The sequence below is a fragment of the Pipra filicauda genome, unplaced genomic scaffold (assembly GCF_003945595.2).
Source record: "Pipra filicauda isolate LSUMZ 115617 unplaced genomic scaffold, ASM394559v2 scaffold53_size3534045_pilon, whole genome shotgun sequence".
NCBI lineage: Eukaryota > Metazoa > Chordata > Aves > Passeriformes > Pipridae > Pipra > Pipra filicauda.
This window is the reverse complement of record NW_024104687.1, coordinates 585423-873780: the sequence shown is the minus strand read 5'-3', so window position 1 is coordinate 873780 and position 288358 is coordinate 585423. Positions and strand designations below refer to the sequence as shown.

Sequence of the window (288358 nt, the reverse complement as noted above, 5' to 3'; positions counted from 1 at the left end):
GGTATGTGATGGTGAGGACGTAAACTAGATGCTGCCAAATGTTTGTCTAAAGGGGACTCTGCCATATATTTGCCTCTCTATTCCTCCTTATAGTGGTTTTCTCTGGAGTGGGTGTAAAATGCCACCAGATCAGAACAGCAATGATTTCCACCTGCTCTGTGATGCTATAAATGACTACCCAGGAAACTTGGACTGAAGAGCTGCCTGCTGCAGCAGAGGTGACAGACGTGGCTGTTATTTTTGCTTTGTTATTGTGCACTGGTGTTCTGCTGCAAAGGCTATGTTGAGTTATAGAGTAGTATTTAATACTCCCCATTCTCTAGTGGCACAAGGTACTGCAGTTATCCTGCTGCAAGGGAGTGAGCTGGAGCAGCCACAAGCTGCTCCAACCAGCACAGGGTGTGGAAGGCCCTGAATCAGGGAGTAGTGGCCGCCTCTTTACTGTTCAACCTTCACTTTTGGAACAGGGAATGGAGCAGAGCTTGGAGCAGGGAAGAAAGGTGCTTGTTTTGGTGGGTGACTTTGATAAAGTTAGCCTTCAGGGAGTACAACTGGGAAAGGAGCAGGCTGTTATTTCATGACATGAAGTGTGGTTTTCTAAATGGATCTTGTCTTTCTGGTTTTGTGTCTTCTCCTTTGCTTGGTCTGCTGCACCTGCACAAAGTTGGACCGGATGATCACCGTAGGTCCCTTTCAAGTGAAATATTCTGTTCTGTTCTAGATCAATAAGGATCCTGTTTTATCTTGAAGCAACAGCGTGCTGCAGTCTTCCCTGCCCGGTGACACCAGCAAGAGGAATGATGAATTGTGCATAATTCCTGTTTCATTTCCTTAATATACAGTGCATATATCACTGTGGTGGCAGGTGGGCCATTAAGGACTACCCGAGAGCTGCCTCCAATACATCACACACATGAAAGGATGGTATTATGAGGACTTTAATATCGTTTGATGAGCCCCTGGAATTGTTTGTCAGGCTCTTGTTTTGAATTGGTTTGATGTTCAAGCCTGCTGCTGATGGTTATATCTGCCACACCACTTAATTCACACTGTCCTTCTCCTCAGCGTTTCCCACCTGAAGTCATGCATTTAGGGAAAGTGAATGATGGTAAACTACAGCAATATATTTAACCTTAACTGTTATTAAATGATTGCTCTTCTCACTGTTTCAGCTGTCGGTGATCAAATAGATGCTTGCTAATGATATCTGCTTTTAAATTATGTGTTGAAACTCCTGAAATTCATCGGGGGCAGTCGTGCTAACATTTTTATAGCAGTAAAAAAGGACAGCTAGGTTGGAGGAGGGGAATAAGCACTTCCAAGTCATTTAGCAGAACAGCACCAACTCACTAAAAAGCCCACATTCCTGCCAGAGAACTGTGCTGTGGGCCATGAACCCCAGAGCTCAAACAGCAGTTTAGCCCTCCAGCTGGAGCAGGAAGGATTGTCCTGTTACAAGATCAGTGCCAGCCAACAAGTCCAACTGACTGAGATCAGCACAAACAGTTCCTCAGGTTTACAAGGGTTTCTTTTCCCTTCCTGTCCCTCTGAAGTCACTGAGCAGAGCACTCAGGGCACAGGGGTCAGCTCAGCAATGTCTCTTTGCTGCATCCACTTGGAACGTGCATTGCCTTGTCTGGGGCACAGGCAAGACCTGAGCTCTCAGCACCACTCTGCTTGGAGGTGTCAGGGTATTAGGGATGCTGCAGGGCAGGAGTTAAACTTTTCTTAGTATTTCTCAAATGTTTAACTTAGTTTTGGCGTTAAATAGACTGAGAACAGGTGGCACTGAGGGATCTCATACAATCCTATTTGTCTGCAAGCCCTTAAGAAAATGGTGCTTCCCTGGAGGAAGCAGGAGGTGGCACTTCTGCTGGTAGCTGATGATCCTGCACAGTTGAGACCCTGCCACGAGGTTTTGAGGGCTCACAGCCCTCAGACACGGCCTGGGCTTTGTGCCTCACTCTTATCCATTCACAAACCAGCAGCCAACAGACCAGATTTGCGTGTTTTTTCTGTGTTTTTTATGGTTAGGTGGCAAAAATATTCATCTGGTATAGGTTTTTATTAAAAAAATAGCATAGTATTGTTTTTTATTACAAACAATTTGAATTATGCAAACCTACAGCCTTGCATTGTCCTTTGCTAAAATTGACAGCAGCTGTTTTTGTGATGGGGCTGTCTATCAAACCCAGTAGAGAGATCCTTCATCTCATTATTCCAAAACTACAGAGGACTCATTTTCACTTTTGATTCAGGTTGGACTGGAATAGGTGACCTGTCTGAATGGGAAGGACTTCCAATTGCTTCAGTTGCTCACTTAATAGCAATTTTGATCTTGCTTCCTTTGATGTATTTCTACTGCTCACCTTTTGTTAATGACACTTAATTCGGTGTTTTTCTCAAAAGCCTTGCCTTTGCTGAGAAGCACCTTGATACAAATCAGCCATTGTTGTAACAGGGAGAGGTTGAAAGCGATGCTTGATACTGCAGGGCAAGCTAATGGCTCAAAACCAGAATCATTACAAAGTGTGGGTGTCTTTTTTTAAAGTCCTTTTCTTTTCCTCCCCGCTCAGAAAATCACACAAAGTGTATCCTCGGTAGTCGGGCGTGAGGGAGGGGGAGGAGGTTATTTATCCATTTATCACAGCAGCTCGAGGTGCTGGAAAGGGACCGTTTCAAAAGGACAGAGGATAAAAAGCCGTGAATCAATATTTCTATGCGCCTTCTGCTGCTGTTTATTTGAATCCATTTGTTTTGCTGCCACATTTCCCATGCGGCTGGAAGTGCTGTTTCCTCTGAAGCCATCGGCGCTGACGTGCTGCAGTCGCGGTACGGCGAGGGGCAGCGCAGGCACAGGGGGCACTGCTCTGGGGCTGCTTCCCTCTTATCTCCCAGCTCTGCACCCCTGCGTGATGGGCACGGGGCGATTCTGCCCTGACAGACAGCCAACAAACCGCTGTGGACAGAGGGCACACCGTTATTTTTGTGGCATGAGAGCTCTGGGATTCCATGTGACACAAGGTCCCTTGGCATGAGTGCCATCGAGGGCTGGCAGGGCTGCTGCTGGTGCTTTGTGCCAGGTAGTGGTGGGGAGATGACACGGTCACTAAAAGGAACTTCTACATGTTTTTGAAGCTAGAAAGGACCAGTGCATCATAAGCCAGAATGCATCACTGATTTACTGGGTGCTTGTGCTTGTAACAGGGTCCACTGCTTCCTTCACTGGCCACAGCTGCTGGTTACTTACCTTTACTGCTGAAAACATATTCCTTAAGCTTAATACAGCTCTCCTCTTGTTGGTTGCAGTGGTGTAACAAATGGTATATATTTATTCTAATATTATTTAATGATAATTATTTTATTTATTTATTTATTATATTTATATATTATATTTATATAAATACATAATATACAATATATCATTTATATATCATATTATATATTTATATATAATATATAATACATATAATATATACTTGTATATATTATATATATTATATATGTATTATGTATATAATATATAATATATAATATATATTATATTATATATTATATATTTGCATAATATATAATATATAATTTATATAATTATTTATATAATTATAATTCTTTAATATTATACACTTACAATGCAAAGAACTATAAAAGATTAAATGTTTCACCATGGACTGATTTGGTCACACTTGGAATACTGGAGGGTTAATTATTTTAGTATTATATGCACATGGATATATGTACATAGATATATGTACATTCCAGCTTTGGGCTGGTATTTTAACAAACCCACACCTCCCATGAGAACATGCAGACAGGTTTTGTTAAGCTGCAAACTAGAGTTTAATGTGTTATGTAAAACTTCTGTTTATCTGACTTCCTTTCAGTGCATGTTCTGAGAAGATGACACTTATGCTAGAAACTTCCCACTCAGCCAGTAGTAATTTAATGATGACATACCATTTTATGTCAAAAATGCATCTTGGTCTCTCTCATGATTATTGGTGTACGGAAAAAGCAATTATATTCTCTTTCAAGATTCAACAAGGAAAGAGCAGCTTTGCAATGAATCACAGAACTATTTATGTTTGTGGGGAGCACAGGAGAGAGTGGAGTGGCTATAGAAAACATTTTCTGTTTTGTCTGCTTTCAGTGACCTAGAAAACCATTTTTTTAGCCTCTCCATAGTTACCAGAATATCCATTTTTCTTTTTTTTCTTTTTTTTTTTTTTTTTTTTTTTGTTCTAAAAGCCTGGCACCTGCAGGAGGTGATTTCTGAGCTCTTTGAGCATGGGATCAGTAAATGGAGAAGAGCACATCCTCTCTTTGTAAAAATGTGCAGTTTCCTGCAGTTTTTCCTATTCAGGAGCTGCTCAAAGGAACATACCTTTCAAACATAATTCTTGCTATTCAGGAGGTGGTGCTGAACAAAGCTGAGGTTGGATGCTGACCTCTTAAAGGGAATTCTTCCCTTTTCAACACAAAGCTGTTGCATTGCAGTTCAGACCAGCTGCTGCTTCCACTTCTTAAAAGATGAAGGAGCAGATACCAACATAAAAGGATTCAAACTGCCACGTGCCATTTGCCATTTACTTGAGTCTTACTGTGCACGTTCATAAGGAATTGTGAATCTGGGCCTTCAGAGCTGCGAGGGTGTGGGAACAGATAAATCACCTGGTATGGTGAGGTTCAACTTCAGGAAGCTTCTCCCATTGTCTGGATTGTTCTTTTTGTCCTGTCCAACATCTGCTCAGTAAATTGTGCAGAGCAGAGATGTGCTGCTAAATTACTCTCTCCTCTTCTGCCTGGCACAGCAGAGCCCTGGGCTGGGCATGTCTTTCCAGGTAGACTCCTACAACAGACAATAAATGGCTGGAGTGTTGTGGTCCCTTCCACCAGCTTTGTTCCAGTTAGACCAGGCTAAATTTCACTGGGGCAGCGTGAAAAGTCAGAGAGACTTTCTGGCAAAGTTGCAGAGAAGGAAGAGCTTGTGCACAGCAGCCTGGGTGCCCTGGGCTCTTGTAATGAGCTTTTCTGAGGGGGACAGTGGTACATCTGTGCTGAATGGCAAACACAGGCTGTGGTACATCCTCCTGGCTGCCCAGAGCAGGCACCTCTCCAAAATGCCTTTGCTTTTGACCACACACCCAAGTTTTACTCCTGGTCAAAGCAGAGCATCAAGGGCAGGATGGAGAGGGACAGGGGCTCGTCGTGCCTGACACTCACCTTCACAGAGCCAGCACGTGGAGGGACTCCACACCCTGACCTGGGGGCTCAGGAAAGCTCTGGGAACTCCTTACTTATTTCAGGCAAGTGTCCCAGACTTGCTGCAATGCAGGAAAAGAATATGGAAGCTTTCAGCATTTATTTAGGTGGAAATTTTTAATGTTTGGGTCCGAGGCAACTTCCGATTTTCTAAATGTAAAAATTATCAGCCAGCTTTTCTCTGGCACCCAGCCCATAAATCAGCAGCATCAGTTCATTGCAATGAGTTGAAGTTCTGCAATCTTTTCAAGGCCCTTCACAAACACACTGAATTCTAAGCACAGGATGAGTCTCGTGTTTGTAGCATTTCTTAGCATTATCTGAAGTGTGTTCTCTTAAACCATTTTTGACAGGTGAATGCAATAGAGAAAATGTGGTTCCAGTGAGTATATTGAAAGCAGATGCAACAAACTGAGTTCAGTGGCTCAGAAGGGGGCAGCTGTTACAAAGCTTGGCACAGAAGATAAATTATGAGGTGCTATTTCTGGCCTCTGGCAAAAAGAAAGGTGGGTGATGGAAGATTGACTTGAAAACAAGCACTTTAAATGATTTTGGAATTGTATGAGCTGGAGATGTGCTGCATTTGCGCTGATGGATGAGTTCAGAAGCTGACCTAATTCCCCTTATTATTGTCATATGGGCTTTTCTTTACCGATTTCACTTACAGAAGAAACATTGAAAGAGAAATTGAAGCAATTCCTGTCTGTGAAAGTAACACATATAACAGGACATCTGCTACCTATTTTATTTAAGTAACTTAGTTGTCTAACATTACTAAGTGTTTCATTTGTTTTGTCTAATTCAACTAGTTCCTCCATAATGATTTATTTTTTATTAATTCTTTCACATAGAAGTTAACTTCTTTTATAAAGCAGCACATAAAAGTTCACTTACAATATGGTAATCCTCATTGCACTTCAGCAGAGAACGTTTGAAGAAAACCATATGATGGGTGGTTAGATTCAGCTGAGATATTTTGCTGTAACAGTAAGTAGTCCCTGTGCTTTTCTTAATTATGCATTGCAGCAGTGAGTTTTGTAGTAAAATTTCCACATGCCTTAAGCCACACTAATGACTACACATAAAGAGAAGGGATTTGTTTATTATTGTCCCCATGTCCTTTTATTTACTGTAAATAAAGCTGATTTTGTTGGTGTTTCCTCCTGCATTGTTTTCCAGTCACTGTGTTGTTTGGTAGCATCTCCGTGATGATTTTGATCCTGGGTGACATTTTCAGCTGATATATATCAAAGAAATTGTGGCAATGAATAAAGCTATTTAAAAGCTTAGTCCCTCTGTTCTAGACTTAGGCATATGTCAGACTGGTAGTGTTTGAAATTAAGAATGCTCTACTAGCTCTCCTGCCACTATAATTCTGCCAGCAAAATTTATCCTGGTAAAGATTTATGGCTTAGAAATTGTTGTCTAACAGGAAAACAGAATGGTTTTGACCATATGAATATAAAAGAGTGTTTTCCTTGAATTCTGCTATCACTTCAAGAGAAACATCTATGAAGCCAAGTGGATAAGTCTCTGATTTAGGAATAAAATCTGTCCTGGTGAATGTGCCTTGAAGCAGGGAAGGAGCAGCTTGCAAGATGGAGTGGTAAGAGCAGAGAAACCAATTGACCTGAAGCATAATCTGTTGATGTTACTTATTACCATGGAACTACCACAAAACCGGACGGGATTTGGTATTTTTTGTAATGTCAGAAGATGACATTTAAAAGGTGCTTGAGTTCTAGAATCCTTTAAAAGCCTCCCGCTTGTATTCTCATTTCCTGATAAGTTCTACCGGTGGTTAGGTACAGATGGTTGATAGAAGCACAGGTGTGAATTTAAAATATGCTACATACAAAAATCTCCTAGGAATGCTTTTGCCTGTTGTTATCACTTTTCTGTTGATATGCTGCCAGGAACTTCCATATTATTTTTTCTTTCATCCTAGTATGAAGTCAGAATTAGTCTTCAATAACGCTCATCAATGTTCTTGCTAGTTCATTGCTTCCTTTTGTTATGCAATGTGATATGTGCCATTTGCATCTATATTCCTGCAGTACGTGGTGAGCCTGGGATGAGTGTGCTATTAGGAGGAAAGTTTGAAGCATAATTTTGATGGGAAAAGGCTATGGATTGATTTACCCCCCCACTGTTGTAACCCAGCAGCTGTCACGGAGCAGGACCCCACTGTGGTGGGGGCTGTGAGGGAGAAAGGCAATGTCTGTCCTTCAGAGCCTGAGATCTCCCTGTCAGACAGAACTAATGAATGGGTACAGACAGGGAGGGAGGCAGAAGGACATATGAGCCACTCTGAGTCAGAGGGTTTCAGCAAACCCACAGCCTAACACTTAAAGGATTTTATTGACATAATGCCACAGGAGAATTATAAGGATAATGAGGATAGCTTCACAGATACTTACAGCTGCTTGGGAAAAAGCACAAAGGTGCATAAGTGAGTGTTTTAGCAAGTGGGAGATAAGGACTTTTATCCTGAATGGATTAGAGGGCAGAGTTGGTTTCCTGACACTTAATGAAAGACAAGAACTGGATCATAAAGAACCTTGAAAGTGAAGCTTCTGTTTGATGCCATGGAGAAGGGGGTCCAGAAACTCAAGAGGAGTCTGAGATGTTTCTGTAACACGTTCGATTTGGTGGATAAGGGAGGACATAACCATGTCTGTTAAGGGGCAGTGAAAAAAAGGTCACTGTAACTGAGGAAAGGGGAAAGAATCTGCTCAGGAAACTCACACCTTTGGATGTGTAAGAGAGGTGTTTGCCAAAATGTTACCTGAACCAGTTTGAAGAATGGCAGGATGTGGGACACAAAGGCCAAAGCCAGGGCAGCACCCGGGTGGGATGACAGGGCTGTGCCCAAGAGAAGAGGTGAGGGAAGGAGATAAGGCAGTGAGTCTGGAGGGAGAATAAAAGCTGTCTTTGAAGTTGAGCTTATAGTTTTTGCTATGTTGAGGTCGTATTACTGCCAGAAAGGAAGGGAGGAGAGAAGGTTAAGCCAGAGATGCAAACACAACATGGGTGGGGGAAGAAAGGCTGAAGGGGAGAAATAACTGAAGTAGGAAGAAAATAAGAGAGTACTGAGCAGAGAAGCCGAGCAAGACAAGATTGTGGGTGGTGAATGATGCCAAAAATCTGGGCAGACTGAAGAGGATGAGGCTGGAGCGCTGATTGTGAAGTTTGATTAAGATAAGGCCACTTGCTGTGCTGGGAAGAGCAGTAATCATGAGGGCTGGAGGCTGGTATCTCTGTGCCTTTGGCCCTCGAATAACAACACTTAAAAATCTCTTGCATTTGTTATTTCTGTGCTTAACCTTATCTCTAAAACCTCTTGCATTTGTGTAATTCTTTTCACCCTAAAATATTTTCCAGAGGGGACATTAGTTCGGCCAGCTGAGACTTTGGACTGAACCAAAGCAGGTGTCAACTTCTGGACACCTTGACAATGCAGAACAGAAAGTGGGAAGTGGCACCAAGTCCTGGAGAACACGTGGGTGGACCTTCCTTTGAGTATTGAATCAAAAGCAGACGAAGAAACCGTGTGATAGAATCTCATTAAAGCCTTCCCCACCGTGACAGCTTGTGGGGAGAAAGGAGTTTTAATGGACAGTATTTCCCCTCTTGTAGCCTTGGAAACACAATGATCCACTTTAAAACTCGAGGCATGATGAATTCATGCATTATCTTCCAGCGGGAGAAACTGTGGATGCTATCTTTCCATTTTTCTGAGGAAATACAAAGAATGAGGAAGTCGATATCCAGTATCCAACACAAAACAAAGACAAAACAGCCCACTCTGCTGTTGCTACATGCTGGCAGCTCACACCAGCCCAGGTAAGCGCTGTGCAAATTATTTTCCAGAATGTCTTAGATGTGAAAGCCAATGAAAGATGTGGTGGAGAAAGCTTTTCTACTATTTGATTAAATAGTGCTAGAAAGACCTATTTTTGAAACAGCAAGAGAGCTGCTGCTCAACACCTAAAAACATTGTGCAAGACAGTGATCAGGAGCAGGGCTCTGTATGGTAGGGCAGCAAAGAATTACTCTGTAAGAGAGGTGCTACTTATTCTCTTCCCCTTTATAGATGATTTTCTTTTGTGCAATGATTCTTCCTTCCCAGATTTTCCCCTGAAAAATTCTCTTGTGGCTATATCACAAATGTATTCTAAACCTTCCAGGAACCTGCTGCTCACTACTGGCGAGGATGTGTCAGACACACATGGCCATTATTAAAGCAAACACATGACTTACATCATTGCTGGTTTTCAGTTTTCCTGCACTATTGCTCAGAAAACGTTGTTCCTCTGTGTTCAGCCCTGCAGATGACTGGCTCCACCTCTAGGCCAGTTACAGTTGGCTCTGCAGGGTGATCTGCCCGTTGCTGCTTATGTTGAGGTTTTCCTTTTCGTTTTGGAAAAATAGAACCAGAATGTTTTGTTGCCTCGGTGGCTCTCGGTTACCTGCACAGTGCTGCTGTTAAACTTACTTGTGAAAAGTATAGGAGGAGTGAAAGCTTTCACTCTATTCATTCTGAAATTATTCTCTATTCATTCTATTCATTATGAAAAACTCCCAAGTATTTTCCAAATTTTATGCCTAAATATATTGGTAATGTCCCTTTAAAAAATGTTCCTCACTACTGAGAGAATCCTACTGGCATCAGTTAATATCAAAATACTTTTCATTTTGTTCTGTTTTTGTTTTTTCTTTTTAGTTACTAAAGTTCTCGTGCTTTTATACCCAACACACCTTTATATTTGCATTCTCAGCTAAACAAGTAGAAAGGGACACCTGAGTTTAAGATTAAAGCACAAAGGCTTTGGCAGATTCTCTGAAAATGTTACTTAATGCATGTAACCTTATTTTACTGGAACCAAGGTTTTCGTGGACTCTCACATACTCTCTGAGTACATTCTGAGAAAGAAAGTAAATACTTAATGATAAAAAACCCAAAATCTGCTCTGAGAAGTCTAGAGTTTCCTTCTTCCTTTTAGTCAAGGAGCACTTGTTTGATAAATGGGACACTTTTAGAGAGCTTTCAAGAGGCTGCACACCCCAGCGGAGGCGGAGGCTCAGCAGCAGATTACCAGGAGATAATGGGGCAAGCCAAATGAGAAAACATGATGAAGCAGCAGAAAATTTACATGCTGGTTTGCTTCTTCCTTCTGCACTAGTAAAACCAGGGCTTCTGTGTTTGTTTCCAAGTGCTGCCCTGTAAGCACGTGTGGCTGGATGTGCCCATGTGCCCACGACCTGCCCAGCCCTGTGCTCCCAGGGGAGTGGGCTGGCAGCTGATGATGGGCTGCAACAGCAGCACTGGGGAAACAGCCTCTGCAGCCCTTTACTGCATTAAATGGATCGGGCCCCTCTAAAACACCTTAAAGCCATTGGGGAGTCAGAATGGTGTACCCACTTTGGCCCCTACTGAGACCACGCCAGTGCCAGCTGAGCTGAGCTGTCACCTTCTGTGGTGTCACACAATAGCCAAAGACACATGACCTTCCAGCGTGGTATTAACCGCCATGGGGAGCTCAGATGGGGCCAAAACCTCCCTTGTATTGTGGCTGCACACAAGAGGAGGTGCTTCAGCAGAGCCCGTGGCTGGCTGGCTGTGTGCATCCTGGACTTTCGGATGCCTGAAGCTTTCCCTGGGGGTAGGGAATTGTCTTCAATTTTCTTCTGATTTTGTAGTGCAGAGGCACTGATAGGTCACACTCCAGATTCTTCACCTGTGCTGGAGGCAGGCTGGAGGTTTTGTAAAGTACTGAACACAGATTCAAAGACTCCTTTCTGTTGCTCTCGCTGACCCAGTGTTGTCCAGATACATGAGACTGGCCCAGAAAACAGCCCAAATGAGGTTGCCAATGAACACCAGGCAATATATTTTATTATTTAAAGTGAGCTCCTTTTGATATTGGCTTATGGGACAGAATGGTCTGGTCATGCCCATAGTTAGAAGGATTAACCCCTATCACATGCCACAAAAATGCTTGTAGTACAAATATGCTGAAAGAATTGTGCTTTGTGCTGGTAAACCAAACCCAAACCCACACGAGCAAAATGCATGTCCTGTGTTAGAGGATACACATCCCACCCACCCTGCTGCCCTTGGGGCCTGGTTGGGGCACTGCTTTGTGTGCCTAGCTGAGGAGACAGAGCACCCAGAGTACCTGGCCCAGGGAACGTGGCTCTGCAGGGCTGTCTCACCTCTCTGTTCCCATGGGCCAAATTCTGAGTTGTTCTCATATGCAGGAACTGAGTGACACAGACCTTGAGATAATCCTGTTTAATAATTTATGAGGGAGGAACGTGTCAGGACTTGGAAGAGAAAGGTGATGGGACATGCACAGCACAGGTATGGAGTGAACCTTAATCTCTGAGCTTAAAGAGAGCTTGTGGACAAAAGGCCACAAGTTTTATGGGCGCCTAGGTGAGGCTGGTCATGTTAATTATAGCAAATTACTGCACTCAGGGCCCTCACACCAGGCACAGATGATGGTGGGAATGTGACCACTAATGGGGAAGTTGGAAAAATTTCAGTGGATACACTGCTGTGGTCATTGTGCTCTTAATGTCTCACTGGTGATGGAGTTCAGGCGGAGAAAGGGGAGCTGGTTTGAAAATATATTTTCATTTTAAACAGCTTCACACAGTTCTGGGTTCTGTTCTGTTTATAAGGCTGGGGAGGAGGAACACAGCCTCACTGCAGGACAGAAGCAGGGATGCACTTGAACCTTTTGTAAAACTTTCCCATTTACCCTAAATGTAAATTGTTGAGCTACATATGCACCCAGGGGTAGCACAGAGCAGCCCGTGGTGTGACTCTTCTGTTCATTTCAGGAGAATATGATCTGATTTGACTATGCATTTTTGTATTTTTTGTGGGTTTGACTGTGTGTTTTGTTGTGCCCTGCAAAGCAGCTGTATGTCCAGCACAGGACAGACATCCCTGGAGTGCCTGTGCTTTGATCAGCAGCTTACCCTTACCCTGCTGTTCCCTGCCTGGGTGGCAGCTGTGTGCTTCTCTTCTGCACCAAAGGCACTGTGCTGGCACCCAGCAAAGCACACTCCTGCTGTCTTGGTGGGGGGTAGTTGGGATTTCCTTTGTTCCAAGTAGAGCTTCTCCCTGTGGAGGATGGCAGGGATTGTTCCTTTTCAGGCAGCTGGTTTCTGCCTGTGCTGTGAGTAACACCTTCTGAACTCTCAGAAATCAATACAGCTGGTAAAATGCATTAACAGAATTTTTTCCCAAGGAATTATCACATAAGCTGTGGTACTTTTTATTTGGGATTTTTTGTTTTCCTTTTTTTTTTTTTTTAATTTTTCCTAGGGAGAGACCAACCAAGACATCAGAATATAATGAGACACACTGTATATAGTCTATGTTTGCAGAGGGTATATAGCCAAGAAACACTAAGGGTGGTCTCTCCACACCACTGGCACATTTTCAAGAAAATTTTACACTAACCAGTTTGCCCTAAGTGGTAATTTCTGTTGGAAGGGATATGTCACAAATTGCCAGGCTGCAGAAGGACTATGGGTTCTCTGTGCTCGAGCAAGTCATCGATTGTCAAAATGTGTCTCAAAAATAACAAGCACCTAAGCCTCCTTTTTGGTTTATCTGCTCTCTGCCAGCACTCTGCAAGGGGCTGTCTTATTTGCCATTGAAAGAGCTGTGTTTCATGCTCCTCCTGACAGACTGCTATTTAAGGCTCTGCTTAGCATTCATCTTTCTTTCTTGTTGGAATTATTTTATTTGGTATTTAGAACCAGAGCTATAAATCTGAAAAGCGTTTTACATGCTGTGTTAGGGCTTGATTGAAATCCCATTGAAATCAATGAAAGCTTTCCTGCTGACTTCAATGGACTGGGCGCTTGGGAAATACGGAAAAATGGTCTGTTTTGAAATGAGAAGAATTGTATCCATGCCATAATGTTTATTACCAATAGCAGGAAGTAAACCCAAACATGTTATGTATGTCTTTTACCAACATGCCTGGTATATCATTTATCTGCTACTTACGTACACCCAGCTGGGACACAGAGTGCAGAAACAGCTGCACTAATAATACCCAATAACTCTACTTTATAAGCACAAATGTATGAGAAAAACAAAATCCCCTTGTCTGATAGATATAAATGTTCATGTGAAGTTGAAATGACATCCAGCAGAATCAAGTGTCACAACCTGCTTCTTGAGAACCTAGAAGGAAAAGCTTCCTTGTAGCCTCATTTCTGCAAATTTCTGTGTAGAAAATATGGCTCACACTTTCCATGGATGGGTACTATTAGGAAATCTTGATCTTCCCTTTCAATTTGTAGCAAAGCTTGTGGCTGTGACCTGGTTATCAAAAGTGCTGCGCCAAAGGAAAAAAATAAAAAACAAAAGATGAAGACATAACAAACGCTTCGAAGGCTTGTCAGGGTAATTACCTACAGATCCAGGAGACTGAAATGAAAGTGTGACATCTGCATGTTAGTTTGTTGCTGGAATTTCTCCAGTCTGCTGACGAGCTACTTACAGTAGTCTCAGATCTCTAGAGACGTTATGGAGACGTGAGGATCCTCAGGTCTTGTCAGAAGTGCATTTTTAAGTGGTATTCTCAGCTAATAGTGGAAATAATTATAGTTCTGCTATTGCAAAATGTAATTTTGCCAAGGCAGTATTTAAAGCCTGAGTCAAATTTTCACATGCTGACGAGGAAAAAAGGAAACAATGCTGAGAAGTCTCCACAGTGCCTGCAAAAACAAGTGCTGCTTCAATGATGAACCGTTTGATAGTGCCTTTATCAGCGTGCAGTCATATTTTAAATAGCATGAGCCAGAAATGACTGTCGCAGCTTGTCATTTGCCTTATGGGAGGCAAGAAAGAGCTGCTTGTTTGATTTGTAAGATGAGCTGGCTTGTTGCACAAGGCAACGGAGGAGACTCTGCAGAAATGGCTGGTGAAGTATTTCCTAAGCTTTTCTGGATTCCTGCCACAAGGAAGTGCAGTGAGTGCAGCCACAGTGCAAGGAATGTTGTGAAAAGGGATTAGAAAGGTAACGTACCTTTAAAGATCATGGGGAAAAAAAGAAAAATAAACAAACAAAACCCCAACCCAAACCAGAGACCTCAGCTGGTCAGCAAATTACAGAGATGGTAACAAAAATAGGTCTGTGCAACAGGAGAGCATGAAACAGAAAAGAAGAAATTCTAGAATTCTAGAACTGAAAAATGCTGGGTTTGTCTTACTTTTCCACTGGTTTTAGATGTTCATATAAGCACTTTTGAAATTAGTAAAACAAAGATAAATTTATGCTGATAAAGGTAAGTTTCTGATTCCTCCTCAGGTCACAGTGTTTTTAAATAGTGGCAAAGTCTGAGTGGGAGCAGATGAGCAGGAGGGTACAGTGGAGTTGCTCTGAGTGTTGACAACACAAACATTTCTTTCTTGAAGCAGTGAAGTTACACAAACTTCATTTCTTGGTGATTATCAGACAATCCCAACACTTACTTAAGCTAAAAATTGTTTTGCTGCTTTAGCTTTCCAAGTTTAATATCCATTATAGAAGATTCTACTGACACTTGCATTATATTGCACATCCCCCTCAGTAAATGCAAAGGTGCAGCAGAAGTGAACAAAAGTGTCCTGTCTGTTCTTTTTCTAGCTGTGGTTAAGGTGTAGATAGAAATAAATCAACAGCCAAAGCAGGTGTGTTGAATATGCTGAGCCCACAAACTGAGATCTATGAGTGATGTGCCAAATCAGCTCTTGGACTCTTGAGACAAAACTGTGACTCACTGGTGTTTACCCAGCTGGAAAATGGAGACAACTATTGGTTTGAACAGACCACTGATGTTCACAGCGTGATCTTCACATCTAAGAAAAACGCTGTTCGGTTAAAATCTGTATGAAAAAACCCCATGCAATAAGGACAAACTATTTCAATCGCTTGTCTTTATCAAAGCAACTCGAGACAGTTCCACAGTGCTAGGAAGTCAGCAGCATCTTCTGCTTGTATAAACCAGGACAATTTTGTTTCATGCTAAAGTACAAGTTGGTGTTTCAGCTTGGAAAACAAATGGCACACTTTTCACTTTTTATGAGACATTTTGGAAAGAAACCACCTCTGATTTTATCTACACTTTTCTTTTTTTTTTTTTTGTTTACTTGCCAATAAAGAGCAAAAAACCCCACAAAATCCAATTCCCTAGCTCCATTCCCCCTCCCACATCTCAACCGAATGTGAGATGGGTTTTTCCAGACAAAACACACCAGACTCAAAGTGGGGGAAAGGGAATATATTACAATGACTATACAAATAAATATAACATCACATTATACACACGATCACAAACTATCTCTACCATGACACAGTGGAAATTTATTTTCAGTAAAATCCCACTATTCATTTCCGTTCTTCTATCATAGCACCCAGATGCAAATGAAGATAACACCCAAAGTAAGTATAAATCGAAGACAACTGGACAATATTATCATGGAATCATAGAATGCTAAGGGGTTGGAAGGGACTTTAGAGATCATTTAGTCCCAACTCCTGCCATGGGCAGAGACACCTTCCACTAGACCGAGTTGCTCAGAGTCCCATCCAACCTTGAACACTTCCAGGGATGGGGCATCCACAGTCTGCTTGGACAACGTGTGCCAGTGTCTCACCACCCTCACAGTAAAGAATTTCTGCCCAATATCTAACCTAATATCTAACCTCCCTAACACCTAACCCGTTTCAGTTTGTACCCATCACTCCTTGTCCTATCAGCACAGTTCCTGACGAAGAGTATATTAAAAAACACTTTTTAAGGGTTCCGTTGTTTGTTGCAGGACGAGTGGGTTCGTACATTATCGGTGCAGGCTTTCCTCCTGTTTAACAAGGGAATGGAAACACCGTAAGGGAGCAGCTGCGTGTGCGGGCACTTCACAGAACGGCTTGGCTGCAAGGGACCTTAAAGACCGTTCGGTTCCAACATCCAGCCAAGGCAGGGACACCTCCCACTGTCCCGGGTTGCTCACGAAGAGGAGGAAGGGCGGTGTAAAATCCCAATTCACATTTAATCCCTTTTCCAGCGGTGCCTTTGGCCTCCGCCGGGCGCCGCCAGGGGGCGCTGTCGGCCCGGGGCCCAGCGCTGCCGTCGGGGCAGAGCGCGGAGCAGAGCGCGGGCCCTGCCGGAGCGGCCGCGCTCCAGGGAAAACCCCCCGGGGAAAACTCCCTGGCGTCGAGGAACCGGCAAACGCGAACCCCCGGCGGGGAGGAGGCAGGGACGGACCCCGCTCCGGCCGCGCCTCCTCCATCGCCCCGCCCCTCCATCGCCCCGCCCCGGCGGACTACATCCCCCAGCGTGCCCCGCGGCGGCGCCGCGCGGCGCTCCCGCCGTATTCTGCGCGTCGTGAAGTGTCGCGCGTCGCGGCCGGAGCTGGGCTGGGGCCCGGGCCGAGCCCGGCGGGGCTAAGGCGGCGGCCGTGGGGACGGGCATGGGCGGCGGGCGCTGACCCCGCCCCGCCATGGACGAGGACGGCATGAAGGAGGACGGCATGAAGGAGGAGGAGGAGGAGGACGGCGGCGAGGCCATGATGGACGACCAGAACCACAACAACTGGGGCGCGGGCGTCTACGGGCGGTACCTGCTGGAGGAGCGGCTGCTGCCGCCGGCGGCGGGGCCGCCGCGCCCCGCGGGGCCCGAGCACAACGGCGGGGGGCTGCGGGGCTGCGAGCCGGCGGGCACGGCCGGCAGGGCGGGCGCGGCCGGGGCCATCGCCGCCATCAACATCAGCGCCTCCACGTCCAAGTTCCGTGAGTGACCCGCGGCCGCTGCCCCTCTGCCCCGCTGTCCCTCTGCCCCGCTGCCCCTCTGCCCCGCTGTCCCTCTGCCCCGCTGTCCCTCTGCCCCGCTGCCCCTCTGCCCCGCTGTCCCTCTGCCCCGCTGTCCCTCTGCCCCGCTGTCCCTCTGCCCCGCTGTCCCTCTGCCCCGGCTCTGCCCTACCCCTGCGCGGGTCTCGCCCCGAGAGCCTTCTCGAAGCGAAATCAGATGGCTTAAGGCGCCTTGGAAGGAGAAAATAACGCTTCTTGCGCGCACCCGAACTTCTCCTGCCTTACTGTCACGGTAGAGCTGGGCAGGGTTTGGCACTGTTGCTTTTCCTGAAGCTTTTTGTCTTTGCTTTTCCTGAAGTTTTTTCTTTCTGTCTGAAAAACCCCGAGGTGAATTGGAGACCTGTTTGTGTGCAGAGCCCGTGGAAGGGCTGTTCTGCCCTGGTGAGCAAGGACTCCTGTCTTGCTTGCTTCATGATGCAGAGGCTGTCTCGGACAGGTTATCCTTCCTGTCTTTCAAAGGGACCAAATCCAGTTCACCTTCCTTGAGACTTTGTTGGGACTGAGAGCTAAAATGGGTCTGTACAGGCCTGGTGAAAACTACTGAGTGTTAATTTACACCCCCCAGAATAGAATCACAGACTGGTTTGGGTTGGAAGGGGACCTTGAAGTTCATGTGCCTCCAACCCCCTGCCATGGACAGGGACACCTTCCACTAGAGCAGGTTGCTTGGAGCTCCATCCAGCCTGGCCTTGAACACCTCCAGGGACAGGGTTCCTAAACATCCTTTGCATGTAGCTTTTAGTAGGAATGGCAAACTTTTCCATTGTTTTGCTGAGCTAAGGTTGAGGGGAAGGAAGATTTTTTTTGCTGTACATTTCAGTTCTGCTTTTCTTTCCATAAGTCACCTCTGTGGGCAAAATGGGCCCTGTTTTCTAATGGACTATTGGAAAACTTGGATTTGGATGGTTAGATGTATTCTTAACTGTGTAATTGCCATGATAAAACTTTGCTGGGAAGCACAATTCTCTTCCTTTGTCCTGCCTGCTTTCCCCAGTGCTCGCTCACCTGTCAGGCTGATCAGGAGCTTGAAGTTCAGGCTTCTGGATCCCTGCTCCTCTGGTAGCCTGGCTCTCGTGGCTCTAGGCACATGGCCAAGCCTGACTCCTTTGAAGCTGGGGCTCCCTGGCACTCTCTGTGCCTTGCTTGTCAGGCTCCAGGTACTTGGGTGGCTTCTGAACACCTGAGAGCGTTGCAGTGAGATGTCGTTCAGCCTCCCTGACCCAGGCTCTTGAATTCCCAATCCAGAAATTTAGAATCTTAGTTTTTCCTTCTGTTTCAGAATGAAAAGGGTTTTCAAGCTGGATCTCCACCCAGATGGGAAGGTGACTTTCCAGCTAATCCACAGTTTATGTCTGAGGGGGAGAAGCAGCTGCGGAGCATGATTTTGCTTAGGGTGTGGTTTTGGAGTTCTCCAGCATTGGTATCCCAACACAGTATCTTACTGATGTTAAGTATTGGATTAAAGAAAAATAATTCTCTTGCACAGTACAAAGTTGTCAAATTTATGTTGTTTGGAATTTTGTGTTTTGGATAGTTGTGATGAGGCGTGTAAGTGAACAGAACAAGTCTAGTGAAGTAGTATTGACTGAGGAAGTACAGGAATTGAGTTGGGATGCTTCCTGTTCTCATCCTGGCTCTGACAGAGGATCCCTTAATATCCTCTGTTTAATTTTCATGTGTAGAAAAAAAGGAGAAGGGTCACTTTGGATGTAAATGTACAATGCATGTGCTGGATCCTCTCCTGCTGCTCTGTCTCAGTTGTGGCAGAACGGGTAGAGAAGCTGATTGTCAGTCTTAGGCTTGATGAAAACCTTGTCTGTTCTCTGCTGCACAAGGAAGTTCTGCAGGTGAATGAGCAAGGACTTGTGCCTTGCTTGCTTCATGATGCAGAGACTGTCTTGGACAGGTCATCCTTCATGTCTTCCAAAGGGTCAAATCCAGTTCACCTTCCTTGAGATTGTGGTGAGACTGAGAGCTAAAATCAGATAGAATAGTGCACAGTTCGTGTAATAGCTTTCCTTCTAGTTAAAGCAACTTAAGAAAATCTTCAGTGTTGTGCTAAACTTATAACTAAATATTTACAGTTGATCAGCTTCAGTTGTATTTACAGATTTATAAAGCTGTAATGTTATGAAAAGTACTTTTCAAGGGCCACGAGGGAGAAAAGAAGAGTAAGAACTTGAAATACTTTAAAAAAAACTCTTCCATAGTAGTAATTGCAGCATAACTCATTGTTGTGAAAAGTGAAGAGTTTTCTTCTTGTTTCTTACATCCTTTTCAAGCAAGGATGGTTATAAATGTCATCAGTGCCTGTTTAGGACAGGCACATGTGGCTGTGTGCATTGGCACATCCCTGAAATCTCTTGCCTTCCCTGCACATAACATCGTGCAGTGAGTGTGTGTATTCCTGCCTATGCAAATGGGCTGATGAAGAGAAAGTTCCTTTTTCCAACCAGTCTTATTGCAGGCTGAGAAACACGTTATAAAAATAGAACAGAATTGAAAGCAACCACGGGGCAGACTCCTGAACTCGCTAATGTGTGCTGGGATGTGTCAGGCAGGGGGGAGAGCAAAATCTACTGTGTAAACGTGAGCATGAGGGCTGAGAAGAAGGAAGGCACTGAGCCACAGTCTGCAGATTAGCCTTAGACATCTGCCTGAAGAGTTTGCACACTTTGACAAAATATTTCAAGATTTTAGGGTGCAGAAAAAAAGCAGAAAAGTTTTATATGTGTCACTTTGTGAAATGCGGCTTCTGAAAGATGCTCAGCTGCTTATTTCCTTTTTATTGGCAGAATAAATGACAGGTAATTGTCAGACTGATGTCTGCACACTTGGCAGTAGGTCAGATTAGCCATCCTGCTCTGTCCCCTTGCTTTTTAACTATAGATAAGGTTGTTTTTTATATGTGACCGGAGTAAGTGTGTTGAGTAGTTTTTCGGCTTGTCTCACCTAAGTCAGTTATTTTTGTTCTAAAATTAATGTTCTGTTCTTCACATCCTGTGCCATTACTGTTTCAGCATCTCTTTTGAGCTGTGTGTAAAGTGTTATTATCAATTTCAAGGGGATATATACCTGCTCTTAGGGTCTGTTTGTTTGTTTGTTTGTTTGTTTTTTAATCTTAGTGGCTTTTGCCATTCTTTTCATTGAAGTTGATATCAAAGAATTTGGTAGCTTGGAGCAGGCTGTGTTTCACTTATGGCTATGATACTGATATATCTAGGTTATGATAGGAAGCTCATGCATATTCTTTTTTACTTAAATGGTTTCACTGCTGCATTTGACTTAAACACTTTTTCTTTTGAACTTTTTTTATATATGGAAAAGCAGCAGTTGCTGCTCAAGCTTTACTTGTGAAGTCTTTTATTCTCTGGAAAATACTGACTTCCTTTCTGTTTTATCAGGCTGATTTCTCTCCCACCCCCACCCCAAACTTGCTGCCGTTGGATAAAATAGTGCATTGTAGCATGTTTGGTTACAGAATATCAGTATCACTTCCCAGAAACCAACGAAATTTCAACAAAATGAAAGTAATCTTTCCTTGTGATTTGGGAACAGAAGCTGTTGGGCAACTCCTTTTACATCTCGAGTACCTCATGCAAGGATAAGCATTTAAGCATGGCATCCTAAAAAGATGGAAAAGTAAAAAAAGCAAAAAAGGCTGATGCAGCCTGTCTTTTCTTGCTGAGGATCTGTGTGATTCCTTCCTTCCTGGTCTTGAACTTGTTCTGGCAGAGTTTGTAGTCAGAGGGTCCTATTTTAAGCTATCCTTCACTTTTTTTGTGTGTAAGCACTGCCAGGAAAAGGGGACTTCACTGACTGGTGACAGTTATTAAAATTTTAAAATAATTTGTTTTCTGGATTGGAAGAATAAAAGTACTGATTGTTCGGTGTGTAGTCTTGGACTTTTAGCTATATAAATATTGTGGTTGGCTCAGTTTCAGAACTGAAGTGTGGAAATCGAATTACATAGTACTTGTAAGAGACTTTTGAATGAGTGGAGCTTTTCTAGGATTTATCTGAAATTCACTGTGAATTTATCAGTATTTTCTATGCAAGTCTCCCAGGGCTGTTCATAAAAGTGTTTTGTCCTTTACCTGTGCAGCGTGTCTAATGGGCAGGCCTTCCTGTCTCCAGCTTCTTTCTTTGTCCATACTGTAAAATAAAAAAATAAAAGTTAACATCTCAACAACCTTAAAAATGATTTTTCAGTGTTCTGAATTCTTACGTGACTGCTTTCTTTCAAATTAGTAGGGCTCATTTAATATGTTAAACCACATTAACATGGATGTGATTATACATGGAAATCCTAAATCAAGACTTGGTCTGTTAACTGGTTTGCCTGTATTTTCTTGGAATTGTTCTTCACAATGCTGCCAAAAGTGATTTACCCAGCTCCTTTCAACCTCCTGTGAAAATACAAATTCAGAAATCTTGCTCCTCAAAGCCAGCAGTGAATCTACATTTACACAGCCCTAGCAAAAACGTTTCTTTTCAGTGTGGTGTCTAAACTAGCTTGTGTGGGGTGAGAAGCATCTTTATTCTCTCTTCCATATAGCCCAGACTCACCTGTGGAGTTCAAATGAAGGCCTGATTTGAGGTTTCCTGGGCTGGGTAGTTTTGCTGTGCAGTAAGTGCTGTGCTCTGGGTTGCTGAGGGAGTTTGGAGTGAGTGCTGGGAAGCCGTGCTGGTGTGACAAGCCAGCAAGGCAGTCCTGGGAGATGGCCCTGAACACAAGGTGTTTAACCTGTTGGAACTGAGCCTTGTGGGGTTAGTTCAGAAATCCTCCCTGAAAAGACAGAGATTGAACCCCTTCTGTGGCTGTGAAGGCACACGGAGTCACTTGGGCAAGAAGGTGCAGTTGGGAAGCCAGGAGGAAGATCAGGGAATGATGGGGAATGCTAATTCAAACACCTCCTGGTTTTCCCTGTGTTGATTCTTATCTGCAAAAGGAGTATTGCCGTGCCTGCTAGAGGGGAACTGTAATAGGGATTCAAAAAAGTTGCCTGGAAGCCTAACTGCAGTTGAAGGGAGAGGGAATTGCATCAGCTTTTAGAGCAGGGAATCTGCTGGTCCCACCAGAGACTTGTGAAATGAATAAATCTGCTGGGAAGGAGGATTTAAAAAACTGCCAGTCTTGGCCAAAGCTTATTCTTCTGCGTGTGAGGACCCTGTGCTAATTTTTGATTGTGGACTGCTCAAAGTTGCATAATTTATTAATTCGAGCTATTCTTTTAACATAAATAAATAAATAAATATTACATTGTTGTTGTTGTTGTTGTTGTTGTTGTCATGGTAGAAATCCCAGAAATTTGTTTTTTCCTGCTACTTGAGCCCCAGAGAAATATCTAAGCACTGATTTGGCAAGTTTTCTGATTTTACTTTATTTTCTGTAAATAAAAAGGTACAAATTCAAGCCTGGGCTTGAGTTTTAGATGAGGTTCTCTTAGTGGAAGTGAGCTGTCCCCAGTTTTTTTGGCCAGCATATTGGTGTGATCCGAAATTGCAGAGCATTCACTTGCTTCTAATCTTTTAGATGAAGTTACTAAATACAGTTTTGTCTCTTTTCTTGCAGTGATGAATGTTATAACAATTGAAGACTATAAGAGCACATATTGGCCAAAGTTGGACAGTGCCATAGATCAGCTTTTAACTCAGAGTCCTGGTGACTACATCCCTATTTCCTATGAACAAATATACAGGTAAGGAGATATTTTAAGTGCTGTGTTACTTTTTTTTTCTTCTTTAAAGTGAAATGTTTGTTTTATCTTGCGACCGATGCATATGTCTTACTTTGTATCCTCAAGGAGGAAAGCAGGAAGGTTATGTGAAATAAAATATTGTTAAATGGTCAGAATGAATGACTAATAAATACATAACTTGTCATCCCATGTTAACAGGAATAAGTACTAAAGAATTAAAATGCATCAGTGCTTGGAGCACTAACATTACAATGAGCTCCACCACAGCTGCTTAGTGTAGTATAATAAGAAATGTATCAAAGACTCAACACCCCTTCCTTCCAAGGGGATTTGCTTCCAAATCACACCACTGCTCCAAACCAAAGTGCTAAATGTGTTAGAGACCTGGCAGTGTCTGCAGAGATTTACTGAAATGGAGATTTTTGTTCTGTAGGTATTGGTAAATAGGATGGAAAGGTATATTCAGGGTGTTGGTAAATGGAAAGGTATATTCAGGGTGTTGGTAAACAGGATGGAAACTCGGTGGCTGCTGCTGCATTTACTGGTCAAGGTGCTGTTGAAACCACTGGCCCTTGCCAGCAGCACAACTATAGTAGCACTGCTGTGCTGGTTTTCTTTAGCACAGTGTTGCACTCTATGAAATAATGCTGCCAGCTCAGTCACTGACTGCCCTTCTTAGAGCCTTTCACCTCTGTCTCGTGCCCACTTGCTCTCAGCCACTTTGCCTCTGTGGTTTGAAACTTTGGATTAGGGAACCAGATAAAAGAAAGGCAAGTGTTCAGTCTTTCCTCTTAGTTCCACTTGAAAACTTCAATAAACTTCCTCTTTCCTCTCCAGACTTTTGGAACTGCTATTATCAGGACTTGGATATCATCATGTGTATAAATAATTAGAGGGTCATTTGAATTGAGAGAGACAGCTTTGGTGCAAGTAATCAAAATCCTTTCCCAGCTTGAAATCCCCAGTGTGCAAACAGTCTTCATAGGAGTTAAGCCAACATGTCTTGAAAGTCATCTCTGACATACAGCAAATGTGCAAGATTAGTGGTTTAATACCTTGAGTAGATCTACACCTAGTTATGGTTTGCAGATAACTGCAGTCCATCCTTGTCACCTTTTTACTCCTGAGAAGTTTTATTTATTGAATAAATAATGGGTTTGGGGTTTCTTTTAGATAACCCTGACAAATCTGAGACACCTGGTGCAGGACTGTACTGTTGCACGGGGGTCTACTGAATGTATTTTACTATTACTAAGACAAAAGATTTTTTATAGTTTACTGTTACTGGGAAAACTTGCATGTCAGTTTTCTTTTAAAAATTATGTCTGGTTGTAATTATTCTGACACAGCCTCTTCCAATCATAAGATTGATTTATGTTTTTGGTTTTTATATTTTTAGGCTGTTCCTTTGACTGACAATCTGGATAAGATAGATTGAGAAGAGAAGGCAACTTGATTTTGTTTTTAATTGCATTTAATAAGGATGCTTGCTTGGAGTATTATTGAGAATCTGTAGCAGGCTGGGAGTTTAGATCCTCTCTACTTCTAGAGCTAGAAGAACAGTCTAAAGAACTAGGCCAGTTCTTAAGTCTGAAAAATAGGATGTTTCTTGAAGTAGTTCAAACAGCTACATATATATTTTTTATTTTTTTTTAAAGTAAAACCGAGGTGAAAATACAGTGGGTTTTTTGGTCATCTTCGTGCTGAGTAAAGGAATCAAGGTTTCCATAATGCAAACTCAAAATACATTATTAGATACCCAAACTCTTATATTTGCCATGGTCAGTGATAACTGTAGGTGTCTGCTCCCCAGCAGTGAAAGGTAGGAGGTAACTTCCAAGGTGTATTTCCTATGGATCAGTTTACCTGTAAGGTATCAAAGTGTCATTAATGACTGTTTTCAGCTTTGAGTCCAAAGCCTGCCTGTGCACAGTGACTTCCTGTTATAAAATGTTGGATATCTTGGCAGAGAGATGTGAAGGGAACTTTGAGATGAGGAGAAGGTGAACATTTAGGTTGTACTTCTGACAGGCTCCACTGGCTCCCAGGTGCAGGGCAGGAAGTTTTCTGTTCCTCAGGACAACTTAGAGATATCAGATATTCATCCTTCTTGTCTAGTGCTTACCTTCCAGTGTCCTGGGGTCTTCCTTTTCCTGAGGGGTTGGGTTATGCTGCAGAACTGACAGGCTGGTGACTTCTTTTGGGTAATAGCAGGGTGAGGATGATTCACAGGATCAACCCACAATCAGGAACTGAAAACAGGATCTTAAAATGGGGAAGGAGCCTCTAAATAGAAGTGAACACAAAAACCAAGATGTAAACACACCCTGCACGTACATACAGGGACTGGTGTTTGATTACAGAATGTGTTGCAGAAGTAGGTGCAGCAACAGTGTGTGTAACACTAAGCAGAAGTGTACTTTAAAATTCAGTTTGTTACATGCCAGTGAAGCAGTCAGCTTGTGGAAGTGGCTGTATTTGGTTAGTTATGGAGCAAACAAACATTTGACCATTTGCTGTGGTTACCCGGCTGGCTGATTTGTGAGAGATCACAACAGCCAGTCTACTTTTCTTATCAGTGTTTCTCTCTTTGATCCAAATTAAATTGATTCTTACCAAAAGCATCATACCAAAATGTCTTTTGCACTTGCTTGTCCCAAAATAGAATCTGTTATCGGTAGACTTTATGTGGAAGAAAAAGGACAACTTTGACTGGTATTATTTAAATAATATCAAATGGCAGATACTCAGTTATTTTTTAAATATAGTAATGGGAGAGGTGTGGGGTGTCTTTTGGTTTTTAAGAAATAGCATTGTTCACCAAATGAGCAGACTTTGCATAGGGATGAATGCTGTATTTTGGGGTCTTTGAAGTCAGAGGCAATAGATACAGACTTCTTAGAGTTACTGCTAATTCACTCGTAAAAGCCTCCTCCAGAAGACTTTGAGAGTTGCAATTGTTGAATGAGAGCATTGTCTTGGTCTCTGAAGGCTTGAAGTTGGTGCCTAACCTCTCACTTGCATTAGAAGATTTCAGTAGCCCACAGTTGCTTTGATGCCATCTTTGCCAGTTTGCCTGTCTTTGTCCCACCTTCTCAGTGGAGAACTGGAAAGTCTTAGTTCCCCTACAGAGACACAGTGTTGCTGTCTTGTAGCTTTAGGCTTTTGGGGCCATTAAAAGCCTGCACAATTCAAGTCGTGGACTTGCCCAAGACACCAGGTGAAGTCTTCCTGTGCCTCTTGATTTTTGACAGCTAGATTTCAAAATGCTGACTTCAAAGAATAAAAGCACTCAAGAAGAGTAAAAGCTGCTTGGTACAGATTAGTGTTTGTGTTAGTCCTGGTGATGATGACTACCTTAATAACCTCTGGCTGAAAGTAATACATGTGTTTGTTTTACAGTGGTTGTAAATATGTTTTCAATAAACAGCCTTATTTTGCAGATGTTATATTGCAGTCTGAGAGCAATAAAATGTTCTTAAAAAACAAAGGTAACACTGAACACCAGAGTTAACACAGCCAAGCCATGCAATGTAGAATTAAAATTTTATTGCTTTTTTTCTGCATCTTTCTTTGTTATGAAAGTGTAGGATTTTCTTAGAATTGAAGTAACAAAGTAACGTGCTTGGGTCTGTAATTTTAGAACTTTTACTATATCCTTTTAAAACTTACCAGGGTTTTGGTGCAACTTCTGTGACTGCTTGTCTAGAATATTCATACAATCATTAAACCTGCTTATTTTAATGGGCACTTAATTGACATAGGAGAGGCAAAAGCCAGAATTAGGAATGTGCTGTTGACAGAATTGTCCTGGCTGTTTTGAATGGCCCTGTGAGGAGAGCTCATTGTGAGTAAAAATGAGGTTGGGGAGGGGGAATGGGATGGATACTCTTGAGCTTCCAGAGACTTAAGAGTTTGCTGGAGCTAATTCCAAGCTTAGGACTGTATTTAAAAGTTCAGTAATCACTCAACTCTATTATCCTCTAAATTGCAACTTGTACAAATGATTTTGAAGTCTGTTACCCTCCTTTGCAAACTGCTGTGGGTTCACTGTTTGTTCCTGTGTTTGTTTCTGCAGTTGTGTGTATAAGTGTGTATGCCAGCAGCATTCGGAGCAGATGTATAGTGACCTAATAAAAAAGATAACTAACCACTTAGAGAGAGTCTCAAAGGAGCTGCAGGTAAGAAGCTGCACAATCTAATTCTGTCTTTCCTGGGATCTGGGATTGTATCAGAACAGCATGTAGGTGGCCTCTGGAGGAGATAGCCATTAAGAGTGATTTACAGTAGCTTACTAAACTGGGGACTACTTCATTCACTACTGGGCTGTCAGAATACCAACTGCTAGATCCAGTTGTGTGGCACTGCCTTAGCCTTGGTGACCTGAACCATGTGGAGAGCAGTGGCTATACTTGAATATATTATATGGAATCAAGGCCTAGAGGATGAGAAACTACAGCATAATCTGGGATGTAAATACTACAGCCAAACATGATTTGTGCACGTGGGATCAATGTCTGCCATTGCTGTGTAAGTCTGTGGAAACTATTCATGGTTCTTGTGCACCACAAAAGGAAAAAATAATATTAATTAATTATGGATTGTGAAATATAAATTAGGCATTATTGCATATGAAGTTTTGTGTTACAGTTTATTCTGCATTTTTCTTGCCTATCTCTAGATGTCAGTGGTTTACAGCAGTCCTAATGCTTGTATATCCCTATCCTTCTCTGCATCTTATTTGTGCACCCATGATTGTTTTCATGTGTATTCCTTATTGAACATTCCTTTTAGGCTGGAATCTCCAGGCACTTACCTGAAATTGTTATTGCTGTAGCAGCAACACTGTTTGATTTTTCCCTACAGCTTTTGTCACTTCCAGAACAGATGTTTGAGTTCTGTGCTGCCTTGCAGTGCATGAAGTAGAGATGCCAAATACAAAGGAACCCTAAACTGCAGCAGCTCCCTCAGTGGTTCTAACACATTGATAATTAATTTCTGTCAGTCAAAAGCAGTCTTACTGCTTCAGGTACTTCTGGCTAAACGTGCATTCCCATAGCACTGTGATCTCTCATGTCCTTTTGGTTTCACTCTTTTCCTCTTGTGGCTTTCCTTATAAAAAGAGAAATAACCATCCAGCATTTAATAGGCATGGTGTTGGACTGAAATATCTTGAGTTAGGTTCTTTCTTCTTTTCTCTTTTACATTCTCTTTGTTCCTTATGGAATGACAGCCTCAGTGTTCTGTAAAAATTGGTTAGAGTAGATGAACATGGTATTTAAAATAAAGCCTTTCCTTGGTTCTGCTGAGCTGGTGCAGCCTGTACGGTTTTCTTGTGAGAACTGTGATTCATTGCAGCTATACAGGTTTGGCCAGTTCTTCTCATACATCCCATGGTAATATACTGCATTACTTTGCTGTGAATTTGGGAATACCCCACATTCTTTACTCTGTGTTAGTCCTTCATTGTTTCCTCCAAAGTTCCGGAACTGAGGCAGCTCCTTTGAAAGTTTGCTTTGGCACATGGGAGCGTTAAATGCTTCTGCCTAAAAGCAAGGCTGCCTTCTGAACATCAGCCTGGTGAAAGAATAATTGAGACAACTGTTTAGTGCAATCTGTGCCTTGCAAAAGGCTCCCTATGTAGGTTAGACACACCTGTAGTATGACATGATACCATCTTTGAGTGTTATTAATGAGTTTTGTCTGACACGAACGTGACTCTGCTTTTGGAGGGTAAAGATCTTTTTTGAACCGCTTGAAGTAAAATTCGTGTGCCTCAGAAAATTATTCTCTAAAGAAACTTTTAGCTGTGGGTTGTGAAATTTGCTTTTAAGAAATTACTTTACTGCAGTGTATTTTATTATCCTGATACTTCTTTGATCTTAATACATTTTGGTGACATTCAGTCGCTCGGGATTTATGTTGAAAATGCAGTTCCAGATCTTTAGCAACAACAACAAATTACTTTGTAAATGTTGGTTGCTTGGAAGTTTCTGGTTCACGCTGGCAAACAATGAAAAACCCTATATATGTGAATTCTTTTAATGCACGATATGTGGTATTTTGCTTTCTCTGACATGAATTCATTCCACCTACCAGCAACATTTAAGTGAATTGCAGAGTTCTGTGTAGCTGGCAAGGTGTGTCTTGATGCAAGATAAGTATTTTTTTTTTTTACATGCAGAGATGCAAATGTAGCCCAGTATAAGCAGGAATGCTGGTTTCTGTGAGAAACATGATTATGAATTGAACTGGCAGGCAAATGCAATGTCTTTTTCTGGACAAGCCAAGCAGCTTCTTTGTGTAGAAGTGGAACAATTTAATGGCAAGTGGGTTGCAGAATATCTGCATGTAACCAGCATGCCAGAGCAAGCCATTTCCTACAGGAATTACATATCAACAGCAAAAGCAGTAAAACTCAGGTACCAAACAATAAAAGCAGGAGCATCTCAGGGGACTGGTCAGACTTACTCTTGTGTGGATCTTATTGGAGTTTGGCTTCTTTCTGTGGGGCATTCACTGCAGAAGCTCCCTGTATATGTATTTATTCACCCCACCCCCCCAAACTGTGTGTGTAGCTCTCAGCTGGCCCCAGCTGGAGTCAGCAGAGTGGTGGCACTCAGGTGTCCTGGGCTGGATGTCCCAGGAACTGAGCTTTGGCCCCGTGGTCACACCAGGACACTCAAACAGTCCCTGGTCATCCCGTGTGACTTCTGCCTTTCCAAACTGCAGGACACCCGTGTGGTGTTGCTGTGTCTTTGCCTCGTGCATTCCTGGTTTGCTCTGCAGGTTTGCACCTCAAAAAGGTCAGTTTGCAGTGGTGGCAGAGCTGATGTGAAAATGTGGATGGGCTGATGTGTTCCTGTGTGTCACACATTAGGTGAAAAGCAGTGAGTGGTGCTTGCTCAGTAATAGTATGTTGAGATGAATTGCTTGTCACCAGGCCATCAGCTTTTTGTATGTCCTATATCCCAAGACATTTCTAGCTCCCTCATTACTATGTCTGTAAGTAAATAATCCTCTCTTCAGACTGTTAAGGAGAGACTCAGAGCAAGGATTGCCTTCCTTCCCTGCAGTCAGTCTGACCAGCTTCTCTGCTGGTCAAACATTGACTGCATGAGTTTTGCCATGTGGAACTTTCAGTAATTGAGAATTAAATTTCCCTAATTCTTGAGTTGATTGGAATTTGGGATTTTGTCTGCTTAAAATAGAAATGTGTGGCTGCAGAAAACACAAATTAACTTGTTTCCTGTTGTCTTGGTCTGTGAAATATACAGGCAGTATACAGATGATTTTTCTAAGATGCTTTACTTGGAAACATTTTATTGATAATAGACATAGTTCATTATGTCGTGGTTCAAAATAACGTCAGCTGGCTTTGTGGGTAAGTGCTGAGTCATTCAGATGTATGAGGTAGGGTAGATACACAGGCATATGCTTTCAAATTCAATACACCTCCCTTTAAAATGAATAAAAATGTGTTTGCATTAGGCACTGGTGTTACTGGCTTAACTTATTCTTATGTACTCTGATAAAGTCATTCAAAATCAGGTACTCTACCCATTACATACCTCTTCAGCAAAAGACACTGGAAAGTACTCAAAGCATTGGCAATCAAAATGCACTGTAGCTTTGAGCTGACCCGTTACAAAAGTACCTTTTTTTTGTGCAAGTGCAGTGGAATATTCTCATTTTAGTTAAAATAATTTCAGAAGTTCCTTTACAAAATGACCGAGAACTGAAAACCAGTTATTTGTCATGTTGCACCTTTTTTTATTTAGATAAAAGAGAGAAAGGGATCTATTGTTTTCTGTTTGTGGTGGTGGGTTTTTTTCATTAAGAACTATATTTTTTTACATAGTTTTTTTACAATGAACATGACTGAACTGGTGTTGGTAGATACCAGCTGGTGTTGGTAGATAATTTGCATGTCTGCTGTTTGGCCCCAGGACCTGCAGATTTAGAGTCTTTGTTGTGCAACGCCAGCAAGTTTTCCTGCCTGATATTAATCCTTACAACTTCTCAGCCTTCTGTCTTGTCAGCTCTCAAACCAGTCGGTGCAGTGTATGAAAATATCATCTCTCCTGCTGTTTCCTTGGCGCAGTGTGCAGTGGAGTCAGGTGTTGGGAATGAGTGTTTTAGGATGCTCAAAGAATTATTGGAAAAAGCGGGTTTAATGTCAAAGTGTGACAAAGTTCATTGGCCATGTTCACTGCACCCACTGCTACAGGGGTAAAGCACACAGAAAAATCAATCAATCTAAAGCTAAAATCAACAAAAATGATCTGTGTGGAGGCTGGGGATAGGAAAAGGGTAAGGATAAAAAGGAATAAGGGAGACCCTCCCTTTGAGTCACAACATTCAGAGTGGACCTCCTTACCAAACGTAGCCTCGGACTGGACCAACACTTTAGGTCCAGGTATAGCACACGTGAGAGTTGGCTGGCTCTGAGAGGCCCCAGGCAGGAGGAGGTGCTGGTTGCAGCCCATGGTGGTCCTGGAAGCTCAAAGGGGGATTAACCACCACATCAGGTTACTGTCAAAGCCACTCCACTGCTTTGAGGACTGCCAGATCTCTGGGAACCGAGTTCCTTGGAGCATGTCACTGTCAGTTGTCATCTGTTTTCAGGTATGGGTTAGCAATATCTGTGTGGACAATCTGTCCCTTCCTTGCCTTTTCCTTTCTTATTTTCTGTCTCACATTTCCTTTCCTCTTGTACCCTGTGATTATATGGAATTTTCATCCAGTGGTGAGGAGCCTGTAATTTCCTGCCCCTGCTCTTTCTGAAGCACTGATCTGATTAATACAAATTCCTTATTCCAAACTTCAGATGAGGTTCTCAGCTTCCTTACAAACAGTTGTGTAATGAAGCTGAAGTGGCTTGTCACGTTTGTGAGCTTTGTATGTAGTCAGGGTGGTAGAAAAATGCATCCAGGTAGTGCTTTGAGGGACTGGTAAAACTGAACTTTTCACTGTGGACAGTTATGTACTAGGTAACATCTCATAGCAGTTCTTGATATTTACACTCTAATTTTACTCCAGATTATTTCATAGGTGTATTTTGCTTTCCTTCCAAGATACACCGATGGTTATATTACCTTTATGTAGTGCTATATTGTAATTAAACAGCCATGCCAGTGTGTAAAATACAGCTTTTGACAACATCATTTGTGGCTGCTTTTTGTGTAAACTTAGTAAATTGCTAATAAAGATATGATTAGACTTTAGTCGTGTACTTATGGGAAGCCAGGTTATTTGCTCCATCCTGGTGAAGAAACCCATTCTTATTACACTGTGTGGGCTCAGTCTGACCTGGTAGCTAAACAAGAAATATAGGGAGCCTACTTCACAAGTCATGCTCATCTCAAGGAGCATAGAAGTAACACTGAAATTAGCTCTTGTTAATTTGAAATCAGTTGATTCCCTGAAATAATTTTGAAAGTTGAAGTAGTTTCTCAAAGGCTTATGTAGAAAACAAATCTGCCTCCTCTATGTTCTGCCTTTAGAGAAGATCAGAAATAGAGGTGGGGAATGGAAATTGAGAACTCGCATTTCCTGGCTCTTCATACTAATTATGTAAATCATTGGTGTTTCTTAGAGTCCTTTTGGGTGATTTGTTAATATCAACAGGTCATTTTTCAAAGAGGGGGCTCAAACTGGGCATTTATCTGGTCCATAATATTTAAAAGGGAAAAAAAAACTCCAATGTTTGTAGCTGTAGGCATTTATCCATCAGTTTTGCTGGGAGAACATTGATTAATTGTGTGTGAAAAAAGTCTTCACTGCTGTGAACCACAGCGAACTGAATCACATCAAATTTGAACTCAGATGGCAGAAACCAGAAGCATTAGAAATTTTGTATCTTCCTGTGTGGCCATCAGAATGTTGGCTTCTGAATGAAGAAGATACAGGGGTCACCCTATTGCCAGAATTGCCATTAAAAATGACATTGCCATGGGCAAACTAACCTGAGAAAAGCATCCTTGCCTGCAGCTTTTTGAAAAGGTTTGTATTCCTGCAGCTCTAGATATGCTGGGACTGCAAGGCCTGATACAATTACAGAAAGCTATAAGTAAATACAGCACAAATTAATATGCATTTGCTAGGTGGAAAAGCTTCTGAAGATACCTTACTACTAAACAGGCTTTGGATGGTCCTTAGATACAATGTCTTTTTGCTTGACAAACATGTAGAATGGAAATGGAAACACGGCCTCCATCTGCTAACCTGCTCTAAGACAGTTAGGTGAGGTATGTCATGATCCTGCACAGCTTTGAACAGGTTTGAGTGCAGGCTGGACTAGGAAGACACAGCCAGCCTTTGCAGGAGTTGTGCTTTAGTGTGATGGCTGGTTTTTGTAAAGGTTTCAATAATCCCTGGGTCTGAGGAGGCAGACCAGGGCATCACCTATATTAAGGCAAGGTAAACAAATTTTCTCAAGGAAGAACAAAGACTAGTTTAGAAGATTCAAGCCACCCACATGAATAACAGGTTAATTTGTGTAGTCGTGGCCATGCCCCCTTCCCACTGGGCAGGTGTGGCAGAGCTGCTGCAGCACATGTGCTGGCATCGTGGCAGTGAGCGTGTTCCCGGGAAAATGGGGCTGCCCCTTCCACGGAGGAGTGTAAGCTTTGCTCAGTACTCTGCTGGTTGTGCCAGACGAATCATAAACAGAGTAACTTTGTGTTCCTCAAGCACTGTTGTCTCTGCTTCTTTCTTGTAAGCCGCTTCTGAGCTGTGTTGAGCCAGCAGCACATCTTCTGCTTTCATTTGCGTGTTCAGTTAAAGAACAATATTCAAACTGTTTTTCAAGCTGAAAAAAACCCCATCATTTTCATGTATACAGTTTCTTGACCACAAGTTCATTGAAATGCCTAGATATTAGATTTCAAATAAGGGAAGGGTAATGTAGTATACTGGATTTCCAATGGCTTGTTTTGTTTGACTATGTCTTATCTTGCATGTCATCCTTTCTCAAATGTGTTTTCTTGTTACTTCTCATTTCTCTTGGTGCTGAAATGTCCACTGTGATGTGTGAGGAGATTTATTATCAACTTTTAAACAGCACCATAGTTTTTTATGCTAAGAAGTAGTTGACTCACAGCCAAGCTGAAGATGATAAGCAAATGCAACTGTATCCCATTTTGAGGAACCCAACCCAATGTTCAGTGCTCCTGTGGGCAGACACACAGAGTTGTTACTGGAAAACTGTTCTTAACCCTATGAGTGGCAGGTGAGAGCAAATGTAGGGGAGGATTTAAGCTGTCTCCCTGTATGGAATGTCTTAAAAAACAAAGAAACTGAAACACACCAAAACCCAACAAACAGACAAAAAAAGCCCCCCGAAACCCTGAATTAACATTTTGATAGAATTGAGGAGGAAGAGTAAAGGAACGAGGGATCCTCTTCCTTCCTGGAAAACCTTAGGCTCTCAGTGTGTATTTTTTCTTTCCTTGAACAGCTTCTGTAATAGATCCCTCAGGTAAGATAGGAGTAGATTTAAAGACTTAATAGTGTCTGGGGAGTTGTAAGAAGTAAATGTCATGCTTAATTCTGACCCTCCCCCTGTAATTAAAACAGCTGAATGTATGCTTTCTCTTTTTCTGGACTAAGACTAGGAGTGAAAAGTGTCAGCTAAGCAGTTGGAGTTTTTTGGGGGTTTTTTTTCTAGTTTTGGTTTGGTTTTTTTTTTGTTGTAATAGCTATAGCTGAATAAGTAAAGATTTTAAGTGGAAACTGTATTCTAGTGATGGCCATTTAATAAATAAAATGCAGCAACTTTTGTTTACTCATGAATTTGATGCCATGCACTGCTTTTTAGTTTATAAAATTCAAGTAGTGTATATAAAGCTAATCCAGTTAGTGTATTATAAATGTTAATGTAGAGATATGGAGAAGGTTCCTGTGCTCAAACAAGTGATTGGTTTCAGTGTGGCAGTTTGGAGCAGCTGCACAGTAACACCAGGATGAACAGCAGCAGATGGTTCTGTTCCCCCCCCAGATCACGATAATTCAGAGATGAGCTGTGAAAATACTATTGATTTCTCTTTGGCTTGGCTATTTTGGTAGTTTACAAGTCAAGCAATAGTTGAGGCGAGTTTGATTGTCAAGCTTGCTTTTTTTTTTCCTTCCCTGTTAGTGGTTTGACTGTCAAGACTTGACATGAAGCACTATCAGGAGAATAAAACTGAAAGGTGCCATTTCACACTGATGAAAGTGAACACCATAATTTCTGTTTTGCAGAGGTTAAAACCAAAGCCTGATATTTGCCTGACACTAGTGAGTGCTTCCTCTAAAGCTGTCAGGACCTTTCTTAGGGGTTTTTTTTGTCTTTGTCTGTAGAGCAGTTGTTTCCACTTGGTTGCAAGGTGATGGTGGTGGTGGTGGTAACAGCTTCCCAGTATCCTTCCATTAAAGGACTCTGGCAGTTGTGCAGTTGTTGTCCCCTCATAAAATGTCTCTCTTACTGGGACATAGGCTTTGTGAGGTGAGCTGGCAGAGTTTTCATCTGCAGTGGAGGAAAAAGAGATGAGTCCTTAATGTCCCCTGTAAAAAAGAGTGGCAGACTGAGGGGATACATTGCCTGCAGTCTGTTCATGGGATTAAATCACACACTGGTCAGACAGCTTCTGTCTCTGTTTTTTCTCGTTGGGTTTTTTTTTTTTTTTGTTTTTTTTTTGTTTTTTTTCCTTTTAAATAAAAAGGGCAATCTACCAGTGAGAGAAGAGTGGTGCACTGTGTCAGGCTGTGGTCTCCTTTTGTCTGATGTGTTCTTTGAAGTAGAATTTTCCTTTTTCTTTAATCTTAGAAGCTGTATGCCGAGTCTTTACAAATCCGAGGGTATCACCATATTTAAAGTTGAGGTTGAAAAGGAGTGAAGCAGGAATACATACTGCTTAGAAATGCAGATTTCATTGCATGTTATTTACAACAAATTATATATGTAATTATATATGAAAGGGAGTCCTTGGAGCTCATAGCTGCTTTTGTACATTGTTGGCATTTTCAACTAAAATTTGTTTGGCCACCCCTGAGAACTACATCTGCAATAAGATTAAAACCTTATGATCAAAATGAGGAATAACCATATATAACCTTTGGCAACTGCATATGGAATAATGCTCTTTGTTCCTTTGCCAGTTTTCTTTCCTTTCTAAACTGTCTGCTCTGTATTGGTGTTTGCTGTGAAAATTACCCACGTGTTCATTAAGCATATTAAGAAGGTAGGCAAAAGAAGCTAATTTAAAGGCAAAAAAAACCTTTCATAAATTTAGAATAGAGCAAAATATCAACATAAATTTTAACTGTTCTCTTGGGGCCCCTGGTGAATGTCCATACAAAGGCTGAAAAATCTATGTGAAGATAGCTGTAAGTTCTGATAAGATGGTTGAGGTGCACCTAAGCCTTGAGTGTTTTTCATGCCACAGAGGCTTTGGATTTAGGAAAACCTTTGGGCTTGTTTTCTTGCAGGGTCCCAATTTCTGCTGTATTCTCTTTCTTCTTTAGGCTTTGTGAATGCCAGAGGGGAAAACAGTTTTGCTTCTCGCTAGGAAGCAGCACTTTGCCCCTGGGTGTGTTTAGGTGTGTGTGTGTCTGGGAGCAGTAGGACCTCAGGCAGCCAAAGACCAAAGCAGTGGGTGTCTGAGAGCACATCTGAATGCTGCAGTGCAGCTCCCCTGCCTGCCTCCAAATAAATATTGGAACACAAACAGTGCTTAATGCTTCCCATTTTTCTGCTTCCCTTCTCAATTTAATTCAGCTCGCTGCAGACCTTTTTAGCTTCCTTATCTCCTTCCTTGGGAAATAGGGTATTGTGCACAGAAAATAGCTCTCCAAAGCCCATCACGAGGCTGGCACATTCAGGTGTTGTGCAGCAAAGCTTTGCTGGGGCTCCAGGGTGATGCAGTGTGTTGGAGCACAGCAGGAGGCTTTCCTAGGCCTGAGCTGAGGAGGACTCTGCATGCACAGCTCTGTCTAAAGGTCTTGCTTCGTCATGGTCCCTCCAGCTCAGTACCCTGAACACTTGCCTTGCCTTAGGTGACCCAGCAAAAATGACAAAATGTTTTCTTTCAGATTTCCAAGTGTGGAGGGCAGTGCCCCCTTCAGCTGCAGGGTGTGCCACTTGCCAGCTCGGTGCAAAGCAGAGCTTAATGTCACCTTCTGTGGTGGAGGAGCAGCTCGGGGAGGTTGGGGCACACACTCCTTCAGATTTGGTGAGGGGTTCTAAGCATGACAGGGAGTGCTTTCTAAACGAAGGTCTGATCTTTGAGAAGTGTTTTTATTTGCATATGCTAAATGCTAGTTTGTTACAGGAATACCTATTTCCTACTGAATGGACCTTGTGCTGGGCACTGACACAGCCCCAGGCAAGAACTGCTCACTGAGGGAAGATTGGTTGTGCAGGAGGGAGTTAGAGCAGAAACTCTGGAATGATGTGTGGCTTGCTTTGTGTGGACCTAGTGTATCAAATACTTTGGAGTTGTTGGAGTTTGCTGTGAAAGCATAGCCCATGCTGTTCCAGATCTTTCTCTTGTTCAAATTACAACCTGACTTTTACGGTTTCTTTCAGGCCAGCCCTCCAGATCTCTATATTGAAAGATTTAACATAGCTCTTGGACAGTATATGGGAGCATTGCAGAGCATTGTGCCTCTTTTCATATATATGGTAAGTTTTAGAAAATTCTTTTCAAATAAATATGTCCATACATAAGATGCTGACTGAAAGTGAGAAGAATAAAATGGAACTATAATGATTTTTGACATGTAAAACTTATGATTCATACGTGCCTAAGAGTACTGATCAAGTTGTATGGGGAGAGGAAGGGGCAGCTGGGCTTTTTAAATGTAGAGTTTTGCAGTTCATTTCTGCCCTAACAATTCTTTCTTGGGAATGGGAAGAGTGGTTTTTATTGTGATCAGGAAAAAAAGCCATCCCAAACAATTCATTATTTATATCTTTTTGAACAGACATCATTTATTGGCTTGTTATATTTTGGCTTCTTAGTTTGGGCAGGTTATGGAGACGATTATTTCTTGCTTTTAAATAGCACAGATTCAGACAATACAGGAAGAAATGTATCTTGGAGATGTCTTTGCCATTTGATAAAGCAATTTAGGGTGTTGGATGGATGAAGACAAACTTATGTTCATAGCACTGTCAGGAATACTTGGAGAGGTTCAGAAACCATTGGTTAATGGTTAATGATTAATTGGTTAAGAGTTTTTCTGTTGATTTTATAGTTTATGAAATCTTTTATACCTCTGAAGACGTTTATAATTTGAGGTTTTTTTTGTCAAAGTGCCAAGACTTTTATTGGTCAAGGGTTTTTCTGTGGTAATGAATAACTTAAACTTGAAATTTGTCCTCCCAGAAACTGTCCTTGCATTAGCCTCACTTAGAAATAATTTTAAAAAGATATATTTGTTGGGAAAGAAACTTTTCAAAAAAAATTTTAACTGATCTCCTACATTTCAGTGAATTTAGGTAGCTTGCTACAGTCTTTCAGTGTAGTGTTGCCAAACAGATTTGTTGCATTAAAAGAGGAATTTGCCTCTCTTGAACTGGGTGACTCTGATCTGCTCTTTTATCTGGTTAATACAGAATGAAATCCAGTTGCTCCAGCATCAATTTTAAGCTAAGGGATGTGTTCCTCTGATGATTTTTTTAATTGTTCTCTTGCTTCCTGTTGTGAAATGCTGGGGAAAACTAGGAAGAGACTTTTTTCCCTATTGCATCCAGATATTTTTGGATGGTACCCACTTTGTGACCTGTGTGTGCATAACTTGTTTGTTGCAAGCTGGTGTTTTACAAGACCTCATAATTTAATATCCATTTTCAGAAGGAGATAAGCTGTTCAGGTGTGTACTGTATTGAGTGCCCATTTCTGTGATGTTCTTCCATCACACAAGTCAAAATTTATCCTTCACTATTAAGCCTGCAGTAGCTAATATTGAAAAAATGTTCATGACACACATAGAAACAGGTGGGTTTTATCATTACAAGGTTTTTCTATATGACCAGATGAAGTGTAATTGTCAAATAGATTTCCACATGTTTGTACAGGTGAGGAGTGGTCTGTATCCCATTGTTCATTTTAGAGTTTGAGTCTGATACCTGAACATAGTAGAAATGATTAATGGGTATTAAACAGACCTGTAAAATGAATAGTTAGATAATAGTTTTCTTTTTAATTTGACATCCAAGAAGAGTGAAAGTGCTCTATTGTTTGAAAGGAAAAAACTTCTTTGAAGCATGACTAGTGTTCTGTTCAGGCTGTAAAACTGTTCCTGCAAACACTTTATCTTTTAAGTGGCTTAATTCAAGTTAGACCTGAGAGTTATCATGGAATAATTTGGGTTGGAAGGGACTGTTAGAGGCCATCTAGTCCAACCTCCCTGCAGTGAGCAGGGACACTTTCCACTAGACCAGGTCACAAATGACCTTCAATGTTTCCAGGGATGGGGCATCCACCACCTCTCTGAGCAACCTGTGCCTGTGTTTAACTCTCATTTAAAAAAATTTCTTCCTTCTATGTGCTTTAAATTTACCCTCTTCTAGTTTAAAACCATTACCCCTTGTCCTGCTACTACATGCCCTGCTAAACAGCCTGTCCCCATCTTTCTTACAAGCCCCTTCAATCAGAGCTGTGACTTACTGTTAGTTCCTGTTGCTGCCAAACACAATGCTGGTTTATAAGGCTAATGTCAAATTAACTTTCACTGAAATAAATTAATAATCAGTGTTGTGCATGATGTGGACAATACCTCTGAAGAAGTCAGGATGAAAAATCTTTGTCTCTCTTAGGTTTTCCTGTGGGCATTCACAAGTACTTTTTATGTACAGATACTCTTGCAGTCTTACATTGCAGTGTCCAGTCAAGTTTTCTCTCATACAGCAGCAGCAGTTTCCTCTATTTGGACAAAAAAATACGATTAAAAAATAATTGCAAGAGGTGAAAGCCTAATTGCTCTACAGTATAAATTACAGTTCTGCAGTTACTGTAATAGATACTTTCAATGCATTTTTAAGTGAGGAGGACTAAGTTGTTGAACTCTGCCTTTATATCAGAGGTGGCAGAGCTTTCCTTTTCTGTGATTGCTTTAATCAGGAGTTTCCAAGGCTGTTGAATTGCACTTCAGAACTTTGTTCTGAAAGGATAATTACGTTGCTGCTTTGGAAAGCTTTTAATATGCATTTAAGTAATTTAAAATCTGTGAAGCTGAAGAAAAACTAAAGCTTCTCTGTAAAACTGGAACATGCCATAGCATTTTGTGTTAGGCTTTGTGTGTTGATAGGAGCAGCAGCACTTTTTCTTTCCTTTCCTGATATGGACCAAACCATATGTTGAATGGTGGGAGTACAGGAGAGGTGATTTCTTACTCTGGGTGTTTATGGTGACCAGGGTGTGTTCCAAAGCTTATGTTCCAGGGTGGTGGCTGAGAGGGCTGATCTTGCAGCTTAGGGAGTTTTCTTCTTCCTTCTTTTGCTGGGAACACTTTCTCCTTTCACATGGTAATAGATTTTTTTTTTTTCAGTCTTATGCTGCTACAGCAGACTTTTCAGAAAAGCGTGGAGACCCAAAGTACTTTGGTCCCTCCAAGATTCTGTGGGTTTAGGCTCCTTCAAAAGTTCTGGAATGTAACAGCAGATAAAGCAAATTAAGCTGGAAGTAAACTTAGTGCACAGTGCTTTATTCCTGGTGAATAACTGTTTGCTTTGTAAATGTAAATGAGGCTATTCTGGATGCTTAGAGATTGTACATATCACATTATGCTACACACATAAATGAATAAGAACCATATTTCCACTTCAATAAAAATTAAAATCAGCATTTAGATAATATATTTTTTTCTTATAGATTCTCAATCGCTCATTTTACTTAGAGCTGTAGAGGAAAATCTGTTATCTTGGTGCATTATATGAGCTTAACGTTTGTGAGCACTGTGGTTTTAGGATAGTTAAGAATTTTTTCATTGCCTCTAAACCATTATTATTCTTACTGGGTGGTATTGCACTTTGTTGCTTATCAGCTAGAGGGCATTTCGTGTGTGTCTGTGAACACAAATACGTGTGAGTGTGTATATGTGGATGAGATGATAAGCACTCTTATATACAGGTTTTTCTCCTTTCAAGTATTTATTGATCTCCTCTTAGTAATATTAACTCAATTATATCTTTTAAGATTTGCCAGATTACTTTGTGGTACAGTGTAGAATTATTTTGTAGAATAAGTGTTTGTGTCATACCTGGCTTTCTCAGTTGTTGGTATCTGCTTCCCTTTTGATTGTCAGTTAGACCTTTAGGTGACTTGAGACATTTTTCAAGAAATACTGGTACAGCCTAGGTAGTGGCATGTTATACAGAAAACCTTCCTGTTTTTCCACTAACAAGAATGGGGAAGGTGACAGCTCTCCTGCCATCTCCTTTCAGCAGCGTGGATTGGAAATGGAGTACTTATGTTAGATGATTTTTTCACTGTCTATTTAAACTCACACAAGTGTACCATCTTTTTGGAAAGGTGTTTCAAAGTGAGCAAATGTGAAGAGTATTTTACATTTCTTCTGTGTGTAAGTACTGTCTTGTAGCTGCTGGCTTGCCTTTTTTTTTTTAATTATTTTTATGTTGCTTTTCCAGTAGCGAAACTTAAAAGTATAGGCTTTCCAACTCATGAACCAAAGGAAGCATCAGAGTTTGCACCTCTTGTTGCCAGCTTCTTTTAATGTCCAGAGGTCTTGAGACTGGGAAGGGACTAGAGTAAGTTATATCCTTAGCTGGGTGCACCTCATCCGCCAGCTCATCAGAATGAGCAGTTTGACACCGTGTGTGACACTCCTGTGTGTTGCACCAGTGGCTTCATGGTGTTTTCTGGTCAGGAACCTCGAGGTCAAAATGGTTTAGGAAAATAGTCTGGTAAAAGACTGGAGTAGGGTGTGTATCTCAACACTTCCTGGGAGTCATGGATCTCTAGTTGCTGTGGATCACCACTGACCAAAACCACCATGAGTGAAGTCAGTCTGTTCCTTATGAGACAGGTTATTCTGTCTGCAGAGCCTTTCCCTCAACCTCTGTTCAAAGAACAGGCCCAGGTGAGGGGGAAACAACTGAGTAATAAAATAGCCCTTGATAAAACCTCTACAGGTGAGGACAGTGTCAAGGGGGAACCAACAGCAAGAAGTTTACTAAATTAAAAAAACTACCTTCCTAAGGTGATTGTCCATCACTGCAACAAACCTAAACTGCAGCAGGGACGTGGATTCAGCCCTCACATGGCCTTTGTTTCTGACAGGTTCAGTTTTTATTACACATGAGTAATTGCTGCTGAATGCTTGCCTTGAACATTTAAGTGGTTTCTGCATGGACAGTGTTATAGTGTGTTTATATTTTTGCTAATGGCCAAGAGAATGAGTTTTACAGGGAAATGTAAAGATTGCTCTAATAGTGTTCTGAGAGTTTGTTCCAATTTTGTTAAATGCATCAGGAGAACAGCTTGATTTAAAATCTGAGAAAACCTTTCTCCCTTAAGATAGCCCTTCCTCTAGTAAATCTGTCAGATAAGTGTTCCTGCAAGTTATTTTTGAGTTCATTTTCTATTAGGTAATCTGTTTAACTCTTACACAAGTTGTCCAGTTGAATTCAGCTGTTCTACTTCAAAGTTAGCATTTTAATAAGAGGAGACTTATCTTGGAGCAATTATTTTTTTTTCAGCATTTAAAACACACCTATCAATAAAATACAGCAAGAAATCTCACTATTAACTGCAGGCTGGGAACTGAGGAGTAATACTAAATAGTACATTAGGTATAGGGACTCTGAAGGAACTCATTAATAGAATTTTCTTTGATTTTTTTTTTTTTCTTCAAAGAGGTAAATGTATTATTAATGCTGAGTAGGTCAAGATAATGGAATCCTAAAAATTTTAATGTAGTTCAGTTTTGCATGGATTTGTATATGTCACTTATTTCCACAGTTGATTAGTTCTGAGTAGCTATCCTTTGAGATTGTTGATGAACCATTGAAGTGGATAGTTGTCCTGATGATTTATTATTGTAACCTACCTATTTGAATGGCTTAATCACTTTTAGACATTGGAAAAAATACCCAAGTCATCATTTTACAGGTGAATTATTCTACACCTTTAAAATTCCAAACCGTTTTTGTTCAGGGAAAAAAATAAGTTTGCTTTAATTGCTATTGTGAGAAAGAAAGTTGAAAACTTTTGTCTTATTTTCCAGAATAAATTTTACATAGAAACCAAGCTTAACAGAGACTTAAAAGATGACCTTATAAAGCTGTTTACGGAACACGTTGCAGAAAAGCACATTTACAACCTAATGCGTAAGTAAACCTGTTGATTTTCTTACAATGGGAGTGTGGAAAGCCACAGTGCTTTCAGATTTTGCAGAAATCCACAACAAACAGGGGAAAATTGCAAATGAATATGAATTCCTCTAAGGCGTGAGGAAATGTGGCACACTTCAACCTTTTTTTGTTTGTTTGTTTTTTCAAAAATGTGACTTTCTACAAAGTAATGGTTGTCCTGAGATGTGGGGGAACCAATATTTATTTTCCCATATGACTTGTGATTGTGACATAATGAAGGCTTTATTGTTCTGTTGCTTCTGCTGCTACTCTTTAATTTCATTATCAAAATCTTGACAGGTATCAGTAGGAACGTGGCATGGCCAAAGAACTGTGATCGTACTGTGGTTGTTGTCATGATGTACCCGAGTCCTCCCTGCCAGTTAGAATAGAATCATAGAATCACAGGATCAGCTGGGTTGGAAGGGACCTCCGAGATCATCCAGTCCAACCCTTGATCCAACCCCGCCGTGGTTCCCAGCCCATGGCACTGATGCCACATCCAGTCTGTCCTTAAACACCTCCAGGGATGGAGAATCCACCCCTTCCCTGGGCAGCCCATTCCAATGGCTGAGCACCCTCTCTGGAAAGAAATTCTTCCTAATCTCCAACCTAACCCTCCCCTGGCACAGCTGCAGACCCAGCCCTCTTGTCTTGCTGATGGTTGCCTGGGAAAAGAGACCAACCCCCCCCCGGCTCCCCCCTCCTGTCAGGGAGTTGCAGAGAGTGAGGAGGTCTCCCCTGAGCCTCCTCTTCTCCAGGCTGAGCCCCCCCAGCTCCCTCAGCCTCTCCTCACAGCACTTGTGCTCCAGTCCCTTCCCCAGCCTCGCTGCTCTTCTCTGAACTGCATCATGCTGACAGCAGTTCCGAAGTTAATGGGTTAATGCAAATTTAATGTGCTTCAAATGATACCCACGGGAGCACTTAACGGGCAGTGTGACTGCTGTGGGGAGCCAGAGTTTGCCTTCCCCCTGCCACTGCTGGGGGTGCTTGTGTGAGCACAGGGACCTGTGGATGGGCTGCTGTGCCCCTCCAGAGGGCAGGTGGCAAAGCAGCAGAGCCACTGGAGTGGAGGATATTTCCCCTTTTGTCTTTCCTTGGGTAGTAATGCCCTGCTCTCTCCAGCAAGAGCACACACTTTACTGTGTGTTTTAGGGTCACTGAGAGTTGACATCCTGGGAGAGGAATGGGTAAACAAAGTGACTACAAGGTCAGGGAGCCTGATACCCTAAAATGATGTGAGATCATGAGCTCTGATGCCACCTTGTTCTTGCCATGTGGAAAGGTGTTGCTAAGAAGAGTTTTTAGCTGGGTAGCAGATCAGATCTCCTTGGAAATAGCAGAACCATGAGGAATCCCCAGCCATGGGCCTCACATTTTATTTTGTGCCAAAGAGAGTTAATAGTGTCATGAAACCCAGTAAGATCATTGTTGCAACAGGATCATGGAAAATTCAGATGATATTGCCTTAAAATTAAATAACTTTCGAGTGTGCGTTTTTCAGACAAAGAATTCTTTTTTTTCCCCAATGCCAATGCAAAGGTAATGCTGGTCAAACCTCTGACATAAGTGATGTCAGATGTCTGTTGCTATGTAATTAACTTTCTGTGGTGATAATAGCATATTCCAATAGAAATTGCAGATGAACTGTTGAAAGGAAAAGACCTGTGGTGTTGTGTGTGTGTGTGAAATCAGAAATACTTCTTCCCAGCTCTGTTAATTGCAGAAGTAAAATGAAAAGAAAACACTGAAAAATAAAAGTAAGATGTCACTGACTGTTGCTGTATATGGAGTTTCTTGTTTAATGAATGACTTCCTTGGATTCATTTCAGTCTGACTGTCAATTTATTAAAACTAAGTTATTTAGGTTTTATCTTACTCTGAAGTAAGGCGATAAATACTGACAGGTATGAACTAACTGTGATCTGAATTGGTTAAATCTTGGATAACAGAATCTTTAAATTGAGTTAAAGAATGCCTAAGTAAAATTCTAAGCTTGCTAACAGATTCCTGGGAAATAGTTGAAGACACCTAGCACATGATATAGTACTGTAGAAGTGCTGAAAAAGTTCGTGTTGTATTATTTTCTGCCGTTCTCAGCTGTTCTTTGTGGCTTGCTGAAATTCAGACCATGATAGATCAGAATATTACCTTCATTTTCGGAAGTGTAAGGGCTCTATGAAAATAGGATGTAAGTCAGTGTTTGTTATTTACTTTACTTCCCAATGTCAGTCTGTGGTGCTGTTTCCTGATGTTTGATACAGATTTGGTTGAGCAAAAAAGAGTTTCTGTGTTATGAGGAGGAAAAAATACTGTTATGAATGGATCTGACTAGGAAATTAAAGTCAAGGAAATGATGATCTGTAGAGAGAAATGGAATCCTGGGGCTGTTTTTTAAAGAGGTGCTGCAACTGCCACTTCAGTGAGAGGAGAAGCATGCCTTCCCTCTGCTCGAAAAAACAAATTACAAAATTGGCTTAATCCGTTTGTGATCTAGACTGGAGGATAAGAGTAACATCTGCTCTCGCTCTTGAAATTAGTTGCTATGTTTTTCTGTGCAAAGTGGTTTTTGTTTACAGGAGCTTGTCATTCTGTCAGAGCCCAGAAGCTGGCATTTCTTTTTGAAGCTGTGGTCAGGAAGGACTGTAAGTACATTTCAGGTTCATCTGATTTTTGAAAAAGTTCCTGCTCCACTTCAAAAAGACAGAGAAAGAGAAGAAGTCAGAAGGGCAGTGCAACACAGATGTGTTCCTTAGTGTTGATCTTGCCCAAAGCCCCCCCGGCTGAGTGAGCCTGGTGCCTGTGCTGGGGGGCTGAAGGCAGGGAGGGGCAGGATGAGTGCCTGCTACCATGGTCTCTGCTGGGAGCACTTCTCTGAGCACTGAGATGCAAAAAATAGAGTGAAGTGTGAATTCATTACTTACAGGGGAAACACTGCCTGAGTGAACATTACTTGGGCAGGTTTTTCCTGCACAAATGCTGATTGGTTCCACTTTGGTTTTGATAGAGGAAATTTTTTTAAATCAGCCTTCCCCTATCTAGACTGCATCTCATCAGATAAAGTAAATATATAACAAAAATTATACCATGCACAGATTCATGAACATAGTTGTGTTTGTGAAACACTTTTGCCCTCACACATATTTATCAAGTCAACGCTCTTCAAGTTAAACAGGGTACATTTGAACTAAGTGAATATAACCTGATTATTTTCCTTACAAAGGCAAAGCTGGCTCTTGTAAATAAGACTGCTGTATTCAATGGCTTGGGAGAAGTTGCTGTTTGCAGAACTACATAACTGAATGTAACAAGCAAAGATACAGCATCTTGTTTATAAGGAGCTTCAGAAATGAGCACTGGCAGTAGGGGAGGATGCAGATAATATCCCCATGTCACTAGGGAAGGGGTGGTGGAGAGTGTTGTCTTTGTTCCTGCTACACCTAATTCCACCTACTGCATTAGGTGACTTATAACCAGAAAAACTCAGAAACAGGTGTGTTTTCTCCTTATGTAGCCACTGTCTCTTCTGGTAGTCCTGCCCTGTAATCTCCATGCCCTGGAAACATCCTGCCTGTTTAATCTTGTCTAGCAAAATGGTAACTACTACATGAAAGTGAATAACAGCTCCTGAAACTCTACTTCTGGTACTTGCAATAGGTAAAAATGCAATGGCAGAGAGTATTTACAAGTAGCTGCTATTCTTCTCTTTTTGGATATTGGCAGCTTAATGCCCAAAACAAGGTTGCTTTTGACTCTGGCAGAAGGCAAAGCTATTAACAGTGCACTGTTGTGTCTCCTGGGTGGATCACTTGGTTTCTAATTATGAGATTTTGCAATTATCCCTGTTCTCTTCCTGAAAATTGAAGAGTTCCAGGCTGGAGTCCTGCTCGGGCAGATTGATGAGGAGCTCAGCACCTCCATATTGAGAAAAAAGCAACAGCAGCTAAAACTGGTCATGTAGTTGAAAGCTGTTTTAGAGGGCAGCCTGAGTAGAGTGTTCTACTAATTCTTTGCTGACAGTGGTGTTTGTGGGGGAAGTAAGGATGTATCAGATGGATTATGGCACTTCCAGATAAGTAGTAGCCTTAGCACATCACTGTAGCACTTCAGCCATTCCTATGTCTGTGTAGGAGCTGTTTCTTTCCTTTTACAGTAGTATTTTGAGTGCAGGAAGTGGTTTTTACTCTTGTAAGAGCAATCTGCTGGTAAACACCATTCAGTACAAGATGGTTCTTCCCAAAGAAGCATCTGCCTGCACTTCTGTACAGTAGTTACTCAACTAGGAAGTCAGGTGAGCTTTATCAGAGGGAAAACTGCTTTCTTCAGCACTTCTGAGTTTGTTCCTGTTGACTGGGGTGATTACAGGATTAGCTACTGAAGCCTGAGCATACAGTGCTACCTTGGGTAGATCCTAACAGTACATAGGCAATTGCTGAATGTAGTTCTCCATGTCAGTGCTTGTGTGAGTTCAGAGCTAAAACACAGTGTAAAAATATATCACAGATATATTTTTCTCTTTTGCAGAAGTTTTTCTCATGGTTTTCCAAGAAAAAGTTCTTTGAAAAAAGTCTGAAGGAGGGAGACCACTCACAGCCTACTTCATTAAGTTAGCAGTTTCTGGTTACTTACACAGAGAGTTTTTGCTCTGAAGATTCTTGCATATGACAGCTTTGTTCCTTTCTAGTTAGGTCATTTGGATTCAGATGAGATGAAGAGATCCTGTTGTTCTGTTTTCTTAATTTTTATTTTTTTAGTTGGAGGGGTATTAAAGTTCAACAGAGGACTGTTTATGTTGGAAAAGCTTTTCCTTTATAAAGACATCAGGAAGGATATTTCTACTGCGTTGCTGCTTTCTAAAAAGCACCAGAAAATGTGAAAGTTGGAAAAGATTGCCAGCATCTCCTAACAATGAAGTTGCCCAACTGTCCTTTTCAGTTCAGAAGGTAGAAATCTAATGCAAAATCATAGAGGATGAATCTAGTTAGAGGTTGATAAATGTAGCAGGGAACATGTTTCTTGAGCAGAGATTTTCCTGTTGGTGCAGTGGGTAAGCAGGAGTGTGTTGCTCTGTGGACACCCAGCCCTACATATTTAGCAGATGTGTGTTTATTGTGTTGACCTCCAGAAGCCTGTTGATGTCAGTGAAGGAAGGGACCCTCATCTCTTTGGCTGTGCTACTATGACACAATGCCTTTTGTTAATAAATTCCATATCCAGCCTTTGTTTGTGAGTACAGAATTCTCTGTTTGAGAAGAGCAGTGTAAAAGGCTGAGAGAAGGACTGTGATTGATGCCAGGTTCATGGCCTGACTGTACAGCTACAAGAGACCACAGGGTTTATTTTGATGTGTGCTGGGTTTTTTTATTCACTCCCTATGCCTCACCCTTCAGCAGAGATAGACAAGAAAAAGATGGATTGGATTGACACTTACTCTGCTTGAGGTGGCATTTGTTTTCCCCCCTTCAATTTTGACATCTGTGTCGAACAATCTGGGTGTGAGAAGCAACCTGTCATTGTCTTGACATGCAAACTGCAGAGAAAATCCCCTGAAAAGGGGAGAAAACACTCCTCATTTTTCAGCTCCATGCAGAAAGCATTGCCCCCACCCTTCCTGTGTGCTGCTGCCCCTCAGATTGACATTCAGGGAGTCCTTCTTTGTGCTTCTCGTTTCCATGTCAGATCTAATGACTGTGTTTCATAAGAAAATAGCAGTTACTTTCTTAAGTGAACATGTTCTTGAATGCCTGTTCTGTGTTGGTTTTGACAAAAAGCATTGAGCATCATTATAGGTTTGGTGCCACAGAAGATTGATGACCACAGGCTCATATCTGGCAGGTGTGGGCCCTGTAGGAAGAGCTGAGGTTTCATTGCATCCTTTAGGCTACATCTACATTAGTAGGTGGTGTGCTGCAAAGGGAGCAGATCTACAGAGGGTGAAACACCTATGTGTTGGGACCCAGTATTGGCCTTTATGTGCTTTTGGAGAGTTTTATTTTGCACTTGCTACTGTCTGGTCCTTTGGAGAGAATTCCAGTTAGCAGCAGTTCAAGCACATCTGGTTCAATCTTGCCCAAAAGGAATTAAAGTAATATGCTCCAAGGCAGCTCTGTCATACCAACCAAGGAGCAGTAAGTGGGGATGATTGGTGAATTTGCTTCAAAATCACATTTCTAATCTGAACTAAAGCTTTAATATAGAAACTGCCCTTAAGCATTTGAAATCACTGTTCTTTTTTTCTTTGAGACACAGAGTGACTACTGTGATGACAGAAGCAATATGTTTAAAAATGTCCTGTTCGATTACTGAGGCTCTTCTGTAATATATTGGATGTTACTCAGCCCCTGGACACTGCTTTGCTTTTTCCTAAAAGTGTGTGAAATTAGTATGAGAAGAAAATCTGTACAACTTCACTCTGCCACCTTCACAAACTGTTTCTTGCTTTTTAAGCCTAAGAATGATACAGGGGAAAAAAAAGGTAGAAAAATAAACATTTAAAAAGACAGAATTACTGGCCTGTGGAGTGACTTGCTCTCTGTCTTTGCAATTAGCCTACATGTCAGGATAGGGAAAATGAAATGAGAACATTCCTTCCTGAGGGCCTTAAAACTGCAGCAAGGTAGCAGAGCACTAGTAGAAAATACTGCTTCATTCCAGTGTATTTGTGCCAGCCTAAAGCAGGGTGATTTCTGTTAGAATTCTTCTAAAACAAAAAACTGATGTACCCTTTTCCTCAACTACGAAGCTGTAGAAATACCAGCTTCTGACAGATTTGGGGGGCAAGAGGGTTCTGTAGCTTAAAGAGTCCTTTTGTGAGATGTAGAGAAGGGATCTATTTATTCTCAGGTTCTTCATTAAAAGTAATTTTTAAAGATTTTTGTGCATCTGTAGTATTGTGACTTTGTTCAGTGTTTAATCTCTAGCTTGTTTTGCACAGGCAAATAGTTCAATCTTATTACCATCCCTTCAAATTTCCAATTCTAACCTCAAAACCAGTGTTTTCCTTCCTGTCCTTCCTTCTTTCCTTGCAAATGTTGGTAGACATAGATAACTGATAGTAAAAATCAGCTGCACTGTTGTTCCACTTCTTTTCCAGCCCTTGGGGAGTGTGCTGGGATGATGTTGTAGGAACTTGTCACACTCAATGTCAACCCTTTTCTTAGACCTCAGCAGGTACCCTGGATGCTCACAAGGGCTAAATAAGACAGCTTTTGTAGCTGGTAATCTTTCTTATACCCTCTGTGCTCTGCAGATCTGCTGGAATAATCGAGAATAACACACTCACCAGTGTAAGGGTGGTCTCACTAATATTGAAGAAGCTGTAATTTGACAGCTAAAGACTAACTGTGTTGTAGCCAGTTGTCTCCACTGTTGGAGACAGTCTGTGTTGTTAGCAAGTATTGTAGAATACCCTCAAATTCTTTAAGTAACAATCTACAGGCAAATTTTGTCTCTGAACTAAACCTGTCATCAAAGAGCGAGGTCATTTTTAAAAAATTGCAGCTGTGTTTCTTATTTTCCTTGTTTCATGTTGATTAAGTTGGAAAATACAGTCTCAAGTAATGGCCATCGTGGTTAATCTGCCTCCTTGGCAAAGAAATAGGAATTATGTTCCCATTTCAATAAGCCTTCACAAAATTATAAACGTGAAAATACCACCTTATTTTCCAATTATAGAAGTCCAAAAGCATATATTTCTACATTTATAGCTTTGTTTCTCATATTTATTCTTTTTACAGCACTGAGTATTTTCCATGTGATTAAGACTCAGAATTTTTGTTTTGTAGCATTTTCATGAGATACTTAATAAAGCTTTTGGTTTAGGTAATGAATATTTTAAAAGTAATCTGTGGCTTTATTAAATGCCCAGTGGCAAATGCTAGTAATAAATAATAAAGACAACTTTTTTATATCTTTTTTTTTCTGATCTCCATTTTAATTCATTACAAACTTATAAAGAATTTAAGTTAGTAAAAATTTATTTTTACTTCTGTTTAAAGGAAAATGAAAATGCAGGATCATAAGGAGGTGGATGAAACTGCAAATGTGAGGATTAAGCCAAAGGGAAAGTCAGTTTTCCTGCAAAAGGCTTTTGAAGTTCTAGATCAATAATTAACACGTAGGAGTTGTACCTAGGTTAAAGTAATGAAAAGGTAATATATGATCAAGCTTCAGCAGTAAATTTAAGAATAAAATAGGCAGCAGGTGAAAGAAAAACAACAAAAAACCCTCAAGAAACCCCAAATGCCAAACAACAACAGTAAAAAACAATCACAAAAAAGTGATCAACCTCACAAAAAACCTCAGCCCAAAACAGCACCAACAAAGACCTGCAGCCACACCTTGGGTGCCAGGAGTAGCAGTTCCCTCCCTGTTTAATTGCTCTTGCCACGTGGGTTCCAAGCCAGTGCTTTGCACGGGCTGGATTGGAGAGGAAAGGTTGGGATAAAGGAATCATCCTCAAGGTGAGTGTGATTTTATCCCAGCCAAGTGGAAGTGTTTGTGTGTAATTCAGCTGAGAGAAAGGTGATTTATTAGAGGGCAGATCTGACTGCCTGTGACCTGCTGACCCTCCCCAAGGGCAGCAGGGCCAGTGGGGCTGTGCTGCCCAGGTTTGCTGGGGCTGTGCCCTGCTGACAGCTCTGGTGCTGCTGCTGGGCATCCCTGAGCACCTCCCGGGCACTTGTGGGAGGGCTCAGTGCCCTGGCAGCATAAAACTTGTTCTATTGCACAATAATTGAAAGAATGAAGGCCCAAAGAGCACAGCTTGGACAGTGGGACACAGAGCTCCAGCACATGCTTGTTTTCGTTAAGCAATGGGTTCTGCCTCTCTTGGAGACTGAAGAGCCAACAGCTGACTAAGGCCTGAGTTGTGGAAGCTCCTGGAGTTACTTTTAATGGGAATATGGTTTATATTTTTTTAAAGTGCATTGTTGAATAATTACAGCTTTGAACACATCTGCTTAGGTCATACTTATGGTTGATTTGTTAAAATAGCTTACTTTGAAGCTACTGTAAAGGGAGGGGAAAAAACCATTGTTTAATTAACATGAGAAAGTTTCACTGTCCTGCCAGAAAAGTTACATCTTTGCTAAGCAAAATAAGTCTGTTTTCAAAGGAATGCTGAGGGATAGAAAAAGATTTTTAGAACAGCTAACCCGTTAGTTTTTGCAAGTCAATCTTGAGTAATGACCAAGTGAATTTGAACTTTGCTGCTCCTGGAACTGTTGGGGTCCTGGATCTTGCCCCAAGTGCCCCACTGTAATTAGGAAGGAGCTTGAACATTCATTGAAGGATGAGGTTCTGCAGTGTTCCTGTGTGATAACGGGGTAACTCCATTACTGCAGAGTACCTGAAGTGTTGCAGGTTCATTCCTCACTTACTCCAATATAGTTCATCCACTGTTCCTCAGAAATCCTTGAGGCTATTTTGGGTATCGTGTCTTACCTCAGCTCAGGAACATTTCAGAGCTTCTTGTATCTTTCTGCAATTAAAGCATTTCATCGTGGGAATCCACACTTCTCTTCTTTGATTCTGCCAGGAGTTATTTTCAAGACTATTTGTAGGTTAATTAACTTCTTTGCATATTAGTTACTTGCTCTGTAGAATGTGATGTTAGTTCATAAACACTGTGGAGGTGTTCAGGTATTATCATAGTGTCATTACCACTGTCATTCAGCTGAGGTTTAGGTTTATTCTGCCTCACCCCCCTCTATCCATGTAAATGCTGCAGGTGGGAGCAGGTAAGAGTCTGTGCAACTTCTGTCTTTTAGGGTCTCGTTAGTTATGCTAACAAAGCAAGAGGCAAAACCTTAGAATTTGTTAGTCTTTTGTGAGATTGTAAAATAACAACAGAGGTGACTTCAGCATGTGTGGCACAGCTCTTTCTGTTCCTTGAGTCTGAGTGACCCTCTCTCAAGAAGTAACACAGGACAGAATGTCTGGGTTGGTGAACATGAATTTGTGTGCAGAGCACTTTTACAGCTTTTATCTATTGACATCTTTGTGTCTAAACCTGGCATTGGGGTCATTCGGATCTGTCCAAAGAGAGGAGTCTTGTTTGTTATTGTGGGAATTGTTCTGAAAACACAAATCCTACAGCAGTGCTATTCTTTCTGCAGAGATTGATGTCCAGCTTTTGGGAAAGGTGTAGACTGGGCTAGTTTACACTGTATGCTTCTTTAATTTTCTTCATTGAGAAATGGGAAATATGTACCATTACCTTGTTATATTGTTGTTGAATATACTATCATGCTTGTGTTTACTGACTGTAAATCAGGAGCAGGTGATTTACATTTGCACTGTAGCAGGATACGTATGCACTTGCAAAAACCAAGATAAGAAATGTTAATGTCTGAAGCTGCACTAAAGTGATGAAGAAGTTGGTTTTGTTTTAAAGAATTTGTTTTACATATGTTAGGAATCTAACTTAATGTCTGTATGTAAAGAGCAAATTCACAGTTCTCTGGCCACTTTGCAACTCTCTTGGTGAAGCCTAGCCTGAAGTAGCCACAGTCTAACTAAAGACACACATATTTTATATGCACACACATTGTTTGGATTGTGCATTACTGTCACATTATAAAGCATTATGCCCATTTTAATTCTGTGATTTGTAGCTTAGTTGGCTGCCAAGAGGCTGTGTGAAAAATCTTTAGGAAAGAACCTGTTTGAAACATCTTTAGGGAAGGGGCTGTAGATATGTCATTACAAAACAAATCACAGGCTCTCACGCCCTCAAGGCTTCAGCTGAAATGAGCAAGCACTTTTAAGATGGCTCTTCATAAAATAAATTCATCTCTAACAGTTAAATATAACAACTTTGATTACTTGAAGGTTAGAAAAAATACTTTGTTTTGATTTCCCTGTGACATGAGCCACTTAAACACCTTCAGAAAAGAAGAACATGCTACTGAAGGTTTTTCTTTTTATGGTAAGTGCCATAGTGGCAGATGCTGAAGCTGGAACTGGAGATGCTCTGAAGCTTAAAAAGCAGAATTTCCACAATGTGAGCCCAAGAGATGTGCCCTTTAGGTAGAATTATAAGGCATTTCTCCTCTGTAGTGGGTGTACAGAAAGGTGTCTGTATTGCTCAGCTCCTTTGTAGACAAATGAAAACTGAGAGGCAGCAGTTGGTTCACATCTTTCTTCTTTCACTTCTGTGTGTGTGTGTTTCTGTAATTCAGAAAGCTCATATAAGTCATCATCAGGATAAAGGCCAGCTTATAGCATAGTACAAGTTGTAAATGTGCTATTGCCAGGTTTTTCCACAAGAAGACACAATTATTGCAATATTTACTGCAGAAGATACCAAGAATGAGATTAAATTGTCAATTTGTGTTTAAAAGAACAGCTTTTCTTATTTGATGTTTACAGTTTTTACACTACATGTGCACAGACTTTCAATCCACCCTTGGTTTTATGTACAAGATTCTAAATGCTGTAGAGCTGGGATTTGTGGATTTTCGGGTGTTTAACACCCTCAGTTTGAGAGTGCATCTAAAAATAAATTGTTTACTTCAGTTCTGTGTCTGAATACTTAAAGCCATTGCTTGCTGAATTTTGCCTAACAGCTCCTACTGCTTCCAGTGGATGAAAAATAGGTTATTGCACATTTTTGTCATACATAATTTGAACAGGATAGTTCTATTTAGAGGTGATCTTTTATTACTCTATAGAATTGAGTTGTCAGGTTCAGATGGTTTTCTTTGTGAGGACATCAGATACCAAAAAAAGCACAGCTACTGTGTTTTTGATGGGAAAATATATGCGTAAGAGCCTGTATTTCTTGGTTAGAAAAATTGCTGATTCTCCTAATTTTGTTTCAGCTTTACTTCTGGAAGCTCAGTCAACACCGTTTCAAATAACTCCTTCAACCATGGCAAATATTGTGAAAGGCCTGTATACACTACGACCAGGTAAAAAGGAACAATGCTTGTGCTAGTCTCATACTGTGATGTGTTTCCCTAAATATGTATTTTCCTACATGTGTATAGTCTCTGTTTAATGCACAGTTAACAAAAGAATGTGTGTTGTGTTCTGTCCATCATAATGCTCAGTTCTGCCCTGGTTCTTGTTGCCCATCTGACCTGCACAAGGTACCATGAGAATACCAAATACACTTAAAAATACCAACCCAACCCTCTGCTCTGGAGACAAAGGGCAGATCTGTATAAAGGACTATGGAAGTGGTGGAAGTTACATTGCAAGTGGCACTTCAAACAGTCAGGTCTTTGACATGAGGTGAATGACTTTTTCTTCTGTGAAGCCATTGTTTGGTTGGTATTATTTCATGGAAGAAATAATTTAACTTGTGAACACATCATGACACCTTATGCAACAACAATGACGTTGAAGGGAAAATGGTGTTGCAGATTTTGATCAATTCTGTACCAAAATCTTTGGTTCTGTAAGTTTTGGAGAACTGAGCAGAGCTTTGCTGTGTGCTTGAGGAGTTTTTAGAAACAGGAAGTGTTCAAAATATCCATAAATAAATGGTACCTGCTTCCCTTTCTTTTACAGTACTGAGAGTTTCTTCTTACCTTGGTGTGACTGAGAGGAGGGTTGTGTCTGAGCTTCAGTCTATTTTTGCTTTGCAATCCCCATTTATGGGATAGAAACGAGGATGGGAATCCTTTACAAAAGTCCTTAGTGCAATCTTTAGCATGTAAGCCAGGAATGTGGTGGACCCTCCATTTACAAAATGCATGGATAAAGCACTTCCAGGAAGACCCAGATGATTGACTTTGGGTTGTCACTTGAACAGATACACATTTGCTCTAATTGCCTGCTTCTCAAACTTGTCAGCCTTTGAAAAACCGAGGAGCTTTAATGCCATTCCAGCCAGCAGAGCCCAGGAGAGACTTCTGGGTGTAAAAGTTCTTGGGTGCTGCAAGTTCTGGAGGGTGAATTCTGGAACCATCCGGGCGAGTGCTCCTCTTAGGTGGTGCTGCTCCCTTCCCCTGTGGGATGTGCTCCGTGGGATGTGTCAGGGCTCTGGGAGCACATGGCTGGGAAGGAAAGCAGCAGCTGTGCCCAGAGGCAGGTGCTGGGGATCCCAGCAGGGCTCTGAGCTGGCTGTGCAGGCAGTGACAGGAGGAGGATGCTCCGCTGGCCGTGGGCTTGCCCTTCACTTGCTCTTCTCTTATTTGCTCTTCAAGTTGAAAGTACCTAAAAGCTGTCAGGCTTCAAATGTTGCCAGAAAAGACTCTCTTCTAATTCCAGCTCAGCACTGGGACCAGTCCTTTTTAATAGCTCCATCAGTGATCTGGACAAAGGGGTCGAGTGCTCCCTCAGTTGGTTTACAGACAACACCAGTTTGGGCAGGAATGTGGGAATTGGGATGTACCTTAATGAATAAATTTTAAAGCATCCCTTTTTTCTAAGTAAAGATTAGATTTAAGATAACTGCTACAACCTGTGGAAAGTCTGGCTGCAGTAATACCTAAGGGCTATTTATTTTTCTCAGACCTTGTTATACAGTTGCTACAAAACCAGCTTTGCTCATCTCTTCTGTGTTTCTTATTATCAGCTGTGAAGCAGTTTTAAGGTAAACTGTCTTGCTCCTGTGAGGCAATGTTCAGTGTAGTGAAATTAAATCACATTTCTGTCCTGAAGCTGAACTAGTACAGGTTAGAATTGCATTTGTTCATCTAAGCTTTGGAAGAGCAGGGAGAGAAATGCATTATTTCATTTAAAATGGAGAGTGGAGAAGCAGGGTTGTGTGATGATACTGCTGTGCTTTTTAGAAGTAAGGCTCAGGTACATTTTGTGAATGAGTTTCCTGGAGTAAAGGGTCTACAATTATCTGATTAGCAAGGTGAATTTGCTGATCCTCAGTTGCCTGTCCTTGAGAGTGTCCAGAGACTCAGAAGGTCTTGTGAGATGCAGCAGGAACTGAATTTCAATTTGAAATGGATTCCTTTATCTATATGTAAACATCTGATTTTAAGTCTGATTATTTGTTTTACTTTAAGACATGATTTCTGTGGTTTTTAGGGATGATTTTGGGTTTTTTCTTTCTTTTAATTCAAGATACTGATATGTATTTAAAATAAAGTTACATTTGTCAAAGAGTAAAATTTTTACAAAGTATCTCTTCCACATGTTTTGTTGTTGCTTTCTGTCTTTGTACAGAATGGGTACAGATGGCACCAGCTTTATTTTCTAAATTCATCCCAAATGTTCTCCCCCCTGCTGTGGAATCTGAGCTTCAGGAATATGCTGCTCAAGACCAGAAACTTCAAAGAGAGCTTATTCAGAATGGATTTACAAGGTAATAGTTATTAGTCTTCAGTAGTGATTGTTCTGGACACTGCTGCAATGGTAAAAATGGATACACCTAAAAATATTGAAGAAATAATTTAAGAGTTCATAAAAAACTTCCACAACTCAGTATCCATATGAAATATTGGCCTTATTTTCCATGTGTTGGAACACTAACAACCATGCAGATGGTACCAGAAAGTAGATGATTGGAAGGCTTGAAATATTTTGATGAAACAGATTGCTTTCAGTTCATGCATCCCTGTATTTTGGTTGTGCTTCTACTGCCTGGTCATGCTCTTGTTCAACTTCAGCATTTACTTTGGCTGTTTGTTTTTTATAAGCTCTCCTTTTTGGGTTTTTTTGATGCTTCTGAAAATGTCAGTTGATGATTTCTCTTTATTCCACTTTCAGAGTTGTTCCTACAGACAAGGTGTCTATTTTAAATAGGCATTTCTCTTCTGAGTGTTGAACTGGGAGGGGCAAAAGGAGGCAGAACAAACAGTAAAAGTCCCAGCAGAAAATGTTCATACTGTTCATTGTTCACTCTGGGCAGTGCCTGTTGCTCTTCATCTTTCCTGTTACCTGTGCAATGCTCCAAATCTGGTGCTGTAGTTTGAACACCCACTAGGTGTGGGCGTGTTTAGTGTCAGATGTATTTCTGGATTTCATCCCACGTAGTTTTCCTCAAAGGTAATCTCTGTCTTCAAAGCTTGGTAAATTATTGAGCTTCAAAGCTCTACTGTTGACCCAAATGCAAATGGTTTGGTGTAGACTCTCCTTGTAAGGCTTTCTGTTGACTAAAGGAATTTTTTAGAGAGATATGCATAAAAATAAAGCCGTAAGAGCTTGAGCTGAGAAAACTAGTGCATATGGCCCAAGAAATAGGAGTTTGACACTTTGAAACTGAGTAGGAATATAATGCTGACAAAAGGATACAATGCACAGAACAAAACAAAAAAAGGAACAATTTAGTTGTGTCTAACTTTCAATCTTGCTAATTCTGTGGGTGGCTAATGATAGTTCTGCTTACAAGTGCATTTCACCAGTTTCACGGTTCTTAGGGAATTAAAAATGAGGTTTCAAGTTGTAACAGTCTACATCCACAAAAGCAATCGTTTTCAAAAATGTTTTTCTTCAGTTACCTGAAAATGAGAGGCTTTGTTAGCTTGGCTGTGCAGTTCTTTGGCTGGTTCTGTAAGGAGGAGACTATAAAAAGCTGGGAGAGGTAGTAAGGGACACTGACCATTGCAAAGACTAAATGCCTACGTGGTGCTGTCTTGTTACAGACTTTGTGGGATCCTTAGAATGTATTTTAGCAACTGCTGTTTTTATGCAGAAAATTCTCTGACTGTGGGACTGATGCAAATTTGTAGGAAACAGTTCCTGTCCTGTGTGACAGATGTGGGCAAAGAAAAGAGTGGGGCTTGAGGACAGTCATGCAAGCAAGAGCTGAGTAAACATATTGTTTGCAGAGTCTGACTCTTCTTTTTGGCTTTCTGGAGGATGGGACCTGCTGGGTGTTGGACATGTGGAGAGTTTTTGTATTGCTTGTAGGTTTACAAAATTGCCCCCCTCCCAGCTCATGCTTTTGTGTAACTGCAGTTTCTGTGTAGCTTGCTTTGACTTTAGGAAATACAAATGCAAACTAAAACTTTGCAGAGGAATAACTGATGGATGGCACTTAGTCTCTGATGACTGTGTTTTGCACAGTTTTATAGGGTTGTGCTGTGGGTGAGTCAGTGCAGTCTGGTAAACATGGGGGTTATAGAAAGTGTTAGATTTGAGTGTCATCACTGAAGGGACACAGGCAAAAGATATTATCTCTACTTCAGCTTTATTTGCTACATGGCATTTTCCAGTGGTATTTGAAATGCATTTTGCCTTGAAAGGTATTTCAAGATGTAATATGCTTCTTCCTGTTACGAACATAGGTTATGCTTGTTTATGACTTGTCAGAATTTTTCTGAGGTTATATTCCTACACATACGGATGTATAAAAAGGCTTTCTCTTTTATCAAGAAGCATGCCAAGTCTCTTCTGGGTTAGTATTAAATGTCATCTGTTCTCCTTTAATTGTGCCAGAAAATGGTGATGTTTTTGCTGCTGTATTTCCTGCTACAATAACCACAAGGAACACAGCACAGTGAGGTGTCTTCAGCAGCATTAATTGCATGTCAGGCTCTAGTTGAAGAAGGAAGTTTATCACCACTATTAAGTACTAAAATCTGCTTAAAGAGCAAGTATGGTCAGCTCAGACTTTAGGCCTAGAGTCTGATTGTTGGGCTTTGCCAGGAGCATCTTACCTTTTCAGACTGATAGATACAGAGTTTTTCACGTAGTTTATAAAGTTTGGTTGAGGAGTTTGAATTGAGGAATACAATTTTATGTATGACTTCAGACCATGCTGAATATGAGCAGTTTTTCTCATCTTCATTTTCTAAAAAGTTATCTTATGATATCAAACATGTTATCCTATGAAATCTGTAACAAAAAGGTGAGCTAATTTAATCTACAAAATATAGCTTATCCTTTTGTTTTAGTAAATTGACAATCCTGCAGTAGTGTTATTGTTACTATGTTCATATTTTGTTTCTAAATCTCTACAAGTTGATGGTTGTGCTGAGGTATTTTGCTGTTGTTTTGAAAATCATCCAATGGTTTGGGTTGGTGGGGACATTTAAAGGTCCAACCTCCCTGCAGTGAGCAGGGACATCTTTAATTGAGGTTATCATGAGAATACCTTTCTCTCCCTTCTTTCCCAGAGGTGACCAGTCACGCAAGAGACCTGGAGAAGAGCTTTACAGTAAGTGTGCCCCTGACCCTGCCCTCCAGGTGGGGACTCAGGTAGTGGTGGACTTGTGGGTGTTCAGGGTGGTGATGTGTCAGAGGCTGCACCTCCATGTGTATCAAGCTGCCTGCAATGTAACCTTGACCACGCCAAGGAAAAATACAAATTTCTTGGATCTAGAGTCTGGCTAGCTCTGCCAGAGTCCCACAGCCACTATCCTGGATACTGAGGCCAAGATACTTCCACTTGATTTAAGTGGAAGCTGAGGTCTTGAGGAAAAAGAACGTAGTTCTCCCAAGTCTCTGCCTGCTCAGGATACACGTAACAGGCAATGCTGTGAGCCAGTCCACCTCTGTAAATCACCCACTGGTGATGTGTGTTTCTGACTCTTGACAGAATGGAGAGTTTGGAGGGTTGTGCTTTTCAGCTTGGAACCCTCAGAGATGTGTCTGATCCAGCACAGGATCCCCTGCCCTGGGTTACTAAAGGCAGTGTACAAGTGTTGGAGTCATGCAGCAGGGAAGTTCTCTTCTGTTTGTAGCTGAAGCCTCTTGCTGCATGATTGACTGTGAGGTTCTTCACTTTGTTCCCTTAATTTCCTCCAGTGTAGGAGAAGAGACACAGAGAGGAATTGGTTGCTCTACTCCAGGCAGCCCTAATTTGGGTGCAGTCAGTCAGAGGTCTCATCTCATCGGTCTTCTGCTCATCTTCTGTGCTGACTAAGCATTTGGCCAGGAAAGACTAGTCCTGTACAGTCTAGGTTAGGATTGAAGTACAAGGCCCTGATTGTCATTAAACAGCCTTGGGGATTGGGGAATAGTATCTCTTGTGGGACTGTTGTTAACTTTTGTTCATTTTATGGCATTCTTTCCACCAAGTTCCCTCTGGTGCTTTCAGCTCAGTATGTTGGCTTTGTTTATTACCATAAAATGCCAGACAGTTTTGTGATGAACTCTTATTGTAAGCTGAAATGAATGAATGGACATTTATATGGTAAATCAGCTTCTCTTTATACTGTTAATGTTTTACAGGCAGTGCTGTATTTTTGGGGAATGGGGGCAAGGGACATAATGTGGAAGTTTAATATGAGAGAATTTCTCAAACTTTTTTCTATAATTTCAGGTGGCTCATCAGCTTGTGCAAGCTCCAGGGGATACAGATAGTGAATATACTGGATCAGCTTCTATTCCCAGCCAGAACAGACACTGGAGGAGCACAGATGGTATCTGGAGCCTCCTTTGGCAACTGCTGATACTCAAGCTCTGACACGAACTTTGCCTCAGAGAAGAGTTTTGGACTTTCTTCTTTGTACAACGTCAGTTGCTGCTACAGTTGGGGTGACTTTGAAAGACATGATTCCTTGGTCTGGCCTATCAACAAGTTCATGTTCTGTGACTTCTGTGAGGAATGCACCTTGAAAAACAATCCTTTCAAAGTGGAAGTGGGCAGCCGAAATCAGCAGCTTCCAAAAGCATTAGAATGGAAGAATCCTTTTTGCACTCTTTTCTTAATATTAAGGACATTCTTAAAACTAGTTAACACGTCAGTGTATTAGTTTTTGAACTTCCAAGTTATTTTCTGGAGCTTCTACTTAATAATAAGAATAAAGTTACATTATTTTGCAGTATTTGTTTGTTAGTTTAAAAATTGTCACCTTTTAAGAGTTGGCCCCTTTGTCACAGAAAATTGGGAAATAAACTCTCCAACCAATTTGGTAGGTTAGAAAGCCAACATCACTGTATTACCAGTGCTGGGTGCATGGGGATTGCTCCACAAAGCATGCATACCAGCAACCTAACAGACCAGCTTATGTTCATGGAACTAATGCATATTCATCACATTTCTATTACATATTCATTACATTTCCTGAATACATCCATATATGCTAATTATTTCCGTGGTCTTATTTGGATGTGGTTCCAGATCTTCTAATGAATCTTTTCTCCTTGAGAATATCTCAAATATGTGGTCAGGTTATAATATGCTTCTCTTATCATTTTTTGCTCTGACACACAATCCTTGTTCTCAAAAGTTAAGACATCTGCTAGTTCATATTGATCACTGATACAGGTAAATAAGGAAGCAATAGCTGGCACAAGACTATTAATCATAGATGTAGGGATCAAACACTGTTTTACTGAGGTTAAAAGAATTTTCCAACATCTTTCCCCACTGCTGCATAGACTTCTTTTGTAAAAAAAATATAACTTGTTCGGTAACACCATGTAAATGTATCTTCTGTCAGGGAGTTTTCAATTCCAGATTTTTGGTTTATCTCTTGTTTTGTTACTTGGTATTTTGAAGTCTGTTTTCCTATGTGTTTGTACTCTGTGCCTTCAGCTTGAGCACTTTGCGACTTTATAGACCATATTTTGTTACTGCAAAATGTGTTCTTGAGGAAAAACTTGATGTGAACAAACATGCTGCAAAGTTGCACTTTTCTCTTGCATTAAATAGGAAGTGAATTTGAGGAGGAAGGAAGAAAAGTTGAACCTATCACCATCACTGATAGTGACTTGGAAGTTTGTCCCCTTTTATGTTTCATCTGTATTAGTGTTTAATGCAGGGACCAACTCTTGTAGAACCCCCTTCACTGACTTTTCATTGGCTTCAAGAGTTGGACTTGTGGGTCCCTTCCAGCTCAGAATATTCTGTGATTCCACAATTGCAATAGGTGGAGATGGGAATTCCAGAGTGAATGAAACACTAAGATATGGTTTATGCTGTGCTTTGTAGAAACACTGTGGGCAAAATTCTCCAGTCTGGGAGGTCTGCAAAGGGCATCTCCCTGAGCACAAGATTTGCACTGGGTTGATCAGCAAACTACGGTACCTGTCCAAGATCACTGTGTGGCTCCTGTGCCACCTCCCCTGTGTGGGGAGGAGCTGTGCTGGGGCTGGGGCAGTGCATGCAGCCAGAGTCAGGGATTTGAGGAGTGCTGTAACGTGTGCATGTGTACCCACCGGCCTCCTGCCTCCAGGCTTGTGTGAACTCGGCTGGAGATCCAGCTGGACACAATTCCAGGAGATCAGGCCTATGGTCTGTGTCCTAATCATTGTGATGTAGGTTTTAATCAGTAGTGTGGCTAATGCAGCTCTCTCATTAGGGGATCAACATACTTGAAAAGCAGCTTGATTACAGGGTTTGGGTTTTTTTCATTACTATGGATTTATTTTTTTATCACATTTAGTTACGAAGAGAAACGAGTTGGTAATACAAGATCTTTCTGAAGCGAAATAAAAGTTTGTTCTGTTTTGTCTGGCACAACTCTTATGCCTGTTTAAAGAAAAACAAAATACCAACACAGCTCCTTTTATGCTTGCATGGGTTCATTACAAAATGCAGGAAAAAAAATAGGTGTGGCAGGGACAAAGTTTCATTTTCTTTTTTTTTTTTTTTTTGTTTCCAGGCTTCCTGTAAGTGAATTTAATTCCATCAGTGTCACATCATCCACTTTGGCAATGCTGTTAATTTTGAGGGTGGGGGGGAAAGAGGAATGAAGATGACACTGCTGGGATTGACAGACTCAAATCTGGTTTACATATATATTTCTTGGCGTATTTGCAAAGCCTGTTTGATTTTGAGGAAGTTTTTGTTTCAAAATTAAAAGCGAATGCTTTTAGTGTTTTTATTTCTGTGTAGCAGAATGCCAGCAGTCTGATCTCATCCCCAGTAGTGGAAAACCAAACCACTCTGGGTAGGGATTTTCAGGTGTTGATAGTGTTTGCTTCCACTTTGCTACCAGCTACTAAAGTTGGAGAAGAGTTAGATAAAATCAGGGGGGTTGAAAATTTTGCTGAATTATGCTGTGGTGAAGTTAATGAAGGCTAATGGGGAACAAAAATGATTTGCCAGCTTCCAGGTCTTTTTAAGTTTTGGCTTTAAACAAAAATGAAACCTCTGATAGTGTCCTTAGCTTTAAAAATCACTGTCTGCTGAAATGGCAATATTCTTGAGGTAAGAATAGATGCATTAACCTAATTTGGTTAAAGTTTGTTTACAACTTGGTTACCATCCTAGCTCACATAATACAGTGACCAAGCTCTGTCATCTTTGTCAGGTGATCACACTTTTTCTCTGTTCCTAAAGTGGTTTTGCTGCTTCAGGTTTGTAAATAACATGTAGTGCTTTTGCTTCGTGTTTGAAGCAAGGGCTTAACAATCATTTTACAGCACGTTATTTCTGGGAAACAAATCATTCCATCCGAAGGTAAAGCATTCCTGTCAGCACTTTGTGTGCACTGAGTAGTGCTTGGATGCTCCTCAGTCCTGTAGCATTCTCACCACTGGCCACCTACCTGAGAAATCTGTTTGTTAAGCTCTGTGTTATGTTGTAAATTTGGCATTACAATTCCTGTATGGTTTGGCATTATCAACATAATGCTGAAATATTGTTTATCTGTTGAAGACATGATCGTTGTGACTGAGCATGGAACAGAATACAGCATACTATACTAAATTATTTCGGTTCTCTGTAAACTTGCATTTTACTTACAGGTAAATTAACTCGGCCAACTTGAGCATTGGTACTGTAAAGCCACAATTACCAACAGCATGATCCTAACTGCGGTATTTAATTTAACCAAATAACTTGTGGTGAATCCATTGCATCTGTAGCTTACTCTGTTAAGATTAAGCAGTAAAGTTGGTTATACAATGGGTGTTCTCTCTATGTTGCACTGGTTCTACAGCCAAACTTGCTGCATTAAAATATTTTCAGATTAATTGCATTTCTTGATTTGAGAAGTTGAAATATTTAAGTTCATCCCTCTGACTTCTGGGATGGTTGGCAATTGCCAAAAAATGGCCAAGATGGTCTTTGATACAAATGATAGGGTGGGGGAGCTCACTGGAAAAGTACTCAACTCTTCTTCAGCTGGATCTCCTTTCTGCAATTGTTGGGGAAGTGTTTACAGATGAATAGATTGAAGAAAAAGTTTTTGACTCCTGTCATTTGATAGAAATTTGATCAGCCAGATTCACCCCTTTTAATTCTTCCCCACAGATGTGATTGTTTACTTTCTGCAGGATAAAAAACCAAACGAAACCCCCAAGAGCTACAAAGGCTGTGTTTTGAGTGACTGAAAAATGTTTTTTGTGTACACTATGACAACCCTAGTGAAAGGACTATTTTGTAGAACTATGGAATAAAAACCAACTGCTTCAGTTTGACTCCTGTCATCAAGCCAACTCCAGTAGAGAGAAAACAGAGTTTGGGTTTTTTTGTGGGGTTTTTTTGTTTGTTTGTTTTTGTTTTGTTTTGTTTTGTTTTTTGTTTTGTTTTTTTGTTTGTTTGGTTTTTTGTTTGTTTGTTTTGTTTGGTTGTTTTGTTTGGTTGTTTGGTTGGGTTTTTTTTTTGTGGTACCTTGAGGTGCATGAGGTATCCAGAGGTGGTTCAGTTCACACTGTGAACCTTTAGGATCAGTTGACTGCAAAACAAAGGTATTACTAGGGAGGAATGGCCACTGCTTGGTTTAGGGTCCTTCCCTTTCTGCTCTGCTGGGACTGTGGTAACAGGGGCATCGTCACTGTGCTGATGCCACTTGAGTTAAGAAATCCTCTTTTGGGGGATGTCTTGTGTTCACAACTCATTTAAACTTAAATTCACAGCTGGATGCTGTAAGTAGGCTTGTTACTGACAGCATTTGTTTGCCCCAGTGGGGTTTGCTTTGCTGCCCAGAAGAGTTCCCTCACTGCCCTTTGAGCACCTCCACTGGAAGCCTTTAAATGCACCCCAAAGATCGCTGCATCTTTGTGGAGGTGTTTGCATGAGGTCATTCTGAGCTGGGAAATACTCCCTGGCTGGTAGAGGAGAGGGATCTTTCCTCCAGGGAAAAGGCTGTGGGTCATGTCAGTGGGTTTTGTCTGCTGTTCTCCAAGCAGTGTGGTGCAAGGCAGTCAGTCCCATTGAGTGCACTCTGCCTGTGGCACTGGGAGCCTTTCATTCTGCTTTTCAGCTGGGATAAACAATGATCTTACAAACTTCAGGTACTGGTAATTGTGGCAGGCATGAACCAGGGGTGGACTTACTCTGGCAGGTGTCATTCCAGTAATTACAGGTCAGGGGAAGTTACTTTGTCCCAGAGGACAGTCCTTATTTTAACACAAATTGGTGTGATACTGGCCCAGCAAGATGTTTTTATACCTGTAGTGCCTGTTGACAGGAAAAGGTCAGAAAATCTGGATTTTGTCCTTATCGGCACCTAAATAGGTTGGTTTTGGATGGGGACCAACCAGTCACCTGTGAGGGGGAATCTTCCCTTCTGTCAGGAGGGGCAGAAGATGAGCATTACTGCATTGGCAAAGCAAGACAAACTTGCTGATTTGGCCACAGTTGAAAGCTCCCTGATAAAGTGCTTTCTACTTTGCTAGAGAGAGTGAAAGTATTAAACCAATGTATCTTGGTCTAACTGGAATGACTGGTTTAAGGGGATTCCAAAATTTCGTAGGCAATGAGTACTCAGAATCCCTTCTGGCTGTCTCCATCTGTCTCTGGAATGCTCCAGATACACTTGGTTAATGTTCTTTCTGTTTCTGAGCTTCTGCTAGCTGACCTAATTAGCACAGAACAGGAATGTTGACTCCCCTAATGATGGCAGCAGAATGAATTTAGCAATAGCACTTATTGCCTCATTAGTATTGTTTTTCAACTGATTGTTCCTTAAGAAAAACTGTTACAGTTTCTACAATGACCTGGGTCATCATCGGTTTCAATTAGAGAGCAGCAGGTGATTTATTTGTTGTTACCCATGGTTTGCACCATTTGCCATCTATCAGCAAATTGGATGATTTTGTACAGAGAGCAGTTTATAAATTAATATCTTAGGATGGTCGGTAGATGCTGCCCTGTGGAAGAGGTGCATTTCCAGGATAAGAGTACAGTTCTTAAGTTTAAAGAAATATATTCCAAGAGTTCTGGTTTTGGGTCTTTCTTACTAGCCATGGCCTGCTGGTACTTAAACCCACCTCATGGAAGCAGAATTTGGCACACAGGACTAGTTCTACCTGTGCAGGAGCAGAAGGAAAACAGGCCTGTTTTGTTCTTTTTCTTAATGACCTTTATATTTAAAGTCTTTACTGAATAGGCACCTGCTGTTCCCAGTTGCTTAGATAGCCTGAGTTGTTCAAGGCATGCAGTTTGGATATTTTAGTCTGTTGGAATGAATCTGAAGCAGAATTTCATCCAAGCTATAGAATCATTTCCCTTAAAATACAGAGACGTGTCAGACCTGGTGGTTATCTACTTGTTTTCTAAATAATCTCATTATCCTGTTTGTTCCCTCGGTTACAACTGCTGAATGTATATTCAAGTGATAATGTGCTTTCCATTATGGCTCCAATCTTCTCCCTCAGAGATGCTGTACTTACAGAGTACAGATATGCAGGGGACAGATGCCTATAGAGTAGAGTGAAATTCTACTTCCAGACTTCTCTTTCATATTTCCCTGCAGGAAAGTGTCATGAAATAAAAAACTGCACATGCAGTCACTCACCTCATTCGTGTTCTACCATAAAAATGTTATATTCTTTCTTTTTAATAATTCCCAGCTTTGAATTTGCCTTAATAACTGCTGTATATTAAGCTGACACTTCTTGGAGCTATCTGTTACAGTGCCAAGATGTCATTTGTGGGTAGTAGCACAGAAATTAGAATTAGGGTCACGTTTTCCTAATGCATCATTTTGTAGGTCCATGTCATCATATGTAGTCTGGACCTCTCACCCCATTGCTTGATGAAATCAAGTCCTGTAGCTCTTTGTACTTCTGCAGTGTTCTTCTTTACCTTCCTGCATGAAGGTAAACCTGAACTTCATGTTCCACCTCCTTTTCAGATGTCTGTGAGCACAGCAACCAGCAGGACCCCGGTGCTGTGGGATTCTCATGGTGACCCCTCTCTGTTGTGAGCACTGCCAGTTCCTGCTCTGTAGCTTTCCAGGGGCAATTTCTTTGTGTGGAAAAGCTTCTCCATTGTCTCATGGTAGCTTTGTAAAGAGCTTTAGATGAGAGAGTTCTCCAAACACCCCGTGGAAATCTGTACCAAAGGATGTCGCTTGGCACATGTGTGTTGACTGATCTGCTGTACTGTAACTCAGCCACATTTGCTGTCCTGTGAAGCCCTGTGTCCATGCTATAAACCACTGAAACAAGCCTTCCTCACTCATGTTTTGTTGCTCAGCATTTCAGCACACAGGAATTGCTGGGTAGACTCAGGTGTCTGAACTCTCACGTCGCAGGGGACAAGAGTTCAAATGGAAATTTGTGGTGTCACGCTCTGATCCTGCTGAAGAACTGGGGATTGTCAAGATGATTCCCTTAGGTAGAAGGAAAGAAGGAAAACTTTGAGCATATTTAATTGATTTAGCAAAGAGTTTCTGCAAATCTGCTGCAAAATCTCTGAACTTGGACTAACTGGTCGTCAGCCACTTCAGGATTTGCTGATGAGAGGACAAGAGCAAGTTTATAATTTGCCAGGTCCTCCTGTTTTTTGCCAGCACAGCTACTTGTCTGAGAATCTGTTTGCATCTGAAGATCCCAACTGAGTGGAGACTGAGCAGAGCAGTCCAGCAGCCTCAGCTGTTGTGGCTGAGGTTTAACATCCACAGAGCAGAGGCAGAGCAGTCTGTTCCATCTCCAGGACCCTTGGCTGCCTTGTCATCACACTCACTTCTTTGACTGCTACTTTAAAATAAGCCACAGCCAGTGATCTGCAAATGTCAGGAATGGCCTCTGAGGCACGTTGCCCAAAGCCACCCTGTCCCTCCTGAACCGTGTCAGCTCTGGGCTCTTCTGCCAGAAATCCAGGCTGTGGCTGTTCCCGAATCCCGGGTGGGATTGGCGGGGCTGCCCCGAGGGTCTGTGCTCAGCTGGGCACGGGCTGGGGGTGCAGAGCTCCCCAGCACCCTCAGGACTGGGCTGCCTGTGTTGCAGGAAATGGCTTTAAGCTGTAAGAGAGCAGGTGTAGATTAGATATAGGAAGAAAGTCTTTACTCTGAGGGTAGGGAGGCCCTGGCACAGGTTGCCCAGAGAAGCTGTGGCTGCCCCATCCCTGGAAGTGTCCAAGGCCAGGTTGGATGGGGCTTGGAGCAACCTGAGCTAGTGGAAGGTGTCCCTGCCCATGGCAGGGGGTGGGACTGGATGATCTTTAAGGTCCTTTCCAACCAAACCATTCTGGGATTCTGTGAAAAGGCCACTCTCCCTTGGACTTTGGGGAAGAACGGAGTAGGAAGCTGAATCATGCTGGGCAAACTACAAAACCAGCCTCCTACCAGAGCAGCAGTGACTCTGCTCTTGGAAGAAGGCACTTTTCCACATGCTCTGAAGTTCAGAGCTATGTGCTGGAACAGGGGTGCTGAGGAGAGCAGGATTCCACAGCCTGGGCTGGGAAGGATGTAATTATTTGTACCACCAAATGGTGCTTGTGTTTCTGTTTGGCTATTCCCAGGGCAGGACAAACCTCCACTCTTAAGCTGATTTAGCTGCTTTGCAGCCAGTCATTCACTGTATATAAAGAATTTCAGGAGCACTATTGATTTTTAAAAGCATCATGAAAAAATAATGCATGTGAAGTTTGTTCCTAGCAGAGCTAATTTAACTTTCTATTAGTCTGCATCCTCAGAGTGACTTAGTTCAAGATTACTTTAGTCTGATGAATTCATCTTGTGTTGAATACAAACAAATGTTTCGGCCATTATTATATTATTCTCTTTGTTTATGGGCTACATATGCACAGGAAAAAACCAGCATATCTGGTTGCTTTTAACTGAGCCATGTAACTTATTTGATTTTTATATCAGCCAAATTAAGGCTAATGAACTGAATTTAAAGCAAAAGAGAGATATTCATACAGAAGAAATAATTCTTCTCTTGGCTAGATCAATTTCTGAAAACAACTGACTTGGCCCTCAACACTAATCTCTGAGAATATTTGGAGTCATGAAGAGCTAATAATAAAACTCCTGGGTCATATTGGACATGACAACTCATGAACAGAACAGAGGGAGCACTTCAACACTTAGAATTGTTTATCTCTGACCTCATACTAAGACTGTGCAAAACTTGTGTGTGCCCCTGTAGGCACAATTTCAGCATTTTTTAGCCTGTGCACTGTGTCACCCGAATTGTGTCTGACATTTGTAATTTTTCATGTGGTTGTCAAATATTGTCTCTGTTTTGGCCATCCAGTGTCTTCTGGCTTGGTGATGCTGAACAGCTGCCCATCCCCATCTTCTCTCCCAGCCCTAGAGCACAACCTTTGGGCTACTCTATTCATGTGTGAGGAGAAAGGCTGGGTCAGGATGGGACTGCTTTGTTAAGGAGGAACAACAGCCCAGGGAGATGATCCCTTTGCCTCCGAGGGGAAACAGCAGGACCTCAATGAGGGTTTAGCAATCCTGCCTGTTTTAACCACTGCAGTCTGTGCTTCTGGCTGTCCAGGTGTGCTCTGAAGAGCCTTTACACACGTTAAAGCTGTCTGCACCAGTTCCTTCTGAGCTCCTGTCCCTGGGCTGCTCCGGAGCAGATTCCCTTTGTCTCCTGCAGCTGGGCGAGGCTACAGCCCTCCAGGCAGCTTTAATCTCTCTGCTGGGTGGGTGATGTACTGGCAATCCTTGAGCAATGTTGCATTTTAATTCCCCTTAATGGTTATTTGCAAAAAAAGACGAAAATATTGGCAGCTTGATGTTTCAAAACAGATCGAAATCTCAGGTACTTCTAGTGTCAACATAATGGCTTTCTCGGGAATGGGGGAATTAATTTAAATACATTTAAATTTTCTACCAGCAGTTCTAGTCTGTTATTCTCTAGGTGTTGCTGTGCTGTCAATCAGGTTCTCTTGATTTGTAGGTTCATACAATGCGTGATTTTCTTCTGCTGTCACTTTTTTTGTAGCCTACTTCAATATGTATGAAGTTGTAGATGTGTTCTCTCTGGTTTTATTTTCAAGCCATCCAAACCTGTCACTTTTTCTGACTTTCACTCTGAGTCAGAGCTGTCAGAAAGGCTTATTCCCACTTGGGGGAAAAACTCCTGGAAGTTGAGGAGATAAAAACACCCAACTTTCAGCAATCTGCCTGATTACTGAAAGATACTAAGAGAGATTCCTTGGGGACATCTGTGTGCTGAAGACGGAGGTGTCTGACCATCACCTCAGTATGTCAGAGGTTTGTTTCACCACAGAGTAACTTCTTGTCTGTATTTTAATAAGAAAATATATTTTAAGTTCCTTTAAGTTGTAGAGCTGCAAGCAAAACTCTCACCACAAAACGAAGCAGCAGCTGTAAGGAAAACAGTGAAACAAGGTGACACACAGACTGCTGGTCTGAGAGACCCTTGCACAACAGTTCCACAGGTCCTTCTGGAGTAAGTCAAGTAGGAAGGTCCTGGTCTTGCCAGGATAACTTCTGGGGAGAAACAGGCATTCTTTAGTTTGGGGGTTCTTAAAAGACTTCTGCTGTGGAGTGGGGTTCTGAGAGTCTAAAGGATGTGCTTTGGGGTACCTTTTTTCTCTGTAGCCTTCCCCCTCCTGCCTGCTCTGAAGCCCTCCCTTCCACTGCTCCAGTGCTGTGGCTGCTGTTCCAAGATCATGTTCTTGAACAGGTCTGTCACTGGTCCCTTCCCTGTCCCCAGCTCTTCCAGCACAGTGACAGACACCTACAATAATTGAAGTTATAATTAGATTATAATTATAATTAGTTATAATTAGTCCTGTGAAGGACTCTGCAGTCCCTCTGCTTTGGCTCTGCAGGAAGGGATGCTCTGCCCCTGCCCTCATCCCTGGGCTGGGCTCCAGCTGGAGGGGCTGGCTGTGCTCGGGGGGGTTCAGGGGCAGTTACCCAACACAAGTTACTTGTAGTCCCAGGGATTGCATCAAGATCAAAAGCTGTTTGTTACCTTCTGTCTTAGAAAACATGTACCTTTGTGGGAAAACCCCCAATGACTTTGGATAAATAATGTTGTGGCTTTAGCACAAGGAGACTTTTTGTCCCAGTCTCAAGATCTCCTTTCCTTTGCTCAAAATGAGATTTTGCTTGGTGTAACTCAGTGACCTCCACAAAGTACAGTTATTCGTGAACATCAAAATTAATGTGCATGTTGGACTAATGCAATTTGTGAACAATTTACAAAAGCATTCAGCTCTTACAATTAGGACAGAATTGTAAGTTTGAAAAGAACCCAAATAACCATATCTGCTTTTCCTCACACAGGCTGCTGGTCTGACAGACCTTTGCACAACAGTTCCACAGATCCTTCTGGAGTAAGTCAAGTAGGAAAGCCCTGGTCTTGCCATGGTAGTTTTCCTGCTGTGGTGGAGTCCCCATCCCTGGAGGGATTTCAAAGCTATGTGGATGTGGCACTTGGGGACATGGGTTAGTGATGGGTTTGGCAGTGCTGGGGGAACAGTTGGACTTGATGATCTGAAAGGTCTTTTCCCACCTCAGTGGCTCTGTGATTTATGCTTTGCAACCTCTCAACTTGTGCTTTTTCTGCTGCCCCTTCTCCATCTTTTGGAGATGTCCCAAACTGTTGAATCTGTTGAATCTGCACAGATTATGGAGAATGGATTATAATTTTTGGAGAGAAATTGAAGTCCAGTAAGGGGGGGAGGGGGAAAAGAGGGGGAAGAGGAGGGTAGGCTGTGGGTGGGAGGATGCCAGTAATTTTGAAAACTTGTATTTCACTTCTTACAGTGCCTCAGCCATACCCAGTCAGTTTGGTATCCACTTCAACTGGTAAAAAAAACCCATTTGAGTGTGAAAATGCTGCTGAAATTAATGGAGCTCAGTGTCAGACACTTTTTAGCCCACTTGTGTCGCATGTTCTAGATGCTTTTGCACTTATTGAGGTACTTAACTTATTAAATTGGGCTTTCAGTCGTACTAGGCCTCCGTTCCTCTCCCATAAAGAGGACATAAGTGCTTTTCCTCACCTCAGGATGCCTCTGTTGTCTTGCCAGCCCTATGGGATGTTTCCCCCTAGATGACCCTGCACAGAGTGCACATGGAGGCTCTTGTTTCATTAAATAATTTACAAGCTTGAGCTAGTCTTTGTTGGATTTTTATGTCCTCTGCCTTGCCATCTCTCATGTTCTCTGGTTTAGGCAGTGTGTTCTCCAAAGCACAGCAGGGTTCTGATTGCACCCCCTAAATTTGGCAGCAGATCCAGCTGTGGCTGGTGCTGCTCAGTCTCCAGAAATGGTGCTTTTGGCAATGAGGTGTCCCTTTCCTTCAGAGGAGCAGTTGTACAGCACAGCTGGCTGGTTCATACAGTGTCTTCATTTGCTGGAATTGCCTTTCTTGGGTCATGTTTTCTTTCCACCTCAGGGGCAGATGTGGAGGTGGTGACTGCAGCCACATGGACAGATCCTGTCCTGGCCCTGCTGTTCCTCCTGCTGCCCACTTGATTTGGCTGCTGCCCAGAGGTTTCAGACCAATGCAGGGAAAAAGTCACCTGACAGCAGGAGCCACACAAGCTGTTCCTTCCTTGCTCTGTGCAATGTGGGTGGTTAAGAGGACTTGGTGTAATTTCTGCCAGTAGAACTTCCCAGAAGTGTGTGCCAGGTGAGGACAGGGGGCCCAGAGAGGCTGGTGGGCACATTGCCCAGCCCTGGGCAGCTCAAGGGCCACCCCAGTGCAGCCTCCTGCTCTGTAGCTGGAGGAAGGCACTGTGTACTGAGCTGCCCCTTCCCCACCTGCATGAGGGACGTGGCAGGTCCTTGCAGTGCCCTCCAACACCCAGGGAGAGGGTTTTTGTCAGGGCTGTCACATCACTGATGTTCAGCCCTGGTTGGCTTGGTGCCTTCCCTGTCCATGTGCCCTGTGTGAACACCTGTGGGGTGGCAGTGGGGCTCTGAGGAGGTGTCTGTCTCTGTAGCTCTGCTTTGGGTGTAGCTGAAGGAGACAAAACTACAGGGTTTGTGGCACCAAAACAAACAGAAAGGTGGGGTAACCTTTGCATTTCTCTGCCCTGAGGAGCTGGGTGGGCAGTCTCTGCTGTCAGAGGTGCCCTGGGTGTGCAGTGCTGCAGAAGCAGCACCACTGGTGCAGCCCTGCCTGCCCCCATGGGTGTCTCTGATGAAGCTGCCTGGAGAAGGGTATTCATCTCCTGTGATGTGGTCACCAACAGAAGTTGGTCACCAAAATCAGCACAGTAAAGATTTTCTTCCTGATATCTGATCTAAACCTACCCTCCTTCATCCCAAAGCCATTACCCCTTGTCCTATCACTACATGCCCCTGTAAATCCCACACACTGAGTGTTTTCCTGTGGTTATCCCATGCAAGGACTCATTGAATCCTCTCCTTGCTGGGTTCCTTGCTGCCTGCAGTGTGAAAGCAATAGCAGGCAGTGAGGCTTCCTCATGGAACAGGTCTCTGCTCCTCTTTTGTCCTAACTCCATGTGTGAAATTCCTGTTTATGCTCTTGTACAGATCTTCTTTACAGGGCCATCGTTAAGGGTCTCTCTGTGGGCATCAGCATCTCTAAGTGGTGCTTTGTATTCACTGTTACTGCACAACTGGTGTTCAAAGTGATGGTGTTGGTGCCTCTTGTATTTTTTCTTTTTTTTTTAGTCCCAGGTGAGCTTCTTCAGGGAACTAAACAAACAAAGAAACAAAACTAGGCAGGTGAGTGGTTTTGTGCTGCATGCCCTCCCTGGAGCAGCTGCCTGTGGAACTGTGCAGAAGAGTGGCTCTGGGAAACACCAGTGCTGAAGTCAGCTTAGTAAATAAGACCCTTTTAACTGCTAAAAAAAATCTCATTTTCAGGCTCCTGAGGGACTTCTCCATTTTTCATGGCCATGAACATTGCTACTTTTCTAAACAGTCAGGTAAGAGCTGCCCAGTGACACTGGTGATGGTCCATGGGGTGTGGAATTGGTGATGCTGCTCCAAGGCCTCTGTGCAGGTACATCCTGTGCCATCCTGAAGTGATTCAGCAGGTTAAGAGCACGATTTTCTCTCAGTGGGAGGTCATGGTGGTTTTTGACTGAAGGGCAGTTCTACATAAAGATTTGTTCTGCAGACAACTTTTCATCAAAAAAAAAAAAGTAAATCCATTATAACACTGTCAACTTAAAGAGTTTCAATTCCCTCCTAAACAAGATTTTTTTATATGTGTCTGTGCCTTGGTAACAACTCACAGAAATTTTAAAACTGTCTAGTTGGATACCTAGAAATCAAGCTCAGAATTGTTCCTTTTTTTATTAGGGGTTTGGTTTTGCAGAAGCCATTTATTTTTAATGAGTTGATTATTTTGAATTTATTTTACCAACTCTCTGCTCACGTTGCTTCCTTGAGATGAAAGATGATGTAAAATGACTTGCTGCAAAATCCCAGCCTCAATAAACTTAATGTTTTGATGGAAAGAAGGTGAGCAAAAGAGCCCAGAGGCCTCGCCTTTTTGATCTGCATTCAGACATTCTTGATTGATTGGCACCTAGGGGATTGCCCAGCATGAGATGGCACCTATACTCCAATTCTGTGCATGAAATCGTCTGGCTTTTTATCTAAATTCCCGAAATCAAAAGAAAAAGTATTTGTAAAACACATTGCATTTCTGTTGCTAATAAATGCAAACCTCTACCTTAGACCTGTAGCTGTGACCTTGTGCAAACAGAGGCAGATGAGAGTCAGCAGACAGACATCTGTTTGATCAAAGACAAGTGGAACATTGCAGTGAAAATCCAGCGTGATTTCACCTGCTATTGAGCAGTGCCCAAGTGTGTACCTGAAGTGACAGCTTAAATAAATGTATCGGGTAACCAAGGGCCGTGGAACTCTTTGTGATTCAGAAACATGTTGGTCTCCTTTGGAGGTTTTACACTGAGCAGTCATCAGTGATTTCCATGAGCTGTCTTTGGGGCAACCATTGCTCCAGTTCAGCGTTCCTCATTTTGTAGCGCTGACTACAAATTCTTCCTTTTTTATTTTGGGCACTTATTTAAGTATTAACAAACTTCCTGGTCCCATGCCTCTCACTAAAGATGTTCTTAAAGAGAGTGACACAAATTACTGCTGGTTTCCCGTTGGCCACGAATTCACTTTTCATTAGGAACTGCCACAAAAGCAGCGCTTGCTTTAATCAGCCCTTGTCTGGGTGTTTGGGAAGGCTTGCGAGGCTGACTGGCTTCCTCGACTTGATCTGTGCTCACAGTAATGAGGCGTCAGGCTAATGAGCCCACTGCCATCACAATTACCAGCTTATTAAATCCTAATTAGGGCTCCAATTCTGCTCGGTGCTGAGCGCCTGTTGTAAGTAGCTGGATATTTTCACGTGCCCGTTTTGGATGTCCAGTTGAAAGCAGCGCTTGAGGAGCATTGAAGCTCCCTGTTCACGTCTGAGCTCTGTGTCAGTGCTAATGGGGTAATTGTCTCTAATGATGCTGGCTGCGTGTGATGGTCAGAGCTGCCTTTCCTTCCCCTGGGAAGCCCAGCGTCAATGTCCTTGTTAAATGGGCTGTGATTCACACGGCAGAAGGCTGCGTGGTGCTGAAGGACAGTATTTCCTATATAATGTTCTGTGGCAGATTGTTTTCTGCACATTCATGCACTAGTGAAAGGAGTTTGCAACTTTATTGTTCATCAGTGCCAATTAAATGCAAACTCAATGTTAGCCAGACATGCTTCCTCCTGAATAAACAACTCAATTCTGTCCTCCCGAGGCTGGAGGATTGTAAATGTGCAGTGTCTCTTTTAGAATCTAATTTCCAAGTGACCTTCCCACTGCCTGTTTTCTGCTCTGTACGAGTTACTGAGCTGAGCAGGCAGTGCCAGCACAAGAGCAGGGCACTCTGCAGAAGTGCATTGCAGAGCACTACAGAGCATCTCTCTTCCTGTCACAGGCTGCTTGTTTTGCTGTTGTTTCTATCAGAGGAAGGTTGTATGAGCTCTTCTAGATTTCCATCTTGTGCAGATGAAGTTTCAGGCTCACCTTGGCTAGCCTGTGGAGCTCTGCTGCTCGTGGCAGGCGTGTCCTTGCAGGATGTGAAGCCTTCCAGCTCAGTCTGAGGCAGGGGCTGCTCCCAGGTCTGGAGAGGCCGGGACTGTGCTCCCTTCTCACCCATCAACCCCAAAAGCTGAGCTTAGGGAGAGCCCTCTGGGGTAGGTCCCTTGCTGGAAAGGGTCTGGGTTTTGTGCATCAGTGCCTGTGTAACTGTGGGCACACACACACTGCTGAAGGAGATCCTTTCCACCCTGGAGCCTCTCCCCATCCACCGGCCAGCCAGGACTCCTTGTGCTGCTGTGCAGATGTGACACTCTCCATAGATCCAAGGTAAAATCAGCATTGCAACAGCTTTGTCATGCCCCAGTCTTTCTCATATCTTTTTTTTTTTGATACCATGCCATTCCTATTTACCCAGCAGTGCCTGCTCCAGCAGCTTTGCTCTGTGTGTGCTGCAGAGGTGATGCTGTTCCTGGTGCTGCTGCACGAGTGGACGGTGCCAGATGTACTGCAAACAGCCACATGAAACCAGTCCTGTCCCACCTGAAATTAGGCTGGGTTTTATCATAGGTGTCTTTTAAGATACATATTCTTAGCTTTTAGTGCTGTGTATTCTCACAGTGGGGTCACCTGCACCTCTAAAATTGAGCTCAAATGGAGCTCCCACAAACCCATTGCTCCAAAATGCTTCCCTAATCTTTCTCAGAAGCTAGTAAAATGGAATGGGGCTTATTTTTCAGAATTAGTTGAAGTTGTAATTTTTTTTATGCTCCTCTTGAGTTAGAGATGAAAGTTAATTTCCTGAGTTTGATCTTGATATCTCTCACAGCTCTCCCCATGGCTCTAATGAAGTGGTCTTGAGTGCCCAAGGTGCCTGGAATGAATTCTCCATTTTAGAGAGTTGTTAACCTCATGTAACAGAACATTCAAACACTTAGTATTAATAACTGGTTCTTTGCTTCCATGTTAATTGGAGGAATGGTGTCTTGTCTTTGTTTTTTGAGTGGTGAATTGAATGCTGAATGTGGCAGCCAAATTGCATTTCTCCTTCTTTCTCTCTCTGACTCCTCCCAGATTTAAAGTTTCATCACAACTTTCAGCAGTCCATGTCATTATTGGGATTTCATTAGCAAGGTTGCTAATGAGAAATTAAATTGAGACCTAAATGAGCATTTTTTCTCAGAGGGACAACAAATTGACCCACACTCACTTGTAAGAAGCAGTAAAAAGCAGGACTTGGGTTCTGTGCCACCCTGGACAGTTTCCTCACAGAATGTGTTTGGAGTCTTACCAGACCTGGGGGAACCTGCCTGGCTTTTAGTAAGAGAATGTGTTACAAGATGCATTTGTACCTTCATGTTGCAGTTTTAAGCTACTCCCTGAACTCGGCAGTAAGGCAAAAGTGTGTAAAGCAGGTAAACCCCCCCCATGTTAAAGTGCAATTCCAAGAGTTCATTTCCCATCTGTTCAGTAATGGAAAAGGTCTTGCCTATTTAGTTTCTTCTCCCACAATATGAAAATGGAACACAGCATTTAGATGTTACTATAATAATTGGGCTTTAAAGCATTTTGAAATACATGGAGTCCTAAACCACTCTGGATGTCAAAGGAGAGATTTTGAGCCATGACTATCCCTGAGAAAATCCAACTTATTTTCTGACTTGCTTTGAAAATAGAGATGCTGCTGGCCTGACACTAACCCTGCTTTCTGTTTTCATTTTAGAGCAAAGATCTATTTCCACCCAAGTGAAATGTCATTGGCTCAACTGTCAAGCTCTTTGGAGGACAGCAATGATTCTTTCCTTCCCCTTCCCTTGCATTCCTGCTATCCTGCTGTTTTGAATTAACAAAGCTCTGTTCTTACATTTGAAACCCTAGAACAGTTTGGCTTGGAAGGGACCTTTAAAGGCCCTCTAGTCCAGCCCCTGTGCAATGAGCAGGGACATCTTCAACTAGACCGGGTTGCCCAGAGCCCCTTCCAACCTGGCCTTCGATGTTTCAGGGCTGGGGCAGCCCCCACCTCTCTGGTCCCTTGCTGGGCAGTGGTGGGAAAACTGGGCTTTATGTACTCAGGCTCAGTCCAAGTGACCCTGTCTGCTTGGCTCAGGGCTTTTCTAGTCTCTCTTTTGGGGCATCTCTTTTACCTCTCAAAATGGACTTGGGCTTTTGAAGGAGATTGGCCCAACAGAGAATAAGTGCTGAGCCTGTGGTGCTGACCCCACACACCAGCCTGTCCTTGGCCTGTTCAGTGAGCAAAAACACTACCCAAAGTAGGAGCCTTCGAGCTGTGAGACAGCAGTTGGCCAAGAGAGTACTTTCTAATTTCTCGAGCAGGCAGATGATCCGGGGTTTGCCTGCTTTGCTCCCAAACTCTCTTTTCAGAGCAGCCCTGCACCAAGTGGGCAGAACACTGAAGGAATGAGTTGGTTCTGGCAGGACTAGGACATGGAATGGTTATACAGCTCAGCTTGAGGATGGCAGAGCTGTCAGGTTTGCAGCTGATATTGCAGGTGTGATCACCTGGGCAGTGCTGGCTGTGCAAGGCTCTGCTCCCCACCAGGTGCTCAGCACTCCAATAACGTGAAATTTGGCCATTTCTCTCATAACTCCCCTGCCACCTCCTGTCAATAAAGACATTCCTTACAGTGCTGTCTGTAACACTTGACAGATCCTTACACTCTTATCTATCACATCCAGCAATTTCTGGTGTCACATCCAGGGGCTTTTTTACATCTTCCTCACCTTCCTTACTCTCAGGCAAGGGCCTCTTCAGCAGCTGACCCAAGAGACACAAAGATACAGGTATGATGGAGCCTGTTGCTGCCACAAGTGAACAAACCACGTTCATGTCATAGGTGGAGAGAAGTGACTCCCCTTATCTAGGATTTTTCACAGCATACCCCTTTGTGGGTCACTCTGGGACTGTGGTAGTCTGCAGGAGAAACAAAAGCAGAGCTCTTAACAAAAAAGCCACAGGAAAGAATATTCAAATATTTGTATCTGGAGTGCTGTTCTTTATCCCAGAGTTTTAAAGAAATGGCTGGAGTCTTCCAAATATAGCCCTGGGTTTAATAATTAGGCTCAAAGGAAGTGGTCTGCTGGATTTTGAAGACTTCAGCCTCACAGAAACACGTATCTATTTGCGTTGCTTTGAATCCCAGAGAAGAGCTGAGGAGTGAGTGTTAAGCACTGCACAAAGCTCCGGAAGATGTGAATCTGTGAGATCAATCTCTTAATTACAGCGGCTGAATTTCCTGAAACCTTTATTCTCCAGCATAACTTTATTGAAAGATCTTGGCTGCAATTAACCTTTAAATGCTGAGGCAGTTGCAAGGACTGCTGAATCCCTTGGTGCATTAGGAGATTAGGGATGCCTTTCCGTGGTAGGAATTCGGTTTCTGAGCTGTCTGGGAACGGGTCATTTCCATTGTCTCTCCCCTATTTAGATTTTGTGCTGCGTGCAGCTCCTTTGTACTTATCCATTTCCCCCAGGTCTGCACTGTCACACCTTCCTCCATGCCCTTGGGCTTGTTGTTGCAGCCAAGGAAAAACATTTAAAGTTATGCACGAGTGGCTGCTGTTCAGGACAGGCTTCAGGAAAGTCTGTGGGCTTTGTTTTTTTGTTAGCAAAGACAGACTCATGGAATCCCAAAGAAGATGCTGAACCACAGACTCCTGAGCACATTGCATCCTTTTCTGTTTGCCCTGTGAACAGCAAACGCTGCAAATCACCCTTTTACCGTGGCCATAAGTTCTTAAAAGACTCCACTTATTGCCTGAAGGAAGGCCATTTACAGGTTGGCATGTTACATTAGCCTGTTCAGGGTTACAATTCACCAAAATAAATATTCCTAAACTTCTCCAGTTTTCCAGCAATTTGACTGGAGCTGTTATTCATGTACCTCACTTCTTTCTATTCAGGAGCTGCTGTTCAAGCTGTTAAGTGAAGGCAGGAGTCCTTAGAGATACCTGTTGCTATGTGAATGGCGTGTTCTGGCTTTCACACCTCTTTGTGCATCGATTAAAGTGGAAAACAGTCGTTTTCACTATCTTGCACATAAACTGTGAAGTTTAATTTAGGGCTGGAAGTGCCCAGAGGTGATTGATTCTGAGACCAGAAAAATGTATGGTTTTGCTGCCCATTTGGTAAATTGGTAGCTCTGATTTCCAGGTCCTGAACAGGCTCTCTGAATAGATGAAAATTTTTCATGTTGTTGCTGGAGATGCCTGTGGCATAGCAGAGGAGAGAGAGAAAAGGGTAATGAGAATTTGTAACGACTGATAGCTGCAGGAATTTTGATCAGATTAAGGCAATTACTGATGGGATAATAATCATTAGTACTCTGTTATTAATACAGAGATGAATTGCTAGAAAGCAGTGTGCTGGGGTGAACAAGAATCTTTGATACACTGCTTTTTTTTTTTTTTCTGCTGGTGCCTTTTTTTTTTCCCTTGCTAATCATGATGCAAACTAGATGGCAAAACAGTCTGGCAAACGTGGGTGACTGAGCAGGGGAGCAATGTGTGGGAGCAGGAAGGGGTGCGGTGCCTGTGCAGGCGGGTGGTGGGAGCACTGCTGGGCAGTGTCACCAGCCCTGTGCCTAAAATGAAGCAGAAAAAGTAGAGAGTGGGCAGAAAAGGACCAGAAACAAGAGAACAGCCTGGCAGCAAGAGAGGGAAGCAGACATGCCTGTTTAGCTGATGGAAATACTAACTTGATCAGAGCAGGCTAATGCCTTCATGGAGGTGATTCGTGGTGTTAAAAGGGCTCTTACATGTAGCAACAGAAATAAGAGTGAGAGGGACTGATTAGGAGCAATTTCTTTTTATGATATCACCTGCAGGAAGAAGCTGCTTGGAGGGTGGTAGGTTCTCCATACCCAGGTGTCTCCATGTCTAGACTGCCTCATTGTTAAGAATTTCACCTTTTGCCCAATGCATTCTGTGCTTCAGTCAGCTGCAGGTTTTCCTGTTTCCAGCACGAGCAGGCTGGAGCTCCATGACAAGGGTGTTTCAGCAGTGACTGTGTGCTCATCACTCCTGCCTGGCCACGGGTTCTGCATGGGGCAAATCCAGTCCTTGGGCTTTAAAACATCTGCTTAGAAAAGCATCCCCTCCATCCCAATGGGCCAGAGCCAGCAGGAATCACCTGCAGCTGAGCTTTGTCCTGCGCTCCAATCCTACTGAAGATAAACATTTCCAAAAGGAGCTGTAGATCCTTTAGTTAAAAGTTCCTGTTATAGCCCTTTAGGGAGCTTTGGAGTATAAGGCAAGTTACAGGTTTCTGCACAGACACACGTGTATAGTGAAGGCCCTGCAGTAATCATGGGAACTGTAATTAATGAACTGTGTCACAGGGGTGAGGCATCGAGGGCTGCTGCTGAATCAGATGTTGATCCTTTAAGGAGAATTTCCTGTTGCTGATGTTGAGGCTGATAATTGTGTTCCTAAGGTAGAGGAGATGAGTGAGAGATCAGCCTGTTGCAGCTGGCTGGCTCTGCTGGGAATGCAGATGTGTGCTGAGGGGGAGGATGAGTGGCACTGATATTTATGTTGGCAGTGCCCAGTTTGGATGTGTGCAAACCCAGGATGTGTACAAACCCAGGATGAAGTCCAGCTCTGGTACAACAGACTTCAAAATAAACAGCCTGAGGAATGAAGTCGGTCATGGTACGTGCCCTGTGGTGAGGTGTGAGAGCCAGTGCAGAAGTCCCTGTGCTGGGAATGGGGTAGATGTGGAGCCCTGTGTCCTGGACAAGGGTCTGTCTCCTGCCCTGAGGAGTTTCTCCAGGCTGGGACTTGGAGACAAGTTTTAACATCACTCTCTTCTTTAAGCAAGAAACCCTCTGCACCCTGTAAAGCCTGCACAGCTGTCCTGAGATGAAGGAGCTCTGGGGCTGCTGCCTGCTCCCTGACTGCAGCAGTGATGGGGTGATGGTGGCAGCCAGGCTGGGTGCACGTGCAGGTTCAGGGCGTTCAACACAGGAAGCAAATGTCAGCAGTGAGTCTGTAACCAGAGCCTTGGCTCTGCCTGCAGGAGGGGCTTTATTCACCTTCCTTGGAGAGGGGATTCTTCAAGGGAGGGGATGACTCTCGAGGTGGCCAGAGAGCAAAGAGTGGACTATGGGTGTGGAGAAGGAAAGACATCAGGTTTGATAAGTGTTTGCCTTGTGGTTTTCTTCCAGGCCTCTAGGGTAAACTACAACGGGAAAACAGATGGGCAATGACTCTGCATCTGCCTGTTCCTCTCCCTCCCATTCCCCAGGTCTGGCAGAGCGCCTGGACTGTTCCAGTGAGCTCTTGAGCAACTTCAGAAAGTGCACCCAAGATGTGCTGTTTCCCAAGCTTGGGAGTGCAACCAAGCTCAAAGCAGTTACCCCCAGGTTTCATGAGCTCATGCTTTGTATTTGAGAAGATCATCTGCTCACCCTTGGCATGAAAACATCAGCTTGAGCCAAATAGATGTAATGCCTCAAAAATCAAAGAGCAGCCTGATAATGATACTGTGTTCTTCTCCCTGGCAAGCCAAGAAAAACTGGAGGACCCTTTCAGTGTCAAATCCAAGTAGTGGATTTGGCTGCTGCCTTCATGTGTGAGATGCATTTTCAAGTGGGAGGACATGAGATACTGAGCTGCTGCCTGACCCTGAGGGGATGGCCCAAGTTTACAAAACCTGGGGAAATATCTCACACTAAAATGCATGCCCGGATATGTAGGCATTGAAAAAAACCCTAGCCTTATTTAAAAACAAATAGGAAAAAGCCACAGCCTTTGGCAGTAAGGAATATCTCAGAGTTTGAAAGCAAGGCAAATCTTTTATTTTTGTAAATCCCACAAAGAGAAGTCGTGCAAGTTCATTCTTTCGCTTTGAATCTCATTTTATCCCCTCATTCCTTCTGCATTTTTTGTGGAGTTTCCAGTTGCCTGGCTGTCCTGGGTGCTCTCTTCTCTTGTTTTTACACATCACCTGGGGAATCTTGCATGCAAAGAACCTTTTTCCCTAATTTGATCCCAGAGCCATGATAAGTCTATGGAAACGAGGTGGTGCAACAGTGCATGGAAAACCACCAAGCTTTTCCCTGGGACGTGCAGGTGGATGATCTGACACTGCCCCAGCACACAGTGCTCCTTTGTTTTCTCCATGTTCCTTCTGGGAGCATCTGATGGTGGCACCAAACTGTGGAAAGCTCAGGGAGGAAGAGTTCCTCCCTGGGGCTGGGGGTGGGGTGGGAGATGGGCTGGGGGTTAGTGGGTCTTTCACCCCTGCAGGGGCTCTGGCACAATCCCTCCCTGTTGCACTGCTCCAAGGAACTCTGCCTGCACCTGAGCATCCATCCTCTCCTCCTGGGGAGGAATAACTCAGCGGCTTGGATGCAGGATCTGAGGAACAGTGTTTTGCTGCCTCTTCCTCTTGCCTCTTTTTATCTGTTCAAAAGTGACACCTTCTCCTCCTCCTCTCTGGAACTGCCAGGCTTGGCAGCTCAGCCTTGTGGTGACAGCAGCTCCTCCTGCACAGGGTGGGTCTCGTGCACAGCCCTTGCTCAAGCCTTAGGCAGCTTCCAGGCTCCTCCATCCAGGGGAGAAGCCAGATGAGTAAGTGCAGGGTGATAAATGGCCTGTGCGTGCTGGCTGGGACTGGGGAGGGAGATAAGGCTTGTGATGTGGAAATCACCAGCCACGGGAGCCTTAGCAGGGGATGCTGATGCACAACGGCGCTTTCCAGAGATTGTTTTGCTTCTAATCCTGCACGGCTTGTGGATGGCACTGATGAGGAGGAGTCTGGTCTGAACTGGAATTTACATGGAATCTTGATTCTTGGAACGGGCTGAGAATCCCCAAGCCCCAAATTACGCAAATCCAGTGCAAGGTTTGCTTTCATTTTTACATTAAATCATTACTATTTGTAGTTGACCTTCTCTGACTTTGGGTTGTCACAGGGACAGAACACATTTTCACCAGGCCACTGGATATGGAGTCAATTTTCACAGCAGCAGGAAATTAGCCAGGGCTTGTCTAGCTGCTGGAAACCTGCTTCATCAGGAAACAGGAGAGGGAGTGTTTCTGATCTCAGGCTTGAAGTCAGGCACAAACCAGTTCTTAGGATGCTGTTCAGCTGCATTTGGTTTGAGATCTGCACTCCATCTTATTTTTGGCTGATGAGATGATTGGGGATGACGAATTTTCCCAAGGGGCTGCAGCTCTGGTTCTGTCCAGTCTAGAGTAAGAAGGTAATAAATTTAGACACTAATCCATTTAGACTGAAACTGTGATTCCAGAACAGGTTTGCTCAGTGCAGTCCCATTCCATGAGAGCAGGTGCAGTGGATATTTCCCATATGTATTTGTAAAATCATTTAAAATATATTCATTTATTTTTATGCGTGCTTGTCATTACATACTGTCAGCCAGGAGTGCACCCCTGCTAGATTATCTCTGTAGCAACCCTACTGAGCAACAAGCAGCTGAACACTTTTATAATCTGTTCAGTGGCTGCAGGAGACTCCACTGGCTTCTTTTGGGCTGCAAAACAGAGAGAAAAGCTTCTGGCTGAGGGCTGGGGGCAGGGCAGAGCCCTGGGGCTTTCAGCTCTTCTGCCCTCAGTTCCCTCACCTCTGCTGCAGGCAATGTCCCAGGAGATGTCCCACCAAACCTGGGGGACTGTTATTAAATGACAAACAGGTTGCATTTTGGTTGAGGTCAATGGCCACACTTGTGATCCCTTCAATTCTGGTGATATTCAACCAGTGCTTTTATACAACTAGTGAGAAAACTCTCTGAAAGTATTTTTTAACTTGATCTAGTGAAGGGTTAAATAGAGGGAACTCACCCCAAAAAATAGATGTGTGCTGTGAGTTTGGAGAAAGGTTAGTGAATTGTTTCAGTCAAGGGCAAAAAAATAACTACTTCCTTGTTTGGAAGAACTGACTTTATTTTAACTTGAAATGCTAACTTTTTATTGAACAGTTTCCCTTATTTAAACTTTGATCCAACAGCAAACGTTAGTAAATGGGTTTTAATGACCTTTCAAGTCAAACAATTTTGTAGGCTGACTCCAAGCACAATGTTATTGTTTGCTTGTCTCAGTCATGAGAATAAAAATTTCTAGTCTGATTTGTTTGGAGGTGAATTGTTTTCCAAAGTTCCTCCCAAAACCTTGAAAAATTGATTATTTATGAAGTTTTAGTCACTAATGGGAAAACAACATTGTTTTACTTTGGCTGAAGCAAATTTATTGGAAGTGTAATTTAAAAATAGAAGTATTTATTTTACAATTAGCTCGAGGTAATTTTTGCATTTCAAACTAATATATAGGGATACCTTGGTCATGGCAAGAAGTTTCCTTTAGTTACATTAATGTATTGAAACTGGACCTATGTGATTTTTTTTTTAAACTTTGATGTTAGTTGATGAATCTGCCAACATCTTTCAGTGACCTTTATGACTTGGAGCTGTCCAGGACTGACTTAATTAAAGATGACACGGAATCAAAGTGAATTTTTTAAAAGTCTGTTTTATTATTCCGTATTAAAATTCTCCTGAATTACCCAGCTGTCAGATATGGAATGGAATTTATCATTAAACTATTCACTTAGATAATTAAATGTACCTGCAGCTTTATATGAAATGAAAGTGGGAAAAGGCAGCAGGGTGCTGCACGTGACAAGTCTGCTTCCTGGCAGACTTCTTGGGGTTATTTAAGTGTCCACCCATAGCCTGAGAAGGGTCTGTGGAGTTTCTACTTTTGATTTTTGACTCTATAATAGAGTCTGCAAATACAAGAACTCCCAGCAGTGCTCAGCTCAGCTCTTCTCCTCTGTGTGTTGAGCCCAAAGGGTATCACCAACAGGGGTTTTAATGGCCCCCCGTGCTTCAGATATTCCAGATGCACCCTCAAACACTGTGTCCTGCCCTCACCAACACACTGAAAATCAACTGTGGGGAAATTATGGAACATCTGGGAAGAGCAATGCTGTGTGATACAGTCATGTATGTGGGCGCCTGCCTTGCTGGGCACCAAGGGCATTTTTGACAAGAATACTTAGTTTCTGGCTCCCAATAACTGTGCTGGAAGAAGGTTTTCTGTAGAGTGGGTTCAGTCAACTTCTGGCCATTACAGAGCCAAATTGGTGGAATGAAGCCACGTGCTATTCATAATTATTTTCACACCACCTGCTGGATTCATTTAAAAAGAAATATCCTGAAATGTGAGGTAAGCCTCACTGTAAAAAATCCCGGCTGCTGGGAGAAGTAGAAGATGCAGTGCTAAACCTGGACTTAGAGATGGTTTTTGTCCATCAGTGATTTAGCAAATTGTGTAAGAAAGACGGTGTAGACAGTGAAAAAGTGGGTGTTGGTGGGACAGTGATGGTGAAAGCATTTGTTAAAACCCCAAACTACAGCCCTCTGTGCTTCCCAGTCCTGTGAGTCTGCTCGACTTGGACTGCATGGAGGCCAGGGGTGACCACCATCCACGAGGGAACAAAGAGGGCAGGGAGGCTGAAGCAGACCAAAGAGGACAGAGATGACAAGCCCTGTGCAAGGTTGGTCTGTGTGTTACGAAATGTCATTTTTCAGAGGAGGCATAAAGCCATGCTCAGCCCACACAGCGAGGTTTGAACCTGCAGGTGAGTCTCAGCTTGCTCCCTGTTTCCCCCCTTCTCCACAGGAAGGAAGTTGCCTCGTGCTGGGCTGTTCTGGGGTTTGGCTGCTGCCCTGAATGCAGGGGCTCAGCTCTGCTGGCTGATGTTTGCTGGTAGAGGGCAGGGCTGTCCACCCTAACCCACTGGTCCCAGAGATGCAGCCCTTGCAGGGGTTGCTGTTCCCCCTGAACTGGGACGGGCTGTGATGCTTTTCTTCCCCAAATCAGAAAACATGCAGTGTTCCAAAGCTGTTTTCACAGTGGCAGCTGCCTGGGGCTGGGCACCCATTCCTACTCCTGTGAAGTTGGCCAGTTTTCTGACACAGTTTTGTGCAATCTGCACTCTGCAGCCTCTAAAAGCAGCCTGGTCAGGGTGCATGTGATGCTGCTGTGCAGTGACACGGGGAAACTTGTTGAATGAGGTAAGACAGGTCAAATTCTCAGTGCAGACACAACTGAAAACACCTACTCTTTCAAGGGTTAAAATGACCTGACAGGTGAGGGTGCTGGAGGTACAGGAGAGGAGGGTCTGGGGATCCAGTATGCTCTGCCATGCAGGACGTGACTACAAAGAGATCACACCCCCTTTGGTCACTCAATCCTCACATATTCTGCCATTCATAGGTGGCTGCAAATTAGATACCATGTAATAAATCATCTACTTATCATTGCGCTATTTCCAACTATGTAATCTTCATTTTAATTAACAGGTCTCTTGAAAACAGAAACTTATAAATTCAGTGCTGTCTTGGGGCTCAAGTGATTGAATGCAGAACTAATTTCAAACTCCAGTAGCTTTTCTATTGTACCTGCAACTCTCAGATATTGCTTTTCCTGGCTGACTGTTATTATTCTGCCACTGAGCACTGGCTGTACCAACAGTGCATAAAAAGGATATATAATGCAAAAAAAGTGCTATGTCACTGGCTGTCACAACTACCTGAAAGGGTTGGTCTCTTCTCCCAAGTTACAGGTCACAGGACAAGAGGAAATGGCCTCAAGTTGTGCCAAGAGAGGTTTAGATTGGATAGTAGGAAAAATTTCTTCACCAAATGAGTTGTCAAGCGCTGGGACAGGCTGCCCAGGGCATTAGTGGAGTCACATTCCTGGTGGTATTTAAAAAATGTCTAAATTTGGCTGGGACCACTCTGAAAGGTTCAATAGTGTTGCTGAAATATTTCCTAGCTACTTCTCCAAGTCTGTTTTTTCCAAACCCAAAAACTAGTCTCTGGATTTCCCCAAGGATTTCTATTGTCTCATCCCACAAAAACGTCTTAGTTTTTAATGGTATCAAGGTAAAAATAGATATTCTCCAGAATGGTGTTTGCAGTCACAGACCTCATTTCTAGGAGTCTTTATAACTGCTAGATCAAGCAAGATTGATGCAATATCAGAAAGCAAGGTATACTCTTACCTCCTGTGGTCTCTTTGAAGAGAGAAAACAGTGCAGGATTTCTTGCAGTTACGTGTCAGATTTTGTTAATATTCTTTTTATAAAGAGTGGACAACCCCTGCAGGACAGCAGTGCATTCCTAAACAAGAGGCAACATAGCTTTATGGGACTTGTCTTGTTCTTCCTTGAAGATGTGAGCAGAAGGAAAATGCAAAGATTGCAACACCTCATTCTGGGGGTGACTTCCACACTTCTGCTCCTTGGCTGTGAGCAAGCCTGGGAATTGCTTCCTTGGCCCTTGGACACCAGGAGTGCTGCCTGCTCATAAATGCATCACACCCCCTCACGAGTGTGTCATGCAGCCCCCTGGCAGTCACCCCTCAGGGTGTGCTCAGTGAGCCAAGGCAGTTTTGCATTTCTGAGAGCGATGGACTGGTGGATACGGTTGAAAGAGAAAAATAGGTCTTTAATCTCATAAGCATAAACTGGTTTGCATTTCCTTCAGGCTTAAGTTTTATTATAAGAAACTGAGTGTTTACTGAAAAAACATTTGGTGGATAAACTGATTTATCCACTTGAAACCCCTCAGGGAAGGTTGATCGAAGCAGGCAGGAGAGCTGCATCCCAGTGGAATCCCAGCCTGTATGCTGAACTCATTTAATAACTACACATAACAGATTATGATTATTTATGATATCTTAATTAATTTCCCATTATTATTATTGTTATTTTTTTTCCCCTTAAATATTTTATTCAGGAGTTTTACTGTGGACCAAGGAAAGGAACAATTTGTGGGCAGAGGTTTGCTATGGTGTAACGTCTGAAATGGGCATAGAATAAAAAGGTTTTAATTAATAACAACAAAGGAAATTAATTAATAAGGAGCATGATTGTTAGTGGAGAGCTAACAGAAAACAACTCAAGGGACAGGGGAAAGATGCTGACGGATCTTTTCTTATACCTTGCACCAGGGGAGACAGACGTGCATCATATCCGGACAGGGACATCCCAGGCTGCGGTGGGCAAAGGGGGATGTTTGTGTGGTTACTGCACTTGTGTTCTAACTCTTCCTCTTGGAAAAGGTGGTTCAAATCAGGACTTAAACCTGCTGTGTCTGTTCCTGTCTCCCAGCTCCTCCCTGGCTCTCCCTTGGATGGAGAAGGGGCAGCAGTTGCCCAGGAGCTGGAGATGTCCAGCCAGGGAGACAGGTCCTGTCCCTCCGAGGGCTCTGCCCTCCTCCCTTTGTGTGCATAACACCAGTTTTCTGGTGATGTTGGGTCCACATCCAGGCTGACAGAGAGCCTGAAGTCTTCCTGACATGACTATCACCTTGGCTTCTGGAAACACTCCCTGCTGTTCAGTGACAGGTATCTGCATTGGCATAGCATCCCTTGGCTTTGGCAGGGTTGTCATTTTGCACAAGCTGTCTGGGGACTCTGAGGATTTAAAAAAAACCCACCAAAACTGTGATTTGTTTGTTTTTCTTTCCTACTGCTAAATTTGAGTCGTTATTGAAGTGATTTTTAAAAACAAGTAGTTCTAAGTGACAACAAAACACTCATTTGAATTAATTTCAGACTCTCTTAGTGTGTTTGCAGACCTTAGGGACTTTTAAACAAACTTAACAAACTGGGTTAAACAAATTAAACCCCTGTATGTGTTTTGTGTCATGCACATCTCTAAGTGTTCCTGAAAAATTGCTCCTTCCCCCTTGGCAGTGAAGACTTTATTTTTAAACAGTGATGCAGACTTTTAATACTTTCTATATTTTTAATGTTTTAAATAATATTTTTGATGTTTTTAATCTTTTAAACCAGCTTTGCTGCAGAGGTGAGGACTGCCTTTCCTCTTCCCTTCTCCTCTGCAAGGTTTTGGGAAGGAACTGATCTCTTGAGGTTGGACTTGGTGATCTCAGAGGTCTTTTCCAAGCTAATTGATTCTGTGATTCTTCACCACAGCATCAACAGCGTGTGCATGTCCTTATTTTCAAAGCAGCAAAAATATTATAGGGTGTTAGTTGTCCTTTGTCCTCTGCAGATAGAGAAGTTTATTGCACAACTATTATGATTATCACCTCTCTTAGCAGGGGTTGCTGTTGATCTCTGCTGTTGCCATCCGGGAAGCTCTCTGAGCATTGATTGCTTCCCTGGAGAGCGTTCTCGACCCATTGATGCTGACAATGAGAGTGTGTTACACCCACGACCTGCCAGGTGCACGTGAGCACCCAGGAGACAATTGAACTGCTCGGTTTGATAAAAAGAAGGCACCTGAAAAGACTCCAGTCCTCTCTGCATGCACCAAAAAAGACAAATATTGCTACTTATCATACAGCACGGGATGAGTGCACAGAGCTGGCTCTGCAGGAGTTATTCAGATAAATATCTCTGCCCTTCAGAGGCAGAAAGGGCAGCATTAGCATCTAGAAATCACTTAGGAAGATGATGTATTTAACAACTGATAAGGTTTATCCTCCCCTTGCACGTGTGCCAGAGTGGCTTTTAATTTTTTAAATAGGTACAAACTGGATTTTGTGACTATTAAGGGGGTTCTGCAGGTCTGGCAAGGAGTGCAGTGTGTTGTAGGAGGCTGTGATCCAGCTGGTGGGGATGAGTGTGATCACAGATCTGCTGTGTCTGCTGATCTGCAGGTTTGGACCTGCTTAAAATACGTAGGAAAATGGACTCAAACTGCTATACCCTGCACAATCATGCAGCTTAATGGGACAGGGTGGATGGAAACTGGGTTTTCTCTTTAATGGGAAACTCACACTTTTGACATTTTATGACAGTTTCTAGCAGGATGAAATTCTGAAAACGATTTTCAAACTAACAGAAACAGTTTTGTAAGTTTGGCAGGTACAGTTGATTTGGAAACCTTGGAAATTTATGGATGAAAAATCTTTTAGGGGGAAAAATAAGAGCTCTCTGAGGGGTGGCAGAGGATTCACGGTTGTTTTTTTCATGTTAACAAAGTGAATCGGCCACTAAATTCCATTTTTGGGGATGAACTGTGGATGTTCACATGTGGGACATTGGCCAGACCAATCCCTAAGCTGTGCCACCAATTTGCCATTTTATAGAGGAAAGCATTCATATTTTTTCATGAGGTTGTAGTGGGATCCCCACTGCATTTTCTTTGACTTGCTCCTGTCAGGAGGAATAGAGCTTTTAATTAAAATGACAATGTTAGACTAGTCAGACTTCTATTATCATATGTAAGGAGGGCTTTGGGGAGCTATAAACATGACAGGGTTGGTATTACTGGTGCTGCAGCACTGAAGGATGTGTTTTGTTCTGATATTTGTATCCTTAGTTTTTAAAAATCAATTCTGAAATAAATAATTGTTCATTATCTTCCTTTAAATCAGTCACCAGCACTTCCCCAGCACTGCTGCCTTGCTGAGTTTTTTCATCCCTTTGTTTAGGTGTCTTCAGATAAACACAAAAAAAAGTACACTGAAATGGGACTGATTTCTTGCTTTTGTGTGTGTAAATCTCTTAATTAATCTGCTTAAAAGTAAAAAATAAGTGTTTTAGTTCATAGTAGAACTGAGAGCAGAATATCTGCACATTTATTACAGGTGATGTGCAATTACCCCAAAAAGCTGGCAGAACAGCTAAAATACTTTCCCAATGCACTGTCAGAGTCCTGGTAATTTTTTTTTATTATTAACACCGTCTTTCAGATGAACTTGCTAATATGAGTCCAGTGTGCTTATGTAATTATCACCATGGCTTAGAACTGGTCCAATATATTCTAAATAAATAGACACTGATATCTATTTAGAGAGACCTATTTTAATTCTCCTTTGGTGACCTTACATGGGCACTCAAGGAGGATGCAATGAAGTCTCTAATGTATTTTTTTTATCTCCAAGTGGATTAAAGTTTTGGGATAAGTTTAATTTTAGTGGTTTAATTCTACTAGTGTTGATGGATACTGAAAGCTAAAGGGTTTTTAGGAAGAAAGAGCAGCTAGACAAGTGTTTCAGAGTCCTGCAGTGAGGATTATGGTTGTTGTGGTTACCAGGTCAGCTGTACTGCTGCCACATCTGACTTCATCCAAAGCCTCATTCCCATTGGAGGATGTGGAGCTCCATCTTACAAGATGCACCTTGGCAAACCATTTGTCATCCTTCAAAACCAGAAAGGGCCCACAATGATCCCTCTTGTTGCAGTTGCTTCAGTCCCCCTGGCTGCATCCATGGGCTCCAGGGGTGTTACGGCTGGGACAGCTGATTGCAAAGACTCAGAAATGACACTTCTCAGAACAGAGCACTGCTTCCTAACACATCCAAGAGCAGGATATAAGGGGTATAAACTACGAATTCCACATAAGTATTCCCTCAGGAAAATATTTCCTCATTATCTTATGAAGAAGTTTAATGCATTTCTGACCTGCACTCTTATTATCACAGTTAAGTGGGAGGTTTAGAGACAAACATATTGGAGCAAGAAAGATCCCCAGAGAAATGTGCTTTTGGCAAAAGGACCCTTATAAGTTTCAGCTTCAAAAGCTGGGACTAAAAGGACTTGGCTGTACAGGAACAGTCTGTGGAAAAGCTACATGGAGGAGACCTTGAACTTCTGTCTCAAAATGCTTGAAAATGGTGAGGAATTTAGACAGAGAAGTGCAAGCAGGACTTCTATTGCTATCTCTATTCTCTTGCTTACCTGATTTATGAAAATCACTCTCCTTCTCTCTGTAGGGACTCATCTGTCAGAATGATCAATGTGCTTTGATCTCTTGAAAGCAAACCTTGTTAATACAGCCCTGATGTGCAAGGCTGGATTGGATTTCTCTACCTACATTTATGTTTTCTTCTTATCTGGGGTATTTTATCTTCAGAATATTGTTCTCCTTTCCAGTGATTGCTTTGCCTGTGGTGATTTAACTCTGCCTCCTGACATGCAGCATTTCAGTGGTTTCACTGCTGCACAAGTATTGAACTCTCTAGATGTGATTCCACCACCTTGAATCCCTAAAACTTGTCCTTGCTGGTCCTGTGAGACTCTCTAGTACCTACCTGTGGGTGTTAAATGAAGTCTTTGCTGACTCAGTATAAGCACTGTGATATCTGAGTTGTGATTTGGTTTTGCCTCAGCTTCCCATTTGCATTGCAGGGTGTACCCACACCCCTGTGTTAAGAGTTGTTGGTAGGAATCACAGGCTTGTGGCAATAGCTGAGGGACAACTGGGGCTACAGCATTTGAAGAGGTGTAACAAGTGGCCTGAGGGATTAACTGCTTGTGTCAAAATAATCTGTTGCAAATCAGGTAGCAATCAAACCTCGTAATTTGGTCATCCGCCTTGGCTTTCAGAGGATTGTTATTCTCTTCCAAACTGACAAGGAAGTTTATTATACAGCTGATTGCTGAACCAGTGTTGTGAGAGGCCCAGTCCAAAGGCTGTCTCTTCATCTGCATGTTGAAGTATTCACCTTAAAAGAGAAAACTGGGATGTTACTTTGCAGGCTGGGAAGATCCCCAGTGGGAGGGAGTTAAGAAACAGCAGTGTTCAGCTACACCAACCATAATTTCTGTGCTTTCTCCTCAGCTGCCAGGAATCCTTTCTGCTATTGGCTTCTTCATTTCTCTGCTGTTGATAGAGCAAAAAGAGCTTCTTCCTTATAAAATTCCGTTTTTCTCTGGAATCCCTCCCCAGTGCCAATGCTTCTGCACGTTTTAACAGCTATTTCCACTCTGTCTAGGAGGGGAGGGTTTACTCCCATAGAAGAGAAGACAGAGAAAACCAAATTTTACTCGAGCTGCCCGCAGCTGTTCTCCCAGGCAGGATTCAGTGAGCTGCTGCATTCCTTCATGCTCAGCTAGGCACAGGTACCCAGATCCAAGAGATGTGTGTAGGCTCCTGAGTCCCACAGCAGCACACTCTGATTGCAATACAGAGATCCTGCAGCTTGGACCAGTTTGCTCAGATCTCTGGGTATCTGTTCGTGTATATATCCAAGTTCCATATTCAAAGTCAACACTTCAATTAAAAGTGAATTAGCATGTCTTTTATACGAGGTTGCTCATTTGATTAAGGGTGTGGTCTCTCTTTAAAGTGTATTCCCAGAGCAGGTATCTCACAGTATATCTGAGGTGAGACAGGAGAGAGAGCCCCAAGGTTCTTGCCTCACTTGTGTGATGAAAAACTGGTGGAAGGGGCAACAGAGCAAAGAGGCAGGTCCTGCTGGAGCTCTCAGCAGTCCAGTCTCCAGAGGCACAAGTCTCCTGCAACTACAAGGGCCGTTGGGTTTTGTTGCTTCAGCTCAAAAGTAACTCCTTTGATGCTGTTTAATTTCAATTTTTTGAATGATTAGTGATAATACAGATGAGATTATGGATTATAGAATTTTTCTGGGATTCTTTTACTCTTACAGATTTTCCTGGTTCTCCAGGTGTGGTTATAGCACCAGGATCACATTTTTTTGACTGTGGATTATTCCATGTCTTGCTGCTGCTTTTTCTGATAGGAGACTGGAAGCATAAAGAAGCCAATGTTCCATTCCCATAAAGCACCATATCTCATATAGTTTTTTTTAATTAAACTATATCAGTTCTCTCCTGAAATCATTGTTCAAAAGAAGTCTACCATCTGCAGAACATTTTTATGAGTTATTATTTTACTTTGGATTTCAGGGAAAAGAGAAGACATTTCCAGTTCTACAGTTCCAGTGGGCTTTGGACAGCAAAGCTAACAGAAAATCCTCAAACTGTTCTGAGGTCCAGAGATGATTTTTGCCTGTATCTTCTCTTTTTGCAGTAGTAACTTAATTTATTCTTAATTGGATCCTGATATTCTAATGAATGATGTACTCCAAAGATCTCATTCCTCTGTGATTAAGACTTTGTCCCTTTTGTTTTTCTTTTTGCCAGCAATCCCCTGACATTGAGGATCTGATTTAAGACCACTTGAAGTCAATAGAGAGATATTGATCAATTTTAATGGGCTTTGAGACAGAACCAAAAAAACTGGCTGAAAAAACTGCTAGCATTTCAGGAAAGCCACAAGTTATGCAGCTGAATTTGGCAGCATGTAATTAATTACTGAAATTTAATATTGTGTTGCACAATACTTTGCTCTTCACAGAAGCAAGCAGGCATTTTTTTAATATTTCTATGCTCCAGTGCAAGACATATTTTATAAATCATTGCCATGAACCAGAAGAATGTCTTTCATTATGTTCAGAATTGACTGCCTTTGGTTTCTATCCCCATCAGAGGATAATGAAAACAGCTGGAGTTAAATTATTATAATTCAGAAATATCCCCTGGCATATTCCTCTCTCAGTGTGCTCTGTCCTGTGGAAATGAGTTGCATGGTGCTGAGAAGATCAGGGGCAGTTGTGTAGCAGTCTCTGACTTTCGAGGCAGAAAATCCCCAACCTGCTCTGGTCACACAGCTCACCTCCAAACCAGAGGCTGGTCCCTTATTTGATGCAGCATTTAGACTCCCCAAGCCACAGATATTTCCATAACGAGTTGCCCATTTGCTGTTGGAGCCAAACTCTGAGCAGTGGGGGACTGACAGGGTGTGCATTTGATAATCGCTCTAACGAGCAGGAGCAGCAATGACTTCACGTCCCTGACAAATTGTTATCCAGGGGATTTAGCAACAGGCTTGGCTGAAGGACAGCACATGAGGAAAACAGCAAAGCTGGCTTATGGTTTGCAAAATTCAAAGCCATAAAATACTTTGGAGATGGGCCTTTTGATCTGCTAAATCTCATTTTAGTGACTCGGGCAGCGATGTTTTGAGGGTTCAGTAGGATACAACAATCTTCTCACAAAAGTTTTCTTTGTTTCCCTTTTGTATTCTTACACTTGTCTGAATTTCATTAAAAATATGGCTTTACTATTCACTGTCATGGTACTTGTCTGATGAACACAGGATAATAAAACCATTTGTAATTTCTGTAATGAGGCAGAAAAGGACAAAAGGGAGGAAAACTGTTGTGATTTTATACCTTCCTAGACATCTACTTTTTATCTTTTAATTTTGTCCTTTAGGGCAGACTGAGAATGATGCTTTTTGTCTAATCTGTCGTCAATTATTGAATGAATCATAGTTGTCCCTTGTTGATCTGTTGTTTAATCGTATAAAATGAATAGCACCCATTCCTCCTCAGACTGAAATATTATTTAGTGTGAGAGAAGAAGGCAGGATTTAGCCAGAAATCTTATTGCTAGAGCAGTATTCTGCCAGTCCTGTGGCCTTGCATGTCTCAGTCCTGTCTCTCGAGATCCAGCTCTAACACCTATATTTTCCTTTGGGCTTGTCTACTCTGTGGCAAACCTCATAGAGTTTGAAAGGTGTGCTTTGGCACGATCCCAAGCAAATTAAAAAGCATGTTTTCTCCAAATAATAGATGACCTCTGCCTGGGATCGGAGTCTGGCTGTGCCCAGTACGGGGAAAGGCAATGACAGTATCCTGAGCTCCTCTGAGCCAAGTTATATATTTATATTTCTGTGTCAGGTTCTCTCTGCACCAGGCCAACTTCTAACATGCTAGAGGAACTGAAGTGCCACATGGAGCATGGCTGCAGATGAGAAAAGTTTCTTCTTAGCCTGTGTCTGACAGATCACAGTAAGCAAGGCATCTAATTAAAATCCTGTTTGAACTTTGATCTCCTGTTCTTGCTCCCTTACCAGCAATGAATGTTTGAAAGGATGCTTTTACCAGTACTTTGCAATATAATTAATGTTTTCCTGACCTGTTTTTCATGTGTAGCAGTATCACCTCTCACCTTCAGTCCAGCAGAGAATTACTGTCTGTCCTGAGAATGCAGAAATCTGGATTGGTTCATTGTTTTACTGAATAAATCACACAGGATGCCTTTACATTCGTTCTTAATGCAGTGCAATGTTTATTTGGTCAGACCTTTTCCTTGTTATCTTGTACCTTCCTCAACCTGTTTACCAGCTTTGCAGCCTCCTCATTAAATGTGAAGAATTATGCAACTCCTGAGAAAAGGCCATGCATGTTGACAAACGCTGGAAACAACAGATGTGTTTCAAAGAGGAACTGGAACTGGTTTTCAGGTTCTGAGAATAGTGTGGGCTGGAGGATACAGCCTATTCTCACTTTAGGCTATCCTGTCAAACTCCCAGCTAGTGCAATCTCATCACGAGGTGGTGGCTTGGGAAGCATCCTGCCAGTTTTTCTCTCATCCAAGAGCAGCTGTTTTGTTTGCTTTATGTTCTTTCCCCTGGCAGCTGTAAACGAATATACTGTGAGACAACACGTGAAATGTACATCTGGGAGCCAGCTTGAAAGGAACCACGGAAGAAAACAGAAAACATAAGGGCTCAGAAAAGGACAGGGGAAATCAGAGGGAAGCAAATGAAACAAACCCAGGATGTAAGTGCAAGAATCTTCCTTTCTGCTCACATTCCTGGTTATGAACTTACTGGGCAGAGACCAGGAATGGGGTAAAACAACCCAGGAGAAACACCACACACAAAAATAGACAGATGCTGGGATGTTGGGGCATCAGAGTTATTGCAGGTACAGCTCCTGCAATAAGAAGGTGCAATAACACCACTATATGTGTGCCTGTGTGCTGATGAACAGCCAAAATTCGCAAAGAACACGGGGGTTAATACAAGAGGGAGAAATATAAATAGGAAAGCAGCATGGAAGAGAGAATAAAAGTCTTGGTTCTATGCTGGCTGAGTAAGCCCTGAGGTGCCCTAGACATGCTGAACTGGAAGCTGAGGAATCTGAACAGGACACACAAAGATTTAGAGCTATTTAAAAATTAAATCAAGCACGAGGACTGTGAGCTGGATACATTCTGTGGTGCTGTTTCAGGTCACTTTAGATTTCAAGGAAAAACTATCCCAACGTGCATTAATGCACCAGAAAAAAAAAGGACAGAGAGCTCAGGAAAAGCACCACTTGACAGCAGTGACATGGTGAACTGTTTAAAAGCCTCCGAATGGTTCTTTGAACCAGGAGACCTGAGCAACAAAGACACAGAAATTCCGTAAATAATTTATTCCAGGACATAATGTTCTCCTACTGACAGTAATAAATATATGGAAAATACACTTATTAAAGGTTAGGTGGAAAACTATTCTGAGAAGACGTTCTTTGCAAATGTCATCCAGCCTCATTGCATTTCCAATTTAGGTATAAGGTTTTTATGTCATTTTGGCAACAGTGTGAAAATACAGATGATTCATGTGTAAAGGAAGAGAATTTAAGAGAAATGCAGATGGCATTTTCGACAGAGAAAATTATTTTGTTTATTTGCAAATCTGGGACGAATGGAGTTAAAATGGGCCCAATCTGAAATCAGCATACAAACAAAAGGATTGGAGCCTAGATTTAAGTTTTGTGGCTCCACTTGGAAAGAATATCTCATCTGATGGAAGTGTGAAAAGCTCACAGTCCTTGACAAAGTTAAACTATGAAACAGAGAATTCATGGCAGTTAATGAGTTCCATCACAGTTTATTGCTTGACTTTTCTCTCCCTCTTTTTGTCTCTTGAATCATTTAAGGAAAACTTATTTGAGACCGGCACATTGAAATCAATTGATTAAATCTGATTGTCCTTTTTTTCCCATTGGTTGCCACTGGAAACGAGCACATTTAAGAAGAGCCTCCACTCCCTCTTTGCAGTTATCTGACAAAGGCCAGTGGGGCTGGCATTCTGCTGAGGAACAGTTTCTCTATTACACTTCTTTCTGTCATAATCTTGGAAAACATCAGGTTCTTCTAGCCAGCTTTTACATTGCCCAGGGGATTTATTTTGTAACTGAAACACAGATTAGAAACCCAGGTGATGGGGTGGACCCAGGTGCCTCTTTGCAAATGATTTATGGAACTGAGTTGCAATTGAAACAACGAAGGATTTTCACAACTTTTCCTTTAAAAAGTTCCAACTCTGCTCTGGGATGGCATTCGATAAATAAATCTAAGGGGCAGGAAAAATCATGCTTTTTTACTGACTGGTGCCAAAACAAAACAAAAAAAAACCCCAAACTTTAAACCCAACCAACAGACTTTTCACAGCTTTTTCAGGTATGCTGCATTGTTAAGCAAAAAAAAAAAAGTACAGAAATACAGGCCAGAAACACAGTCTGCTGTCACCAGTAAGAACATTTCCATGATTATCCATGAGAACAGGTCCTTTGCTTAGCTCATTAGGAGCTAGAATTCGTGCCTTCCCTCACCTTGAAATAAAAACTGCATAATCTCTCTGCTGTGTGGTGATGTCTCTCTGTGCTGAGCAGAGTTATAGGGGGAGCAGAAGCAGAGGCACGCAGAGGAGAGACAGTTGATTGAGAGAAGTGTCTTAATTCTCTGCAGTGCTGCCTGATTAAAATAGCACGAGGAGCGAGGCATGCTTTTATCAAGCACAATGAACACACACAGTGTTCCTGAATTGTTTCTCTCTAGCTTTTAAATGTGTCAATATTCGTTCCAGTACCATTCTTTTGTTTAAGAAATACTCACCTGCTGTCCCTGTGGTTTAAGTCAATTTTACTCCTGAGCCTTTGTCATCACAGATCCATTTATTCCAGGCTCAATCTGAAATTTATGTGCTTGTAACCCAGGGATGTAGCACGTGGGTCAGGAATATCTTTACCCATGGCTTTAAATAGAAGTAAAAATTCTGAGTGAGATGCACAATCAAATCCCAGGCAAGGAAGAAGAACATGCACATCAGAGAGTGTTGAAGGGTTTAACTCTTAATGCATGCCCTCCACTCACTTTCTGAGGAGTATATTGTCCTCAGGAAAAGGGAAAAAGGAAAAGGAAAGGGAAAAGTGAACTTTCTCTGGCTAATTGGGTGCTGTGTACGGTGGAAGCAACCTCAATCATCACTTGAAACTTGTAAATCCTGTGTGAGCAGTAGAATACCTTCTAGAAAGACAATCAGCTCTTAGATCTTGAAATGTTTAGAAGGATTTTAAGCAACAGGAAATCCATATTCTCAGAAAAGAGCTCTAATGTCCAATTAACTTCATAGCGGATGTTCTGTGCCTTATTGATAGCAATAATTTATCCAGCTCCAGCTTTGGCCTCCAGCTCTCATTATGCCTTTTGTAGATTAATAGTCCCTCAATTATCAGATGTTCTCATCATGTCTGTATGAATTGGAACATCTTCACCTTTTAACCTCCTCTTGGATGAACTCATATTGAGGTCCTTTGAGTCTTTCCTGATCACAGTGAATTCTAGGAAAGGCAGCCCCTGAGCATTTGTTTTTCTGGCACTTTCAGGAGGGTGTTGAGAAACTGAGACAGACCAAATAGCAAGGCACACACCCAGCCCCCAGCCAAGGTGTAAGAGCTGTCACTAAACTGGGCTTTGGCTCTGCTGTTCATGAGGCTGGCTCATTTGCCACTAAACATTCCTCTCCTTTGGGATGCTATTCCTGTGTTTTGGTGCCCGAGGCTCATGCCCAGCCTCTATCAGCCAGAAGCCACCAGAGCCTTCTTTAGGACACAGCCTGAGTTAGTGGTGGCAGTGAGACAACTCTCTCTTCCTCAGCTTCCTCCAAGCACTACTTATTTATATCACGGGGTTAAAGCTGGTCCACAAGACAGTTTTGCATTTGACAAGTGGTAGTTTGGGACCTGTGGCCATTTGTGCCCCTACACTCAGCCAAGGCTGTCGGAAGGTTGGCTGGCTGTGTGCAGGGATATCTGCTTTTCTTTCCTCTGCAATACAGGTCATCATTTCATTCTCTGGTTGCACCTCTGCTGCTGCTCTCTGGGTGCTAACCTAGCCCTTGTGACATCTGCAAATTTTATAAAACAACCCAATAATCCTTTCCCCTGAGATGGTGTGACAACCTTTCGTTCTCTCAGGTATGTGTCATCCACATTTGAGCTTGCTTTCTACAATATATTGCTTTTGTGTATACTGGGGTTTTTTTAAACCAAATGCCACATGGCAGTGCAATAAATGGTTTACAAAAACTTGTATATATGTTAGTGCAAGTTTCTTCATCAGCAACATTTGTAATTCATGAAAAATAGATGTGTTTGTGTATGAATGTTCAAAACTGTAAATGTTTCTGTTCAAGACAAAGTACCTGGGGCTGATTAGAAAAGCCTGACTGGATAACTGTTGGAAGAGTGCAGATATAATGTGCTGGAAAGAGTGAACATGCTTTCTTAGAAAACACTCCCAGGCCTTGTGGTTGCATTGGATTTATCTTTGTAAAATAATCACCTTGTCTAACTACTTTCCAATAATTTATGTAGATGAAAAGGTAATTTTCATTTCAGTGTCCTCCATTGGACTTAATTTCTATGGAAGTCAACAGGATTATATTTTTTAACTGCAAATGATTTTCAGAGTAATTCACTCCCTCTTTTGATTTATTTCTGTATTAGTTTATATTAATTTTACTCAAGGACACTTTAAATACTTAGTCATCTTTTTGCAAAAATGAACATCCCTTTTATACCTGATTACACCCATTAAACCTAATTGTTACACAGGACAGCCAGGGCTTAAAAGAAAAAATGATGAGAGGCTGATGTGATTAGTATAAAAAAAATCATCCACTGTGATCATGATAATCAGATCAAACCCTTCAAAGGATTCCTATTGATTGTCCAGGGCAGTATATTGGTAAATCCGATTCCCACCTTACAGGACAGGGCTTTTTCAATGGGGCACTGCTATGTGGCCTCTGATATCTGCTCTGCACCGAGTCCCTGCAAGCTGTGGATCTGCCCCATCAACCTTTGTGAAAGCACCTTTGCATGAATAAAGGTGGGTGCAGAGTTTAGCTGGTGTTGGGCACAGCATGGTACCAGTGGGAGGACAGTAATTCCACATGGCTGGTTATTCACACTGCAGTTATAACCAGTACTTGCTGTCCTGAACAGCCTTGGTCTAGCTAATCCCTTGGAGAAACAAGAAATATTTGTTACCTGACAAAAAGGTCTGAAAAACCTTTCTCGAGGTTCCACTTATTTCTGGATGCAGTTGAGCTGGAAGAGAGGGGGAGAAAGAAGAACTAGAGACTATTGTGCATCACACACACACACACACACAAACACATACAAAGGCATTTTCTATTCCTTAGTTGTCTCATATACAGGCAGAACTTCACTCCCTGTAGATGTAGCAGTTCTGTATTGCCTGTTTTATGCTGACTGCTTTCTTTGGGAAGCTTATAAGGTCACATTTGTTTACCTATAGTGTGATTTAGTCACATGAAAACAGATTTCAAGGTAGGGAATATTGCCATGGCCTCACTGAATCTCTGCTGAAACGCAGAGGTTGCCTTGAGCCTGTGCTGGATTTTTAACTCAGGCCTCATCTCCTTCTCCATTCCCATGTGTGGAGTGGTAAACAAGCAGTGTGTCAATAAGCTCAGCCAAGAGCCAGAATCACTGTGCTCACAGCTGGGAATTGGGCATAAAATGCTCTTTCTCCATCATTACTGAAGCCACCAGTGTGACTGAAGCCACCAGCAGTGCCACTTCCCAGGGGACTCAACAACGGAGCTGCTTGTCTGGAGATGGCTGGAATTCTGTGCCCGTTGGAGCTTTGTAGAAAAAGATAATTTCTGAGGGTGAGTCATGTGGATCTGGCTGCCACTTACTGAGAAATATGTGTGCATGTGGGATGTAGCAAAAATTAGCTGGGTCTACTGAGCAGCAATAGAATATGTACAGGGAAAAGATTTAAAATATGTGAATGTCTCTCTCTAGTGACACTGAAATGAGGGCAATAGGGGCAAACAATCTGGTTAAATTAAGCTTTTCCTGGCAATCAGTGAGCTGTTAATAGAATCTTCTGGATTTCAGTTCTGTAGATCTTTACCAGGCTATAGGCATCCTTTTTTTTTTTTTCCTGTTTTTCCAGCTTTTTAACCTGTTTTCTGCCATTATCAGAAAGGCACAAGGGACTGTGTCAGAGTCACTCTCTCCACCTCCAGCCCCTGGGACTCTGTGGTGAGTCAGAGATACAGTGGTTTGGGAACAGCCTGTGAACCAGCCCTGCTTATTAATAATTTTGTTTTTCACAGTGTTATTTTTAAACGAGGTCAGTTCCCTGACCAAGGTCACTGTGCAGCTGCCCAGGCACTTCCAGGGCAGAGCTGAAGGGCAGGAGCAAAGTGGCAGCAGGAGGCAGGGAGAGAACTGGCAGCAGCATCAGCTGGCTCTGCTGTTTCCAGGAGTTCTGCATTTTGAAGGAAACCAACCTCTGAACTCCAAGGGCAGCTTTGACACTGCAACTGGTTGGTTGGTTAGCTCAGCACAGGCTTTTGGAAATTTGGACCTGGGCATGGTCATGACACCAAAAGAAGAAAAGTCTTGAGCTTCCACAGAGCTGAGCACAGGAGCAGAGCTGGCAGGCTCTGCAGGGTGGAGGTGTTTGATGCCAAGCTGGATGGGCCCTGAGCAACCTGACCTGGTGGGTGCCATCCCATGGCAGGGGGCTGGAACTGGGTGATCTTCAAGGTCCCTTCCAACCCAAACAGTTCCATGATTCTGTGAAGCTGTAGCCTTGTCATGCAGTGACCAGCACTCCTGGGCTGTCCTGGCAAAGGGGATTGGAACTGGAAAGTGATTTTTAAAAGATCCAGAACTCAAGTGCTGAATCACTGGAATTCCTCTCTGCTGGCAGGTCTGGGAGGATCAGGGTGTATAACCTTTAGCAAAGCACACATTTCTTATAGGTCATCTGCTGTTTTGGTAGGTTTATCAGAGGATCTGAAGTGCAGCTTCACAAAGTTCTCACTCCTCTACATCCTCAGAATAAAGTACTAATAAATCCTTGTTCTTGTACTACTTCAGCACAGAATATTCTGTGACTAGTAGTTGCCTGAAGCACTCTGTATGTTTAAAATATCTCTTATTCCTTTGAGGTTCAAGCAAAGGTAGAATAAGGACAATTTAGGAATTTCTGACTCCTAATGCTGCTCTCCTCAATTGGCCTCAATCTGATGCTTAAATAGGCTAATATCACAAATTCTCCCTAACAGGGATGTTGGACAATATACTTCAGTCTTGGGTTGTGAATTCCACTGGCACGTATTTTAAGGCAGTTGTATTCAGGCTTTTGCAGAGTGATTTTTATTCTGGAAACAGTTTAAGTTGAGAAATCAATCCATTGTTGCAATATTAACTTTCCAGTCATCCAGTAAATAAAATAATCCTAATGCTGTTAGGAATAGTTTTAAATTACAAATTAGCTTCAATTTCAATAAATTGCCTGATTTGAAATCAGTGGCTCTGCTGGGAAATGTGTGAATCTCATGTAGATAGCACTTGAACAAAAAGGTTAATGATGCAGTTTATTACTTGGAAAAGGAAGAAATTTTTTTAAAACTTGCTTTGTATTTCCCTCTAGGAATTTTTACAGCTATTATCACTAATCATGCAAACTAAATCAATACTGTTTCCAGTTCATCTGCATGGAGTTTTCAAAAATATTGAGCTTCTTTTCATCTGAGATTTAGCTGCTGATCTTATTAAGATGAATAATAGATGCAAGATATTCTTAATTATTAAATGATGACTTAATGAAGTTACTGGAGGACAAATGAGAAGTGATCACTGTCTGAAGAAGAAAACACTGTAATTGATTTTGGCTGAGGTTGGTGGTAACTCACTACAGTGCTAACATTGGTGAATAACTGTCCAGATCAACATCATTTTTTTGGATTTTGTTGAGAGAGTGAAATTACAAGTCAAAAATGCTGAATTTACTCACATCTTTGGTATCTGGTTAGAGATGTTTAATCATTTGTAGAAGCTCTGACTAGCTGATTAATGTGTTTATTCCATGGCATTCAACTCCTTTGGAGAACTCTCTACAGCAATATGAGGCTGAAGGTGCTTACAAGAAGTTCACTTGAAAGGACCCCAGCAACAGTGTTTGACTCTCCTATGGGAATTTAGAGCAGGAATTTTCCAAGGGAAAAAAAAAGAAAGGTTTGTAGGTTAAAATGAGAGAACAAATGATCAAAGCTTCTGAGGGTCTCTCAAGTTGCTGATTTTCTCTTTTTTTCTTAAGCATCACAAGCTTAGTGCTCCAGGCAGAACTAATTAACTAATGAAGATGAGGGAAAATTGCCGAGGAAGGAATGGAGAACAAAAACTTGTTAAAATATAACAATTAGATATCTCTGTTTCATGTAATATCTACTGTGTTGATCACTTTTTGTGCCAACATCCCAACAGCAGTTTTTTCTAATCATGCAGAAGTGCCAGGTACTGTAGGCTCTACACTCTCCTGCTTTGAAGTTTTGTGTCTTTAACACTACTCAGGAATAGTAATTTTTTTGGCTGGTTCTGTAGGTTAAAGAAATCAGAAATTTAGACAGGATGCTTGCTAAAAAAAGTGCCATAATTGTGTGGCTTTGGGTTTTAGTTCTATTGCCTGATTGATGACTTTATGGGTTGAGTGTAGCAAGCAAACTGTGTGGTAGAATCTGAGGAAGCAGAAACTGGGAAGCAACCAATAAAGTTATCAAAGAGGCAGTAGGCTCAGAACCCAAAGCTGCAGAGTTCAAATGCAGCACATTTCTGGTGGTTTATTTTGGATATGGATGAATGGAAATCAGAAAACAGATGAATCTATGGAAGAAAAGCCATGGAAAAAGTCTCTCTGGACTAAAGCATTGGCTTAAAGGAACCTAAAATATTTATTGCTGGAAGGCCATCCCAGGAAGGCATCAGTACATACTGTTTCTCTTTCCCTTCTCCTTCTCCCAGGAGGCACTACCAGAGACAGGCTGCTGTAATTCTTCTGTTACACAATTTAATTTAATCACAAACTTAGCTTATGACTCAAAAAGTCACAGCTACTGTTCAAAGGGAAACAGCAGGAAGATTTGGTCAGTGTTGGCTTGTCATTGCTGCACCTCATATGATAATTACAATTTGCCCTTTCAAACTCCTGTTACAGGACTATTTCTGTCCTTCCATATTAAAATCTTTCAAATCTCATATACCTGAATCATACTCCTAGTGAGACTTGAGCTCAAATTGTGAAAGTATTGAAAACATGTATGATTCATGCTTTATATATAGCACGTAAATAATAGTTTATATATTCCACTAACATGATTCTTCATGTTCCCTCTTATCCACCCTTTTTCACTCATCACTGTGCCTCATGGCTGCCCAAAATTTTCCATGTAACTTATTTTTTCAGTTACTCGTATTTTTTCCCCTTTTCAAAATATGTGGGTATTTTGTAGATAACTGGGCACACGTATAAAACATCTGTATAAAATAATTAGCCATCATAATTTTAGGCAGGAAGACCAAGCTTTCAACACCAAACTTTTACTGACTTGTAAAATTTAAGAGCTGTGGTAGCACAGTCCATGTGTGGGAGTGGGAGAAGGTTCCTGTGACACATTATGGTATTTTGGGATTAGAAAACCCGGGAAACATCTGGTTAACAAATGAGTTGCACAACAGAGTTGGTTCTTCGTCTTCTTTTTGAGCTCTATCCCCAATGTCAGCTTTCCTAGGAGATATTCCCAGAGCCAGCAAATCCTCTCCAGTTGGTGCTTTAGCGGGGAACCAGGAGTGATGAGAAGGTCCCAAGGGACATGGGGGTGAGACAGCTCCTGTGGGATGGGAAATATAAGTTATCTATCTACGCAACCAGGACTTGTTTTTTATGGAAAAGCTTATGGGATATCTGGGAAAATAAAGACCCTAAGCTGTTCAGGTGGCAGTCAGGGGCAGGAAGTCAGGAAGCTGCTGAGAAGGAAGACTCCAAACACCTCATCCTGTGTGAGGACAATGCAGAGTGCATTGTCCCTGCCTGGTGTCAGTAATGCCAGCACACGAGTTTTACAGCAGGAGAACTCCTCTTTTGGCTGGAGTTAATGTCTTGTGCCTCCAGTGGAGTAATTTTAGCCTCCCCAGCTGGATAATTCACACCCACTGGGGCTCTGGGAGCACCGAGCTGCAGCCACTCGTGGCAGCTGACTTGTGCCATCTCCAGCTGTGCTGGCAAGGGGGGTGGTGGCTGGAGAGCAGCAAGGCCATGGCCCTGTGGCATGGCTTGGAACACTCTGTCAGATTGGTGTAGTGGCTTTTTCTGCCCACCCCTTTGCCCCAGACACCCTGCCCCGCTGAGCCTCCGAGACCTCTGCCTCCAATTTATGGACAGGGTGTTTGACACCTGATAGCCTGATGCACACAAGCTGCTCCAACAGCTTCGATGTGTCTTTTCCCAGGACAAGGATGTGCAGATATCCCACTCTGCATTTCAGGCTCTCAGAGCTTTGTTTCTGTTTCACCTTTAACAAAGGAGCAAACGCTTGTGAATGTCCCCTCCAGGCCCCATGACAGGAATTATGTTTTCCAGCTGGTCACAGCTCCTGTGATCTCTTTGCTGTCCTGCTTCTTCCTCACTGCCTTTGCAGCATTTTGGTACCTTCAAGCAGTGTGTAATTTCAGTGAGATGGAATAGGTTTGTACAGCAACTAAGCTGCTGGACTGGATAGAGGCAACTCCTGCTGCACATGGCAGCGGAAAAAAAAGAGTAGCTCCAAGTGCAAAAAGCATTTCAAGTGGCTGAAAAATTGCTTTGTTATGAATTATAGACTATTTTTGCTGTTCTGATAATGGGACACTGTCTGCTGTGATTCACTGTAGTCAAGCAGCATTAACTTCAGAGAGAAATGGGATAGAAGGGAAACTGCTCCCTTGGCAATGGGGTATTTTGTGTGGGCAAGCACTGTGGCTACACTGAATTATTTCACTCTGCTCGTTCAGATCTGACCTTCTAGGCCCTTTTGATGTTGAAGTTATATGCTGTGCAATAAAAAGTGAGTTAAAGAGTGTCTGAGTAATCTAATCAAGGGTGTTAATCAGAGAATATAATCCCGAGACATATTAACATTCTTAAACCAATTAGGTTTAACAGAATAGCAAAAAATGAGCAGTGACAAAAACCTCTCAGCTTCTCACAAATGGGCATGCAGGCTTTTAAAGTGTGAAACCAAGGACAGACTACCTGGTGCCATTTGATAAGGGACTGATAAATTTAGGTTCCAAACCACTCAACAGATGAGTTTAGCTTACCTTCAATCAGTCTCATGTTCCACAGACCCCAGGGAGATACATCTCACTAGACTAAATTCAGTCCCTGTGAACACCTACCTCTGCCACAGAATATATTTATTATATATATATATATATATAAATATTATATATATAATATTATATATTATATACATATATTATATATGTATATACACGTTATAAATGTATTAATTGAGATCTATTTTAGCAGGAAACTCTCTCATTATAAATCATGAATGCTGAGAGGCATTACAGACCATCATTTCTTTTTGGATACGTGTGTGTGTGTTCAAATTCAATCAGGTTGATATGCCACAGCATGCCATTTAATTTAAATTGAATTAATCAAAAGAGTACATTAGCCACATCATTTTAATATTGTCTTGGAAAAATCCTTGGTCTGTAGAGCTCAAGAACAAGTCTCCTGGACATGGTGGTGAGATGACACTATGATGCTTGCTCTTCTGCAAAATTAATTCAGAAAAATAAATAACTTCTTTCCTCCCTCATCATTCCTCTTTTTTTTAAACTGCTGCCATTTGGACAAACACCCTCTTTGTTCTGTTTTCATTTATGAAAAAAGTTACTGCAGAGGTTAGTAATGGGAGTTTAAGACTTCTCTCTCTATTATTATTTCTTTCTCCTGTTGAGAAAGTTCTTAGATACTTCATGTTTTAGTTCCTCCTTTGCAGATTGAGTGGCAATTTTCCTCCTTCGAGTGTGTTTTGAAGACTAAAATTGAGAACTGGAGGAACTCAGGTTCTCTACAAAGCATGTCCAAGGGGGGGTGAAATGGGACCAATTCATAAATCAGATTAAAATTTTTTTTGGCCTCTACTTGTGTACCTTCTCTCTTTGTGTATTTTGTTTTGCTTTCCCAATTCCATGAGCAACAAAATGTCATTAAAGTGTCCTGGAAATTGGACACATTCCAGATTCCAGAGGTTCTGGCTTCACTGAACAGAGGGGTCAGTAAGAAGTGATGAGAGCTGTCAGTTTTTGTCAGTTTTGCCATGCCCAGCTCTAGTGTATTGTGCTTTTCCTTGGAAATTTCATGTTGTTTCAAGGGAAAAGATACTAATTCCATCATGTGGCTGGGAAATCTGAAGCTGTGGCCATTTCTCAAGGCTCTTTTTCCAGAAATATGGATTTTTATTTCGAGTTATAATTGATGAATTATAATGGTGGGTGATGAGGACAGCCTTGGGCTCACAGAGGGCAATTCCAGCCTTGCTGGAGCTGGAGTTCACCATTTATTGCTAAATAAATGCACAGAACTTTGTGTAATGACCTGAACAAGCATATTCAGAGAATTGGATGGTCACAAAGGATCTTGGGAAATTGAATTCAGCTTCACTTATCCATAGGAGTTGGTTTCAGTCATGGAGAGGTCTGTATTGAACCATCTAGGCAACCCACAGTCTTTTATCTATGAGGTCTGCAGGGTCTATTATATTATCTTATAATTTCCATTCTGCCTCAGGTCAAATGCAAATTTCTATAGTACCCAGAGAACTAACACTGGGAAAAATTTGTTTCCAGATTAACCAGAGGTGGTCCTACACTGGAGATTGTTGTTTAATAAATGTGAAACTGAGGCTGCAGAACTTTTTTATTTTCACTTTTCAGTGTGCTTTAGTTATTTATGACTCCGTGCCTGAAATTTTGTTACACCCTTGTAAATCACCAGAGAAATATTTGAGAGGTTGTTTTTCCCACAGAGGAAAAGCAGTCATAACTAAAAGGCTTATTTAGCTTATTTATATCTGTATACTTTATCAGCCTCTTGTACAATTTTGATTTCATTGTGGCAGTGTGTGCTGCACAGTCCAGCAGTACAGATCCACAGGGTTATAGCTGGGCACTATGTAAACACCCTATTTATTTTAATGGGAACATATTATTTTATAAATATTCTTTCGGAGATAAAAGGAAAATTCTCCGAATGTAAATTTGGCTCTGCTGAATAGTCATTCAAAAAGAGGGACTGGAAGGTGACATGTGTACCCCTTTTTAACTTGTATAACATTGAAAGCCTTAGAAATTTTAGTATCATTCACGTTAACACATCAAAGTACTGGTGGGTGAACTCAAATCTCTCTGAAATGCTAATCCACACCCTTAACTGTAGTGAAATGAACATACAGATGGTTCTTCTAATTACTTGGAGAAAGAAAAGGGGATGATTTCCTTTAATGATTTCCCCTTATTTCCTGACTGAAAGCGGTTCCAGCTCTTCCCTCCAGCTAATTTGACGATTAAAAGGTGCCTTTGTCTTGCTTTCAGCTATTGAGGCTTCATCACAGTCTGTTAAAACTCTCCCTCCTGAAGCGAGGTGTGAACCCAGGGCTCTGTAGGTTTGGTTCAGAGGTCATGTGAAGGGGAATTATAGCCCTGAGCATTTAAAATCAGAATGCAGGGGGGATTTTCATCATCCCATGTCATTGCACTGACGGCAGAGGTGGAGTTTTGGGATGAAAATGGGAGCTTGACTCTTAGATGCAGTGGGTCCCTGATGAAGAAATAGAGCCCAGGTATTCAGAGTCCAGACTCGTGGTAGCCCCATTTTCCCAAGGATACAAATGAAGAGAAGCTGTTCACTTCACCACTGCTTCGTGGGGTCCCGTGTGCTTCAGAGGAACTGCAATAAAAATGATCTGTGAATCATTTCAGAGCTTTTACTTTTCATTGTAGACTAGAACAAAGGTTGGGACTTTATAAATTCTGCCCTGAAAGATGAGATCTGCACACTAAAACCAGCTGGCACGATTGTCCCACTGCCTCTGTGCACCTCTGGATCAGGGTGGTGCAGTCCTGTGTGTCAATGACAGTCATCCCACAACCCATAGAAGCATTTCACTTCATGGCACAAGCTGCTACTGTCACTTCAGGATTCAATAGAATTAAAAAAAATACCATCTGATGGCGTATTTTTCTGAACATTCTAGAAACTCCCATGTATTTTTCAATTAAATACTCAGTGGGAACAACAACAAAAAAGAAAAGCTTAAATAAATACAGCTGCTCCAGTCCTTCTGAACTTCTAAATATACATCTCATATAGTTACCCCCAACCAACAACACTTTCTGTTCTGTTTTTGAGGTACACCACTTCTCTCCAAGCTGTTCAAAAGACTGGGATTTGGTTCATGGCTGTAAATATACTATTTCAGTGCTCAGAGAGAGTAATTGAGAGGTAAGAATTCAGTGGGGGCTTTTTCTACTTCATTTTTTACTAGAAAGAATGTTGTATAATGTTTTTGCTAAGTAAAACTCTAACCAGGCTTAAAAGCTCTTATTCCTACTAGAACAAAAATAGGAACCATTACTGACATAGAATAGATTTGTGGCCTTTTTGAAAGTACGATATTGTGGGTATCTTCAGAAAAGGCTTTGGAGGACTTTGTTGCCTGGGCTGTGTATTTTGACTTTTTCTGCTTAAATCCAGGCTTTGAAATGTCAAAAAAGAAATAAGGGATGGGGAGAATGGTTAATTAGAAATTACTGTTCTTCTGGAGTGATGACACCTCATACAGTAGTAGGGAAAGGTGGTTTGCCTATACAGGATATCAGGAGATCTAGAGCAAATTCTACCAGTAATATCTGTCCTGCTTCAGGGTAAAAATTATCCAGCCTCAGTTTTGTCCTGCCTAGAGTGGAGATGACACTGATTTTTACTTGGTATCAGAAAGAGTTGCTCATTATTGTGCATAAAATGCTGTGAGCTTCTGGGCTTGTTGCATTTGCAGTGATTAAGCTCTGTTTGGGCAGGTCTTGCCTTGCTCCACTGCAAGTCTGTCTGAACACCTGGAGAGCTGCTACAGCAACAGGGTCAAGATAATAAATGAGCCCTATGTGGCAAATATCAGCTCACTTCTATGGAGCTTTTGTATTTTGCCCTAATTAGAATATGGTTCTCATGATTCACTACTGCTAGGAATGAACCATTTGAAACACCACTTCTGTTTCTTGACAGGAAAGACTTGTTTTGTTGCAGTGATGGAAAAAACATGTGTAAAGTGATGTAAGAATCACTTCACTTGTAAACATCTGGGGCGTGCTGGACCCCAGATTCCACACAGATTCCAGCCAGTTCTCTATTATACAGAATCAGAAAGTCCTGCACTGGGGCCGTGAGTTATTTTGACATTGCAATGCTTAACTGCAAGCTTTTAGCAAAAAAAAAAAACCCTTCCAGGTTAAGGCTCCCACATGCTTTAATTGATGAGCATGAGATCAACACTCACAAAATGCTGGAGGTCACTTGTTTAATGCAGCAGTAGGCACTGTGTTGGTGGTGGAGCTGGCATCAGTCACCTAGAAAGGAGGAAAAAATCTGCTGTTTCAACAAAAAAAAAAACGGGTGTCGTGTCTCAGAGAAGAGCAACCAACACAGAGGAGCAGCAGAAACGGGACCACCTTTTGCTCTGATTCACCATCCAGCCCTGAGGTGAGTGACCATGGAAAACAGACATTCAGCAGTGATGCAAAGTAAAACAGACTTGTTCCATAGAATAAAAATGTCTGTGGAAAAACAAGTAAATGATGGGTCAGATATCTGCTGTAGAAATTGCATGTTGAAGTCTTCTAATTGATGGGAGTTCAACAGGTGCTTTCAGATGTAAACAAGGCTGTTCATAAAATTAGAGCTGTGGCTCTTACTGTGCTCAGGTACTTGACAGAGCCCGGGCCTGAGGACAGTTCTCCCATCACTAATGCAGCCACAAAATGAACAAAACACTTCTTGGAAAGGAATGTTAGGGGAAAGCTACCAGGAGACTAAACTCTTAATCTAAAAGCAATCAGGTAACGGGATAGCATCCATGGGGAATAATAGGACTTAATAACATGAGCCCAGGAGCTCTGCAGATGGGGCTGGGCTCCTCCTTGGTAAGAAAGGTTAAACAAAGGCAGAGTATCCACAGGAAGGGCTGAAAGAGGTGACCCAGAAGGGATCACAGTAGGGGAAATCTGATGGTCTTTGTGATTTCAAGCTTCTTGTATCAGATAAAAAGATGGGGGAAAGCCAACAGAGCTGGAGACAAGCATTCTAAAGGAAATATATTAAAGAAAAGGGCAGGGGAGAAACTGGGCAATGTTGAAATCTGTAGCAAAATTCACATTGATTTTCATAGTAACAGAATGTAAAGTCAGGAGTACTGACATTTATAACCAGTGCTGCAAGGTACCAAAATAACATGAGAGGACAAACAGCTGAAATGGTGTGTGTGGGTAAGCCATGGCAGTAGGAGTCATCATGAAACGTTCATTCACCTTCTGTGTTCCTCTAATTTCTTCCACCTTTAGCATTTTTGGCTCCATGTTTTGCTCATCCAACAGCAGGTGACTTTAATGGCTATTTTGAGTGATACTGTGAAGCAGAAAAAAGTAAGCAGCCAAATTCTGCTGTGGAAGAGGAATTGAGAGAGTGAAAGAGAATAAACCCAGATGTTGAAGCATAGTTATAAGGGCTGGATGCACATACACACAGACAGAGTGAGACAATAGTCCTGAGAGCAAATATAGATCTGTACAGTTGGAAGGAGAGGAGATCATAAGTAAGCCTGGCTGTAAATATGCTATAAAATATTCTTCTTTAAAATGTCACTTCCTTATTCTTAGTACAAATGTTCTAAAAACATGCAGAAGGCTTCATTAGAAGTTCTGTTAAGTTAGGTTCTATTGAGATGATGTAGGTTATTAAAGTACAATATCTCTTATTCCCTTTTTTTCCAAACATGAATTTGCATGAGAGAGCAGAACAACTCAATTCCAAATAGTGTTCTTATCTCTACATAATGTTATTATGCAAACTATAATCAAACTAGATGACAGTCCTCCAGAAAAACCTTTAGTATTAAGAGCTTTCGAAGCTCCAGGGCAGATTGTTGTTAGTGGGATAGTTAATTAAATGGAAGTTGGATTTTATTACTCTGTATAAACAACTAAGAGCAGCTGGGATGATATTGGTCCTCTGGTCTTTTTTTCCTTTTTGTTTGACAGGTATTAATTGAACTCATTGTTCCATGAAAGCAGCAAGTTTTCTCATGTCAGTGTGGTCCCTACAGAACATCAGAGCTGTTGCTCTCTTCTGCCCTTCACCCATCCCCAGGGTGGGTGGGCACCTTGGGATAATGCAAAGTGCTGGATTTGGTTGGGATAGAGTTAATTTTCTTCAAAGGAGCTGGTATGGGGCTGTGCTTTGGATCTGAGCTGAAAACATGTCGATAACAGGGATGTTTCAGTTCCTGCTGAGCAGGGCTCACACAGAGCCAAGGCCTTTTCTGCTCCTCACCCCACCAGTCAGGAGGCTGGGGGTGCACAGGGAGTTTTGGGGGACACAGCTGGGACAGCTGAACCCGAGTGACCACAAGGGTATTCTCTATTATGTGGTGTCGTGCTCAGCATATAAATCTGGGGGAAGAATTAAGGGGGGATGTTGGAGGTGATGGTATTTGCCTTCCCAGGTGGTGCTGCACGTGATGGAGCCCTGTTTCCTTGGACGTGGCTGAACACCCACCTCCCACGGGAAGGGGTGAGTGAATTCCTTGTTCTGCCTTGCTTGTGTGTGCAGTGTTCACTTTAGTTATTAAACTGTATCTCAACCCACGAGTTTTCTCACTTTCACTCCTCTGGTTGTCTCCCCTATCCCACCACAGGGCAGTGAGCCAGTGGCTGTCGGGGCTCAGCTGCCCACTGTGGTTAACCCACGATGTGCAGGAAGCAGGAAATGCCTTTTCCTTCTTCAATTCTTGGGGAGAGATCCCCTCCGGGTGCGGGGTTCGGTGCAACTGCTGCTCTGATGGTTTTTCAGGGGTTGCACACAGAAGATTTCTGCGGGCAAAGAACATTTAGCAGGTGGTGGGGGAACCCCCAGGGACAGGGGGGTTCTGAGAGCCCTGCCCTTGCCTTTGGGGTGGCGGTGGCTGTCCTGCCCTGTCCCACCGAGGGGCACAGCAGCTCATCCCGGGATGGGCGCTGTCCTTGGTGCTGCAGGAGCCGCTCCCGCTCCGCTCCGGGTGCGGGGAAACCTCTCGGGCAGTGCCCAAACCCTGCCAGAGCCCCTCCTGGCACGGCGGGGCAGGGGGCACTGCTTCTCCGGGGTACCCTAGAGCAGTGCCATGGGGCAGGCAGCATTTTGCCCCGCTGCTGCTCAGATTTAACCCTCAGCAGCGCGGTTTTGCCGCCAGCCCTCCCCTGCGCCGGGGCTGACCTGCCCGCGGGACCCGCGGGGTTCGCGGGGACCCCAAATCCCGCTGCCCGCTCTGCAGGGAACGCTCCGAACGCTGAGTTCCTCAGAGTTCCTCTGAGTTCCTCCAGGGCTCAGCATTCCACCTGCAGATGTTCCTGGCAGCCAGTTCCCACAGTCTGTCCTGGCTTGGGGCACGTACTGGTATTGATTCTGCATCCCTTCAGGGCTCGGGAGCAGAGGAGAAATGCCAGTTTTTCTGGAGCAGCAGATGTTGGATCTGTTGGATATGGAAATGTGCCTTCATACTTTTCCATTTTCATCCTCCCTTGTAACAGCCTTTAAATCAGAGACATTCAGATAGCTTTTCCCAGGCTAGTCCTGACTGAGCTATTAAAATAAAAAGTAAGCACACTTTACCAGGATGTGTCAGCACTGTTGCCTAAAATCATAGTTGCAAACAAAGAGGAAAACCTCTAGCTTAGATATTCCTAAAGATTTTGCCCCGTGGCTTTGTTTGTTTGTTCAATTGGTTGTTTTCCTTGTGTTATACATCCTGTCTATGGGAACTCTAAAGACAGCAACTTTCTCTTACTGTAACATGACAAGGATCCATTTCAGAGGTGTGTTTACAAAAGGATTTGTAACAAAAATCTGAAATTCCATTGATGTCTGTCCAGACAACTCAGAGATTATCAGACTTGTTAGCCAGACTCTGTTCTTCAGCACAATACTCCTTTAGCATTCTCAAGCAACATAATCAACACAAATACCTCTTGAGTAATCATAGCATTTAACCTATTTCTCCTGTGCCTAGAGATTAAAAACAAAACAAAACAAAACAAAACCAAAAAACCAACAACAAAACTCCTCAAACAACAGCACATACAGATACACACAAAAAGCAAAAAATCCCTCAAAATTGCACACCAAAACCTAACATAAAAAAATCAGGTCATCTTCTTTCTTGGTCATTAATTCCTGCGTGGATTTACCTGGCAAAGAAAATCATAAGGTGTGGTGACATGGGGGAACCAAGCCTGGCTGTACCAAGTCTCCAGGCAGTGTTTTTTTAGGAAGGCAGGTCAGAGAAAAAAGAATCAGTGATGGTACTGACTGAAGTGCCTTGTGATCAAACTGTTTTTCCAGAGTGACTGTGCCAGCCCTGCCTTTCTCCCTGCTTTGTAAATCAGCTGCTCTCAGCAGGTGCCAAGATCAGCAACAGGCAAACTTCATCAAGCAAATATTCAAGTGCTGTTCTAGTTGATCTTCACAGGCACTAGTGCAAAAATCTTCCTGTCAAAGAAGAGCAAAGAACACTAAAAATGTCTTAGGATGTAGTCTGAGCTGTACCCATGTGTGTGGGTCTGCATGTATACACATCTGAATTCTATCTTTTGAACATTATCAATGGGAATACTGTCGAAAAATGTGATAGTGGAGTTATTTTCAGGTAGGAGTGAGTGCAGTCCAAAGTCTGTGTTGATGAAGGATAGAAAGGAGCCTCCTGAAGCTCAAGCCCCAAGCAAGAAATCAGGCCACACACACGTGATAAATGGATCAAGATTTCTGTTAAAAAGCAGGTGTTTTATCCCCCCTAATACAGTGATTGTTCCAAAAGCAAGCACTTCCAAGGGGCAATTTGTTGCCCTCCCACTTAGAAGTGTTCTACTTTCTGTGCTAAATTTGCCCATGGTGAATTTGGTCTTTCATTAATGTTGTTCCTTTGCTTAAATACATCTTTGCCTGCCCTGGAGTTTACCGTCCTCCCTAGTGTTTTTAAAGAATATAGTGCAATTCTGCTCTGGTGAATAGACACTTAGAGCAAGAAAATTGTCCAGAGGCTGTAACAAAGTGGAGGCAAATTCACCCTGGAATCTCTCACAAAGTGGTAGATTTTCTTTTCTTCCACTCTCAAATGCACTGCCTGCTTCATTGTATAGACCTGCAACAAAATTTAAGCCACAGTAAAAATTCTTATTATTAGGTGACCTTGATCCTGTCTTTTATGACAGGTTTTTCCTCCCCTTCTCCCTCAGGTTTCCAAAGTTTCACTGTTTAACTGTGACCTGGCACCTTCATTCCCAGGGAATCACTTGTATTTTCCCCCAGTTTTTATGCTTTTATCTTTATTTCAGCACATGGTCTTTGTCATCTGAGGAACCAACTCACTTTTCTCGTGTCACTTTCCCCAGAAGGCAAAGAATTCTGTGCATATGTAGAGTAGAGCCCCTGTTCTATATTTAGTGTGCAACCTTAAGCAAGTTTTGACTGAAATTCAAACATCCCCTTCCTTCAAGTTGTTAAGCTCCTCTTCAGTTAAAGTGAATTATTTGAAACTGAATCCTGTGTTTATGAAAGTTTGGTACCTTGAATTTGAGAAAAGCAGCAACAACAACCAAAAAACTCCTAGCCAACCAAAAAAAACCCAAACCCTTGTTTGTAAACATGGTTCTTAGAGTTTAGAAACTGTGGTGTTCCAGTCCACAACAGGGGCAAGCAGGATGCATTTATATGATTGAGAGGGGGACAGGCTGACCTGACATGAAATTATTGTGGGAAATAAAATCCTGTCCCCTGGCTGGTCAAAAGAATAATTTGCTAAAGGAACCCTCATATCTGCATCATTCAAAATAGGCAAAGTATCTATTTTTATTGTAGGCTCTACAAGAACTACCTGATCTTTTCTGCACAGAAAATTTGTGGAATGATGTGAAAGAATTTTTAAAGGAGGTCTGTGATGCAAAAGAAGTCCTCTTTATGCAAAAAAAAAAAAGGCAAATAAATAGGAACATAGAAAACTGACACCTGAAACTGTGAGACTAATGAGACAAGAAAATGTTCTGGTCTGTAAAGCCTAAAAGCATCTTACAATGCTTGTGCTGTGCAGAGTTGGACAGAAGCACAAGAGATTATAAAAGCTCAGCTGTGAAACATTTCTGTGGGGTGTTGGTCTGGCTCTGGGTACAACATTCTCCATTGACTGAGGGAAGACCAGGGTTTCACTGAACACTGATCATCATTCCTACATGTGGCACCCTTAAACACTTGGAATGTCAAACAGTTCTAACGTGACAGTAACACAGTTCCTGTGACCTTTTCTCTTTTACTGAGAAATTCTCTGTGTGAAATGGACTTACAGGCAGTTCAAGAGGGACTCTGTCACACAGCCCAGGAAATTCTAAACAAGATTCGTATTTGGAGGAAAGAGGATTTCTTTGGGCTAAATTGCTGGGCTGTTTTTTTATTCAAGCCTCTATTAAATATTATCTTTCCAGATCTTGGCTGTAGAAGACAGCTGAACTGAAGAAATCTTCTGCCTGAAGCCAAAACAAGCAGAAAATCACTGACAGAAATAGGTGGGAGCCTTGAAACAGAAGGTGTGCTCGTTACTCATTTCAGAGGTGAAAAAAGGGCATTTAAAGGTAAGAGAAAATGTAGGAAGATTTACCAATACAGCTTGAAATAAAAGGACCTCTAAGGTTAGTTACAGGGTTTTTTGTGACCTGAGCATTAAGGTGACCTTGAAGGTTTCTTTAGATGATTCTGTGTTTCATTTTTATTCTCACATGTCAAAGCATAAACCTTTATTTTCATTGGAATACAATGAGGATATTTATTGGGTCTACTCTGCAGCTCTTGGGAATGATGCAGAAAAATCACTTAGTTAAAAATGAAATTTTTAATTACTACATATGCAAGGATATCATCGTGAGGATTCTTTCCTGGCACGAGCCTTGCAATTCCAGCAGGATGTGGCAGCACGAGGACCATTTGCATATGCCCTCCTTTCATTTTTCTATGTCTTTTGGCTTGTACTAGAGACCATGTCCAAAGCCTGCTGCAATCCTACTTTAAATCAGGCCATACTTTTCTCTCACATTAAGCGAAGCAATTGCATTTATGGGTTTGGGAAATTACTTTTGCATCATGGTACTTATCACCAAGTGCCGTGGCTGCATTGGGTGGTGACAGCAGCAGGAATCCCCTTTTTCCTTGCCTCTTTGGAGCCTCACCCCTCAGCTCTCTCTCCTGTTCTGGATTTGGGTATGTAGAGATAAATAGGTACCATATTCCCTTGGGTCCCATCCAGCTCAGGTAGGAGAGATTGGACTCTGAAGTGGGCTCTAACATCCCATTTTTAGTCTGGGTCATGGGTAGGTTACTACAGGCGTGAAATGAAGGATAACACTCCTGAGTAATGTGGCTACATGCCTGTTCTCCCCTCAGGCTGGAATTACAGCAATATTCCAGTCCAGAGCATAAACCAACCCTGGATGGAGCAGCACAGAGTCAGTACTTACCAAGTTCAAAATGCCCATCCATCACAGGCAGAATGGCTCCAGTCTGAACAAGGGCTGCACAAGATTGCTTCTGTTTTAGGATTAGGGAAAGGAATATGACAGAAATTAAATCTATGTTAAAGTCTGATTTATGTCAGATTACATCAAATCAAAAGAAGGATACGGTTCTGCCCATAGTCTCATAGAAAATAATGGCTCAATATTTCCTTAGTCTAACAGATTAGGACATAAACTGTCATTTACAATTGTGTCTTGCAAAACCTAGCAATGTTATCTGCTCTGAAGTATTCTGAAGTTAGGCTGCTCCGTTTATTTTTTAGTTTCCCTAGCTGGTACAGATGGATGTAGTGGATTTTCATTGTTTTTATGAGCAGCTGAGGTATTGGTGCCAGATTGAGGTGGAGAGGAGTTAAGGGAGAATTAGAGCAATAGGCAAGAGCTGGATGGGGTGATTTTTTGCTTTCTAGTGTCTGAACCAAGCAAAACAAATACAGATGGATTTACAGACCAGTTAGTACTTGTGGTCTGGTACAGAAAAGGTTAACAGATCTACTGCAGGAATAAAGAAACACCCCAAATACTTTTGGGTAGCTGGAATATTAGAAACAGTATGCTTTAGTTCAGGGCAGGTAAACCTTTACAGCTAATCTTTTTGGATACCAGTATTTCCTTTCAGATGCTCACATGTGTTTAAAGATGTGCAAATCCTACAGAAAATAGTCACAGTGGGTGAGCAAACATTGCACCATGACTGGAAAACAAATGCAAATAAAATAAGTTCCTCTGAGTTACATGCTAAATGCACATTTCTAAGCCTAACTTCATTCACCAGGTACATAGCTGAGACCCTCTAGTGGCATAAACATTTATTTGCCTTCAGCATATTATTAAAATTCTCTTTCACAGTCACATTATAGCAGCAAATTCACAGGTAGCTTTTTTGGACACTCTGGGGGCTGTGGCAAAGTGAATCTGGGATTAGATACTGTGCAGGCTCATGTTAATGAATGTAAATTGATTTTTAGCTGTGAGGGGCAATTATAGATGCACTGGAAGGAGAAGGGAGTTTTTGAAAGGATATTCTAGAACTAATTACTATCAGCAAGAAGCACGCAAAGAGCAACGCAATACCCAGGACAGCCAATAGGGAGAAAAGCTGGTACACAAATCTGTCCTGACCTGGGAGTAAGACTGTTTAAAAACACTGATCTGCACTTAGCTTGTAAATGCGCATCACCCTCTTTCTCCCTCATATATTCTCTCTCTCTCTCTCTCTGACACACACACACATCCACGCTCCTGGATTTGCAGAAGACAGACATCTAGGGCACTTCTTGGCATCCCCAGGAAAATCGTATGGGATTAAAAACCCACAGCAGTAAGTACTCGTGCATTAAATGTTTATTAAGTGGCATGCTGTCAAAACCTGGATTTAATAGTAAATACAGGAGGAATTTAATGGAAATTGGTTGTATTTGATTTTTCCTAGGAATTGCTGGAAGCTGCTTCTCGAGGATTACAACTTCACCTTTTGCTTTTAGGGATGCTTGTTTACTATCCATGTGGTAACCTCTGGACAGCCGGTAATCCATTCATTATCCCCACTGATTGAGTGAGGGAGTAGTGCAGCGGTAACTACTTCACTCGGCTGAAGGCAGACAACAAAAGGAGGAAAATGATGAATTCGGACAATTTAACCTCCCAAAGCTTCCTCTCTGCAATTCACAGCAACGCCAGCAATTTATTCTCAGGTCTCCAGTTTGTTCAGTCCTTCAAGCCACTAATCATCCCCTGCTACTCCCTGGTGGTTTTCATCGGTGTCATTGGGAATTACCTGCTCATTTATGTTATCTGCAAGACAAAAAAAATGCACAATGTCACCAACTTTCTCGTGGGCAATCTGGCTTTCTCAGACATGCTCATGTGTGCAACCTGTGTGCCCCTGACACTCGCCTACGCCTTCGAGCCCCGGGGGTGGGTGTACGGGCGCTTCATGTGCTACTTTGTTTTCCTGATGCAGCCCGTCACGGTGTTCGTGTCTGTGTTCACCCTGACTGTCATAGCTGTGGACAGGTACTGTGCCATGGTGTACCCCTTCCGCAGGAGGCTCACCATCCCTGTCTGTGCTTACATCCTGGCTGCTATTTGGCTGCTGAGCTGCACCCTGGCTGCCCCAGCCTTAGTCCACACTTACCACGCGGAGTTCCCGGAGCTGGACTTCTCCATCTGCGAGGAGTTTTGGTTCCACATGAAAAGGGATCGCTTGGCTTACGCCTACAGCACCCTCATCATCACCTATGTGTTGCCTTTGGCTGTCATCTCCCTGTCCTACCTGAGGATCTCAGTCAAGCTGAAGAACCGTGTGGTGCCGGGCAATGTCACCCAGGGCCAGGCCGAGTGGGACCGTGCACGGAGGAGGAAGACTTTTCGCCTGCTGGTCTTAGTGGTGGCAGCCTTTGGAGTCTGTTGGCTGCCTCTGCACATCTTCAACGTGATAAAGGACATAGACATCAGCCTGATTGACAAGCAGTATTTCAACTTTATCCAGCTGCTGTGCCACTGGTTTGCAATGATGTCTGCTTGCACCAACGCCTTCCTCTATGCTTGGCTCCACGACAGCTTCAGGGGAGAACTGAAGAAAATGTTTGCCTGGAGAAAGAAGAAAATTGGACCCGCTACAAACTGCATTATGGCCAGTGTGGTGCTGTAAACGAGGTCTGGTGGGAGTGCATTTCCTTTGTACAGTAACATTGTAAGTCTTTTCCACTTCTAATTAGTCCTCATTCCTGGAATTTGTCTTCAGGGCTCAATTATAACAACACAATTCCCATGCTTATCTTCCTCAGCACCTCCACTTCTAATGGAGAATGACAGGCAGATGTCATGTTTAAAAAATGTCTTTTCTTCTTTGACTGGAGTTAGAGGCAAGGAGATATTACCACAATAAGATACAGGGATCCTTCCTATCTGTTTTGGATATTACTCAGTACAGACATGGGTTTTGGGGACAGGGAGAAGCAAGGATGAGTATGAAACCTAAATACCTCAATGGGGGAGTGTTTTGGATTGGGTAGAAATTAAATTTGCTATCTACCCAGAGTCCATTCCTTAGCCCAGGATCTAAGGCAGAGGACTAACAATATTCCTGTAGTCCTCTTGGGTTAGGGCCAAGTTGCAAATAGCATAAAGATCTCTGAAATGCTGTCCCTCGGCAGCTACCCCAGCTGTGGGCAGGAAACCAGGTTGGCAGGAGCTGCTCCAAGCCTCCCTGTGCCAGCTGAGCTGTGCTGGCAGCAGGGGGATGCAGTGGTGTCCCCTCTCCCAGGGGTGTGGGTGACATGCAGGGTGATGGCAGCAGCTCACTTGCAACCCCTCCAGGTGCCTCTGTTCAAGATGACTGGGTCACCTGTGTGCCTGTGGCCCTTGGTGGGGTGTGCTGTGTCTGCCCTGCAGGGTTTCTCCCCTCACTCCCATCTGCTCCCTGCCCCAGGCCCAGGGGGTGGAGTCACAGCCTCTGGGACTGCACAGGAATTTGGGGTTTCTGGGTTTGGAACCCAGCACCTTCCTGCAATCCCAAACCCCCTGTGTCTTGTGAGCCTGCAGCAGAGCATGTAGCAAGGTGAGATGTAGTATTGCAAGAGGGTAAATCAAAGCAGAGTGATGTTATTTCTGTGATGTGAAATGTGATGCAGAGTGGGTAACAGCCTGTTTGGCAGATTTGCAAGTGTTGCCATCAAGGATGGACTGACTAGAAACACAACCTGTAGTGGAAAATCATTCAAATAGGGGACATTAAGACACACCACCACTTTACTGCCATTGAATTGTGTTCCTGCCATTGTCTCATGCAACCCTACTGCAAGTCAGCTGCCTTTGTCATCACAGCATTGTTAGTGCTGAGATGAATTCCACTCATTCCTCCAGGAGCTGATTTTGACAGGTGGCAATGGTGCCATCAGCTTTGATCTCCAGAGAGAGCCAGAGGCTTTGATACTGCCTTGAGGAGCCCTTCTGGAGGTGTCTGTTAAGAGACAGTGGGCTGAAGGGGCCATGGACACTGAGTCACACACGAGCACTGCGTGAGCAGTCAAAGCCAGAGCTGCCAAAGGGAGTGGACTGGCAGGAGCTCCCCTTTGAAGGAGTCTTTTGGGAAGAAACAATTTCCTTTGACATTCACATTTCGATAAGATGAGGGAGTTAGAAGCTATAATCAAACTAATGGTAGCCATAATCAACCTAATGGTTCCTAGTTCCTTCCTTCCTGAGCTGAAAGTATCTGAGATCACAGGGAAGTGTACGGGACAAAGTTCTGGAAGCAGACACTGATCCTGAAGAGGTTTCTTCCAGGCTGCTCAGCTGAAAGCTGTGATGGCACGAGGAGCTGCCTGATGCTGAGGGGAGATCAGCCAGAGAAGCAGAGCAACCCAGGGGCAGTTTTGGCCATCTGGCTGACCACAACTGCACGTGGCCAGGTACATACTCGCTGTGAGGCAATGCCAGTGGACATGAGGGGAGAGGGAAGACAGAGAAGAGGTTTCTTTGGTTTGCACATGTACTCCTGCTGTGAAACTGTGAATATAATTCTGCTCATCACCTTTCAATAGGCTTAATCTGGTTAAAAAGCTCCCACAGATCCATATGCACACACTGAGAAAAGTGTTGGAAAAACATTCGAAATCCCATTTCACAAATTCCCTAAAATTTCAAGTTGTTTTGCTGCTAGTAAGGAGGATATTAGAATCTGTAGTGAAAGGACAATAAATTAGAATCTGTAGTGATAGGACAACGAGTAATGGGTACAAATTGAAAGGGGGGAAATTTAGGTTAGACATTAGGAAGAAATTCTTTACTGTGAGGGTGGTGAAACACTAGAACAGGTTGCCCAAGGAGACTGTGGATGCCTCAGCCTGGCAGAGTTCAAAGCCAGTTGGATAAGGCCTTGAGCAACCTGCTCTAGTGGGAGGCAGGAGGGTTGGGAATAGATGATCTTTAAGGTCCATTCCAACCCTTTAACATTCTATGATTTTGTGACTCTGTGATTACAGAAACACTGAATGAAGGAGGTCCTTTTAAGCTGGGCATTACTTGCATTCACTCTGAGATTAAGTGTATCTGCTTTGCTTACCTTGATTTAAAGATTTGAATGACCGGTTAAAGAATGTTTTGTTTTGCTGAATTTCAGGAAATTGTTTTTCCTTCAAGCTCAATATAGCAAGCTACTGGGATAATTGGTGATTTTGAAAAGACAAAAAAACCCCCACTTCCAAACAAACCAACCAAATTTTACAAGCTTTTCAGGTTTTTTTCAGGACTCTTTTGAAGACCACAGAGAATAGGACACCAAGAGAGCACTGAAACAACACTGCAAAAAGCAGCTTCAAATAACAAAAAAATCCTGACTTTCAGAGGTTTTTCTTTTACTGAATTATGTTAATCTGTTGGTTTATAAAGGTTAATTAATACTGAGGTGGCCCATAATGTGCTCAACCTCCTGCACTAAACACAGACAGTGCTGTAATCCAGAGTGATCCAAAGCTCAGTGCAGTAACTGGGATAACTTTCTCAACCACAGCAGGCCAGGGATCATTTCCTTCTTACACATCATATTTTTACCCTCATTTGCCAGCACTGCAGTTTGAGTTATTAATGTTCCTTTGAATGTTAATGGCTGAAGATGGTGGCTGCAGAGAGCTGCCTGAAGCAAACAAGGGATTTGTCTCTCTATTTTGTTTCCTTGAGACAGAAATGAAGGGCTGTTCAGTGCACACATTGTTCCCACAGTGACAGATGCTTTGGGAACATCTCTTTTCCAGCAGCCTCTGGAGCTGCTGTTAGAGCAGTGCCAAGGTCTGTCATCTCACAGAGGTCCTCAGGAGTGCCCAGCACAGTAGGCACCCTCATCTAAGTGCTGGTTTAACCTGGACATGCCCTGAACCTGTCAGGATGTGCTTTGGCAGCAGAAAGCTCAGAGCCTGCCCCTCGCTTCAGGCGCTGCTCACCATAGATTTTGCAGGTGCCCCCTGGAATGATCTGCATTCTCCAGCACAGACTCCTGAAGCTCCTTCTCTCTTCTCTGCAGCCCCCTCGATCCCCCTCACTGGTCCTGCATTGCCATTTTTCCAGGCTTTCCCTGCGTGGTGCACAGAGGAATTCCAGCCGTGGGCTGGAGGACTGGGGGCTCTGCAGCCTGGCAGGGACCGAGGCACAGCCACGTTGGCTCAGTCCTGCCTCTGAATAGAGCCCCAAGAATCTCTGCTCAATTTAATTACTGTTTTCTCTGATATACAGAGTAATAAACAATAATAAGATTTAGAGGCACATTGATGCACTACTTTAATCCAGTTATGCAAATAATTCTATTAAAAGCTGTCATGAGAAACTTGTTTGCCAATCTCCACCCCTCTCCAGGGAGCTGCTGTGGTTCTCTGAGGGGCCAGGGCTCATCACTAAGGTATTTTTGGTGGTATACTTTTTAATTACAATTTAAGAAATCATTGCATGCTTTGATTTTATAAGGTAGCCTGGTTCAGAACTTGATGAATCTATTAACTTTCCCTGGAAGGGTTTTTGTTGTTCCTTGCTTACATTGCAGCCCGGGACTCGCACAGAGCAGGGCAGTGCTCTGCAGGGATGAGCAGGGTTTGCATCTGAGCTGAGGTCTGGCAGAATGGAATATCCTCCTCCTCTGCTGGGATTTCTTTCCAGTTATTTCCATGTACAGAGAGACTGTCAGCAGGTACAGACCCAGGTGTTCTGTGTCTTACAGCAGTAAATAAGTGTTATTTATGAGGGTTCCTTGGACTGTTCCTAAAGGACAGTCTCCAGTAAACACTCCTAGGTGCATTATGGAGTTAGCACACATGCTTGGGGGTGGTGATTTTGGGTAGGTATCAAAGGCATGAGCCAGCAAGTGGGTTATCAGAGCATGGACAGTCTTGGGCTTTGGAAAAGGAGGGGTCACTGAGGATCACACCTCCTCATTGCAAAAATCCTCTGGAAGATTCCACTGGGCCAAACCTCTACAGCTCTGAGCATCTCTGAAATGTGGGCAGTGCTATGGATATGGAAGGAAAAGCAGGGGAGAGTGAGGTGTCTTCACTTACAGTGAAGAGCACAGATTTAGACAGCAGGGTCACAGCTTCACAATTTGAAGCTATTCTGCATAGCTGTTGGAAAGACTCACAGAGCATCATTCCAGCAAATATACTGTATTTCCAGTGTTCATAGATGCACTAATGCTTTGTCAAACACAGGCTATGCCCTGTGGTAAAACATGGGGCTCGTATCAAAAGGCAGTGTACTTAAGAAACACATATATAAGTCAGTCAGTATTGGATCAGGAACTAAAAACCAGATTAGATAGTGACCAAAGGTCACTAAAGCTGAAATCAGGTAGACAAAGAAAAACACTTAATTAAACCTAAATAAGGGTCAGGTAGAGTTGTCTCTCCCCCACTTTGAGAATATCTGCTCAGAGCAGTCACAAAAGACTAAATTGCTTGTGCAATGCATTACTTCAAATAAATTTTCCTCATACTTGGATGAAGGAAATTCAAGGCTGTATTTGTATCATGTTTGGGGAATGGCAATTTATCTGGGGTGGGCAAAAGCAGGTCCTGCCATAAGGCCACTGCTCAGATGAGCATGGTGAGTGTTTCCCAGCTGATGGATGGACTGGGAAAAGCTGGTACTTCTCATACCAGCTGAACAACAGATGCTCTGCACAGTTCTAATGGAACAAATCTTGCTGGCTGAGCTGTCAATGGTGAGTTATAATTAGATGTCTGAGATGATGCAGGGTACAGATAAAAGCTGAAAATGGTACACCTGCAGCTGGGGAAAAAAATGCAAAATTGGACAGAATTGGACAATACATCAATCAATCTGCCCACCAGATGAGAAGAGGGTAGGGAGAAAAACAATGTGCTGGTGGTAAAGCCACAGCTGCCTTTGCCATTTCTGCACGAAGAAATGTAATACAAACTTTTACCTTCAGCCCCCCACTCTCACTGCCCACTATCTTTTTCTTTTCTCAGAAAAAATAGTGACATTTCTCCTCCTTACCCTGAAGAAAAGGTTGCCCAAGGGTCAAAGCAAACATTTCTGACTCATGGAAAGCACACTGAAAGCAGAGCTTTCTGAAAGGAATTCTTCTCTCTTCTTTCTGCAAGCAGAAAGACACAGCAGCTCTGCACTGAAACATTTGCTGTGTGGACCTGCAGCTGGCCTGGCCTGCCCCTTGGAGCTCTGGCTTTTGTGTGTACAGCAAGTAAATACTTCTCCCCATGCTCAGGGACCTCACTGTGGGTCACAGCCATCACTGACTCTGTTCCTTTGTACCTGATTTCCCTCCAGATCAAGATGCTTTACTGGAAGTCCCAGAGAGGAGCTGCAGGTGCATCAGAGGTATGCAGCCAACATTAATAGGACCTTTCCTTCAGAGATCACTGTCATAATCCCTGTCTCAGCAGGTTTGAAGTACATTCTTGCTGTGTACTGACGTAACAGGCTGATTTCAATCAAACTTTGCCTGGTGTTTCTCTGCTCCCTGCCCTCCCAGCCCTCCCCCAGACTTTTGAAATTATTGATCAACTACTCAGGAGAACAAGGAGCCTTGAGGATGTTGCCATCTGAAATTGGGAATACTACCATTTTCCTGGTGCTGCCCAGGGAAGAAAAAGACACCACAGTGCTCTCTCTCTTAAGGACTCACACAGGATTACATGGGACTGGATATTAGGAAAAATATATTCTCCAAAAGGGTGGTCAGGAATTGGAACAGGCTGCACGGGGAAGTGGTGGAGTCATCATCCCTGGAGGATTTAAAAGATGTGTGGATGTGGCACTTGGGGACATGGTTCAGTGACGTGCTTGGTTGGCAGTGCTGGGGGAAAGGCTGGGCTCTATGATCTTGGAGGTCTTTTCCAACTTAATGACTCAGAACTAGTCAGAAGGTGGCCAGGCTGCATCCCTGCAGGGCAAGGAGTGAGAGGTTAAGGGCGTGGAGCTCAAATATATCTCACTGGGAGTTACGTCCCTTTGGGATCTATAAGTTTACTCTCCTGGACAAGAAGCAGATAAGATTGACTCTCTTGTCTGTTGTTGCTTGCTTTCCCTTTCTACAGCCTGCTTTGTCAAACTAAGTTAATGAAGCTAGTAATTTATATAAACGAGAAAACACACACTCAAGAGCTCCCTGCTTTATGTCTCTGACCCATTGGAAATCAATTTGGGATCACTGCTATCTATTTGCAGCTGACTGGGCTCTCCATCCCTAAATTATCACTTTGTAATTTCCCTGTGCTTTTTTTTTTTTTTTTTTTTTTTTAATCTCTGCAGGGAACGTCTAAAAGGGGATTTTTAATCCCCACATCTACATTTCCTGCAATTCCTATGTTTCCATGAGGCACTGGAGACCTTTCAGCAGCGAGCAGGACTGCAGAGAGAAGCTGGTGGTGATGAGATCTGCCTCTCCTGCTGAGCACAGTCCTTGGCTTCCAGACAACCTGCTGGAAAGGTGTTTGTGACTCACAGCAGCAGGAGGGGTTTGTGAGAGCCTGGGGACGTTTGTGGTGCTGAGGGTCACACTTGCCCAGCTGAGGTTCTCCCCAGCAGCATCCCCAGGAAGGTGCTGTGCTCAGCTGGAGCAGCTGGGGCTCTGGTGAGGCCGGGCAGCATGAGGGGTTGGCTCTCTTCCTGCAGCTTCTCAGCCACAGGGAGCTGTGTTTATTTACCCAGCACAGCCACAAGGCAGGGCAATGCTCTGCTGAGAACTCGACAGCAGAAGGCCCCCGGAGCCGTGATGGAATGTGGCAGGAATGTGGCAGGAATGTGGCAGGATGCTGTCAGCCACAGCTCCAGTTGGTGTGACCAGCTGCCCTTGGGAGTGGGAAGGTGAAGCTACAGCCTGTGTTGTAAACCAAGTCCATCCTGGGCTCGTGGAGGCAGGGCAAGAAGGAAAGAAGAAATCATTACTTTTTGGACTTGAAGCAAACGATGCCCACCCCAAGGCTAAGTCTGTGATCCCCCAGAGGTGGTCCTGTGAGAATGCAGGAGTCACTCAAGCCCTCCTGCGCTCCCTCACTTGCGGTGTGCCACTTCAGTGGATTTTTGATTGTGGTTTTCCTCCCTCCCCTCAGCCCTACAGTGCAACAGGGGCAGGCCAAGCACGTGCATGAACCACTGGTGTGAGGTCCACATGAGCAGAGCTGTCAGTGCACAGTCTAGAGGCAGGTGAGTCTGAGGGTACATGCACCTGTGAAAGGGTTTTTTTATAAAAATAATCGAAAGATTGAGGATGGAATTCCGGGGCAAGTGTTCAACCAACCCACTCCTCAGCAACTGGAGGCAGCTCTGCAGGAAGTAAGATGAAAATAGTTCAAATATTATGTGCAAGAGTTAGCTATGAGCTGTATCACCAATATATATTATATACAAGGTATTTAAAATCATTAACAAGACAAAATCTTCAATGCTAAGCTTTGGAATTATTTTCCCTCAATTACTGGATCATTTTAAATTCAACATCTGTCGTTAATATGCATAAATTAAAAAATAAAAATAGATTTGAAACCATCTAAAGCACTAGGCAGCATATGGCAGACCTGTTTAATCTTAACAAGTCAATAATATTATCATTATGAATCGCTTCTCCGTTAAAATGTGTATTTATATCTGTTGTATAAATGATGTTTATTTGTAAAAGCCTTTTGTGCCACCCATGCAATTGTCACTTGTCACAGCTAATTCTAGATTGTTTCGAAAAAACAATTTTCCTCTTGGAAAATTGCCACAGACTGAGGACAGACAGAAATGCAAATCATCACCAGTCAAAGTTCTGACAACATCACACACAAAGTGCAGGAAGATGTGGAAGACCTGTGTTTTGCTGTAGTTAAAAATGATGGGTTTCTTTATTTTTAAGGCATTGTGGAAAGCACTGTTCCAAACACTTTTCACCCCCCAAGATCTACATTCTTTCCTGGTTTCTAACATTCTTCCTTCATTGCTAAATGAAGAAACAGGTTTTCCCATGGAAGAGTTTACAGTGGCACTGCTCACCTGGAAATGCTGCTGCCCAGGGACAGGGTGAGGACACAGGAGAAGTGGGCATTAAAAGCCAGACTTCTCAGACCCTGAAATCATTAAATTATTGGTTAAGGGCAACAGAACTTTGAAAAGTTGTCTTTCAGTCCTTGACTGAGAAGGTTTATCTCCTTCCCCCATGCATGTTAAGGAAAGGCTCTTGAATTTCAAGTCACTATTTTTCATGCAGACATCTCCCTTCAGCTCGGTGTGAGGCAGTCACATCTCAGAGATGCAGCAGGAGAAGTCACACCTTCACTTTGCCCCCTCAGGAGGGGCTGTCAGCAGGGTCAGCCCAGACAGCAGCTCATTCTGCACATCAGCATTCAACATTTTGGGTCAAACCCTCTCCAAGGGCATTGTACAATCAGCTTGGGATGCTGTCTGTGCTCCTGTGTGTTCACTCAGTCTTACAAACTTTAGATCTGATTTGTGGGTTTAGCTCAGATCTGCTTCCCAAGGATTCAGTGGCACAGTAACAGCAGCCTCAGGTTAAATGTCTTCTGTGAACGTGTGAACTCCATTGGCAAGCAAAGAACAACCAACAAATCCCAAACCCCCAACAGGTCAAAGGAATGAATTCACATAACAATTCAACAATTCTTAAAATGCCTTGGTTCCTGGGGATTAGGTCACTTCTAAGAGGGGTAGAAGATGTTTTAATGTTTGCCCACCACTGAAGGAGGTATGTCCAAGTGGAATATTTGGTGGCTTTCTAAACCATTATGGGTTTGCTGAGTGATCAGAAAAGGACAAAAAAATTGGGGGCAAGAAGAAAATGCACAGGATTTTTAGTGTTAAAATGAATTACCTGGACAAGCTGAATCTGCAATGTGATGTTCAACAAACATCCTAATTTGCAGTGCTGAAAATAGAGATAATTAGGCAAGCACTTTCACTTCCAGATCCAACATGAGGTATTTGAAAACAGAGGCGGAAGGTGGGTTGGGAGAAGGCCAGACTGGCACAAGAATAGTGTTAGACTTTCTGTCAGCAGTGAGTAAAACCAAATGAAGTGTCAGCACAGCTTTCTGCATCTGAAACTATTTACATTCAAATATTGAGACTCAAGGAGATGGATAAAGATAATGTAGAGCTACAGTGAGTTTCACAATTCATCTATTTAAAAATAGCTGCAAAAATAGCAAGCTCTAGAGATTATCCTAAATTGCAGATATCTGAAACATGGATCTGCAGTTTGATTTCACCTTTTATTGCAGAAAGTCCAAGCTCTTTGAAACAGAGTTTAGAGCAGAGACAAGTGTGTCCCTATTGTGTCTTCTTAAAAGGAGACCAGTGATTTAACCAAGCCACTGTGATATTCTGCTGTAGATAATAGGTCCAAAATGAGCTTTGAGGTTTCTCTCTCCACAAGATTTGAATTTGACATTCACAGCATAACCAGAGGGTAGAAAACAGCGAATCATGTAGGTAGAAACTCTTGCTAATGTCCCATTTACAGTAACTAAACAAGTTTAATCCCAAAAGAAATGAAAGAGAGCTTTGAAGTGCTCTGTTTAACCTCTGTTAGCTAGAGGTGTTTTCTATGAAATTCAAAATATGTTGTCAGGGAGAGCAACATCCTTTTAGGAAATATTCTAGCCTTGTGAGCTGGATATTGCCACTTTTAACCACCAGGACACGTTTTAGTAACTGCAGAAACACAGCAAGGAAGATCTTACAACAAGATATGGCAGAGTTTAGCTGTTCAGAAGCGTGCTGATTTCTCTTATTAATGGCTGGGAATCCAGCAGGCACCTCTTACCCACTGAATCTCAACCCTGCACAGGTACTTCCCAACAGGCACTGACGAGACATTTGAGAATCCACTTTGGAATAAGCAGCAGTGTGGGTAAGCTGTCACTGCATCTGGAAAAGAGAGAGAAGCCTGAGAGGAACCTGTGAGGTCTCTGACTCAGAGCATTTAAGAACTGTGTTAGGCCTGGTTCCAAATAGCTCCTTCTTCTTCTGCAGTGTATTTGGACACACTGTCTGAGCAGGCAAGGAGCAAACACAGGTTACTCCTCAAAGCTTGCATGGGGCACCTCCAGCTACAGTCACACTTTGGGCTGAGAACCTTCATCCCACCTCCATCCACATCAGCAATAGTCTTGATTTCAAATCAGGATAACAGGAAGTTTACAAGGGGTCCCTTCTTTTCCTTTCTCCTCCTCAACACCAGTAGAAGAAAAACAGAATAAGGTGAACTGCCAGCCTGTTTGTTTTGTGTTATACAATAATCCCAAGAACAGTTTCTAACAAGTGGAAGAACCCAAGATCTGAGAGATCTCCTCCTAAAGCTCTGTCAGACTGAAGTCCATGAAGCAAAACCCACAAATATATATAATTATCAACCTAATAAAAAGCTAAAACAAAACTCTGAATCAGAGCTAGTAGGTATATCAAGTACCATCTCTTCTCAAGAAATAATTATCAGTTTCTCTTCAACATTCAGCATGAATGCATTTGATAAAATTAAACGAGCCTCCCGAGGTTGTGTTATTAGGAGATACTATTGCATGAAGTCAGCTAGAGCCCACATAGGCAAGACAGTGATTAGAATAACTATCTGATACTAATAAAGCAGCTTAATAAAACAGAATTAAAAGGCCTTTCCTAATCTGTTAGGAAAATAAATACTGAAAAGAATTAATGAAAATGAATTAAAACTATTCGGGGGGAGGCATAAAGGATTGATATTCCACCTAATCTTAGACATCCCTGTTCTCCCAGAGTACTAAAAAGCTGTCCCCAGGCCATTATATTCTTTCTAAGAAACTTTCAGATTTCATCCTCATGGATTTATTAACTCCTTTTTGTTCCAAATGGGTCTCTTGCTCCTACTGATATTACCTCTTCTGTTTCCTCTTGCACTCACCTCTCAAAAGAGGCACTGTGAGCCCCACCTCTGCTTCAGACTGTGTCATCTGTCTTCTGTTTGGAGACCTCCTCCACTCGTGTAAAATGCTGCAGGATAACAGGCTCCTGATGCTGCCCCAGCTGGCACAGCCTCCCATCCCTGTGCCTGGAATCTGTCTGAGCAAGAAGACAAATCAATACTAATTAAAGGTCCCCTGGAAAGTAAATTATTGCTTGCAGTGTGGCAAGGAGCCCTGTTGCCTGTTTGTGCCTCTGGTTTATCACCCCACATGAACAAGGGTTTGTACCTGGAACCAGGAATCTATAGCTGATAAAGGTCACAGCTCCTGTTGGGATAAAAGGAGCCTACAGACCTCAGAGAAAAGTGGGTTTTTCATTTCCACACATGCAGCAGGTAAGAGTGACCATTTCAGCTGTCTGGCTGCTGATTTCCAGCAGCTCCCAAGGATTGGAGCATACACAGAAATATTCAAGAGCATTTTGTGGGGTACCTGGAGTGACCTCCCATTTCCTGCAGGAAGGATGCTTTCTGGTATCTGGCCTTCCTCTCTAGCAGACAAGAGCTAGAACAAGATAAATAGAATCAGAGAAAATTATGTTAAAAATCAGAAATGTTGCTTAGTGCAGGTTGCCTCTCACAAGCTAGGGCAGAAAATTCTGTTTCCTCGTACCTCTGCTAAAAGGTTTGTGAAAGTGCTCTATCAGTATTGCACTGGCTTCATGTGCAGCTCAGAGGGAAGGTTCAATAGTGACCAGCTGCAGAAAGAGGATGTTTAAAATGTGTCAGACCTCTTAATTACAGATGATCATTTAATGATTTCAGCTTTTGCTTTGAAATGAGTCAGTGCCATTAGTGGAGGCAGATCCTTCCTTTATCACAGTCCCTTCCAGCAAGGTTTGCTCTCACAGAACATGAACCATTTTGTTTAATTGCTCTGTGAGAGTCCAGGACATCAGGAAATGGAACATCCCACACTGGCTCAAACATCTGTCTGAGTGTTGTGCTGCAGGAATGTCACTCCATCACAAGCACACAAAAGCAGTTTGGGTCAGAAAACAGCCCCCTGGCTTGTAGGATGATTGCTACATGTCCATGAGTCCAGCAGGTTCACTCAGCCTGTTTGGCCTGGGGCACTGGCAGAGCTGGATGCAGAGCTGACTTTTCCCCCTTTCCAATGAGAAGGTCCTTTGAGAAGGTCTCCAAGCTGTGATTTTAGGTGGTGTTTATAGTTTTCTCTCTATCCAGAGCCCATTCATAAAAAGAGACAAGTTTCTCCAGAGAGGATTTGCAGTTGACAAATCCCTTTGGACTCTTAATCATTCTCTTGTTTTCTTTCATTGCTCACCAAGATTTTGTGTTTTCCAAGATTTTTCTGGCATTTTGAAGGTAAGCTGACTGATAGACGAAAACCTCCATTAGTCTTTTCCTCCCTTTCTTAGAAAATGAATAGATTTGCTCTTTTCCAGTCTTCTGAAAGAACTTGGGGCTTCTCAGCTTTTTGTGCTGAAGATTCCCCTGTTAATGGTAATGAGTCAGTAACTTCTTGGTCTCCTTACCTTTGTTTCTCAATGCTTATTTAGAACTTTCTTGCTACTCCTGATATCACTTGTACAATTCTGTTCTGTACCTTCCCTTTTTACAATTTTGTCTCCTCATTCTCATGCTGTTCCTTGATACTTGTCTCAGGAGCCTCCTTTAGTTGTTACTTTCTGTAGGCATCTTCTCTGTCCTTAAGGTGATTGAAGAACTCATGACTTTTCCCCATTTTTTTTTATTCCTTTCAGAGGGAATTTTTAGAAAGAAACTCCCATTTGAGCAATACTGTCAAGAAAAGTAAAGAAAGATACCCTCCAAAAATACAAACTGGGAGGATTTTTAGTGTTGCTTTTGTGTGTGACCTGATCCTGGCAGTAAATGCTTCCTAGACTGATAATTTACTCTTTCAAGCAAGATCTTTTAAAACTTTCTTCTGAAGAAAGAAGAACCAAAACACAAAAAAACCCCAACCCAAAATAAAAGCAAGAGGCCAGTTTAATTTTAAGGGATTGTAAACAAGCTCTAGCAAGTCCATCTGCATGCAGCAACTTTCAAGACCATAATATTAATCATGACAATATACTTAAAATTCAAATTAAAATAACATTGACCAATAACTCTACCTGCATTTCCTATGGAGGGGTTTTCTGGGTTATCCCAACACTGAGGGCAGTTAAAAAGGGGGCCACACAATCATTAACAAATATGGACTTAAAATGTGATGCTGGGACAATTTTGTTTATTTTGCTTAACTGTGAGAATCCTTTATGTTTTTCAGGCAGTTGCAGTGGACTTGATATGCAGATGTTTTACTCATTTGAGGAATTAAAGTGATTAAAACTGTTTTGAAGTCCAGTGTTTTGCAATTACACTCTCAGAAGAGCTTTTCTCCTCCTGGTTTCCAGTGAACAATGGATTTCCTTACACGTGTCTAGGGTCATTAAGTATGAGGGCACAGATTTTGGCACTTCGGGTATCACAGGTATGGGATCTCTCTTAAAATACAGCAAAGTGCAGCTGTTTGCTGTGATGTACAACAGTCCCGGATTGTGCCCTGGCTGCGAACTGCGGGCTCTCGGAGCAGCCCCGTGTTTGCAGAGCGCTGGATGCTCTTCCACTGCCACCTTCTGGCCACGGCCAGGGGCATCTGAGAGAGAAGGTAACGAAAGCATTAGACGAACTTGAGACAACAAAAGTCTGACTTCTGAGCCCGACCTTTGACATTTTAAGTCTGTCCCTTGACCCTTTGAGTCCGGCCTCCAAACAAGGTAGGGCTGCTGCAGATGGAGAGAGACCCTCAGCACCCTGAGATGACTGATCTGCTCTTCTGAAGCTCTGCCCATGAATTACAGATTTTAAACAGTGTTTAAAATATTCAGCTTTACACACTTACAAAAGAGTGCTCATAACACACCAGGAATAGGGGGAAGGTTAGGGAGTGGGGGCTGCATAAATATAAACCACTCCATTCACCACAGGCAGAGCCCAGTTAGGTCTCTGAAGACACCCCTGTCTGACTTGGCCATCCTGGCTCTAGTGATGACTAACTGCAATTCAATTAAAACTTCTTTCTAAGGAAGATGGCTGATTAATGGCCTGGGAGACCTTGGAAGTAGTTATTCCTGCAAGAGGGAGGTTATTAACTTCTTCAGCCAGTGGGTGCTGACCTCAAGGTCTAGTGAACAGAGTAAGCAGCAAACTCACCCCCACAGATACACAGCAAAGCCATTCTGCAGCACTGGAGAGCCCAGGGAAAGTGCTGGGAACTGGACTTGGTTCACACCAACCTGCAGAGCTGCTTCATCTCCTCCTCCTGGCAGGCTGGGAGCAGTCTGGGCCCTTCCCTGGGGCACAGACACCCTGTGCTTTTCCTCCCTCGCCTCTGACGCCAGCAAAGCTTTTGCTCTTCTCCTCTCACCCTGTCTCAATATGGAATAAACACCACACTCTCAGCCAGAGACAGCATCAGGCCCTGGGGATAATTCCCCCACTATCTTACAGGGAAGACCCCAGCAATGGGATAAACAAGCTCAAACACCAGGGCCAAAGACCCTCCCTTGGCTGATCCAAATGAAGTATGAACCTCACCTTCTGCTTTCTTGTATGAACCTCACCTTCTGCTTCCTTGTATGAACCTCACCTTCTGCTTCCTTGTTCCTCCCCTGGCTGGGCTGGGGAAGCCTGGTAGGCAGAGCTAATCAGGCCTCGTTTGTGATGACAACAAACTCTTGCCTTTCATGGCCTGCATCCTAAACCTGCTGTCTAATTCCCTAAGGGAGGGGGATTTACACCTTCTGTTTTATCTCCAGCTAGTTAATGGTCCATTACTGTCAGAGGGATCAGTAGCTAGATCTTAAAGGATTTATGACAGCAAAAAAACCAAAGCCTGCAGAAGAAAATGTACCAGACAGAGGGCACAGGGTACATGGAGAGGAGTTTTCAGGTCCTCAGTGCTGTGACACTGGTGGCTGCACAGTGACTTGGTGACAGCTCTAGAGCAAGGTAGCTTACATTGCAGTCAGGCAGGGAGCCCAGCACAGCTCAGGTCTGCAGCCAGGACAGGTTCAGAGTCCTCCCTCAGCCTGGTCCACACCTGCAGAAGGAGGACACATCAGGCCTGGAAAGACAGTGCAGGAAAGCTCCCAGTTCTGAGCCCCTCACTCGCTCACCACCAAACACAGGATGCCAGTGGTGTTGCTGGCCCTGGAAAGCCTGGTGGACTTTAGTGCTCTTGAGGGACTCTGCCACCCTGGAGTTCCAGTGGTGCTGCAATTCCCTCCCTGCCAGCACTCCCCACTGCCCTCTGCCTTGCCCTTTTGATGCAATCACACAGCTCTGAGGAGCCCATTGCACGCACACCATACAAGCCCCTGCCAGCATTCAAAATTTCACTGCTGTTGCTTTTAACCATTTCATCCACTGACCTTCTAGGAGATCATAATATTTTAACTTCCACCCCCCCCACTCCCTCTTCCTGTACAGCTGGGAGCACTCCTCCCCACTGAATTCTGTGCTTCTGCACTGCAGCCCTGCTTCACACATACACACAAAATAGAGCAGTGCAAATCAGGACAGGAGGAGCCATCCATAAAGCTCCTTTTCAACCCTCCCATCTACCAGGCAAGACAATGTGAAATCCTGAAAATCCAAGGATCATTAAAAAAAATACCAAACAAACAAACAAACAAAAGAACTCCCCATCAAACCCCACCCTACCTGTGGGCTGCACCCACAAACAAGACAGAGGACTTTTGGATTCTACAACTCATTTCATTCCACACGTAAGAACAGCCCACTGCAGGACCTCAGGATCCAGCCTGCTCCACCCCAAAAAGCCTCACCACAGGATAAACAGGAGCACTACAGTGATTCCCACCGTCCCCTCCTCCTGACTCTTTTCAGCTGCTCTCAGTGTAAACCCCCCTGTGTATCTCCAAGCAAAGCCAATCAATGCAGCATTAAGAGGAATGGAGGAAGAAGATCCATCAAGTCATTGCTTTGCATGAGGAGGACACACGAGACTTCAGGGTGGTCCTTCACACTGGGTTGCTTCATATTTACAACACTTTGCTTCCTTTGAAGGGAGCTTTTTGGGATTTATTTCTAATATATTTTCAGAAATGCAGCCCTGGCCTGCCAGCACAGACAGGAATTGCAACAAAATAGGCTATGGTTTGGTTCCTAGAGTTTATTTACTATTATTGTTGTAAATAACAGGTTACAATGTTTGTGATGTTTAATAAATCTCCTTTTTGTTAAGCCTGTGTTCATATGTAGGTGGAGCCTTCCCCCCTGCCTGTGTGTGTGCAAGGTTATAAAGCAATGTTTTTCTCTGGTAGTATGAGCTTTTCATTTAATTCTTACCTTTCTCATTTTGACCATCTTTCTATTCCTGTCTCTGGTTTTCACCAACAGAATTTTCCATTTTTTCCTTTGGCTGCAAATAACTTGGTCTTTGAAGGGGAGTTGAGATTCCTAATGTGTGGCCTCAGAAATACCTGTAAGTGCTTCCTTCAAGTTGAGAAATAGCAAGAAGGAAAAGGAGTCTTACTGAAAAAGATGCAGGGAAACATTTCCCTTGGGTAACAGCTTCACAAATTCCAATATATTTTGAGGAATATGTTTTCTCTGTTTCCTATCCTTAGCTGAGACTGTGGTCATGATCCTAAACATTGCTTTTTTATCTTGTCCAAGACACCTTTTAACTGAAATCTAGGTCTCTTCAAAACTGAGATTCACAACATGGAAAAAGAGAAATCATGACATTAAAAAAAAAATCTATTCCAAGGAAAGAGTAAATTGCCATGTCATGTTATGATTGAGTCATCACAAACACCCTCCACTGCTCACAAAGAACTACATCAATAAACATAGTGTATGTGTAAGGAAACATAGTAAATAAAGTATATAAATAAACATAGTAAATTAGGTCAATCCTTGCAATAAATAACCTGAGAAACATACTTGTTCCAAATGTTTCTAAGTCAACATATTAGCTTAAAGAGGAAATATTTTTTTAAACAATCTCATGTTTATAAGCCTGTTTTATAAGCTTGTTTCAGGACTTTGAATCTCGGAGGACTCAGTTTTAGCAATCTAGGAGGATATAGTGACATTCAAACTGGCCAGTGCTTTGTATCCAGGAATTTTAAGGCAATGAAAAATAGAAATACAGCTGCAGGGAGAGGAAAAAGGCAGGCTTCAGAAGCTGAGATTAAAAGAGCTTTCCTTCCACATTTTTTCCCCACCATTTCACAGGAAGGATAGAGAAGGGAGACTTTTTGATAAGTTGCTTTTTAAGAAACACCAAGGAGGCCACTGAAAAACAGCAGTAATTTCCTGGTCCCACACTACACAGTGACAGTAATTTTGCAAGTAAAGGGGCTAAATTATTTGTGTTTAGAGTTCAGCTCCAGCATGATATAAATGCAAGAGTTAAATGGGTTTGCTCAAGAACTCAGGCTGGGCTGCACCTGCTCCTGCTCCTCAGGTGCTGCCCATGAGGCCCCAGTACTCCAGGAATAACTCTGGGATCCCTGTGAGGAGCTCCTGTGCTCTGTGAGAGTCCAGGGCATCAGGAAATGGAACATCCCACACTGGCTCAAACTGAGTGTTGTGCTGCAGGAATGTCACTCCATCACAAGCACACATCAGCAGTTTGGGTCAGAAAACAGCCCCCTGGCTTGTAGGATGATTGCTACATGTCCATGAGTCCAGCAGGTTCACTCAGCCTGTTTGGCCTGGGGCACTGGCAGAGCTGGATGCAGAGCTGACTTTTCCCCCTTTCCAATGAGAAGGTCCTTTGAGAAGGTCTCCAAGCTGTGATTTTAGGTGGTGTTTATAGTTTTCTCTCTATCCAGAGCCCATTCATAAAAAGAGACAAGTTTCTCCGGAGAGGATTTGCAGTTGACAAATCCCTTTGGACTCTTAATCATTCCCTTGTTTTCTTTCATTGCTCACCAAGATTTTGTGCTTTCCAAGATTTTTCTGGCATTTTGAAGGTAAGCTGACTGATAGACAAATCCCCCATTAGTCTTTTCCTTCCTTTCTTAGAAAATGAATAGATTTGCTCCTTTCCATTTCCAGATGCTTATTTACACCCCCCGACTTCCCTGAGATAACCCCGAGGGGCTCTGACGTTAATTCTGCCCTGTTCCTCTGCCCCTCCTGGGCTAACATCCCCAGGCTCAGGTGTGTGCAGCTTCCCAGTTCTCTGAGTGAGCTGATGCCTCCTCCTGCACTGCCATGGAGAGACCCTCCTGCTCTTCTCCCTCCAAGTCTTTGCACTTGGTCTTTCCTCTCAGAAATGCAAAACAAGACCCAGAGAACTTGAGACTTCTTGGCTTTTTGTGCTGACCATTCCCCCTTTTCATTTGCTAATGAGTCAATAACTTCTTGGTTCCTTTGCCTTTATTTCTCAGTGCATATTGAGAATTGTTTCTTGCTACTCCTAATATCACTTGTACAATCCTGTTCTGTACCTTCCCTTTTTACAGTTTTGCCTCCTCATGCTGTTCTTTGATACTTGGCTCAAGAGCCTCACTTAATTGTCATTTTCTGTAGGCATCTTCTCTGTGGTTACACTGAAGAACTCATGATTTCCCCCCATATTTCCAAATCTTCTCCAGCACCTCTGTTTGTCCCCCAATTGTCCTTTTCATTGTGATGTGCTGAGAAGAGAAGGAATCAGTGTCACCATACTGTTCAATAAAATGAGCTTATACCTGATTCAGAGTTCTGCTCTGCTTCACACTACTCTCCTGCACATTAAAATCTTTCCTTTTTTTTCTACATCCTGAATAAAAATTTTAGAAAGGTAACTTTGATCCAAGGAGTTTGTAAGACTTTCACAGTAATTATTTCCTGGGCTTTTTTTTTTGTTTTGAAGGGAATTTTTAGAAAGAAACTTCCATTAGAGGATGAAAGCAACCCCAAATATCCCACAAAAATATGAGGTAGGAGGGATTTTTAACATTTCTTTTGTGTGTGACCTGATCCTGCTGCTAGTGGAAAACAAGACACACTCAGAAGGGGACACATCAGAACAACTCTGTTGCATTTCTCTCTCTGGTCCAGCCTTTTCCCCTGAGCCGGGCTGTGGGGAGAATTCGGGCGGGGTTTGATCCATCTCGTCATGATGTGGCAAATACGTGCAAAAAAAGCTGTCGCCAGCGGTGCTGCCCTAATGCTGACTCCCTCCCGAGAGCGAACCCTGAGCCCGGAGGAGCCCCGTGTTTGCGGAGCGATGGATGCTCTTCCACTGCCACCTTCTGGCCACGGCCGGGGGACTTGAGCGAGAAGGTGATGAAAGCATTAAATGAACTTTAAAAGATAACGAACCAAAGATTGAACTGCCCTGTCATTTCTACCAGCAAACCCCACCTCACCTGGGATGTGCCCTCTTGGCCACAACTCAAAATGGAATAATTTTTGCATAGAGCTATAATTTTTTTAGTGGTCTGGCACTTTAGTTAAAATCTAACGCTGTGAGCTGGATACTGTGAGCAAACTCTGGAAAAGGCTTTTCCAGGTTCACAAAGCTCAACTCTGTCTGCGTGTTTGCAACAGCACAGACTGGGATGTTAGTCTGGAAATGAAGGAAAGGCTCAGGCCCATCAGACTGGCTCTCTTCCCTGGCTAAGCAGAGCAGGAACACTTCACACCAATATAAAAGACCTATTTTAAAATTGTGATAAATTTCCTAGTTTTCAAAATTCTAGGACTGTGCCTATATTTTTAGGGTGGTTTTTTTTTTTTTTTTTTTTTTTTTTTTTGTGTGTGTGTTTTTTTTCTTCTTTGTTTGTTTCTTTTTTGTTTTGGTTGGTTGGTTTGTTTGGTTGGATTTTTGTTTGTGGTTTTGTTGTTGTTGTTGTTTTGTTTGTTTGTTTGTTTTTATTCCTGTAATTCCCTATATTCAGATGCTCATCAGGTACTGCTGAAAGTTCTAACATGAAAAGGGTTGGGAGGGATCTTAAAGATCATCGAGTTCCACCCCTGTGCCATGGGCAGGGACACCTTCCACTATCCCCGGTTCCTCCAAGCCCCATCCAGCTTGCCCCTGGACTTCCAGGGATCCAGGGGCAGCCACAGCTTCTCTGGGCAACCTGTGCCAGGGCCTCTCACCCTCATAGGAGAGAATTTCTTTGTAATCTCTAATCTAAACCCACTCTCTGTCAGTTTAACACCATTCTCTCCTTGTCCTGTCCCTCCAGGCCTTGTCCCAAGTCCCTCTCCAGCTCTCCTGGAGCCCCTTTAGACGCTGGAAGGGGCTCTAAGGACTCCTTGGAGCCTTCTCCAGGCTGAATAACCCCAGCTCTCCCAGCCTGTCTCCAGAGCAGAGGTGTTCCAGCCCTCTGAGCATCTCTGTGACCTCCTCTGGACTCTCTCCAGCACCTCCAGGTCCTGCTCAGGTCTGTGGCCCCAGACTGGACTCGGCAGTGCCCGGCCCCCTCGCGGTTTGGGTACGGAATTTAAAATGCCCTAGGAAGGAACGCCTGTGTCCAGCAGGTGTCAGTGGAAGCTACAGAATGGAGAAACTCCATCAAAGCAGGGCTTTATTCACCTTTTACTCCTCCAAGGTGCTCCCTGGCCAGGGGAGAGAGTGCATGCTCCATTCCATGGAGAAATGGCATTGTAAGCCAGGTTACTCAACTATTTTTTTCCTTTGAAGTACAGGTCAAAAATTTGCAAAGTGGGATGCTGTGACTTCAGAGGGGGACTGGTGAAGTAGTGTTAAATCATTTATTGAAAGGGATACATTTGAAACATCTGAATTAGTGACTCAATTCACTCATATTGCTACAGGGAGTTAAGGATCTCTGACTTTACTCACTGGAGTAGTGCTTTACCCTGTGGAGCACAAACCCACTAAAGGGCAGAGATAAGGTTCTCTCAGCAGCTTAAATCCTGACATTTCCTAGCATTTGAGTGCTTTAGATGTGACTGATGGAAACTCTGGAGACATGCCATATGACATCTACCTGCCTGGTGTCGTGCATCTCAAAGGCAGGGGGTTATCTCTTCCCCCAGACTCCACCTGTGTTCCCACAAATTGCCAGTGCTCTTCCCACAGCCCCCCTGACCCACAAGCACCAGTGCTATTGCTGCTCATGTCACACCTTTCTCTTCCTTCATTCCTGCTGGCTGCCTGCAGCCTTGGGTGGTCCCAGAGACACCTTCCTTGAGCCAGAAAGGAGCTGCCACTAAAGTACTTCCAGTGGTGGCTGTGCAAGATGCTGGTACTGCCTGGCTGGTGCCAAAAACCAGCTTGGACCCAGGGCTCCATGTCCCAGTGCTCCCTGTCAAGCTGCTATGGATACAACTGCACAAATACACATTTCAGAACAGGACTAGACTGAGGCTGAATGAAGATGGGTGAAGGTCAGAGTGATTTTCCCTGCTTTAGCACTCACTAGAGCACTAATGAGGACCTGATAAAACCAGAACCACCAAGATGTGCTGCTATACCCAGAGAGCCTGTGGGGGGACTGGGAAAAAGGAGGTGTCTGTATATTTGATCACAACTGCACAGAGATGATGTGTTTTATATTTTTTTAATGTCTCTCCAAGCAAGCAATAATAGGTTTTCAGTAAGGCTGTTAGCAATTCCCCTGGTGCCCCCCTCAATCACCCCTCAGAACAGTGGTCACTGACTTCCAGAGGCTTTAATCACCCCACACAATTTCAGGCAGAGTGATGCCAAAAGCAGGACCAGTTTTAACCTTGCAAATGGCCTGGCCCATTCTTTTCCAAGCATTTTGAACTGCTCTGAAGCCTTTCTTTGCTATTCTGTTTTACTGGTGACATTGACTGTCAACATAACAGAGGTTTAAGAAAATGCTATTGTACAGTATAACTTCTCCATTATCATGACAGTGTTCACAAGACAAGAACACATACTTGTCATAGAGGTGAAAACAGGAAAAAATTTACCTCTACCTAAAAAGGGACCTTGTGACTGATCTGGCATTCTTGTGTTTGGCCTGAGCTGCCATGTGTGGACCCACACCTTGCAAAAGCCCTGCTGAGAGCTGCTGCACAGGGACATGCATGTGTAAAAACTCTAAGGGTTTTCATTTTTAGTAAAAAATAATATACAAGACAACGCATTACTATTTGCAAACAAGTGTCCTTAGATATTTATTTCCACTAAAAAGCACGTGGTGTGACTCTGGGGGATGGTCCTGTGCAGGGGTAAGGGTTGGACTCGATGATCCTCGTGGGTCCCTTCCAGCTCAGCGTATCCTGTGATTCTGTGAAATACATTCCAGAGTTCTCAGGTCCTCGTGGCCCTGCAGAGTATCTTCCAGCAGGGACTTTGCTGGCAGTCTCACAGATCTTGGAGACAGGCATGTGACAACTTGGGTGGACTATGAAGAAGGGCATGTAGGAGAAATTTTACAAGATTCTTTGCAAGGTAATGGCAACTTTTTCTGTTTTCCAGTGTATAACAATATTCTCATTTTAGTATTATCTTGTTAATGAGTAACATACTCTGTCCTTGTGCTCTGTGATATTCTCTGAACCCTCAGTTGCCTGTGTGCATGCAAACACAACCACACACCTAACATGAAGTTTTCAACTGAGATCCCAAGAAGGATGAGAGCCTCCCGTGCCAGAAAGCAATGGTGGTGAATAATGGCTGGACAGATCTGGAGTGAGCAGCTGCAGAACAGTGCAGAGCTGGGTTCATGAGCTTTGGTATAGCTGGAGGCAGCATTTCCAAAAAAATCTATGGTTCAGCCACTTGGCTTTACTGAAATATCCATCTCCCAGGCACCAGGTTAATTTGCACTGGATTCCAGCAGAGGCTGAGCTGCTGAATATTTTTTTTTTGAAGCTTAGTGCCTGAATTCCATAATGCTGCAGGATGTATTTATTGCCACACAGCTCTGACACTCTCTCTGCTCACCGGATCCAACAAGTGTGAGCTGCCAGAAGACACTGGCCAACTGATGTAGAGTTGCAGGTTAATCACCCTGGTGAAAAAAAGAGGATCACTGAATGTTTATTAAAGGAAGTAAGATGAAGAAAAATCAGTCATCTTGCAAGGGACAAATAGAGTTGCATACTGAGAACCTTCCACTGTGTTTTTAAAGCATTTATTAAGAGATAACTCACTTGTGAAGAGCTGCTCTCACTTGGGGAGGAACTTCTCAAAGAGCAGCAGCAGCATTCCAACGAGACAATTCAAATAACATGCAGCACACAACACAAACACGTGGCAATTTTAAACCACTGAGGGGGTGTGTTTCCCCAGAAGATTTTATTAAAAGAAGCTCCTACCCCATATCACTTGAAGATCATGATGCCTCAGTGCCACTTCACAGGAATATTTTAACTTTGTTGAATATTAACAAGGGGTGAACTTACCTATCTTGTGTGAATAAAACGTTTCGTGTGATGTTTTATTAACAAGTTCATCAACACACATTTGCAAAGCTTTTCATGATCCTCTCTCAATTAATCCATTTACCTATTCAGAAATGCAAATTTTTTAAAACATGCATCCATCATTGAATAATGACTCTAAAAGTCTTTAAAGACACTTGGACTAATACACAGCATAAGTTTCTATTAACATCAAGTATTGCAAAATAAATTTAAAAAAAGATTTCATCTCAATATCCATTAACTTCATTTACAATTCTCTAGCAAGAGAATCTCATGCTTATTTACTCCTAGATCTGTAATTAAAAATTCTGTCATAAATTCCCAGCATCTTCATTTCTATTGTATCTTATTCAATATGTTGCATCAGAATTCAGAGCAAGAAGTTATACAGGATTCTTGATATATTATGTACACTTTTTTTTTGAAGTACATTTCATGAGGGTTACAAAATCTATCTTTAAGAAAGATTCAGTGAAGTATATGAGGGAATAATTTGGAGTTGACTGTAAACAAGAACCATTCTTACTCTCGTGAAGAAAATTGCTGTCACTAGTTTCCATAAAACTGAGGAGCTGGTCTGTCGGTGTTTTGCATCTAACATTATCTCTGGACATCCAGTGCCAGCCCTTGCCTTCAAAACGGAAGTTCTGTTTGTTAAAAAGAGCCATGTGCCACTTCCAAGGTACTAGAGATTCCTTCCAGGTTCGTTTCCAGGGATAAGAGGGATGGGGTTTTGGGTGGCCAATGCAGGGAGAGCAGCTGAGGTTTTCGTGGTGAAGTGTCAGTCAACAAAGGGCTGGAGGCTCTTACACAAGAGGTCCTACCCCTGCAAACACTGGATGGTGTTGCCAGGGCTTCTGGGCCCAAACTAAGGTGTTTGGACACCTCCATGGTGCCAACATTTTATGAAATGTTAGAAAATGAAAGCTTGACATTTTATATATCAGTGTTGCAGACACCCCCAAACAGGGGAGCAATTCTTTAACAGTGGTCATGTGAGTCACTTACTAAAGAGAATATAATGAATTTGAGAAAAGAGTTTCCCAACACCGTAATCACAAACCTCCCTTAGCCTCAGTGGGATGGGGAAGAGTGTGTCTCACCCAGGGAGGATTTTCAGGGGTGTTGTGCATGCAGCTGAGAAGGATACCATAGCAGCCAACAAGATACCAGAGATAACCATCCCTGTGGAGCTGTTTCCCAAAAATTTCTGTGTCCAGTGGCCACAAAGCATGTGCTGCAGGGGCAGAAGGCAACAGGAAACTCTGTAGGACACTGTGCAGGTGGGAGGGAGAGGCACATCCCTGAGCTGCCCAGGCTGGGGTGTGGGTTGGGTGAGGGGGTAGCTGGGTCTGAGGTGTGTGATGGGGTTTGCTCCAGCAGTTCCCACTCTGTGAGCCCAGACTGGCATTTGGGTTAATGGCAACCACAGTGTTGGCCACCTGACACAGCCCTGACCTGGGGAGCAGCATCAGAACTGCTCCCACCCAAAAGCTGCCAGCTGGCATCCCAGCAGCAGAGAGGGAAATTAGGCTCAGGAAAAGCCCCAGCTACTGAAAACAGCTTATTATGAGGTTGTAGCACTTGGGTTATGAATGTCACGTCACAAAGTGATCTGCTGCTCTCATTTTCTAGCGTTCAGTTGTGCTTTCATCTACCTTGGTGAGGTAATCAAAGCACTCTGTGAGAATGAAATCTAGCAAGGAACTGTGTGTGTGTATCCACATGTTTAGGGAAAACTATTTTTTTAAAAAAAAAACATGTGACACTGATTATCTGCAGATACTTGATGTGCTTATGATTTCAATCAGCATTTTGTTCATTCACTGCCTCTCGGTTTATTGATTTATAAGCCCTTTAGAATGATATGATTAGTGCTAGCATTTTATTCTCAGTGGGGGTAAAATGGTATTTCATTATTAACGTGTTAGAAGCTATTTCAAACTGACAGTTTGTTTTGAATCTGGGCAAGAGAAGTGACATTTATATTTGGAAGCAGAAGATTGACATAGAAATTATTCCGAAACATAATTACAGTAAAGTCAAATGCAGAAGGAGATAGAAATTCCAGCTAGAGTTTCTGGGGGCTCCTCTGCCATCAGTAACTAACTCCTGCTCTTTTCTCAGCTCAGTGTAATGAGGCACAGCGGTGGTCCCTGTAGGCACTTAGAGGAGATGCAGCATCAAGATTTTTACGCATTTAGGAAGCTCAGCACAGGGCTGTGAGCGAGGATATGAGGCAAATGCTTGTTCTACAGCCTGTTCTGGCTGTCCCAGAAAGCTGCAGTGCTGTGACAACGCCCTGGGCTGGAAAAAACCAGGAGAGGGTTAATGCCAGTAGGCAGACAAGGAACTTCTGGAGAGGATCCAGTGGAGGGCTTCGAGGATGATGAGGGGCCTGGAGCATCTCTCTTACCAGGAAAGGGTGAGAGAGCTGGGGCTGCTTAGCCTGGAGAAGAGACAACTGTGTGGGCACAAACTGAAGCACAGGAAGTTCCATCCGAGTATGAGGAAAAGCTTCTTTACTGTGAGGGTGACTGAGCCCTGGAACAGGCTGCCCAGGGAGGCTGTGGGGTCTCCTTCTCTGGAGGTATTCACAACCCACCTGGATGCCATCCTGTGCAACATCTGCTGTAGGTGACCCTGCTTGAGCAGAGGGGTTGGACCAGATGATCTCCAGAGGTCCCTTCCACCCCCAACCATTCTGTCATTCTGTGATCTTTGCTCCTTTGCAGTCAGGCTGATTTAGTCCAATGTTTGCCGGGTACCTGGTGCCTGTCAGCTCCAGTGGTGTGAGGGATTCGTGCCAGTGTCCATTCTCACATACCCAGGAGGACTCAAGAAAATTTTGGACTTTAAAGACAGATTATAGTAGGGGTTTTCTCCAAAGGATTTTGATTTTAGTGACTGACCCTCCATTACTGAGGTCTAAAGGAACTTCTCCATCGATGCGAGCAGGAGCAGAGGCCAGGGCTGTGTTGAAGTGCTGGGAGTTTCCATCTTGGCACTAGAGCTCATGAAATGGGGACACTGCAAGTTTCATACAGAAGTTATGCACAACCTATTAGTCATGGAATAAGGAATACATAGATCCAGAGAACAGCAATGAGTCAACATATTACATGAAACCAGTTGCCAAACATGACCTGATTTGTTGCTCTCTTCTCTGGAGCAGAATGAGTAAGAATACAAATTGGCCACTATTGCATTTTTTGTGCGTTGGGCGATTTTTACGGTTATTTCTCAGAGGAACATAGAATCTATTACAATGTAGTTTTTAATATTTAATATGTTGTAAGCAGATTAAATAAATAAAACCGAGGGACTCAAAATTCTTTTACTTAAATGCATGGGCTTTTGTTTGTGTAGGACTGAGAGCCTTACACTACACCAGTGAGCACTCGTTTCTGCTTGTGCTTACTTGGACCTGCAGTGTTATTAAATTCTTAGGATGGAATCCGAGAATCCTCACTGAAGTCAACCAGAGCACAGCCTCTCACTCCAGCAGGACTGAGACTTCAGATTTCTGCCTGGTGCACTCTAACTTCACTCCTCCTGAGCTGTGTTCTGGTGGCTGATCTCATTACACTGCACTGTTTCATATTCCTTTCTAATGAAAGAAGTCAAGTGTATATCCATTATCCAGACATACTCCCTTCACAATAGAAGAAGGCAACAAAAAATAATCATTACAAATAAATGTCCAGTTTTATCTGGATAACACAGAGAAGGTGGCTTAATGACTACACATACAAAAAAATATGGATATACCTGGGACTAGAATTATTCAACTCCAGAAGAGAGTTGAAGGAAGCAGTATCCAATTAGATACAACTATGAAACATATATAGGAAATTAGAGCTGATTACAGTTTTTCCAGCTAACATTTGCCTTTCACTGGAGGAAACCCTTTAACTGAAAATAACGACCAGAATTATACCAGGTCAAGAAAAATGCCGATTTTTTCTTTATTGGAGAGGAAACAGCAAAAAACCTCCAAAAATGAAACAATCCCCCCTAAAGTGTTTTGAGGGGCAAAAAGACTGAAAGACTGAAAACTGTTTCGTATTTCAATGAAAAAAATCAGAATTTCCATGAATAAGTTCCTGGATGAAATAGCAGAACTTGTCTTTATGCTAACGATGACATCTGTTTGCAATAACACTCCATGCCAGTAAACGATGTTATTTTAACTAAACTATTGGCGTGGCGATGAAAGTGACAGTAAAATGTTGATATGGAAGCTAATTTCTGTGTTTGGCCTTGAGATCCATCTTCACAGACACAGAGTGAGTGCAGAAACTATTTTTGGCAACATCACCGCAATCCAGATTTAATTCTGACATTTCTCTGCCTTCCTGAAACCCAAGGAAGACATCTGGCTGCGTTCTCCGCTTGTGTTTGTGAAGGGCCATTGAAATCCTTTGCATCAGCAGCGAATTTGGAGATAGAATGTGATGAGGAGGTGCATGTGAGCAGGAGGGGACTGAAATCTTGGGTTGTAAAGAAAAAAAAGAATGGCAACTCTTCAATGTATAACGTGCTTACTGAAAGCTGGGAATAAGATGTCATTCTGAACGTGTTCCCGTGAACTTTTAACTTGGTTGGTGCTTCTACACTGCTTAGGCCCATGATTTACATGCAGTTATGTATGTGCATGGCATGTGAGGAACTGGAGGATGGCCCTACCTGATTCCCAGGGGAGCTCCTGCTCAGGACATCTGCAGTCCCTGCTACGGGTGTGCTTTCAGCAGCCCTTTAGAAGAATAACTGACTTAAATGTTTGTGAGTTATCAGTTAATTTAATACTATTTAGGGTGGATGCAGACTCCTCATCATACTTTTTGAAGGTAGAAACCTTTGTTTAAGCACAGAACAGCTCTGCAGCCTTTGTTTGCTGTCAGCAGAGCACAGCACCATCCCGCTGCCTTCTGCCAGAAGCCAATCTTTTTAGTTACTGGCAGTGTGCTCAACTTGCAGACTTCCTAAAAACAGAATTAAAAGAAAGTGACAGTGCTGCTCATGTGCTGGGTACCGAGTGGCCGTGCCCACGGCCGTGGTGGGGCGGGTGGCTCCGGCGAGGCCAGTGTCCGTGGCACCCGTGGGAGTGCCAGGGCACGGACAGCCCTGCGTGCTCAGGCACAGCTGGCGTGGGATTCTCCTGCCAGGAGCACTGGCCGGGCCCTGGGCAGCCTCCCCACGTGGCAGCCATGTGGGCGGAAGGCGGGTGAGCGGCGCGGAGAACCGGCTCATGGCTGCTTCGCTCCGGAGGCCGCTTTTTCCGAGCGTCCTAAACACGGGCCTTAATCATCAGCACTTCTGAAGCACTCATCGTTCTTGTATCCAGGCAAGGAGCCTTGTTATTACCCTTTGAGAGATACCACATTCTTTCATTTCCTAGGGAAGGGGGCCTGCCAGCAGTATCAGTACCAGCACTGCTCGGTTTGTTTCAGATTAAAAATGTCCCCAGGGATCTGAGTTCATCTTCAGCGGGGTCTCAAGCAGGTCACAGGAATAAACCCACTGGCCCACTGATGGTTACCTCCAGGGAATAGTCACTTCACTGAATACACTTCTCTCCCTTCACCAAGAGGAGGAAGTTCTCTGGGCCTGAATGGGGAAACCCTCCACCTCCAGCTCCGTGTTGATGAAAGGATGACAGAGGATGTCACTGACTGTCCTTCCAGTGAAGGAAGGAACTGACTGTTCCAAACCTTCCTCTGTGTGGGGGTGGGTTGTGGTGACTCCAGTCCATGGGGTGGTGGCTGCCCCTGGCTTGGACAAGCCTGTCAGGCTGGGCTCCAGCCTAATGCTGGAAGAAATACTTGGAAAAAAGGGAACTGCAAAATACTGTCTGCAAGGCCTTCAGTGCACAACTGCCCACAGCCCAACCTGCTCTGAGCTACAGCTCCCAGCCACGGAGACAGCAGGAGGAGCTGGAAGGAAAAGCTGCATTTGCAGCAAGAGTTAAATTTGCCTCCTGTATTCCAACTCCGAGATGCGCACACTGTAACCACGCACACTCAGAGGGATCCATGAACCCACACGCCATGGCTGTCTGCACGGGGAAACCACGAGATGCCGCAGTCCAGCTCGTGTTTGGAAAGGCCAGTCACTGAGGGTGAAGAAAATACTGTATAGATGTGATATCACAAGTTATATAATATCACGGCCAAATCTCAGCAGCTGGATATCATCAAATCAAAATTAGAAACTCATTGGAAGCAAAGGACAGTCTTTGCACAGATTGCCTATAAATCTGCAATAACTAGTTCTCCCTGGGCGTAACATCAAAAACATTTTTTAGTGTCTCATTAGTAAGAAAATTTATTGCTCAACTATTGAACTATGTCGATTTTTGAAAACATTGTGTGAATAATTCCAGAAAGCATGTGTTTGATTTGTATTCGTTTTGTGCCGCTGGATAGAAAAAGTGGCTTTTCCCCTATGGTGAAATGACACTAATCATGAAATTAAAAGGTGAAGCATGTCTACAGTTTCAGAACAAGGTGAATTTTTATAAATATACTAATGCTCTCTCTTTTCCATAAGTCAAACTAAGACTAAGGGGTTCATACCCCAGCTGAACTTAAAAAATAAAATAAAAAGAGAAGACCCAATTACAGTTCTGTAGAGGGGAAAAGAACTCCTCCCAGCCCTTACTATTTTTTCTTTGTACCGCGGTGTGTTTCCCAGCTGTGTCTGTTGGCCAGTCTTGTGGCTCAAATAGTCTGAAAAAAAAAAAGAAGTTTGAGAAACAGGGGAGAAGTTTAAAGCAAAGAGTGCTGTCCATGTAGGATGGATGGAAGGAGTTTACAAGTACCTGTGAGGCACTGTGGATGTCCTGGTGGTGGTGGCTGGGTGAGCACCACGGTGTGCAGGCAGGGTGCTGTCTTTCCTCACATTTTAGCAATAGGGAGGGCAGAACAATTGGCTCCAGGGAGATTCACTTGCACAGGTCCATGTGTGCAGAGTTCCTTGAAACACTTGGGCACTGAGGCAGGTGGTTCTGCACCCAGGCAACTCCCTCAGCTTCAGCAGGACTGCCCAGGTGAGTGTGGGTGAGCAGACAGCACAGACACCTTTACCCTTCACCAGCATTCCCTGCTGGATTTCCCTTGCCAGCAGGCCTGTAAATGAAGGAAAACCTCTGAGCATGAGGGTTGTGATGCTGTGCTGGCCCTGCAGGTCCCCAGGGTCAGGGTGCAGGGACAGCAGGGGCATGCCAGGGCTGCCAAGAGGTCTGGAGCAGCTTTTGGGGCAAGATCTGGACTATCCAGTGGCTCGGCTGGCATTCAGGCTTGGGTTTAGCTGGTGAGCAAGGAGGACAGACAAGCTGTGCGATTAAACCCCCTCAGCCTTGGAAACGTGACCAATTGTTTTCCTCACACTGTTGGCAGGGTTTCTGCAGTGCCTTTCCTTCAGCCCTGCACTCCCCCTCCTTGCACGACACACTCCCCAAATGCAAACTAACAACAGCTTTTATATCAAGGAATTTATACTGCGGGAAAATGAAAGCGGAAAGAAGAAACCGAGTCAGAGGGGCCGAGTGGTCTGGTCAGGGTTACTCACACCTCAGTGGCAGAGCCAGAAATAAACTCAGGCTGAGGAATCACAACCCGATGCCCCCCAGACCATGGAAAATACAGCTAAATTCCCAGCCGTCCGTGCAAAGTGACTTTTTCTTTTTTCTTTCAGAATTGAAAAATAAAGGAAAAGAAATAACTGAGTCTGTGTAGCGATTGTAGTATTTCATTCCTTCTCATGAAATAGTTTCAGCGTTGTCCAGTCAGGGAACTATGGAAAGCACAAAAAATAGGCATTGCTATGACAGAGCCTTATTCAAATCTGTGAGCAGCTATATCCTAGCCCTGCCCTGGAAAAGCCTGTACCAGCATCATGGGTGCAGGTGAAGCAGATGACAAGGAAGGACTGAGGGGGCGAGCTGAGACCTTCCCAAAAAGGTGTTGGAGACTGGGGCTGCACCTGCCCTGGTTCTGCTGCCAGCACTTGGCATCCTGGCTGGCACAGGCTCTGGGATGCAGCTGCTGGGCTCCCTCCCACCTTCAGGCACCCTAAGCACAAGCAATCCCTGTGTTACAACCATTTCTCAGCCAGGACTCCCCACTCTGTGCTGGGCTATGAATGAGGGGTGCCCTCCACAGCACTGGGGGGTGCAGGGGAGGGGTCCCTCCTGCAGGAGAGGAGCCTCTGGCCCCAGCAAACCTCCCCAGAGCACCTCTCTGGCCGATCCTACAAAGGCGTCTCAGCTGTGCTCCAGCAAACACCAGCAGTGCTCTCCTCCTTTCTTCCAGCTGTGCTTGGAAATCTCTTTCCTGAACACTCATGGGAAATGAGAAAATACAGGCACAGCCCTGGCCTTCACTGGAGCGACACTGAGCCCCTCTGTGACCCCGCTCCCCACGCCAGGCCCCGCCAGCCCCGTTTTATGGGTGAGAAGGATCAAAGGGCTCCAGCTGCTCCCATATGGTAAATGGCCCTATATGTTGTGTATAATTACACACAAGCATCCCCACGTCCCCGTTTGGTCTCCATTATGAAGATCCCTGGGTGACAGCCAGCGGCTCCTTCCCAAGGCCAGAACGTCTCCTGGTGGTGCCGTCACACCCTCGCACCCATGTGGGGGCAGGACACCCCCTGCCCCCGGCACAGGATCCCCTCTGCCCCCCTCATCCTGCCCTGCACAGCTGGGCTGTGGCAGTGCCAGGGCAGTGCACACCTTCCTTGGGACGTCAAGTGGGAAAGGTGTTTTCCAGCCACAGGGTGGCATCTGGTGGAAGCGTTTGTGGGAAGTTAATGCTGCCCGGGTGAATTCAAAGCTGGCCTTTCTTTAAAATGTAATTTGCTTCGTGAATATAGCTTCCCAAAGGGGATGTTTGCTTTTTATTAAGACTGGGCAGAAACAGGAAGAAAATCAGACCTTCAGTCACTTATTTTAGGCTGTTATGATCCTTTTCTGAAGCAGGTGCCTGTGTGGTGATGGACTGGAGAACTGGCAGCCCCCAGGGCAGGGCTCTCATCCCTCTCAGGTACTGGAACAGCACTGGTTGCAACAAAAACATCATCTGCAGCTGGAGACCCTGAGAACAGGAGTGCCAGGCCATAAGAAACAGAAGATTTGTTCTGCTTTTAAAGACTGAACTCTCTGGAATGCCATCCAGCCTTGCCATCCAGGTAGAAGGAAGTAGCTTTCTTCTGGCACCAACATGGAGAGAAAGTGAGGGAGAAAGTGAGAGGTATGAATGAGGTCTGAGGTACATTGGATTTCTTTTCCTTTGTGTTCAGTCAGCTTAAACAATTTGGGAGATCCACAGGGAAGCACCTCTTGGTGCCATAAATTATGCTGGACTAAGCTGAGAGGGGAATGAAACCCCAGTTTCCATTTTCAGCTTCCTCGTGAAGCTTTGTGATGACCCCCAGAGGTGTTTGATAGCACAGGGTCTGCATTCAGCCTTGCTACCCACACCTCCAGGTTGCTCCTCACCCCTTCCCAGACCAACACACGACAGACATGAGAAGAAAGCTTATTTTAGCAGAACCATCTTACCTGGGTAGGTCTGTCCTGAGGCAGAAGGACACTGGATGCTGTCATTGTAAACTGTAAGTGCCAGGCTGCCATCCTTGGTCATCTTTCTGGGCTGGAAACAGAGAAGTTACACCCCCGGTGTGAGCGCTCAGCTCAGCCTGACTTCACTTCAGGCAGGGGTCTGTGGCATGTGTCCCTGGGGGAGGTGTTTCTGGGCAGCATGAACCATTGCAAATGTGGCACTGGAGAGTACTGGGGTAAACCAGTTTCTGAGATGAAGCTCAGAGGTTGACACAAAGATCCAGATGAACACCCTGACAGGACAGCCTCCTTTTCATAAACACAACCACTATGAGACTCGGGTGCTGTTTGACTTCTTCAGTTTTTAACAGAAGAAATTCCTCCCTCCTACCCCTTCCAGCTACTGTCACCTCAGGTCACCTTCTGCAGGAGCTGGTAGCAGACCTTGTCAGGGATTTTTCTTCAGTGAAAATGTTTTCAGACAGAAAATGCACTGCCAGAGCAAAGCCTGTGTTTTGCAGCAGTCTGCCAAGCTGAGAAGAAAAAGCAACCAGGCTTTTCATCAGGAAGATTCCCCTGGTTCTCAAAGGGGGACCCTGGGCCAGGAGTTCCTGAAGGACTGGGTTGCTTCCCTATTTCTGTGAAGGCTTGCTGAGGGTCTCCTTGATTCTCTACGGGGCTGGCAGTAATGAACACTTCCCTTCTTTCTCCCTACTTTCCCCTATTGTCTGTTTGAGGGTCGCAGGGGTTGGAGGGACAATGCTGAGTGCAATGTTGATACCTGGTTTACGTCCAAGCAGTGTTTTATTCAAGTAATTAGTTTGGGAAGTAAAAAGCCTGTGTTGCTGTGCTTTTGCAGGGACTGATGGGTTAAGTTACCTGCTGAGTTAGAAAAGTTACCTGTTTTGGAGGTTTTTTTTGCCCTAATCCAGACTTGTGATAGTCTGAGAAAAAAACCCCTGCTTTTGTAGAGGAACCCTTTAAAAACAGCCCCGGGCACTCCCACCTTTCTCTGCTCAGTAGCCCAAGGGAAGATTTAATTAAAAGTTACTTCAAAATACACTCCCAACCACTCGGAGCTACTGTGTTTCAAAGGCTCTGGTGCTGTGCCAAAGTGGGAGCAGGCATACATTAAAGTGACAGGTACAAAAGAGGTTGTTATATTCCTTCTGCTCCCTTCTTCTCTGATCCCTCTGTGCTGAAGTCCCACAACCTAAACGTTACTGAAAATAAAGAATAGTAGTCTCTCTTCTCCCCTGCCCATCTAACACACAGATTATGGCTTAGTGCCTTTTGCATACAGCCTCCCTCAGGCACAGGTTCCCACTCCCTGTGGAGATTCAGCCCTGAAGGCCTGGGAATGTTTTCCTGGAAATAACAGCTTGGTCACACCATGTCTGTGCTGGCAGCATGTCCCATGGAAGGCTGGCACCAAGACAATCAGGGTAGAACACCCTAATATCTACCAGCTTCCTGTTAGCAGCTGAGATAATCAAAGCCACTTTGTTACTGGGATACTTTGAATTTTCCAAGAGCATCCATGCACATCATCCTTACTCCTAACAGCACATCCCAGGTGCTGGGAAACAAAGGTGGGATCTTCACTTCTCCAGCCTATGATGGAGAGGTAATGACAGCCATCACTAGGCAGTAGGAAGACATAAATATCCATCCATGAAGACTGAAGGCAGAAGGAGCATAAATTGGAGCACATTAAGTTACTCTAACAGCTTGGCCTGGACTAGCTCCCCATTTTCCCAGTAAGTGGGAGACTTATTCTGTCAATGTGCTGAGGATTTTATTTCTAGAGATTTATAGTCACAGGTTCTGGAGTGCTCTGTAATTACATGAGTTTACACTTGCAGGGACAAAGGCTGAGTAAATATTTTATTAGGCAATTTTTTATCTTATTGAAACTAAATACACATGTGATAATTTGCCTGGCGAATGGGGGAAGGGTAGTGAAATAACTAAGATAGTTTACACAGAGCCTTGTTTGTGGGCTGCATGCAGAATCATCACCCACACTGCATTATCCCAGCACAGGTCCAGTGGGTGACACCCACAGCCAGCACGAGAGCCTGGCAGTTGTGTGTGAAACTCATATTTGAAACTGAGATCTTGGGAAAGAAGCATCAGTATAACATTTTTTAGCAGCAAGACATTTAATAAACATCTTTGCAGGCAAACTTAGAACTGATAAAAAGCAAAGATTCCTGTAGAATTTTTGAGTTTCATATTATTATTCTATTCACAAACAACTGCAGCCTGTTATAAGTCTCACGGCACAAAATTTTGTAAGAATATTCAAGGAACCTTAGAATTAATTTATAAAATTTGGTAATCATTTGCAACTTCAATTAATACTCGGATGCCTAATAATACATTATTCTTATCTTGATTTTAAATTTTAATTGCATGAAGTTTGGTCCCTCAATAATTAACACATTGTATATCCCACCTAATTCACGAACTAATTGTAATTTCCTAGTTCTTAATGTTACTCACTAATTCTGCCGATGATAAAGAATTTTGTGTCAAAACTCCAGCGTAAGTGACATTCTACATGCACAATAATGACAAAACAAGTTAATTTACTGCAAAGTTGCTGAAAGACAGAGCTTTTTTAATTGCATATTTGTTACCTTCATTAAAAGGTAAGTGGCTCTTCAGTTATGTATTTGCCCATTTCTTACACATTAAAAAAGTGCTAATGAACCTGATTAAAATTAATTGAAAAGGTCCAAGATCTGCAAAGAGATCCTAACATCAACAGACTTCTAATTACTGCTGAAAGATGGACTTAAATGGGGTTTAGTGGTAGATAGAAAATAATTTTCCAGCTCTGTTGTGAGGAACGATACGGGGACTGCAAAAGCCACGCAGAACCAAAACAACTGGTTATGGACACGGAAAATGCAGAGGGTCTGGACACTATTTCCTCTGCCTCCTGTGTGCTGAGAGCTGCTCTTCCTGCCCTCGGTCCTCTGTGCTGCAGCTGCAGGAACAGGGCAGGAACAGGCGCTCGCACGGAACGGGAGCGGCGGAACCGCAGCTCCCCAGCCCCGGCCTGTGCTCGGCACACAAGGCTGGGAGGTGGCAGAGAAGGGCTGAATTTTGGGCAGGGTAAGGCCCAAAATAAATGCCCACAGAAGTGGGGTTGCAGCAGAGGGAAGGCGAACCCGAGACTGAAATGCTGCGGAGAGAAGAGGGGAGGGCTGCAGGGCTGGGCTGGCTGCTCAGCTCGGGGCAGGATGGGGAGCAGTGTTCATGGGGAGTCCTGAACCCTGCAGAAAAGGCACTGTGGGGGAAATCCTGTTTTATCCCACCCTGAGCTTTCCTGGAAGCTGTTGCACTGCTTACAGTCACCCAGGATGCTGGCAGAGAACCCTCCCTGCCACACAGTCCTTGTTCACGTTGCCAGGGTGAAAGCTGTGGTTGACTCTCAGTCGAGGCCCTGCTCAGACACCTTTCTGACTGTTGGGCACATTCCATCCTGCATTTGTGTGTTTGCAGCAGTCACAAACCCCACAGAGCCAGCAAACGGAGCTCCTTCCTCGTTGTGCTCACCAGCAGTAATGTATCTGTCTGAGGTGTGGAGAGGGTATGTTTGTGTATTTACAGCAAGAACAACGGTCAGTCTCAAACCTAACAGATCATTTTATTACTTTAACTGCACCCTTTATAGCTGTCCCTTTTCTTCTGTGCTCCCCACTATCCATTGCCTTTATTCCAGGATATTCTAATCTTATAAGAACTATTTTCTTCCTCTCTGTTAATAGCATACTCCACTTATCTTGCTACCACTACATAAATGTAAAAGAAGAGAGAAACATATAAGCTATTTTAATTTTTTTGTTGTTTCGATTGAATTTAAATTGCTGAATGAAAAAATAGCTTCTTCTAGTAATTCTGCTGTAACTAACTCAGTTTGATATTGGTTCTATTAGCCTTCTAATAGCATGAAAGCTAAAAAATTAAATCGTTCCACTTGCACATTCATAATTATGTGCAATTAAAATCTTTACATACCCAAAAGTCTTATATGAAGCCCTGAACCCTTCAACTGTCACTCTTCATTATCTCCAAGCCTAACAATTTTACAGTGACACATTGTACACAATGAGATGTGCTAAAGAGGAAATATTATATTTTACTGATGTATGTGTTCTTTTAATTTCTCTGAATTAGCTTTTTGATATGGATGCTAATTGTTTTCTTTGAAAGGAGTCGCCACAGATATGTGATTTCTCTATGCCTGTTGCGCTTCAAAAAAAATACAGTTAATTGCAGGAAACAGGAATTTCTCTCTTTTTTAATATATAAAAAAATAATCAGCTGCATATCAAAGGAGTGAATCTTAATCCAACTTTCTGATTGTACATTACAAAGAAACCTTTAGTGTTTGTGACCAGCACAGAGTATTTGGCGACTTTTGATGTTTCCCCTTTTCATTTATTCATGAGGAGAGATGAATAATTAAAACAGGACGTTTGGCAAAACCGGCGTGCACACAAAAAAATATTTCCATATGAACTCACAGCTCCAGCCCACGATAGTCTACAAGACACGTTCCTGCAGGATTGTCCATCTGGCAAGTGAGCATGGAACTCTGACACCATGGACCTGCTGGGACGTGGGCTCTGGCCATCGGTGGCTGACAGCTGGCACTGCTGCACAAAGGCGAATGCTCGGGGGGTGAGACAAGGGTGGCAGCCACCAAAGGGTGAATTTAGGCCCATTGCTGCAGCCACCAAAGGGTGAATTTAGGCCCATTGCTGGGTGTGATGGAGCCACTGATAACATGTGCTCACAGGGAGAGCAACAGATCTGCTCTGGACTTCCACAGTTGTGCAGGAGGAACCTGAGCTACAGCACAGAAACATCCCTGATGGAAAAGCAGGTTGCTCCACGGGCACTGCAAAGAAGGTCCTTTTGATGGAGAGGGAGGGTTTGGTCAGTGGTTTCCCAAAGGCAGAAATGACAATATACCATGCATATCAGAAGGTCTCAGTCAGTCTGAGCTGGTCTCCTCTGTCTCACAGATCTTCAGAGGAACCTGTGTGCTCTAATCCTCACATCCTGCCCCATTTCACAGCTCAGAGGGCCCTGCTGCTGAAAGGCATCTCTCTGTATCTGGCTCAGAAACTGCCCACTGCTTCTAATGAAGGTCTACATTCCTGTTTGCAACATCACTAAATTTATTCTTCAAAACCTTTCACACAACTCCTGGCCTCCTGTGAACTTGTGCACTGCTGTTGGAATGACAAGTAGAAAGGGCTCCGTTCATGCTCAGTGGAATATTCCACCACTATATGTAGCTGTCTGTTTAACATTTCCTACTAATTCTTCTCAACAGTGCAAATTACACATATTTTATTTAATTTTTTGATATCTGCAGTCATGATTTAGCTTCTTACACAGACAAAAAAGACAAAGATTCCAGAGTGTGGCTGTTTTGTGCTTGCCTGTGCACACCTTCAGGATGCCTCTGGAAAGCAAACTCTAGTTTTGCTCTGTTTTCTCTTGGAGCTTCACCTTTGCCTCTGCATTTCCTGAGGTGGAGTCTGTGGTTTGTGAATTGTTTTACTATGACTTTGCCTTGTTTTCCCTCCAGAGCTGTGGTCTTTGCTTACATTCTCTGAATGGCAAAGCCCATTTGTTTCTTTTTATACTTCTGTCAGCTTAAACTTCCATCAGCCCTCTTCTCTGCTTGGGGTCTCTGATCCCCACTCAGACCTTATCTCAAATTAGGGATTCCACAAGCTTCTGTAAAATGAGGATCAACTTAAATTCTCAGATTAAGTAAGATGAATAATTAAAATAAAAATTCTGTCTCTATTTTGCAATTCCTCACCCGATGTGAGGATAATCTCCTATTTCTGATATGAAAATATAATTTTAAAAGCTAGCTTTTGTTCACTGACATTTTTGGTAGCTCCACCTGCACAGATTTCTCTCTTGAATGTTCTCCTGGGGCCTGTGGGCACTTTGGATGGGGGAAGCTGTGTGACAGAGATTGGTTCCATATTCTCCATATGGTCTCAGGACATATTTAACAGTGTGGTAGAAGGACAGGGGACACACAGCATTTCCCAGAGGCAATCTTCTCAGAAATTAATAAAATGTTAATAACATTTATAAAATCAATAGAAGTTGTTTTCTTTTTCCCAGACTTCCCTTCCTCATCCTCCCAGAAAATTACAACCAATATCTACGAACAGATGAACCTTCTCAAACTGGTAGGACAAATTCAGCAGGGCCCAACCAAGTCTCAGCATGAGGTGAGGGCTGGGGGGTGCCAGAGCTCATGGACCAGGGATGTCACACCTTTAAAAGGAGCTGCTGGCATCTACAAGGGTCAAGGGACCAAACTGGGCCACCGAGGGTGGCTGCAAAAAGAGTGATCTTGTGGTGTTTTCTTTTCCGCAGAGGTTTCCTGAGGGCTTCTGTGTGGAAGACTCACTCACTCTGCTTATATTGTTATCTAATATAAATAAGTTGATTAAGTGGCTTGTTTAAATTGCATTTATCACATTCCATCCTTGTTGAAAAACCCTCTTCAAAAATCTAAGTGGCTGGAGCATTTGCAGAGAAGTGTTATACTCACAAGAGTGATAATGAGTTAGGTGCAGCTGGGAATCAGGTATATGAGAATCACTGAGCACTTGGCAAAGACTGTTATTCCCTTTCTCCCCCTCTTTTCCTTCTAATGATTAAAAATAAATCAGGACAGATATTTGTACAACAATAACAGAAGCTTGTTTGTTTTGCTTTACAGAGTTCTTTCAGGTTGTAGGTTCTTATTCATTTATTTTTCTGCTTCTTTAGATCACTGAGGAGTATCTGCTAATAATTCTGCATGCCATTCCTTTTTGGGGAAGTTGATTGTGCCTTTGTCCCCGTGTTTCCACACAGAAACCTCAGGCTTTCTTCAGGTGTCAGCTACATATTTTCTATATTTTGGTCGACATATATATATGTTTTCCACTTTCTGACTAGGACAGTGGCCTTAAGCAAGTGTAAAACAGCTCAGCCTCCTTGCAGGAAAGTCCCAGAAGGAGCTGGTTTCCCAGGGGGGTGTAGCTTCACTGTTGTTCTCCAGCTCTCCTCCCTCCCAGCCCCAGATGGGTGGAGGCAGAAGGCGCCAAGAGCATTGAACACTCAGACTCCTCGGGGCTGAAGGGACATCTCTGCGTGGTTCTCCCACTTGGAAGATAAACGAGAGCAGATTCTGGTAGTCTTCTGAAATACTTTTGCCCAAAGAGGGGATGAATTTGTTTTCAGCGGCGCCAGAATCCGTGGAATAACACAAACAAGAGTCACGATTCCTCTTGCAGCTCCATTGATCCACTTGTGTGGTGAGAAAGATTAAGGAGGAGTTTCTTGTAGGCCCATCACTGATGAGTTTTAACCACCTGGTGCAGGAATAGCTGTTCCATGAGTCATGTCCAACATGCACAAACCCTCACGAATCCTCAGAGCAACTGCAGTCAGGGGATTGCACAAGCACCCTTCAGCACCACCCCTTTCATATGGGCTCTGTCCTTCTTTTTGGCATACTGGCTTTGAAAAGATTAATATAACCAGGAAAATGCAAGGAAGAAAAACAGCAGCATAAAAATCTGCTTTATGCTTCCTATTTCTTGTTCCTGCTGGTCAATCTGTCACTACATCATCAGCTAAGTGAAGCCTAACTGAGCAGCAGATCAGCTTGGATGGCAGCTCAGCTGCTGTACTACCTACCCAACAAACAGCTTTTTCCCTTCTAGCAAGGCGCTGTATCAGAAGGGCAACAAGATGTCATACAGACATCAAAAGATTACCTATTAGTAAAAAATATCCCAGACAAAGAAAGCAATATTTTGAGACAGCATTACTGCTTGAGTAATAAAGAAATGCTTTTGCAGGCGTAAGAAATCATCTCAAGAGTTCCTAGGAATGTGCTGGGGTTCTTTTTTCCCCAGCCTAAAATCTGTCGAGCACATTTGCTCGCAGAGCTGCATCACTGCCATGCCACTGTGGAAGCACGGGAGGGTTGGTGGCACAGTCAGCCAGGACCCACCACAATGAACAACTGAACCTTTGGAGACACCTGGTCAGATCACCCAGGTACTGACAGCTGTCAGCAGAAACAAAAGTCCTGTGCAGAGCTCTAGTTCTGAGCCCTCAACTGAGCAAACAGAGGCGAGACCATCCCTCGGTTTGCAGGGTACCTTCCAGAAGCTTCCAATCCGTCCATCTCAAAATGCATTCCCCAGTGTTATACCCTGGTCACCCCTCTAATGTGGGATATGGGCTTGGAGCAAGCAGCTGAATGGCCCCAAGACACAGCAAGATGTTGAGTATGTCAGAAGTAGCTGATGGTGGGGTCACAGGGAGGGGACAGCTGTGGTCAGCTCTGCAGCAGGGAGGAAACCTCAAACTTGTCTCACCAGCTCTGCTTGCAAAAGTAGGGCTCTCAAAGATAAACCCTAACCTAGTGCTGCTGTGGGTGGGCAGGATATTCCCTCAACCAAGAAGAAAAATAAAACTCTGCATTTAGTGGATGAGCTGTGACATTCCCATTAGACCCAAAAGAAAATATTGATTTCAATCTTTGGCTTTGAAGCAATGAGATATAATTTTCTATGCAGATTTTCATTTTGAAACAGTGAGCTTTTTAAAACAAATATAAAATAAATTTTTAACAATTTAACAAAAAAAGATTCTTTTTTTTTTCCTGAAATGTCCCTTACTCTAACGCAAAATCACCACTTTTTTGTGTTTTCTCTGGACTTCCAGTTTATTCTCCATTAAAAAATCCTGAAGGTCCCTGTTAGAATTTGCAATGGACGGTTTCTGTTGTTTCCATGTACGAAAAGAGTGAGTAAATCAGGTGGAAACCCCTGGCAGGAGGGAGAGATGGTTCCTGCCCTGGGAAGATATTGAGCCTGTTCAAAGAATTTTCCAAAACAGAGGTGAAGCAGGCAAGGGAATGAATGGAGAGTCTGCAAACAGGAGATGCCATGTAGGAGACAGTGTGAGTCAGCAGACAGGTGAGGCAGGACCTCAGACACATTTCAAGACTGAAAATATGAAAATTTATTCTTCCCCTAATATTAAAAGTCAGAGGAGAGCTCCGGGTAGCTGCAGGAAGGCTCCAGACCTTTAGATTTTGAAATGAAGTGTTTGTAGATCGCTGAAGATCCAAATTATGCCAAAATCATGTTATTAAAGTGTAATCATCTTGTTAGCTGCTTAGAACATTTTCTTCATTATCATTTCATTCATACTTATGATGATGAACAGATGGTACCAGTGTCACAGCACAGCATAAATCACTCCCAAATGTTGTTTGAAAACACAGTCAGAAGGTGGTAGGGACATCCTCCTGCTGATGAGCCTGGCTCACTCTGCTTGCTGTAAGAGGAATTACAGAAACCTGCTTTGCCCCTTAACCTGTGTGCTGGCTGCTGGCACCAAAACACTGCCAGTCCTCTGCCAACACAGGTTATATTTACACTAAGAACAAAGTATACTTTTTTTTTTTTCCAGCAAAGATTGGCAAACTTTACTCTTGAATAGCCAAGGACATGGTGCAATTGGAAGTTGGCTGTTGCAGTTTTAGCTGGCACCAGCACTGGAGCTGGACCTGAGCGTGGGGCACTGGGAGTATGTCCCAGATGCTCCCTGTACCTACACCCAGCTCACGGTTCATAGGGCAAGTTCAAAGTTCAGGTTTAACCCAGAGATCAGTGCCCTTTCAAAAAACATCACTGATTCCTGAATTACCCCACAGACCCCCCACAGCTGCACAGCAGCCCTCTCTCCAGCAAGTAGCCATGGAGCTCAGTTGGTTTGTGGCTCCTCTCCCTGCTTTGGGCAGGGGCACCAGCACAGTCAGCAGGTGGAGTGGAACTGCTCAAAGCCAACACTTGTAATTTTACTCAGAATCAGAAAACACAGACACTCCAGACCCCAGCCCCCAAATCCAGGAGGCACAGATGGAATTGAAGCCCAGAGCACCTAAGCAAGCAAGGATGCACACAAACAAAACCCCCATGAAAGCCAAACAACAGCTACCATAAGGCTACTCATCCCTGTTTGTTTTTTTTTTTTTTTAAAAAGGGGAAAAAAAGCAGAACAAGTAAGAATGAAAAAGAATTAACATTTTTCAAATTTATACAAAGCAGACTCTTCATGACTTCTTCTCAGCCCTAACTCTGTCCCCCACCCACAAGCTGCACCGGACACGGAGCAGAGCCTTTGATTTCTAGGTGTGATCAGCATTACTCAGGCCAAAAGAGCAATTTGATCTCTACCTGCAGCACAACAGGAGTGAGTTTTGTCACTGCACGAGGCAAGAACCCCCTGTTCAGGTTGTTAAAAATATTTACGTCTCTAATTTCCCTCGATTCCCCTTTGTGAATTTGGTTCTAGCTCTTGAAAGACTTTCCTCCCATAAATCTTTTATTAGCCACTAGAGGGGAATGTATAACACGGTGAGAAGGGAGACAGTGACACTGCATTAAAGTTGCAGCCAGTTTGCTCACTCAGATGAAGCATTTAGTGTCATGTTGGGTCTTTACAGTTTTTAGGAGCTAATTTCACCTTTATCTGGTGCCTGGTTATTTTCCTCTTTTCTGTCATATTGATTTCTCTCACCTTCTGCCAGTTTAGGCTAGTTTGTGATAAAGTCATGGACTCTTCAGGTGAAAAAAATTATCCTTACAGACACTGAATTTGATGGTTAATACCCTCATAAATCCATAAATCATGCATTTGAGAATGTGACCTCCACAAAAACAGTGTCCTATTCAAAATTGTTTACAGAGTGTAGCAAGTACATCATTTCTATCCCAGGAAAAATGCTGACATTTCAGCCTTTTTCTCCATTTAAAACAGGATTAAAAAGTAAGATTCAGATTTTTGGTGTGCGGGGGATGGAAATTCCACATTAATTCCAGTTAGGAAATGACAAACAGATTCATTTGGGTGTTCCTCCAACAGAATGAAACTTTCAGCACTTTTGAAACTGATGTTTTTTTTACTTCAGTCCCTGATGTAACAACCCTAAACGTCCTGCATCAAGAGTGGGTTCCTCTGAAGCATGTGGGAAGCAGGCACTGCTGTGCTGGAACCAGGATCTGCTCCTCCCTGCAGCCCAGACTTCCCAGCCAGGACACAGCTCGTGCCATCCCCCAAGGTCCCCTGATCACTCGGGGTTACACACAGCCAGGGCAGGAGAAAATCAGCTTTGTGTTTGCTCACAGTCCCCTGGGACTCAGGCCAGTGGGGAGCTGTGTGGGTTTGTGCAGTGCAGGATGATGATCTGCCACCCTCCTTCCCTCTCTAAGCGCTGCCTGGGAGACCTGTGGCCTGGCTCAGGTGGGGGGTGAGCAGCTGTGAGCACCAGGGCTGGGCAGGGAATTGTCTGGGATGCTGGGATGCTGGGAGCTGAGCTCCTGCTGCCAGCTGGCAAAGGATCACAGGGACACGCGCTCCAGGAAGACAAAAGTAAAAATAATTAAGTTTAAGAAAGACAAGGAACTACTGGAGAGGATCCAGTGGAGGGCTTAAAAAATGATGAGGGCACTGGAGCATCTCTCTTCCAAGGAGTGGCTGAGGGAGCTGGGACTGCTGAGCCTGGACGAGAGAAAACTGAGAGGGGATCCCATCAATATGTACAAATGCCCTAAGGGTGGGTGTCAAGAGGATGAGGCCACACTCTCTTCAGTGGTGCCCAGAGACAGGAAAAGGGGCTACAGCACAAACTGGGACACAGGATGTTCCATCTGAACGTGAACAAAAACTACTTTACTGTGAGGGTGACTTGACACTGGAACTGGCTGCCCAGAGAGGTGGTGGAGCCTCATTCTCCAGAGATATCCACAGCCCACCTGGACATGCAACCTGCTGTAGGTGACCCTGCTGTAGCAGGGTGTTGGACCAGGTGACCTCCAGAGGGTCCCTTTAAATTCTGTCATTCTGTGAATCTGTGAAGTGATTTAGAATGTGTTTCAAGTCAGATGAAACAGTTAATTCCATTTTCTGTGGAAATTGCAAATATTCAGGGAAACAAAAGCTTTCCAAGAGAAAATTTGGATCTGGCAGTAACTGCATTTTTATTGGGAAAAAATAGTCTTTTTTTAAAATTTTATTTATCGTCCTGATAAAAGATTCCCAATCATCTCTGGTTATTTGCATCAGAGATTTACATTTCAAATATGTCTTGTTCATGAGCCAAATTTTTGACAGATAGGAATTAGCAGATTCAAGTCAATAGAGCCAGAGAGACTGACCAAAAAAAAAAAGGAAAATGCATCTCTACATTTTCAAATGCTCTCTCCTGACAGCATATGGATGGATGTTATTAAACTATCTGTTCTACAAAGAGGCTTTCATCAGAACACTAGAAGGTCATACTACCCCTTCAGTCTTCTCTCTCAAATCCCTGAAAATCCTCCTGCACGTTCTCCAGAAGATGTGGAGCTCCCCCGCATTGCTGAAGTTGACCTCTGCCTGCAGCCCTCTGAGCCACAATGCCCAGGTTTACCTGTGATTTCAGCCCAGTCACTGGGGGGGATGTTGAGAAGAACTGGTTTATTTTCACCAGTGGGACTTACGGCCCAACAGAAACTTCGCTGTGCAGAAAAGGGCAGATGTTTGACTTTGGACCCTCAGCTTTTCTATTCAGAGCATGGTTTGGGAGGAGATTAAGGCAGAAGTTTCAGATGTTTCCCTCAATAAGGGCAAGTAAAAACTATACCTTGCAATTTGCCATATTTTTGTTGTATCTTCTGCTGAGGGCCTGGTGAGACTGTTCCTATGTGTGCTGAGTAGCCTCAAAGTTAGACCAGTGCTGTTCATTCATATTCTGCTGCTGCCAAGGAAGCACAATTAGAAGTTGATGCAACAGCAAACACACACTTGGCTGAAATTATCACATTTAGTGTGATCCCCATAATAAAAGCATGAACCAGCATGGGGAGGCTCTTTCAGTTTACACAGAGAGACTTGGGGTCTCCAGACAGTCTGAACAGAGCCAATGCTTCTGAGTAAACTTTGTTAGGAAAACAGATTAAAAACTCCAGAGGTTTAGTTAAATCTTATACAGGAAAACACCTTGTTACCCTCCTGAATTAGAATAATAACTCAGTGCCAGTGAATAATACATATTAAGTGGTGGTAAATATGTCTTTGTAACAAAGTTTATGAGATGAATTTTTTTCTTTTATCTGAAACATGCAAAAGTAGCTATTGTCTCCTGATTATTATTATTTTATTGTGAATAGTTGTGCAATAGTTGCTACAATCGAGTCTTGATGGCTCCTTAATGAGTCATTTACTGAAAACAGTCAAGTCTCCACATGGAAATTCTTCTGGCTGGACACATTAGACTTGTCATACTGATGTGCCTCTGACTGGAATACTGTCACATCTAGAATTATGATTTTAAAATAGTAGAAATAAGCCCTCCTGTGTTCAATTGCTTTCTAAGAAAGCAGAAAGATACTTCCCTAAAATCGACTCTTCCTTTAAAATCTGCTCTAAAACTTAATCATTCTGTTGGTGATTATTTATACAGGATGAATATAAAAGGAGAAAAAAACCCCTCCTGTCAGAGATGGATTTGCAACCTCACACTCCCGTTCTTTTCTAGCATTGCCCAAGTGTTTAATCCACTTTTCTTTGTGAGTAGCAGTGCTAAGTGTTGCACTGAGTCCCCTGCTGTTGATATTATGGAGCAGATGGACACACAGACAGACTGATGCTTCAAAGACTGTCCTGAGAGATGGTCACCCCTTGAGTTCAGGCTCAGGGCTGCTCTCCCTTCATGGTTTCCTTGCCCATGACCAGGATCAGCTGGAGCAGGGAAGGACAGTGCTGGGTTACAAGCCCAGGAGTTCAGGTTGTGTAATCCCCTGGAAATGGGAGTGCTGTGGGCAGATGTGATGTGTGGCTGTTATGATGGACATCAACTACCCCACTGTCCACTTTCTGTAGCCAGAAGAGAAAGACAATTTCCTGGTACGTTATCACCCCCATCTTTATTCCAGTGAAGATGGGATTGGGATGCTCATGGCAACTCCATCCAGTGGGTGATATCCCTGCCCATGGCAGGTGCTTGGAACCAAATGTTCCTTAGGATCCCTTCCAACACAAAGCATTCTGTGAGTCTGTACTTGCTGCTGAGTTCTCTGCCTTGTTGTACCCTCCCCCAAGCCCTGTGGTCCCCTCCGTGCCAGCACTGCTGTCCCAAGGAAGGGTTACCCTCCTGACCACGTGTGTTCATCCAGACAGCCTGTGCTGTGTCTCACCTGACCTGAATTACTGTGTGTGAATTCTGTGTGGGCCGAGGGTGAAAATCTAACCCACATTCCCTTTCTGCTCGCTCTAGGAAAAAAACCAACAAGCCAACAAAAAACAAACCACCCAGATTCTTACAAATTGCTCTGCAGGGATTATTTTACCTTTTTATAACTTAATTTGATTTTACCCCTGACACAATGTTACTGTTTTTGACAGTTAAACTTTCCAGTCTGCTTGTTCCATATATTTTAATATCCTGTTACCTCTGGCAGGGAAGAGCTAAAACTTTGTGCCAGATACTGAAGGTGATGGGGGAAGAGATTTTTTTTTAAATTTTCATAAAAATTAGAACTACTAACCTCTATCTGAGGCAACACGACTTCCTAAGCAACTACTGGCAATAGTTAGCTGAGCAAAAAATTGGAAAATCAAAGTGAACAGCTCACTTCCACACACTCCCTGCCCCTTTCCTACACAGAAAAATGCAGATTACTTAAGAGGAGCTCTGTTGTCCTTCCATTCCAAGGCAATGTGTCAGCAATGGGTGACAGAACCTGATTACTGGGAAGCACTTGTCCCCCCCACTTGTCCCACACAGTATTCCACGTTGTTAAGCTGTGAGTTGCCTCCAAGATTCTCACCCTCCAAAAGACAGGGCTAAATACATGTTTTGGGGCAGTCACATCAAGAGGGGTGGGGAGGGAATAGATCTTAATGTCCAGATTATGACAATCATGGTTCATTCTTTGGAAGAAATGCAGTCTGGGCAGGCTGAGGTCATGGTTGTACAGGCAGGTAGTGAGCAATTTGCCACACTCTTTTTTTTTAAAGTCAAATACATAATGCTCAATATTTCATATGCAGCAACAGAAAAAAATATCCATGTGATTTCCTGAATAAGTTGTTTGGATGTTTCACAGATGGTGTTAGAAAGGAGACATTGGAACCATTTCCCTAATGCAATTTCATTACTAGAAATTTTAAGAACATCCCATCTCAATTTACTGCTGCCTCTCAGATACAACTCTTCATTTAGTTACTTGAAACTAGTTTATTCAAGTATGCAGAGACTCTGGGACATTGGCACAGCAATGTCAGATGCTATCTGGGAAATAAGTAGTACATTTGCAGGCTCTGAAAGTAATTTTTGATGACACCCTTAAATCAACTTCATGGTCAGTTTTCTCATTTTGAGCAAGAACTGGGATTCCATTGTGATAACTGAAAGCTGCATGTTACTTGATCTACAGTAATGTAGAATAATTACTAGTCCATTGCACTTCATTACACTACTGTAATAGGCAGCAGGTCAGTGTTTGAGCTACAGCTGCTCTGAAAATTGAGCTGACACTGATACTATGGTAGAAGTGATAGCAAAAGGCTCTCATGCAAATTGCTGAAATTAGCTCCCACTCAATGGGTTTTGAAATGCAATACATGGCTCTGATCCGGACACCTGCCTTTGACTAACATTTTTTTTCTTTTTGGATACAATGGAATGGTCATGAAATAAATTAATTGTTATAAGGCAGTCTGCCTTCTAAAAGGTCACTGAAATGCCAGAGGATTCTAAATACCACGTAACTGGTGAACTCTGACTAATAACATTCCCTAACACATCACTGGAGACTATCTGTTGATGGTTTTACTTTATTGGAATGATTCTCACGATCATTTGCAAGCGTTCTGCTCCTGATATTCACAGGACCTTTCATGGCATAAGACACTGCTCCTTTTGATCCATGCACTTTATCCATCAAGCCTTCAGGAGAGGGCAGTAGGCAGAGGCTGAATAACGAGGTGCTTTCCTGTAACAGCTGGAATCTGGGAATTCATCTGGCTGCTGCACTGCAGGATCCCCCATGCAGCCAGTCCTTTAGCCAGGCATGGGATGATTCTTGCTTCAAGTCAAACCTTTCTACGAGGTCCCCCAAGAGCACTCAGGCTAACACACCACTGAAACACCTCTTACTGCTATTCAAAAATAGATGTGGGTGTTTCTAAGGAAAATGAAATATTTCTCCTCTGAAACATTCATTTAATCAAACCATCCATTTCAATAAGTCGAGCTCTGCTGGAAAACAACTGTCCACACAGACACCCCACATCTCCACTCTAGGGAAAGCCTACCAATGCTCACAAAGAAAGACAAACTTGACACATGTGGAGAAAGAAATGTTGTCATACCTCTGGAGAAAAGTGAAGTGTTTCATAGAAAGACCATAAACATTGCCCTTGCTATTCCTCTGTGATGTTTTCCTCCCTGCAGCCTGCCCAGCCACACACTGTGTGTCTCCCACAGAAACTTCAGAGTTCCCCCTCTCTGTGACAGTGACCTGGGGAGTCCCCCTCTGGCCCTGAAGAGCCTTCAATCAAGTTGGGGGATCCCCAGCAGGCACCTTCCTTTTTTTCTGAGCTAAGACACTACAGTAACTGTTCTCTTTCTGCCTCTGGCCTTTGTTGTTCAGTGTGCTTTAGACAGGTCTCTTTTTTTCTCAAAAGATGCCTCAGATCGAAAAGAAATCCCTTGACACCTGCCAACACATCTTTGATGAATAACCATCCTGCTTTTTGTATGAGGTGGAATAATTTAAAATGGTGCATTTGCTGAAAATATTCTCTTGACATTTGTATTTACCAGCTCCAGTACTTACTCAAAGAGATATTGTGAACGTAGACCCAGACATTTGCAATCTTACCTCATTAATGCACTGTGAACTGCCTATAGATTGAGCAGTTGTCTGTATCTTTCCTAACCTCTTGGGGGATTATTGCTAGAATTGACTACCACTGTTTGTTTGAACTCTTTATAAATTAATAAAAAAATCAATACCTGGTTGTAAATGCCAGCTAATCACAAATAGCTTTGTACAAATTAGAACGGGGATATAAGAAGAAAGTAAATGGACAATGCCTGTGAGGGTGAAAAAGTCAACACTCAAAGTTCATCTGCTACCTGAGTGATTCCAGATACATTCAGCCTGTTCCTGTGGTTTTGTTATTCATGAGAGATGGAAGTGGAGGAGCAGAGCTAAGCAAACACAGCCCACGCTCTATGGGCAATGAATACAAAGAGCCACTGAGCCATGAGAGTAGGAACTCTATCAGACAGAACTGGGATGCTGGAAAATTCATCAGCTGGATTTTAAAATGGAAAAAAAGAGTCCTTTTTAAAAACTGATTTCTGGATAAATATCTGGGAAGGAATTATCTGTCAGATCCAGGCTCATTGTTTTTCTACCTCAGCAAACACTGCTCTGGTTTACCTGTGCTCACTTGATACAGCTGTGCCAGCCACAGCATCCATGGGGTGGGACTCACACTTACTAGAGTTAATAGAAGATTGATGTATTGCCCCCAAAAGTTACAGAGGTATCTGTGACACAGGAAAACCTTTCTTTTCCTGTGTATAAAGCAATTCTGTGTAAAGGGGTATTCCCTACTTTTATAATGATCAAAAGAATGGCAACCAGAGAGAAAAGGGAAATGTATCCCATCATCAGCTTTGCTCCATCTGATTCAAAGAGATCCCATGGATCTGTCAGGACATTTGCTGCAGTTTTGTAAGAAAGGTTAAGTGTGTGCAGCCAAATCCACAGAGCTCTGGGTGAGAGAGCAGCCCAGGACTTCTGCATCACACACACTGACCTTCCTGCAGGTGGGACCCTCCTGGAATAGCAGATCAGCTGTCATTTCCCAGACAAGACTTGCACTGTTTTATTAATTCTTCTGATTGATGCAGATTTATACTCTAAAAATCCTTCAAAGAGGGTTTTGTTTGTTTGTTTGGGTTTTGTTTTGTTTGCTTGGGGGTTTTGTTTGGTTGTCTTTTGTGTGTGTGATTTGTTTTCCGGTGTTTCCACGGTGGTAAAATACTGTCTGAACAGCTCTGGGAGCTCTTGTGCAAGACTTGCATGAAACTTCAGTTCACCTGCTTTAAGCTGTGAAAAGCAGCTGCGAATTTTCTGTACTCTTTTTTTCTCTGAGTTCTAGAAGTTCTTAAATAAGCTCAGAATGACATGATGTAGAGTTTTTCTTGTTCCACAATCAGCTTTGTTTTTGCTTAATGCAAGCCTAAAACACACAGAAAAATCATATGAATTAGCTGTCATGAAATTCAGCTAAACAAAACCAATATGGAGTTTGACCAAGGTGAGTTGAAAATAAAAATGTAACGGAAGCGTAGGTACAAAGAGCAGATACACTTGAAAATAAACATTTCATACCAGGTTGTATTTTTATGACATCCTGAAGTCAAATAATGCACTTTGTATGGAATTCTGTAACAATCAGTATTTATTTTCTTGAATTTTAAATGGTACATAGAAGACCCTGCAAGCACATCCAGAAAACTCCTCTTTTGGATAAATTGTTGTTTTCATGTACTCCTTTTTCTCACAGTAGCCATCCTTTCGGTGTGTTTGTTCTCATTTCAAATTACCAGTTGAGCCTTTCATCTACAATACGAGGGACATTACCAAGGCATTAGTAGTTAAGCTGCTCTGTTAATTACAGCCAGGCTCCTCTTTTTCCTGCCTCCCAGTTCAGCAGCACCAACGGTGCCAAGTGGCTCTGCACCTGCTCTGCCTCAGCAGCTCCTGTTCACACACAAATCTCTGCTCTCTGAGATCTCCAGGAGCTCTTCTAACTGCTGGACAGGTGGAGGACCTGCCAAGGTCCCCAGCATTTGGCCACAGGGGCTGAACTCAGCATCCATTCAAATGGAGATCCCTGAAAAGCCGTGCCCGTCTGTGCCACCTCCTCACGCCTTCTCCAGGTACATCCCAAATCCCCAAAGGGGCATGATTGTATTTCCTGAGCTGTTCTCTCTTTCTTTCCTTAGAATATCCAGCTTTTGTTTAGACCATGGTCTGGCATTTCTGCAAAACTGATATTTCTGCAAAATATATAACCCTAACACTGTTCCTCATGCTTGCAGGCAACCAGCACTTCATTCAAGTATATGCAAAATTAAGTAGTTTTCCATTTACATCACAATGCATTTACCTACATCAAATTTCAACATAATTTTTTTTACCCTATCACTCTACTGCTGCTAAGGCCCCTTGTCAGTTTGTCACAATTAACCTGCATGTTTACTGCCCTGGATAATCTCAGTATCCTCAGAAGGTTTCACTAGGACAGAATTGCTTATTGGTGACTGCAGGGTCACCCCCAGACACTCTGGGAACCAGGGAGGCCCCTGAGCTGGGATCCAGCAGCCCTGAAGGCAGGCACTTGTTGCTGCTCCACCCACCCTGAAGTTTGTTCAGGTGAGAAATCTGCCAAAGCTCAGGATATCACATTCACTAGAGTATCCATAGTTAAGAGATTGGGAATTTTGTACAGTACTGCCACCTCCAGTATTTGGAAGACTTGGATAAGCCAAGATAAAGCCTTCACCTGTGTAATGAGTATTTGGGGTTATTGCTTTTGTAAACTCCAAATATTTCTTATGCAAGCAACAATGCAATTGTCTGCAAATCACATCTGGACTTTCCAGATTCCCTCAGTGATATCAGTATCATTACATACAACTGTGTTTCCTTAGTTTTGTTTATACTTTTAAAGAAAGCTCTCACAAAGTGAAAAAAAAAATATGAACAAACACTAATCTTTCAGGGCCAAACGATAGCTAAGGAAAAAAAACAAAGCCAATTTATTTTTCCCTTCTGTAATTCTGTTTGTGAATAGAATGTAAATCAAGTTAGCTGGATAATTTGCTAAAACCCATGGATGCAATAATTCTTATGTTGTTCTAACAGAGAAAGAAAGTAGAAAATGTTACAGGGAGAGACAATATGCAATTATGTATGAATACTAACACCCTAAGGGACAAATTACCAACAATGACAGTAAAATACTGCAGATTTCTTTTTGTGCTACAGTATAATTGACTTATACTCTGACAAGAAGAAACAGCTTAGCTTTGGAGAAAAATTTGAAAATACAAATTATGTATTTGCTGGAAAGTATATAGACTCTTTGTTTTTCCACTTTGCTTTACCTAGGATATTGACTGCATTATTTTATTTTTAACTTACACATGTGACTTTATTTCAGAAGACCTCATTTTTTTTAATCTGCTCAAGAAATCATTAATCTTTCTTAATGGTATTAATTATGCGACTTCAATTACTTAATCAAACTTAGTCAATACATTCAATGCAAACACTTTTAAAATCACATGTGGGAAACCTCTTTGTTGTTTAAGTGAAGGAGAAATAAATCTTTCTGTAATGACTCACATGAGCTGAGCCTCGAGGGGCTGTTCCCATCCATCAACACCACACCTTGTAGAATCTGCTGCCTGGTGTGGGACAGCAGCAGTTGATGTGACCTGATAAGCAGCAATCTGCAAACACCAATGTTGGGGCAGAATAAGGGCCTTAATTTGAATTTTATTGTTCACCTCAAGGAGGATTAAAGAAACATAGTCAAGCTTGGTTGCTCAGCATCCAGGGTACTTTTTTGAGTCATATTTGCAAGGTCCATATGACTAGTTTTCAGGTTTCCCCACCACCACCTCCTGCATAAATACTCTGATTTTATGTTTCTGTAGGGTGGTTAAGGATTTGAGACAGATGTTCCCAAACAACTTTATATTTTACATTTAGAGATGTGATGCTTTCACAGATGCTGAGTACCTGGATGTGACCACAAGTAAGGTCTCCAAACTACTCAATAAAATGGGCAACACTGGCAAAGACACAGCAGTTTTGCTTGCAAATCAATGACACAGTATCTTGGAATACCTTGAGTTGGTAAAGGACCCATAAGGACCATCAAGTCCAGTGCCCTGCTCCACACAGGACCAGCTACAACTAAATCATGTGACTCAGAGCATTGTGCAGACACTGCAGGAGCTCTGACAGGCTTTGTGACAACACCATTTCCCTGAGGGGCCTGTTCCAGTGACTGATCAACCTCTAAGAAAGGAACCTTTTCCTGATGTCCAATCTGAACTTCCCCTGACGCAGCCCCGTTCCATCTGCTCGTGTCCTGTTGTTGGTCAGCACAGACAGGACATCAGCACCTCCCTCTCCACTGCCTGCCTGGACAAAGGGGCACCAAAGATGGGTCAACCCTCAGCCTTCCCTCCTCCAGGCTGCACAGGCTGAGGGACCTCAGCTGCCCCTCACGAGTCGTGCCCTCCAGACCCTTCCCCAGCTTGGCTGCTCTCTCTGGACACACTCTGACAGTCTGCTGTCCTCACATTGGGGTGCCCAGAACCGCACACAGGACTCGAGGGGAGGCTGCAGCAGCACAGAGGTGAGCAGGACAATCCCCCCCTGGACAATGCTGTGCTTGATGCCCCCCAGCACAGGCTTGGCCCTTTTGGCTGCCAGGGCACACTCTTGGCTCATATTCAACTTGCCATCGACCAGGACCCCCTCATCTGCAGGGCTGCTCTCCAGCTTCTCATTCCTAGTTGAGATGTGTTCCCTGGATTACTCCATCCCAGGTGGAGAATAAGGCACTTGATCTTATTAAATTTCCCATGGCTGGTGATTGCCCAGCTCTCTGGTCCATCCAGATCTCTCTGTAAGACCCTCAAGGGAGTCCACAGCTCCTCTTACTTTAGCATCATTAGCAAACTTATTTAATGTACATTTGACTCCTGTATCCAGACCATTTAAAAGAACATTTAAGAACCCAGCCACAAAATTGAGCCCCTGGGAGACCCCACTATTTCATGGCCCCCAGCCTGACATAACTCCATTTACTATAAACCTTTGAGCCCAATCCAACAGCCAATAGTTCACTCATCATACGATGGGCTTCTCTAGCTGTGAGCAGCAGATTCATACCAGGACAGAGCCAGGTTTGCCTTTTCTGTCTCCTTGGTATTTCCAAGGACAGTATCTTTCTAAAGGGTGGAAGAAGAAAGGTAAACATATTTTACACTGTTAAAGACAATTAAGCTCAAATTAACTAGAAAGGTTTTGAACTGCAAAATGAGGAACTACATTATGTAATATCCAAAGGAAAATGGAAATTAGGAGGGCTTAGTCTAACCTAGGGAGGCACAAACCATTGAATGTAGCACTGTGCTGTACAAGGAGGAACCCTGCCTCAGAGGAGTCCTTATATGAATTAATGCTGCCTCCTGATTAATCATCCTGACCACTCCTGATCATCACTGTGGTGGAGAAAAATGAGAGTTTGCACAAAATATCCCTTTGAATCATTCTGTCAGCAAAATTTGCAGCAGAGTTATTGATGATATCTTATTCACCATCTGAAGCTCTTGTAAAACTATTCAAGTCAGAACTGAAAAACATACAAACATCTGAGAGAAAATGAATGGATAAGCAAAGAGTTCTCTTAATACTCCCCACTAGTGAGTATGATATATAACTATGATTGAATAGTCTCACTGCCTTTTTTAGATGATCTGACAGCCTTACTACTTTTTAAAAGTACTAATGAACTAGTGCAGATATTACATCTTCTCAAGCCTGCTACCACAAACACCAGTGGGTAAACTAGAGGGAGTGCATGGATTGATCTACCTGCAGAAAAGGGACCAAAATGGGACTTTGGGTTAGTGGAAAATGTGAGGCAGCAATGTTTCAGGTTCCTCTTTGAGGACGGGAAGGGGAAGGTTGTCACTGAATAAATATAATATCTGATCACACGGCAAAGATATATTTTGCTCTAAAAAGACAGAGATGCTGCAGACACAGTCCTATGCATATTCCCCTTCTTCTGCACAGTCACAGTGGGTGGGTGGTACTTTCCAATCTGTTTCAGATGAACAATATTTGTAGACACTGTGGTTTCAGATGGAATTAAAAATAAAGTGCATGAAGGCACTGACCAAACGTATCTGAGACCTGAATTGATGTGGACTCTGTTCTACTTGACCTAAACCATCAATCACACCTGGTCCTGGACCTCACAGTGCTCTCCTTCATATATCCTTAGGGATTGCTCCACTGAATTCCACAGTCAGAGCAACTGAAAAAATATTTCAGATCTGAAGATGTCTGTCAGCTGCAGAGCATCCCATGCTCAAAAGATTTCTGTGAGCACCCAAATACTTCTGTGAGCACCTTGCACAAACAGCAGGTACTTTGTCCTGCTCCCAGTCAGACCATTACTCTACTGTGTAATGTACCTCCAAGTGTGGCTGGGAAGTAACAAAGCTTTGAAATTATATCAGCAATTTGGTTGCACATCTATATCTATGAGTGGTCTGAACACTGGAACAGCTTCCCTGCTCTCTGAAGAACACGAGAGCTTGGTCAGTCAAATTCATCTCATTTCTTCTCTTTCTTCCACCAGTGATTGGACTTTTAATGGGTTAAAGAGGTTGGGAGAGGTTTTACAGGCAAGAAGTGAGCAAAGTTATAGCTGCTCTTGCCTATGAAGACACTAAGCCTTTTCTCCCTTGGCTTGGGTACCCAGTTTTTGTCAATATATTCTCTTCCTCAGGCACGGAGGAGAGAGATTTTAGCCCGATAGAAGCAGACCCAGCATCAGAGAGCAGATTAGAGCCAAGAAGAAAGTGATAGAGGTGACTTCTTCAGAACATAAGTAGTTCTCCTGTAACACTTAAGCCCTTATCAGGTTCAGGAGCCTTCTCTCTGCCTTTGACCTTAAGCCCCAACGAGATAAGATTTGATGACTGTCCCCATGGCTAAGCAAGATGTTTACCTGTTACATTACATATGCACTGCATATACATTCTCCTGAGCTCAAAATGGTTACACAAATGCTAATAATCAATTAAAGTCTCACAGGTCCTGAGATTAGGAAGGGTTATTATCTTCATTTTACAGATAGGAAAAAAAGCTTGGAAAGGTTGCATGATTTTTTCCAGAGGTCACTTGGGTTGTGATGTACAAAGGGTTCCTGAATATCAAGGCTGTTCATAAGGATTCCCACACTTCAGTGCTGAGGCCTGGGACAACCTCTGATCAGGAGTTGAACTGATCTTTTAATATGCTGCACACCAAGCTCTGAGTCAGAAGATTAATGCTGATTTAGTTATATCCAACATGTTTAGTATCATTTCATAGTCTAACACTGATGAGTGTCTGAAACTTCTGTTTTTCCATCCTCTTACTTTTGTGAGACATTAAAATCTCCTTACCACCTGGTTAAACTGGCAAATATCAGCTTAAACACCTGTGTTCCTGATATATCTATTAATATCACAGCATGCAGCACATGCCAGGTGCATTACTTTGAGAGGCTTGGGATAGGGATTCAGTCTAAAATGATGCTGGTCTCATTAAGAACCATGTTTTCCTCTTTCTCACTGTGTTCCTCTAATCTTCTTACAAGGCAAACAAGCCAGGTGTTTTCTGAGTACTTGTGAAAATACTGTACTTTGAATTAAGCTTCAGATATTTATAGGCTGAGTTTTGTGCAATTGTGGTGTTGTTTGTGTGATGCAGAGTTGAAGTGGGCCATCTGAGAACAAAATACTGCCCTTCCCCTCCTTCACATGACCCAAAGAGTAATAAAGGTTTTGTGAAGGCTCATAAGTCACTTCAAACACCCTCTGAGAGCAGCAGTGCAGCCATTTAGTAACTCTCAGTTGCATCTTAAGAAATACTTTTCAATTATACAGGCTGTACTTCCACACTTATCTAATTTTAGGGGAAATATGCAAAGACTCTGAGGTGGGAAGGAGTTACATGGGAAACAAAGCTTATGTGGAGGACTTGTCACTCCAGAATGAAGTTCAAGGCTGTCCCAAAGTTGTGTGAATACTGTGCTAAGTCTCTCATTTTAGAAACATTGTTGGATAACAGGAGCAGATTCCAGACTAATACAGCTGCATACCCCTCTATCACACAGCTGCCAATTCCTAGCGAATTCTGCAATATAGTGACAGTAATGGAAAGCAAAATGATCTCTAAATAATGGTTTAAGATGGTTACTTGATAAAGGGCACTGCAATAATTATGATCAATGGAGCATGGACTCAATATATATTGCCCATTTAGATGCACCAGATTAGCTTAACAGCTTTCTTTAATGTTCTGAGTATTTTGTGTGTGTGTGTGTGTGTGTGGTTGTGGATGTGTATATGAGAGGGACAGCACTGCACATTTTGGTGTATTCCTCATTATTAAATATTTACCAATGCAGATGAGCACCAATGCATGGAAAAGTGAAATGTGAAAGTTAGACTGTCAGTTGCAAAGACAAAGCATAAAGAGTTATGGGGGGTTTTCTATATACAATAATTTTGTGTTCTTAGTGCCAATAATTGCAGAAATAATATTTGTATGTTTAAAAAATAACACACAGAGAAGGTGATAGAAAAAATGTTCAGCTGGACTGAGTGCTTCTTTGTTCCTGCAGACATACTGAAACAGGATGAAGGTTTGAGAAGAACCAGAGCAGGTGCTGGGTTTTGACTCACGTGAGGAGGGTCTAGGGATGCCCTGCGGATTCCCAGGTTCCTGGGAATTGTATTTCTTCACAAAATACAAGGTTCTGAAATAAACCTCACTGCTAATTTTCAAAGCCCAGAAGAGGTGATTAAATTATAATCTCTAGGACAGTTTCACTGCCTAAATATTTTGCCCACTGAACTTCCTGGATGGTCATCCCTCAGCTCCAGCCTTACATGGAGCTGACAGCAGGGTTGTATCAGGAGGTATAACGTGCTTTGGTCAAACATGTGACCTTATTTACACAAATCTGCTGCAAGAGCTCTCTCTGCTCCTCACTGGCCATGCCAGCACTGGCCATGCCAGTGCAGTCTGAGTGCCTCTCATGTTTTAAAAACATGCAGAACATTGTTATTGATAATTTTGCTTCAGAAACCGAGGCACAAGTGGGATGAAATTTTCCCAGAAACATGCAGGCAACAAATGGCTGAGTTCCCACCTTCAGACTCAGCCCTAACCACTGGCATGTCCTGCCTCTTACTGTGCATTGAAATAAGTGCCAGACGAGGGTTGGTTTCAAACTGAAGAAGGACATAAGTCTGACTCATAGCTTTGACAAATTTAGGACTGTATTTTGACAGGGCATAGAAGTGCAATGGCAGATGTCACAGACAGTATTAGACCTCAGCAACTAAAGAAGCAAGGCTATTTTTGAATCGTAGAATGAGTGCAAATCTATCTATGAATGCTATAGATATGAATATGTATACATATATGAACGTATATATATGAAATAAACCCCAAACAAACAAAAAGCCCAAACCAAAACCAACCCAGACTCCCACACTAAGGTTTTGGAGATTTCATTTGATTTTGTTTTTTTTTCTGTGCCCGTTTTTGTTTGATCAGGCCATATTAAAAACTGCTGCATCAAACCTTGAGTGGCTCCTTAAGGTGTCCTGCTTGGCAAGAATCCTTATGAGGTGTATTTTTCCATGTTTTGTGGTGTGTAGAAAGGAAAACTCTGCCAGCTGTTCCTGGGCAGCCACCCCCTGTGCAGGGATGCCCTGGGGGGCACCACCACCAGCCTCATCTGCCTGATCCTCTGCTCAGGGGGAGAAGCAACTCTCAAAATGCAGCGAGTCCTGTCCTAAAGGGGATGTAATTCCTCGTGTAGATCAGGGTCATGACAGAGGACCAATAAAATGATTTAGTTTCAAAGGTACTAAAGGGTATGATTTGGATGAACCCTGATGCTGTATTTAGAGAACCCAGTCAGGCACAAGCCTCTCATGGCATTCACTACAAAATAATGGGCAAAGGAAATGAATATTAGATGCAGAGCTCTAAGTGTAGCACCACACGCTGGCTCTGTTTTGTGAAAAACCATGGCAATTGGTGAAATGATAGTAATGTGTGATATACAAATATTTTGGGTGAAATATATAATCAGTTAATTGGTTTATTAAATTATAAAACTTTTGTTTGCTTGAAAGAGCAATAAAACTAACTGACTAAATGAATATTCGTCCCTTTGAAGACTTCTTACATTAATTATGTTTATGCATCACTTGCAGCAGTAATGTTAGACAAAGGAAGCTTTATCTTTATATGCCATAGCTACATTGTATTGTGGTACAAATGATGGCACCGACTTTGTGTCTACATAATTACTGAAATCTTATCCCTTTTGTGTTTGCACATCATTTTCAGTTTTTTGGAATAGTTAAACTCCATTTTACTTTTTAATAACATTTTAGAAATCATTCTGATTCAGGTAAACAGAATTTGATTGCTTTGATGGATTGAAAATGGTTAGCTCAGCCAGAGCTTATTTGATTTGTTTCTTCAGGGATTACAAAGAATAGGATTTTATCTATGAACTGACAAAAGAGGCAATCTCTGCATTTTTGCCTATGAAATAGCAGATCCACTAAGCCATTGCTCCTTCACATAGTGAATGTATTAGTCATGGGGTTGCTTTTTATTCATTTTCAAAGTTTTTATTCCACATTGTATGGGGTGTCAAGCTCCTTTGTTCTTAAAAAAACTAATCTGGAAAAATAATACCGTCAAATGGAGGTTGGGGAGAGTCAGTAGCCCATTAGATTTAAAGCAGATTTTAAAAACAAACAAACTCCCTCTCCCCAGTAAGGGACATCTTAGACAAACGCTCTTCAACTAATGCCGTGGATTTAAAAGCCTGAAGTACCTGAATGCTGATTACCTGACAAAGTTCAGGCACAGAGTTCTCCCTTGGCTTTCCCCAGAGCTCAGTCCCTGACCCAGCCAGATTACGTGGTTTTCCTGGTACTGCTCTTCATTTTATCCTGTGTGACATGACATTTGCAAAGCAGACAGCATCAGGAAAATGTCAATATAGGGCACAGAGATGATACAAGACACCCTGAATAATGTGTTTGGGATTGTTCTCTCGCTGGCTGGAGCATTCTCTGAGTTCTCTTCAGAGAGGCTGCCCTGCCTGGGGCCCTGGGCCTGCTGGGTTTGCTTCATGGCTCAAGAGTTTGTTGATATGCAGAAAAGCATGGAACAATTTTTCAGGGAATTTGTAATTTACAAGCTTGGTGTTTGTCTCACACTGTCTCGGCCAAGTATTGCTGCAGATAATAATAATAAATACATTTCTATCCAAGAACCCTTCATTTTTTTTTTTGGACTCTTTTTCTCTTTATTCCTGTTTGGAGTAGTGAATAGAGGTGTTCAGTCATTCAATGAGTAAAGTGCTTAAGTACGTATTCAATTTTCAATAATTACTCATTTCTTTTAAAGAGAAGTTTTTGCAGGCTGGGACCTTGTCTCCTGACTGTTTCCAGATTTCATCCTCATACTCTGACTATTGGAACACAACAGGGTTTCCTGTGTGTGCTTTAAAGCTCAATTAAGTTCTAGATCCTATACAGCCTACTCTCAGAAGAGGCCCTTAACATAATAATGGGATGTTCTTTCTCAAAATTTCCATCTATGGCCAGACATGACGGGAAATGTCCAGCATGTTACTTCTGTATTATCCCTGCTAAATGTTTTAGATTTCAAGTGTGTATTTGAAGACCAGCTAGAGAAATCAGGTTTGATCCATTTTCTCCTTTGATTTACATTATCTGAAGATTTGGCCCAGCATGAGATAGTTTCTCTTCCCTTTAATACACAGATATAGAAAAAAACTACTGATTCAGGTAACTTAGGTTCTGGAAGACAGCTTTGGGGAGTATGGATACAAGCTGCTCTAGGAAAGGTCAGCTGTACCAGCATGTGTGTACCCTGCACCCACAGCCCCAACTTTAATAACTCCTTGTCTCCTAACACCACCAGAGATGACACAGGATGGTGTGTGGTTCAGAAATGAATGCAAGGAGTCCCAATATACCCAGAGCTGTTATGATGCTGCTGTGGATTTTATTTTAAACAGGAATGCTGTCTTTCCAAGGTTAAACATAAATTACTTATTTTAACTTTTTTTTTTTTTTTTCAGAAGAATACTCATTTTTGTGGTTATGGAAGAGGCAATTGTTTTATATACCTCATTTTTATAATTAGGTGCCTTCTTATGCTGATTTATGACTTATTTTAGCTTCAACTGGTCTGTCTTTCTGACAGCAAAAATGATAATCCATACTCCCATGGAAGCTTCAAAGAAATGCTGATAATCTCCTGTGCCTGATCCCGAGACCTGGCAGCAGAAAACTGGAGGAGGAAAACAATGTGCTGAGCAGCACCAGTGAGAACCTCCCCAGAGCAGCGGGGCAGCACTCAGCCCCCAGACAGCACCTCTGACACTGAACTTCTCCCAAAGCTGTGGATGAACCTTGGGCTTCCCCGCTGTTACAGGACTCAGCAGAGGCTGCTGTGGGTGTCAGAGGAGGAGAGAAGCCTCACTGTGCCCTTCAGCACTTCCCCACACAACCCCATTCACAGGCAGGGAAAGGGGCACCACAGCAGAGTTAAAGCCAATCTCCCTCTCGAAGCAACAGGCTCCCTCCCACACTTTGTGCTGTTTTACAAGGCCAGGTGAGCTCGTTCAGGAACATCAGACAGTTCCCTGCCAGTGCTCTGAACTCCCTCAGCTTTAACCCAAGATCTGAGTTGCAAACGTCTTGGGCTTAATCCTGTATTTAATTAAGTGAAGGTCAGGAGGAGGGTCAACTAGACTAGTGAACTTAATCCAAGACCCAAAGGTTATACAATAGCTGCTTTGGGGAGGTATAATTGTAGATAGGAATTGAGAGAAGAAAAGACAATATAACTGAACAAGTTATATGATAAAGGAGGAGGGGAACATTTTTTTTTCAGAATCAAATTTTTTTCAGACTGTGTGGCACTGGATGTATTTTACATGAATAGCCACTAGATAGCAGAACAGGCATGATGCTCTGAGAGTTTCCTGGGCCAAATGCAGGAGAAACAATGCCTTGGTCCCAGCAAATACAGCATGTGTGGCTGTGTTCAGCTGGTACCACTGTTTCACAGAAGGATTTTTAAGATGCTGGTCCATTGTGCCGCTTCCTGCTGCTCTGCTCTGAGCAGTTTTCTCCCCAGCATGCTGAAAGAGGAGTTTATTTCCAGAACAAGCAATCAACCCTGACTTTTGCTCTAGGGAAGACTTTCTGAATGAGTGAGCTGATCATCTGCCCAAGTCAGGGGAGCCCCAGCCCTGCCTGCCTGATAGCCAGCGGAGTCCCCACGAGCTGGCCATGGGAGACTGGAGACAGGGACAGGACACTATTGTGGCCCCCTGGCACTCACCAGGTTTTAACTGGGAGCTGCTGATGTCCCAGACACTGAACTAAGAAAACCTTCTTCTGTCTCTCTTCCCCTGCAGCACACTGCAGTTGGTGCCCTTTAGAGGCTGCAGGGAGGAGCTCTGTGCCCTTCAGGGACTGGCCCAAGGGCCCCTGGCAGCAATAGCATCCTGTGATGTGCCCCCAGAACTGCCCAGTTAACACCCAAATGCTGCTCTGGGCAGATCTCTGCTGCTGGCCTTGGTACTAGGTGACACTGGGCAAGCCTCAAAGGGTCATAACTTTAAGGTGGCTCTTGAGGGGAAAGGGGGCAGTTCACTGCAATCAAACTTCATGAGGTTCTTTTATTGCTGGCCCAGAGAGCTGCTCTTGAAGCAATTCTTCCCTGTCCATCTAGCAGCACAGGATCCTGCCACAGGCAGCTCCTATAGCTTTTATTTATAGGTATTTTAATTACCTATTATTCATTAATCAAAACTTTTCAGTAAAAACCCTGATACATACCTAATGGTCTATAGAGTTTGTACTCCAGTTTAATTAGACAATGATCATGTTTTTAAAAGACTAATTTGTTTGCCCATAGGATATGCTCTGAACCAAACCCCCAAAAAGTAATGGTCTTCTTGTATTCAAAATTAGAGAGAAAGCTGCATCAAACAGTTGGGTAAGGAGAATTTAAGTGGGGTCTCACCCACCTGCACCTGATGAAGCAATGAAAAGCTGCAGTGGCACTGCACGAGTACAGACATCTCACAGTCTTGTATGAAAGTTCCATCCATGCTGAGTTTGGAGTTGTGCAGCCGTGCTCTTGACAGACCTCAATTACAGAAGTCTCTTTTACAGATCAAAGCATTTTTGAGCATTAATTGGTGGACTCATCCAGTCCCCAGGACAAGGGTCTAGAGGAGAGGGTTGGAGCACTTCTGTAAGTCAGAGGGATGAAAAAAAGCACTGAGAGAATTTCCAGTGCTCCATGTTTTGCACCACACTGTGGCAGCCTCATGTGATGATTCCAATCCTCATCTCTAATTCCCATGCAGTCAGACCTGCTTGGGAAAGTTTAGAACTTAATTATGTAAAAACATTCCAAGATACCAATAGTAATTGATCCTCATTACAGATTCAATTTGTCTGCAATTGTTTTAACTAAATAAGAGAGATGTTTTTCAGTTACAGCAGATGAGGGAAGGAGGGCGTGGAGACTTAAACAAGGACACACTTTCTAACTCACTGCCTCAAGGGGAAAACAAGATTTTTCCAGAAAAAAAAAATGTTTTAAAGTAATTAGCTCCTGGGCTGAGATATTTTCATCCTGCTGTGAATTTTTATGACAGTGCTGTTAGACTGCTGAAAATACGGTTTCCTAGTTTATCTTCCAGAATTTTAACTATGATGTGGAAGTAATATTGCAGGAGTACTAATTATGTATCTGTAGCCATACATGCACCTGCATATACATGCCTAGATATTTAAACCTGTCACTTGCAAGAACTGAACCTCTCGTGCTCAGTGAAACAATGAACTACATTGCACTGCCCAGTTCTTTAGCATTTTATCCGTTTAAAAATTAAAATGAAGGAAAATAAGGAAGATATTCTTGCTTTGAGTGTGTTGTTCAGTGAATACAGAAACTGGTGGATCTCACAGAATTAACTTTCAATGCCATCTCATTGTCTGACCTGGACTAGGTGTATTTGCTGTCTCAGCCTCAGCCTCCTGGTTTGCAAATCGGGGATAACGATGCTGAACTCATTTGCAAAATGCTTGAAAGTGGAGCTGGACTGAGATCAAATGCTCTTATTTGATATGAATCATGTAATCCTACCTAACAGGAAGAAATGTGTTGGGTGCTCTCAGGTACCAGCCCATTCAGTGCTGAGCTGCACAGGTTCTGCCAAGGAGCGCCTGTCACCAACACGCCCTGCTCTGACTCCCTCTGCCAGGAGCTCCCCTCGGGCTCTGCAGAGCTCAGGGACAATGCTCAGACATCCCCAGCCCCTGTCCCTTCCCGTGGTTGGAATGCCAAGCAATCCCTCTGTGTGCCATCAGCACGGGTTCAGGGCAGGAGCCTGGATGGAGATGTGCTGGTGGCTGGGGGCTGCATGGGCAAAACCCCCACTTGGCAGGTATTTCACATGAGGCTGAAATCCTTAAAGGAACAGGAAGAGTAAATACCAGAACTATGTGGTTTTTTTACAATAAGCCAATAGGCAGAATCCAGTTAAATAAAGAGGTGGCTCAGTCAGAACAGAGCCTTTCTGCTGGAGCAGCTTTCACACTGTCCACACACCCCCATCCACATGGAACATAAGCCTGCAGGTGACACCAAGCATCTCCAGCCTAAATGAGAGAACAGGAAGGATGAAATAATACTGTCCTGCCTGTGTAATTAGAGAAGCTGATGCGTGAATCATTGTTATAACAAGTTTAATTATAAACATGATTAAATAGGCAATTAATGCATATTCTGCCCCGGATAAACAAAATTAAATTCCTGCAATATTAACATCTTCCACAAGGTTTGTTATTAGATTGCTGTAAGTCCTGTGGCACAGGAACATTTTCATGTCCTGTATTTCTGAGCAAACGCAGTTTTTTATTTCCAGTTAACCAGTGGTAAAGGACAAAATTTGCTGCTCCTCTACACTGCCAGGATCTCTGGAAAAACAGCATGCCATGCATTTTAAACAACGTATCCTGAAATAAGCCACAGACAGTGCTGGCTTTCCAAGCTCACCTAATGACAACTGACCTCAGCTAGGACTGGCCATGGACAGGAATCCCAGGACTGAGTCCTGGGCAGGCAGCTCTCCCCCTGCTCTCCACTGCCCCACAGAGCTGCTGGGATGCTCCCAGGGGATCAAAACGAGGGCATGTCAGGGGCAGAGCTCTGGGGAAGAAGTGCTTTGGATCTGGGGATGGAATACCTCAATTACAAGTAAAATGCATAGGATTTCCACTGGAAAGTCAAAAGGTGTTTTAGTGGGTATGTTTTATTTCCTGTGAATCTCCAGTGACAGCCTGTTAAGAGAGGTAGTGATACCTTCAACATATGGGCAGTCTTTTGTCTGAGTAGCTTCAGAAAATCGTATAAATATTAAATACATATAAACAGTCTTTGGTGTTTAGTGACTACTGATTTAAGGGTGCTGAGGAGACAGAGAAAATGCTAAATGTCCATCCATCTCTCTGAAAATAAGGTCCTGAGAGAAGCCTCCAGTTAGCAAAATCTTGAATTAGTTTTAGGAAATGCTGAAGTTCTGTTTTTCAGACAATAAACTGATGACAAGGAAGTGTTTGAAACTGGTTACCAACTCCAAAAGTATTTAAGGTTGTGGGGTTTTTTGCAGCACAATCCCTGTCCATTTTTACTTTGGTTTTCCTTGAAGATATAATTTATATTTTCCCAAGCCTCTAAAGCATTTAAAATTTTATACATTGTCCCATTCTTCCTAGCCAACTGGGATGGGATTTCTCACCAGTCACTGATTTAAAGGTCACCAATAAATATGTAAGGGGACTACACATATTCTTTATTTGCCCTCTCCAAAGCCCACATCTTCCTCATGCATGAAGCCTTGGGGGCAGTTGATAAAAAAAGAGGAAGATGCTACAGTTACATTTAGCTGTGGTATCACATGCTGTGTTATTATTCCTGACTGTTGAGATAACCTAGATTCCTTCTCTGTACCTCTTATAATTGCCTGCGAATCCAGAAAGGATCCAAAATAAATTGATATACCATCCATGTGCATAAATCTGTCTCAGCAGAGACTGATTCAGCACATTTTCTGCAGCAGTGAAGGTGCCTCACCGCTCCTGGACGTTGCTCATTGTACACTCAGCTTTTGGAAAATAAGCAGCATTTCTGCAAGGCTGTTATGCTGTGCAGTTAACATCTTCAGCAGGGGTGGAATAAGCAAGCTGCTGGGTTATGGGGTCTAGGGAAAATCTCACTTGGGATAAGAAATCGCCACAAGTAATTTTAGCTCTACACTGCCACAGTGCCTTACTCTTTCATGAACGAGGCAATCTTCATTTAATACAGCTTGGCATTCACATCTCATATGACACATAATGATGGTCATACTGCAAGGAAATTGGTGTCTCCATCTACAGCTGTTAGTGACGGTGCAAGCGTGTAAATTCTCAGGTGGATGACACAGGCAAATTCCAGCTTTCTCCCAAGTAAAAGTGAGAGGCAGGGGCCACTTTGCTGATCATTGGGCTCTGCTGGTTGCTGGAGAGCCAGAGAACAGCCTTGGGCTGAGCTGGGGTGTCCACGTCAGGCAGTTTTGTGCTGGGCAATGGAAATGAGGACGGGTAATATCCTGAGCTGTGCTGATCAGTGCAAGGGGTCAGGATTGGGATGGAAAGAGTGCTCCAGCTCCAGGCACTGAGGATTCTCCTGTGGTGTGGCTCCAGCTGCAGAGGGGGCAGGTACCAGCCCTGGGCCCAGTGCTGAGCTGCTGTGCTGGGGTGACCTGCAGGATGGAACAGGGCTGGCCACTGCTGGGGATCAGGCAAACAGCATTTACTAGTGAGTGGGCCTGTGTTAGGCGTGTGTGCAGATTTATGCCAGCAAGGGCTGCCCAGCCAGGCTCCTATTATTGTCTGAGAAGCAGGGGCTGCCATGCTGAGATTTGCCTCCCAGAAGGAGGAGGCAGAGGAGCACAGCCCTAACCCAAGGACACCTGGCTCCTCCACACACCACCTACACTTATTGCACAGTCAAAATCAGCACCACTTCAGTTGGCTGATGTCAGCAGAACCCCCTTGTCTGGGGTCAGCATTGCCTATTAAAGAGCAGAGAGGAATTTCAGAATTCCCCAAGACATAAGCACACTGAAAAGCCAGCTGAATCCCCAAATATGCTTTTCCTCAAAACTAACAGGTGTACTTTTCTTTCTCTTGTTTCTAATTGAAGTTCTTGGCATTCTAGTCAATGCTCCACAGTGTATTTTGGAAAACAATAAATCCTGGTAACAAGAGCCCTTGCTGCAGTATTTCACTGTTAAATCTTTGCTGAGATTTGGGAAGAGTGTACTGGGGTTTGTGTGCTGAATTATGGGGTGTGTGGATGAATGATTTTCCACCTTTCACTTTTTCAGCACACAGGGAAAATCTCTGATGAGTCAGATTCCTACTGTGTCCACATTTGGATGTGTACTTCAAATATATTTACATCTTTCTTTGAAAGTAAATTATTATTTGCAAGTAGATAACATTGATAGCTTATTTTACAGGGTGAATCAATATTTGATTTTCTTCAAAATGTAATTTTGATAGTGTGTTTTCTCCCTAAAAGAAAGTGTTTTCATAGGAAACGATTTTTGGTTCAATTCTCAAAGAAAACCTGGAGTTTTCCTTATTAAAAATTTCTGTTTATAATTTTACAATATTTTTGTAATTTAAAACACAATTGCAAAAAAGCAAAAATCTTCTCTGAAGCACTTTTTCTTTGAAAAAATCCCATCCATTTTGCCTGGAAATATTTGAGGAAAAAACCTACTTTTGGAAATTTAATTAAAACCTTTGTGTTTAACATTACTTGTTTATTTTGCACCCAAATACTTTTCTGATTAACTGTTATACCATTGCTACTGTGACTAACTGAAAAGCAATGTGGCTATTTCTGATATAGTCAATAATTTTGTATTCATGAACTTCCTGAAATTGTCTGTAATGACAGGTTATTTAGAAACATTAAAAAAAAAAAACCAACCAAAAGCAAACTTGTGAAGTTTCAAAATCTTGTATGCATTCTTAAAGACTTATTGAGGCATTCTACTATGATAGTGGGTGAAACATCACTGAGGTTTTCATCTCACAAAGGCATAATGAGACAGCAAAGAGTTTTCCAAGACTCTTCATTAACAATGATTAAAAACTGTGAAATTGTATTTAATAGTTTATAGTCTATATTTTAACTATAATACCATGAAAAAGAATTCTTTTTACTCTTTTTTTCCTATTTAACATCACTATTCTTCAAGAACCAGAGAAGCATAACTCTAATAATTTTCCTATTTCTGAGAAATTTTTATGCTGCTTTAACAGACTAAGTGAACACAACTCCTTCTGTCACAAGCTCCAAATGCTGCCCAATCTTTTAACCCCAAGCTGACCTGCAAGATCAAATGTAAGCTTTCATTCCTCTAAAAGGCTTTATGATGTCAAGAAAGAGCACTTATAACAGTATGTTGGGTTTGTTTTGCCCTAAGCTTTTTTGGCCACTTACAGGGTCCTTCAAGTTCAGTCATTAATATTGGAGCTTGACCATAGCATGGCTATTAAAATGGAACATTACTGGGAAAATAGCACACATTCTTTCCAAATCCATACCCTGTAACTTGTAGTTTCACATATGCACTGACATTTAATGCAAAAATTAGGATATATATAAAAGCTTCAATTTTGCCTTTATCCTTGAAAGTGCACAGCCCAGAAGACCAGTTGCCAGCTGTAATATAAAGAAGGATACTACAGAAACTGAGAACTGGTTATGGTAGATATCCTGTCAGAGGAATGACTTATAATCTGGAAATACAAGCAGCAAGGGAGGCCCACCAGCTAGACCTGTATCATCTGAAGCAATCAAATCCTGCAAATATAAAGCAATTTAGTATTACCAGTTCCAAGCGCTCCCCACAATAAGGGCTCTTGTCTGCCAAAGTTTAATATTCAGAGCAGAAACCACAAACTCCAACAGCCACTTCTGGTCAGGACAGCTCATAACAGTTCCCAGGCAATGGCACAGTTGTAGCAGCACTGCACAGAGCAGCTGGGGATTGACTCGTGTGTCAGCTCCTGCAGCTGAGAGCTGCAAAGCCATGGTGGGTCAGACATCCATTTGCTTTATAGATTGATATAATTTCATCAGAATTTATGATGTGGGAATTATTGCACTGGCAAGAAATGTAATCTAACCTTCATCTCGCACAATGTAGTCCCGATATTATGGTTTTCAGAGAAATATACTGACTCGTTGAATCAGATTACTCCGAGCGCATTCCTAATGGATTTCAATATTCCCTTGGATAAACCAATGCTATTTGCTTTGTATTTATTACATTAAAAAAAATATACAGAAGATAAAACCTCTTCTAACACCATATATTCTTTCATTTTGCAAACTACAAACATACATTTTTTTCATTAATTTTAATGTCTGAACTTTTCCCTGGGTAACAGTCACAGCATTTACTCAACTACCTACGTTTCAACTACACACTTTAAATGTATGAAGAATTTCAAGTGTAAGTATTGACAGCTGTGTGCTTTCCTCCTTCCTCTCTTGGATTAGACAGCTTGTCCTTGCATATCTGTGAGGATCACACAGTATAATTATTAGTGCTGGGATATTCCCAAATGAAAGAGTATGCCACTGGTAATAAGGGATATATTTGGGATATTCTTTATGATGACACTTCTAATGTAACAGAAGATTTTACTAAGAGATAAAAGTTGGATCAGTCCTGAGGCTGCTTTATATCATGAGTCAAGAATGGGGAAAATAATAATAGCAACAAAGATTTATATAAGAAGACAAAAAAGGATCTTGAGAGTGAGTCCCCCAAACAGCTCTGAAAAGATCCCAAAACACCCCTGTGAACTCCAGTCCCTAAGCTATAGTTAAATTATTCCAAAGAAGAGCAATTATTTTCAAACCCATCCCCATATGAACATGTCCATTGCTAAGTTACCTTCTCGGAGCTCTCATTTACCAATAAAAAACCCCTGTCAAGTGCCCCAGAGGAGATTTGTCTCTGGTAGTGCAACATTCAGCTTGGTGAACATCATATGCTGGAGCTCTTGAGAGCCCTGAAACACCTCCTGGGCAGGAAGCATTCAGAGCAGCTCAGGCCAGCTGGGAGTGGCTGAGCAGGAACAGAGCCCACTGCACCCGTGTGCTCACCTTGGCACCACACCCAGCCCTGGGCAAGTCCCAAAAGGGCAGGAAAGGCTGAAGCACTGGGTTGCAAAACTGGAAACAGAGCTTCAAAGAACTAAAGCCAGAAAACCATATTTTTGGGGGATGGAGGGAATGGAGTATTGTCCTCAGCTGTTACTCCATAACTCCTGTGTGCTTAGTGTGGGAACAGTGAGCAGTGAGTGAACACTGAAGGTGTGGGGCAGCAAATGTTCTCCCAGACAGGAGGCCAGGATTACCTTTTGCCTCCCTCACCTCACCTCACTTACAGTCCTTCTTAATCAATAGCTACTGAGTGGAAATGGTTCATCTCCCACCCCATTCAGAGAGCGCCTCAATCTCCTGACTATTCAGCTACCAGCTTGTTTTATATTCCTGCTTCATTTTATTGTCCTTCCCTCCTGCCGTGGTGATCAGACAAAACAGAATAGGTTAGTGTATCAATAGAACTGCAAACTGCTGTGCATGGTATGTAAATATTGATATTAGGAACGGGGAGACTAAATTAATACCTCCACACACTGTTAGTTCCAGGGTACTTGGTCGTGTCTGGGCAGTTTTATAAACAAATATAAAAGGAAGAAATAAGACATTCAGACAAAGATCCTGTTCCTTACTGTTATTTATGCTTGAGCAGAGTTGGAATCAGAAAATAAAAACTTGCTGGTTCACAGTGCTGGAAAGTAAATTTTAGTAGGAAATTCTCCTCTTTGTAAAGAGACTCATATTCTGTACGGTCTAGTCAAGCCAAAGTTGTTTTAGCATTGACATTTGGGTTATATTTTAAGTGCCAGATGATATGTGAGAATATTCATGAGAGCATTTGTTAAAAAAATCACCTTTTGAGCTCAGAAGACTTCAGCCCATCTAGTTATTGCCCAGTTCCACTGCACTCACGGTGCTGATGTGGTGATTCAGGGTCTCCAGCTGAGGAGCTTTGTGAGCTGCAGTGCTCCTCAGAGTGCAGACCTGAACAGAAGTCAGATAAGGGAGACGATTGCCTTGCTTGGATATTTTCTTGAGGAAAAACAAACAAACAAATCCACCTCCCAAAACTAAAACAAAAAAAACCCCAAACCTTTGATAACGAAGATTCACCAACCTCCTCAAGCAGCCCAGTGTATTGTTGCTGCAGTTTTCCTGATGAATGCAGCTGCACAGGACATACAGCTACACATCAAGTCTATTGTTTCTGGAACAGCCCAACACAAGCACGGAGAACATATGTTCCCTATTCCTATAATTCCTATAATCTGTACAGACTGTACTCAATAGGAAGTAGATATGCAAAAGGCAAGAGTGAGTTGGTGTCACTTGTTACTGAGAATGCTGACTCACCCAACAAGGACTGATGTTTAGAAAGAGGTGTCTGAAAGAAACAGTTTTTCACTGTAATGTTCAGGAAAGTCATATACAAGCAATTTCTTCTGGATAGACTCTTACTACATGACTACAGCGATTGCAGAACAACCACCCCAACACCAGCTCTGGCTCTGTACAGAGTAACCCTTTTCCCTAACTCCTACAAAGAGCATACAGGGGAAATGTGTGAGCATCCCAGTGTGATGGTTTCTGTTGAACAGACATGCTGTGCTAATGGGTGAGATGAGAATATTCAGTCAGTGCTGTACCATTATTAAGTGATAAAGCCATTATCACAGAAGAGATGGGAGATGCTTATAATTCTATTCCCTGGACACAGGTGGCAGTGCTTCAGAATACAGGTATGGTGCCTCATGAGATGGTCATCATTGTTTCACTCACCTATTCTTTATTGTCCTTTGATATTCACTGCAAAGTGGCATTATTTAATGAGGCTGAAGCAGTTGTAACAGACTCTCCTAATGTTTGGTTGGGTGATTTCCTGCGTGCTTCACTACACACCATCTCCTCCTCTTTGCACCTGAAACGCTTCCACAGCAAATATCACCAGCCAGTGCTAAGTAGTCTTGTGTGGGTAAGATCCTCCCTGGGAGGAAAAGCTGTGTGTTATGAATCCTGTTTAACTAAATCATGGCTAGTATTAAATACTGCACTTGGAAAAAGGTTTCAGCCCAAAATTAAGGGAAAAAATAATGGTAGAGTTTGAGCGTGCAGTCACATGAGTGCATCTGTCTGTGTCTTACAGAGGCAAGGTTGAGGTATTACCTAAAAGCATTCATTTCAAAGCAGTGTAGTGAAGCCTGAAGGAGCACTATTTTAAAACAAATCAGTCAGCATTTTATTGGTGTCGGCCCAGCTTTGTACTAAACACTCAGATTAATGTTAAATCACAGCTCAGGAATTATTCATGAGATCTCACACAATGTAATTGCTGATTTTGGCATCAATAGTCTGTATCCCTTTATTTCCTAGATTAGCTTCCCTTCCTGAACTACTGTATGTCATGCCAGAGACAATGATTTTATATGACATATTTAGGAAAGAGAGACCCACCTATTTTACATAAAACAACGTCTGAGAAATGTACCCTCATTGCCGAGGTGCCAGTCTGCGCTGACACGTTCCTGTGAGAGGCAGAGCCTGCTGGGAGAGCAGGGAGCACAGAGCTAAATGTCTCCTTTCAAACTGTTAACTGAATGGTTAGTTTTATTCCAAACCTTTATAAAAACTAATGAAATTACCCTTCACCTATCTTTAAGGATTAGCATTAATGCTCAGAACAAACTGCATGACTACTAATCTCTTAATGTCCCTAAAGATATGTACAAAATGAAATTTATAAATAATAAATGAAACCCAACTTTTCCCAGAAATCCTAAGTCATCCTGCTCTTTCCCTCTCCCTCTCCCCCTGAGAGTTGTTGCTCTTGTGTAAGATTAGGCTGATGTAGGAAGTTGGAGAAAGGTGCCTTTGAGCATGGAAGTCAATGAGCTCCATGCTTTGGGCCTCCACCATTTTCTTCCTCTAAAAATACTGCCTTTTCTTTGTGCAGCAGAATGTTTAGATCTAAATATCTTCAGCCTCTCCCTCCTTTCATTCCTTCATGCTCCAAATACCTGTACCACATGGGTGAGCACTGAGAGCAGGGATCCCCAAAGACACAGAGTATTTCATGCTCAGGTTGTTACATCCTGTAGCTGCCAGAAAAGGAACACAACCACACATGCCATTCCCTCACAGCCCAATTTTCCTCCAAACAACAACCAAACAAAAAACAAGACTTAAATTCTCAGAGTTGATGAGAAAAAATTGTCAGAATTTGTGAGAAGTCGTTGCATGCACTACACAAAAAAGAGTTACCCGAGTGAGAAACCCAACTGTTGTTCTCTTAGTTGGAATGCAAACCCAGTATTTTCCTAAATGATGGCACTGGAGGGATTAGTCACTCTGATTTTCCAGAGCCTTCAGTCCACCCACTGCACTTTCACCCCTGCTTATAGAGACTCACACTTGCATACTTCAAGATTTTCATATCTACTTCTAAAGCCTTGTTTTTTAGGCTGTAGAAAATTATGGATTTCAAATTTAATAGTTAAAGATTTCCCAGGAAAGCTGGTCTCTGACCTCCATCTCTGGGGTGTTTGTTTGCTCAACAAGAACATCTGAAGTGTATTTATCACGTTTGCACATATTTTAGAGTATAGCAGGCATATAAAATATATAAGTAACTATTCCTGAAAAATTGTGACAGCATGATTTTGATACACTTTTGACTGAAACTTGCTCACATTTTCATGTCCCTGTCATTGCATGCCTGACACAGTTTGCCCAAGGGGTCTTTCCAGGTCATTTTCTGATCTACATATTCTCAATTTCTGAGAATCTTCACTGAAGGAAATGTTTCAGGCCAGAGATTTTGTCCTCTTCAAGGGCTGACTCGCGGAAGACAAAGATTCAAGCCCAAAGAGATCCTCGGTTATCCAAGTTGTCTGAGACTCATGCACTTACTTTTTAATCACTGATCCCTCCCAGCAAAATTTGGAACTCTGAACTGGACATTTAGGCTTCACATCCAAAGCAGAAGTAGGATTACATGCCTTGTGGAGGGAATACTCAAGTTATGGCCTCAGAAGTCTAAAACTCTCTTGAGTAGAGGTTGTAGGAATTGTTATAAGAAAATCATATTTATCCATGATAGAAAAGCTTACTTCGTGGATAACATTGTCTGCTAGTACAACGTACATATATAAAAAAGTCATGGAATGTTCTTTAAAAACACTTCCCAAGTGATCATTACCACTTGCAAGCCAAAGAGTGATTTTGTTACAATAAAGCAGATCTGTTTCTGAAAGTTATAAGACTCCCATAGGTGTGGAGTGGAGCTTTAAGGACTCAGAACCCAGAAGAGCAACAGCACTTATTTTTATGCTCATAATTTTGCAGTGGCCAAATGTACAGCTTTCTAACTTTACAGAAGTTGCATAAATTAATAATACAAAATAAAAATAGTATGATCCAAATTACCTCAAGGCTCAGATACCTTGTGCCTAATTTCAGCCCAATTTTCATGGCTATGTTATCTGAGCCTGCATATTTATAATGGAATTATTGACAACCCTTTTTTCATAAGGAGTTCCTCCCGCTTTGAGACCAATATAAATATAGTTGGACAGATTTAGCATGCAGGAAAACAAAAATCAGTGAAGATTTTGATACGCAGAATAATACAGAAACGACAACGTATTTTTGGCTCTGCACAAAAACACGCCTTCATCTGTAAATGATTACACTTCTATCTGTGGTGGAATGGTGGTGTGGGGCATATGAATCTCACCTTCAAAAGATATTCTTACGTTCTACGAAAAAGCGCCGGCAAGCACAGGAAACTTCAATCAATGTCTTATATTGGAAAACTATGACACTGTCAAACCGGTGTCATTAAAGCTAACTAACCATATTAAACGAATATTAAAATATAGGTTTCTTTGCATAACATAATGAGTAAAACTGCTTTTAAGTTTTTCCCTATGCTTTGAGGTGTAGGTGGCATTTTCATTCCAAAACTTTGAAGTCAGAACAAAATGTACAGGTAGAGGGTACTAGATCAAATAATAATCAACTTCAAAAAGCATTTTGGCTGTTAGATGTCCCAAGGCTAATTTCCTCTAGACATTTTAAATGTAAATGTCTAAACTCATTTAAAAATTGTAAATTGGTCTAGGTTCAATCAAAAACCATCCTGACACAGAACAGGGAGACTGGGCTAATTGTCATTTGTTTGTCAAATGAATTCCATTTGGAAAGCAATGAAACCTCCAAGCTAATTCTTTTAAGGTGAGCTGGTAGTTGTATTATCAGTTAAATGCAGTAAAATGGATAATCACATGATGATAATGAAAACTGAACCTATGTTAGCACTCAGGCTTAGTCTGCCACAGGGCATATAGTGATGGAACTTAAGTACTGTAATGTTCCATTGGGCACAATGGCACCAAGTCTGCTCTTTAGCCTTACAGACACTTTCTTTGCATTTTAAAAAACTTTATCAAAGCACCGTGGCAATGTAGAAAATGTCAAAGTGAAATGCACTGTAGGCAAATTGAGATTTCATTAAGTTTAAATTTATTGCTTTTGACTGATGTATTACCATGCTTGTTAAGAACCAGTAATTTGGAATATCTGCCTGCCTGGTAAAATAGCTTTGTCTCCTTGCGTAATACTTTATATGGACTTTGAAAGACCACAGTAATTCAAAAAGAGAGTAAGTTATTTTATTTTTCTAAAGAACAATTTCAAATATTTTAAGGTTCCTGACCTAGTGGATCGATAGACTCATGTGTGTGTCCCAAGTGTGTTGTTGGTGCACATGGTAGAAAATTACAGCACTGTTATTTTTTTGCCTTGATATAGCATTGCATTCACTGACAACAGAACCTCGGGAAGCACTTAACAATTCTACTTGTTCTGTCACTTCCTGATATATTGGAATTAAAATGTTTTGAGAGATAAGGTATCCAACAAACTGGTGGGAGACTGTGTGCAGATGGGTAATTTTTTTACGTAAATATATATACAGAGACATAAACTGTGCACCTACATGAGATTGTGCACAGGTTTGTTAAGAGCCAAAGCAGAGATACAGATGTATCTGCACAGGTATTCTTTGCATTGCATGCTATAGGTGTTGTTTAGTTTGCCTCAGCTATGGAAAAAGCTACATTTGAGATGCTGACATAAAATCTCTTAGTGCACTCTGGTATGTTCTCAGGAAAGGATTGAATCAATAGTGTAGGACCAGCAGAATTCCTAACTGATGAGGACGGTTAGGCCTTTGGGAACAGCTTACTGCCCTTGGAGAGAGACCTGGATTGAATTTAGTATATTCCAGATATATTTATTTACACTATTTGCCAGGGTTTTATGGCAGAAGTGACAAAGTTTGTGAAACCCAGGAATGTGTTATCATGTTATCTGGTGTCTTAGATGGACAGTCAATATGAACAGACTGTAGACACACCTGTCCCAGTATCCAGTTCACCAAGTAATGAAATGGAAACAATAAAAGTCTTTGAACAAACAACAGACATTTGAGTCTTCAGGTTTAAACAAGAGGATTGTAGAACTCAAATGGGTTTCCTCCAGTGCTGCCAAGGCAGCCATATCTGTACTGGTGCCAGCTGAGGGTCACACAACAAAGCTTGACTTGTGTCTGCCCATGTGCTTTCATCCCACAGAGGGTGGGTATATGTACTTCTTGGGTAGGGGATGAGGGAAAGAAAAGAGTTTTAAATTATACTTATTTTATCTACACTTTCAATGAAACTTCCAGTTGAAACCTGAGGAGAGAGAGACGTGTAGATTTCTATGAATTGAAACTGCATTTTGGTTTTTTACCATTTAAAAATAACATTCTGAAGATTAGGGCAGGTCGTGTGAATTAATTGAATTAAGACACAATCATTTGTGTCTTCACTGGAAAAAAACTTATTTCTCTCCTCATGTGGAAACAACTTGCACCCCTTCCCCACAGGTTCTCCCAAACCTTCCCTGCCTGTGACTGCAGAGTTACCAAAGCAGGACTTGGCTGCACCTGCACACCCACAACCCAAATTCACCTCGGGGAGATTTTCAGCAGGGGCACTCACTCCTCTTTGCAGTGGAACCTCCAAAAGCTTCCCTTGAACTCCTCCAGGGGACAGTTTGACAAGGGGTCTTCTGTCCCAGAGGTGTCCAGGTTGACCAAGGAGCTTCCCAACCCAGAAGAGGCCCATGTTCACTACAAAGTCCTGAGAGAAAAGGAATCCCACCAAAGGTGGACACAAATCTCAAACCCCACTTAAAAATAAAGGCTTTCTAGTTTTGTTTTTGCACGTTGTACAAAGGTTACATCAACTCTCAGTAAGAAGGGTGCAAAGTAGGAGCTAAGGTAAAGCTTTTTATTTGATAAAACATCTGTATTTTTGCTTTAAGACACATATGTGCAGCTCTCTTTGAAGTCCAGAAGAGCTATGCAAGGATATACTTGAGGGCAGAATTTGGCCCAATGTGATAACACAGGAGCCTGCAATCTGAAAAAGGAGTGTATTTATTACATTTTAAACATTTTGTGGGTTAATTCACATTAGCCAGGAAGAACTAATGCCTCTGAATAATTCTCCTTCTCAACACACACTTCATAACACTGTAAGAATTACAACTAAACTCCACCTTCCTGCTTTCTTCTAAGGCATTGGACAAAATCTGCATTTTGGAGTAAGCCACTAGCTGGAGCTAAAGACCTGTAGAGCAAATTCAAAGGAAAAAAGAAAAAAAAAAAAAAGAAAAGAAGGAAGAAATCCACAAACCTGAAGAGAAATCCAAACTTTTTAAGGTAGGCCTCTAACAGGTTTCTGATTGAGTTGTGGATACTGTCTGTCATTTGTTAGAAAGATAGAATGACCAGCCTAAAAAAATGAAAACATCCATATGCTTGAGTTGATGTCTAGCTGAACTAAACTGGAGCAAAGTCTGGTATTTAACAGCAGAATGAATCAAAACAAGCATATTGAAAAGAGCTTTATAAAAGCACCCAAAGGAGCAGTAAAGCAATGAAAGAAACGAAAATCTGAGATACTAAAGAAGTAATCAAAGGTAGAAATTAATTGTTAGTTAGTGTTTGGAATTGAGAAGGAATCGCCTAGGAATACAGAAAGCAGCTAACAAACCCTGTGACCCATTTGCTTTCAATTATTGATATTGCAAAGGCTCTTCAATATGTAATTGTTTAAACATCACCCCGAAAGATGCTTTCATGAGAGCAGAAGAAAAGGTCTCCTTTTGTAGATAGAGATCAATTTATCTTTGGCAATCAGATACTATATATCAGGTGGGAACTGAGCACTCCCTGGATTTGAAGGGTCAAAGTGAAGCAGAGAAACACAAAGAATATTCTGCACATTCTGTTGGTTCAGTGACACACACGCAGGGTTTGATCTTCCCATGTAGTGTGTGGCACTGAGATGACTTCAGTGGACATGAGCATTGCTCTGAATCATACAGCTGCCAGCAAAATGTGTTTCAATCTCTCAAGACTTTTCAAAACATCACCAAATAAATGCCTAATATGCCAAATGGGATTAAAAGGGCCAGCTTTCCCTGCAGCTTTCCACAGAGGAAAACCAGCAGTAAAATGCCACTGGGGAGACAGTAAACATGTATTAAGTGTCTGTTTGTGCCTTCTGTACACTCAGCTGCAGCATCTGAGGCAGGCAGGGCCTCACACCTGGGGTGAGGATGTATATGGATAAGTTGAATGTTCCCACAAGGGTTACACATGTCACGCTCATCTCATGCTGCCCTTGCCATGATTCAACAAAACACTCAAATATGAATGCAGATTTAAACACTTGCTTAAGAGCTCTCCTGCAGCTGGCTGATAACCACTTGTTAGTCTCAAGCCAGGTATTGAATATATGGCTTAGTTAGTATATGGAGGCATTTGTTTCCACAGTAAATTTAGCTTTCAGAGGGTCACATATGTACCACAGAAATGGCTGTGTTCATTTTGGCATCATGATAATTTTCCTAATTGAAATAAGTCCTGTTCTTTGAGCAACTGGTAGTTACTGGATTCCTAGAGCCAGTTTGCACAGGCAGCACCCACAGCAGCAGCAAAGGCAGCTCCCAGCTCTCAGTGAGACCTCCTGCTCTCTGAGCAGTGCTGGCACCTTGCTCTGGAGCAGCCATGTCTGACTGGCTGTTGCCATCCCTCTGCTTTAGGGGATCGGTTTTGTTGCTGTCCCACTGTAGAACCAACTTCAATAGTCTTCTGTGTGCATGTTCCAGCTTTCCTGGGGGTATATTTTATATGACATGCTCTTAAGATTATGCTGTTCTGAAATTCTTAGAAGTAGATTTTTTCTTTCACCCTTTTCTCCAAGGATAAAAAAAAAATTCCCAAAGTTGTAAAAGCACACTTTAAAATTAATGGTGGGTTTTACACACACAAATATACCATATCTATTAATTTCATACACAACATACATGATACCTAATTATATTGAATGTGACATATTCTTTAATAATTTTATAATGCAAATTTTTTTAATCTACACTCTCTCTTGATTCATAGGACTACCTTCATTAAACACAGATAGGTACTATAACTTGAACTGGACTTTTCGTTTCACTCTTTAAACTTAAACAGAGCTGCTTTCACATGTGAACATGAGACTTTCTTTCCTGACTCAGGATAGGGGTTTTTTTTAAAAGCAATTTCCACTCAACTGCTTTCCCAAACCAACAACCTGCAGATGTAGTAAACAGTTGCATTTTCTCAACAATACCACAATTCTGACCATTTATGCTTTTCTTTGAATTGAAAAAAATAAACTTTGAATCAACACCACCTGCAGAACTCTTTCCAGCACTATGCTGAGTGTATTTATGTGCTGCTCCATAGGATTCAGAGAGAAATCACATTGTTTTAGTGCCCTCGGCACCACTGCAAATGAAACTTGTATATTGCTATACTTAATGATTCAGAAAAGTCTCATTCTGGGTCACTTTGTGGTATCTGTCATTAACTTCTGAAAATCGAGACAAAGAAATACATAAGAAACACAAAGAACTCCGTGTGTACTTATGTATGTTCTACTTGGATGAGTGTTTGAAAAATTCAGTCAGAAAAAGTGCAATATTCCTGAACTGGTGACTGCCTTTATTCTCTTGCACACACTAAAACAGTCCCACATGGGCTGAACACAGGAATACCTTTTTACCTGGGTAGATAGGGGTGGGACGAGGGGGAATGGTTTTAAACTAAAAGAGAGATTTAGATTAGATATTAGGAAGAAATTCTCTACTCAGAGGGTAGTGAGGCACTCAAATAGGTTGCCCAGAGATGTTGTGGATGCTCCTTCCCTAGAAGTGTTCAAGACCAGGTGGGATGGGGCTCTGAGCAACCTGGTCTAGTGAGTGGCATCCCAGCCCATGGCACAGGGCTTGGAACCAGATGTTCCTTAAGATTCCTTCCAACACAAACCATTCTGTGATTCTCTGAATTTAGAATGCAGCAGGGGCAGACTCAGCCTTACTTGAGGCCAAAAGCTTCTCCAGGTTTCAAAAGCTGAGGTGCAAGCTGGGAAATTTCCAGAGCAGGTAAACCAAGGGGAAGGAGCCTTGGCTGCAAGACCAAGGAACGAGCCCAGGGACTCCATTTCCCTGTGCCACCACGTGCACCCTTACGGGAATTCAGGGTCCATGGGCAGTTGTGGTGCACCTGACCCCAACTGTCTGGTACACTATCACATATCATTGCCTAGAAAGGAGGGGCACAATTCTTTTATGCCCTCCCCACGTGAATCTCATCAAACCAACACCACAGTCTTGTGACTTTTTGGAGCACGGGTAGGAGATGACCCAGGAAAAGAGAGTTGTGCTGCACAGAAAAAGGAAAAGCAGGTCAGGAGCAAAGCCGTGAGCCCGATGTTTGTTTTGGAGTGAAGCAGCAGAGGATTGAAAGGCAGCAGGCACAGGGTGTAAAGGAACACTGAGGGCTGGCTGGGCAGGGAGTGCCTCTCAGTAACTCGGTACCGCGTGTATCCCTAAGAAATCGCACCTCTCACACAAAGACACTGAGTCATTTACATACCCTCATCAGCAGTGCGAAATGGCTCCTTGTGGAGTCAGACATTTGGAAACAGATAAAGCCCTAAAGAATGCTTCTTTTCTCCCTAAGAGATTAATGGAGATGTGAACACATTAGCGCTGTTTAAGGGAGAGCATTCTCTTTGACAGATAACTGGGATTGGGAATATTAGATTACCAAATAATGGACCTTTTAAATTCTGTCATCATTACTTATCAGGTACATTAGTTTAAAACCTGCAATTTTGAACTTAGCATTATTGAGCTTTTGAAAGATTAAATTACTGCGCTTTTGTTTGTGAATGGCTCTGTGAAATTTCCTGAAAAGGATAGTCCTCGTCCTTCATTGTGTAAATGTGAATGCCAAATAACATACTTTATTGATATTTACAGACATACAAATGATAGGACTAATGCACCTTAATGTCTGTCTCCCCGAGTGAAAAGGCAGAGCACTGTTAGATAATATGGTTCACTGTTCTCTTTTGTAAACCCATTTGGAAGAGTTAGTTTTTATCCCTCCCTTCTCTTCCTGAAAACCTTATTCGCACAAGTAGCTTCTCAGAGGCAGGTTTGCAGTACAGGCCTCCTTCTAAGGGTCACTTTTTTTTACTCATTAGGTAGATCAAAAAATCTATAACTCAAGTTACAGAGGTAGCTTGCACATATCAGTTGGCAAGAGAGCCACGTCCAATACATTAAAAAAATAGATATTTATAAGCACATCCACAACTGCATTAGATAGGGAGGATAAAGTGCCACATTCATTGGGTGATCAGCCCCAGTCAAAGGTTTAGGAACAAAACACCTGCTTTGCTGTTAAATCCCTCTGCTGCCTGCTAAGCATTTTTCTCAATATGTTCAGGAGCAGGGTGATCCTGCAAGATCTGCTCCAACAGCCATCCCGAGGTACTTGACTGTGATGACACAGGTACCATCTGTGTCCTGGACTGTGATGACACAGGTACCATCTGTGTCCTGGACGTGGCAACCTGTGACCTTCCTCTTCCTCACACCGAACTGTGAGATTGAGTCTTCAAGGCAGGATTTTCAAAGCTGAATAAGGAAATTAATCTCACAAATCCCTTAGACATATAATGCAAATTGGGTGTTTTCCTTATACCAACACCTTTGAAAACTCCCACTGAGTTTCTCAAAGTTGTTTGGTGAGAGAAAGACTTTCTATTTTTCAAACTTTTCCAACTTTTTAAGAAGTCAATAGAGGAGTGAGCCAACAAATATGAAGAGTGATAAGAGTGACAGCCATGAAATGCAAAAGGAATGTTTGTGAGAATATATGTTTCTTTAATGAGGTAGGAGGTAGGTTCAAATTATGCTCATAAAACAAAATCAGAGAAAAAGAAAAGATGTACTGTAAATATCCCTGACTCTGCATTAGACCCGAAATGTAGGTACTGCCTGTGCCTAAACAACTCAAAACACTTGGAAACAGTTTAAAATATATTTTGTTTTGCTTGTTCAGCTTTTATGGGGTTTTTCTGTGGTTTTTTTTTTTTTAAGTTACCATGTTTTTTCATGCCTCTGAGATAAAACCTGTTATATTTGCGAGCCAGACTTCAAATAGATGAGTGTTCTGTATATGTTAAAAGAAAGAAAATTATTTCAAAACCAAAGTCTCTTCTTCTGAATGATGCTTTCTTCCTTTTTTCCCCCACAAATGAAATATACTTTCAATTCAGATGCAAAGAGCTGGACATCTATTCAACACATCAATTCAGTTAACAGTGAGAAGCATGATCTAGCTACAATATTCATGAATTGCTTATCAGGTCAAGTTTAAAAGCCTCCAAACTCTTGTATGTTCTTAGCTGTCTTTGTTATACTTGGATACTTGTAAGACTTGCAAAATATCACACAATCATCAAAAAAAGCAACGGAGCTACTCACCAAAAATGAGTTTCATTCTCTCCTCAAAATGGTATTACTCTTGTTAGCACTCATTGAGAGGGGAAAAGATCAAGATAATATACTTGTACTTATTTTTAATTTAGAGCAATTGTGTTGAATAACACCTAAATTGCTCAAGGTACAATTTGTGTCACATAACAAAGACGGTATTTTCTATAGATTTAAACTGCTTTAGCTGTTTCTTTGACTCCTAAACCACTGACTGTACATCACTCTGTACCGGTGAATTTTAAAATGTACCATCCACCTTCTAGTGGAAGATGTCCCTGCCTATGACAGGGGGTTGGAACTAGATGCTCTTTAAAATCTCCTCCAACCAAAACCATTCTATGGAAAGATAGTAAGCATGTGCAAACAAAGGAAAAAATAATCAAGCCAAAATGAGTATACTGATTCATCAGCCCAAAATGAACAAAGCTGTGGATAAGAAGAACACTTCAATATGAGGTTGGAGACGTGAGAGCATCATCTTTCTGTGTGACATGAGGGTTATGGGTGCTTTACCATTTTTGTACAACATGAAACAAGTCAATATGGCTCATTCCAGCCAAGGCTAATATCTGCTTTTGTATTTGGGGAGTAATGTGACTTGGAGACCCACAAATACTTTTTCTTGCCTGCACAAGCTCTTTTTATCACGCTAAAAGCTCATTACCATTTCAGTTTTTAAATCATGATTCTCATTAATTGCTACTGAAAAAAAGGCTCCAGGTTTGAGCTGTGTGTGGTGCCAGAGAGCTCACATGAGCATCCAAACTTTTTCCCAAAGTGTATGGGAAAGTACTCAATGGCTCACCAGATGAATACACTGGACTATCCAGAACCCCAAGGCAAGGGTGGTAAAACTGCTTCCTCCCTGAGGATCTTTTCACCTTCCTTTAAAGACATAGAAATGGATCCTAAGACCCATGGCAAGATTGTAAGATTTTGAGGGATATGGTTCAGGGGTGATTATGATGGTGGTACATACAGTTGGACTACATGATCTTGAAAGTCTCCTTCACCTTGGATGATTCTGTGATCAATTAGTTGAAACCAGTTTTCTCTGGTGTTCTCCTAAGAGGGGTAAGGTCTTGGTCCCACTGGTGGCAAATGTCTTCAGCTCACGAGCAGTAAACTGTTGAAAATGAAACCTTTTCTCTTGAAGATGAACATGAAAATATACAAACTCCTTGACACAATCTCATCTGAATGCACAGAAACCTGTTTAAAGAGCATGTGCTGCTTCTTCCATCCCAAACAGTTTTCAGGCATTTCAAGCCGTACCCTGTGGACATGTACCATGCCACAAACACCCACTGCCCTTCAGACAGGGTAAAAGGCAAGAGCATCTCCTACCCACTGGAATTTCACAATTCTCCAGTGAAAACAATGGGAAAGTAAGGAAAGCCAGCTTTTCCCTGCTGCCCCTCCTTCCACATCCTCCCTTCTGCTCCTCTAAACTTTAAATACAGAACCAATGCAATGAAGTTTTTAAGCCGAGCTCAGCTGCACACTGGCCTTGCTATGCCCAGCAGCAAAAGCCTTTGGCTGCAGGCAGAACGTGTTCTGTGGCATGCTGGGCACCTCACATGAACAACACTGCTGCTGGAGTGATGTGTGAGGCACTAGCAATGTTATTTATGCCTATTAACAGAGAGTCTTTCAGATAATGACTGACAAATGTGCTTTAGTTTAGGACACAGAACAGAAAGATTACATACTAATAGCAACAGCCAGGAAAGAAACATGATAGGCAGGGACAAAGAAGAGCAAACAAGGGAGACAGAATCTGAAAATGGCAAAGATGCAAGCAAATATTTGTGCAGGCTAGCTAATGTCAACCTACCCTGCAGTGCCTGGGCCGTGTGGCCCTTAAGAAGGACCCTGAGCTCCATCCTGTCTGTCTCTCAAGGGGAGAAGGCTTATCCAGCTAGAAAATACCCCAGCACTTTGGGGAAGAGGAGATATTTCTCAGACGTGGTTTAGAGTGGAGTTCTCAAAGAGATACTTGAGACACTTGAGATTGTTAAGCACAAAAAGTTAAAAAAAGCTGGTAGAGTGCTGGGCCTGACAGAAGACTTTGTGGTGAATTTTGAGGGACCAGCAATGCTGATACACATTCTCTGAGGTGTTTGTATTTTGTTAGGTGTAGAACTAAAGTCCAGAACTAAACAGAAATAATCCACTTGGAAAAATAAAGTTTAAGTAAGTTCAGGCCTCAAATGCATGTATTTAAAGCTCAGGTAAATGTGGAGGCAAAATAGAGCAAACGTTATTGGAAGACAAGATGCAAATTAGAGAGTCTAATCTCTCTGCAGTGATCAGCACACTCACTTTATCTGGTTTCCATCTGTCATCTGAGCTGCAAGTTTACAGGCAATGTACTGTCTGTCCTAAAATCTACATCTCCGATAAGGCATTGGGTTTTCTGTCTGGAGAGTCTCCTCCATGGAGATAACCAGTCTTTTTATTTGGGGAAAAAGGTAAGGGAAGTCACAAACATGCTGGAAAACAGAAAGCTTTTCCGTCTATTTTCACTTTCAAAAAACCATCACATTTGCAAAGTTTTCTCCTGGAATGGGAATAAAATTTCCAAGTTCAGAAAATCTGTTTAGACTAAACAGAAAGTTTTTTTTCAGGTGATGGTGAAGGGTACTATGAATGGAGCTAAACGGAACTAAAAAGATCGTTAGATCAACAGGCTTTTCCAAATAGTTTTCCTCTGAGTAATTTTCCTAATAGCTCACAAAACTCACTGTTAAAGAGTTGACTGTATTATTAAATAAAAATCTTAAGAGCATAGATGAGGGTGCTGTGCTGGACAGAAGTCTCTGGGGTGAGTGTTGAGGAAGCAGAAATGTTGACATTTCTCAGTACTGTTCTAGAGTGAATTTAAAAGGCTTTTTCTCCTTTTACACCAGGTCTAATTTCAACACAAAAATTGTTCTATGCTTGCAAGAGAGCACCAGGAGTAGCAAATCTGAAACCAGTCTGTAAATGACATGAGACACCAAGACATGAATTCCTGCTGCCTACACTCTGGATAACAGGGTTTCTACCCAGCTGCACCTGCTGGGTCACCCCACAGGCTGGGGAAAGGCAGAAGTGTTTTGAATCAAACCTATATCACCCCTAAACTGTGCATGGAATCCATGTGGCTTTCTGACTGCCAGCTAAGACTGGCTATAGCCAACTTGGGTATTAGCTTATTAAAAAAGCTGAATTTATACATCTCTAAAATTTACAAATATTTTTATTTATGTATATAGAATTCTGTAAAAAGAAATAAACACTTCTGAAACACAGACCCTTTGTGAACAGGCCCCTGAAGACAAATTCGAACCCCCTCTAAGTAAATCTGCTGCTGCTTTTTGCCCACTTATTAAACTGGTTAAAAAAAAATAAATAGAAAACCAGAGTGCCAAAAACTTGCATAAAACTGATTAAAACTTGTAAGCCCTATGTGCACCAGGTGTCAAATCTAGATGCAATGTGCCTTATGTTACCACCTGTGTTCATCTTATTCTGGCCAAAAAAATATCCTGTGCAGATGTGCAGGAGGAGGAGGAGGAGAAGGAAGGTAATGGTGCTTCAGAGCAAGGGGAGAAAGGGGCAGCTTTGGCTGAGGCTTTCACAGCAAGGCTGCAGTGAAGGAGCATTCAGCTGCACAGCAGAGGGTGGCCAGGTCTGTGTGCACAGATCTCTGCAGATGTGGACACCAAGGAAATGCTTTTTGCCAGCTCTGTGTGCTGCTGCTGATCCATCTGCACATGGTGGCAGTGCCAGCTGCAGTATTTCCTGTGATTGATAAAAGGATCAGTTAGACAGAGTCTTTCATAGTTATCATAATCACCACATTTATGAGCCGATCCTGACATTTCTTTTTCTTTCCACTTTTCTCCTGTCTGCTGCAGAAGTAGCTGAAGAATTCTGATGAGATGGGAATGACAGTAATTAAACCCTTACCTGCACCCAGTGGGTAAAGTTCAAACCCAAATGAGAGGACTTTGGATAGAGAAGGAATAAATTTCATTGGTGATCCTGGTTTCTCAGTTTCTACGGAGCACCAGGTCCACCAGGGAAGTGCTGCTTGCTCCACGAATACGTCGTGTTTCTTCTGCATCATCCCAAAATTCATTAAAACTATGGACGAGACCCTGGAAGACTTTTCTTAGACCTGCTGCATTATTTCCTGTATAGGAAACATGCCATTTACATCCCTCTCACTCAGCTGAGAGAGGTTCTCAGCAACACTTCCCCACAGTGACCTGCATCAGTCCTCTACAGCTCTTTGGAAGGTAGGGCATCCAAGCCAGGGGGAGAGAGACACTTTGAGCATTTGCAAGATTTTGTTATTCAAAACACAGTTAGAAAATGGTTCTAGGAATTTAATTAGAAACTTCCATTAGGAGATTAGATGACTAGAACAAAGAAAACCAGTGAAAAGGCTTCTTATTAAAACCAGTAGCACTGCAGAATATTGATAATATAACAAAGGAATGAGTGGATATGCATAGCAAATTATTAAAGGTTACAGATAAATGTCCAAAAGTTGCTTAGTTTCTGGTTATCCCAGTACATACAGAAGCCACTGAGACAAGATGACATACGGTCCCTGTCCCTGCAGAACTCAGGGGCTGAGGAAAGCCAGAGGTATTTGAGCACAAAGCAGTGCTGGGTGTTACTTGTTTGAATCTTTCCAGCTCTAGTGTGTAAATGAAGCATGAACAAACACACACAAGTCCACAGGTTGCAGCAAGGATTTTAGCTCCAGAGATCAGTGAATGTAAACTCCTCTGATAAAGAATCATGCCTGGAAAAAGGTGAGTTTATGCCTGGAAAAGGACTGGAGCAAGAAGAGTCTCACAGTGCTGTGACGCTGCAGAATCCCTAAATACAATTACTGGGCAATGTCAGCTCAGATGAGTCTAAGTCCTAGAAATTTCAGCCAAGAAAACTATCTGGGAAGAATCCTTGGGCTGGGAATAAAAAAAAAAAATCAGTAAAATACTTAAGGTCAAACTTGGACATAATTTGAATAAGGTCACCTTTTGAGGACTCGGATGAGTTGCTGCCATTTGTGGTAAATACTTAGAATTTACTCACAACAGTTCTACTGTTTCCATCCAAGACTGGTTCATGTTCACAGTAACCATTCAACCACAACTTCCTGTGGTTCTTCCCTCTACAACCATCTGATCTGTGCCCAGTTTTATAGTTTATACAGCTCAGAGTCCAGTCTTATTTAAATCATTCTTTATGATACAGTCTGGTCCACCTTTGAATCCACACTTCAGATTTTCAAGACTCAGCCAAGAGCAGTCAATGGGTTTGTAGCATGTATGGAACAAATGTCTGGGCTGCAAAGCATCTTCCTTTTCAAATCCTCAGTGCCAGATTTTCCCAGCCATCAAGTGTGAGACTGTTGGTGATGTTGCTCAACAGTGCAATCCTGAGCTTGCCCAGGGCCACTCACCATGCTGATGTAGGTGTGTTGCTGTCAGTGTCCCAGTTAGGTCATGCAGAGTTTGATCAGATATCTTTGAGTGATACTTCAGAAAATATAGAGTGATGAACTGCAATTTTCAAAAATGTCTTGCTTACCAACCATATCCAGAGTCCATTTCTATAAAGAGTGATAAATGTGCACTCTATTACTCCTTGAGAAAAAACTCTCTAAGTAATCAAGACAAAACCAGTACATGATTAGCCACACACTGCCTATCTCAGCCCTTAGCCTTCCCAGAACCAAAGATCCTCCCATCTTTCCCACATTCCAGTAGACTCCAGTGATCCAGCACCGACTGCCCTGTGCCTCATTGCACTGCTGTAAGAGACCCTCCTTAAGGGTCTTCAGAGAGCCAGCTGTGCTGGAGACCAACAGCTCTGCAGTGCCCTCAGGATTAGCTGCCAACCAGGTGACACTGCCAGCCTGCCAAGGGGGATGGCAAAGCAGCACAGGCAGGAGCTGCCCACGGCAGCAAGTGGCCAACTTTCATCTGAGGAAAAGGGAGTAAACCTATAAATTGGCACACGAAGATTTACAGGGACAAGTTCCCTCTTTGTTAATACAAGACAGAATTTTAATGGTTACCAGTTACTAAAAGGTTAATAAATTTGAATATTTCCAAGAAAAAGTAAGGGTATTAGAAGATGAACAGATAGCTAGATGGATGACTGTAAAATACTAGAAAATTGCTGATTGCTTTGCTAAAGGGCAGAGGCAAATTACAATCATTGTCTTTTGTTCTTGTGAACCCAAGGCTTTTTTTTTTTTTTTTTTTTGTAGTCAAGTTATTTTAAAATGAACCATACAAGAAACTGTGGTGTCCTAGGAAAAAGGGAATATTACCCAGGACATTTAAATGGGTCACGAAACCAAGCTGAAGCAATGCTGAAACACCCCAATATGTCTGGGCATTGCACGGGCTTCCCAGAGTCCGGAAAAAGCTGGAAGACGTCTTTTTAGCAGTATTACAGTATCTTAAGGTCAATGATATGGTGAACACAAGCTTCCTCCCTTTGAATACAGAAAGGAAATTGTACAGTTACTGCAAGACAAAACCTCGCCTAGTTCAGTAATACAAAGATTAAAAAATAACTCTGGTACAGCACTTCTGGTAAAACTAGAAGGGATTACCTGCTTAGAAAAGCAAAGAATAAGGAGGAGAAGTATGTAATGGTGGCAGAACAGCTCGAAAACAGATCTTGTTTGGTACTTATAATGTTTCCATAATAATTATTACTATCCTGCTGAAGCAAACCAGCCCCTCAAATCCAAACACCACAAGCCCTTCACCTTTTCCAAAGCCTGTGATTGTTCCCTAAAAAAATCTTTTGGTTGTACTGTGACTATTCCTTTCAGAAACTTGGAAGGAGAAAATGTCTGAAGAAAATTTCAGCCCCCTCCAGGCTATGAGGTTGTTACACAGGAAGAGGACAGTTGCCTCAGCTGGATGCCCACAGCAGTTGTTGTGTTTCATCCTACCAGCAATCTGGACTAGAACACCTTTTTATTTCATCACATCCTCGTTTTGTCAAGAGGAATGACTGAATCATTGATGACAATGATCTCATGAAAGAGTACAATAATTCATGGGACCACCAGCCCGTTCTGGCCGGGGCTGAGAGCTCCCCTCGTTTGTGAAGCTCAGCAAAGGAAGGCTGACTTTGCCAGGGGGCCTTCCCAAACTCCTGCTCCAGCAGCAGCCTGGCAGCAGCAGTGGGGAGAGCCGGGGCAGCAGCCCAGGAAGGCTCTCCTGGCACCATTCCCAGGGATGACAGTCACTGGCAGCCTGCTCCAGAATCCAGGGGTCACCCTGGACACAGCTGGAAGTCAGCAGCTTTGGGGATCTCTCGGGCCCCTTTCTCCTTTAGGCAAGAGTTCCTTGGAACTTCATTCAAAATAACTCTAGTATTCCCCCTACCACACAATATCTGCTTTAAACTTATGTTTATATGGTAATATTTAAATTATAAAGCACTAGCCTTTCACCTTTAGGTTCCTGACTGGATTCAAACCCTCCTCCTGTGGGAAATGAGTTTGGTGGCCTAAGCTGAGTCTCGAGTAGACAAAAGTCCTTATCTCTAAACTCCAAACATAATTCAGTACAACATGGCATGATTGGAAGTCCCTGCTCAGGAAAAGACAAGGAATGAGCTTGTGTTAAAAGTAAATTACCTAAGTAATCAAATCAATACTGAATTCAAAGTGAAAATATCAAAATTATCAGGTGGTGCTGCAGAGGCTACAAAATTGCTGTTTAGCACAATGTTTTCCAGCTATATTCGAAATGAGAAATGTCATTTAGAGCAGATAAACTACAAAAAATGAGGTCAAAGCTGCAAAGAAGCATAAGCTGAGAACCTTAATAAATTAAAAAATTTCCTTGAATAGCACCTTATCTCCCTAGGAAGAACACAGACAGTCTGGAACTGTGCACCTTCCCTACTCCCAAGTATGACAACCATGATCCTCATCTCAGATACTTTCGAAGATGGCTGAGCATGGGGTAGAAATGTCATCTAGAGCTGAGTCCTTAGCAAATTTGATGAGTTTAAAATTGGACATTGCATGTCCAAAATACCTGCAGATGAACCACCATATCTTTATGTTAAAAGAAATTCAAGAAAACACAGACAGGTACAGTTCTGCTCTCGGGTTGGAGGGGATAAAAAGGTGTAACAGGCTATGAACCTCCTCAGCTGATGATGTAAAAAAGCAAAATAAAGTATATCTTAGCCATGTGGTGACACTTAAACCACCTCCTGGTCAAGTTAACAAGTTAATATTCCCTCCATCTCTGGGTGCTTGCTTTCTAGTCTCTACCCTTTACTCCCCACAAAATGGATGACATTTATGTTTCAGAATGGCATCACTTGTCCAACTTGGAATTACTGATCATAAAAATATCAGTTATTCTTTGAAGGATTGTTTGAGCACTCTTTTTTTTTTTTAATCAGCATTACTGTTTAGTGCAACGTACACAAGGGGTTGAGTGGGGGAGCGATGGTGGCAAGAAATCAAACCTGGCTGAAGAGCTGAGAGTTTGCAATGCCCTACCCATACAAACAAGCTTCTATCGCAGTTATAGACAGCAGAAATAAAAGGGAGCTTTTTGGCTCACAGCTATAAAAAAAAAATTATCATAGTGATGAAGTTCCTCAGCCATCAACAGAGCTGTGATAACGCTGTTTGATGATGATTTTCCCATGAATGTTAAACAGCCGCCACTGCGGAGGAAAAGGAGCTTATCTGCACCTAATACTGATCTCTAATTCCTGCCCTTCTTGAACCATCCATTTTCTAACAGCATTAACTGGCAAATTTACATCCCATCTTAATGCTGCTAAAGAGGACAGGAGATGAAGAGTAAATGACAGCAGTGTAATGAGGATGGCTTTTTTCTCCTTTCTCTTTAATGGCTGAAGATTTACACAATTGTCTGTAAGCTTATATAGAGAGCTTACCTGAACCTTTTGCCAGCATGGATTCAACTTACAGGAGCTTTTGTTAACTAAATACACATAAATATTTTTAAGGAGGTTTAATATTGTGACTTCAAAGAAAGCTAAAAGACAAGATGAGAAAAAATATTTTTTAGCATTTTGATTATGGATAAAAATTGCTAATATTTCTTTCTTAAGCAGATGCAGTTGTATTTCCAAAATACAAAAATCAGATTTTAATAAAAATTTTTTTTCCACTAAAAATCACTCGTCTTTTTTCTATCACGCGGAAAAAAAAGAATTTTTTTTCCAGTTACAGAATTTTAGCGAAGAATTATCTCCAAAACTCAGAAATCAATGGTTATCCAAATCCATTATGTAGAGCTGTGTTTCATATGTCACCCACAATATGGATTGCTTTCTGATCATGTCGCTTCCATTGGAATAGAAGGCACTACCCTGCATGGCAGAAAGGAGGGTGAGAAGGGAATGTTCTAATGTAGGGAACCACAGCAGCAATACTAGGCCACATTCAGTCAAAGTATTTTTACAGATCCAAATGATAATTTCAGTGGAAATGAGAACCAGTTCAAGATGTGTTGTTGATATTCAAAAGGCTCTTGGTCTGACTCAGGCTTTTGCTCAGATACAAAAGACTAAATTTAATTAGCAAGAAATTGTTTTAAGATAGCCTTTTTTTTTTCCTATTCTTAATTTACTCCATATATATTACTTCTCCAGGGTGTGTAAGAAAGACTGGGGTTAAAAGGGGAAACACAAAATATTGTTTAGAAATACAAGGGTGGAGGCTTCAGATGCCATTCCATGAGTGTAACCCAGGGCAGCAAAGGTGTCTGAAAGCAGTGCAAGACAGGGGCACTGCTGCTTCCCAAAGGCTTTTGTTATAATCTGTTAATTCTAATCTTCAGAATTTTCGGGGTTTGTTTAATACACACTGTCCCTATTTCCATGTCAGGCATGCCTCAAGTATTTAATACATACAAGATAAATAAGTATCTGTGCATGCATGCAGATCTACACACACATACACATACCTAAGTTTAATATTGCATCAAATGTACATGACAAACATGTACATCCAGCATAATAAAACACAAAAATAAGTTTTTATTCTTTCAGAACCATTGGCATACACTTACTCTCCCTTTCTCAGTGTGAGGCTGTAATTGCACCTTGAGAAGAGCTTGTCAGCAGTGCCATTGCTCAGCTCAGGGAGGCTCAGGAACTCTGACCCATTGCTGTGCCAGCAATGAGGGCAGGCAGCAGTCCCAGCCCAGGCACTGCTGCTGTGCTCACTGTGGGGACAAATATTGCTGGGAGCATGTGCATCTCAGAATACAAACTTTCTTTACGCTGAGGATAATATTTGGCAGCCACATTTATAAAACATGCTTGTCTAAGAGTCCTACATTTTCAAAGGTGTGAAGGTTTCTAAACTGCTTTACTACCTCTGATTACTTTGGCATTTATTTTGAGGACTTTAGAACCTGATGTAGGTAGAACCCAAGACATCCAACACAAAATACACAGGATTGATTACTGAATGATATATTTTGTCATTAGCCATAAATGAAAATTTGGGTATCTGTCTTCTGTTCCTCTACATTAATATCATGGTACTAAGAAGGTGATAAAATAACCTAGTTTCTAATCTGTCACTACTGTCCAAAAAATGTAAAGAGTTTGAGCTCCAAGTCAATCTAGGCAGCCCTCAACTCCAGCCAATTGACCATAACTTTCTTCTAACCTTTTAAAGACATAACCTGCTATAAGCAGATCTCAGTGAGTGAAATAAAAGCAACACATACACAGAATAAGTAAGAGGTTCATCTGAGTGCTTCTGTTTATTGACCAATTCTGATAATAAACCAGACTTTTTTTCAAATAATTAAGTTTTAAGTAGTAGTTTGCTATGGCCCAACACTACTTAAATTCCAGAGTCACTAAGGGAGTTGTCACATAGAATTCTCCACAGAAGAAGCAGAGAAGTCTGCATTTTGTGATGTACAGATCAAACCAATTTCAGAGGTTGGGAAGGTCTGTATAATCCTGTTTTGATATTCCTTTGAGCATCATCCAAGCCTTCTCTACAGTTGGCTTTTTGACAGATAGAAGTGTCCTGTCACAGACTTGTTTGCCTCTTCCAAATAGGTCCCAAATGGAACCACTTTTCCCACCTTTCAAATATGAAATCACCACATGCCTATTAATCCAGCTATCTCCATGACATATTAGTACTCTCCAATCTAACTTTCCTGGCAGCTCATCCTTCTACATGGCATAAAACTTCCTGAAATAACAAGGGCACAAAGGAAGAGGCCTAAGCTCAGAAGAAAATGAGAATCTTGATAGACAGCAGGATATAGATGTAGAAGGCACTGGAAAAGAATCCAGGAAAACCAACTGCCATTCATGTCTCACTATCTCTTCAAGGCTGGAATCACAAAAGTATCTCACTAGAGCTAGGTAAGAATTTTTTACAAAATGCTATTTCCAGGAAAAATAGCTTTTCTCATAAGAATCAAAACGTTATGACTTTCTTATAAAAACAGAATATATCCATCAGGCAGAAACTCCCTTTGAATAATTGGAGGAGGTTTGGGGTTCATTTTGTTTTTAAATAAACTGATTCATTTAAAACATCTGAATTACACTTCCCATAAATCACTGCAGTATATTATGCTAAAAACCTCAGTTCAGTGTTAAACTGCATCATAGGAAACATTTGTTTGGTCTAGTAAACTAAAATGGAACATTTTAACATTTTTAAATTGTTTATATAATTTATATTACACCGAAATATCAGTGTGACATAATGAACCTAGAAGCATCAAAACTTCAGCATGGCACATATTTCTGTTTTGAGGCAATTCCTTCACCCATGCACACAAACTGAGATCCAAAATAAAATTGGTTTAAAGTTGGGTGAATGGCAAGAAGGCCAAAACAGAGGTCAGCATGGCAGTGTTTCCAGTGACCAATTTTCAGTTTGCTTCCCACCATAAATAAATTATATGAAAGAAAGAAAACTAGTGAAGCAACTGTACATGTCCACCTACAGTGCACATTTGAAATGAGATTAAAAGATGAAATACAATCAAAATATCACAAAATTTCACTGTCTCCTCATGTTGCAGCATGTACCATCAGAATGGCTGCTGGAAATGCAGAATGCCAAGGGGAGCAAAACTCTGCCTTGCTATAAACTGCAGATGTTTGTGTGTGCATATAACAAACATTTTAGCATAACAGGACATGGTAAAGATGGACCTTGAACTGTACTTCAAAATATTCTCTCCCAGGCTGCATATTTGGGAAGAGTGAGGACAAGTTAAAAATGGAGGGAAAAAACAGAGTCAGAAATTAGGGGTTCATAGAGAAAAAGTAGACAAACCCTTACAAAAACTAAAAAAAACCCAAAAAAACCCTTAAATGCCATCCAAATTGCTTGAATACATCATTAAGCTCCGTATCCTGTTAACACTAAGCCTCACAGGGAGATATGGGCAATGTGATGTAGCATAACTCTGCATTTAATCAAGGTGAATCCCTCTCTGATGATTATCAAGTGAGGATGGATTTCTTGCTCCACTCTCTATCTTTATACGTGGAGAAACATACTGTGACAGGTAACATCTAAAGCCATAATATGAAAAAGAGATTATGTTAACTCTTGCTTAAGAAATTTCTTTGTACTAGAAAAACAAACAAATTGAAGGCTTTAAAAATCAAAAGGCAATTTAATGTTGCGGTTCTGTACAAAAACAAAAGGGCTAGTAAAGAACTGCCTCCCCTTGTTGCAGGTGGATCACAGAACTCTCACTGCTTCCAACATGTCAGCACTGGCTTCCTACTACCACCACCTTATACCAGCCCTGGGAATACATGACTGACCAGCTTTATCTTCAGAACTGGGTTATACACTGTCTATATTTATTATAGTACCTGATAGAAGAAACATGTAATGTGGCTATTATTGCTAGAAGAAAACATTCAACATATCTGCTTAAGCAAGGTCTGTTATTTATTTGTGATGTTTGTGCCCTACCACCTATCTGGAACACCAAGCCAGAGATCCCTCCCAGACTGCAATGGTACTAGATTGTGTAACAGAAATGGATTTTATTTGGCAGAAAAAAATAAGCTAAATATAGAATGAACAGTCTGCATAAAAAAGAGCCCTAAATCAGGAATCAGAATCATAAAAATGCCAATATGCTTGACTGAACTGAAAATTGCTTCTCACATAAAGGCTGTTCTGGGGAATGTCTGAAGCTATAATATTGAGAAAGCCATGAACAACTGGATTCTGCTGTAGTAAGAAACGTTTCTGACTACAATGCAGCCAGGAAGGGATTTGCAGGTGAGAGATAACAGTGACTGTCCCGTAGTCCACAAAACTCTGCAAGGACATTGCAAGATTACCCTGCACAAAGTGTGCAGTTCATCTCAGGTATCACCCTGACCTTTGTCTCTCTTTCCTTCCCACACCCTGGCTCAGACAGGAGGATGTGGACGTCCAGGAAGTTCAGTACCATCAGCTTCACTGTTTGTCATTTGATACAGCCTTAGTATGCCCTAGAAATCTTCATGATCCTCATGTGGCCACCCTTCTACAGTGTGTTTAGATATCTGCTCTGCCTGATTTTGCAAACTGAGGTGTTAATTTCAGTCCATGTGACTTGGAAATAGAAGAAAAAGAAGACAGAGGGAGTCGTGCTAAAGAGTGACTTTCTACCTAACCACTCAATCCTGGGCATCCAGACATGGTCAAATGGATGGAAGCTGTGAGCAGGGAGCACAACAAAAGATTGGAGCAAATATTAACCACTCTCAGTTAATTTTTTAAGCACAAAACCCACGGTGTTTTGCTTGTAGCTGCAAACCTACATTCATTTTTGTGAATGTGTCAAATTGTGATGCTTATAATGGAGTATTGTGAATTCAGCCTCTGCAAAATATCACCAATGGCATTTTCAGTGGTCCAGTTTGAAAATGTGACCCTTAGAGACTTGATGAATAAAATTAGTCAACTCTGTAACTTTAAAATAGCTCTTTTCTAATTAAAGTGTGATGAAGCTTTCAGCCTATCTAGCTAGGGATGCAGAGTGCACGAGCAAACCAATTAGAGATAGTGGCAAAAACAAAATGGTGTCACAAAAAGATTTACCACATCAGTCCCTCCAGTAGCTGTACCATTTCTGCTGATAAAGGTGAAACAACAGCTACTGCTGCAGCTGAGGCTGAAGCTAATGTTAAGCTGACAAATCAACTTTCAGAGTCTTGGGAGATTCAGCAGAGCTATCAAGAGGCACAAAGGCTACTAATGCTTATGTCATACTTCTCAACTCTCACATTTTACCCAGGAGACGCCAGATTTTTTTGGCTTAAAAATTTTTTGATTTTTGTATTCTCCTGGGCAAAAAATCAAAGAGGCCCATTAATTCAATGAGAATTTCAAATATCTTGCTGTTTGATTTTTTTTTTCCACAGGACTCACACTGTTTGAGGTTGAGAAGTATGCTCTACTTTGATAATGACACCCTGAAGGATAGCACTGGTAGAAGGATGAACTTACAACAAAATCCCAGCTGCTGCCATTCAGTGCAAACATTCAGGACGTGTCAATGCTTGAATTCAGGTGGTGAGACCACCAGGTATCACTGCACTGCCCTTCTGGGAAGTGCACACAGCAAGACACAAATTCAGCTGGTGTTTGAACCCACATAGCACAGGGAAGAGAAGAGACTGGTCTGACTCCTGCAAGCCAGGATAGAGCCAGTAATGATCTGTCAGACATGTGCATGCCTCGTGCTAATCTGGTTCACCACTTCTTAGAGGACGGGATTACATGCTTACTTGAACAAATCTCCCTGCCTGTCTAGTGGTGAGCATTAGTAGCAACGGGAAGAAACAAACAGATATGATGCTACAAAAAGAAAAAGCAATGATTTTTATGACAGACTTTCCTTATGTTGTTCCAGTATCTCATATCTCAAAGTACTGGGGAGGTGAAAGTAACTTTTTGCAAAAATTGAAGTTCTAGACAAAAGCCAAAAGCAAAGGAAGGTTAGGGGATGGAACAAGGTCTTGTGAGTAAAGTAATTCTCATGTTAGGTTCAAATTATGTTCCAAAACCCCCAAGAATACAGCTCTATTGTGGCCAAAAGTACGTGTGTTTGGGCATCTGAGGGCAGAATTACCAGATCTTCTGCAAACTGTGTGTTACCAAAACAACCCAGTGTACTCTGTACTTACATTCCATGATATTCCATGTGGTAGAATCTCAGTAGTGTAAGATGAGTGGTAAAGATCTGGGAAAAGTACATGGCTCACACTTTAAAGATCTATATCCAGCTTCAAACAAATCTGTTCTCCTTTGCTTCAGTTACAGATAATTTTGTAAAGAAACAATAAGTGCCTAGTAAATATATGTTATTCAGAATTTAAGGTGAACTATAAAATGAAATACAGATGCCAATTTTCAGGACTCAGTATCCCAGTGTAGTTCTGGGATGATTCTGCAAAGTTCAGATTTGAAAGCTAATTCAAATTGTACGTGTGGCTCTTCAAAGCCATAGATTTATTTCAAGCTTAAGTGAAACATTATTATTATGAAGGAATAGTAATTAAAAGACTAAGTTAGCCAGAGGAATTGGGAAAAAATGTAAGACAAAGCCTAATTTTAAGATGTAAGTAAATATGGTAGAATGATGTCTAGTTAATTACATGCAGGAGAATAGAAATAATATGAGTTAGGTGCATGACATTATTGAAGGTAATAACATCCAGTAATACATCATAGATTATATGAGATAAGTTGAAGAAGAGTAGACTCTTTTCAGGTGCAATCAGAAAAGGTTACAAGGAAGTAACCACTATATAGTTTACCATCTATGGATGTGACATGAGAACTGGCCTTGCTTTAGAAAATAGCACAGGGGTGGTGGTTGAAAGCCTGTGGAATTGCCACCCAGTTTTTTGGGGGGGCAGAAAAAAAACTGTCAGAAGATTTTCTGACTCATTGGATTAGCAGTACTTGCAAAGGATGGTGAAAACACCTGCATTTGGCACAAGATGATGTAATCATAGTGGGAGAGACCTTTGGAAACAGGGAACTGTATTGTGGACCTGTATTGTGTTGGAACAGGAACTAGAGGGGGAGAGTTCCTAAACTCTTAAAGATTCAGAAAAAAATGATACATTTCCCAATCCAATATTTGATTTTTAGTATGTAAAAAGTAGAGGAAAGGTGTCAGAAGAAAATACTACTAAATGTCCAATAGAAATATATTCCTAATTGACCGAGGCCATTCTGCCTTTATAATGCTGATATCTGTGTTTCTGATTTTGTCTCCCCTAAAACATTTTCTAAACCCGTCCTTTTCAGCAGTATGTGCAAAACACAATCTGTTTTTTCCTGGGGCCAGCGTTTCTTTCTGGGCTCTGAAAGCCCAGCCCTGATACAAATCTCCATCTCTGTGTGGCTGCTGCATTAGTGATCACATGCCATGGCCTGTCTGCTGGGCGAGATTATGGGGATCCTGCAGGCAGGGGGCACGGGATCAGCCACGATGTGGACAAACTTCAAATTGCTGGCTACACCCCTGACTGAAGTCTACATAAATTATGTCCACCACGTTCCCATCATTTATTTCTTTTGTCATTCCTTCAAAGAACTTGGTCATATTCTGTCTGACAGGATTTATTCTTGGTAAAACCATTGCTGATCTTCTTTTAATAACCCTTTCTCCGATAAATACCCAGTGCTTTCATCCCTAATGATTGATTCTCGTATCTTAACTTTCAGCAATATATCTGAGGATAGCTATTGAAAAGCAAGTTTCATCTGCCAAGGCAAGTATAAAGATGAACTCAGGTGGTTCTCTGCTTAAATGTCTATGTATCTATTTATCATCTGTTAAGGTACAAACAGCTCATCATTACAACAACAACCACTGAAGATGAAAACGGGATCCTTCACTCAGTCAACTCTAAAGCAGGAATCAAGTGTCTGGAAATAACAGTTTAACTTTTTTTGAACATGAAAAGGAAAAAGAAACCCTTCATCACAGACATTTTTTTCTGTCAGAAAACCATCTCCCACCCTGTCCCTCAATACATCTCTGCTACAGCTAACACATACATACTGAAAAATGTGACTAGTTTGTTCCAACACAGAACCCCAACTTTTATAGGTTCAAGCTGCAGAAGATACTGGTTTAACTTATTTGATTGGTGAGATTTTATGATAAAACAGCAGGCAATAATTGAGGCTGTCACATATTCTAGTATTCGTGTTCCGTTAGTTACTGACAGGTTTATTTCCTCCTTTTTTAAAACACAGAGAAGCAAACCCTGGTCTCTGCCCCTGCTGATGCAGGTTTGCTGCCTGTGCCCACTCTAGAACTCGCTGATGCAGTTCCATGTCAGCGTTTTGTCGCTCTCACTGTTGCACTGAGGAAAAACTTCAGCTACTCTGGAACTCGGCTGCTGAAATTTTGACTGACACCATGCATGAAAATCACATTACCCTGGTTGTGAAAAACCTTCTCTGGCTACCTGTAAAGTACAGGATTATGTGTAAAGTCCTAGTTATTAACTTACAAGTCCTTAAATTGACTTGGGTTTGAATACCTCAGAGACATTCTGGAACCATACATCCCCAGTCGTTTTCTTTGGTCTCAGTCAATTGGATTAGTTCTTTTTGGCTGAAGACATTGAGCTACAGGGCATTTTTAGTGTTTGCTCGCTCCTCATGGAATTCATTAACCATGGAGGTCAGACTGGCTGACTCTTTAACATGCTCTAAATCTGAACTTAAGGTACATATTTTCAGATTGCTTATTAGGAAGTGTAAGAGTTGTATGGTTCTCTCTATTAGGTTGCTATAGTCTTTTCACATAGGAACATAACCTTGAGTGTCAGTATCTGAGAGCCAGAATTAGTGTTGTCTCAGGGTTATTTTTGTTCTATGCACTGCAAGAAAAAAATCAATTTGTAGTATTGCAACTTTTCCCAATAACTTTGTAAGGATCTGCAGAGAAGAGGTGTGGCAGATGGAAACCCTATGCTTAGACAAGACATTCCTACTTTTAAAGCACAGTTGACAATATGATCTAGATCAATATTTCCAGGAAGCACAGCAGACAAAGTAGAGAGCAACTTTCTTTTTAAGTTGGTTTTTTTTTTAAGTATTTCGTGCAAATATTATGAGCATTTGCTTTTAAGATATTTATAACTTTTCCTTTCTTCCTTTTCTCATCAGCACACATCCAGAGAAGCTTCCTTGGTTTTAGCTGGTCTGCACCACAGCAAATGAGCACTGAATTCAGTCACTAGATCAAATTAAGCTCTGATCTAAATAATTAATAAGACTAGATCAGATAACATTTTTACTGTAATAACAGGCATTGTTATGGATGCCTGTGTGGTGTGATGATACTTTCATTCCACAGTGGTACTGCAGGTGAACACATCCCAAATTATAAAAGCAGAACAAACTTAAAAGGTTGACTAACAAGAGTCTAACGGGATTTGCTTTGACCCTTCCCCTGTGTCCTGGGGAAAAATCAGCTGCTATGGAGGGGGTGATGCAATCAAAAGAGGGAGGCATGGATGCAGTTAATCCATGAACGTGCTCCCTATATTGGTATAGCACATATAAAGAACAATTCCCTATCAGCAGTGTATGAATAACTGTGTCTTGAGCTTGCATGCCAACAGTTATGTGTGGATGTCATCACTTTAAAAAATAAAAGCTGTTTCTATAGACATGCAAGACAGATTGGTGAATTTGCCTGGTTTAAATTAGGCTGAGTGGTTCATGATGGTGCAAGGAGAGGAAAGATATTTTAATAAAACCAGCCAAATCAAACCTTCCCTGCCCAATCGACTTTTCACAGAACAGGTTGACAGGGTATTAAAAGCTGTTCCATTGCATTCTGCATGTGAAAAGGGTGCCTAGCATCTAGATTTAATAGAGCCCTAAATAGCTATAGATAATTTATTCTAGTTATAGCTTTAAGTTCTGTTTTTCAGAGAATATGAGTCTTACAAAAATGGTTTCCATGCAAATCAAAACCAGCTGAAAGCTTGCCAAGGCCAAGATGTAATTTAAGATGGCATTTAAACCTCTCTGTCTTTTCTGTCTCTAGAGATATCATCATAAAATAAAAGAATTCATCAGGTAATGTTTTCTTCATTATTCAACTGCACAATTCTGAAGTGAAAAAGATAATTAGACATACAGTGCTGTCGACACATAGTTTATTAGGAGATTCTGATTAATTAGCTATGGTAAAAGGTTTTTATATAGTCATAATTAATTTATATTTCAAGAAAAAAGGCAAACAGACAGTACACAGATTTTAATATTTCTTTCCTCTGACAAATTTATCAAAGTAATTCTGAAGTTCTGTTGAACCTACTGCACTTCATTGTTGCTTTATAAAGTGGAAACAGACATCTAACAGCACAACTAATGCTGACTTCCCTGGGAGTCATCTTAACACCCTCACATCAGTTTGAAAAATTCATTTTTTTTCTCTGCTGAACCAGCAAGTGAAACAACTGTGAACTGCTCACCAAGACACACCCTGGTCTGAAATACGTAGAATAACAATGCAAAATTTGGATGCAACACACAAATTGCCTTCTAAATTCTCGTACTTCCTTCTACCCAATTGACTTGATCTACAGTAGGACTGAGGTCAAAATTTGATTATTCCGTGCTTCCTTTACTTCTGCATATTGTGGATTATCTAAAAGAGCTGGACATATTCTCTCCATGCATTGTCATGGTATCTCCAGACTTGTGCTCACACTCAAACCCAGCCTCCCTTCAGAGACCTCACAGAGGATACACTTTGATTTAGGTTTTGGTCAGCACAGGAATGAGCCAACTGCTGCAGCAGGAGAAGGGAAGGATGAGACAAACTCAAGCAAATTCAAGTACAAAGAAGAAATGCAACTTGTTCAAACCCTTCGGTGCAGAAAAAACCCTCACTGATCCTTGAGATGATTTTTGAACTGCACCATTGTGTATTCAGGTTTATTAGCCATAGCACCTCTGTTCTGGGATATAAAGTTCCATTTTTTTGTGAAACAAACCCATTATGAATTCCTGTTTGGATATGAGGCTAGATGTAAAAGCACATATTCAATCACCAGTACTGATCGGGGTTTGCAGGTCACTTATTCTGAGAGACACTTAGAGGTAAAGTCTTCTCTTGGGGCCTTCATCAACAACCACTGGAGACAGCAGGAGTCTCTCCAATATAATTTGACTTAATCTTTTAAAAATGCTCAGGTGGCACTTCAGCTATGGGCAGAACTAGAAAGACTGACAAAACCCTGTTTCTTCTCTTGTTTCAGTAAAAACCTTAGTGATAAAAAGTAGCTCAAAACTAAACTGCAAGATTCCAGGTAATGTCCATTCCGTTTCTGGTTAAGCTTATTTAATGCAGTACATTACTCAGAATGATTTGGAGCTATAAAAAATGTTACAATAGTGAAGATTCCTGAATAAATAATTCTCAATTAAGTGTTAGCACCTAATTATATTAACTTATAGTAATTACTGATTCAATTATGAAATTGAAGATTAACCTGAAAATGCAGACTGGCTAATTTATTTTTATGATAGCTATACACCAATAGCACATGTAGTTGGGTTTCTCTAGGCACAAGCAAGGTAAAGGTTATTTTAACACTCTTTTAGATTGTCCTGCCACACTTGAAGAATATCTGACTGGAATACATACTGAATTGTGTCTGACACAATGTTCTATTCATTATTCTATAGTCTCATGCATTTGCACAGAAATAAGGGAAGAAATAGGCCTTGCTATTTATCATCTCTATTTATGGTTGGGGGTTTTTTCAGTCAAAATTTGCATGGGACATTTCATGACTTATACTTACTTTTATAGTAAGTACAAGAAGAAAACATATTTCCTAATACACTTGTTTTTGAGTTTTGTCTTGGGAACAAGAAAGATTGAGAATGCTTTATGGTTCAAATTTGGATGGAGGGGAGAATGGGGTCAATTGTCACTCTAAATGACATCAGTTAAGTATTTAAGGAAAGCTTTTGATGTTCAGAACAGTGAGGAGTAAGATGAAGATGACAGACTAAAGCTTCCTTTGGGTCAGAGAAGATGGACTAGATGAACTCCTTAAGCTCCTTCCAGATTGTAGATTTTATGGAAGTGTGTAAAATAAGACTTTTGGTGTTTTGATCTCTCATGTAATCTCACGATTACATTTTTTCTTTCCATACTGTGTGTGACTAAGCAAAGAGTTTTGCCACATATTCACACTTTAAAATCACGTGACTAAAAAAAAAAATAGCAGCGTGCCTTGGAATCTTAAACAGGTGATTCCTCCCAATCCCAGTTTTCAGTGATGATTTACTTACTGTGCATGTTACAATAAACATCATGATTCTCAACTACAGAGCTAACAAGCTGTATTTGTGAGTGGTGCATGTGGCGTATGGAAGAGGTAACAAAGCAGCAAAGATTACTTCACGTGGACAGATTATGTATTATTTGTTAGTGTGTCACTTCCAGTGCTCTTTCTTTTCCAAGTGAAAGTATAAAAAACCTGTGATTAGCTATGACGCTTTATGTGTTAGCTTTTACCCAGATAAATGTCAGATTTAGATAATCCTATAGGATCTGGGCTTCAAAAGCTTGGAAACATGACTCTGGAAGTTTAAGAAAATACATACATACATATTATTGAGATTAGTCCAGCAAACAGCACAGTCCTGCCATAATAATGCATGGGGCAGATTGAGTTTATCAACCATCTCCAAACATTTCCTATGTGAATTAGTGGAAACCAAGCAAATGGGAAAGGGGAGTGGATTATTCAGTAAAGATGACTAATAAATGTATCATTTCTCCCTAATCCATCTCTGTCCTAGCATGTTTTTTAAAATTTCAATCTCAAGTATATTTGTAACTTTCAGGAAGATAAAATATAGTATATATGGCTTCCAAAAGTGACTGCTGTGGATAATTCTTTTTATTCCAGTTCTTGGGCTTTCACACAGATAGTTGGTTTTTCCTCTACCATTCTTTTTTGCTTATATTTTTCCCATTTTAAATACCAAATATCTATAAAGCACTCAATTAAAAAAACATCATTACGAACAGCAATGCTGTAAAATCAAAACATTTTTCTATTGTAAGAGGAGTTTCTAAAACTGATCAACTTTTTGGTCCGTCACAAACTAAATATCTGTTAATTGTCTGCCAGCCCTACAAAGTATCATATTTATTAGGCATGCCATTCTTGGGAAGTGAACACCACAGGAAAATGTTGTAACTAATCCTCAGGCACTCAAATCCTTTTCCAAAATTAATTTTGCTTTTGAATTTTGTCTTTTAAAACACAAAGTCAAGTGCACTATGACACTACCTCAAAGAAAGAATTTCTCCCCTGCAGAGCATGCAGGGACACAAACAGTTTTAAGTGCACACTTAGAGTTCTGCTGTATACCCAGATCTTACTTCTTTGTCACTTACCCTGTTGTTATACAAGAAAGTGGAAAATTTCAGACTCCAGCAATCTGTGCTTTTGACTTGTTTTCCTCCTCAGGTTGTCAAACTGCAAAAACATAACGAATGTAAAGTCAATTTAAAAAAAGAAGTAAAATTTTCTGTAAAACCCCATTTGTGTTTTGAAGAAAGTCCAATTGTTTCACCTTTATACATTAACCTGTCACTACCCAACAAAATGTAGAGAAGTGATATAGGAGCTCACTGTCTCCTTTCACTTCATGACTCAGGTACCAAATGTTTCAATTACTTTCAGCGCACACTGTATTATCTACACTCTCATAAACACTAAATATTTTAAGAGTTCTCTACTGTTAAGAAGCTGGCAAATTGAAGGCATGGAGGTATTGAAGGAGAGGCAATCAAGCTCTTCAATACAAAACAGAATTTGTCACTGGATGTGTAGAAGAAGTGTGAACAGCAAGGTTAACCCTGTACTCAAATCCTCCCTTTCCCATTGCTGTTAAAATCTATTTCTTGCTGATGGTGAACTCACAAATGCAAAAATTACCCACCTGTCTGCCCACTCCACACAGCTGCAGAGATCTGGCTGCTGATCCAACCATCTGCAAAATGCAGCAGCCAGTTAATGAAGGAATTCAAAGCACTCAGAAAACCAGGTTTAATTTGCCAAGTGTCGCCTGCAACTCCAAAGAGGCATCCATTCTTTGGGATTCTTGATTAACAGCATTGGATTCAATTTGGGAACCTAAATGGGCAGGCCAGCCAGCTTTAGTATTTCTGAGTTGCATCAAGGGCCTGATACAAACCAGCCTGGTTTTGATTCCTACACCAAAACAGGCAGACTAGAAAAATCAACCTCACTGGTATCTAGCCCTGCAAACCTTAAAAAAAATCCACTCAGGAATCCACATCAGACAGACTTCTGCTGTTTACACACAGTTTGCTGTTTTCATAGAAAATATGTGACTGGAGCTTCCTGACACTTTGAGATATGTGAAACTAAATGTACTGAGAATTTGGAGTGGGAACACTAAATTTAGAGTTTAGAGTACTCAGCACTGATGTAATTGGGCCCTTATCAAAACATTTACTTCCCCAGCAAAAAAAGAAACAGAGCAATGCTGTGCAGTTTTGAGCAAGGAGAAAAAGGATGAAGAAAATATACTGGGTACTTACAACACAAATGATGGGCTGTTAAGAGATAAGGGATGGTATAGATGATGTCTCCATCCTTTAAATTACATCCTTCTCTTGGAAACAACCTCTGTGTAAACTGCAAATAGACAAGACAACACTTAATGAGAAAAGAATAGGATTCTGTTTATTCTAAGTCACACATCTAATTTTTTAACAACATTACAAACCCAAAGCTTTTGGAAAATTACTATTGAAAAATGAGGTGCAATAAAACTATAGTTAAAATGTGCTAAATTATGATGATCTGCCTGACACTCTCATGTAGAAGCAAGAAGAAATATTTTCCAAAATGCGTGTTGATTTACCCCCATTAATTCCTTTTTTCAAAACAAATAATCCATCCTGAAGTGTTTGTTTCCAATCTAAAGGCCACTTAAGATATGGAAAGATTGCAGTCACTTAACGATGTGTGTTCAGTAGACTCTTTCATCCCCCCAAATATACACAGACCAGTTACCTTACCTTTTGCACTGACTCTGCTATCCCAAAGCATCCCAATGTACTTTGCAAATATAATTAACAATATGGCCTGTCAATGTCCACTGCTGATATGCAACTGCTGGTTCTGAAACCATCAGCACTTGGTAGTACTGTGTAAATGTTTAAACCAAAAGTGAAGAACTGCTTATTAGTCTAGGGGGCAAATATAACCACTGAACTTGGAATTTGATTGGGATTAAGCCCTGGGGTTTACAACCCTGCTCCTATTATTGCATTCCCATGGTTAGCACCCTTTAGCTGTGTCATGGATAATAATGCTTTATTAGGTGACTGCATCAGAAGGAAGGGTGCTACACCATGAATAAGCCTGGGTTTGGTTTGGTTTTGTTGGGCTTTTTTTAATGAGAGAGTTCAAATATATTTTTCCAAAGTATCTATTTGGTGTAGAATCATAGAATCACAGAATCAGCTGTGTTGGAAGGGACCTCCGAGATCATCAAGTCCAACCCTTGATCCACTACCACTGTGGTTCCCAGCCCATGGCACTGATGCCACATCCAGTCTGTCCTTAAACACCTCCAGGGATGGAGAATCCACCCCCTCCCTGGGCAGCCCATTCCAATGGCTGATCCCTCTCTGGAAAGAAATTCTTCCTAATATCCAACCTGACCCTCCCCTGGCACAGCTGAAGACCCAGCCCTCTTGTCTTGCTGAGAGTTGCCTGGGAAAAGAGACCAACCCCCCCTGGCTCCCCCCTCCTGTCAGGGAGTTGCAGAGAGTGAGGAGGTCTCCCCTGAGCCTCCTCTTCTCCAGGCTGAGCCCCCCCAGCTCCCTCAGCCTCTCCTCACAGCACTTGTGCTCCAGTCCCTTCCCCAGCCTTGTTGCTCTCCTCTGGACCTGCTCCAGCCCCTCCATGTCCTTCCTGAGCTGAGGGCCCAGAGCTGGACACAGCACTCCAGGGGTGGCCTCCCCAGTGCTGAGTCCAGGGGCAGAATCACTTCCTTGGACCTGTTGGCCACCCTGTTCCTGAGCCAGGCCAGGATCCATTGGCCCTCTTGGCCACCTGGGCACACTCTGGCTCCTGTTCAGCTTCCTGTCAAAGTCAGAAGGAAAGCAGTTTTGGGGTAGAGGTAGGTAGGCTGGTTGCAGCAACTACAGCATCTGGAAGCTGCTCACACTCGGTCCTTTCTGGATGTCCCCCCTTTCAAGGGATTATCGGGCGCAGCTCCAGGCAGTGCTCTGGGTATCAGCTGGCATATTCCTGACACGCTGCCTACAGTCAAAGGAGTTGATTATTGTAGCTACAGACACCTGACACATTGGAAGAATCTCAAGCTGGTCACTCAGGCTGTCCCTACAGCCTGGTACCCTGGTAGCCCAACAAGGACTATCCCAGGGTATATTAAAACACAGCACAAAGCATTACAGCTAGAATACATAATGATTTTATGGTTCATGACTTGTGCTTTATGAAACAATAAATTGTGTTTACTTCCCCTGGTTACAAAAGAGGATAGGAGAATTCCTAGGTTGTTCCAAAAATGTAAAACAGGATCAGCAGTAAAAGATGTTGAAGCAGCAGCGTTTCTCTGAGAAGCAGCCAACTTAGAAGTGGAATATGGATTAGTGTCATCAGGAGCAGCAGCAAGAGCTGCACAGGCAGTCTGATGGGGCACTTTCTTTGCACATCATTCTGAGGCTCTACAGCTGAGCCACTCAGAAAATCACAGCTGAAAAATTTTGTCCAGAACTATCAAGCAGATTTGCACCTTCTCTACACTCTGAATTTTACAGGTTACTGAATAAAGATGAACGAATATCTTATGTAGCAGGTGTAATTTCGATATTCAGAAAGGAAAAAAGTAGCTCCACTACCATAAACAGCAAAGGCATGAACTAGAGTTTGATGTGCCATACAGGGTCTTTGCAGAAGTCTGTAATCTCTTGTCAGATGAGAAAAATAAAAGCTCTTTTTAAACAATTCAGTCAATCTCTTCTTCATTTTTTTTTTTTTAATTTGCAAAAACGGCAGCTGGGAAGTGTTTAACATGCTCTGCTATAATAAGGAAAAACTCAATGAATTTTCTTCTTTAACATGTCATTTTGAGATTATTTAAATACTCTCATTAATTATAAACTAACACAAAATATGCTAGAAGTCAGTCTTCCCCCCTAATTCAGAAGTAGCATTAATTTCAGTCTCTATAATTTCCTGGCTGTAGTGAACAAGCCTTAGGGAGCTTGTGAATCTACTTCTCTTAGTTGAAACTGGCTGTCAAGTTCAAAAATTATGAAGGCATAGACTGATAGTCTGACTGAAAGCACCATTTTTCTTTGAAAATACAGAAGACCAACCAATATTTACACTGGTAGTTTTTCAAGTGGCAGAAATATTTAAGCTCCAAAAGCTCAACAATGTATTTTCTCAATTTTAGAAAATTCTGAGTTACTGTAAGCCAGATTTAGACCAACTGACCGGGTTCAGTTTCAAAAAGTATTTTACAAGTCTGGGTTTACTTTCTAAGATGTCTCAAGGCAGGTACCTGAAATTACAAGTACCAGAAGTGACAGCACACTTTTGAAAACATAAGCTTCTGTTTCCAAAGCACAGAAAGTTATTTTTCTTACTGACTTTCGGACACAAAAAAGCCTTATTTATTCACCCCACATACTCAGAACCACGTGACCAGTTTCTTTGCTCCTGTCTGGATTGAGTTGGTTTTTCACAATGTCTTTAATGTGGTCACTTAAGTTTGCTCCTATATATATTTTGTGTTCTTATTAACATTCTGAAGAAGTTGAAGAATTCAAAGTAATAAGTAAGCTTTCCAATATGAATATCTATAGTATTTTCCATTATAACATTAGCTTCAAAAGACCTTCATGCTACCCAAAGAGTTGATAATTCTTTGTTTTACAAAGACTCCTTGCCTTGACATTGAAAATCTTGTGTTCTTCTGCTGAAGGTAAAATAGCTCTGCCCACAAAGAACACAGCTCTGCAAGACCTTAATGATACAGTAAAACATTTTTTTGTTCACAGAGTGTCCATTCCATGGTGTAACACAACCCCATGGCTTTTACTACCTAGCACATGCTAGGAGCACGTGAAAAATAAGACAATTCCTGATTTTAATACAAAAGAACAACTCTAATCAGGTATTCTTTTACCCCAATAGGTTAGTCCTTTATGCCATCAGGAAACAAGGCAAACTTTTTATCCCCATCCTACAGATGGGAACGAGCACTGAGGGAGCAAGACCAAGTGACCCATCAAATCTATGGGGGATATCAACATCACAAGCAGAGCTTGGAACTTCCAAATCAGTTCTTAGACTACTGGCCAGTGGCCCCAAATGGTGATCATGCAAATAGTCAAATTGACCATACAGTCAAAATAATGATGCATTTAAATTAGTCAATCTGTGATTATAATTACAAGTTTAATTTGTATTCTGCGTGCACAATAAAATTTAGAACTACCCAAAATATGTGTCTCAGAGGAGATTGCAATGTTTAATTTCCTGACACTCTGTAGATGTTAGGGAAGGGTTACTGTGATCCCTGTGTCTTTTAATATGCCCTAAAGATAAGTGAATCGAGATGAAAAAAATCCAAGAACCATAGGCAATCTCATAATCCATACTCTTTGTGCTGTTCATTTCCTAAGGACTGTTCTATGTGGGGGCAATTATCCATATTCTATGTATACTATAGCAGGAGACATCTATTTTCCAACTGCTACATTTCCCCCTCTCCAAATTGTACTCCCTCTGTTGGTATAATCAAAATGCTCATTTGTCCTTAAAGAGAAAAGTATAGTAAACATCTGAATTTATAGATTTCATCCTATATTCTTTAGCAAAATACACAAAAAAATCAAAATAATTATTATAGACTCTTAAAAATGAATTAGGCCTTGACAGTTAGCTACCTCATTCTGTTCTAAAATTCAAGAAACTCTGAGAAAATCTCTTTTTTTATACAATCTTTTGGATGTGTCATTTGCCATTTATATTTGATGGCCTTAAGGAAAAAAAAGTTACAAAAAGGTATTAATGCAAGTAGATAATAAAGCTGCATTCTATAAATCTATAGCAGCTTACAGTAATCATTAAAGCATGCAAAACTCTTTCATCTATTCAAAAATATGCAGTGCACAGAATGCCTGCTAAGGTGCATGACAAGTCAGAGTTAAATATATATTAATAAATGAATTAGCTTCATAAATAATAGCCATAATGACATTTTAGGAGACAATAAGTCTGAGGATTGTCAGAAAATGGTTGATGTATGAGCTTCACGTCTCAGTGATTCTTCAAAATGAATAGGCTTTGCGAGATAGTTCAGACCCACGACCAGCCTATTTCCTTGAATAATTTACTTGTTGTCAATTTGTACAGCCACATTACACATGCAAATTGTGCTGCCTGTGCAAACACCACTTGGAGATGATAAAAACAAATTTACGAAGGCTATAGAGGAAGGATTTATTTCACTTTCTCGCCCAGGTCAAGCAATACATGTATCTGACGATTGTGTGTACCCAATTTTGTTGTAATTATATCAGCAAATTATTCTTTATAATCTTATTATTTTTAGCAGTCTCCTTGTGCTTGGGATAATTAGCTTTCTTCACTCAGTGTAAAAACAATTCAACTTGCCAGCTAGGCAGGGCACAGCTCCATTATCTGTTTTGGGTTTAAATTTATTCCCTATATTCTTGGACACTTTGTGTAAATTAAAAATTTCATAGTCCCTAATACTGTACACGCTGTTCATTCAGTGATGAATTAAGGTCCCTAAACCTCTACGTTTGCTATTAGATATCTCACCCACTTTATATGTTAATCTGTGCTAATGAATTCCACAACCCCTAGCCACAGCGAGATGACTAAAATTATTACCACTTACAGAGATATGCCTTTTTCATTTAAAGTTCAATTCAAATTGCTCCCATAAACAGTCTGCCACACAAAGATACCTCCTTTAAAGAAGAGTTACTTACCTGTAAGTAGAGTTCTCGGAAGGTAGCACTATCTTTGGATACACATTCCTCAGCCACGTGACCTCTGGTTTGTGGCAGGGGGAGTGGATCTATCCCTTGATAGTTAAGACTTTTTCCTCGAGGCACTTCATTAGCTCTGCAGCTCCTGTGCCTCCGGGGTTATTTGTCCCACAGCCTGTCAACACAAGCACCCCTCACTTTTGGAAGGCCCCGGACCAAGGGGAAGAGCAGAGAGGCTCCTTGGAGAGGTGGCCGTGGTGTTGGTGGAACATCTGCACAGCAGCTCTCAGGCAACTGCCTTCTTCCCTCTCCAGAGCTACCTGGGAGCCTGTCATTCATGGGAGAACAGCAAAGCCAGGGAAACAAAACCACAGAAGGCAACACAAAACACCTGGCACGGTGTTATGTGTGTGCAGCAGGACAAGAGTCACCCCGGTGTCACCTGCCCATGGTGCAGCTCCTCGCACTTCATAGAGAGCCCGGCTACACAACCAAAACTCTACTTCTCCCCAAGGAAAATCATCTAAATATTACAGTTTCCTGCAATACCCTCTGCTGAGCGATTGTGTTTCAAACCAGTAGAGGGCATTGGCAGACACAGAGACTAAACAGGTTTGTTACAGGAGCTTGAAAAGTCAGCTGTTGTTTAGAGAGATCAAACAATAGCACACTTCAAATACAGCACAAGTATCAAAACTAAGCCTTCAAAGTTAATCAACGCAAAATATAACTAAAACGATCGAGATTCTTATAAGACTTTCCAATTATATAGACCTTTATTGCAGTACAAATACTAAACTAATTAATTTTATCTAATATTCTTGAAAAGTAGTTGAAATAGTGTTGTTTGTTTCACAAACTAAAGTAAGGAGAGATTAAGTGCCTTGCCCTAGCTCCAGATCTGAGTGCCACGTGATGGGACTCCTAGCTTAAGAGTCACTATTGTGCTTCTAAATAACACCAATTAATACACAAAGTAAAACTCTCTCGGAGATTAAGAAAACTGCTTTCTGACTCTTTTTGTGTGAAAACAGTCGGATGATATTCCATTTATTGATGTGGCAGAAGGGTGTTTCTCCTCTATTGCCAGAGAAATGTATCCAAGATCCCAATCCAGTATATGGACTTTGTGTTCATCACCACAAAATTGGGACTGATGTGTTTGGATCTCTGGAATTTGTCCCATACTGGGTGAGGACCCTGACATTGGGCTGATGTGAACGTTGTGGGGAATTATGGCTGCAGGTCCCATAAAACATATCCTGTACTCAAAGTAACAAATGTAGTTGTAGCAACCCAGGGGTCAGGTCAGAAAACACAACAGTCCCCAGGTCCCAAGGGGATGAATAAATGCTGTGGAATAACGAGAAATGACCTTCATACCCTCATTGGCCTGCCATGGCTGGGATCCAGTTAAAAGAGGGTCATCTCCAACAGCTCGGTTATCCTTTTGCCTTCTGCAAAAAACGTATGCCAAGAACCCAGAGAACCTACAGAGTTTCTGCTTGGAATAGATATAGGTGATGAAAACTCTCTTCTACCTGTGAGTCACTAAAATTGAAAATATCTTCTTCATTCCTCACAGGAAGCCTGTGGCAAGAATAATAACTGAGTACAGATCTTCCAAGCTTCAATCTGGAGTTTTGGACAAAAGCTCCTACTTCCTCCCTGAAAACTGTGTCCTAGGCCTTTAGAGATGCCTTTTTTGAAGGAGTAGACAAAGCAACTTGCTCATGGGCTGCTGATGCTTAAAACCACAGACATTTCTTTCTGTTTCTATGGTCAGAATTTTCATCAAAATGCAAACCTCAGAGGAGCAAGGACATTGTAAATAGTGCTATGACAATATCTTCACTAAAAGTCAGGGCTTGATACTGAATTATTCAGTTTTGTACTTCTCTCAAACAAGAAAATTTAGGAACATCTGAGCAGATCTGCTTAGATCTTATATGGCAGAGCATGTGGAAAAAATGCCCTCTGTAAACCTTTTAATTGAGTTTAAATGTTCATTTGAGTATAATTATTTTAAAGGATTGATAAAAAGTATATTTTAAGTTCGCAACAAATTAAAAGTTTAGGAAGGAAAACCCAGAGGCTATTTTATTGTCTTTACATCTCTCTTTAAAATCATATTAATTTTCTTCTCCAACACTATTTTATTGTATTAAAATATAACCATGCTAGAAAAATTTCTCATTAAGTTAGCAAAAATGAAGACAAGGTAGATAGTATACCAACACAATGACTGTAATCTGCTAATACAATAAGGCCTTCCTATTATGTTTAAACAAGAATCCAGTTCTTGATCATTTTGACATGGTTTGAAAACACCGTCTCGAAAGGATAAAATGTAGCATTTTTCTATGCTTAAGAAAAAGTTTCTTATGTCCTCATTTACTGCTAAAAAGAAGCAATAATGCAAAATGTATGTTGTAGGAGATTTCATTTCTGCTCTAGGAAACTGTATATTTTGCAGAAATAAGATGTACAGGGTTAGTTGTGATTAGCTGAGCGTGGTTTCAATCATATACCAAGGGAATAGTTCAGGCCTCCACGGTGTCCTGTGGTTGATCTGAGGGAAAGAACTGCACTGTGAGAAGTTGCTGTTGGTACCTGGCCTGGGCACAGCCATCAGCTTTCCTGGGACCTGACAAATTCGACCACTTCTGTTACAGTTACCCATTGAGAGAGTTTCAAAAAGAACCCAAACAGTGCTGGGTTTTGTAGATGGTAATCCATACTTTTCACCCAGAAAGGAGCAGCACAGCCTGTTTCAGTGCTGCTCCATGAAAACAAGCAAAGGTATGGAAAAATGCCCAGTTCGGGCTTGACACAGTGCACACTGCCAAGTGTGGGGGTGGGATGAAGAGTCCATCCTAAACAGTGCCAGGGGTAATAACAGCACCAGAAGCTCAGACTGACTGCCCAAAGGAATACAGGATATCTTCTTCCCAAGCAAACTTGCTTAAGACCACCTCACACAGCATGAACTGGGAGTACCTTAGCAGTTACATGCTAATACTTGGCTACTGTGCAGTGACAATAAAAAGACCAACACCAAAAGCTGCTGATTCCAATTCCTGAGCACACCATGTGCTTTGCTCTACAGAGATTCCTGCAGCAGGAACCTCATATTCCTGTTGCCACAAGAAAATACACATGACAAAGTAGACTATAACAGCAGGGACTCACAGTGGTATCTGTAAATATCCAACAGCAGGTAAAGGAAGGTAACAGAGATACAGAGAAAACTCCCTAGAACCTGGAAAATCATAGAGATCATGGAAGATTCAAATTAAACTTGATGTTACATCTAATTTCAATAGTCCTTCCTTCTAAAGTTCAAGTAGCTTTTAAGAACAGCGTCAAAAATATCCAAACTCTAATTACTGTGTTGTGCTAGTTTGGTGTTCCACAGGAATCTCAGAGGCATGCCTCGTTTCATTCCTAGGAGTCATTGTTTGGCAGGTCTCCAGGACAGGAATTCAAGTGAGAAAGGAAGTTAGATCAGTTGACCAAAAGGAAATAAATCAGATTATTTGAATATTTGCTCAATGGGGAACAGAAAATTGCCATGAGAAGAATTTGACATCGAATCAAGTGTTGGACACAATAGCAGCTCTCATGATTTTGATGTAGGAACATGAGTGTTGGTCACAAGGTTGTGCTGCCTTCTATTTCCTTCTTGAAATAAAAAGACTCTATACATTATTTCAACAAACAAAACCCTAACAAATAAACAAACAAAAAAAACCCAAAACAAAACACAAACCACAGCAAATAGCAAATTCTGTTAAGTAGCCAACAATCTCTTTTGTGGTTTTGTCAAGCACTGACTTTTGAATACAAATGCTTCTGGATTGATGAAAGTCAGGCAGGAGCTCTTGCCACCATTTTTCTTTCATGGAAGGACCTGTGAGAACACAGAATTTATTGTGGGAGGACTGGAGATCATCCTGAAAATTTGGCTTTTAGAATTACAGACACAACTAATTTGCAATTGTAAAATGAAATTAATGTGAATATTTGAGTACTTCATTTGTGTGCACTACCAGTGCCATTGGCTTGTGGATACTAAATAAGGAGCACAATGTTTGGATACAAATTGTGTCACACAAAATTAAATTTGCCTTCTGAAAATTTATCCCTATCAAACATATAAATTTACAGGTCATAGAGGTGTCACATATTTTTCAATTTTTGGAGTGTGTTGAAATTAAGAAAACATCATGCAGCCCAATGGTCTAACAATCTGCTAGAACAAACAGCAGTGAATATCCAGTATCAATACAGTTATTAATTACCAGTTATCTGTATACCAAATATAACCAGTCATTAAATGTAAATAAAATAACTCTCTTAAAAATTGATTTCCCAGATGAGAGGAAAATCTAGTTAGCAAGCTGAGTGTGAAATTTACATGTAGTTCATGAAAAAGTGATTACTTACGGAATTAATTGATTTTAGAAATGAATCTAAGGATGTAAAATTATGGCATAAAACTGAAAACAATCTGAAGATCTGTTTTATGTCTATGAGAAAGGCACTTAGTTCTCCCTTCCAAGCACAGCCAATCCCAGAAGCTGTGATCCACCAAGAAATCCCTACTCAAAGCCATATTCCCTATTATCCATCTTCATAGCACTTGCCCTCTTCCTATTCCACTCAAGTATGTCCACAACTGGGTTGTGTCCTGGTTTGGGGTCAACAACTCTTTCCCCAGAAGTCTCAGTATCATACTGAGATACAGTTTTCAACCTGTCAAATTGTCACTCAAAAACGCATCTTCTCACAAATTATCTGAAAAATGGGAACCCTCCCCTCTTTCAGACACATTTCAGCGCTGGAAGAGAATCCACAAGGAACAACCTTGTAAGATTTGTGAGTTCACCTTTCCGAGGTTTTCTCTTTACCGCATCAATCCAAGGCACTAGTGGGAACCCTGAAAGGACTTTTCAATTCTTGAAAAATATCTCTTTTTAGATCTTCTGCTCTCTTCAGAGAATTACAGAATCACAGAATCAACTGGGTTGGAAAATGCCTCTGAGACCATTGAGTCCAACCTATGACCTTGTCAGCATCTTGTCACCCAGCCCATGGCACTGAGTGCCACGTCCAGGCTTTCCTTAAACACCTCCAGAGACAGTGACTCCACCACCTCCCTGCACAGTCCATTCCAATGTCTGATCACCCTTTCTGTGAAGAACTTCTTCCTAATGTCCAACCTAAACCTCCCCCTGTGTCCTGAAGAGTATGACCATAGTCATTCTGTCCCAGCATAAACACTTTGGTGTGGCATGATTACAAGGTTTACTCTTGGAACAGATGCTGTATTTCTTTATGGCAGCTGGGACTGCTGTACAATGTGTTGCCTGTCTTTCTTCTGAAAGAAACACGAGTCTCATGAGGAGCAGCTGAGGGAGCTGGGGGGGCTCAGCCTGGAGAAAAGGAGGCTCAGGGGGGACCTCATCACTCTCTGCAACTCCCTGACAGGAGGGGGGAGCCGGGGGGGAGTCAGGCTCTGCTCCCAAGGAACAAGAGATAGGATGAGAGCAAACGACCTCAAGCTGTGCCAGGGGAGGTTTAGGTTGGACATGAGGAGGAATTTCTCCACAGAAAGGGTGATCAGACATTGGAATGGGCTGCCCAGGGAGGTGGTGGAGTCACCGTCCCTGGAGGCGTTTAAGGAAAGCCTGGACGTGGCACTCAGTGCCATGGGCTGGGTGACGTGGTGGTGTTCGGTCACAGGCTGGACTCGATGGCCTCAGAGGTCTCGGCCAACCTGACTAACTCTGTGATTCTGACAACAACCTCAGTGGCACTGGGCCATCTGCCCCTTCGGGAGCTCTTAGGGGAGCCTGGAGGTCAGTCTGTTCCCCTCACAGGGAACACCCCCCTCCTTCCCAGGGAACACCCCACACTATCCCATGGAACACCCCACACTTTCCAAGGGAACACTCCCCTCCTTCCCAGGGAACACTCCACACCTTCCCAGGGAACACCCCACACCTCCCCGGGGGACGCCCCGCCCCGTTGCCATGGAGACCGGCGCGGCCGCTGATTGGCTGCGCCGCACGGCCCAATGGGCGGGCGGGGTGTTCCGGCGGTGCCAAGATGGCGGCCAGGTAAACACGGCCGGGCGGGGACACCGAGGGGACATTGAGGGGGTTTCGCGGGGGTTCGCGAGGGCTTTGCGAGGGCTCCGCGGGCTATTGGCAGCGCCGCCGGGCCTGCGGGGGTCGGGGGGTTCCGTTTGCCGTCCCCCACCCTGCGGTGGAGCCGCTTCTCCTCCGGAGCGGGTGCCCCGCGCTTCCCCGGCCTGCCCCGGGCGGGCTCTTCTCTGTCGGCCTTGCCCGGCGGCGAGGGCAGGGGCTTGTGCTCCCCGGGAAGCTGCTCCTGTGGAGGGACGGGAGGCGTTTGCTCTGGTGTCGCCCCTAAACCGAAAGTAGCCGTAAACAAATGCGAAGGGGCATAACTTTAAAGGACGAGGAGGGGGAAAAAATGAACTATAGCGTCAACCTGTGGACTCAAATCGTCTGCTCCTCTCTGATGCAGTAAGTAGTAGAAGCTTTATAATGTGCTTTTCTAAAGCATGTACTGATAGTTGCTTGTGAGAAGCTAAAATATTTCTGATGAGGTGTTTGGTGTTTCTCTCTCCTGCAGGTTGTTCTCACCTCGGGATGGGTAACGTGGTGTCTCTGCGGTGACTTGAAGTGGTTTGGACTTGCTGAAACTGGAAGATGTGGAGTGGGCTGTTACCTCCAGGAGTGAATGAAAGTGATGTTGATTTGAGTTCTGATGATGGAGACGATTCTCCTGCTTCCTCTTCAAAGAAAGGGGCACCAGATGATATCCAAGGAGCTGAGCTTTCTGAACTCCCAGGGAATGGACAGGAGAGTAGTGCCAGCGGTGAACCTGTTGTGATACCAGTGGCAGATGAAGACAGCGAGTCTCACACGTGCCCTCCTGGAATCTCTGTAAATATCTGGAATGTGCGTGTCTTCGCGGTTTCCAAACGAGCATTAATACAACAGGCTCAGAGCCCAATGGCTGATTTTTAGATTAAAATAACTCAATGTTATTTTTATCTGAAATGAAATATAATATGATCAAAGGATATACCTGAGGTTGTTTCAAGCAGGGAGAGCAGGAATTTAGGTAGGAAGTGACTGGGTAATTTGATAGTGATTGAAGGCACAGCAAGGAGTTTTTATAACTAGACAGCTGCATGAAACTTGTGTTCTCAGTGGTTTTTGGGCTCTGAGCTTCTTGGTAGCTGCTTTCTGCATCAGTAAGGATTCACAGCTCAGTATATCAGCCATGGTAGGGGTGATGCATATGAGGAAAGGGTACCAGCAGAAATGTATTCTTGGCACATCCCATGAGAAAACTGTCAGATTTGAGTAGTTCTGGGATGTAGGGAGGGCAGAAAGTCAGGGAGACTTTCTGGTGAAAGATTAGAACCAATTCTGTTTTAACACCATCAGAGTTGGATGTTCTTGATTTGTAAGTTTGAATGTAATTGTTAATACCAGGTACTGTGGATAAATAACATACCGTCACAATGTTTCTCAGCACAATATGTAATTTCTTAAAAATAGGAGGGGAAAAATTAAAAATACTGATTTGCTTTTTCTTAATCTTGTAGAAATTTGTGGAGCTTCAGAAGAAGCACCGTGAAATGAAAATGGAAGCAGAGCAGGAAAACAGATGCCGAAAGAGAAAGCGCCACCGCAAAGGTGTTCTTTATAATTATGGAATTTACTGTCTCAAAATTGAATTGTTATCAGCACGTGCTGGTTTGGGGGGGAGGGGAGAGTTGTTGTTTTTATTTTGGCTTTTTTTTTTTTCTTTTTAGTGAAGAAATGAGTGCCTGAGTAGATGTATTCTATCTGTTGTCTGTGATTTTATTTTTCTAGTTGTATACAGCACTTGCAGGTCCAGGTTGTAAATTGCAACTTAAAAAGCAAGTAATATATTTGTCCTCTTCTTTAAAAGAAGGTAGAACTTACTCAGTTAGTACTGATTTATAATGGTTAAGGGTGTTTCAGTAATTCTATAAATCATACTTTAGTGTATTCTAGTTAAAACTTCTTCACAGATACTGTAAGAGTCTCTTACAGCTGAGTGGTTTAAAACCACACCATCATTGGGTAAAAATCCCAGTGTGTTGACCTTTGAAAGGAAATGTGACCAATTAGAGCTCTGTAAGTTCACTGGGTGCTGTGGGGTATTACTGTGTAATGTCGGATTTCTCTTTTCTTTTTTCCCCTTAGGAAAACAGAAAAAGGCTGATGAAGTGACTAAGAGGTATAACCAGGTCAATGTGATTTCCTGAGGTCTGTTTTTAGTATCAGGCAAAACTTGTAAAAAAGCTTGACCACATGCATGGCTAAAGCCTAAATTTGAACATCATGTTAAATATCTGCTGAATATTTTCCATGTCTCTGTTGGACAGGCTGAGTTTGTATCAGTGAGTGCTAAATGGAGTGTTACTGCTTGATTTTAAAAATCAACATTAATGTATTATTTACTGTAACTTAAAATAGACTTAATGTTGTTCCTGATTATGTTTTGCATGTAACTGCATAAACCTCCTGTTCAGCCTGCTCCTTCTCTTGTTTTTCCTTCTTGTATTTCCTTCTGTGTTGTATTTACAGTTGGATTCGATGATCTTAAAGGTCTTTTTCAGCCTGAATGGTTCTATGATTCTATCAGCTTGCTTTCAGCATTCTGGAATACTTACAGAGGGGGAGGAATAATTAATTTCACTTGAATTAAAAACTGAATGGGTGAAGAGAGCATGCCTGCCAAATGGAAGAGTTTATTCTAGCACTGAATCCTATTTAGCATAAAATATTACAAGTTGTGGAAAGGGAGCTGGTTACACTGATGACTTGTTTGTTTGTTTTTAATAGCCAACAGTTGGAAAATGAAGAGAAATGGAAAGAGCTAACACAGTACTTTGGAATCAATGATAGATTTGAATCACCTGTGGATAGCAGGGCCCCACAAAAGGTGAATGTTGCTACAAAGGCAGTGTCAGCTTGTACTTGGTGGTAAAAGAAGTTGACATTACCTGAGATAGGAATAAAACTGAGTCTATTGGGAAGGGCAAATTTGTGATGTTTTTAATAGATTTCTTTTTTGAATGGTTGCTCTGCTTGCTCTTGAGACAGCATCCAGGCTTGTTTCTTGTCTGGTTATATTTTCTCAGGATGCTTCATATGTGGTGTTTGACTTTTTATTTTCTCTTGTTTAGTCGTGTTTTAACTTTAAAATGTGTCACAAAAATCCTTCAGTTGGCACCAGTGGCTTTAGGAATTAAAAGGGCAAATCTATCATGCATTTTTGGTGGGATTCTAACACTTCCTGTTCATAAATACTGTGTAAGTAGTCATATTTGAACTAATTGGTACACATAATGGACAATTAAGAAACTTCATATTGTGAGTTCCTGGTAGCACTATTTGTTCTGTAGTTTTTCTGGTGAAGTCCTGTGTAAGTTCTATGGCATCAAATGTCCAGTTAGCCTCCTTTAGGATACACTTTGGTTTTTTCATTTGCCTACAGTAGGTTTCTACATGAAAGTCATGAGACATTGTTCACTCCTTACTCTTGGTGGCTCTTGAGTTGTCATTAAACTGGTCAGGATAGATCTGGAATAAGGCCCAAAGTGTTAAAATGCAGATGGTTTCCACGTGAGTTCAGGGACTTTATCTCTAGTGGAAAGTGTGTCTCATTACTTTCAGAAAGCACATCTAACAGAATTGGCTAGCACTGCAATTTCCAGTTGTGCATTTTGTTTTCTCAACTGCCACCTGACATAATTGAAGTGCAGAGTTTGCATATCACTGTTTCTCCAGAATTGTGTTAGATTTTTTGCTTTTGTCTCTTCAAAAAGTGTTTGTTATGAAACTGTCAAATGTGTTTTCTTTAGCATCACTAATATTTAAAACCAGTGAGGCTGTAAATTGCCTTTTGTTATGAGAGTGAGTTTTTTTGTGAAATTCTGAAGTCAGTGCCCTCTGCTATGTTACCCTTCTGTATTCCATCAGAAGTTTCCAACTATAATTTCCAAGAAATATTTACTTTTTATGGTTGTGTTATTTGTAAATGTTGCTGTTGAACAAGTTATGTTACATTGATCATAACCTCTGAAAATAACCTTTAAATTCTGAAGCTTTTCCATTGTTTTCCATAGGGCTGCTAGAATTTTTAATTTATTAGTACAGGGAGTGGCATCGTGCCAGAACTCAGTTTTTGGAGAAAGATAAGATCTTAGAACTGTAACGATACAGTAGTAATTGCCATTCTTCATGTTACCTGACACATATATTTTACATTTTGTTTAGAAAGCTCCAGGGATGGGAGAGATAAGACAGATCTTCAGATGAAATTTCATTGTGAGAGGCATAAACTAGTCCGTGTAATTTTTTTAACCTATAGTATTATCCTGCACATAAGGTGGAACTAATGCAATGATTTGTGCTCGGGCAGCCTTTCAGTGAGTTCTTAATTATACTGTCCAGTACAGTACAGAGACAGAGTGGGTTGTGTTACATAGAAATTGCAGGTTTGTACAGTGTCCTAAAGAATTTTATGAAAGAAATACTTTTAGAAAGGATGTACTCTCTTTAAATGTGTTCTTTTTGTCTTAAAGATATTTACCTTTTTTTTTTTTTCCTAGTCTGGCCTTGAACTTAGCATAGAGAAGTGTGTGGCTGAAGGGGACATTGCTAAGGCTGAGGAGCTGAGTGACAGACTGGCCATGCGTGAGGTGAGTGGGCTGTTAACAAAAACTGCCAGGGGACACTGAGTTTTGTGTGTCTGTACAAAAGGTGTCATGGCTAAAATAGCATTGATTGCTCCATCTTCCCTGTTTCCTGAGCAGAGTCCTGTCAGTGACTGAAGGACTTTGCTGCTGATCTAGTAGTGCTTGGGCAGCTGGAGCTGTGTTTAAGACTTGAAAATTCGACCACAAACAATGCCAAGTAACTTTGCTTTGAAGCCTTCTGCTGACTCCACGAGTCAGAGGGGTTGGTAACTGGTCCTCCATAATGAGCTTTTGACTTCTCTGTATGTTGCCAGCCAAGAGAACAGGAGTAGGATGTTCCATTCCTCTCAGTTCCCTGTGCCTCATATTTTTCTTTGCATTGCCTCAATAAGCTTGGGAAGCCTGAAGACAGGTAGAGATTTAGCAAGCTTAGAGTGAAATGTGTCCAGAGAAGGACATACATACCCCAGCTTGTGTTCCAATACTTTTTCTTCCTGTGTATTCATGTTTTCAGGAGTTGATGGCCAGAGGAACTGGGGAGAAGAATGGGAGTAGATGGTTGTCAAATATATTGCTGTAGCCTTAGAATTGTGTTGGATTTTTTTTTTCTCCTTGTCATAACTTTTTAGTGTATAAGTGCATTTCTAAAAACAAATCCAGGTGAGAAAACCACAATTTTTTCAAAATGTTGTCTTGTTTGTTGGTGTATCTGAGAAATTTCATGAAGGCTGTGCTGCCCTTTGCTACAAAAATTGGACCCTTCTAAGTCTGTATGTAGTGCTTAGTGAATACTTAAACTGGTGAGGAATCTTTTAGGTAGCTCTGGTAATTTGATGTCAGAAATACTTGAATAGGTGCACATAAGGTAGGTGGTAGCAGCTGAAGTATGTAATTTAAATCCACGAGATCTGTTTTGCCCACTGCTAGCTGTGCATGGGGGAGAAAAAGCAGAGGAAGAAAATTAGGATAAAAATATAGTTGGAATAGCTTTGAAGCCAGTTAAGGAAAAATCTAAATATTATTTGAGTGAGTGGAGAAGCGATCATTTTTTAACTAATCTGATTTGTATAATTTAGAGATTCTAGATTAATACTAAAAATAATTATATAGTTTTTGCTTTCATTCCTTCATTTTGCATATTCCATCTTCACACAGCTAGTGAGAATTTTCTGTCCACTGTATATGCTTTCCAAATTCAAAGGTATTAGAAGAGGACTAAGAAAGCAAAGACAAATTTTGACGACTACTCATTCAAATATTTTAAATAGGGTTTTAAAGTAAGCTTTAATGTAAAACTGCAGATTTAAATCTGTTTAATGCAATGTATTACAGTGTTGTGGTGGCTTTAAAAAGAGAGGGCTTTTGAAATGGGAAATAGAGTTCTTAAGGTTCTGTGAGGTTGGGTAAAACTAACTGTTCCTCAGGGAGTGTTCTTACAGGATCGTTAAACTCCTCCAGGTAGTCACTCAGGGCAGTTTGTAATGACTGGCCTCTTATCTGCCTTGTCACCAGTGATCACAAAACTTCAATCTGCAAAGATAACAGCCACTGACAGTGATAGGAATGTGTCCTGATGTTCCCTTTAAGTCTGACCAGCTTCTGGCTGTTCCATTACTTTCATGTGTACAACGTGACAAACACTTGCTGTTCTCCTTCACAAATGTCATTATCCCATCTGCTCTAAAGTGGTTAGAGTATCATAATCAATAAAACATACTGAGGTTCTAGTGCAAATTGTTTGACTATAAAAACAAATTAATGTAAGAAGTTTTAAGGTTTTGTAATATTTATGATAAACTGTTATCTGATTTTGGTAGCCATGGGATTATACAACATCTAGCACATCCCAGGTGCTGCAGCAATGTATTATTATTTGTGGAACATTAGCTCCAAATTGTTGACTTTCAAATATTAGCATGTTGTAATTCTGAAAACAAAATGCTTGAAACATTATTAGTATTCACAGCCTTGACTTGGTTTTGGTTAAGTGGGTTTATCTGAATAAATAGTATGTTGAAAGAAGGAAAACTCAAATGGCTGGCTTGATCTCTCCTGAGGAGTTCTGCAGAGGCAGATTCCATGTGAATTCACTGGGGTTCTCTGCTGTTGTAAGGATGTGCTCCATTACTCACTGCAAGGTTCATTTTTCTTTGTGATTTTCAGAAGCTGTATTTTTTTTTAAATGGATCTTTTAAATACTTTTTTTCCTAAGGAAGTTGTTCTAAGAGTGACCGATTCAGTGAAGAGCTATAGAAAAGGATTTGATTGTGGAAGAGGTTGATTCCACAGTCATTGCTTTGTATACAAGTACAGTTAATATTGCTTTCATGTTGTGATTCAATCACAACAGTATTGATTCAATCGCTGCTTTCCTTCTCTTAGGAAGGAAATTTAAAGAAATGAAATTTAAAGAAATGTCCCTTTTGAGACTCTTTTTATATAATGCTTCTAAGAAGTGAGTTTAATTAAGTATGTGGCTATTTGTATCCCTCTAACTTCCAAATGCAACACAACACAGTGAGCAAGTCAGGCATGGAGCTGTACTATGGCTGTGTTGAAGGGCACCACTTCTGAAGTCTGGAGAAAGAAATGGATGAATTATTGTTCTTTTATCTCGACTCCATCTCTTTATGTATAGTTTTCATTTTTCTTGGGCAGTGTCACAGGGTTGGGGACAGGGAGTGTGTGCTGTTTGGGGTGCAGCCCCCCTTGCAGCCCTGGGAGAGCTGTTCAGTGGGCAGGTGTTCTGTTTGAAATCAGGTGTGTGGGGTTTTAATCGGCACCATTTGCTTTTGCGAGAAGCAGTGACTGGAACCTGCTGATAAAGCCTTTGCTTTGAGGCACAGATCCCAGAGTTCTTAAAGCCGTTTCCTGCCTTAATAAGTGAAACTAATTTTTGATGTATAACATTTATAAGCCTGTGAAACTGATAGGGCAGCTTCAGTATTTAGAAAAACGAAGCCAAAAATAAACAGATGATGACTATAGACAGTAAAAGCACGTCCTGAAAAGCAAAGGAATGTCAAAATGATGCTGTCAATATGCTATCATTATGACACAGTGAGAAAAGGTTTTTTAAAATCAAATTCATTCAAAATCAGTGATGACTTAGGCAATATGCATAATCTAGCAGCTGTGAATGCATTACAGAATTTTACATCCTAAAAACCTAAATGATACTGCTTCAAGGTTTTGGGTCTCTTGCTTTCCAAGTGGGACTTTTTGCAGGTTCCATAAGGAAAATGTTATTGTACTGCAGTAAATGAGACATTGGGCAGTATGATGTTTGTTGTTTTCTTCTGCTTTGACAAATATGCACAAATGCTGATTTTTGAAACAAAACTTCTCAGTCTGGTCATGTTCCAGGTTTTGGACTGAGAGTTAGAGCTTGGATACCTTATGCATGAGGCTGTGTTTACTAGTGTGGATTCCTGTGTAGCTTTTGAGACTAGCTGATGTGTTACCCCTGTTTTACTGGCAGTTGATTCTGTTATAAAAATGAGTTGTAGTGACATAATGATGCTGATATTCTGTCTGATCTCTTGGCAAACCTCACTACAAAGTGTTAGCCCTTGTCTCCTGTTGTCAGTTATTAGGGGAGCAGATCCTCAAAAGTGGTGTCCTTGGCCATCTGCAGAGCATGTCCTCATGTGGGATATCCTACTTCTCTGCGAGGTCTAGTGATCCTGAAATTCTTGATCTCGTTCTTTTATATATGAGTGAAATTCTGCCTGAAGAAATGTGGCCATCACTGCATTATGCTGTCCAGAATAATTTAGGCCATCAGTAACTCTGCTCCTTTAGCTTCTGCTGGAGCCCCTCGGTCTGTGATGCAGTCAGAGTGTACAAGGTCAGCACTGCTTTGAATGTGTTGACCAACAACATGATGCACACAGGTCACACTGCTTAATCCTAACTCACTGCACATCTTAAAGCATAGGTAGACTACTGCATTATTTCTTTCATACCTGCAGTACAGTGCCATTAGTATTAAATAACTAGCAATTCATTGCAGTGTTCATGGTATAATATGCACAGTTATTGTTCATTGTTGTAATCCAGTTGCTGTCTTTGTTATCACATTCCAGGGTTTCCAGCATTGGCAGAGCCCTTCATGTTTTACAGTTCTGCTCCTCAAATGTAGACTGGAACACCTAAAGGTGTTGTTTGAACATTCCATTTAAGGATGACTTGTTTAACTTGAGGGATGCCAATAGAACTGTTATTAATAATGTAGGAGTTACCCAAAAAATTCTGAACCTTTTAGAATGAAACTTTATTGAGAGAATAAAGTTTATGGGGACACTTACCTGGGCTGAAATAAAATGGTTTTTTGGTGGTGCCCTAGGGTGGGATAGCTGAGATCCAACCATAGCGGGTACTTGGATATGTAGCTTGGAACAGACATTTGGAATTATGTCAGCTTTTTAATGCTCTGTAAAAATCTTCTTGGAATAGTATCTTGAGATGTAATTAAGTTATTCCTGCTGTGTTTGTGGGAATCTGCCTAGATTTTTTTTTGAAGAGTAAATGTTGATAAATTAGAGCACTGTGACTGTGCATGGTTGGATGTGTTCATCCCTTTGAGTACAGGTGGTATGTGGAGATACCTGGTAATGTCACTTTGCTGTAAATCAGCTTGTTGGGAGTGATACTTGTAAAAATTGTTTACCTAATTAAACCAAATAATCTTAAAAGATTCCCCACCTCCACTCCTAATATATATTTTCCAAACTTTTTTCCCCCTAGGGAAAGAGTTTTTTTCATAGTGCTTCTGTAGTCAAGTCCTGGTGTGGTGTCTCAAAAAGCAGAACACAGATTTCTTATGGCTCTAATATTCTGAGAACTAATCTGACTAAAGCTCAAACTTTGCATTTTCCTGTGTTTTTTATGTTAAGTGCCTGGTAGGTAGGTGCCATATTGTCTAAGAGCACATTAGCCTGAGGACTGTAACTTGAACATGATAAAATAATCTTGACCATATTAGACTTACCTGTCAAAAGGAACTTTTAAAATATTTTGTAATTTAGTGTGCTAAATTGCTGGAGTAGTTGTCAGTCTCTAAAGAGCACAGACTTTTTGACAGCACTGAGTGCTCAGCTTAGTGGCTTCTGACATTTTGGTGAAAGATTTTTAAAAAGCTGTAATTTATAGGGACACTCTGGTATTTAATCAGGCTTAAATGAAAGATCTGCATCATAATTGGTGAAATTAATTGGCCATTCACAGGGTTATCATTCACATGTTACAGCAAGATCAGTCCTGCTGTTGTTCCAAATTTGATGCAGCAGTTTTGACTGTTTTCTCATGATCAAATTAGCATCTGCTGCCTGCACATAACTTCTGGGCACATAATTTAGACAGGGAAGTACAGCCAAGGCTGTAGGTCAGAACTGCTGAGAACCATCCTGGAAACTGGTTTCCATTTCTGGATCTGGGTCTGACGTGATTGACTGTGGTGCCATTGCTGTTAGAGGTGTGCAGGTGTTAGTGCTTGATGATATTCTACTGGTAAAATAAAATTTCTGAATTCTGTGCAACGTTCACCACTTCTCATAGAGTTTCTGGGAACCTAAAGTGAGTGATGCAATTGCATATATAATGTCACCAAGTACCAGTTAACTTGGAAGTCTTGCCTGTTGAAGAGCCCAAAAAAAAGGCAAAAAAAAAAGAGCTTCTGTTTTTCTCTCTGAAGGTTTTCCTTTCTTACACTTAGTGGAGGTGCTTCCAAATACCTCTCTTCATTGAGGTGGTTTTCTTTTAACCTTTAGAACATGGCAGGGTTATCACCTAGAATTACATTCTTATGCTCCCTTAATTATGTATATCTTTTCCTTAACAAACCTTAAAAAAAGATTTCAGATGTTACAAGTCTAATTAAAGAGACAGACAAAGCACAGTTTATACTGTAGATTTTTTCTGCAGTTCAATTAATCAGCATGTTTTCTCTTTTAATTAAAACCATTTTAGTAAATTAAAGCCCACAGCAAAACACATATATAATTTGTTTGTAATTAGCTCTTAATTGGTGGTAGTTGAAGCTTAGCACCCTTGGTTTCTTTCTTCATGATTGCCATTTTATTAGCAGCCAGTCATTAATTAATCTTTTTTTCTAATTAGCTTATAAAACTGTTGATGGCACATTATTGTAAATGTGATTTTAAGTTCAAAGCTTGTTAATAAGCTTTCTTACTTAGAAGAACAGAGATAAAGAAATTGCTGAAAACAGTACTACAGTTCTTTTTTTAAAACTGCCTTTGTTATAAGGGGGCTCTGTAAAGCATCTAACAGCTTATGGTTAATTTTTTAATGCTGTGTTTTCTCATGAATGGAAGAAGTTACTTGCATTTAAATGTTTAAGTCTAGCAAAGAGCTTAATATTAGAGCAGTTTTCTGTCCTTCCTCCATTACTGTGTCATCCAAATATAATTTGATGTTGTAATACACAGCATAAAAATACAACAAAGGTATTACAAAGTATTTTACAGTGGAAGTTGAGCACATCATTGAAAGGGGACAATTTTCACTGCAAAATCCACTCAGTATTCCTGTTTGCTTTATATATTTTATATACGTCAGCAATGGATAACATTCCATAACATAAAAGGAGAAAATCATTGCTACAGGCAAGCCTGAAATAACTAGATTCATATTTGATGAGAAACTGTAACACTGCATTAAAAGGCTGTTTGGCTTCTCTGCTATGGTCAGAGGATATTTCAGGACCTGTTTGAATATAAATGTTTTGTTGGAGCTTTTGTGGGCTTAACATTTTTTATTTCATACCCGAATATTTCTGGAGCAGTTCTTGAGTCAGCTGTGTCAGTGCTTGTATCATTCAGCATTTCCATTGCACGGTCCTGTCTGAATGAGAACTCTTTGCTTTGTGATGTTTAATGTTTAACGTCTTGATTTGCAGGGAAGTTTTCTGGAAGTTACAGTAGATTCTGTTGCAACTCTAAGAAAAATGTTTACTCTTCTGCCTGAACTTTACATTCTATTTCAACTTGAGCCATTTCTTTGCTTGTTTTAAAAGTGTTTTATGATGCCGGGCGAGAAACACTAGAAAGGGATAGCTGACAAGGAAAAAATTAAAAATTGGATAAAAAGTAAATGAATAATGTCATATTACTAAAAAGATGAGAGGCTAATTTGTGCCGACTTTTTGCTAATTTTGTTCAAGCCTCAAAATGAGGAGCTGTCACCCGTTCTGTGTAGCACTGATGACAGTGCCAATGATCCATGAAATAAGCTGCCGCTGGCTTTGTTCTGATAAGAATGAACAAATCTGCACAATGTACGGCTCCCAGAATCTCATTTTCATACTTGCATGCAGGCTAAAAGAAATAAGCTGTTTGCAGGCTTGATTAATCAGACATTTGAGGGTTTTTTGTCTCTTTGATCTCTTTCGTCTCCTAGGTAACTTGCTTGACATTAATGTTGAGCTTGAGTAAAGACAATCAGGAATTGTAGACCAAACTGATATAAAAATTAAAGACCTTAACACTTTAAGTACTCCAGTAATGGTTCCGCTTTACTTCAGAAAACATCTGTTTTCATTTAATTAAAGAACAAAAGAGAATGGCATAAATATTTTTCATAGAGACCTGTTATTCCATAAAAAGTTAAGGTATGGTAATTGGTATTTTTAAATAAACGCCTTGGAAGTGTTCAAAAAGAGGCAAAGCTTCAGATATTTGTTACAAGGTAACAATTTCAGATGGGTAGAAAATTTCCATTTATGCTACACTAAACATCTAGAGTTAGATATTTGACGTGATTTTTGGTCAACTTCAAAATAGGAAGGTCTTTGCCCTGTAGAAACTTAAGTTTTTTTTATGTGTGTGTTTGTCTTAAAATATATATATATATATATAGTGTTACAAGGATGAACCATTATATCAGCTTTACTACCCAGTGTGATTTACACACTTTAAACCTGTAAAATTGAAAGGAATTTAAAAAAAAAAATGTCGCAGTGCGTTTGCTTGAGGTTATGCAGACGCTTTTACAAATCTTCCAAGTGGCTGTAAAGATGAATGCCTCAAGGGTCTAGCCAGGGCCCTGCTTTTCCAACCAGCTAAAGCCCTTATCTTAAATCCAAGCAAAGTACCATTAATCTTTTTGAAAGACCTTTTATGGCTTTTAATATATCCCAAATTAGAACATTTTACACCCTTGGTTCCTGAAATATGGTGATAAAAAGCCTTTAGAGCTTAATTTTCCTTACTGCGTGCTCTGACCAATTTGCAGTTCTTTGTGATAATGTTTAGACACCTTAATTAAAATGCAGCAAAATATTGGATGTTCTATATGGAAAATGCTGATACTTTGACTACACAAGAAATTGTTGTATATATTTTTATTCATGCTTTCTTACTTCTTTTAAGATTGTATTTTATTGAGTTATCTGATGACCTGAAATGTTAGCAGTTTCTTTTTTTTTTTTTTAACGTAAAATCCATTGACCAAGCTTTTATGGATTTCTCTTTGGGGGGGCAGATGTATGTCTGGGTGTGGGTGGGAGCAGAAGACATTTAATCTGACTGAAATGTTTATGTCTGTTTATATGCAACATTTGTTTTCATGTCTTGAAAATTTGACTCTCTGTAGCCTAGAAATGATAACAAGGCTGCAAAATGTTTCTCCCTTTACTTCCCCATATGCTGCAGAGGATCTTATTATCCTATTTTTTCTGTACTTTTCAGAGATGGAAGAACTCATTCTGTCTTCCAAGAAATACAGACAAAAAGATTTTTCTGCAGCACTTGTATAGACCTCACTTGTGTATATTTGTATGTGTGTAAGTGCTCAATAGGCCACTAGAATAGAAGGAGATGCTGTTATTCATCTCACAGTGAAAGTTAATTTTCAAGCGTGTTAGGAGGTAAAACCCAGTTAATAAAGGCATGGTTCTGCTGATTGACTTCAGCCATCAGATTGCTCTGTTGTTTAAGCTAATAATTAGTCCTGTTTCAATTTAAAAGTAAACATTTTTGGAATATTTTAGGTGAGTTTTCTTAGGCATTTTTATACTGCAAGTATATTAAAGTTAATAGCTGCTCTTAAATATTAAGTGACAATGCAAATAAAAGAATGTTATGTTTTAGTCTTTGACCTGAGATTTGGCAGTTCAGATGTTGGCATTGAATTACTGATTATATAAAATGTTAATGCTCAGGGGGGAAATTACGAAGATAACATAAAAGTTTTGAAATAGCTGGTCACATTAATTATTTTGTGCATCGAGATGATTCCATAGGTACATATTTATGACCTTAAAACATGTACAAAAAGTGGATGTGAAACTTGTTTAGCATTCTTTTTTTCCTTTTTAAAATACTGTGCTTATGAAAATGTGTATTTTCCTTTTAAAATGTTATGCTTAGCTCTTAGCTGCTTGTGCTGTGCTTACTGCCTTTTCTTTAAGCCTGCTGCAGAAAAGCTACTTGCTTGATTCTTGAACCCTGAGAGGACCATAAGGTAGAATAGCTTCTAGTGATCTTGGTTTGGTTGGGTTTTTTTTGCTTTGTTAACAAAAGGATCACCTACCTATGAGGTGTTTGGTGGGATAGTTGTAGAAAATGTGTCATCTACACCTGAAGATGTTTTCTTGAGTTCTCCCTGACCTTCTCTGGATACAGCATTTCTCAGAGTAAATCATTGTCTGTAGAGATGCTGCAGATTATTCAAGTGTATGACCATTAATCATGGAACTTGAACCCAGGTGGTGAGGGGTGTTCTTTCACCTGGATCTCCTATGCCTCTATGCTTTGATGCTCCCATGACATTTTGGGGGAATTCAGAATGTCCAGTCAGAAATGTGTTTCCTAATTGCAGTAGGTTTTGGGGTGGATTGAAAGAAAACCTGTTTGGCCACATCAGTTTGTAGCAATTTTGTCTAAATGAATTGCTCACTTGTCTTGGAGAATAGCAGGAACTTTTGAGAACAAATTCCTCCATAATTCATAATGTCAAGTCATGACAGCAACCACAAAATGTAACTACAATGAACAAGTTATGGATGTTGATTTGAGGAAAATGAACTAGTCATAGTTAACAGTACCTTCTTCCATCTCTTTTACTTTATTCTCTTTTCCACCCCCTTGACATTCGTTACAGTGAACTGAATTCTCAGAGTTTCAGTAAGTTTATGGAAGGGAAGGGGTGTTCACCTACAGCCTGTTATAACCTTCTTTGAAAAGCATGCCTGTTAACACACTTACAATCTAAGAGTGGTAATGTGAAGACTAAAGGGCACAGAGACAGTAAGGACACTTTTATTTATCTTTGGACAGACTGATTAAAAATAGTTAGTGGTTCTACTGGAAAAATGCGTGGTAGTAGCAGCTCTTCCTGTATAAATTGCATTTTTGGGTGTTTTTCATACTGGTAAGACCTATGGTGATAGCACAGCTGAGGTCACTGATCTTAGTAAAGGAGACTGTGTTTGCATATTCCTGTCTGTTTAAAACAAACAAACAAAAGGATCTAGTGAGCTGTTGCCCTTTGCTTTTATTTTTGAAAATCAAGGGTTTGGTGGAAAGGGTTTCTTGTCCCAGGATCCTCCACCTTTGTGTTTCTCTCAAGACATTCCCGTTTGTCCCATCTAGCACTACATCATCGGCCTAATATTTGAAAGATATTTTGGTATCTCTTGACTTTTGAGAAACAATATCAGACCAAGTAATTTGTGAGGCTTAAATTTCATATGAGCCATTTGCATCTGATGAGTTTTCCTTTGTTCCTTTTCATGTCTTAGCTTGGTGTGAAAATTGCCAAAGCAGCTGCTTGCCGCAACTTCGTCAGAGCCAAGCAAGAAGCAGAGGCTGCCCAAGAAGCTCAAAAGAAAAAGAAGCTCGCTTGGGGGTAAGTCGTTTGAGTATGGAATTAAACATTTCTGGTATCACTGGCACTAAGTGTATACAATGCAATCGCAGTGAAATGTTTTCTTAGTTGAAATAGGCTTGTGCTAATCTTATTTGTTTAGTTTAACCTTGTTGGGTTTCGGTGGGGGTTTGTAGCTGTGTATCAGACTTCAGCACAGAGGCTTTATCACAAATAATGTGGTGGTTGTATGGCTGTATTTGTCTTCAGGTCTTTATTACAGTGTTAAAATTAGTTTTTATTTTTGTTGTTGTTAAGAATAACATGGTTAAATAGCTGAAACACACATGCTTGTGATTCCTAATGTGGTTTTTGTGTCCTATTTCAGATTTGAAGCCAAGAAAAGATGGGAAACAAAAAGCAACATGGGATACATGTAATCTGTCGTGTTTTCAGAAGTCAAATACCTGTTGTTACTTGAAGAATCTTTGTAGGCATCTTGTTAAATCTAAACATAAAAAACCCCAAAACAAAACCCAGCACATCAAATGCCTTGTATTTATCCTCCTGCTGTTGGACTGCACTGGCTTGTTTTGGTGCTCTCCTATAAAGTAGTAAAAAATACTATTTAATCATCAATCCTATGTTAAATATAGCACTTTTCTCATAAATATGAAAAACTAAGATAGTGCATTTCAGAATGCATTTGGAGTCTGGTAGAGAACTCCCTGAACTTGGAATAAAACACTTGGTCCAAATGTGTTTTGTGCTGTACTGCAGTTATGATGAGTGGGTATAAGGGGAAGGGTAAGTTTTCCTGCTGGGGTTACACAGACTTAAGGCAGGAAGTACTACTTCTCTGCTTGAAAGTTTGGGGGGAACACTAAATGAAGAAAAGCAAAGCAATCCTACCTGTTCTAAACCAATATTATTTATGCATTTGTAGCCTTAGTAAATAGAAACACAAAACATTTGTCTGAAAAGGTCCATCCTCCCTCTCCTGGAAGGATCTGGTACTTTTTGTCATCTTCTGGTGCCACATTCTTCAGAATATTTCAAATTCCCATTTTTCTTTCCTTCCCAAGAACACACGTTTTAAAAGTACCAATTTCTTTGAGCAGATAAAATATAGAAATATATATCTTGGAAAACTATCTGAAACGTGTTATGTTGTACAGTTAACTGCACCCAAGATACAAATGCAGATTTTACTCCAAGTCAAATGTTTTACAGATCAATTAGGATTTGAATGTTTATGTTATAAGATTATAACAAGAATTGGTGATAATGTTTCTTGGAAATTGTTCTCGGTGAAAAGTAAGTACACATTCAGAACTAATAACTTTTCTCCCTGAAGCTCTTGCATATATATGTTTAGTCACCACAACGCCTGAATGGAATTGGTAATGTAAATGTCAGTTATTGTTAACCAAGATTAATATGTTTGAGGCCAAAGGTGTGGTATTAGCGTAATGCTGATTTACTGGGGAAGTACTGGAGGCTAAAACACCTTGCCAGCAAATAGCAATTGGAAGTTTTACAGCGGCAATTCGGAGAGTTCAGCTTTGCAGTCCAGGATGGAATAGTGCATTTTTGTTCATTAGCCCTCGGGATATTTGATTCTCTTTTCTTTTTTAGCAGAACATCGTATTTCTTTCACGCAGATGAGAGTTTGCAGTGTGGTAATCTGCAGTTAGCTGTAATTAGCTGTGATGACAGAGTTGAACACAATTGCCAGGATTGTAAATCAGGGGCTAAACAGGTTTCTGCAGTATAACATCATAAATCTCACACTAGGCTTACAAACTACATTGCTTTAGAAACTTGCGCGTGGAAGGAAGCAAGTGTTATCTCTAGGAAAGTGGTTAGAGAGGTAAATTGCATGGTTACCTGTGCAAACACACAGGTTACACCAGGAACCTTCAGCAAGGTTTTTCTCGGTTCCAGATGCTCCTGTCCAAAAGTTCAGGCACTCTGTCCATAATTTTTGTTATTTTTTTAAGCAGCTGGCAGATAGGTGTTAGATACAATTGACCTTTCTGCTTGTTATATACTGAAAAGCAGAGTGATGCTGATAATTTAGTGCCAAACACATCAGCAGTGTTCCATTAAACATTTTAAATTACTAATATATTAAATATGCTGTATATATTTTTGCAGTAATTGCTCTTAATAGTAACAGTATTTATTTTATAAATCAAGATCTTGATCTAGTTACAGGGATCAGTGTTTTTTGTTATGAAAATGTGCTATAAAAGAAATGCAAACCCTCAAAAAACAGCTATTGCCCAGCCACCTGTAATACTTTTCACTTTACCAATTAGTTTTATGTTAGGCCATTAATCATGTAACTGTTTAGGAAGTATGCAGAATATTTGCATTGGGTTACTTGTATGATGAATTTACAATGATCACATTTCAAACCTTTTTATCTACCTGAAGTATTTGCTTATTAGAGTTGATTTCCAGAATTATACCATGTTCAAAAATCTCTGGCTAACAGGGAAAATTCAAAAGCCTAATACAGCTTTATAGAGATCATATAAATATATAACAAATGAATCCATAATTGTGCCTTTAATAAGCATCCTCCTGAATTGGTGATCTGTTTTGAAATGTTTTGCGTTCCTGACACTTTTTTTTGTAGTTTTGCTCTGCGTAGTAAATTTTGGCCAAACAAGTAAAAGTGCATTCTGAGACTTAACTTTTTCTGTTTAAAGGTGTTAAAAAAATCCAAAAGCTTGGTTTAGTTAACTTAACTAGTTAAGCTTTTTAATCAGCTTAAATGTATGATCTCTTGCACTGAACTAAATTTGAGATGTAATAATAATAATAATAATAATTCTTCTAGCAAATGAAAAGTTTGCATTAGCTTCTTGTCTGACTGAAATCTAGAGGAATGTGCTTAAATTATAAATTTTGGTATGAATCTGTTGTGAAGCCAAGTATTTATCAGGAGCTTATTTGATGCTATCTTGAGTTGGGCAACAGTTAAAAGGCAGCCTTGCCTGAGCACCTTCCTCCCCTCAGAAGTCTTGAAAATCATAACTGCCTGCACTAGTTTTGCCCCAGTTTTTTCTCCGCCACAATTTCATATTTTGTCCAACATTGGTCGTGGTACTGTCTTGGATATCCTGAGTAGCCTTAAGTCTTCTGAGGAAAAATCTTGCAGCTGCCCAGGTGTAGTTCTCTGGAGTCAACAGAAAAACTAACTGGAAAGGGGAATGTCCTCTCACAGTTACCACTGTTCTTTGAAGAAGGTTGTACCTGGAGCATCCTGGCCTGCTCAGACACCTCTGTTCTGTGCCAGACTTTGTCAGTTAACTGAGCTTGTTACCCACATGCTGTAACATGGTGAGGTGGTTGGATTGCTTTTGGGTTTCCAGTGGCCTTGGCTGATGTGAAGTTGATGGCTCTGTGCACAGCTTTGACACTCCATGTGCACTTTTCCTTCCCGTGGGTGTCACACGCTTTCATTTCTGCTCCCAGCTCGTGTTCTTGCAGTTCTGTTGTGTTTGAAGGCCTGCACAATCAAGAAATTCTTTTATCAGCTCCTGTGATAAAATACAGCCAGTTTGAAGTTTGACAACAGCATACTAATACAATTACTAGTATTTCTTAATACCGCATTCCTGAGCTCCTTAACCAAAGAGTGGCTGCAGGGACAGTTTGACAGATAAAAACATATATATAGTTGTTCGACTTTTAATAGTTTTTTGCCTGCAACCATAATCTGTATCATTATTTTTTTTAGTTTAATTCTGTTGGACAAGTTTCAAAGATAAATATGGTGTGTAATAAGTCTTTGCAGCCTCTAATTTGTGAAGGAGTGTCTGTCCAGTTAATACTTGCTCATTGAAGCAAGGGGTTTTGAAATAGCTGCAGTATGAACTATAATTACTGATGTCTGTTTCCTATTCACCTATGGCTTCTGGCATTTGATCAAAAACTGTAATGTATTGCTTAATCTCAAAGCATTCCCCACTTTCAAAAATATTTACCTCATGAGAATTGCACAGCACTAAATGACCTTAGCAAAACCGTAGTAGATTTTTATTAGGCATTGATCATATGTAGCTAATCCACCAACAAGTATTTTTTCCTGTTATTTTTGAATGTTGGTAATTTAGATATGGATGTATTTATAGTGTACCTCTAGTGCAAGCTCAAAGCATCTTAAAAAGTATAAAATATATTAGTAAAGGGGTGGGTTTTTAGTTCACAAATGGGGGGGCTAAAAAAGGGAACACAAAGGTCGAGCAATTTATGTGAGGGCAAACTGCTACCTGGCAGCAGAGTGGCAAATGGAATCTCCTGGTTTGGAGTTTTTCAAAGCTGAGAATAGCATAGAGAAGTCAGTCTTGAAAAATTATGAGGCAGGTGCCTAAATCTTATTGAAGGGCATTGGGAATTGGGCACCTTATTACCATCTGTCCCACCAAGAGAGTAAAAATCTGGGATATTGAGCGCAGATGTTCCGAGCATCGCAAGGGTAAGTAGAAACCTTAATTTCATCTGAGAAAAGTTGTCATCTTTCTTGTTGAAAAATGCCTGCACTGCTTTGATCTGCCTCCAGCTGTGTTTATTATACCATCAAATCTTGTCTTCCTGGTTTCTGTGGAACTGTTTGTAACAGAATTTAGAGTTCTTCTATTTCTTTCCTTGGAATCAGACCTGAAATATAATGTTTTGTCCTCAAAAAGCCTGAGAGTTACAAAGACACTAAGAAATGCAAACAGCCAGCTTTATAAGAGGAGCTCTGCAGATTTTGCATGTGATTGCTCTTGTCATGCTCTTTCCTTGATTATGTTCAGAAATATGACGGGCACCATCTGAGGAAGGAGAAGGCTGTTTGCAGTGAACAGACAGTGTCATGACAAGATGTTGGATGAGTTCCAAATGAGAGCAGCATGTCAGTCACTGAGTCATCATCCTGACTTGAACAGTGCTTTCATTTCTCTCGGAGGTTCCCAGGTGTGCTGAGTGCTTGACTCACACAGGTGGCAGTGACTCCAGGCCAGCACAGAGAGACCACAGGTTGAAATGAGTGTCTGTGTTTCCGCGTTACGTGGCCTAATGAATCAGCCTTTGGCAACTTGGGCTGGAACCGAGTGCAATACATACAATGTAGAAGAAAAGATAGGTGTGGAAATAAGGATTCTTACCCAAATGAGAACTGGCTGCTTTCTGGGAGCCAAAGCGGGAGTTTTGTTCATCATTTTGTTCACAGCCTGTCTGAAACGAACAACATTCATGTAGCCCAAACAGCAGATTTGGATACAGAGCAAAGTGTAATGCTGCCTGTGGACTCTCAGCTAGATAGTGTTTATGGTGTTTTAGGGCTTTCTATGTAGAGAACTTGTCAGATCTTCTTTAAGACTGAAATGCTAGTTGGCCTCTACTGGTAGAGACCATTAATTCCAAACTGCTAGCACTGTGAATTTACCAGTGCTGCTCAAAGAGATGAACAGCCTGCATCATCTCTGATAATGTTGATTCTGTCAAATCTTCTGTATCTGCGATGAAAAATCATATTTTGTGAATTGAAAAGATTCCTCCCAGCATATCCAAGGAACATTGAGATTTTTTTAACATTTGATTCCTCTTGTGTGGAATTTATAAAAACACCTTCTCCACAATTATATTCCAAGTGTGTCACCAGCTCCTCGAACAACACTCCCTGTAATAACATAGGTTTCTAAGAAAGCCCTAAACAAAACTAGGTGTAATATGCCAGAATAAACTGTAAACACCCAAAGAACGTCAGCAGGTTGACACATTTCCTGATTCAGCTTCTAATTACCATCAAACAATGTCGAACGGAGCTTTTATTTTTCGCAGAGTTAATGAAGAGCGTGTGGAGAGCAGCCTGCTAGCAAGAGCTGTGCTCTGTTATCTGCTGAAGGAGTACACAAGCTGCAGAGGGGGAGAGTCAGCCAAATGGGCTTTTCCAATTTGAATACTTTTCTGTTTATAGAAATACATTTATAAAATGTCCTCTGCTCTCACCACAGCAATGCCAAGGGCCTTTCTCGCAGAAATACATCACAGAATACTCTTGGTTAAGAATTATTTCCTTTACTTCTCTTGCTGTGTTGTTTGTTTGTTTGTTTGTTTAACAAACAACGCTTTAAAATATGCTTAGCTTTGGGTCACTTTAATTTTTAAAGAACAGCTCAGGGAAGGGCTTTGGGTGTGCTTTGTCAAGCAAGAGCGTGTTTTTCCAGGCTCTGTGGGGCTGCCATTTCATGTCATGCCTTTAGCAGGCTTTTTAAAGATCTGTGTCACATCTCACAGCCTGGTGTGGACTGCCTGCCTTTGGGGTCAGGCCTCAAGGTTACCTGTCTGGTGCATTTGAGCAGCTTTTCCTTGCTTTCCAAGCGCTTCTTCCTAAAGGAAAAAGTGTGTATTTTTAAAGCAGTTCCTTTCAGTGATCTGGTTTAGAGTGCCTGTCCACAAATAGTTGTGTCGAGCTTACTTGGGGGGTGGAGGTGAGAGCAAAAGGAAGGATGAGATTCCTTTAGCAGAGGAAAGAGGGAGGGTATAAACCTCTTACCCTGACATTATCTCAGGTCATACTGTACTCAAGGGCTCAGTTCTAGTCTCCCAGCACTCCCATTGGAATCACCTTCCCTGATTTGGGTCGCTGATGATAATGCTGGGCGTTGTTGTTAACTATGGATTTGAAGCATAGAATTATCTGATGTAATTAATTTTCTTTTTCTTTTCTGATTCAATCAAAAAAACCCATGCACTAGGAATATATTGCCAGACTCTTTCATCATGAAAGTGCCACAGTTTAGCCACAGACTGCTCTCTGGGGATCATATTCTGCTGCCCTCAATCAAGAAGATCCTTTACTCCAAAACTGGTCAGACTGGAACAAATAAGGGTGACAAAATTTGTATGAAAACAAAGGATTGGAGATATGGACCTGCATTTGCTAAGGGGTATGGAAATTAGCTCCTATTTCAATGCTGAGTGCAGAAGGGTGTATAAATGTTTAAACTCTGAAGGCAACTGTTAGGTGGAGAAAATTAAGCTGGGAACTGCTGTGCCTGGTGCTGCTAAACATAATCTAGCACTTAAGTGCTGACACAGCCTGTATAGAGAGAGCTCTCCTACCTGGTAACTGCTTTGCTGTGCCTGAGCTCAGTTCTCCTGCATTAATATTCATTGGCCTCAGCACTGCATGTTGCCAGAGTTCTAGCAGGTATTTACAGATCCTCAAAATGGGATTCTCACTGGATTTAATGGGCTCCATCAAAAAATCTGGGTCTTACCTCTGAGGTTTCTGGAATGTTTGCTTTCTCCCAGCCTTGAGTAAGCTGCAGTGGAATGAGTTGTGGAGAAGGGAGTGTTGCGAGATTCCAGGCTTCAGATCCTATGTCTTTGATGCAAGGAAAAGGGAAGTGTGGGAAAGAGGAAGGGAGGAACTGAGAGCAGAAAAGGCTGCAACAGCAGAGATAAAGAAAGGCAAGTGTGTGGTGGAAACTCTTCCTGCTCCTCTGCTGTCAATGGTGAGAAAGTTTGTCTGTTAAAAACCAGATGCTTGGTTTCCACCAATTGAGGGTGCATCCCTTGCTGTTGTTTGGGTACAGGAGGTGTTAAACAGCTTCCTCGAGGCTGCCTGGTTGTTGTTTATATTTCAGCATGTGAGCTCTGTAAAATTCCACACAACTCCTGCTGTAAGAACAAAAATGACCTTCCCAGAAATGTTGTTGTGTGGTTCAATGGGAGTTGAACGGAGTTTATCACAGCCCATGTGTCCCTTTCATTACTGTCACATGAGATAACCAGATGCTGCTACCAGAGGTGTACCAGTCACTGCTGCCAACACTGGAGACAGGCTGGTGAGAACTGGAAGAACTACCAAATAGACCATGTAGGGCACATTTTCAATGCCAACCTGGAGTGCACAGACCTTCATTAACGCGCTTCCTTACTTTGGAAGGAGGAAGTTCCTGGGTTATACAAACCATTCAGGTGTAATCTAGTGGGACTGCTTCTGTAATCCTGAGTGTCTTCTGAAAATGTGGCCATGCAATGTGGAAAATCAAGCTATAGCATAACCTCTGCCTGTCGTGTCTGAGCTCCCTCTGGTGTAGGCAGAACGTGTCCTGCTTGCACAGGTGTGAACAAAACCCTCCTGGAGCTGCATTGCCCCTGCGTCAAACGCTGTTCATTGCTGTCCCACGGGCCATGCACACAGCTCAGAGTCAGGACTGCTCACTCACGGGGGTGCACTGGGGTAAATACACCCTTTTTCCCCCAAATAAGAGCACAGACAGGTTAGGGAAGTTTGCCAAGGCTGTGGAGAATATGACTCACAGGATACAGAGAGCTGATCTCATGCTAATCACAACCAAGCACAGGCAGCCTGACATTTGACTTTCATACAGGGAAAACCTGGCTGCAACCCTTGTGATTCACACCTAATCTGCTCTAAGCATCTCCTTGCCACTGCTCATAACCCACTGGTCTTACACATTTTGCATGTCTTGTGTTGAATATTTCAATTGACTTAATTATTGTCTTAAGTAAATGTTAACTAGATATTTATGAACCATAGGATGTGAATTTTTGTAAAAATAGGTTTTGGGGAATAATTGTTAGAAATTCACGATTCTTCCCATGTTATTTAGTTGGTGTGAAATTCCTGCACTTTGGTGATGTTTCAAGAGCAGTATAATCCTTGGTGCACTAATTTGCTAGTGCAATATGCCTCAGACAAAAGATTTGCTTTACCAAGACTGAGCAGATGCTTTGTTTGAAATTTCCTACATAGCCCAGTATTTCAGATTTAGCACAAAGGCATTGCAAATGTTAATGTACCTCAGTTGATCCTTGCAGCACTGCTCAGCAGTGCAATTCATCCTCTAAGCACAGGATTTTACTTCTAGAAAAAAAATAAGTGGAAGTGCTTAGATCACGTAGACTCCATTAGAAATAGGATGTCCATCTAGTAATAGAAAAAAATGTGTGAATTTATCCTGAGGATAAATGGGTACAGATCTATGGAAGCAAGCAGTCTTTTTATGGAAGTGGAGTTGCACATGTTTTCTCCAGGGATCGGTTCAGTCCACTTTACCTTTGTAGTTTATGCTGAAATTCTTCAAGATAGGGAAAACTTGCAGAGTATTTTTATGTACTAAGTGCCTGGCATAGATCAGAGTCTTTACTTTCCACTTCTGCTAGCACTACAATCATTTAAAATTAAAGAAAAAAAATAAAACAAGTAATTAATCCTGTATGAATGTTCAAACGTTCAGTTACTAAGAGTTATTTTCTCCCTCTAGACCTTGGACTTCCTCTGTGTGTGATCCAAGAAGGCAAGTAGAAGTCTTTTTCAGGAAAATACAATTTTCAAGCACCCTGATTGTGCTATGATACTTGCTCTACCTGAATCTTTTTAGATAACAGGCATCATGCTGCCTCTCGTTTATTTATCTCTGATCGAAGAGCAGGGGAACACAGAAGTGGCATTCAAGGAACATGTTAGAGGTGTATATACAGTTTGTGATAGTAAGATCAAGCAGAACTTGTGACAGGGAGAATTTTCTTCATCTAGAAAGTCAGCTCTGCTCGTAATAAGATCCTCCCTCACAAAGGAAGAAAGAACAATCTGGAAAACTGTCTCCCCCACCCCCTTGCAAGGGCAGTCTGATCTTGTTTTTAGGGTGCAGACTGGGACACTGGATATTTTTCCGTGGTCTTTTGCAGGCCAGACTAAGATCATCCTGTCCTCAGTCCCATCTGGGTAACAACCAGCCAGCTCCAGTCCCAGATCTGTGCAGCTCTATTCGTGTGGTGCTGTGCCCACTCCATTAAACCTTCTGAGCGTCCCTAAGCCTGGTTTGAAAAAATCAGGGCAGACATTCCCCAAAAGAGCAGAGGTCAGTGTCCAGCACTGGCACCATTTCACTGTGGGACCCTGGAGAAAGTGCTCCAAGCCGGATTTTGGAACATGCAGAGCCATCCCAGATCCCACTGTTAAAATGCTACTGATCTTTGCACAGGACCTGCTCAGTGGCAGGCTCTGGTTTGTAAAGCCACTCCAACTGTGACACTGCCCCACAGGGAGGCTGTGCAGGAGCTTGGGCATTAACCCCTGAGTACAGGGAACATTGTTTGGATCCACTGGGAATTTAATTATTTATACAAACAGACTTGGCACTTTTAGGGAGGATCAGTCAACCCTGGGGTTTCAGTGGCTGGGATATTTCCATAGATGTGGGAAGAGTGTCCTCCAGTCTCTAGTCCAGGCACAGATGGGATGCTAAAATTCAACTGCTACCTATAGGGAGAACCCTCTATAAAGGGTTATGAGGACAATAGGAATAAGGAATCATCATGAATTCTTCCATCTATGTAAGAAGGAAGGACTAAGTCTGCTTTACATAGGCAGGTAAGTAATGGTACATGGAAATTCCAACTTCCAAATCCTTTCAGAATGACATCTAAGAAGACTGCTTCAAAAATATGACTTTTTTGACTTTTTAATTATCATTAATTAAATTTTGGCTTTCCTCATGTGGGAAGAAGGAATGTAAAGGCAATGCAGTTAGCTTCTTGCATATCATCATGCCATAAGTACTTCTGAAGAGGGCTGCAGTCAGTTCAAAAGGGGCGTGCACTTGAGAGCTCATAGACCACTTCCAAACTGCATTACAAGCTGGGTTTTCATTTTCTCCTAGTTCTAAGGAAGATCAACAAGACAGAGTTATTTACAGGAGATATTGGACATAGGGTCTCACCTAGAAATATTTACCTGATCTCTTTACGCTTCTTTAACAATAGACACACATGGGGCTGAAGGGGTTGAAGGAATGACCTGTGTTTGGGGGAGAAGGGAAATGCTCCCATTTGGCTTTTCCTCCCCAGGGAGGCTGTTGCCCTTTCTGAGGAGCCCAGCACTGCACAGTGAACGGCAGGGAGGTGTCTGTATCAGAGGGAGGGTGGCTGGGATGCAGAAGCAGCCAGTTTTGTGCTTCAGCGTAGCCTGGAAAGCAGCTCTGACCCGAGGAACAAAGGCTGTGGCTGGCACACCTTGGGGGGATGGCAGCACCCACAGACCACGGCTCTGCCTCCTCCCTGCCCCTGTGCCAGTGCAGAGAACCCCTTCCCTGGCTTCCCCCAGCCCAGTGCAGCTCTGCCATTGTAATTCTGCTGCAGTCGTGCTGCCATCGGAATTCATTTGTCATATGCTAGGAACTGGAATCCATCAAAGCGTGTTCACTGGCCTTTTAATTAGTGTTAGATTAGCATTTTAAGATATGGGTAAATTCCCAAGTCTAACTTTGTTTAAAGGTGCATATTCAATACAGTAGCCAGGAAATCATGTATTCTCATGTACTTATTACCTTAGTAATGTAATGCTGGGAGGGAAAAAGGCAGATAATACTTCCGACAAATATTAAATGTTATTTGTAAAGCTACTGTCTGTGAATTTAAACAGAAAATCATTCCTTGCCATGAAACACACACAAATTTCTTTTGTGGCTTTCATGTTTCATTAAAGCTTTGTATGTGGAGGAGAAGAAAATCTAAATTGCTACTTAATTAAAGGGATACTGTCAGATTAAATATATTTTGAAGAAATGAACTTTGCTTTTTACCTGGGTTGTCAGTAACACCTAGGATTATTGAAAATGAAATATTTTTTAACATCTAATATACTTCTCACCATTTATCAAGCTGGGTCTTTTCTTCTCCTTGGCTGGTGAAACTAAAACAGTCTCTTGCTTTTCCCTGTAGTCAGCTCCGTTGTCTGGATCCTATTAGCTAACCCAATATTGGAGAGCTTCAGGTTGTAAATACCACGAGGTGAAGCTTACAGCTAAACCAAAAAAAAGAAAATGTATGGCTCTGTCTTTATTCCATTAAAATATTTCTCTAAAGCTGGACATAATGTAATATATGCTCCTTTAATCATGTTTTCATCACCACACAGCATGTGCAGAGTGGGCTAAATCCTGGGAAGTGCTGAGCAGTGCTGGGTGTGTACCTTTCCCTCTGACTGAAGGCCAAAGGTTCTAAATTTGCTCAATTGTATGGGAAGGGGTCAGACATCTCTGTCACAGTGCATGGAAACCCGAGCCCAGTCCCACACAGGGAGCTCCCTGCTGCTGCAGTAAAGGCTTAAATTAGGACCAGAACGTGAGAGTACGTGGGTCCCTCTGACAAGTGAGAATGAGAAGTGGTGTGGAGCCCCTCCAGCACCTTTGCTTTCCTACAACATCTTCATGGTCCTGTGTAGAAGGGCAGACCAAATCTTACTGAGGCAGGTCCAGGGGCAGCTGTAGGGGAGACTGGATTCTGCAGGGATGGTTTTGGTGTGGGTTTTACTGGAGCTGCAGGAAGAGGACAGAGAAGGTGTGTGTTGTGGGTTAATATTATTATATTTGGAAATAATAATATATGCAGCAATCCCAGAACTCTGCAATATCAGAAAGGGCATTATTTACAAAATGGCCCTATCTACCTACACCACTAGAAAGCTGGTTTTGGAGTTTCATATTAATGCACATTAGCATCCTCATGAACCTATCTGATAATACTTATACATGGAGACTTAAGCTCCTTAAGCAATGTTCACACCTCCATGAAAAATAATACAGTTAAGTTCTTCCTTTAAATAAACTTTCTAAGCAAGTCTATTAACAGTTATCTGCTATCTGCCACAAGGGGAAACATGTAGGCAGTTCTGTAGTGCCTTATAAATCTTGGGCTGCTGAGTATTAGGTAGTGAATTAAATGAGAAGTGGGAGCTCCTTTCACTGGATCCTCCTACTTCATTTTACCACGTGGGGATGTTTGAGTCCTGAGGAAACAATCTGCATCCCCAAGGGATGTGTTCCTGCATTCTGAAAAATAAGCCTTCTGTGTAAAAAGCATGTTAGAATGTTTTTGTAGCAAAGATTTACCATGGCCTGGGAGTATAAAAACCTGCCCTGGTGTTGTACAGTGTTGTGTCATTCTAAGATGAGCATGTTCATAGTGAGACCACTCATAAAATCTGACTTCAAATATCTGGACATGTCCACAGGCTTCAAAAGCAAACAATAGCCTGTGGTTTGGCTGCTGCTGGGGAGTTGGGCAACTGGAACTCAATTCCCAGGTCGACTGTTTCCTCTGACTGTGAGCAATTCACTTCATCATTCCCTGCTTTGCAGTTCCCTCTCCTAAGGGGTGGTGAGGGGAGTGAAGGAGTACGTTCCCAGCCTTGCCATGGGATGGACATGGATCTCCACGGTGGAAACCACTCGAGTCACTCTGTGGACAGAGATTCTGGGCAGGGCCCGTGAGCAGGAGCTGATGGGAAACTCTGTCTACCATGAAATGCTATCACATGATTAAAAAACAAACTCTAAAGAAGGGCTGTCATTGTAAATCAAATTCCATAGACTTTTTGTTTTGTGTTCCATACATTTGTATGAAATCTTACTGTTTTCATCCCATTTGGTGCTGCATGAATTTTCCACAATGGCAGTGGAATTTCATTTTAGTAAAAAAACCCCCTCAAAAACTGGAGGATTTGGATTCTAACCACAAAAGTTAAGCTAGGTGGATTTATAATATGCCATAATCGAATAAAAATACATAAACAGGGAATCAGTCATGTACAGACAACACAGAACATAGATAATTCCTTTCAGGATTAAGCATATGGCCAGCAGCTGGCAGATCTCTGCAGATCTCTGTGAGACTAAATGATAACGGAGACATCCTCTGCTGCATGTTCCTGGGTGACAATAACTGGTAGGAAGGAAAAGACTGGCCATTCATAATCTTTATTTTATTCAGTGAGACTTTTATTTCTGTTTTGAAAAGGAGAAGGATGACAAGTAAAGGCAGAAGCTTCATGGAAAGCATAAGCCTGTATAAATGGCAGCAGTGGGAAAAACAGGCTTTTATTTTCTTTCAAAGACATAAAATTAAACAGAACTTTCCAGCATATGTTAGTATTCATAACTCTTGCAGACCATGCATCAGAACAGAAGACTTGTGATGATTATTAGTCCTTTGTATTGCGGTAGGTCCTGGAGATCAGGGTGCTATTATGCTGGTTGTTCATAATTAGAGATTGTGTACTCCCTGGAGTAGTGACTATCTCAATAAACAAGACAAAGGATGAGAAAAAGGAAGTGGTATTGTTCTCATTGCACAAACAGTGCACTGAGAAACTGGCAAATTAAGTGCTTTGCCCAAGTTCATGCAAGAAATCTTTAGCAGAGTTTGAGAGACAAAGCTTATTGTTGTGTTTGCCATGTAGGTATTAGTGGATAGACCCCCTTCTGCAAAAGAAAGGAAATACTGTTTGAAATGTCAAAATATTTTCAGATTTGAGAAATAAATTAATCGTTGCCTTCTAAATCTATTACAGTCACATGAATGTCAGGTTTTTATTTTTGAAAATTTTGATTTTCTTTTTCAATTTCCCCGGTCTCTTTCCATCCATCTTTCTCTTTAAAAAGATCCTAGTAGAAAAACTAGGAAAGGAAAGAGTCGAGAGACCTCAGGAGGAAAAAACGATAAGCCAAAATTCTGATAAAACCAACACAATCTCCCCACAGTTACCAGCTTTACTTAAAAACCCTGACAATTTGTCAATATGAAAAAAGACCCAATTCGTTCATGACAGACACAATTCATTTAGTCTCTTGTTTTCCCCTCTTGTACCACAAACACATGGAAGCCCCCAAACCCAGTCTGAGATGAGGGCAGAAGAAATACCTGGCCATGCCCTGGTGAGGCTGCCCAGGGAAATCAGCCCAGGACACTCCACACGTTGCCAGGACTGTTCCTGCTCCCTGGGGCTGAGCTCCAGAGCTGCCGTGCCCAGACTGCCCAGGTGGGACAGGGCTGGAGCCAGGATGGGGCTGGAGCTCCCAGGGCACTTGGACACGTGGGAGTCCGTGCCACAGACCTGGGACAGGGGCAGGGGCTGGGAGCTGAGGGGCTGCAGAGCTGGGGCTGCAGCACTGGGAGCAGTTCAGGAGGGTTGTTGCCAATGCCTTGTACCAACCTGTGAGCCTGAGCTCTTGCTCATTTTGGGGTTTTAAGCCCTCAACTCTCTCTCTTCCCTACAGGACCTAAAACAGGCTTCTCACAACAACCTCCTGCCGTGTCTGCACCAGTCAAAACCTGCCCTGTGGTTGCAGAGCTCTCAGAGCTTGTTTCACCCTTCCAGTTCTTCGTGGGATGTCAAGAGCCCACAACACCCGTGGGGAGTTTGTTGTTGGTGCTTTTCAAGATGAACACATGAAATAGAGATGCTGGATGCACAGCCTTCTTTTGTGCACCCCTTCTTCCACCCCTCGATCCATCCCGTCTCTCCTTGAGTACATTGGAGGCAAATAATGTGGTTTGTTTCTTTTTGTCCTGGTTTCTAGTGCCAGGATCACTGTGCAATGACTCCTGTGCTCGTACGGAGCTCAAGGGTTTCACCCTCTAGGCAGGGTTGGGGGTCCTTGGACATCATCCTGGAACGCCTTGTGGCATAAACAGGTTTTAAATATGGTCTGAGACCTCCCATCATTTGAATGACAATGATGTAACATTTTTATAACACTTACCAACTTCAAAACCTGAAGGAAAAGCAACCAAATTAACGAAACAAAACCCTTTGCTAAAACCTAATACTTTTTAGAGCACAAAGTTGCCATAACAACTTGATGCAAAAGTCTTTGGTGGCAACTTTGTACTTGGTCCTATTGAGGCTAAAACAACCTTACCCTTGTGTTAATACTTAGCCAGCATAGTAAATACTATTGGTTACAGAAAATTAAAACTTTTAAATAGTGAAACTACTTTTACTGAAGTAAAAGAAACCTCTTAAATCTAAGTGTTTTTCTTCTTTTAAAAAAGCATAATTTGTCAGACATTAAAATAACAAAAGGTCTTTGAAAAAGGATTATGGTTTCTGATGTTTCACTACGAGAATGGATTTACTTTATATCCTACTGATGTTGTAATCTTGAATTCTGAGGTAATGTTTTAGCCCTTTCTTTTCACATAAATAAAGATTTCAATGATAGCACTTCATTTCTTCTGTAGAACTTTCCTTTATTTTTCAAACTACTCATTTTCTCTCGCTTAAACCATTTCATCAGAATAACATACAAATTGGATGCAGTGCTTATTAGGAGGGGAACAGTTAGAAAGGCATTTCAAATCAACATACTGCTGGCTGTGAGGTAGATTTTAAAGGAAGAATTTCCATATTGCTTATATGTTTTCCTCCACAATTTACCTTAAAAAAAAGCCTCATTTTTAAGATTTCCTGGTAAAATATGGAGATATATTTTTTAGTATATTGTGGGATATTTTTGTATTCTAAAGTCACTTGAGTTTTCATTGCTTCCTGGAGCACAAACAATTGTTTTCCACCAGTACTAAGCACTGAATTTTAAGAATCAAAAAGCATATTTTAGCATGTTAACAAAACACTTGGTAATCAGACTGACTCCATCCCCTCTTGAAAAACGGTGCTGTATATTATATTTCTTTGGCTTGCATAGGTTTTAATTAACACTAAATGTCTTTAAAGAGTTACAAATTCCCACCCTCTGAAACAAAATCCACTCTTTTCACACAATTGGGCTGCTTTTTGGGGTTGTTTAGTATCTTATGGGAGGGTGAGTGGTGTAGACAGCAGAGTATCTTTAAAAGACAATTGTTTACTACCAAGGGAACAAAGAGTTCTCAGGGAGGCTCGACAGAGATTTCCCTGCAGCAACTTCATCATTATTATCTTGCTTGCCAAATAGGGACCATTCTCCTGACTCTCACCCTGCCACCTGCCTTTGAAAGTATAGAAGAAGTGGTGTTTATAAACCAGATTTTTTTCTCCATTCTGTAGAGTGAAGTGAAGGCCAAAGCCTTTTCCGCTCCAGCAGAAGCAGCAGGGAGGAAACACAAGTAGTAATTACCTTAAACAAGCAGCAATAAAGGCTGCTGCCGCTCAGGCCACGGGGGCTGAGGACAGGATGGAGGGTGGAGGTGTCAGCACTCAGAGCCCACAACAACTGGGGGCAAACCTGGCATCCTGTGGTTCTCCAGCCTTCTCCTCCCTGGCCGGGCTGGGATACTGGGGGGCATCAGTGCCCAGAGCCAGGGGATGGCTGTGCCCAGGGGAGCAGTCCCACTGATGGAAAGGGTGAGAAATGCTTGCAAGAGAAACTTAAGAGAGCAACAAAACACCTTGAAAACCCCCTATGGAGAGGACAGAGTTTGGTTCAATCCTGTCACAATTATTCTCTGAAGTTTTCAGTCATCTCATCTTTTGGTGTAGGTTTTTTTTTCCCTGAATAAGGATCAAATTGACTTTTATTTTATACTTCAGTACAAAATATTCTTCTTTCTTTTTCTGACTGTGTTCCTAGAGGCAGCTGCTCTGCTATGGGAAACTTGCTGACAGCAGCAAAGCCACCACAGAGGAGCTGGGCACGAGGAGCAGCCTGGGAGGTTTGACAGGGAGCATGTGGTGCTTGTGGGTTCATTGCAGAAAAAAGCATGTGCCTTAAAAATGGTGAAGAGACCAGCCAGGCCTTGGTGCCTCCTGCAGCCCCACACCATGGGCCCTTCTGGACAGTCATCTCCTGGTGTCTCACCAGCCTGGCAGGCTGTGGCCAACACAGGTGAGATGGGACAGCACTGGGGATGGACTGGGGGGCTTGGACAGGCTGCCCCACCAACAGGATACACTTTGGAGGCTCCCACCCTGAACAGCCAGATCTTCGTGTCCCTCTTGAGATGTGTGGCAGATTTATTTCTGCTAATTTTTTAAGTACTGAGTGTATCTAGTGTACTTATTGCTCCTAATTAATGTGAGAATAAAGAATCAAAGAGGGCATTCCTCCAATGAGTTGTTTTTGAAGAGTGACAAATTAATCCCCTTGGATATGGCTGAAGCCAGGGAAGATCTTTTTGTTCCTCTAACAAACTGCAGCAATTAGACGTTCAAAACTCTGCTCACGATAAATAGATTTTAATACCTATTTATTCTCTTTTTGTGTGCCCGAATCCTGGGCCTCGTATCCCTCCATCCTCCACATGTTCTCTCAGGTGACTGGAGGTGTCAGAGCGTGTTTCCAGTTCTGGAGACCTGTGTGTGCACACCCGTGTGTGACACACCGGTGCCAGGGGCTGCACCGAGCCATTGAAATGCAAATTTTGTTAGACGTCTTCTTAGGCTCCTGTGAGCTCCGGACCAAATCCTCAGTGCTCGCACAGTTACCTTCATTTGCTTGCCCTGAATGTACGTTTTGATAAGGAAACATTTGATGGCTGAGGTTTTTATTTTGGTACGGCTCTCTCTGCAAACGCATCGTGACATTTCAAGGGGATACTTGTAATCTGCTTTAATAAGGATCAGGTGGCATTTACCACCGCTCATCCCGACTTCGCGGGTACAACTCTAAATCTTCACCTGCTCGCGGGGTCAGAGGGGCGGGACAGGGTTTGGGGGCGATAAGGCAGGGACGAGATTCCGAGCGGCGCTTTTCCCGATGGGGACCGGAGATAAGCGAGCCGGAGGTTTCCAGCCTGGATTGTTCCTCTGGGTCGGGCGCTGGGGAAGGCGTGGGAGCCCCTCTGTGCCGAGGGGATCAGATTTGGGCTGTGTCAATGCTATCAGCCCGGGACAGACCCCCGGCGCTCCTGCCCCTGCCAGCCCCGCTCCTCTGAGCCTGTGCCCCAGCCCCGGGGGACACTCAGCCCTGCCCGAGGGTCCCTCGCAGGAGGGTTATCCCAGTCCCCATCTCAGCTGCTCATCCAGCGGCAGGGAAGGGGAGCAGCTGCTCCGGGGGGGGCGGTGGCTGCGGGGAAGGACGGGCAGATTTGGACAGGAAAGGCTCCCCTTGGGCGAGCTTGGAGAGTGGGTTTTCCCTGCAGCTTTGGGCAGCCAAGGCTCCTCTGGGTCAGGTTGGAGGGTGGGTTTTCCCCGCGGCTTTGGGCAGCCAAGGCTCCCTCCAGGCAAGGCTGGAGGGTGGGTTTTCTCTGCAGCTTTGAGCAGCCAAGACTCTCTCTTGGCGAGCTTGGAGAGTGGGTTTTTTCCTGTGCCCTGTTTCTGCCGTGAGTCTCACACCAGGCTCGTGTGGCCGGACAAGGTGCACAGAGCAAGCGGAGCTTTCCATGTTTAAAGGTCTTTTCCACGTGCTCCAGGTGACCCCGGGTTGCCCTTAGATTTGCAACTGGCTAAACACAGCAGCCCTGCAAAGTGCACTATCCCTGCACACTCGAGGGAAGGAAGATAACTCTTATGTTTCACTGAAGCCATTCAAGACAAAATACCGTACAGTAAAACCTCTCTGCAGTGTTCAATTTCAGAAAAGTGCTGTTTTCACAGATTTTTTTTTTCCTTGGATATCAGACCTTTTTCAAATGGAAGCAGTCTGTAAATAGCTGTGAAAACCACTGAGAAGGGAAACTTTTATAAAGCAGAATTTATGCCACAGCATGTTCACATGAATGCAAAGATATATAAGTCTGATGATTTTTATCTCCTATAATACACTTTAAACCTCTTTTTTTTGGTACCCTCAATTAATGAAAAGTTTTAAAAATTAATTCTGTAGTGAAATTCTAGAGCTAGAATAGTCATGATAGCTTAAATTGAGGCTACATTATACTCAGTACTGTTTCAAAGTTTTTGGGCCAAATCTGAGCTATTCAGCCCAGGAAAGCAAGGTGAATGTTGAGGCTGGGTTGGTGTGGTCATGGTTCTTTCATGTCATGTGCAGCACAAATGGGAACTGGAGAGGCCAGAAGGGAGGGAGACTGGTTTTCCAACCCAAAGAACCAGTGAGGCACAGATGGAAGGTCTGGTGGTGTTGGTTACTGGGGGAGGAGTTGAGAGATGCAGTGGGGACAGCCAGATGGTGAGAGACACTGCACAGACACACATAAACCCTTGGTCTTTTTCCATATTTAAAGGAAATAATTTGCAAGATTTCTGGAAGCAGGATCTTCAGTAAAACACCACACAGCCTTGGAAGCAGAGAATGCTGTGTTCCCTGGACCCAAGGCCAAGCAGAACCAACTCTCATCTCCTCTTTGGTTTCTCACTCTCACTATCCCAAGCCCACATCGATTTTCACCCGGATATTATAGAGAGAGAGTTGCACAAATCAAGATATTTCTTTGCTTCTTTCTACTTCTGCCCACCTGTGGCTGCTGTAGTTCACAGTGGCCCTGCCTCTCCCTCAGCACAGAGCCCTGCTGCTGCAGAACAGGGCTCGACTGCAGCGCACACACTTATCACTTTATTTTCTCCTCCGAGCACGGAGTGGGAATGTCTCATCTGGCGTGTTGAACTCAGATCTAAGTGCTAAAATGTTTACTGCTTTCAATCCACCCAGCAGGACGCTCTGAGGGAAAGTGAGGGTTGTCAGCCTGCTGCTGATGGTCCCATCCACCTCCCAGGGCTCACGGGATCTCAAACCTCAGGCTTTCCATCGGTTTAGGGGACTCGTTCCACGAGTCCTTCAGATGGTTTTCTATTAACATTTGACAACATCTCAGCAATTGAAATATATTTAGTGAGACTAAAGCATTTAGATTGTGGTCTGCGAACTTCTGATCAAATTCTGCTTTCCCTAATTAATGCATTCCGGCACGTCCCTAATGACGTCCGGATCAACAAATAATTTCTGTTCTTCTCTAATGATAGGCACCATCCTTGGCACCAGAATACGGATAAATACATATATGTTTTTGTTATTCTGGAAGGAAAATCCATATGCTCTGGATAATGAAGGTTAAGTGACAATTTTTCTTCGCAGCCACTCATGTCTTACAGTCTGTGAACTGAAAACTGGATTAACCTTTAATTACCCCCCACGATCTCTCAACCCTGAAACAACATTACCACTCCTCCTAGTGTTATTTGCATACAGCATTTAATGAGAGAAACATCTGTTTGCATATTTCATATCATTAATATTATGCAGATGAGCTGAGTTTTCATGTTGCAATCGGCAATTGTGCAGAAATCTCCTTTTCTCTCATTTTTGGTCGATTTCCCTCCTCCAAACAATTTGCTCTGGCATGTATTAATTAGAAAAAGAGCTGCCTGGTGCCACTAGGCTTGCATATATAATGCATAAGTTCTATGTGATCTGAATGGCAGCACAGCAATATTCTCATGAATTTACAAAATATAGAATTATCTGGCTTGATGCTATTGGGCAAACCTGTTGATATTGTCTGAGGCAAATGTACTCTTTTAATAAAATGTACTACTGTGGCTGAAAAATTAAATGAATACAAGTAAGATTGCTGACAGGGGTTTATTCTCATGACTTTATAAAAATTATTTCTGTCTAATAGGATGAAACATATTCATTAGGTACCTGATCTGACAACCATTTGATTGACTGGAATTTAGGTTAGATTTCTATCTGTGTCTGTTCTCTCCAGCAACCTGAAGTGTTTCATGTGGCCCTACCATGAAATCTTTGCTCTGTACTAAGCCATGGCCATTGAAAACTGAACTGCTGCTTGTAGTGAGTGCATAAACCTGAAGTCTGGGACAAGCTTCTTGTTTTTCTTGAGAAATGAGGAGAATTTTCCATTTTGTTTAGCTTGAACCTGTTTTATTGAAATGTTCCTCAGTAGAGTTTAAGTAATTGCTGACATAAAATAAAGGGGGGAGGAGGGATTGAACTCTGGGGAATAACTGTGGGGGGAAACAGGATATTGATGTCCAGTTTGCTGCTTAAACTTCTCCAGGCCCTGGGTGTGGCAATTTGATGAGTGTTTAGTCAGCTCAAGATGTTTATGTCCTACATGTATTCCCAGTAAACAGGGCACATTATCTTTAAAATCAGGCTTTTAGAAGTGCAGCTGGACATTGTTCCTTTGCTGCTTTTACCATTTTCTGAGGGAATTTCCAGTGATTCCAAAGTAGAAATTATTGTCTACAGGGAGATCTGCAGCGTGTTTTCTATAGGTCCTAAATTTCTCTAACTCATCACAAACTGCTTCAGTTTGCCCTTTTGAGCCAATGTCAGCCAGTGACTACTGAAAGTTCACAAAACTTCAAATAATCCTTTTCCTAGGCTACCATGTGGATAAAGGCGAGCATGGAATTCACTTCACTGCCTGAAATGACACCTGAGCTATATTTACCTCCCAAACCATTCCATTGTTGAAGAGAGTTGAGTCGCTTTTGTGAGATTTGGTTCCTATTTATTGCTTGGACAAAAGGGCAGAAGCAAAACAGTTTGTGATACAGGAAGATTTTCTGACAAGAGCAGTATTTGCGTTTTCTGCTTTGGCCTGTTTCTTCCCAGTTGGATTTCAGCTAAGGAGGACTTCTTTCCATAAAATTTGTGGTGATCCATACCTCAGTGGTCCAGGATTGGCTGTGCCCACCTATTCCTAAAATAAGAGACACCATAGGTAATAATGACTACATAAAGATTAAATATGATTGATAAGTCTCTTTTTTCCTGATTGTGCTGCAAAATAATAATATGCCTCACTTCTAATTCATGACATAAATTTTATAGGAGACGTTTGTGGGGTGTTGTCTTTTATTATGGGAATCATTCTCACGATCAGTTACACGTTTTGTGAGAACATACATTCCTTTAAAGCAGATTTTCATAATTTAAGAGTTGCTCTATATAAGTAAAGCTTGTTTATTTAAAGGTCAGACTTGCAGGTAGGATTACTCTGGTTCTGTACACAAGTCATTGCTTTGGCACCTACCGGGCCTTTTATGCAAAAAAAAAATAAAATCCTTAATATATGCAAACTGTTGTGCATGCAAATTCCAGCCCGTGTGAGGAATTTGGGCATGCAAAGGAGCACAGTGCTTCCCACATGGAAGTGCCTCTGCTTTGCAAACCAACTGACTCCTGGGTGCTGCAGTGCATTGACCAGTTTATGAAGCCAAATCATTGCTCTGGAATTTAGATTTGTTTGGGTAAACACTGTGCTATTGGCAATCAAGACTTAGGTTGGTATAAAACTTCATTTCATCATTCCTTTCACTTCAGGGACTACTGTGCATAAGGGAGGGGTGTCTTCAGTGGTTGGACAGAGACCTGGGGGGTAAATGAAATTTGGGGCAAGGTCATATGAAATTTTGACAGAGTTTGATAATAAGAGTATTACTATTCCAAAGCTGTGTTTGGTATTTCAGCTACACAAACAAATTCTACGTTGCCAAAAAATTTTGGATAAAAAAATATTTTAGCCTATCATGGCAAGCTTTGTTTATGTGATATTATTTAGGTTTTTCAGATATAAAGCAGATGGTCTTAATTCACAACAGTGCACATTTAATGGGTGAGGACTATCTTTGGGAGCCTGGAGAGGACTTAGGAAGCAAAGGGACCTTTTTTTTATTTGCAACAAACTCCCTGTGCATCACGAGAGGCTGACATTTCCAAGGCAGGGTTCCTTGCCACTGACTGCAATCCCCTGGCTTCTCAAGAGAAGTAGAAGTTGTTGATTGAGCCAGTTAAGAAATAATCCCCTGGATTGTTCAAGGGCTTTTGTCAACACAAGGTCAAATAAATTTTTGTTGGCGTGGCTTTATTTTCACACACTGTGACCAAGAAAAACAAAACCTGTAAGCGGTGGCTCAGCACTGGCAAAACTGTTCTTGCTAAAATCAGCAGCTTCTGTGCCAGAATTGAACTGAATCCTGGGTACTTTTAGTGGATTTTTGTTGGCATTTGATCCACGGGTGCACTCTCATGCCAATTTATGGATGCATTTTCCTCAGACCAGTGATATCATGCTAATATCTGTGCTTTACTGTGAATGAGATTATTTTGGAATCCATGAAACCCTTCACCCGTGAAACACTTCAGCAACAAAACAGTTTTTTCACTTTGCTGTTCAGCTATCTGCAAATCTCACTCCATCAAGTAGCTCTGCATGCTCTGTTTGCCTGGGCCTTGAGAAAATCACTAAACAAGAAAAACAAGAATAATATCTGTGTCGTAACTGAGTTTAAACACAGTGCAATTTGTGCTAATGGTGGCTTTTATAGGCCCTATTATACAGTAAATTAAATTATATCTTTATTCTTGTCTCTAAGATAAACAGTAAGTATGCAATATATCAGTAATAGAAAACTCTTGGCATTTAAGAAAGAATTGAGCTTTAATGTAAGGACGTTTTTATACCTCAGTAATAAATTAACATTTCAAAAGTACTTTAGCCTGCTGAGATGGATCATTCTATGAGTATGGGCAACACCATGGACTCCAATAATTAGTGTAAATTGCCTTTGAATAATACAGAGCTGGGAACAACTTTCAGTGCTTAATGCCCCTTGCAGTACATGATGAAGAGTCCTTAATGGAGCTTGGAAAAACAAGTAATACCTATAAATCAAAGAAGAAAAGCCGTTTTTGATGCACTTGTCTGAGAGTGTGAGTTTTAAACCAAATTGTTAACACTCCTCCCTGCTGAGGGTCATGGATTAGCTAGGGTGGGAGTTTCTTAGAGGATCTTTCACACTAACCAGCAGAGGTAGGGGGTTTCAAATACAAGTGTTTTCTTAACCCTAATCCCTGCCTCCCTGACCAGTAGAGCTCTGAATTTCTCTCTAATTAGGCGGAGAATTAGTAGGTGGATAAATGTGTTAGTGGATGAGGATGAAGTGATTAACTTGCCCCAGACTATGATAGTGAGTTCAAGGCGCTACTGAATTCATTTTGTTTCTAATAACTTTCTCCCCATATTCCAGCAGCACCACGGCAGAGTACTTGAATTTATATCTCTGTAATCTTACAGATTGTTGCCTCATTCCCGTGGCTTTTATCTGCTATTTTTAAACAGCAGTGCAGTATATTTCCCAGTGTGCCAGTTCATATTTATGTGTGCTATTTAATTATCTGAACAGTTTTGTAATCTAATTTAGATATATTTATGCTACAGTAAGATGTTGTATTTGAGGAAATAGGAATTTTATTAGAAGATAATGAGACTGGAATACTTTCTCTGAGTATTTGCTAACTGTACTTTATAAACAAATATCTGCTGCCTGTTTGCTGCTCTTTGTTCAGTGCGTGGGGCTCTGCTCTCATGGAGAAAACCCAGTTTCCCAGCCCTGTAGCCAGATGTGACTGTGCTAAACTGGAGTGGTGACATTCTCTGTCTCTTTGAAGATATATCCCCACTGACCAAGTAGGGGAGGGTTTGTCCTGGTGGATCTGCTCCCTGTCACCTCTCCCCCAGCAGCCTCTGGGGACAGGCTCTGGCTTCACCTTGGGAACTCTCTGGGAGCCTCTGCCCTTTCACAGGGAAGCTGAATCATCCTCAGTCACTTCCAGCACAATTTTTATTTTTACTCATGGCCACAGCAGTGTCTCAGCCACCCCAGCACGTTCCTGTCCCTTGGGCTGCTCAGACCTGTGAATTCACTTGGTCTCAAAGGATGAAATGTGCTCCTTGTAAAACAAGCAGGCCCAGCAGCAAAGGGACAAGTTTCCTAAGCTGGCTCAATGACTTGGGAAAGCTGGAATCTGAGAAAACCTTTCCTGGAATAAAAGTCAATGAGTTTTTCAGGTGGGTGAATAAATTCAGAACAAAGGAGGGTGCTAGAAGATGCCACACAAATAGGAGTAGATCATAAATGCGAATTTTCTGAGAAAACAGACCAACATCTACAACTCATGACACTGGATACTGACCTTAACTAGTTTATAAAATTGTTTAGTATGTTTTAGAAAAAGCTTTGGTGTTTCTCAGCATACACATTGAAGGGAAGTAAAAGTACCTTGTGGAAATGCCAGCCACTGTTTTTGGTTGACTGATCAAAAATAGAGGCTGGAGGGCATACGAAACAATCCTTCAGGTCTGCCCAGGAGGAATAAAGCCTCAGCAGCAGGTTCAGAGACACCACACTTCAAAAAGAGGTGAGGAGGAAGAAAAGGAGCATGGTGATCAGAAGTCCAGAAAAAAACGACTAAGGAAGTCACACTGAAGAAAAGGGAAAGGTTCTGGTTAGCCTGTGTTAGAAGGCAGATGTGACAATTTATGTGAGCATGCCTGTGAAATGCAGAGGTGTGTGTGTAAGGAGACAGGTAGTAAGTTATCCTGCAGGACCACAGTGCCTATGGCAGGGATGTTTCAGCTGAAGTGTGGAAGGTTTAGTTTAGAGAGAAGCTGAAACTTGCTAAGAATAAATGTATAATGGAGCACTGGACTGGTGTGCTTGGCTGGGATGGAAAGGCAAGAAGAGCACTTCAAACTCTCAGTGGTGTTAAAGGATGGTTTCCTCCTGGAGAAGGCAGGTCCTGCTGCAGTGAGAGGCTCTGAGGGCAGCCTGGGCAGCTTGCATGACTGAGTCATTAGAGCAGGCACCGTGTGTGTATCCAAGAACTCGGGCGGGCAGGAAATTTAAAGGGAAGTACATTTTCTATGCAGCACAATCAAAGCTGATTTTATCCTTATCTCCGTTGTTTGCTCCAGTGAGCATCACATGCCTGAGGAGAGCACTGTTGCTGAGAAATGTGAGGTCTAAAGGGCATGAGGGGGTGTTGCCAGGGTGAGCAGGAACAGCCCTGCTGACTGCCAGGCACAGCCCTGGCCCTGTGCCTGCTGGGGGCTTGTTCCTCGCTGAGCCAAAGCATCTGGGCATGGCACGGGCACTTCAAGGTTAACCTTTAGAGTGAGAACCTGGTCACCTCAATCCCAGGTGTCTGCAGAACCCCTGGACCATGTAATATCCAGGATATGTCAAAAGCAGAACAAGTTTCTGAGAACTTTAGCAGCAAATCTTGTCTTGAAGGGGCTGCTCTTCTTCCACGCTCCCCTTTCCTCCTGTCCTCCTTGCTCACAGAAGCTGCTGCCTGAGTGTGTCACTGATAAAACTCAGACACAATTGGGAACTACAACATTTGCATTTTTTCATGTGTTTATGACAGTGGTTTGCAAACGGTGCTGTGGGATTTTTGAGTAGCACACAATGATGGGGGCTGTGAGATGCCAACACACAGCTCCTGAGACAGGGTAAAATTCTTCTTTTTGGGCACTGACTGGAAGGCTCAGCATGCTCTGTAGGTAAACCTGTGTATTGGTCTAGGGGCAGGGTTAGCCCTCAAGAGCCCCTTCCCCTGCCCAGTCCTCCCCAGGTGGAAGGATTGTCTTTCTAATGTTCAACTGCATCCCATACAGAGCACAAAAAGTCACTCTCCATGAGCCAGGATTATATTGTTTCTTGGTCTTATCAGGTTTTGCTCTGCAAACTACAAAAGAATGTGGCCTGATGTAAGCAGCAAGCCAGGAATCTCCCCTGGAAGGAAGCATTTCACTGGCTAAAATCTCTCTGCAGTGACTGCCCACAAGCTTCTCTTCAGTTTTAATGGAGGTACAGCCTCACTGAAGCACTGGGAGCCAGAATTTTGCTGGAAAGATACATCTTTCTTCATTAAAAAATGGAAGTGGAAGTCAGTGGGTGATCTTGTTTTCTTTTCTAACTGGCTACCCTACCCCTTGAAATGGTTTTATACATTTAAATGGACGAGGATGTAAATTGTACTTCCCAACTATTAAAGCCAACAGCAGACATTATAATATGCTGGGAAAAGAAGATAGCTTCGGCCAGTAACTCTTAAGCCTAAATGAGTTTCTCCTAAGAGGAGAACAGCTGCTTAAAGTACATATATTTAAAATTAAATTTCTTTATTACAAGTTACTTAGCGTATTTTGGACTTATATGTTCTCTAGCTTAAATCTTCTTTTTTTTCTTTTTTTTTTTTTTTTAATTGCACAAAGCTGTGAAAAATAATCAGAAACTCAGTTAGCATTACAAATTGAAAATCAGAAATTATAGGAATGTTTTTCCAGGTTCTCGAGCTACATAGGTGTATTAACCCTCATTAGTCATTTTGTGGCAGTGAGAGATTTGAAAACAGAATTCCATTACAGTATTTATGGTCAAAATCTGATATGATCAAATAATAGGTTTCCCAATAGAAATGTCTATGTGCCATGTAGTAAACTTGATAATTGTAAGAATACATTTAATGCAGTAGAACTGAATACCGAACCAGGAGATTAACATTTCTGTTATATAATTACAAGTTCAAGGAGTTCAGCTTCTTATCATACTACAGTAAGTATAGAAAGTAGAAGTGATCCTCTTTAATTTGTAATTATTTAACTGAAATAGAATGTCTCCCAGTCTTATTCTTACTCTTCTACACTGAAGACATTGGTATGCAGAAACCATGCACCAAGGAATAGTGCACTATCAGAGTAGGACATGTTTGAGTATTCTTTAAAACCAACTAAGAGAAGTTAATCTCATTGAACTTCTTTTTATTCAACAAAAGAGTTAGATGTTTCCAAGTCTAATGTGACTATAATGTTCATTAAATGGACTTCTTTACACCTTTAAATGGATTAACTGTACATCTTCACAGTCTAATTATTGTACGTGTCGCTCACAAATCACAGATCTAACTCAGAGCTCTGTAAAAGCTCTGTTTGTGAGCATTGGGAAAGGAGCTACAGTGAGAATTGAGTGTGATTTTTATCTGGGTCACATAAAAAAATGAGTGTTGTCCACATTAAAGTGCAGCAATGCGTGTACCTTCACTTGCTGAGTTTTCCTTCACCTTTGTCCTGGCGATTGCCTTCTTTGAGCAGTTAAGCCACAGACTGCTTTGGCATCTCTGCTCCCTCATTTGCCCACAACCCAAGATGTTACCCGACCAAGAGACCCTCCCTGCAACAGCTTTGTTTGTAATTCCCAAACAACAGCTGTCAGTCAGATGAAGGATGATAAACAACTTACTAGTATGGTTTGGGTGTCTGGGAGTAACTGTGGTTTAGTTTGTCCTCTCAAGTTTTGGGTTTGCTAATGAGAAGATGCTAAGAGTGGTTCTAGTGATCAGATTTTTAAAGGCACTCCAGGTGCTGAGCTCCCTGGTGCAGTCATGTCTAAACCCTTTAGAAAGAGCCTTGCTCTAGGTTTCTGCCACATGAGAACTGTTGTCAGTCCATAGAGTTCAGTGGAGCTGCACCAGGTTACGTGAGCTTGGATGTCACAGGGGATGGTTTGCTGTAAAACAAGCTTCATTCTCCCTTTGGGCAGTGAGAGCTTATCAAAGAGTTTGGGAACATGGTATGACAATGTGATCCTCAGTGAAGATACAACATCTGTAGTGGGAGCAACTCTCAGATGTTTGCCCAAAGTTTCTCACGCCTTCACCTGTAGAAGAAAAAGGACCTCAAGATAATACTGAAGAAGTTTGCAGGATGGCCTTAGTGCTTTACAATGAGGGGTTACAACAACAAAAGCTAATATATTACACAAATGTATTATGTATGAGATATATTTCCACTGAATCCTGTCAGGGAAAAAATATCCTGGCTGCTCACAGACGTGTGTGCTGGCAGCAGCTGCCAGTCAGTTTGTGTTTACGATGTAACACCAGAAATACTCCGTTTTCTCTCAGTTACAAAACCTTAGGTATTCCTGGCACATTTCTCTTGTAAGAGTATACAGGTTTCTTGAAGAGATGACAGCTTGGGTAATTACAATTCTCAACTTGAACACCATCAGTTCCCTGGCAGGCTCACAGCCCCTCTCAGCTCCAGCACCCAGGCCCTGTGACCAGCAGTGGGTGTTGTACCAGAAGTACA

At 42.0% G+C, this 288358-nt stretch overlaps 3 protein-coding genes and 3 long non-coding RNA genes across 23 annotated transcripts; 4 read left to right on the top strand and 2 right to left on the bottom strand.

Annotated features, from left to right (window-relative positions):
* Nucleotides 1-16689: 16689 nt before the first annotated feature.
* CACUL1 (CDK2 associated cullin domain 1) lies at nt 16690-65423 on the top strand. Of its 2 annotated transcripts, XM_027746484.2 has the most exons (9): nt 16690-17066; nt 22720-22846; nt 26925-27027; nt 37416-37511; nt 43079-43181; nt 55031-55120; nt 57339-57477; nt 60233-60273; nt 61381-65423. In XM_027746484.2, exons 1-9 carry the CDS (start codon nt 16778-16780, stop codon nt 61419-61421), a joined length of 1029 nt encoding a protein of 342 aa, XP_027602285.1. In that variant the 5' UTR covers nt 16690-16777; the 3' UTR covers nt 61422-65423. The 2 variants fall into 2 exon arrangements, with proteins under 2 accessions (XP_027602285.1, XP_027602286.1); XM_027746485.2 differs by lacking the exon at nt 37416-37511.
* A 50165-nt stretch (nt 65424-115588) lies between these two features.
* On the top strand, nt 115589-137103 carry PRLHR (prolactin releasing hormone receptor). 4 transcript variants are annotated; one of them, XR_003545535.2, is made up of 6 exons: nt 115589-115798; nt 119731-119877; nt 122068-122134; nt 122246-123508; nt 129112-129162; nt 130096-137103. XR_003545535.2 is itself a non-coding variant. In XM_039387201.1 (5 exons), exon 4 carries the CDS (start codon nt 122432-122434, stop codon nt 123464-123466), a length of 1035 nt encoding a protein of 344 aa, XP_039243135.1. In that variant the 5' UTR covers nt 115589-115798; nt 119731-119877; nt 122068-122134; nt 122246-122431; the 3' UTR covers nt 123467-123508; nt 130096-137103. The 4 variants fall into 4 exon arrangements, 2 of the variants coding, with proteins under 2 accessions (XP_039243135.1, XP_039243136.1); XR_005565778.1 differs by having other exon boundaries at nt 128931-129162; XM_039387201.1 differs by lacking the exon at nt 129112-129162.
* Nucleotides 137104-156526: 19423 nt separating this feature from the next.
* LOC113993367 lies at nt 156527-241044 on the bottom strand. 9 transcript variants are annotated; one of them, XR_005565784.1, is made up of 7 exons: nt 240970-241039; nt 237133-237307; nt 231664-231760; nt 231039-231089; nt 230491-230572; nt 177263-177369; nt 175293-175471 (listed from the first exon to the last, which is right to left on the bottom strand). It is a non-coding gene; the product is annotated as an uncharacterized LOC113993367 (long non-coding RNA). The 9 variants fall into 9 exon arrangements; XR_005565785.1 differs by lacking the exon at nt 175293-175471 and adding an exon at nt 174707-175088 and having other exon boundaries at nt 237133-241044; XR_005565783.1 differs by having other exon boundaries at nt 175293-175911; nt 237133-241044.
* On the top strand, nt 177916-182486 carry LOC120324456. Its single transcript, XR_005565791.1, has 3 exons — nt 177916-178286; nt 180456-180537; nt 182340-182486. It is a non-coding gene; the product is annotated as an uncharacterized LOC120324456 (long non-coding RNA).
* Nucleotides 202404-206147, bottom strand: LOC120324457. The gene is made up of 3 exons (XR_005565792.1): nt 206076-206147; nt 202789-202887; nt 202404-202512 (listed from the first exon to the last, which is right to left on the bottom strand). It is a non-coding gene; the product is annotated as an uncharacterized LOC120324457 (long non-coding RNA).
* A 2189-nt stretch (nt 241045-243233) lies between the features above and the next one.
* On the top strand, nt 243234-259499 carry FAM204A (family with sequence similarity 204 member A). 6 transcript variants are annotated; one of them, XM_027731221.2, is made up of 8 exons: nt 243234-243257; nt 243796-244124; nt 244781-244871; nt 245409-245442; nt 246048-246150; nt 247823-247912; nt 258672-258778; nt 259125-259499. In XM_027731221.2, exons 2-8 carry the CDS (start codon nt 243873-243875, stop codon nt 259174-259176), a joined length of 729 nt encoding a protein of 242 aa, XP_027587022.1. In that variant the 5' UTR covers nt 243234-243257; nt 243796-243872; the 3' UTR covers nt 259177-259499. The 6 variants fall into 6 exon arrangements, with proteins under 6 accessions (XP_027587022.1, XP_039243144.1, XP_039243143.1 ...); XM_039387209.1 differs by lacking the exon at nt 243234-243257 and adding an exon at nt 243407-243686 and having other exon boundaries at nt 243796-244109; XM_039387208.1 differs by lacking the exon at nt 243234-243257 and adding an exon at nt 243407-243686 and having other exon boundaries at nt 246051-246150.
* The last annotated feature ends 28859 nt before the right edge of the window (nt 259500-288358 follow it).

Coding starts and splice junctions, on each gene's coding strand:
- PRLHR (XM_039387201.1), top strand. CDS start 122,432: ATGATGAATTCGGACAATTTAACCTCCCAAAGCTTCCTCTCTGCAATT.
- CACUL1 (XM_027746484.2), top strand. CDS start 16,778: ATGGACGAGGACGGCATGAAGGAGGACGGCATGAAGGAGGAGGAGGAG. Junction 22,847..26,924: donor TCCTATGAACAAATATACAG/GTAAGGAGATAT, acceptor TTGTTTCTGCAG/TTGTGTGTATAAGTGTGTAT. Junction 27,028..37,415: donor GAGTCTCAAAGGAGCTGCAG/GTAAGAAGCTGC, acceptor GGTTTCTTTCAG/GCCAGCCCTCCAGATCTCTA.
- FAM204A (XM_027731221.2), top strand. CDS start 243,873: ATGTGGAGTGGGCTGTTACCTCCAGGAGTGAATGAAAGTGATGTTGAT. Junction 245,443..246,047: donor GCTGATGAAGTGACTAAGAG/GTATAACCAGGT, acceptor GTTTGTTTTTAA/TAGCCAACAGTTGGAAAATG. Junction 258,779..259,124: donor AAAAAGAAGCTCGCTTGGGG/GTAAGTCGTTTG, acceptor GTCCTATTTCAG/ATTTGAAGCCAAGAAAAGAT.